We start from the raw sequence: 288,358 nt of genomic DNA on the forward strand, positions 1-288,358 counted from the left end.
GGCTCCTGAAGAGGCTAAAGGTGCATGTCATTGTATACCCAGCGACCATGGTGCTGGTAGCAATGTGCCAGAAGAAAAGTCACCCTAATTCCAAGTCATCAAAAACTGGTTTAAACTTTAGGCATGGCCCATGTTATTATTTCTAAAACAAATAATTATGTTACTAACAAACCAAATAAGTAAATTCAACTGGATGTTGTTCTCATCCTTATATAAATGCCCCATTCCTCTCTTTCTGTTGAAGATTTTATGCTGTCGGAAGAATGCGTTGTGGACTGCTGGCAAAAAATGCTAAATATTCAAAATTCCCTGATTGTATATTTACGGCCTGGAACACTGTCTGATTTATTTCACCTATTATCCACTGAAAGGGTTCATCATTTATTTGTCTCTTCACTTTCTAGTCTGAGAAAGACATGGGAACACTACCATGCAAAGAAGGATGCCTTTCCCTCCTCTTAGAGGATTCACTCTTCTGAGCTGTCTGCAGAGCTGGGCCAGAATCTTCCCTTGGGAAATGTAGGCCTGCAGCATTTTATCATGACTTGCATCATGGGTACCCAATGGAAATCAGATGAGAATTTGGCCACTGCATCCAAGTGCTTCCCATCTATCTTTTCTGATAAGGTTATTATTCTAATACGAGTGGTGTATTGCAGTTCAACACCTTATCTTCAGAAAGAGTGCCACAATGCTTCACAGCATAGTTATGCACTACTGCCCATAATTCAGCAGTGTCCTACTAAACACCTGCTAATGGGATTGCTTTGATTTAAATTTGGAAGAGGTCTTTTACTTCTGCTACTCATCAGTAGCATCTTTCCCATATGCCTATGGGAAAGAAACAAAATACATCTTATGTGAGAAAAACAAAGCATATGGTGCTAGGACAATTTTATAAGGACATCAAGCTCAGTGACTCTTCAACAATTTGTTCCTCTACCTCAAAATCTGTTTTCAGAATATTGCTTGTGTATCTCAGATGTACAAGAACTCTGATGAGTTCCTCCTAAAGTCTGCAGTTCCCGTCATGTGTGCCAGATGTGCTTGTTCTAGTTAGAATTCTCTCAGTTTTGTATCTCAATATGGAATGTCTAGTTCTCATTAACTGAGATTCTCTGCATTTTGATAGCTCTAAAAGCATCACCCTTTTCCCATGGGCCAAATCCTGGCAGTACTGAGCATCCTTTAGATTTACAACAGCCAAGTCTTATGGATCTTCCTTTAAAACAAACATTACAGCATCCTTTAGCTTCATTGTTGCTGTGTGTACAAGTCCTGCTGACAAGGTGGCTCCTGATTTCACTGTGCTCTTTCACTCATAGCCTTCTTTTTCCCACATGCCATGGCCAGAGGTCCTGAGTTGCAGAGCCAGCTGCTGCCAGCTTTGCTTTAAATGTACAGAACTTGTACAAATGGCATCAGCCAAAGCCCTGCTTGTCATCTTTGGCCTCACACAGAAATTGGGGATCTGGCAGCCTCAAAAGCCTTGTTTTTCTTTCATCTCTCTTTCCACCTTTTGTTCTGAAACATCCTGCAGGGATCAGCAGGGTCTCTGTTGTGTAGCCCCACATCTTCCACTTTTGAGAGATTTAACACTTTCTAACAGTCATAAGGTTTCTGCAGACTCATAATGGGCAACCCCCGACCAAAAGACCATTTAGGCTGAAGCTGCTCTGGGACTCAGATCAACCTGGGGAAGAGACCCCCTAAGAAGGGTGGCAATAGAAAGAGCTGGATGTGGGCAGACTGCACATTTTGGTCCAGGGGAGTAGTGTAGGATGTCAGGACATGTTGTGACATGCTTTATACCACCTGCACATTGTAGCTAACAAAGTACTGCCCAGGGCGTGGGACAGCCTGTGGAACGACATCCAGCTGACAGTTGTTCATGGCAAAAAAATCACTATGCTGGGATTGTTCACAATGTTTTTATGCAATGAATCTTCCTAAAAACTAAAGTAACTCAGGGCACTCATCGGCTTTGTGGACATCTATGGTATGGCTGGGGTTAGTGCAGAGTCCCTGAAAGCAGAACAGACTTGGTTCTTCTCACTGAACACTGCCGTTCCCATCACCAGGACAACTCCCACTTGTGAGAGTCTGAAGGACTTCTCGTTCCCAGTGTGGTGCTACAAGTCTGACTTGGGAAGCTTTGTACTGCTGCAGAGATCTGTTGGCTTTTGGTAATAAATCTTTATTCCAGTGCATCAATATAAATACTTCGTGCTATGTGGCACCTCCCACATGGAAATTCCAAGGCAACTTCGAAATATTAGTTAACTGAGACAAGAGAGTCACCACTCAGATGGGAAACCTGAGGCTTTTGTCATTCAGTCGTCTTCCCAAAGTGCCTGGGAAATGAATGGCAGCGTTGAAGCTGGCTCCAGGGCCAGCTGCTGGCCCTGCCTGGATTTAGAGCTCCAGCTGCTAACTGCCTGCTAACAGCAGTTAAAGCACCGGCTGGGCAGGTGATCTCTGCAGCATCGTTGTTACCTTCCCTTACCAGGTATCAAAGATACTGCGTTCTGGCAGGTGAGAAAGATTCAAAATGTGTCCAGTTGTGATTTTAACTGGCAGCTTCTGCAAACACGAGAGCAGAACAGCCCTTCACCACACAGATCAGTGTCTCTGGGGGTGCACTTACCACCAGGGCGCCAGCCGTCTCCTCTTTACAAGCAGAGTTTTCCTTGACCGGACATTGTTCACTTTGAGCTGACAGTGGTTGAGGGCCAATGTAACTTAAAGGGAAAATAAATGGAAATATGCGGCCCTTAGTTAAAACAACATTTTAAAAAGGAAGGTAGAGTTCCAGTGATTTGTAACAAGAATTGTGACAGGGAAGAAGAGAGGTCACCCTGAAAAATTTAAGGAGTCTTAAGCAGGATTTAATTTGTTCAAAAGGATCTGCAGTGCACCTTGAGGCAACAGAGCTATAAATCATGCTGTTTCAGGGCTCATTTATCACCACAGTTTTCCCCAGGATTTGGAAAAGGAGGTAGAAGCCTTCCAGCTGTTTCGTGCAGCAAAGTGTCATTGATAAACACAAGCCTGCAAAGTAAACAATAAAATATCAATTATAAGTAAGATAGCTGCAAGGAGGCTGCATAGAATTAGGTTTCCTGTGCCTTGCAGAGTTGTATAGATAGTGTCTTCTTCCTCATTGGTGACACTGATTCCTGAATACTTGGAGCAGTTCTTGCAGCTGAAAACAAAATTCAGACTTCAGACCCAGACTTCACACCCACTTTCTTACCAGTAGAAGGTGAGCGAGGAGTGAGCAAGGCTGGAGGGAGGAACCAGTCACGTCGTCCTTCTGTCCTTGCCACTCTACTGGCAGCGCAGCCAGAGCCAGCATTAACACTTGGAGTCATTTGCCATTGTAGAGGGATCTCTCTTCAGAAGCCAATGTTTTCTCAGGGAGGGAATGATAACGAAACTAGTTCAAAATACCTACACCTGAATAAAGGCACTGATAAGAAAAGTACCTTCTGGCCACTTGGGTAAGGCAGTGCTGGCTGTGGGTTTGGCAGAACGGGACCAGCTGCGTGGTGAGCTGCTGCTGGCTGGGACTTGCCCTGCTCGGGTGGGCTGGGGAGATCCCCAGGGCTGGACGAGTTTGGGGTGACAGTGCTGCCAGATGTGCCCCTGAACCTCCTGCTCCCCGCTGGCCGCACTGTGTGACAGGCACCCATTAATCATGTGCAGAGCTGCTGCTGACTGTGCTCATGGGGAGAGCAAAGGGGCATGTTGAATTCGCTTTGTGGCACACAGGTAGTTAACACACAGGAGAGGGACACCTTACTGTATCAATTTTGTACAGAAATGTAGCTACATAATGAATATCAAAGATTTTAGTAACCTTTCATGTGACCAAATCACAGCATAATGCCTTCAAGTTCCACATGTCCGTATACTTGTCCAGCACCCAGCACAGTAAGCTCCCACTTCTTAAAGCTCAACAACACTAATCATGTGAGAGTATAAAATCAGTCAGGATAATTTGTGACTTTTTTTAGCAAAGGCTCTTCATGTTTATCTAAGGTGTCAGTTGCCATTGCATGTTAAAACTGCTGTAAACTCCCTGCAACTCCTTTAAGCTGTAAAAATTAAGATGTGAGTTTGTAAACCTGCTGGCTAAGAGAACATGGATGGTGAGGTGGGTGTAAGGTTGCTGCCGAAGTTCAGGTGTTCCCAGTGTGCGGTGCCTGGAGGGCTGTGCTGAGCCAAGTCCTGCTTGGAGCAGGTACTCCCAGCACCGGGGCCCTGCGGGGGAAAGGGCTCGTCCTGGAGGGCCTCTGGCTGCACTGGGCGCAGAGCACCATGCCAGGCCAGCGCTCCCATGGCACTGCCAGCTCGGAGAACACCACATCAGGCTGCCTGGAGCCTGCCTGGTGCCCAGCTCCCAACTGTCTGGGGGTGCAGTGCACCTCAGCCTTTCCATACAAACCGGGATAAGGGCTCTTCCCTGACCGCTGGTGTGGCAGGGGGCTTGCTGCACACTCACGGACCACTGAGGTGGATTAAAGCTTCCTGTGACTTTTGCCAGGGGGTGGTGTGGGGTAGCCTATGCTCATTCTCTCCCTAGATCCATGCTTCCATGGAGAAACACTGTTCTAGGCCCATGCACTTGAAGGGGAAGGGGGACTGGGGCAGGGCCTCCTTCCCTTCATGGATCTTCTCCCAAAGCCAACCTGTTTGACACCACCCATGTCAAACACACAAGACACAACCTGTCCCTGATGGTTTGAAGACATCTATAGACAGAATTCAGCCCAGCAGATTGTCAGTGACCCATTCCCAGAGAGCCTCACACTGCCCATTTAAGAGGCAATAATGTCTCTAGCCAAGAGAGCAAATTTTCAAAGGCATCCCCTCTGAAGGAGCTGGCCTGCTGCTCTCTCCTGCTACAAGTGATGGAAATCCAGTGTAATACCACAGCACCAGTTCTCTGAGTTGATGCTGCTGCCACAGAGCAGACTGTGAAGCCAAGGAAATATCCAAAATCAAAGTCAGTTTAGTAGAAAAAAGAACAATTGATTTATCACCAATAGATAATAAGAATCCTATAGACTTGCCTATTTGTTCTGGGGGAATTCAAGCCACAAATTATGGATGATTCCTTAATTGTAAAGATTTATGGTTAAAAAATTACAATATTTTTTCTTTAATTGCTTGTAAAAATGCATGGATATCATTAAGGAGTATAGTTTTTCAGACTGCTTTTGGACTTTATTAGGTATTATTGTACTGCAGGACCATTTATGTTTTGCCAGCAATCCAGTTACTGCATTATTAGTTAAGCTCATTAGCCTAAGTGACTGAAGGCAGGCTCCTCTGGCTCTGCATGCTGCAGTCCAGCAGCCTTCTGCTGGCCAGAGGAATCCAGCCCAATTTCAAGACACCACTGGTTTTTGCTGGTTTTCGGTACCGAAAACCACAGGAAAATATCAGGAATTAGTGGTGGGTTTCTTTATTAAATTCTCACTGTGGGGTGGATAGCTGAGAAGTGTTTGAGTCTGTGCTTTCCTGTGCTGTCTTGGAGAAGGGTTGAATTCCCTGTACATACAGGAAAGGGGAAGCTGCAAGGGACTCACTTGGGCAGGAGGGGTAAGGCCTGTTCCCAGCTGCTCTGGCAAGGGCTGTTTATGGCTGGAAACAGCCACAGGTTCATTCACTGGGCTCTGAGTGCACCCTGCAGTGCTGGCCCGTGCAGCCTCTGGAAAACAGAGTGAGTGACACCCACACAGTCACTGCTCAGCTGCTCTCAGAGCAATGTTGAGGTTCACATTCAGGGCTCCACATCTGGGTCACTCTGCAGCACCTCACTGCTGAATCTTTGATAGAACTGAATTTCTGGCACTGAGTTTGTCTGACAAGGAGCCTTAGTCTTGACAGAGCAGCTTTTTGCCTGGTGTAGAGGGGCTGGAATGATTCCCCTTCCACTCAGTAGAACTCTGGCCCTCTGGTTGTATCACTTCATTAAAAGCAATTGCTGCATTTCAACTGATCAAGAAGGAAACATTTTTCAAGCCTTCTAAACCTGAATGGATTTGCTGGTGTTTCATTAATTTATCAACACCTTGTGAAAATTCCTTGTTTCCTGTAGCAGCCATCAGCCCTTGTAGAAAGCACAAGATGCATAACTGCACCATGTAGCTAATCTGAGTAAATAATAAGAATTCAATAATTTAAAACACTGTATTCTGGCAGGATTCTGTAACTTCAGGGAAATCAGCCTGGTTAAATGTGGCTCATGCAAAAGAGCCAAGTGCCCTGATGACTTCATCTGTTTCAAGAAGACAGAAATGTCTTCAGGCTCAGAGCTCCTGTGGGCAGGCACAGATGGACCAGGGGCAGGGGAAGGCTGGGGCTCCATTGGCTTCTCCCAAACACCAGCCGGGCCCACGGCTGCTCACATCTTCACCCTTCCCTGTTTAGATCAGGGTTGCTGATCACAGTCTTATATAGCAGATTCTGCATATATATTAACGTAGTAACTGGTGAAATTAGGGGTGTTTTCCTTTCTGGTTTGTCCCAAATTTATTTGTTCTTTTCTTTTAAAAGAAAATTGATTCCAGCATTTATTCTAGGGAATCCATTATCTAGTGTATCAACTAATTGGCTTTTTCATTATTGTTCCTTAGGCTCTCATTTAGTTTACAGTTGGACAGTCCGAGTCAGTAGGCCAGGTTCAGCCCTGCTGTGAACCTTAAGGCAAGATCATAAATACCAATTCTTCTGTGTCTATGCCCCCAAATCACTTCTGCTTGAGTTGTAGGGTCTCAGCAGCTCACAGAATCTGGTTGGGAGGTTTTATGGGCTATTAGTCGTTGTGGAATTGTAGACAAGATATTAAAAGTAATGGCTTTCAAACTCACTCTGAGTTATGGTTTAGGAGACAAAATGGAAAACAAACCACCCCGACTTTCCCCTGGCTTCTTCACTGACAGTCTCTTCAGTATTGCCCCCAGCCCCAAGCAGAGCCTGTGTCCTCCCAGCCTCAGTCCTGCAGACATGTGAACATCTAACAGGCAGGAGTTAGAGATGGTGTTATGGCAGCCTTCTTCCCTTGCTTATTAAACAGAACTGTAGTAATTTATCCAGCAAGGTGGAAACCCATGGGAAATTGGGCAGTTGTGGCTGATGACAAAGCTGTGTAAATTTTCCTTTTTTTTCCCAGCTGGCTCCCCCCATGCTGGGGCTTCCCAGTCTGTGGTTCTCATCTGGGATGTAATTTATCATTTATGAAGGGCTCACACTCTCTTCACTCCTGCACAGGATTAGATTTGAGTCAGGCTGAACCCTAATCACTACTTAGTGCTCCAGATATGAGATTTTTTCTGACCAGACTGAAAGCTGTGCTGAGCTGTGCACTGGTGATTGTCTCAGCAAACTCCCCCCAAATGTTTTCTGCCTCGCCAATGAGCCCTAATTTTCCAATGGCAAAAGGCCAGAACGTCCTTATCCCAGCAAGTTAGCAGAACCCCTGCAGTTCCTGATGCCCTGCTACAGTCTGTTATCTTCATTGTTTCCCTCTTCCCATCACTCTCAGAGTGTAAATTATTGATTATTCTGCCAGGGGTAGCTAAACCAGAAAATTTTGATCCCTCAAATGAAAGCATGTATCACAACTTATTTACTGAACTGCAGCCAGTTGATCCAGAACGTTTTTCTGTTACATGTGAGAGAGAATGACTGCCTTCAGGCCTGGCAAGTTGGGAAGAATAATCGTAGTGTGTTTCTTTATCTCATTTCAGATAGAGGCTAAGGCCAAATTAAACCTGACCTCTGTTATTAGTGAGGGCTTGGAGTGGCCTGTACCATAGTGCCTGCTGTGATTCCACACCTTTTCAGTTCTGGTTCCTTCTGAGGTGGCTGTGACACTGGTGGTGCCACTGGCACAGGGAAGCCCAGCTGTATTCCCTGTATCTCCCTCACCACCTTGTGAGGGTGGGAATGCAAATTTGCAATGCAAAAGGCACAAACAGTCCTTGCCCCAGAGTCCAAGACACACAGGGTCCTGAGGGGGTCTGGGGAATGGTGTGTGGAGCACCTTCTGAATACCACACTCCAGGCATGGCAAGTCCAATTTTGGTGCTTCTGATACAACCCAAAGCTGCATTTTAAAAGCCTTCCCCAAACAGGATCAAATGTTTTACTGCAGTTGGAAAAGCTGGAGAAGTGGATTTAGTGCTGGCTTTACCATCAACCCCTGGTTTTCTTGACTGGACAACAGGAGCTGACAGTGCTCACCTGGCCTTGTCTCATGGTTTGAGGCAGTGGCTGTGCTTTATGGACTTGTCTGAGAGTGTATTAGCTCCTACTTTCCAGTTTCTCAGCTGCATTCTCTACTATCAGCAACACATTAAGCGCCGTTTCAAAGCAAAAAAGAGCACCATGTTAAAAATAGCGGTGCTTGCTTTCGGGGCAAGGAAGCAGCTTCTGCATTTGCTTTAAAAACATAAAACTAATTTTTAAAATCTTGACTCATTTGAAGTGTTGACTTTCAGAATATATTCCACAAATCAGAGCAGAGATCTTGTGTGTTTGACAAATAATTCCAAGATTAATACAGATATATATCCCTGAGTGCAAGGACTTTAATCAATCCCTAATCTCCCAGAGAACCAGTTTGACTTTACCTGACAGCACCATGAAAGATGATCTGCTTCTATGTGACTGGTGTAGTAATAGCAAAAGCCATTTCCTCTTTTTATTACTACTCAGTTTTTAGTATAGATAGCCCACAGTTGCTCAAAGCCACGTTGATAGCCTTCCATTGAACATAGATGGCTTTGGATCAAGCCCTTGGATCCTTTCCTGCTAATAAATTAGGCCTAACGAGGTTGGCAACAACTCTCCTAGTATGAAGGTCTTTGAAACTCCTGAAGCCCCAGCAGTTAAGCCTTGGACTGAAAAACACCTGAAAATGTGAGGGCAGGCAGGGAGCTGGGAACTGGGAGCCATCTCAGATCTCCACTCCCAAGCACTCTGCTCCCTTCCCTCGCTGCAGAGGAGCAGCTGCCCCGTTCTGTTGTTCTCCCCAGGTCCTCCATAGCCCATTTAGCTCCTTGCTGGGCAGCACAGCAGAGGATGATGGATTGCCTTGGAGTCTTTTCCATAGCATTAGTTTGCCACTGGGCTAACCCAAGGCAAACTGCTTGCTTTATTAGCTGTGTAATTAAAATGAGGGACCCTAACACAGCATTCTGTACAAAAATAATAACAGAAATGTAACAGGCAGCTCTGAGAGCAGAGATTGTTAAAACTCCAGCATATTCTGCAAGATGAGCTTCAGTAATAACTCACCAGGAGACCAAATATATCCTCTGATGAGAGACACCACGATGACCAAAAATTTAACAAAGTATGGAAGTGTTATCTATTGGCATTATATATTCCTATGTAATATGTTATTTATTATTGATTTTATTAATATATTAATAGAAGCATTTTACAATAGCCTTACAGAGGATCAGAGAAAACAGCCGCTAATAAACATTTTCACTGTGGTTTGGTTCTCTTCCATTTGGATTGTGAAACTTCAGATATGCCCACAGCAAAACAGACTGAATTAATGTACCCATGTACTTAGGTTCTGATCATGCAACACCCAAAGTGTATAACTTGCCTCAAAACTGATGGGATGATTCAGTGTCCATGGATTAACCCAACAGTTATGTAACAGTTTTGTGAATGCTCACTCTTACCATTTAGGATCATGGCTAATGCTGGCTGAGACCATGGCGCTGCTGTGCATGGCAGCATTTTACTCAATTGGGAGATTTTCTGAAAGGAATTTAGCATTTAAATAGAGGAGACACAGGTAACCAGGCTTAAAAGCAGGAAAAAAACAAAGCAAAACTGGGAAAATGGGAAAGCAGTCGCTGTGTCACTTGTATTGAAGAGACAATTCCACTGCACCAGGGTGTGTGGTGCTAGATTGCATCCCCAGGTGCTGCTGCAAGAAATGCAGAAGCAGTAAGAGCTCCATGCCCTGAGCAGGAGCCTGGTGTTTTAACTGAGCAGACCTTGTGCATATCCTTTCTGGGGGGCTACCCATGGGAAACCTAAGTCTGAATTTCAAAATCACGTTTTGCTGAAGCGGACTTCTGAATTGAAAAGCTAATATGGGACAGTTAAAAGAACATGGGTAGATCTATTCTGGCATCCTAATTTTGGAAACGTGTAATATTACAGAACAGTTAGATTAGCAGATGTATTTTTCTTTAAATCTAAATGTCTGGATTCTTGTCTGAGAGCAAGCAAGGGGAGTTGCTCTCTTGAGAGACCTGTAGGTGACTGAACATGGGGTTTTCAAATGCAGATGCCAGATCTGCAGTGTAATTGCAGCTGTGCCGCTGTGCCAGGGGAGCGCTTTGCAGCAAACCTGAGGCTTTGCCTGCATATTTCCAGCAGACTGGGAATTTGCATAACCCATCCATAAACCACTGCAAATCTAATAAGGAATCAAGCCCAGTGTCGGCTGTGGCCACTATATCACTGCATCTGAAAATACAGCTCTGTTGTGCCTCGACCTTTTCTGTTTGGAATTTGGATTTTCCAGCCCTTCTTCCATCTGTTTACAGAACCAGCTCCTCAGGGAAACATAAATAAATAAATCTTTTCCCCAGTTCATGCTCATGACATCAAATGATGTAATAAAATGAAATCTCTTTCCTTCTTTCTCCCCTTTCAATATTTATTCTGAGGATTTATTGTTTTCCCTCCTTTTCATTCAAGGTTTCCCTCTGATAGATCACCTCACTGTGGAGCATTTCTCATACTCTCTATGCAGTACATCTCAAGCTATTATTTTAAAATGTAGTTGGAGCTGCTTTATGCTGAAGACAGTGCCGAGCTTTTAATTTTTCTTTCTAACTCTGCTGGACCTGCTCCATGAGAATTTCTACTCCATTTTTAGTTGAAATACTGTTAACATAGAATAGAGCAGTAGACACATGAAGACCAAAATGCTTCTGTCTGTTTACATGTGGGTTCTGTCCCCCCAGGACTCTGCTTAGCGTCATAAATATTTATGCTGTCCTGAACTGAATTCTCAGCTGGCATTAATGGGAATTCAGTTTGGGATAGAGGAGGGCTGACTCAGACTCCACGTGATGAAAAAGCTGAGTGCAGAAGCATTCAAGAAGAAGAGCAATAATCTGTGCTGTGGAGAGTTCCACACAGTCAGTCAAAGCTGTTCCACAGTTCAGGAGAGGCGTGTGTCAATACAGGGTCGTACTAAGGCCAAAAATCGATGAACACACTGAAAGTCCAAAGTACCCCAGCAGAAAAGGGCACAGATTATTTCACAAGTCTTTTCTACTTATAAACTTGTCCTAGAATTTGGTGAAATTAAAATGCAGTGTTTCCCCAGTTGGTGTGTTTCCCCAGCAATGGCTGGCAGAGGCTGAGTAGTGCAGCTGGAGGGATTGCTGCTCAGGAGCAGTGGGCCAGAGGCTTATACCAGAGCAAACTGCTGCAGAGAACATGCCCCCTAAACAGACACATCACTGACAGGTCATTGTACAATGACATTTATTCACCTTTGAACCAGTTCAGGTGAGGAGTAAGGTCTCAAATTGAGGAAGGAAGCACCAGTGCTGCAGGCTGGCTCCTCCTTTCCATCTCCTCTCTTTCCCACTCGGTAAACACAGTGCTGGCTCCTCATGGATGGGGCAGTGGTATTTTGGATGCCAGGGCAAGCCCCAGAGAATCAGATTTCTCGTCTGCATCATAAATACAGCAGCAGCTGTTATTCAGGCTTTACTCAGCACCCCCATCTCCCGGGACTGGGCAGTGCTGGGGAAGCTGCTCTGGTGCTGGAGTGGCAGGGGGCTGTGGGGGCAATTTGTGCAGGAGGAGGACAGTACACGGCCAGTCCCCAGAGCTCGTGTGCTCTGCAGGAATGCCACAGTGGCGTTATTGCTGGGCTGATACCAAAAGCTGAGAGTGCGTGGTCACTTTCAAGTCTACTTCAGTGTTGCTTAATCTCAAGAGAGAATAATCAGCAAGGATATAAAGTATCTTAGATCTAGATTAGATCCGCACAGGGATTTAATACACCCAATCCAGAGAACAGGAGCAAAGAAGTGGCTTAAAGCAGGATTTCTCTAGTGGTTGAGCATCAGCCTTGCTATCCAGAAAAGTCCCTGAGCAGCCTGACTCCGGAGGGCCTCTCCTTTCCCTTGCCCACCCCACGTGCCTCTCGGGCTGCCTGGCAGCGCAGAGGCAGCGACAGCTGCTGTTCTGGGGGTGCTGTTCTGGGGGGGCTGCGGGGCTGTTCTGGGGGGGCTGTTCTGGGGTGCTGCGGGGCTGTTCTGGGGGTGCTGCAGGGCTGTTCTGGGGGTGCTCTTCTGGGGGTGCTGTTCGGGAGGGGCTGTTCTGGGGATGCTGTGAGGCTGTTCTGGGGATGCTGCAGGGCTGTTCTGGGGGTGCTGTTCTGGGGATGCTGTTCTGGGGATGCTGTGAGGCTGTTCTGGGGGTGCTGTTCTGGGGGGCTGCAGGGACTGACCTGGGCAGCTCAGCCCTCTCACCGGGTCTGTGTCCGAGGGGCTCTGGCCCACCCCTGAGTCAGACCTGGAGCTTTCTCATATAGTGCCAGCTGTATTTATTGAAAAGATTTGAGGTTGTCTTTTTCCTCCTGTGGATGGGCTGAATGTCCCAGTGGAACTGCCTGCTCCTGCTGTTGCCTCTAAGCCTGCTGACAATGGGGTGGCTCCTCCTAGTGCACTCTGGTCTGTAAGGAGGGCATCTGGGAGAGAGGAGGGAAAACTGGCTTCCATGTCTGCCTGAGAGGTTTCCATAAAACAGTAACTATTGGGATTCTGTTCCTATATGCAGTCAGGAGAGCTTTAGGTACCCTGAGCCCTCTCACCCTAATCAACTTTTTTTTTCCTTCTTCATAAAAAAACCTAGAAAATACTTCTATCCCATGAGCTAATCATTCAGCCACATCAAAGCTTTAAGCTTTTAACACCAGGCCCATTGATGAGTTCAGATTTTCAGAATAATCCCTTCAAGGTAATGCAACAGCAGTTGCTTGACCAAAAAGTAATTCACTACTATGTAATTAGCAGCTCTTGCAAGAGACAATCATACTGAAATAAGCATATACCATGAGTAGTGATAAGAACTTAGAGCAGTGACCTATGCAAAAAGCTCATTCAGAAATTGAAGTATATTGCCTTTTGTTTGTAGAACAGTTTAGGAAAGTAATATGCATGTTACAGCTGCATTATCACCATTAATACATTGCAAATAATCTGTACAAATAAACAAGACTTTACAATAGTTTTGTTTATACCATTTTTGTATAAAATTTGTAATCACTCTAAGGGTGTTCTTGGGGTCTGCTAAAGAATATTGAATGTGAAATGTTGCAGTTCTGCATATTCAGGTAGAAACAGTCTGAGAATCTGTTTATCCAGCTAAGCCAGAAACAAGTACTGGGACCTCTCTGTCCTCTCCTCATGAGCTACTCCTATACTGGGATATGAGAAAGCAGCAGACCAAAAACCCATTTGTTCATTAAGTTCTGATGGCAGAATAATGACAGTCAGAGGCCCTTTGCAGTCGGGTTATTAGAAATTAAATGGGAGTCTTTTCCAAGTGCACAGAACTGTTAGCCTGCTGTCAGCCTGTTGTCAGCCTGCTCCCCATTCAAAGCTGATCTGTGTATGACTGAAGGAGAGATGTTTGTTGCAAGATGCCTGGATGAAGATTACATCTAAAATAAATATACTCCCCTATATTATCAGCTCTTCAACATCCAGGTGTTGAAATCACCAGCTAAGAACCTCTGAAACCTGTCCTTTGTGATAGGGGCTTGCAGATTGAGCTGGTCATCAATGTGGCCAAAACTTCTATTTCTGTCTTGCCAAGACAGCACAAACCCACATACTGCCTGCTCAGGTGGACAGACCTCTCTCTAGCCCTTATTTCAGCAAAAATCACTGGTGTATGGCCATCTAGACAGCTCCTGACATTGCAGAGGGTTTCTAATCTATAATACTTGCCTGCAGAGCCTGGCTAACAAATAGGACTGTAAGCTCTGAGCCCACTGTGGCACTAGTTGCCCAGTCTCTAATAGCACTGTCTCCTGAGAGCACACGGCTCTACCAGCTGATTCATACATGCACTTAGATAACACCGTGGCATGGGAGACAAAATACAGAGGCAGGAATTATTTGTTTCAACTGCATTTCTAGGTTTAGTGTTTTTCACTGATGTTAAGCAATCTTCTGTCATCAAAGGCTTTTCCTCTGACTTTCTCGGTGCTATCAGGAAAGTTCACTCAGGCACTTACAACTTAGATCATGGATATAATCAAGGACCAGGTCCATTCCTGTACAAATTCATGTGGCTCTGTCTGGAATCCATGGAGCTGTATGGACCCACTCCAGCTGCAGACTGCCCCACTGGTGCAAGGCTCAGGGTAAACCAAAGTGCTTTAAACTAAGCAGAGGCATTTTAAAAAATGCATCAATTTCTCTGTCTAATCCTTCAAAAGAAACTTTACCCACCAGGGCCAGAATTAGAAACATTTATTAGGAAAACATGGCAAGAGCAGGGAAATATGTGTTTGATAAGTAAGATTAGTTTTTGTGTCAGGGCATATATATTTTGTCTGAAAACCTGGAAAATATCCAGATTCAAGCTCAGTGTTCTCTGCCAGGGCATTCATACTCTTTTGGACTTTGGAAATTTTATTGTTTTATCACAAATTTCATCCCTGTTTTCTCTGACTGTGTTTCAGGAGGTTCAGTATATTTTAAACAGTTCTACCAAATGTGAAGTCAGTCAGTGACACACTGGACAACTGCATTTTATTAAAGAGCATCCAAATTAATAAAAGTTAACAGTTATTTGCAGTATCAGATTTTATCTCTGACCTTGATTTATGTGTTTTTGCCACTGGTATTGGATTCATAATTTCTGTGATAGGATACATAGCAATCCCAGTCTTGTTATGTGCCAGGAAAACTCATGGGTTGCACCAAGGCTCAAGTATAGTAGTTAAATACACAACTCTTTATCATTTAGCAAAATGGGAAAAGATGGGGGAAAGGTCCAGGAGAAGAGCAAGTTAACTGAAGCCACAGGTTGGCCCCAAAGCCGCTGAAGGTTGATAGAAGTTTTTCAAATGGTTTCACACACCTTTGTGGAGAAATGTCCAGACATTGCTCTGTAGGATGACACTGAGACACGAGACACCATCAGCATGTATGGGGCACAGTGCAATAAAACACAAGTGTGCCCACAGCTTATTTTTCAAACCATTTTGTACTCTGTGTGAAGATTGAGTTCAGTGTGAGTCTTGTATTCATATCCTGGAGATTATTCCTCACCTCACTGAAAAGGATCGAATTTAATGTAATGGAGGACACGTACACAGTCAGTGTTCAGTCTTGCAGGTTATTTCAGAGGGCATCAGACGAGCAGGATAAAAAATGAGAGCTGCAGTAAAATAAAATGTGAGTTTTAGAAATGCAGTGAGCATGACTTACCTCTGCTTGTGTTGGAAGTACAACGGGAACAGAGTCAGGCCATAGCTGAAAGTTCCGGAAAATCTCATTATGTATGTCCTTTTTATTATTTACATCTCCTACATATATCATATAGTGCCAGTCTAAGAGCAGTAGATAAGAATTACTTCTTTTTTTACATAGATCCTTTAATTTAGAGACACCCAGCAGTATTCTAGTGTTCAGGTTCTTTGCTCCACTATTTGTAAATCAAAGTCTTAAGCTGTAGTGCTTTATTGAATACAGTGACAAATGGGGATGAACTGCGTTCTCCCCTATAGTCATAAAATTGATTTAATATTTCAATTAATCTTTGCTACCTTCTCAAAAAATTTATGTGAATACATTCTGAGTAAGTCATCTTCAGGAGTTAAGTAAATACTAGCATAAATATCACTTAATTTATTTGCTCTCTTTAAAATTCTTTTATATCACTCTTGCAGTCAAATGCAAGTATTGCTTCCACCAACCAGAGTGCAGGAGGATCAGCTGAGATTGTCCTTACAAAAGGATTGTCACATTTTCATTAAATACTTCTGTATTCATAGTCTGGTTTCCATAGCCAGTGAAAAGGTTCTTCACAACTTTGCAGAGAATGGAAATTATATCATAATCTATCCTTTAATATCAAATTAAAAAAAAATATTTTTTTAAAATAAGTGCAATTTTTATTTCTAGAAAAGAGAACTGGACAGGCTCTCATTGTTAGGGCTTTTCTTACTTCCCCTCTGACACAAGATAGCTGAAGGGCTGACAAGGTTTCATGCAGCATTTTTGAGTATGTGCATTTTTTAATGTGGTTTTCCATAATGATCCCTTATGGCCATAATTCGATGAAGAGGAGACACACAACTCCTACTAGACTGTGCTCAGGTAGTCCAGAAGTGGTAAGATGGATAAATGTGTTGTTAACTTCAGATTTCTGAAGGCTGATGCTTTTTGTGTAAGTACTGTTCCTCTAATCCAGAATCTTAGATTCATTAAATGTAGCAAGCAATTAACTGTGCATTAGAAGCTATTTGTGGAAGCCCACGGTATGAATGCCCCCTCCCCAGCTCACCAAAGGCCTCACCCTGCAGGCTCTGCAGCCCTTGGCAAGACAATCTCCTACTCTCATGGCAAAGGCTTGGATTCGAAACCAGGTTTTGAGTGTTTTGTGAAACATAACATGCTATCCTGAAAAGTAGTATCTAGTGAAAATAAGTAATTAATAGTGTATGGGGAAAAGGGCATCTTTCTCTCTTCCTGGCTCTGCCCTTCTGGATATTTTGTCACTACTGGTGGTGACCTGGTGATGGCTTTGAACTCTAGTGCTACTGGAGACCCTAAGTCAGGTCTCCCTTGCATAGTGACACCCACAGGCAGCAAACCAGCTCAAGACGCCCACACCTAGTTCCTGGCACAGCACCAGAGTCTTTTCTTCACGTTTTTAAGAGGGAGTCAATTAGAAAGTTTTTTCTTCTTTTTTTACTTCTTTTTTTTTTTTTTTTCCTTTTTCTAAAAATATAACTGATCCTATTTGTAAGAATCCTAGAGAAATACTCCAGTGGTACAGAATTATATTAAATCAAAGAGCTCTCCTGTGGCAGGCCATGCACTGAGAAGCGGTCAAACTGCCCAAGTAAAGCTTCCCCCCGCTCACTCAGAGCAGCAGTCACTGGTTTCCCTCACTACATTGCCTGTAAATGGTACTTCAGTGGTGACTGCAGCAGATAGTTAAACGTATTTAAAACTCTGGAATGAAGAAAGAATCATTGAAATAGGGATTTTTTTCCCCTCCTATGTTTCCTCAGAGTGTCCCCATTTTGCTAGCTTTGCAGTTTAAGAAATTGAGTTAAGGGCTTTAAGCTACATCACAGTCCAGCTTGTTGAGCACAGCTGTAATTGAAAAATCTGGGCTGGTGGGGGAAAGAGAAGATTGGTTCATTTTGAAATGGACCTGGAGAGGAGGGCGATGGGTAAACTGGGAGAATCTGCTCAGAGAGCTGGTGGAGGTTACATGTGTCTGTTGTTAAGAGCAAGCACTTAGTGCTTAATATTCTACTTCAAAATGTAGAGATGTTGTTAGGCTCTAAAATATTTGTGGAAACTGCAGGTACAGCTAAGATAATTCTTTCATCTCTTGCTAATTAAAAATGTACAAAAATGTGGAGGGGCAGCACTGTATCTGTGCATTTGATGCTTTTAGAATAATGGATGGCTGCTAATGAGGAGTCCAACCTGGGACCACCATCTGTAACCTTCAGTTAAAGCACAGTGTATCCATCCATTTATTAAGTGGTGCTTTTCCACTCGGACTCACTGGTCTCTGCTCTCCCGCTGTTGGTTGCCAGATGGAGTTTAAGTCTGCTTCATTAAGCCCTAAATGTTTGGGCTACGTTTGACTATCCTGCCTTGTGGTACCATCATGCAACCATCAGAGGCACATGAGACCTTGGTGCTATGTTCCAGAAGTTACTGAGACCTTTGTGGTCAATCTACTGTGAGGAGTAAGAGATTCTGTCCCCCTCCTAAACCAAAACTTCAGTATCCTGACCATCCTGGCATAAGAAAACTCTCTTCCCTTATTACATGTCTAGAGAAGGGATAGGGTGGGTTTGGTCAAGGCTGCATGGAGCATAACCTGAGTGTGGGGGACAGCTGACCAAAGCTGATGGGATCCCTGCTCTGGGGAAGAGCTGTCAGGTGGGCAGGGAGAATCTGTAATATTTTCAGTTGTGTGTGGCATATCTAAAGTGGAAGGAAATGTGAAAGGAAAGGAAAAATTAAGCTCCCAAGAAAAGTAAATGCCTATATTCTGATACTCAGTAAATGTTTGGCTGTCTTGGAAACATGGGTCAGATATGATATTGGCATAACATTAGCCTCATGAAGCTGATGATAATTCTATCCAAGTGCTGTGCACAATTATACAGGTCCAATACAATTAGTGTCAGCTAAATTAGGTTAAATATAATCAATAGCAGACAGTCATTTTGTGTGTCAGTTTGGATCACACAGGGGCTTTTTATAAACTTCAGTGTGAAAAAAAAAATTTGGTTCTTTTCCATTTTAGTTCACACAGTGAGGGCACAGATGTCTGGCATTTTTTCAGTTGCTTTTTGCAAGTGGCACCACATTGCCAGAGGGTGCAGTGCCAAGCTCTGCTCCCCCAGCTCAAGGCTCCAGCAGCAGATGAAGTCCTCACTCGCTGCTCCTCTCACCTGCCAGCATGGGCTGGCAGTGGGCAAACACGGGACAGAGCTATTTATAAACAGAACATTGCTCATTTCATGCTGCCTTCTCTCATCTTCATGTGCAATGTGTGTTGGGACTATTTTCCTCTTTAAACACAACAGGCAGCCACTCTGAGATGTGTCCCAGAGTGCCCCAGAGCTTCAGGAGGCTGCAAGGCTGAGAAAGAATCTGGCAGAGATTCCTCTCCTGGGGCCTGTGGCTGGGAGTGGGGTTCCGCCTCCTAAAATTGTGAACGGTGCAGGATTTCTCCCAGACCAAAGCTGCCAGCAAGTAGGACTCTGGCTGCCCTTGGAATGCCAAATGCCACCTCTGAACTGACATCAAGAAACTGGGGGGCTGAGTTTTGTTTCCCATGGAAAAGAGCTGGCATTCGCCTCCAGGCGCCTGTGGCCGGGAGAGGGGTCTGGGTGCCTGGGGCTGGGAGAAGGAATCTCCTGCACTCATGTGCCCTGGACAGAATGTCTGACACCACAGTGGAGGCTCTGGCAGCCTTCCCCAGCCTCCCTGAGGTGTGCTTGCTGCAGCACATAGGACAGGATCCATCCTGGAGCTGGGCAGGCTGTGAAAGGTCCCAGCAAGCCCTGACAGAGGTAAAGTGATGTGGAGTATGTGCAGGCATGGGCCTGACACGTGCAGGATGTTCTGCATGCAAGAGATGGATCTGATCTCTGTTTCTCACCTGGGGCTAACTGGTCTTTAGTTCTGAGGAAAGGTGGGGGCTGTACCCACCCTGGCCAGCTGAGACCACCCAGCCTCTCCCTGTACCCTCTGCAGTCTGCTTTCAGCTTCCTCTGGCACTCAGGCACTCTGGGCCTGCTGCCTCCTCCCTGCTTGGCTCCCTGGGCAGCACCACAACAGGGCTTTTACATTTTGGAAACACCTGATGGAAATCCCAGAAGGAAGAAAGCCAAGGAGAGAAGCCAAGTACTTAGTGTGAGGGGAGGGTTACCCAAGGCTGGAGCTCTTGTCCGAGTCGCAAGCTTTGCCAGTTTGCCAGGTGTTTCTGTGTCCTCTCTCCACTCTCCGTTGGCACTGGACTGAGGCAGTCAAGTCCCTTGCTGCTGATGCCAGCAGCCCTTCTTGTCCTGCATTACTTTTTTTACCAGGATTTTTTCCCATGTTATGTGACATTAGCAAAGGTCTCCTCTTGGACACACGTTGCCACATAAATGGTGGATGGACAGAAACTTTTCAGCTGCCAGAGCAGGGCAGAGGACCCAATTTCCGATCACCTCTCCAGTTCTGCATTCCCTGCAGAAACGTTGCTGACCACATGCACTTCTGGTGAGCACCATGAGAGGCCTGACCCCTGGGGACCAGCCATGACCACCAGCTCCTCTCTGAACAGGTCCTGAGGGTGTGTCACAAGGTAAAACCATTGTTAACAATGAGCAGCATTGTGGGGGTTTTCTGTGTGTGCCCTCCATTCTAAGGCCCTCTGCCAGCAAACCCCCTCTGCATTTGCAGTAGTGTGATCAGACTGCAGAAGGGCAGAAGAGCACATTAATGGATTAGCTTCTCATTTACATGTTAAGTGTTAAATTGGCATGAAAAGCCAGTTTAAATGTCCTTTAAGCACCCCTTAAACTTGCAGCTTTACCCCCTTCTCCTTGAAGCATAGCCAGGGCTTTGCCCTGCTGTGAGGCCAGACGCCTGTGAGGAGCTGCCAGCCCCGCCGACAGCTCAGGGCGAGCAGGAGGGACAGAGCGTGTGGCTGCCAGGGCCTGGCACTGCCACACTGCCCTGGGCAGCCATGCTGGGCCACGGGCAAGCTGTCCTCATTTGCCTTTGCAATTCTCACCAGTTCAGCAGGAGCAGTGAGGATTTTGTAAAGGAAACTTTCCTATCTGTCCATTCAGATGCCAGACAGGAGTCAGGAGTATTCCTCAACAATCCCGCGTGTGCCGAGTGGGTCTCGGCAGGAGTGGGTGCTGTGTTATCTCGCAGGGTGGCTGCTGCCACGGGGCCCCTGGAGAGCAGCCCTGGAGACCTTGCAGGGATCACACACTGAAGCAAAGCAAACCAGCGCTGTACAGACAGTGAGATGGGTGAGCAGTGCAGGGATCAGTGTGCTCCTGGGGATAGCTAAAGCATGGCCTGGTATTTTCTTCTGAAATTTCTCTGTGTCTGGAAGGGCTCGCTGGCACTGGAAGTTCACATCCGGCCATGCTGGTCCTTTGCTTGGGGCTGATCCAGCCCTTCGAAATGAGGATCCACGGGAGGACAATAGCAGCTGTAGCTTAGGCTAAGCTTAAAAGGTGCCTAAACTCAATGTCAGTCTGCAAACTATTGGGGGCACATGCTGGATTGTGGTCTGGTTTTTAACCAGCTAAATATCTGTGATTCCCTTTGAATCAGGAATGCTCCAGATGAAGGCCAGCTCTGTCCAGCACATTCGTGTTAATCGGTCCATTGTTTTGGTCATGTGTTAACCTGTACAGCATCAAAGGGACAGATCCACCTTTTCAAAACAGCTTTGAATTTCCCATACTGAGGTATCCAGGCTTCCGTATTGATTCTGACAGCTTTCCCTAGCACCTGGAGCAGTGGAAGTAAATAGTTCCTTGTTTACTGACAAAGGAGGAAAATCAGTATTGCCATGCAGGTTGGATCTTTTTTCCTTTAGATTAAATGATATTGCATCCACAAAAGTCATTAGAGTTCCAAATACTTTGCAATTAATCATGAAGAGAGTAAATGAATCATTGATTTAACATTAAGAGAGTTTTTTATTTTTTTGGCAATGTATTCTCCAGGCAGCTTGCATTACCAATACCTATTCAATAAAGAATAAAATAATACATTTGGTCTGGTTTAGAATGTGCCTCAAACTTCATAAATATCAATACAGATACAGCTAAACAAATCTTCTTGTGATTGTGAGCTCTAGCTGAGAATACATCTAGCAGTAAAGGTTGTCAGTGGAAAGTGGCAATGGATACAGGGTTTTGATTGTCTGGTGGTACAGTTGCATGCATATTTGCATGGGTCAGGGATAACTCTTCAGTGAGAAAGGGCATGCATGGAGGTGGCAGGGAGATGCTGGGCTGCACTAAAACATGTGCCAGCTTTTTGTAAGGGGTGTGTGTGTGTGTGTGTGTGTGTAAATGTGCCTATGAGCCTATACCCACAATCCCACAGTTGGCTGAGTATATATTTGAGTCCATATGTAAACTACCTGCACTGGAAAGGAAATCCCATGAATTTTACAAACACTACATATGTACATGTGAAGGTTATGAACTTAAGCACTCAGATATTAAAAAATGTGCTCAGTGCTCTGTAACCAGCTGATAGGTTTGACTTTTGTGTGTTAGAAGTGTGACTTCTGGACAAAGGTCTCCCTGCTTTGGGGCATTTGGCATTTGTTATGTTGAATCAGATGTGAAGAAGGCTGCAGCAGGCAAGGGGGAAGAGTGGTCTGAGCCTCCCACTCGATGCTCTGCATCTGCCCTCTCCAGCAGTGGTGTGACCACACACACGTGGGTCAGCTTGCTGATCTGGGAGAAAATACCATTTTTATTTTGGTGAGTTACTTTTCTATGAGCTCAGTTAGAGGGATCATGCACCACACTGTTCACAACCTGAGGCGAAGGAGGTTGCCAAAGCATATGGCAGGAGCAGGAGAGAAGGGAGAACAGCCCCACTTTTCTCAATGAGAGCCCACAGCTGGACTGGCTGCAGTGAAATCCAGAGCTGTAGCCTTAACAGGGGATACAGCTGCTGTGTCAAATGGAGCACAAAGTCACGTGGCAGCCTTTTGTATGTGAACATGGGCTCTCTACCCCAGCCAATTCCCCAGCCTCACATTACAGAAACATCATTGCACAGAGATTTTTACTCATCTGTGAAATACCATCCTTGGCCACTGGTGCACAGTGGGTTATTCCCTGTGCAGGTGCATGAACTAACACAGATGGCTGTGCACTGGGAGCCAGGCTGCCAGTACAGGGTTGGTTTGTTTCCTTCCTTCCTTTTCCTTGCAAAGCAGGTACTACATATAATCACCGGATAAGATAAAAAAGCAGATCAGAGAACATATTAGAAATAACAGAAAAGGTGCCCTCAATTTAGGTCAAAAGACTGAGTATTTGGACATCTGATGTGTATTTATATCTGAGCAAACTGTTAAAAGGCGTGGGATTTATCCAGTGTAAGAAGAAGTGCATTAGTTTCTAATGTGCTTTAGTAAGACCTTGTAACTTTGTGCACATGAATATTCACCACTGAAGTAAATGATCCTGCCTTTAAAGTTAGGTACTTGATTTTAGACACCTTGCTCAATCAGAGTCCATTGTATCAACTTCTCCAGATGACTGTTGCTTGGATTTGGTCACAGAAAGTTTTTAGAGGGCTCCAAGGTTAATTTGCCAGTAGCTTTCTTTTCTCCCATCCCCAAAGTGACACAATAACTTCAAGCTTCCTTTGTAGTTTGTTTTATGGTTTTGTCAGCACTATTGGTCCTTGAGCTCAAGAATGTTCTCCATGCCCATAATACCTGAGGGGTGGAGGGAAGTTTTTGGTGCATTTCATGTCCCAGTGTCACTTACAGGTGAACTAAAATGTCATACGTATAAAAATATAAAAAATGGTAAAATATGTACATATCCATAAATCTATTTAAGCAGAATCAGTGATGGATGAGTGTGTTTAAATCTTAGAATCGTATTTCTTCTAACGTACTGGAAGAGAGCTCCCATAATTCACTGGAGAGTCTCATTCTCGTGAATTATTGTCTTCATCATTTAAGGAATATTTCATCTCCTGAAGATGATCTCCAGCCACTGTAACCTGTATTTGGCTTTCAGCAATATTTCTTTATCTTCCTTAATGCATATGATCTTGTGCACTTCAGTGCGGAAAATTGGATAGTCCCTGCTTTCTGGTTCCTGGAACTTGTTTATTCAAGAGTACTGTTTAAGTAAACACAGTGCAGCACCATGGCCAACTCCTATTTTCTCCCTCCTCCTTGTGCTCATCACTTGTTTACCTCAGCAGCATTACCTGAGGCCCCCGAGCAGCAGCATGTGCCTCTTCTGCAGGGCAGCGAGCTGGCAGTAACTCAGGAACACGGAACGCACTGAAGAGGAAGCCTTTAGTGTCCCCGGATGTCCACTCATTAAACTAGTGACAAAGGGTTTGGTCTGGTGGGGAAAACATGGGGCCTGGGGACAGAAGGACAGCTGAGTTCCCAACCTGGAGCATGTTTGTGGTCGTTGTGTGAGCTGGGGGCAAAGGAGAGGGCGATTCTCCCCCTTTGGCTGCTGGCATTGGCACCTGCAGGCGTGTGGTCACATCTGCTCCTGGCCATGGGCACACGGAGCTCAGCTGGGCTTCACAGGGCTGGGAAACGTCTGTGCCCGGGGGGCAGATGGAAGAGCATCCACAGACTTTGGGATGCTGGTATTTAGTATCTTATTTCTTATTTAAAAAGGCAGGAGTGCTGGTGAATGCTGCAGTTGGCAGGAAAGAGCTCTAAGCAGCAGTGCTGTGGAGGTGAGGAGGCAGCAGGCACAGGGCTGAGGCTCTAACCACAGCATTCAGCCTGGGGCACCAGGATGGAAGGAGTCCTCAAGCTGGCCTGGAGCACATGATTCCCGACATAAATCCTCCCAGGAAGAAGTCCTGTGCTCTAAAGTCATGTCTTCCTATCCTTGCTCTGGAAAATGAGGATGATAATACCTGACCTATCTTCTCTGAGTGTTGCTTAATATTTGAATGCAGCTTTGATCCCATGGAATGCTGAGGATTATTGCTTTATAATCCTTATAATTCTATTATTCCACAAGTGAAGTGACTCAAATAAAATTGGAAGCACCTTTTACGCTGACCCAGAGCCAAAGCAGAACCAAAATTTTTTATCTGTAGATAGTGGAAGAAATTAAGCGCAACCACAGAATACTTTGGGGGTTTTGAGTCATCCAGAGTCTGTGGGAATATTTCTTTATGCCAATGGGCTTTAAACAGGATGAGTAGAGACAGGAAAGCCAGACAAAATGGAGAAGGAATTGCTAGGATGTTAATTCTAATTCTCCAACATGGTGTTCCCTACGCCCAGATTTCTTTAAAGCTCCTCGCTATTTTTTGTATTTGACAATCTCCATGGAATAATGTAATTCCCACAAGAGTACTGATGCTATTCTCTGAGCTAGGCATTGCATCTCAGCTCTGAGTCAGCTCAAATTTCACCTCAGTCATGTGGCCCTGAGTATGGGCCATAGGTTGTGAAGGTCTGGCTAGGAAGTTTTCATTTTAGTTCTTTCCATGCAGTCCTTTTTCTTCCCAAGTGTGCCTCTCTGACACTTCTCGGCAGTGTTTGTTTCAGTAGAGCAGTGGAGCCATTGGAGATGGGTTAGTGGGAAGAGCAAGGATATTTAAAATGGATGATAGATGAACACAATTCCAAAGCTATTACCGCCACACAATGCATAGCTTAAATATCTTGAGGATATGCATGGGTTTGCTAGTGAAGAAACCACTGTGTGAGTAGAAGACATTAGTGTGGCAGTGATCATGCTAAGGGCAGTGTGCCAGGCTGTGTGAGGGGGAGCAAGAGAGACCTCAGCACGCTGCGTCTCGGCCTCGCTGTTTGGGGGTAGAGAGACAGTATTGTGTCTTCCTTCAGGCCTGATTTCTAATCACTAATCACATACTGCAGCTGAGATTTTATTATTGCTTACAAGAGTGCTGTGGGGTCATGTAAAAATCTGCTCATCAATTTACAGCCCTGTGTGGCAGGGCATATGTGTGGGGTGCACTGGTGGTTCTGGCAGTGACTGGTGCAGAGGCTGGCACGAGGCAGCAAACAAGGCGTACGGTCCTTCTTCACTCGTGCCTGTCTGATATCTGGGAGATACCTTTTAGAAAGGACAAGAACCTTGTTGGGATGGAGCCATGGGCAGCTTCAAGGGCCAAACAGCACTGTACCTGTAGGGCCACCTCAGAATGGCAGATAAGAGATTTCCACTTTAGCTGGCTCCTCTCTCTGCCACCTGACACACTGCCTGTCGTCCCACAGCCCCTGGTGCCTCTGAGCAATAACACAGTGTTTTGCTTCTTAGTAAATATCTTTTAAACTGATGAATTCAAAAAGCACTTTAGATGACATTTAAAATTTAGAACCAGATGACTGAGCTGTGAATAATGAATCTTGCCCAGTAGATGGATGGCACATTACTGTGCAATTCTCTCCCTCTCAGTCATTGTCAGCTGAAGCGTTTTTCTCTTCCAGCTGGTTTCCCTCCTGTCTTCCCTCTCTCACCCCCAGAATACACAAGATCTATTCAGAAATGCTTTTCTTTGAAGAGCATGTGCAGAGAGAAACTTTCAAACCAATCAGACCTAATCAGAGATGCATTTCTCTCCTTCTCTTCAATCCTGACCTGAGGATTGGTTATTTATAATGCCAGTCTTTAAACTGGGGCTTTCTCTGCCCATCCTCACCCACGCTTTAACCAGAAGTTGTCTCCCAGGTGCACAGCAGGGCAGCACAGCGGCCCCTGTCACCCCTTTGGCCACACTGCCTTGGTGCCACAGTGGAGGAGAGCAAACAGGCAGCCCCCCATTCTCCCACAGCCTGTAAGGCCAAATTAGAGGTGCCACTTTTGGTGCCCAGCAGTAGCCAATGTTTTGAGCAGCACAGGGTTGCTCGGGCCTAGGGGCAGCTCAGTTGTTCTTGTGATGGCTACAGCACACCCGTCACAGCTTTCCCTTTTGGAGATGGCACTCCTTGGCCATGGCAGCTCGTGCCACACTGTCCCTTAGCCTCAGATGTGCCTCCTGCTGCCCATCACTCTGCCAGACCCACAGCCTCTGGCTGACACTGCAAGGAGGTGTTTCTTTCCTGGATGGCTGGCTCCTGCTCAGCTGCCTGAGTCCTTTACCTGGTTTAAGCATATCCCTTGCTCAGGCCTTTAACCCCCTGCAGGCAGGGCAGCCACCAGCACAGTGTCCCATCCAGATCCCTGCTTTGCACCACTGCAGGCACCATCCAGCTGTGCCCCCAAGCAGCCTGGAGTCTCTTTGTCACCCACAGAGAGGGAGCAGAGCAAGGAGAGGGTCATTAGGGGAGGCTGCTCAGGATGTAGCTAGCAGGTGAGAACAGCATGAAGCTGAATCCTGGCATCTCGAATTGAGCTGGGTCACAGGTGCCTCAGCACTGGGGACACAGATCTGGATCCATGCCCTGTGTGCTGCGGGCTCCACACATTAGGCAAAGGTGGACAATGAACCTAGCAGGAGGCTCCATCAGAGGGGAGCAGGAGATTATTAGACACGGGTTTTCTGACTGCCTTCACCTGGGTGTCAGTGCTAGGAGGGCTACGTTTCTAGTCTGGAAAGGCTAAGGGCTGTCTGCTTGCTTTGGTTGCTGCATGTTTGATCCCACTGTCTGCATGGGGGGTTGGCAAATCCTTGCAGTATATAGGAAGTCATGCTGAAGATTGTATTTAGTATAGTATTGGTTACTTTTTGCCTTCTATATTGTCATAGATAGAATGTTTCTGTTCAGAGGCATTCTCAACGTTGAGTTACATATTATCTCCCAGTGCTGTCCTCTTGTTCCAGAAGGAAGCTGTGGAAAGTGCTGATTTTGGTAATTGCACTCAGATCTTTGAGGTAGAGATTATTCCTAGAGGAAGATGAGCTTCTGTGGACATCAGCCTGGAGTGGCCACGCAGATTGGAACAAACCAGCAGGGCTGAAAGCCCTCAGGCCTGGCTCCTGTACTGCTTTTAGGTGCCTGCCCTGGCCTCCCCCCTCACTTTTAATGCTGCACTGGTGGGGTTTGAATATGAGCACCAGGAAATTCCACCCAAGGACAGAGGAAGCAGCAGGGCCAAGCTGTCTCACACACAACTCAAAGTAGGAAAGGTTGTGTGTGTTCCTGTTCTGCTAAAACTAGTTACTCCAAGCTAAGACCCCCTTCATCTATGTCTCCTGAAGTCTGTTTTTGTTTGTGCTCTTTCTCTTATGTTTCTCGAGACTTTTTGTATGATTCAATTAGAAACATCAGCAAGGAAAACAGGATGTTTTAAGGATGACTTTCACACAGTATTCCTCGGTTGCCGGATGGGCTCTTACAATACTTTTTCTTTCTCTTTTTGGGTTTCCAAGAACTTTAAGACACAGATTAGAGCCTCTTTCATGTGAGAAATGCTTTTCTGCTGTGAAGACTTTCAGAATACTTGTCCTGAGTGGAGGTGAAGGAAGTGCCCTGTGTGGTCAGTGCTCTCTGGGAAGCTACTGCTCTGTAGCAGGATGAACTTTTGGCTCTGTGTGGCATGAAGTAGCAGTCAATGGCTGTGTTGCTTTGTATTTACTAGGAAGGTAAATGAATATTGCAAATTATTGTTTACAAATCTGGCTTTCACATCAAGGAGCCAAGGTAAAAAGGGGATTTTATTATTATTTTCTGTTAGTAGATGTTAACAAAATGTCAAAACTGCCTCTCCATAACTTCTTTTTATGCAAAATAACTGCAAAGCCAGATTGGGGGATGGAAAATGGTATTTTGAGACAGTTATTTGAAGCAGTAGTAAAGTAGCACTGACCACACCTGAACCTCAACCCATTCACACCCTGTAAACCTGAGCAAATAATTAGTTTCTGCAGAGTTACAGGAAGAGTAATAAGGCTTGGATAGGGAGAAAGTATTTAGTGAGCTAGACTCTGCTTTCAATGTCTAGGTAATCCAGTGTGGTTACACCCTTCAGCTGAACTTTGAAATGCTCAGAGAGAATTATATGCCCTCGAGTATGATATAGCTGATCTGACACAGGAAAGGGTGTCTGGAATAGGGCCTGTGACTGATTGGAAGTCTCTCAATAAAGATGAGGGAAAGGAGAGTTGCAAATAATGGGATTGTTCCACATAAAATAAGATTTTATTTTTTAAATTAAAGTTGGGAAAACTTAGCTGAGACTTTGAAGCTGGGAAATGGCTTAGTGGTAGGTATTGGATTGCTAATGAGCTGTGACCTTTACTGAACACAACGTATTGATTAAGGTAGTATTTTCCTAATCTTGTTCTTAACACTTATTTACCCTTCCTTAAACTTAAGAGAGATTATTGCTGTAGATATGTGTTTATTAGATCTCCAAGTAGCTACACCTTCCTACTGGCCAACTCACTTTGTACCCAAACTAAGTAAAAACACATTCCATGGTGCAGGTAGTTGTGTAAAGCAAGCTGGTGTTGGGAAGAGCCTCAGGTCTGGAACTATACCCTGGGGTTACATTCAAATAAATCAGTATTCTGTGCACATCTCTCAGAGCATTGCAGCATGGAACTGAAATGAAATTTATTGCCGTGGCCTGTGGAACGGGCAGAGCTTGTCTGTCCCAAAGCTTGCAGGCTGTGACAGCAGGTGCAGATGGGGTGACTGTACTTACCAGTCCCTCTAAAGGTGTTGCAGCACAATGTGGGAATTGCATTGTGTTCAAGCATTAGTTGCTAGGGTCTCAGAAGTAAAAATAAAGAAATGGTTTCCCCTGGCTAAATAGGCTGTTCTGCTGGCTTGGTCTTAACCAGCAATGTCAGCAGAGCACACAGCCCATGTGCTGTAGTCCTTAGCTCAGTGCTGCTCTGCGAAATCAGGCATCTTTTTTTGGGTTTTTTTATTCCATTTGTGCTGGAAATATCAGAATAACAGTCTCCTAGTGTTAACACAGTGATTTTACTTTTAATCTTTTCTAAAATACAGAAAAACCAAAGGAGAAAAGACAGATGTTAACTAAAGATCATTTCCAAGATACTGCTTTAGCTCTTAGGGCTACAGTTCTTTTAGACAAATTGACTCCTCTTTGCAGTTCTTTAGGGTTTTTGAGGTTTTCTTTTTTAAAATATTTCTCTCGGCTTTTTTTTCCTATTTCTTTCCACTAAGAGACTTCTTCCCTGTGATAGATAGATACTTTTTCCCTGGTTGTAAAGCCTTTCTTAAGTCCTTACCTCACAGCTCAAAGGAGGAAGCAGGGACAGGGGGAGGAATCAATGTCTGTATGTGCTCAGGCCTAACACTCACACCTGGATAAGGTGTTTTGCAGTATTACTTGTTTTATTTTACAGTTGCCTCTTTTTTTTTCCTTTCACTTAGAAAGTGTTCATAGCAAAAACCTTCATTGCAACATCGCATGTTCTGGAAACGTGATTAATAAAGAGCTTGCAGGAATTGAATTATCAAGGAAGAAATTGCTTGTATTGATTTACTCTCTCTCCCTATATATATATGTATATGAAAAAACCTTTCTTGTGACATGACTTCTCCTCTCCCCACAATTCCTGGTAGCAAGGAGAAAGGAAAAATTTCTACCAGATGGCATGGAAGCAGTGCAGACTCGGTGCTGTGGAGGTGATGGCATAGGTTTGGGGCTGTAAGAAGACCAAAGGGCTCACTGATAAAAGCCAGTGTATTGCTAATTATGGCCAGGAACCAGGAACTGACTCTTCCTTGGGCTGCTACTGACACTGGAATTACTAAAACCAGTTTTGGAGCATATTCGGTTGCTGACAGGTGTGCAACAGCAGCACAGCCTCTAAACCATGTGAATAATGGACATTGAGAGCTTTCCTGAAAACATTTAAAACTGTGATCATAAAGAAAGTTTTCTTTCATTAACTTGCCTTCCCTGGGAGTGACTGCAGGACCCTGTTATGCTGTGACTAGCACAGTACGAACTGTGGGAAAGCTGCTCAGCAGCACAGATCTGTAGCTTGCCAAACCCAGGTTGGACCCACCCAAACTACCCCTCCTCTCAGGAAACGTGAGGCTGACCTTGGCCTCACAGTGAGAGCTGAGAATGTTTGCTGTGCAGTTTTGCAGAACTGATCCTGTGAATGATCTTCTACTTCACTTATTCCATAGGGGGGCAGTGTCAGAACTTGGGCTAAATATACAGGACTGTTTTTTGGACATGCCTGAATTTTCACTGATTGTTTGTCTGCATGCAGTCCTGTGTGATGATTTAAACTTCATGTGTCAAATGCAGTGGAGGATGTAAATCTTCATCTTCCTTCTCAACCAAACCATAAAAATAAGATAATCTGGTTCATCCTGTAGCTCATGCTAAAATGAGTCATATGCATGTATGTGTGTACACACTTTACAGGGGTCATTACCGAAATTCCTGCTGTTAATAGGTTCAACAAAATCCCTTCCAAGGGAAATAAGCCAAATAGCTTTGCTCTATCATCACTCCTACAGAGGCAGCCACTGGGTCCCAGCAGGGATGTCAGCATCGACCAATCTGTGTTTTGAGTGAGGCACCAGGAAGCACAGTTTTCTGGGCCAGTATTTCAGGAGAACATATGGCAGTGTCTGCTGCTCGTGAAAGGCAATGGTGTAGTCAAGCACTCAATCAGGACTTTCCCACTGCACAGACTGAGGGGGATCCAGTCTTCCCCACACTGGATTCTGGTGCAAAGCTGTTCTGCATTTTCAGTAGCCTTAGTAGAAACTTGTTTGCAGCTAACCCATGCAGGATCTGCACTCCTGAGCATCAGCATGGAAGTCTTCAGGCTAACAATACCCAAGACCCCCAGGCAGCCTCAGGAATAGATAAGTGAGTTTCTTACACAAGGGAACAACTAACTAAATGTTACCTTCTATTGTAAGCTGTATTTTAATTTTGGTGTTGTAACACACATCATGTTGGAAGGAATTACTACAGGGTGAGCACTGTTGCTCCTGATATCCTGTTGGGATGAGGAATGGGCTAGCACTGGGTGGAAAGGGCACTTAACACTCCTCTGTCTTTACTGTTCAAATTGGCATTGAAGTTGGTTTTGGTCTGCCTGCCTGAACTTTGGACACTGCTGCCTCATTGCTGTTGCCCTGAGCACACTGAGCTTGTTTATAAGGGAGTGTTGAAATAGTAGTTGCAAATGGACCTCTAGACTTGTAGACTAAATGTAGAAGTATATTACTTACAGTAGCTATATTAGTTATCCTGTGATACAGTCATGTTCCTCTGCTTGATGGGATAAATAATTTAGTCTTCTGAGAATCTCTTGATTGTACTCTTTTGCTAGAACTGGCATTAACAGCATGGCTTCTAGTGACAGAGCATTCTGACTTCTTTGAGATCATCAGCAGTTTGGGTATCAGGTGACTGTAGGACAGCGGGAACTCCACCATTAAGCACCTACCACAGTGCTATCTGGTCTAGTAATTTTTCTCTCATTTGGGACCCAGTAGTAGAACAGATTTCCCTTCAGTGTAGAATGACTTTGTTATGCAAGGTAATTTTTTTCTTCCTTTCATTTCAAATGAGGTTTGTGTTTTTCCAGTCTATAACCAAAGTACCAGCACAGTGTCAGCTGTAGGTGGGATTATAAGCAAGAATTGCCAAAGCATATAAGGTATGGATATCCACACAGTCAGATGTTGCATGGGGGTTCTCATCATTAGAGTTCTGTATTAGTAGCTTCCATTATGTTGCTCTCCTGTGGTGAAGCATTCTGGATCAGAAGAGATCTGCTATTTCACGTGCACTCCAGCTGCTCCCTTCACCCACCACAGTCAAACCTCGTATTTTCTGATTTTTAATGAGCTATGCATGTGGAAAGACAAAAAAAAGAACCAAAAACTAAGCAGAGGGAAATTGTTAGGTTGTTTCCTGCATGAAGAAGCTGAGTGAGATTACAGAGGGCCCAAGAAAGTTTTTGCCAGCCATGTGAAGTGCAGAGCTGTGAGGCTGACTCATTTCCTTGACCACTGTGCTGGCCAATACCAGGGTGGTTGCCTTTGTCCCTGGTGCTTTTGTTTCTGAGAGCACTGATGATTTCTGCCCTGTTTTCTAGTCTCCTTTTGTTCTTGCTGTTCTGTGTTCTGGGCTCTTTATTATTCTGTTTTGATTTTGTTTTTACTGGCCATCAGGGATACTTCCCATCTCCTTGTGTCTCATCTTAAACTACATATGGTTCAGAGCTCTGACTGATGGCCCCAGGATGCCTGGTTGTGGCTTTGATACATGTCATAGTCCAGGAAACTGAAATCCCAACACAAATCACTGTACAACCTGACACAGCTCTTAGGTTTGTGATGCAGCGTGGAAAAGCTGTGCCCAGCAAAGTCAAAGCAACAACGAAAACAGTGTCCCTTCCTCAGGTGCACCCATGACAGCACATGAACTGCCTGTGTGTGCCCTGCCTGCTTCTGCAGCTCCAGAGGCCCCTCCAGTGCCAGTGGCACACCTGCACTGGAGCACTGCAGCTTTTGTACCTTGTCTCCTGCCAGCATCGTGCCTCCTGCCTCCAGCACAGCCTTCCCAGAACAGGTGCAGATCAGTCCTGCAGAATGCCCCGCGGGGGGGGGGGGGGTGATGTGTGGGTGTCACACTGGTGTTCAGAACTTACCTGGTGGTATTTGGATCCTCTCAGCCTGTGCTGTAGCCAAAGCAGGGGCTTGCAGAACAGGACTCCTGCTCTGTTTTGAAAGCCTGCTCCATCTACAAAGAACTGACATAACTGTGGCCACAGACCTGAACACCAAGCTGGTGCTGGTGCTTCACATGCCTTGGGATGTCGAGTAGTTGTACAGCAATGTCAGAAAGCTTGCTGACAATAACACAAACACTGGCTGGCCTCTGCAGAGGAATATCCCAACTCTGGGCATGCAACCAACACAGCATATAAGCTTTGGTTTCTCTTTCTTTGAACCATCTTTCTGCTTCAAATAATCTTCAGAACAAAAGGATTTCAAACTTCAATATCAAAGTCATATACCCAGTGGTCATAAAGAACTGCAGAACAAACAAGATTTGTCTCATAGCAGAGCTGAGGGGAGGGAGTGGATGCTGCTGGTTGTCATACTCCTGTGATGGAGCAGGGCCTGCGAAAGTGGCCCTGAGCTGGTACAGGTTAATCAGTGGCATTTTAAGGTCCCTACCCCCTAGCTATACCTAACGAGCTTTTCCAACATTAGTTGCTTCTGTACTGCTTCAACCCCTGCTGCAAGAGAGTAATCTAGCCCCTCCAGTATCTTTTGGAAAGAGGGATGGGTTGAAGCTCTGGTGGTTTGATAGTGGACCACCAGTACTTAAAATCTGAGAACTCTGTATAGTCTGGAGGCCTTTATAGCTGTGCTGAACTACCACTGGACTAAAATATTGCCAGAATGCATTACTTGTCTCTGGAAGCCATTTGTTTTCATTTACTGCACAAAGGAAAACAGGCCCAGGGTTACAAACAGTTCGGGCTGTGCTGGGGCTGTAATTCTGCTGCACTGCTAAAGGCCATCATCACTTACAAGTGCCACTGTCACTGACATAACACAGTAGCTCAGGTAGCTTCTCCAGGGTGGTGGCACAGCATAGGTGCTTGTGTTGCTGATTTTAGGAGCTCTTTAAACACAGACAAAGCTCTCTTACTGTGAGGATGATTAAATCCTGAAGTAGGATCACCTAGATAGGTTATAGAGTCTCCATCTCCAAATATTCAAAACCTGGCTGGCCACAGTCCTGAGAAACCTGCTCTAACTGACCCTGCTTTGAGCAGGGCATTGGACCAGATGATCTCCAGAGGTGTCTTTGAACCTCAGCCCTTCAGTGCTTCCTTGAAAAGGGGTTCAGTGCAGGCATGGTAGTTTGAGCACTGTCTTTAGCATAACAACTCCATGCTGCTCTTATTCCAAGAGGCCTATCAGCAATCTAACTTTAAAATCTGCATTTCCTGGCTTATGAGATCACCCGTGGAGGTAGATTCTCATTTCCTGAAATGATAAGAGCCCAACAGATAAGCAAAGGGCAAGAGCTCACTCAATCTGTTAGTTATATAAGCACATAAATATAACAGTCACTTTTCTTAGCATCAGGTACTTACTCTGTAATTGGTATCACTTAATGTAAAGCGTTGTTCTCGATTTTAAAGGCTGATGTAATTGCAGTTTTGCAGACCGTGGTAGCATACCAATGCAGTCACTTCTGTGCAAAGTAAAGAACTTGGTGTGCTGTTCATGATGTGTTAGTGTAAGACTTGGATGTCACAGAAATAGGACCAAATCATGGATGTAGACAGCTGCTTTAGTATCATGAAGGGGGTAAATACTAAGACCTAGAGAAAGAAATCCACAGTGCTTAAAAATACATTATTATTATTATTATTATTATTATTATTATTATTATTATTTTCTACATGAATTACAGGTTTTATTTCAGATACAGAAATTGCTGCAGTATTAACCCAACTACCTAAATTTTCATATAGGATAGGTAGAAAATTCCACTATAAAGAGATCCTCTGCAGAGAGTGGGATGCAGAAAAGTTTCAAACTAATTAATACATTTGGTAAATTCATGACTGTAAGGTGCATGTGTCAGGTGCTTGAGCTACAGTTGTAGAGCTTGTGGACAGTATCTGGTTTTACTGAACATGCTCACCTGTGTCATACCTGACATGAGACATGTGCTCCACCAAGCTTTGGGGCTGCTCCTGCCTCTGTTTTATTCAGGGTGGAATATGAGCTATTTTATACAAATAGCAATCTGATTAATACTGACCCTGCAAGAAGATTAAAATTGCTCCCTCTTCTGAGGTGCTGGCTGTAGTCCCTGGCAGCTTACAGTGTTCTTCTGTTTCACATAGGTGCATTCAAATCTCATCTTTGTCTACTTTGTACTGAAGAGTAGCACTTCCAGTTTTGGAGTGTGGGAAGAGGAAAGAAATTGCTATATTCTTTGTAAATGCTCAGCAGAAGAGTGACAGCTCCTGCTTGGAAATGCAGGCGAGGTCCTCATGAGATCTGTCCTTTGAGAACTATCCACAGAAAATCTAATCCACTCTGGTCTGAATATTAACATGGCCAGTTTTAGTAAACAAAGTAGGTTTTCATCTGCAGTGAGAGCTCAACTAAAATGCTCTTGCAAGTGCTTATTAGCAGAGATATTTGGAACCTCACCGTTGGTTCAGAGCATGGACAGGACACCTCCCTTCCCTGGAATAGCTTCACCATGTCTCCTTTACTCAGGTTTACTGGGATGTGATCAAAACCAAGATCTCTCCATCCTGCCCACAGTTGTCTCTAACAGACACAATCTACCACAGCTCTGAACTTCTTACTTTACCCCTGTGCCACTAAAATATGGAGCAACATCTGTGGGTGATTCTGTGCATGCAGGAGTATATTGATGCCTCTGCAAAACACTGGATTGGGTCACCTCTGAAGCATTTGGTAACACTTCTGATGAAGGGAGAAGCAGACCAGTTTATTAACAGCACAGGCATTTCCTTAACTTAAAATGGATCTTTGGGAGCCTTCATTAGCTGTAAAACCAGGGAGCAGGCTGGCATGTGGATTCAGTAGTGTTCTGCCTATTGATACTGGTGCAGATTTTGGCCTCTTTTGCACCATGTATTGACAAAACCATTATTTTGGAGGATTCCCCCCACTTTGCCCACAAATGACTAATGTATTTTTGGGACCTCTGTATTTTTAGGAAACTGTTGTCCTGCCCAACAACACAAGAATTTCAGGATGCACAGTACACGCCACTCAAGTCAATGCAGTTATTTCCATGCCTACAATTTAGCACACTGACAGACCTGAAATAATGGAAATATTTCTGGATTTTGTTTTTGTGGTGAGGACAAAGAAAGCACCAAAAAATGATTTTTCTGCTAAACTGAAATATACCCATCCCAGAAAGTAGCTGTGCTTTGCATGCATGGGTTGAATTCATGTGAGGTTTTCTATTGCAATTACATAAGGAAAACACATCCTAGCCTGACTGAGCATAGGTGCATAGCTTTATCAGCAATTAGTCCCACTGGTAGGTTATCTGAACAGCTGTCAGAGATATTGATCAGGACAAAAACTGGTTTGGAATAGTGACATCTGAAACAATTGGTTTTAAAACAGTCAGAAATATAGCTATTGATTGACTCAAGGGGATTCTTCTGGCCTGTACGTGTACAATTTCACTTTCTTAACTCAGCAGGATGCTATGGTGTGAACTTTGTGAATAATCTTTAAAGAAAGTTTTGAAAAAACATGATGATGCTGGGGTGATTGAACATATTTCAGAAAAATTATGGAGGAGTATAGGAACCCAGGGTTCTTCTCCTGATTATTTCTCAGCCATCCAGACCTGATATTGAAAACATTACCTAGATTTAATGAGGAAGATGTAAAAAGGGCCAGAACCAGTCTGGAAAGACCATATGCACATTGTGCTCCTGGGAACAGGAACTTTCTTGGGACTGGGAGATGGCTAAGTCACATTTGCAAACTGAGGCCCATAGAATTTGAAAGCGGTTTGTGATGCTGAGCAGCTGATTGAGAAATCAGGACTAGGATTTGTTCTAGAGCTAGGAAAATAGTCCTATGCTGGTGGGAGGGATTTTTTCCTGGTTGTATTTTCTTCAGGCCTCTGATTATCAGCCTGCATGTGCAGGTTCAGTTCAAGCCACATGCCATCCCACGGCATTATACTGAACTTGCACATCAGGTGAAATTTCTGGTAGTGAAATGGCGACCTTAGTATTTTTCAGGGTAGTTAAAGAACAACTGTCTCTCTCTTTTCCCCTTCTTTGTCAGCCAGTCATTGCAAAAGCACATAAAGTACTGTAAAGACTCCAGTCCCAGACAATCAATTAAAGTACTCAGAGTCATGCATGATCTGATGTGCACGACACAGTTGCATCTCCATCTGCTGCGCTCGGCAGTGGTTTGAAAGATGGCAACATAAGTGAAGTGCTGATGTTGCTTATGTTGCTGTGAATTGAAGGTAGGCAGCTCCTAAACTGATCCTTCCTGTCTATATAGCTAAAGTGAGCTTGAAACATGGATTGAAATTTAACATTTCCTTTTAAAAATATCGGTCCAAACACAGTTCTGTTTCTTTCCTTTTCCTTCCCTGCTTTGGAATAATGCTCAGTCTTGCTGGTCCTGTCTGCCTGCATTAGGTGGAGATTGTGTACTGTGGGCCATCCTGGGGCTTGGGATTCTGAGTTTGCTGCATGTATTGCAAGGTGGTGGAGCTGAGTCTGCTTTGGATAAGGAATGGTTAAAATCTCTTCCAGCCCTCATGTAATATATTCTGTGTGTTTGAATTGCCAGCCCTTTCTCTCTGTATTATAGGCTGTTTCTTATTTAAACACTGTTAATTGTTGGTCTTTATGATCATATTGAAGGCCTCCAAGAAGGTCAGGCCAGAATGATATCCCTGTGTCCTCAGTACATGCACAGAGTGGAACAGCTTACAGCTTTTCATGAACTTGTCTGTTCCTTTCGCATCGTTGTCTCTCTTTCGGGAAAGTGAGAAGTGAGATGTGACAATGTAAAGTGGCTCTTCCCAACATCATGCAAACCGCCTGTGACAGAGCTGGGAAAACTGACCCAGAGCATCCTAATCCCAGCCAGGGCTCCCAGCCCATCTTCCCGTGTTAAAGCACAGGCTGGGAAAAGCCAGATCCCCGATCAGCACCTTTGGCTCCCCTCCTGCGCTCTGCCAGCAACCCCTGCCAGGCTGCGCAAGGGCTGCCAGCATCTTCCCAGCGCCGCACGGCTGCTCCTGCTTGGGGGCTGCCCAGGGCTCGGACCTGGCTCCGGCAAAGCCACGTCATCTGAGAGCCAAAACACCCCTCCACCTCCAGCAAGAGAAAAATCCTGTGACTTTATCATATACAGCTCTTGAGCTGAAGCAGCTAGGGATTTGAGCATGGAAATTTGGCATGGAAACGCCTTCCATTGCACTCGTGTCTCTGAGCATTCCCATGAATGCTTTTGATCAACAGGCGGCTTGGAAAGGCTGCCCTCCCCGCACAGCCCCGCGGCTTGTGCTGCCCGTTGCCGCTGCCTGGCCGGGCAGGGCCGCTCCGCGCTCCCGGGCGCTCGCTAAGCAGGGCCGGGCCGGGCCGGGCCCAGCGCCGCCATCGCCGGAGCCGCGGCGCCATCTACGGGCGGCAGCGCGCGGAGCCGGCGTGAGGGGAGCGCGGCGCCGCCGAGACAGCGCTGCGGCCGCGCCCAGCCCGGCCTTACACACCCCGGGAACGGTCACTCCAGCACATCCCGGGGAAGCCCATTCCAGTGTGTAATCACCCTTTCCGGAAAGAAATTCCTCCTAATGGCCAATCTGAACCTCCAACCCTGCTTAATGCTAAGTCCTCTCATCCTGTCCCTTATTCCCTGGGAGCAGGGCCGACCCCCACCTGGCTACAACCTCGTAGGGAGTGATAAGGTCCCCCCTGAGCCTCCTTTGCTCCGGGCTAAACACCCCCGGCTCCCTCAGCTGCTCGTCTTACGGCTTGTGCTCCAGAGCCTTCCCCAGCTCCATTCCCTTCTCTGGACTGGTTCCAGCACCGCAGTGTCCTTCCCGAATTCAGGGGCCTCGCAGTTGGATACAGCACTCAAGGTGTGGCCTCACCACTGCTGAGCACAGGGGACGATCGTGCCCTGCTCCTGCTGGCCACACCTTTGCTGACACAGGCCAGGTGCCACTGGCCTTCTTGGCCACCTGGGCACACCTGGGCTCGTGTTCGGCTGCGGTCAAACAGCACCCCCAGGGCCTTTTCCTCTGGGCCACTTTCCAGCCACTCTACCCCCAGCCTGTGATGCTGAAGGGGGTAAGTGCGGGACCCAAGTGCGAGACTTGGCACTTCCCCTTGTTGAACCTCACACAGTTGGCCTCGATCCATGGATCCAGCCTGTTCAGATCCCTCTGCAGAGCCTTCCTGCCCTCCAGCAGATCAACAGTCCCAACCAGCTTTGTGTCGTCCATGAGTTCATGAAGGGTAGACTCAGTTAGTTACAGGATATTCTGCTGGCCTCAAAACCTGGGAGGTGGCTGTGGCCTGCCTGGCTGGGAGCACCCAGGGACACAGCTGATGGCTGGCAGGAGATGCAGCTGCTGCTTGGGGTAAGCTCACCTCAGCCCCCATGCACCTGGCCCCAGAAAGCTCAGGAGACTTTCCAGGGGTTACTCGTTTTGACTTTACCTGTCATATTTTGCAAAATGCATGGCTAATTTTGATATATAAAATACATGGAGGATTGGGTAGTATCAATGTTGCATCCACCATAGTCAGTCAGGTTAAGCCCAGCATCGTTGTTCTGAAACCTTCCCAACTTGCACCTTAAAAATCATCACATGGCTCTTGAAATTATTAATGCAGATACACTGGAGTTTTTACGTGCTCTGTGAGTCTGGAGCCTTTTAGAGATGCCTCGAAAACTCTGAAACCCAGTGAGATGCTCTGTCGCACTCAGGAGGCTCCAAACCAGCTGGGTCTGTGCCAGCCAGCTGGGACCAGCTCTGGTTTGTGGTTACTGACTGCTCACAGCATACGGGGTGGAGGGACACTCTCAGCTCCACTGAAATTGAGGGAACATTGAGTTCACTGCAATGCACTGTAGTAGAACTGCAACAGGAGAGAGGCACAAATAAAGATATTTTTAGGAATACAACCCAAATTAATTATGGCAGTTGCATTTTGCAGCCACAAAGAGGACAGGGAATGCAGTAGCAGGAGGAGGGAATGCAGTAACAGATGCAAAGCCCATTCTCTAAGCTGTTGGAAGCTCAGGAAGGTGTGCAGCTGCTAAGCCTTGCACAGGGAAATCTAGTTCCCTAACTTGTTCTGGTACAGAATTTCAGTAAAAGTGGGCTCAGGTGGGTAGGGTTAAGTATACATGATGTGCTGCAAGCACAGTCAACATAGCATGCTGTGTAGAAAAGCAATGCATACTCTGACATTAGCTGGTGGGTTGAAATAGCAGTTTTGTTTTCATTCCTTCCCCAGTTCAGAGGCTAAAAAACCCACCATCCCTCAGCAGTAAAAAAAAAAAAAAGTGCATAAAGCAGGGATACAGTTTTACAAAATGTACTGTGGTCCTTCTGACTAGAAGTTTAATTTCCTGCAAACATGCAAGATTGTCTGCCTTTAGGAGGCAGAGCTAGTTGTGGTCATTTAGTGTCTTTGTCAAAGCAAACTTATTGATTGCACCCAACTGCTCTGAAGCAATTCATAAACAGGAAACACCAATACAGCAGTCAGTAGCATTTTGCCCAGAGCAACATCTGTGCTCCATGCAGCTTAGGCTAACACTAAGCAGTGCAAATCTGTTGATAACACAATGTCAAATGGTAAATCTGGATAAGTGTTGCATATATCCAAGATTAAGCACGTCTGAGTCAAATCCTACAACTCCATTAGAAAGAAATAGGTCTTAATTTTAATCTTCGTATAGTGGTGTTAGTGTGGAGTTACTTTGCTGATTTTGCAGACCTTACATCACACTTATCAAATGGTAATTGAGATGCCCAAGGTATGTCAGCCTGAGCTGTCTACACTCCATCTAAATGAGAAGTGTTGAATAAAGGCTAGTGAACACGTCAAGACAAAATAATTACACTTAATATGAATTTTATTGCTATGATTATTTTGCTATAAATTAATGAGAATGAGGACATACAGTAAAAGCTGCAGTAAAGACAGTAGTGCACAAGAACATAAAGGTTCTGGAGGGGAAACTTGTTGCATGCTACCCTCCATGACTTACACAGTCTTATGCTGAGGAGGAAAAGCAGAAACACCTCTGAGGAACACGAGTGTGAATTTTCTCCTCTACTGCACTTGCGTAGCTGGTTCCATCACCTACTGAAGTTCACTGAAGAACAAACCAAAGTAAGCCAGTGTTGGATGACATGCAGGGTAGCTCCATCTAGACTTGTTTGGAATGTGCTTCGGCTCTGGGGAAGATGTGTCTTTGCTGCAAGTCAGTGCAGTTGTTCTGTACAGAAACACTTCCCACCCCCTCCTCCCTAGTCCATAAGCCCTTACCCACTCACTAGAAGAGACTGGCTCTCCCCCAAATTCATGCAAAAGAAGCCAACAGCTATGCTTTCACATGTAACTAAGAATGTGGGAGGGGGCCCTGGTTCACCTCCTTAATGTGGTCAGACTTATCAGAAGGCTGAGCATTCCCACCCCACTCTCAGGAAGCCTGGCTCTGTCCAGTTGTCCATAACTGAGAGCCCAAAAGTAACTAGTCCCAGATGAACGTGTAGACTTGTGACCTCCACAAGCACTGGCACTGAATTCTGAACAGACTGTCACTGCTGTACAATGGATTTATCCTTATCTGACAGTGTACACTGCACAAAAACAGTGGCACTGTGGTACCTGTGAACCTCCCACAGCTTTAGGGGGCTTAAGTATTGGGCCCAAAGCAGGAAAGTGTGTGCTTGGGTACTATGCAAATGTAACTGGAATTATAGTTATGAATAGCACCATTCAGAAACAAACTATCATTTCAATCTGCTTTGAAAATTATCTTGCCACACCTGCTGCCTCTTCCATCACTATGGTATCACTGGTCTGCAGAAGCTGGCATGGCAGTCCCTCCAAGCCCCAAATCCCATCTCTTCAGCTTATAGCAGCATGAAGTGCAGAGCTGGGCAGAGAAAGGCTATTGAGTCACGACTGTGTATCCAGCCAGACATTGTTGTAGATCTGACCAAAGCTCCACTCTGTTCCTGAGCAACAGGAGACAGGGGCATGTCTTCAGGAAGCAAGTCTGAGCTTCAGCAACCAGTGACTTTAGGTAGCAATCCCCATGCTGCTGCTTTGTGCACCAGGATGTTGCCACTTCTGTCTCTGCAGTAAGATCAGAAAGGCTACAAGCACCTGCAGTGAGATAACTTTGCTCTTGATTTCATGCTCTAGCACAGTTTTGTACATTTGTTTTCTGGCTTCTAAATGCCTATGCTTCGGAGACAGAAAAGTAGCTCATGATTTTTGTATAAAAGCAGCCTATTGTTTCCGAGCCAAAACTAGAGTCTTTGGCTTCAATTTGTAATGTGAAATTTGTCCATTGTGAAGGGTAAGGTTATTTTCTTAATGGAGAATTACTTCAATTTTAACTTTTAAAAAGACAATTTCTTTTGAAGTTCAACCCAGGAATGTTTTACAATCAACAGTCTTTATTTTATATGCTTTACTTTAACAAACTGGGGACTTAGACAGAGTTATCTCCTGAAAACACAAAAGATGTGTTCCCCTGCTGTGACTAACAGTTCTTCTGAAAAAAAAAGCCCAAACCAAAACAAAAAACCCAGCTGATTCACTTTGTTATCCTTTCCCAATCATTATAAAATTCAAAAAATCATATGATGCCCAATTGTTTTATTCTCCCCTACTCCTTACAAGTTAAGAATCACAGAGAAAGGAGATGGAGGCAGATTCTGCAGAACTCGCTATTGCAAAGCACAAACCAAACAGCCATATAGACCTGTAATCAAATTCATCTCTTAAAGGGCTTTTTAAAAGGGTAGACATGTTTGTTCACTTACATTCCCATCCCTTTCTGACTTCAAGGCTACCAGGTCTCTAAGAGAGCTTCAGTAGTGTACTGCAATTTCTTTTGGTTTGGACTAGCAATAGGAAACTTTCACTTTAGTCCTCTTTGGCACTTCCAGAATGTCCTTTCAGTACATCTGACTGGCAGAACATGCACAGCTTGTGTTAAACTGTGAAAGGACATGCACGCACATTAGTGTACAGCTCTGAACCAGTCTCTTGAAAGCAGTTTACCTCCCCTGGATCAGGCCCACTCTTAGTAAAGCAGCCACAATTAAATCTGTCTGTTTACTGCCCGTGATTCCACTTGGTTGAGTTAGTCCTAAGGGTGATGAAAGCCTCGTGCTTCCCCTGTCTGCTACCCAAACTCTTGTCCAGGACCTCTATTGCTTACATAAGTAGGATAGAGCCAGCAGAGTTTTAGGATGAAATGGAGAAGATTGGGACTTCAGCTAAATTTATATGGATGCAAGTTCTCATCTATTTTATCTTTCCTGACGTGAAACCCTGTGAACTATAAGGAAATTAACCTTTTTCTGAATGGAAGCATAAGTAAGACTTAACATTAAAACAGTATGTGAATACAGGAAGTTAAAAGTGGAAGTATAAAAATAAGTCCTCTTACTATAAGAACTCAACTCAACTTAGGCACCCTGCCTCATTTACCTGAATAAGAAAGCCCACACATTTCTTCAGAGCTTTCTTTCCCTGCCAAGCACAGCTCAGCACATAACAGGCCATGTAACATATAAAACAGCTGCACTCCAGGGGACAGTCCACAGCACACTGTGTATAGGAACCACACATACAAGCAAAGCCAGACAGGTTCCTTGGAGTGTTTTCCTCAACAAGTCATGGAGTGAAGAGGAGACCTGCTGAATTGTGAGGGGGAAATGTGCACACAACAAACCCACGGTCAGCTGCACTCAAAATTAGTTGCAAATAAGGAATCTGGTTCAGGAAACCTTGGTGGCTAAGAGGCAGGCATCCTACCCTAGCCCTGGCAAGGCAGCTGATATCATAGTGCCTGCGTGCAAGCTCTACTTGTGTTGCTTGTCTCTCCCCTCCTGACTGTTCCTGCCTGCAGAGGGGCTGGGAGGCCCAACAGAGCAAGGGCTGTTGAAGTTAGTTCTCCTCCTGCAGACTCTGCAGAGCGGTGGCAGTAGCGAGCAGGGACACTGGACAATGGCTGGTTCCTAACAGTGCAGCTGGTGCAGTGTCTGGGGCTGCTGTTCTGCAGACACCTGCAAAGCTAAAGATCTGTTCCTTCCATCTGACCAGAGAAGAGTCTTCCAGGATAAAGAGGGAGATACAACAACAAACACTGCTCTTCCTTGCCACTGGTCTTTCACATTTCTGGGAGAATAAAAGAATTGAGGAGTGTTGCCACTTCTTAGTGGTTTGCTCATACATTCTCAAAGACAACTTCACCTAGATGGTGTGAGAGGCAGGTATAGCACTCCACCTAAGAAAACACACTACCATCTGCAGGCAAGTCTGAAAACAACAAAAAAATGCTCAAGCATGGCAGACTGTCTAATGCCAAGGAATTTCTGCTGAGCTATATCTTTTTCCAGGGAATGTTTAAAAGCCAGTAGTATGTGTACACTAATGGAGGACTCCTGTTAACCTCTTATTTGAACTAGATCTTAGACCCCCCCCCCCAAAAAAAATTTTTTTTTTCCTATGGTGTTTACAATAACAGCCTGTTCATAAAGCAGGTGACTGCTACCACGTGACACTGGTGCTCATATTGATCCTTCTAATTCTGAACATCAGACCAGAATTAAAGAGCAGCACATGCCATCTCCAACCACTTAACTAAATGGTGCCTTTAAACTCTCATTAAGACAGTTAAGAATCAGTTATTAAGATGTCACTACTGAAAAATAACTATTGCATTTTTCAAAGTTTAACAGTAAACAACATTGCCAATATATTATTGCACACAATAAAGGGGTTTGGAACTACAGAGATAAGGAAAGGGTAATCTAGAAGACCCAAAATAATGATCCCAGAGCCATTCCAGTTGCTGCTCCAGCCAGCATGCCCAGTGCAAGATCTCCATCGCTGTCACGGTAACGCTCTCGAATGATGACGTGGTTTGCAGGGGGCTGGCCATAAGGTCCTAGGAAACAAGAGGTTGTTGGGAGGAGGGCAAAAAAAATGTGTACCTTAATACCATACATTGCAATTTCAAAACTGGCTCATTCTTTCACCTTCCTTCAACTGAATACTAAGATTTTGCTAGCTACACAGATAGAATACCTGCTTTGGATTCAACCTCCACATTAATTAAATCCAAGGGCCTAGCAACATTTCCAGCCTTGTAACAGCTTAATATCTGTGAGGAAAACTCATCACAAATGTAAAAGTGAACATTGTTCTTCAAAGAACCTATGAATTATCATTCTATGAAACACTTTGTGGATTTAATGTAAGAAATGGTCTAAAAATTGATTCAGCCTTGAAGTTAAGGCAAATAGTTTAGTTCCTCCCCCTTACACCCTCCCCCCAAAAAAATCTTTGGCAGGTCTCAAGCCAGTAATTTATCTGAAACTGTGTATCAGTTATTTACATTTTATGCCTACTGCAATTCAGCCTTCACATCCTGGACTGATCTGTGGAGTGGTGACAGCTGCTACATTTCTGTTCAGATGAAAATTGGCCAGTAGTAAGAAATTAACCTTGGACTCAAGAAGCCACCAATTGACCCTTGCTCTGTAACAGACTTGTACAAGCTTCACCTGTCATGTGACTCTCAAAAATGCATGACTCTCCGCCCTGAGAAGGATTATGTCACTGTAGAGAATGAGCAATGGAGCTGAAAGTACAGGAGTTAAGTGACTTGCTGGGGTGAACCTGAACCCTAAGGTTTAGTTGCAGTGATCCTGGTGAAGGAAAACATTGAGCCTTGGTTACTATGCCCAACCAGAACCTAGTATCTTAACACACTGGACTTGCAAACTGCTGAGGGGAGTTACTGTTTGATGCTGCATTGTTATCATATGGGTTTGGCTTGATTTCCAAGGCCTGCTGGAAGTTTTTAAAAACAGTTCTTGGGTTTTTAAAAAGCTGCTGTTTTTCAGAACCAACAGAACACACCTTCCTCATCTGTATCTTAGGACTTCAGTAACTTAGATGAAGAAAACTTTAAAAGCTTTAAAGGCTGATGCACCTCCCTTATAAAAAAAAAAATTGAAAAGGCACGTGAAATAACCTGGAAAATGTCAAATAGAAAACAAAATCTCCCTCGAAACTGAAATAAAAAATTCTCATAGAGATTCCTGTTTGTAGAGTCAGATCATAAACAATCAGTTTTCTCATTTTTATTACCCACACAACTCTAAAGCCCCAGTTCCTTAGGACTGGGGCTCTATGCAAAACTAACCCTAAATTAAGGTGACTATGATTAAAAGCACACCCTACAATTTTAATCTTTGCTTCCTGTTTTTGAGACTGAAAGCTATACAAAGCTGAACAGAGCAATAGAAGACTTCACATGGCTGAAATGCTGCCTTACAGCATTTCCAGCACACAGGGAAGGAACAAGCTACAACCTTGTTCTGGGAGTGGATTTACCTTTGAAATTTGCATTTAAATAATTAAACTAGGTATAAGAGCAGCAGATGAATTAAAAGCTCCATCAATGCCCAATATGGAGTAGTGAATCACAAAATCACATCTTCTTCTGACTCTTGTACCTTTCCTTAGAAAACATGCTGTAGTTAGAGTTCTGTATGCTTCAAAGAATTCATAAAGTAATGTAACTATGCTGAGATCACATTGGGAAAGTTAAATCCCTTGATACCAATTTCACTGCACTCCCTTTGTTGTGAAAGGGTGAGTGGACTTGGTTTCTTTCTTTGTGTGCAGGAGTGGTGGCTGGTAAAGGATGGTGATTAGTAGAGCTAAAGCCAGAAAGATTGACTCAAATAGCTTCTATGGGAAGGTGGAGGATGTGGCTGACACTGATTACCTTGGTATGGATACTGATAGGGAACAGCATAGGCTTGTCCATTGGAGGCATAGAAGATCTGAGGGCCCACGGGGGGATACGCACCATTGTACTGATCGTAGCCGTAGCCATAAACCTGGTGAAATTGAACATGTCTGTTATACAAGAACCCTTTGCTATGGATCCAATTAAGCACACTGGTCAATTTGCCTTCGTTTCTAATGTAGTTAAAGTTTCACTAAAATATCCAGTCTGTACTGCTACAGCCAATCTACTCCCCGAAATGGATTCAGAACAGCTGCTTGAAAAAATAAGCAGTCCTAAGCAGCATTTGCTCTCTCCCTTTCCTGGACAGGCAATAGCAGAGGCAGGGCCTGGATCATCAGCAGAGCCACAGCAGCCCTGCCAAGCTTCTTCTCTCTGTCCTCATGCCAACAGCAGCTCTCTAGGGAGCTTGGAAGTGCCAGTGATGTCTTGAGGTGGCTACCTGAAAACAGAGGCTAGACAAGAAGAAGAGAATAAAAGTCGATATTTATTTGAAGGGCCTTCAAAGGTACACCCTGGGCAGTCAAAAGGCTACACCCAAGATGGACCCTGGGTCATGGGTTCTATACACTTTTATAAGTTTGGCCCATTTGCGTATCAGGGTTAATTCTCCAATTATAACTTCAGTTAATGATGTAATTACCCCAAGTTTGCCCCTCCTCTTCAGAGGCTTTTAGTTTACACATTTTGGGGCCTGGGACAATCGAGGCAAACCTAGAGAGGGTTTGTTATGTCTAACCAGCATGAGAGAGCAGAAGTTAACAGGCCACATGAAACTTCAGAGTTACGCACCAGGCAGTAGAGGATTTGAAAAACATGTAAGTTAAAACCTAAGGCATCACCAGGAAGGCAGCAGCTGATCCCAAAAAAACTCCAACCAACCCTCCTAGAGGGTCCACTGCAAGCAGATGTCAGATTAGAGACAAACACTCTATAGCTGCATGTTTTAGAAGTAATTTTTTTCTCCAAAAGAGGAGGCTGCACAGAGGAAGCTTCCAGCACCACTAGTTCTTAACAAGAGTGAGAGGCTGGAGCAGAGCACATACAGTGCAACAAGCAATACTGGTGCAAACTATCCCCTCACATATTACGGCACATCACTAAGCACATCCAGAAATCCCCAAAACATCCTGGTTCGGTCCCAAAGCTGCTCCGTCACTGCAAAAAAACTGTGTATCCAGGAACTAGAGTTACTGTGTTGCTAAGACATCTTGGTACAACAAAATCCTTATGTGTTCAAAGTGATGGCTCCAGTCATTACACCCTATTTTTACAACTCCTGATCTCATACCCTTGCAGTGCTTGCACAACATGAAAATGCAGTCACACCTCCTTATGTCAGAAGCTGTACGGCCAATATATTTCAAGATCAGCCAAATACATTCTGCCCTCTCTGAAGCTTTATTTTTCCAAGTTCAATGAGCAGCCACCCCTTTATACACCTCCCAAACAAATGTGCCTCATCCCTTTCAAAGGAAATCCGTCTCAAATAAGAGCAGCAATAGATAGATAGTGCCTTACTCTTTCCTGCTATACAAGCTTTAAAGCTGGGTATAACAGTACATTGCAGCACTTTGTGAGTGCTTGAAGGAGGCTGTTCCTGCTGCCTCGCTCATGTGAATGCTTCCTGACTGCAACTCTTACCTCAGGTGATGGTGTGGCATAAGCTGTGTAGGGAGGAGGGGCTGAGGAAATGGCTGTCTCATCATACATCACATCAGATCCCACGTAGCCCTAAACACCATGGATAGATAGCAGTTATCACCTTTTCCTGCAGCCAGCCAGTTAGAGTAGTCTAAGGATTAAAACTTAATGACCCCAAAGAAGAAGTAACCTTTAGCCATGCTGCATGTTAAGAAAGCAGTGAGCACCTTGTAAAGGCTGCAAAAAGAAAGTACCTGGAGAGTACATGTGGGAGAATAGAAATACCTGGTCAACCACAAAAAGGAGCCATAAATTTTTTCCCTCTGTGTGTGCCACAGACATACGGATGTGTACATGCAAGCACACTGGCTCCTTCCAACACTCCATACTTCAGATTTAGAAATTAGCCTCCTGCTCATCTTCTGTCTTCAGATAAAGAAATCTTCACAACTAAGCTAGCACCCTAGAGTGGTATCACCACGTTCTGCAGAAGGAGATAAAGGAAACAAATGCAGTAGGCAAAAGTGGTACCTGAGGCAAAGGTGGTAACACTTGAGTCCATTTAGAATAAGTTCTCAAAGACAATTAAGATTTCTTACACTATCCTTGTATTCTTGCCCCTAATATCCAAAATCTACAGTGATGCTCTTGATCTCTTTTCCAAGGCAAAAGCCAACTCCCATTCTTTAATTCACATGGGAACATTTTAATAACTCAACAGCAAATGTTCTATTATCTCTTGGACTGATGAAATCATGGCATTTGAGGACATAATATGGTTATACCACAAGTCAAACTCATGATGAAGATTTTAAAGATTGCTTGAAACACTGTTAGAATACTGTATGAAGTGGCATTTCCATCACCTGAGAAATCTGCTCACATCTTAGCAGTAAAAGTGTCCTGCCCTGTCACAGGGATCTCTGTACAAGCGATGCACAAGCCTGCAAACACCTGTAAATGATACAGTCTTAAAGCTAAGGTGATCACCTTAGTTATTCCAGTCAAGTTAGGAGGCACTGCTGGATGCTTGGAATTTTTGAAAAGTCTGTCACACACCTACAGACTCAAACCCCCTTACCCAGTTAGTCCAAGTCCTTGTTTGACACCTTTAATAGCTTTGGAAAGTGTTAATTTATGTAACTGCTTGTGTAGAGGGCTACCTGCTCTACTTTGAGTAGCAGGGGTCTGCCTTGGCTGACCAAGGTCAGCACTGACGTGTTCTGAACCATCTAGCAAGGCTGGCACCTCTGTCAGAGGCATGAAAACAGCAGTTCCCATTTCCTGAAACCAGGAGTCACCATCGCACACACAGGCGAGATAAAGCCCCTAAAACTAGAGCAGACAGACCATGAGTGTTGTGTCCTCTGCATGAGGACAAATCCTTCACTTCTCATTTAAGGCCACAGGCAGTGTAGCATGGCTGCAGTCAGAGACAATCGTGTCTGGGGTAGTTTTGCCATGACAAGTGTTTGCTTTGGGTATCTACAAATCTAAGTTATATCATCTGACAGATGTCCCAGTACAGTGGCAATGTTAATGTGACCCATCACAAACTGAGATAAGCTTCTACAAAACACAGCATTTCCCCTGAAACAGAAACACCTCGGGTTGGTTCAGTCTAGTCATCCAAGGAAAGCTAGTGCTGCAGAGTACTCTGGAAGGCAGTCTAGAGGAAAAACAAATTAGCAATACCCACAAGTGGATAGGTGTGGCTGCCCAAAGATACAGTTCTCCAGAAGACTCACAAACAGGCTTCTATGATTCCTGATACTCTCCACAGCTAGCATGGCAATGGTAATACACTCCTCCTCAGCATGCCTGCACTCTCCTCCAAGCATCTCACTGTTCCCCATGTCTCTGCCAAGAAGCATCCCACAGTGTGATGGTTCTACATTAACAAACAGCTGCTGTGTAGTAAGCTTCCTTCAGCACTGCACCCACCTGGGAGGCAACAAACACTAGGAGTGAAAAGTTCATTTTTGCTGGTTGCAGAAGATTTGCTTGTTGCCTACAGCCTCAGTGCCCACAAACCAGCTTTTCAAACATTCACTTCCACCCAGAGAAATCACTTCTTAAAAAGATTATTTTCCACACAGCGTGTATTTGCCTGGACTTGGCTGCAAGGATGATACGCGCTTGTGATCCAGAGGATCATTCCTCTTCCCACCCACAAGCTTTACTATCACGCTCATGACCCTGTTTTTCTCTAGCAGAGAAGGATGGAACATGATTTCAGAAGTAAACTGCTGGGCCACACGTAACACTCATGTGCTGCTTCTCTATCAGTATAAAGTCTAGGTAGGACACTCACTGTGTTTGTTCTGGCGTCCTGGAGAGCAATTTTCCATGCCCTGCAAGAAACCCACATTGGTTAGTGAAACACTGATAAAAATTAATGCCACCTTTTTCCCTTAGGTCAATGAAACAAACAAGGTTAGCAACTAGAGGTACTGCAGGAGCAGAGTTTAAGATACTGCATGTGCCAAAGCCTAATGATACACTCAAATGAATGCACAAAAGTGTTACACTAAGACTGAGAAATAATTACTTTCTTTGCAGAGCTGAGAAAGAATGAGGAGGAACGTGAGGAGGAATGGATGCAGTTTTGGAGGTCCTTGCTGTAACCACAACAGGTAGGAAACACGCAGTCATGCTTAGGATAAGGAAATAGGAAAAGATGCACCCCAGCCAGAACAGTTTGTCTGTACTGATTAGAGCATGGGCCTTGCTGCTGTTGCAGTTCCCAGGAGGTAGGTACACCTCACCCAGCTCTCCTCTGCCATGGGGCTGGGAGCATGCTCCATGTACCACACTCCTTGGCAAACAGTGGCCACAGAAGTTATCTAACTCTACACAGCCCAGCTCAGCAGAGAGTTCACAAAAATGGAGTATTCTCCCTTTTGCTACTGGGATGTTGTTGGCTTCATGCTGCATCACATACTCTTGAAGAATAGCAAAAGTTTTAAAAAAACTGTTTAACAAGTCTTGCATTAATCATATTAGTCAGATTCTTCTACTCCTCCTCACCCTTCAGTGTTTTCAGTGACTTAACTTGCAGTTAGATTGCATGAGCTAGACAACTTCTAGGAGAGCTATTGGGTTTTTTGTCACTGAAAACCTGCTTTTATTTGCTTGAAAACTTTCTTAAAACATATCTCTTAAAGTTAGAAGGGAGGAAAATAACTAGGGAGAGAGATAAAGAGGGATGAAAGAGGGAGAAGCAGCAAAACCATTAATCTCTGGGTGTCTTACAGGCAGTCATCTGCACTCTCTGCGCAGAGGTTGACTGTCTTCCCATCACGGCAAACAATCTGCAGTAAACAGTCTCTCTGCTTCCCCTCTGGAGGCTGGAAATCTGAGTGAGAAAAACAGAGATGAGTTATGAAGTACCTATAAACAGAATTACATGATCACATGTACAAGAAGAGAGTCAGCTTATGCAAGTCTGGACAAAATAAACTAGGGCCAGTTGTAGCTGCCTTCCATGGCATCTGAACAAGTCACTGAAGGAATTAACCTTCAGTGTCCTGAAAGTAAGCAGCTCTGAACATCTTTCCTACAAAATGTGTCTTACAGCAGAACCAGTCAACCCTTAGCAATAAGTACTCTCCAGCACTTGTATCCTACCCTTGTGTCAGCACCAAGTGGAGCACTAACAAAAGCTAGAAGTGAACTTAGGAATAACATCTGCTGAGGTTTCCCATTTCTAGCCCTGCCTCTCAGTCGGTCAGCACTGTGGTTACACCAGGAACACTCTATATCAGACACACAGTCCTGGTGTGAACATCCCATTCTCCTGCATGCATGGTACACTGCCCTCACTGTGTTTTAAAAGGAAGTATCAAACCCTAACCTAACCTATCACACAGTGATACCACACCCTAGGTATCTCTAAAGGAATTTAGGAGTTGGTGGGCTTGAATATTTTTGGAAGGTGAGGGGATTCAAGAACAGTGAAGTTGCACATATTTCAGACATATTTACATCTGCAGTAGTACTGTATATGGTATGCTGGGCAGGCACTGAAGTTGTAAAGAATCTCTGAATACACAAATCCTGAAGATTTCATTATTACCTCGACATTCATTCCCCACTCTGAGGTTGATGCAATGGATTCGCATGTGGATTTTATCTTCTATATCATGGCGATTTTGATCATCATAGAATATTAAGCGGCCGTCAGACCACAGATCAAACCAGTTCTTCTTCCAGCGCCGTAAAATAGTACCTTAAAAATCACACAGTCAATTTTGAGGGCACATATCGGGAAACATTTCTGTCCTAGAGTTAATAAAAAATAAACCAAGATATCCTTCACAGTTGCCCCAGACAACATTCCAAAGTGCCAACCAAAATCGTGTATTACAACAGCTCCACTTGAGAGTATTAGAGAATTGGGTGCCATATTTTATCTAGGATTCAAAGCAAAACTGGTTTTAAGTGTGTGACCTGATGCTTGAGTTCTAACTTGCTGCAGGAACAAGCAGAGGGCGTGACTAATTGAAAGACACTCAGTTGAGGTGTCAGGTAAAGTTTCCAATTCTCCACTTATACAGCACTAATTACAGAGTAGCATCTGAAGCTGAATGCCAGTCAGACATCTCAGATATGGTATATCCTGTTTCCCACTGGAGTACCCAAAGGTCACATGGGAATGCTGTCATGACAGGTCATTTTGTGATGTGTCCTAAAAGTAAAAAGAAAAAAACCCAACGAAAACAACCCACAGAACTAGGGGCTTTTTTTAAGAAAACCTGGGAATTACTAAGTTGCTCGGATGTTTTCTGAAGAAGTCACAGTGAACAGGAAGAGAAGGAGGATAAAGACCCATGACTTACTTTGCCGGAGCAGCCATCCGCTCTTCACAAATGCCATTGTTGCTTAATCTAGTGGGCAGAAGAGGAAGGGAGAGGGGGGAGGAAAGCAGTTTTCAGTATTTCACAATAATACATTAGAAAGAGGCATCTCAGTATCATCTATTATAGCTGCATGTACCCAGCTCTCATTGCAAAGAGACACAGTAGATCTCAGCCAAAGATACTCAGTGAGCACAACCACCTTTATGTTTAACTGGCAAACAACAAGCTTACAGCTACTGCTCTTAGAAAATGGGGAAGAGACAGACTGGAATGACTGCTTCCTGACTCACCACCAGATCCTTTCAGAGTTGTTCTCTCTGCACACGTGTACTTCCTGTATTCTGCAGTCTCAGGTTACCAAGCACCCCCACTTCTACCAATCTCTTCTCTTTTTCTGTACTTCCTTTTCTGTGTTTTTCATTCACTGGCTCAAAGTCCAGTCAAAACAAAAGCTGAAACAGTTTAATCTTAAACAGGAAGGAGAAAGCTGTTTTTATGACTTGTATTTCTTTCAAATAATCACTAGCTCGCTCCAAGAAGAATTAAAATAAATAAAAGATAAGCCCATAAAGTAAGATTCTCAGTTCTCCTCAGCTTTTAAATGAAGCTTGAAATAGAATGGCAAGGACTGTGTGTTAAATTCAAGTTATCACACACGACATTAAGTACTCAGCCACTGCATTCTGGTTTATGAGCATGCTGAAAAAAGAGATCAAGCATGGGATATATTGGAAAATGAGTTTTTATTTTATAGTCTAATGGTGCTCTGATTATTGTTTTAAAAGAGATTATAAAAACTCAACTATCTGGGTGCAACTGAACTAGAAAAGCAAGAACAGAAGCATTTTAAGCCTCCCCTGAGAAGGTTGCTTTTTAGAAATTATCTGTGGGGCCTGTAAGCCAATATGAGAGACAGATACTGAAACCTAACATTCTACTTGTAGCAGCACAAAGGGGGGGCCCCGAGGGGGTGAAAGGTGGCATAGACTCCCAGATCAACCACAGCAGAATGTATTTAAAGCTGGGAAGAAGGAAGAAAAAGAAGAGTTTTGTGATTTTCTGGTAAAATATAAAGTTAGGAAGCACCATCTATTTCCTGATCTAATGGATATTACTTGTAGCTGTGTCCTCTTCAGAGTACTGGGCAAGTACTGTAGCACACAAGATTATAACCATCAGGATTTCATATTTAAGGAATGCCACATCCTGCACAGGCATATGATGGTGAGAACCACTTGCAGGTAAAGTTTGAATTCTTACTCTTGACTTTTTTACCCGCTCACTGGGAAAAAAAACATTCAGCTGATAGCCCACTGAAAGGGAGTGTCAGACTCCTGTCCAGCTTTAATCATGGTCACCCGGTCCTGCTCCGGTGTCTGAGCATGCTCTTGTCACCCATCTACACAGAGCGAGCTCCAGAAATAGAGGCCAATTTATCCTTCCAAAGTAACAAAGCGGTACAAAGGACCTGAGCCTCACTCTGCCACCACCCCAGTATATGCTTCCCTCCCCTTGATCCTCCTTTAAAAGGAAATAGTCTACTTGGTCTTCATTTTCACAGGAAGGGGTGTCTCTAATGGTGTTTCCATGTCTTCCAGTTTGCCCAATAAGGTGAAGTCACTATTTCTGGAGGCTGTTTCATAGTTTACAAGCTGAGAAAGAACTTGCATGAACTTCAGTTCTACTGCAAGTGTTAGACTAGACCATGAAATGCTGTTGCTACCTTTAAACCTACTCTGTTACACAATAGCATAATTAGATTAAATTTAGAAAAAGGGAAAGAACCAAAGAAGAAATCTTCTCTCTTGACGAATTGAGTTTTGCCTGTGGTTACAGAACGGCTCACAAAGTCTCACATTCAGAATGTCTCAGAGCTATGTAAAGCTACAAGAGCAAACAGGGCTTCAGCAGCTGTACAGCACCTTGCATGTAACCTCAGAGGCAACAACTACCCTTTCCCAATTCAGAGTTTAAGTGCTCAAAACTTCACCTCTGGAGAGAGAGCAAAAAATCACACAGAACAATCTGTCAGCACTTAAAGTAGGAGGTGCAAAAACAATTAGATATTCTTCCCTGGTCCTTTTTAAGCACAAGGGCTCATTTGAAGTCCTATACAGTATTCACAGTCCACCCACATGATGTTTAAAAGCATATTTCCAGAGCTAGATGATAGCCTAGCAAGATCAGCTGCATCTGAATAGTATTTGCTTGTTAAACTAGCCCAGTGCCACCAACATGAAAAACGGGACTTAAACAAAGATAAATTAATTTATAACGAATCTGAGTAAGTGTTTTGGTGACTGAAATCTAAAAGTAGTAGTAGTCCAAACTGAACTCAGGTTAAGAGGAGATGCAGCAAAGGGGTGGGAGTATTCCTTTCTGCTCCCTGGAACAGCAGTTTTCTGCACGGAATATAATGTGGAATATCCAACAGTCTGTTCCAGTCCCTTTCTTATTCTCAAATCCAGTTGGTTGGTTGGAAAAATACACTTTAAAACAAATCAAGTGTTTCTCCACAAGAGCAATTTTGATTAATGCAGTTGAGCTAGCAGTGGACCCGATCCTGCAATCCGTGTAGATGAAGAGGGCTTAGACACCAGATCCAGCTATGGAGCTGAGCCCGCGGTGACCAGCAGTGCCCACAGACACCCCCCGGTTACTTTACTCTCAGTACTTCGGACAGAGTACACGAAGCTCAGTGTTCAAATGTAACCCTACCCGCCCCCTCCCGCTCTGAACAGCGCAAGTTTTCTATTCCTGGAGCTCGCTGGCTCTGGCCCAGCTGCGCGCAGGCCCTTTCCCCGGGAGCTGTCTGTGCTCTCCGAGCCAGTGCCAGGCGCTAGCGGGGCTGCGGCTCCGTTCCAACCCTGCCCGTGCGGCAGCGGGGCGGTGCTCGCTCCCACCTCTCCTCTCCCACCGGGACAGCCCCACGGCAGCCCCCCGGCCCCACCGGGCTGGTGGCCACTGGCCCGCGGCTCTGCCCGGCCAGGGCACGGCGGCGGCCCCGCTCCGTCTCCGCCAGCTGCCGCCGGGCAGCGGCCTGAGCTGGGCTGGGCCGGGCCGGCCCGAGAGCCGCATCTAGCCCTCCCCGCCGCCGACAGCCGGGCCCCGGCATCGCTCCCCGGGCGCCGCTCCCGGCCCCGGCGGGGTCCGCGCCCCGCTGACCTTCGCGAGGCTGCCGGGCCGCCCCCCCGGAGCCGGGCCCCCGTCCCCCGCCGGCCCTACCTGCCGCCGCCCCGCGCCCGCCGCCAGCCCCGCTCCGCCCGCGGGCAGCGCCAGCCCCGTCCTGACGTCAGCCCGCGCCGCCCGGCCGGGTGCCCGCACGGAGCCGCTGCCGCCGCCAGTGTCCGCGGGGGGAACGTGCCCGCCCCGCCCGCTCCAGCGGCACAGCCCGGGAAGGGCTCGGATCCGCTGGGGAAGGCGTGGGGCGGGACAGTGACCCCGTTCCCGTTAATGCCTTCCCCCGGCACGACACGCGGTTTCCCGGCGCTTTAAATACATCGCCGCCTTCCCGGGCCAGCGGCTGGCACAGGGTCGGCCTCACGGCACTAAGGCGATCAGGCTTTTTCTTTTCTTCGACAGTTTCTGATCTCACGCCATGGAACCGCAACAGAAAGTAACAGGCGCTTTATTCAAGCAGTCACGCAAGCATTCGAGGCCAGGAAAGGCCGGCTGGTCTGTGACCTCTTACATAAGGCAGCCAGGCGCCGTGCCTGGGCGATGCTTGCATGACAGCTCTACGCTCTATTGGGGTCAGTGCTGCCCGCACGCCGCTCAGCCGGCACTGATGGGGAATGCACTGTGTCACCAGTTAATTAGCTCCATAATTCAAATTGTGTTTCCGTTTCTAACCCAAAATATATGAGATAGTTACTGTGGAAAACGAGAATAACTTCTTATGGAGATGTAATATTTCCCCTGATTGATGGAATTTCCTATTAGAACTTTTCCCAAGCTCATCCTGGTAGCATAGGAGGGAATACCTCTATATAATAACTGTAAGTAAAAAAAAAAAAAAAAAAAAAAAACAAAAAACCAAACACATTAATTTGTTTGCTTCAATCAATCTTTTTGCTTTAAGACTAGATAATACAGACATAATATTCATCATAGTTACAATGTGACTTAATCTGTCAACAAGCTCCTCAACTTCCTCCTACCCATCTATTATCTCTTATTGAGCACAACAGCAGTTCCAACTAGAAATTACATAGAAAGCCTGTGACCCTGTACTTCAAAGCTGTAGTGTAGCCTTTGCTGTCATGTATCTCTGAAGGACCAGAAATGTGGTATACGCAGAACAGGAGGGATAAAAAGATACCATCTACCTGTGAACAGAACAGGTTTCGGAAACCACCAGTAAATGAGATTTGTGTAGGTCAAATTCTATTTATGTGGGAGTCCTTTTTCTGAGGCTAAAACTGTCACCTTTCATTGCTGAAAGAGTATTTTCAGAAACGGAGGTATTAGGTTGGTGGTGGAAGGCAAGACAACCTTCGCACTGGCGGAGGGAGCAGTTTACTTCTGGAATGAAAAATACTCCCCTTGAGAATTTGGGAATTCAGCAGACCCCACCCTGGGTGAACAGTCACTAGGGAACAGCTGCCTTTTTGGCATGTGTTCAAAGCATTGGCTGTCTGGGCTCATATAAAACTTTAGTTTTCAGATTAGGTTTAAAACCACTATAAACTTCATCAGGCAACTGTTAGGCGTTTCCTGAATGAATTATCTCCGTGGGTGCAGAGCATCAAGGCTTTGTTTTGTAGCTGTCTGGGACCATGCCCTGTACTGTAGCCACTTGGGAATGTTGATCAGGGCTGTGAACCCAGCCTCAGGCCGTTGGCATGGCAGTTCCACAGGAAGTGCCACACAGGTCCCATCTGAGGGTGCAGGACAGAGGCACAGATCCAGGAAAGATCAGATCTTCAGGCTGCCAGAAACTGAAGCATATGCTGGAAACCCATGCAAACATCTCTTAGGCTTATCATTCTGAGATCTTTTGAATTAAACATGTTGAGCTCCTCATTTGCTGAGGAATCTTTGATCAGCGAGTTTTTAATTAGCTGTGCTGCAGAGCTGAAGGCCTGAGTCTTAGTACCCTGAGCAAAAGAACTAGAATATTTAGGGGAATACTATTACAACTGGGGATTTCTTTTCAAGTTATTTGCCAGTGAAGTGTGAAAGTGAAGGCTTTAGTTCAAATGTTCAGCCTATTCATAATTGCACTGTCAGTTTGGTAACTTCCAAAGCATGATGTAAGATTCATCCCTCACTAATAACTTTGAAAAAATGTTTGGAATGTAAAAACTTACCAAACTACATTTTTTTTACTGCCATTCTTGTTCTGAATCAAAGCGACCAAAGCTGAAGTTCAACATCCCCATTGTAGTTATAACATACCAGTTAAAATTGAATTGGTAAATTAAATTTGTAAACACCTAAGAAATTGCTATTTGCAAAAATGTGTTTGGAAAAAATGAGCCATATGATGACTTCTAATTCTTTGTCATAATGCAGCTGACATAATACATCTCTTCAATACATGATAAATTTTGATTGTCACCAATGTAAGCATTTGAATTCTCATTCATTTGAGGGCCTTCGTTGCTGAAATTTAAATTTCAAATTTCATACTTTGATTCATAGAATATAATTAGACTCTAAACCAAGCAGAATATACATTTGCATTAAGAAAAATAATTTCAAACAAAATACATGCCAGCATTATTAAGTATTATAATTAATGCTATTAATAGTACTACAACTAATACATGCTCAATCAGGCTAAAAAAATCATTTTAAGAATCAGCATTGCTTACAAGTTGATGAAATGAAAAACAGTAAAATCAAGAAAACTATTATTTTTATTGCAAGAGCCCTGCTTGCAACAGAAAGATCAGAAGAGCTGCTGCCGGAGAGCACCTCAATAAGGAATTCAAAGAACTAGGACTCCAAATGGATTATATGGTTATTATTTATTAGTGTTTCAAAGGTTAAATATGAAGGTTATGGACAACTTGAAAGTAGTGAGGTATTAGGTGAGAATAGCAGAGCAAAAGATAGGTCCAGAAATAAAGCAAGCTTGATTAACTGTTTAGGAAAATAACCCAGGTTTCAATAATTCATACATAGCCTATAAAGTTTCCCTGATGAAAGGGAGATGGAAAAGAATATATTTCTGTTTTTCCAGGGGGTTGTATTGTCTTAGCCATGCATGTAATAGTCCTGAGCAGAAAGGTAAATCATAGACTTGGAAAAAATCTTTCTGCAGACTGCCTTAACACACTCCCATGTCTCCAGTGGAAAAGACTCTTGGCTTTCAGCTCCTGCCATTTCTATGGGTAATTCAACTGCACCCATAATTAAAATTGCTTGGCACATTTTACCTGCAAAAGTGACCCTGTGTGATCAGTTTGTGTCACACTATCACGTGAGAGGAGCATCCCCAGCTGAAAGGAGTTCCTGTGGTGTCATGTGGAGGTCCTGGACAGGATGCAGAGCACAGCATTCCCTCCAAAGAACTACAGACAGGTCTCCTAGCAGGAGTATTGTCTTAGATGTGAGGAGCTGAAGTGAGTGGCACAGATTTTTAAATGGCTTTGGGTTTTGTTCTGCTCAGATCTGTAAAACATAATGTATCCATGTAGCAAACATACCACAGAATTGCCAAGCACAGCACATGTGTATAATGTATCTGGAATGGGCAGTGTGCTTGCAGGCTGCACAAGTGCTCTGCTCCAACTGAACCTGGCCAGTGCTCAGACCCCAGCCCCACAGACTGTGCACATGCTAATAAGCTGGGGACTGGAGCATCTCTCTTACGTGGAAAGGTTGAGGAAGTTGGGCCTCTTCAGCCTCGAGAAGAGACCCCTGAGAGGGGACCCCATTATTGTGCATAAACATCTAAAGGGGGGTGCCAAGAAGATGGAACCAGGCTCTTCTCAGTAGTGCCAAACATTAGGACAGGAGGCGAAAATGATGCACAGGAAGTTCCACCTGAACATGAGGAAGAACTTTCTTCCTGTGCAGTGATGGCTCACTGGAACAGATTGCCCAGAGCTGGTGCAGAGTCTCCCTCACTGGGGATAATCCAGACCCCTCTGGACACAATCCTGTGCCATATACTCTGGGATGACCCTGCTTGAGCAGGGATCATGGAGGCACACAGTGACTGCAGACACACAGGAAGGGCTGTGCCTCTTGTCTTCCTAGCTGTCATTAACCTTAAGAACTGGATTTTGCTAAAGGGGATGTGAGCAACAGGTGTGTTGACAGAATTGAGAAACAGTTTCAGAGCAATTCAAGAACTCAAATGCCTTAGGAAAAGTGTATTTTCTTAGAAAAAATCTGTGAGCTAAGGCTTCAAAAGGATTAGCTCTGGCATACTGACAGCAAGAGTGAGAGACTTGCCCGGGTGCATGAGAAGGCTGTGGCAAAGCAAGAGGATGCTCCTCCTTGACCTTAACTGAAACCATCCTTGCTCTCCTTTGCCTCCTCCTGGCCTGCAGTTTGTGGAGCACTCCAGACACCTCATCTTCAGCAATGAAGTGATCTCTTCAGGCTCTTAATACAGAGGAAACAGCATGGAGAGATGCGTTCAAATAAGAGGAATCCGCAGCTTCCTGGTAGCCAGTGTAGCTCTCTGGCAGCAGATTGCAGAGTACACTGAGAACAACAGACAAACAAAAAGACCAGCCAAAAGCTGAGGAACTTTCTGGGTGAGACTCTGGGATTTCATTATCAGCTTCCATTGTTCAGATCTGATTAAAAACGAGCTGGCAGGAGAAAGACCACGTGCTTATCAGACATCCCTGCAAGTCACGCCACTAGACAGCCATTTCAGTGTCAGTTTGGCAGGAACAGAGTTTTGGATCTCGCTTTTATTTGTAGGCAGTTTTGAAAAGCGTGGGATTATCAGGGACGGGTTAGATCCTTTGCAACTTGCAGAAAAGTTCCTGTCTCATTGCAGCCATTCTGAAGAGGAAGAGAAGAAAAACCTAGTACAAAACATTTCTGTTTCCAGTAAAAACTGTGTTTGGGCCTTATAGCCAGCCAACATCAGTGGGAGCATTTCCTCTGAATTACCTGAGCTTTGACTCTCACCTTTACATTGGCTGTACTATTCCACTAGCATTTGAAGACAGTGTTACATGCACAAAGGAGAAGATTTACAGTAATAGCAAAAAGAAGGGCTTGTCATGGAAAGAAGAGATGAAAAGACTAATTACACTTCATTTTCATTGATGGGACTAAAGCACAGGGACAGTAAGAATTAGATGCACTCACCTAGAAAATCTGTGCCACTGTGGTGAAACAGATTTACACCTCCCCTTGCCAAACCATCAAATATTTGTGTTCCTTTGTCAGACTGCCACAGTCCAGTGGCTACTATTGGGAGCAGAGAAGCTCCTGATCCATATTCTGGTCTAGGACTATTTTTGAACTGTATCTTCAGTTCCATGCTGCTTGTGATTTGGACTTTGGAAGAACTGTTGGTGAGGGGGTATCTGTTTTGCCTAATTTCATTCTTGAAGCTTGCTGGAACTGGTAAGTTAAAAGTCAATTCCTTCATCTTACTCTGAAGACCCGGTTCTATTTGTCTTCAAATGCATATTGAAACTGCCCTCTTAAGCTCAACCTGCCAAATATTGGAATCAATGGAAATCATCATGTCTTCAGAGGCTTTTGCATTAGGCCCCATCTTTTTTCCCTTCTCATGCAGTACTCAGACATTAAAACACTGACGGGAAGTGGAAGCTGAATATCCATTACTTCTTGGGAATTAGTGTGCTGTGTGCTACACTGGTGTGTGTAGGACATGCTTGTGTTTGATTTCTGCTTTTCCTAGGGACAGACTCCAATACCTGCCTCTCCCAGAAGCTCTGCATGCCTTTTGATTAAGCAGCAGGAGCTCTGGCTAGGAGTAGAGCTGCTTGACTGACAGTATTATATTTTACAGCTGAGATCTACTGAGGTATTTTGGTTTTTTCCAAGTGAAAATAGGAAATCTGACAGTTATTTTTCAGAACCCGGGCCCTGTAAAAGGGCCAGGGCATTCCACATGCCCAAACCCAGGTACTCTGAATTCTTTGCTAAGAATAATTTCTGCCAAGCTGTGCCCCCTGAGGTCCTCTGGCCACATTGCAGTGCAAGGGCCACTACACTGCACAGTGCCAATTGTTGTTACTAAGACAAGCCAGGAGCAAATTATCTCCTGCCAGCATGGAAGTGTGTCTCAGAAGTGTCCTTCTTCATCTACCCCTTTGTATTTAGGTCTTCTGAATGATCATTCTCACTTGTTCTTTTCAAACCTCCACTCTGTCACTTCTGGGACTGGATATTTTGCACATACACAAATATTGAAGCAAAGACCTTTTAGGCCTGTGGGCTGCAAGAGTTAGAGCAGAGAATTCAGCACTTAGCATCAGCATTCAACTTGCAGAGTTAGGAGAAGGAGGTGGGCACCTGAGGAAGTAATCAGGAGAATGTACTCGTCTGAGCACAACTACAGATTGCATATCAAGCTGCAATGTCCCATACGTGAATCTGACTGCAGAGTAGCTCCCTTCCAGCCTGCACCTAGGTTTCCCTCTTCTAGAAAGGTGCAAAGGATGGAAGTATAGGTCTAGGCTGAACTAAGAAACATCCCTTCTCTGCCTCCCCACTAGCATGACAGCACAGTGTCTGGCAGTCTAAACTTTGCTAAGATTGGATTTGAATCAGAGCAGAAATGTTCTCTCTTCCTTCCTTACGGTGTCAGGTCTGGAAGTGTTTGCAGGTAATTGTAAAATGCAAGCAAAATGAAAATTGTGAAGATTTCCATTTGAAGCATGTGAAGGTATTTCCCCTATGTTAGTGTGTCAAACCAACACGGAAGAGACAGCCCTTAATTAGAATGTAGTGAAAAATACTACAGAATGCCTATTTCTGCAGTAGTTTGTAAATCTAGGAGGATAATAGCCTCCATATCATACGTTCTTTGCATATACAAAAGCTTTGGAGACAATTACTTGACAATTCCTATGTACCTTTCAGAAAGCATTCACCAGAAAACAGTGAGGGGAACAATTAAGCTCCAGGCATAGAGCCAATATGCAACTGATTTTAACAGTGTGTGGATCAATTGCTGAAAACCTCATCTGTATAGAAAAGGCTTCCAAGCACACACTAAAAGCTCTTTACATGACTTGACCCATGATCTAACAACGACCAGAAATGGAAAGTTCTGCTGTTGTTTGTATCACAGTAACAACAGAGGCTTGGGCATGTCTGTGTACGTACACAGAGGCAGCCCCTCCTCCAGTAACTTATTTAACAGAGCTGTACAAAAAGGGTTAATGCAACCCATCTCTGAGACCAGCTCACCAGATAAGATGCTGTTTATTTACTCTGAGCAGGTTAATAAGTTGGCTCCAAAACAGCAAGCTGTTTTCCAAAACCATTCAAGCAAGAAAAGCAGATAAAGTGATTTCAGGGATTGTGGTTTCACTGTGGTTTTATTGTCAGCTGTGTCTGTGTTTCAAGGTGCACTGTTTGATTCCAACCACCAGAACATTCAACCACCCATGTCTTCAAAGAAATTATTTCAGCCAAAGATGTAAGAATTAGGGGCACATTTCAAACATTCTTTGTTCAAGTGTCACTCAACTCTAAAAAAGTTAGAAACCTTCAGAAAAATGTAAGATCTGTGGGACATGATTTTTCCCTGCTGTGTTTTGTATGGTCCCCTACACAGTGAGGCTTGGTCTCAGCCAGGCCCTACTGTAATAGAAGTAAGAGAAAAATTTACTAGGGAACAAGCACTTATAAAGTTCAAGGCATATTAAGGGAGTTCATGTTCCTTCAGAATTAGCACCATTTGAGATCCAGTAGTCCTAATTCAGCATGTAGGAGGTGTTTACTGTTTACTTTAGGCACTTTGTTGGGACTGTTCGAATTAGTAAGTGTCAGTGCTGAATCAAAGCATTAGGCCAGGGCAGGAAAAAAACCATATCCCCAGCCCTCATGTTCAGCAAAGATTGGCTCCTGTCAACTGGCATGTGACAACTCCTCAGAGACCTGGAGCCAACAAGGAAGTCCAAGTATCCATTTATTTTACAACAGCATTTACAACAAACACATCAGTATATGCTCTACACATCTGCCCTAACTTTTCTGGAGCTCTGAGGTATTTGTATCTGAACAGATGGGGTTTTGAAACGATAATATTCTACCTCCATAGAATTTCTGCATAGCACAACCTGAAAGCCCGTACATTAGTGTTGAGATTCTTGCATTGCAGAGAAAGTATTTTAACTGGTGGTTTTGATGCAGTAGCATAGTGAGTAACTCCTGAAATAAATGCTTCTGCTCACTGGTCATTCTTTAAAGTTTTAAATTCAAAGTGGGACAGCTTTCTGGAAGGTATGTACTAAAGGTGAAGGAAAACAGGCTGCATGCATGTATCAATATGTAGTGGACTCAAGAGTGTGGAAGTTCAGATGCACTGAGTGTGCTTTTGGTTTTGAATTCAATGAATCCATGAAAATCACGAAGCTGGAAACATTTCATTTCTAAGTCCCTTCATGGTGCCTTTTTCTTTGCCAGCCACTGAGACCCTGTAATGTGGTAATTCCACGGCTGACAAAGCCTAAATGAAGCCAGCCAAGTTATAATGTGTAGTAGGATTTCCTGGAAGCTTCCTCAGGCTGTCCCTATTTGCGTAGCTGGAAGTGTAGACTCACCTGTTTATTAGGTGCCTAAAGAAGCACTTAGGAATGAATGTTATAAATAATCTAAGGAGGTGCATCATCCTGCTTCTTAACTTTCTGAAGCACTTTTCAAACACTTATATGGTACCAATTCATCCCATCAAACTTCAGACACTTCATTTAGGCACTGGGACAGAGTACTTGTTTTAGATTCCCACTAGATGACAGAAAGGCCTTTCCACAGAGTGCTTCCACCCATGTCAGCTTCAGTTCTTTAGGAGTGTTCTTCTTTTCAACTTCACTTTTTAGGGGTTCCATTGAATAAACAGAAGCCCCTAAAGTGATCCTTCTCCTAATGTAGGTACATAAGGAGCTTACCACTAAGTAGAAATATCCTGGATGTTTCTGCTTACTACAGGGTTTGCCACTGTATCTGGGAATGGTTTTAAAATGTGGTTCAAGATGATTGCTGAGCATGGGGGTTCATGCAGTCACTCTGACTCAAAGACAGCTTTGGCTTCAACCTTAAGAGTGCTTCTAACCCTTGCTACTATATCATTTCTCCAAAGCTGGGGTAAAGATCTGCTTGCTCTTTCCTTGGGGGAGAGGGAAGGGTTTGGAACTATGTATAACACTCATTAATACTGTATTGCTTTGCTCTAGCACACAGCTCTGCCCAATAACCTAAATAATGCTTGTCCCACTGAAAAGCATAGGTACCTTAAAAAATGCTGGAAGGCCTTAATACTTGTATTCCCCTTAAAATGTACATAATCAAATAATGACAGCAAGTTCTCTCTCTTTGAGTCTCATGTGCTTTCCTTTTGCTGAGTAGAATTACCTAGCACTTGTGTGGTGTAATAATCATTCCTGGAGACTTCCATCCGAGGGCTGGCTGCTGCCATTGCCGAGCTGAGTGCCAAGTGCTTTCCATATTCCTTCTGTTTGTATCAGTTGAACCTCTGTATGGCATTAATGCTCTCACCTTTGTGTCATTAATGCTCTCACCCCAGCCTTGTGCTCTGAATTTAAGAGCTGATGATTACAGAAGGAGCTACTTAGAGGAGCTAGAGCAAAGCCCTTTCCTTATGAGAAAATATAAAGCATTCCCAACAATTTACTTAGGAACTTGTCAGTTTTCTTTTGTATTTCATTCATGAAGCATGTGTGGGAATAAAACACATCATCTCCACAACTAATGCAACTGTAACAGAAATACAGCACAGACATCCCCATTAATTGCAAGTGGATTTTTTCTATGTTTACTTCCATGCACTTGCTCTCATCAGAAACCTTCATTGACCTCCTGGGAGCTCTTTGGTTTCACACAAAATGGAGGCAAAAATGATGCCAAGTTGTAATAGGACTCCCATTTGTGCTTGGATCAAAAGGCTGCCAGATAGGGAAGAAGCGAGTGTCTGGTTCCTGGTGTCACTCTTTATACCATGAAGCTGAAGGAAAAAGCATCATTGCTGGAATCATCTCCGCCAGCCTCAGCTGACAGGACTGGCACGGAGTGAGGTACACACTGCAAGGATGGAGACAGTATCCTAATTATTCTCATGTCTGTGATACACTGAGTGCACTCAGTTTACCAGGGGATAAACAGAGCTTTCAAGGGGATGGGGACAGCTGAGGAGAATACTCTTGATTTACATCCTCCAGCACTCGTCACATGCAGTGCTATGAAAACAGCATGGATATGGAAGATGCTTACTGCAGCTGAGAAGACATTACTGGTTCCTTTAAAAACTCAGCTTTCCAGGAAGAACAGATCCAGTGTAACAAAGCCCTCCAGGACTCACTTGTGCAGAGAAAGGTTCTCACAATAGGAGCTGTTACTCTGGTGAGACGTGGCTGTTACGAGCCAGCAAGACTTCAAAAGTGCCTATATAAATAGAAAACTTGTGGAAATACAACCCCTAGAAGACATGCAGTGTACCAATATGTGCTTATCAGTATCTTGTCCATATTTGCTTTGGACTTCTTTCGAAGTTATTGTTTAGGGGGATAATTGACTATTTAGTCTTGTATTTTGGTTCACTTTAAACCTGTACCTGCTTCAGGCTCTGGTTCATTAAAGTCCTGCAAGGTGCCTGTAGCATCAGGGTAGTTTGCATTCTCTCTTCACCCTGCTTCCCTCGATGGCTGCATCAGTTTGTGCCTTGCCCCGGCCTGGAGCTGGCTCTCAGGGCCTGCAGATGAAGGCACAGGAATGCAGCTGGTGGCTCCAGAACAGGGACTGGATTGAAGCATGAACCAAGAGCAGTGGGGCTGCAGCCACCGTGTCTGTCATGAGGATCTCACTTTCAAAGGGTTTGTTTTGTTCTTAATCTTTGCTGTGGAATGCTTCTGCACTGGCAGAGAAAAAAAACTGTGATGCTGAGGTCAGCCAGCTGAATTGGGAGGAAAGTGCAGGGGAAATTCCATGGAACTGATCAGACTTGTACCACAAGGTCACAAACCCAGAGCTTGTTTAGAAAGGGTGTATCTGGTATTTTCTGGATACTTGCAGAAATGCAGGGAGTTCATGATACTCAGTTATTAATTCGTTCTGTTTATTTTTTTTTTCCTTTTCAAACAAAATAGAAGTTTCTCAGAGATGTTTCTGAGCTTTGTCCTATGTCCCCCCTCAGGTATGGGTTACATGAGGGAAGAAGGATGTTAGAAAGAATACCAGACATAATCCAGTTTAGAAGAGCTTCATATAGTCATTAAGAAACACCAAGTAACACAGATTCCACAACAAGTGTTGTCCCTATGCCCAAATGCAAGACTCTGAAGGGCAAAGCAATACAGAGCTGTGAATAGCTTATTGTATGCATTACTTATTTTCATTGGATTGACTGCCTTCAGTTTCTCAGTAAACTGTTTACAGAAGTTTAAGGATATTTGTAAGCCACGTTCCATCAATATATGGTGCTACAGAATTGTCTTTATTTGATTATGTTTTTGTCTCTCAAAAGAAATTTAAGTCTTACTGTTGTACGATGACATCAATATTTGTAATATTTTTTTTGTGACTAGATACCTTCTTAGACTGATAGCAGGAAAAGCAAGTGAAATAGCTTTGTCTAAAGTTCAGCATCCAACCTTATAATTTTAGAAAGCTGAGTTTGTAGAAAATCCTGTAAACTGCCTATGCTGAAAAGTAAAATTTCAGTAGAGACAGGCAGGGTTGAACACGTACCGTTAGCCCACCAGCAAAGCATTTCTGATACAGCAACCAAAGAGTCACCTAGTCCAGAATTCAATTTATGGAAGTTAGGTACTACTTTCATGCCAAGACCAGTTTACAAAGTCTGGATATCCCAAAAAAACTACAAGCATCAGAAAGTCACAAAGAATTTAAGGTCAAAACCCCCACAGAAAGCAGCACTTGCTAACAGACACCCCCAGTGTTAAGATTGATGAGAGCACCCAGCATCTGCACACAAGTGTGAAGGATTACACCTTCCTGCAGAAGTTTGCTGAAACCAGCAGCACGTACCTAGACTGGAAAAGAACAGAAAGCAAAGACTGATATCAGCATTACGTACTCCAGAGGTTTGAAAAAGCATAAAAAATGTTGGTTGATATACCAGCTTTCTTGTTGCAATTGCAGACTTTACACATTAGTTATTCACATGAAGCCTCTGGAAAAGCAGGAATGTTCTGTTTTTATCTTGAAATGTGACATATTTTACTTGGTAGAATGAATTGTACTCTAGGCACTACTTAGCTCCATAGCTGTAGGAAGAGTTTCTGCTTGAGATGTTTAACATATCTGTTAGCAAATTCAGAAATTGAAATGTTATATCCAAGGCACCATGAAGACTGGAAATAGTCTTAATTCGGGGTGGTAGTTTAACATCGAGTATCAGAGAATGCAGTTGAAAACATTGCTTATATCAAGACAAGCAACACAGTATTTTTATGTAAATAATGCCGTATGGATCAGTCTCAGTGAAGTGTCTCTCTTTGCTTATTCACTAAACAGCCACAATGCAAAATACCACATGGCAAACAAAGACATAGACTGAGAACTGTATTTTCCTGTGGTAGAGGGCTATGAAACATGAGCTATTTCATTAAGGGTAGCCTAACTTCATCATAAAAATGTTTTCTGGACCTGAACAAATAATGAGAAATATCCCTACTGAATGGAGTTTCAATATCTGGTACTTCCCTGGATATTACTCAACAGTAAGAAAAAAGCAATGCAGAATGTGGTGTGGGGGGAATATGCTTACCTGATAAAGGGTGTGTTTAGATTAGGTAACATGAGATTGGTGATTAAAAATGAGAGGGAGGCCACTAATTTGATGGCTCAGGCTTTGCACTGAAAAGGGGAATTTATTCAATGTTGTCCAAGCCAGACATAGCTAAGTTCAGTTTCCCTGTGCTCGCTTACATCCCAGCCATGGGGCTAATGTCCAACAATTAGCTCATTCCTGCTGTTGGGAATGGTGTTACAAGAACAGAGGCTTGTCCATGAGTGCCACCAGGCCTGGCAGCATCGGGGACCAAAGAAAGTTTTAGGCACAAGGTTGACAGAGATGGAACACAAGGAAGAGCTGTTTAGTCATTTTTGTGACTATCATGTTCTCCTAATTCTAATACAGTTCTGGCAGTAGTTTTGGGAGAAAAAGATTCTCTGTAGGGCCTTATTATTGTCATGTAAGTGTCAGCATTTAGGTGGATTGCCTGAACTTTCCAAGTGGAATATATTGATCCGCAAATGGAAATCACTGCACAGAGGAAGTGCAAAGAACACTGAGTGTTCACTTTCTCTTCAAAATATCATGGAAATGTCTGGCAGATAATTGTCATTTGCTTTTCTTCAGTAACTACTCAAGACTTTTGGCTCTCCCATTATAAGCACTTGGACTAGAAACTCGCAATCTGAGTTTATTAATCTTAGTGGATGTTTCTGCATTAAAGTGCTTCAAATGTGTTTTTGATTGAGCCAGGTATCCATCAGAGCAGACGTGTACAATCATTACCATCTGAAAGGGTCTTACTGCAATGTCTCACTGTTGTTAATTTTAATAATTTGGAAGAACTTTAAAAACACTTTGAAAAGTGAAAAAGCCAAAGGCATTCAGTTGTCAAGTACTACAGCTTTTGGAAAGGAGTTTGTCCCCCAAAAGAAGAAAAATACAAGTTCAGCAGCTCTGCAAACATTGTTTCCACGCAGCAAGAACACTTACAATTAAATAGGCAACAATTGCAACTGATGTAAATTAGACTCTATGTGACTTGTAAGCTGCTGTAGATAACAGAAGGAACAAATTTAGTGTATAAAGAAGAAAAGGTAGTATCAAAGAAATTGAAAGACTCATCCTAAAGTTTCAGTGTCCATCCATATGCCCTTCTTTGAATCATGTCTTTAATGGCACTTCCAAACTCTGGTAGCAAGACCTTGCACTCACTGATTTCCACGTGTGGTACACTGAATATCCCAGCTCCACTTGTGTGCAGATACCTGGCTGGCACTGGGATCCAGCACAGCACTGCTAGGTGGAGCAGGTGTGTGTGTCTGTTAGCAAACACTTCCATGGCTCTGAGCATCTGTCTCACAAGGGCTTTTTCAGCACCAGAATGATTCCCAAGAGACAGACAGATGGTACCATCTGTGCAGTCTTCTGACTTCCAGCTTTAGTGCTCACTGCCATCTCACTGGGCACAAATTTTATTTAGGAATAACCTGTTCAGTTATTATTGTATATATTATTTTATTAACCAGCAATCGATTCACATTTAGAATTGTCCTAAAACTGCAGGGCCAGTTGTCGTCTCCCTGCCTCTTTCATGGTTCTCAGGAAGCTCTTTTTGATAGAAATGAGTCACATCCTTAGAGCATGCTTCTCTCATTATCTTGTCAAAGCAGAAACACAAATAATGAAAAATATACTTGGGGAGAATTACCAGGCTATGGACTTACATGGGACCCAAAATCACTGGAAGTAGTCCTAGAAGAGAAAATGTTGAACCATGAGTGTTTCAGTAAATAGCGTAGGAAAAAGAATAAATCATACTGTGCTGTGATTCTTAACAACAGATGTGTCCCTTATCTGAGCCTTATCTTCAGTTGGTTGCAGGTTTAAAGCTTTGCATAGTAGCTAAAAATACAGAAAAACATACTGTACATTCTAAGAGGGACGATTAGTCTCCTGCTGGAGGAATGTCAGCTATTGTTCTCCTCCCAATCAGGGCAGTTTCAAGATGAAGCTAAACTCGCTTTTTATTTTCCATCTCAAGTTTCCATGGTAACTGTATGTAATCATCATATTTGTAAATAGCAACTACCCATTTAACTTCACAGCCACTCTGAACATTTTTTGCTACAATTTTAACATCCTTGAAATGTCCAACTCTTGTCTTCTTACGATTTTACTGTCAGGATAAATAATTATTAGGGGATATTTCTGTTTAAGAAATCTTCAGTGGTGCAGAAGCACTGTAGTACATCTGTGTATAATACAGCTGTGTGGGGGTCTGTACAGGCATACGTGCACAGACACATCATGAACATTGTCTGGCAATGGCACATCCCATTATAAGTCTTTATTTTTCAACTTCTTATAATGTTGCCAAGTTGAGGCCACTCAGGTTGAATGTCATTTGGCCCAATTCACATTCCAGAGATTTCTTTAGTAGTTTCAACTAACTTTTTTCAATTGTGGCCAAAAATGTGGCTATGGCAGAAAAGAACAGTTTGCCTTCGTGGACAGGATCCTTACAGCTTTTTCAGCAAGTCTGGGAACAGGGCATGGATGATACCTTGCTGTCACAGACATAGCTTTTTGTTGTCCTACTAAAAATTATCCCAAATTTGGCCAACTTTTAATCTTCTGAGAACTTTTATCTCTCATATGCGCAATCTAGATGTCCTAAAATTCATAGCTGGAAACTGGAATTTGCTGAAGTTTCTGTGTGCATTAAGCACAGTTTGGTCCATGAGAACTCCTATATGCTGCTGGCCATGATGATGATGATGATGATGATGGCTGCTGAGCCATCACCAGCTGACTGAGCAGCACCAGCCTGCTGCTCCAGCATGGAATGACACCTGATGCCTTACTGCCTCTGCTTGGGTCCAGTGCAGACTGGGGACAAGCGGTGGGGACAGAAACAGAGAGAAGGAGAATGGCAGAAAGATTCCCCTGTGAGACCTGCACATGTGGTTAACATTAAACAGGTATTTAAAAGCTTTGCAGAGTAAGGATGCAGAGCTTTTTCAACAAAGCCATTTCCCCAAATCTCTCAAATCCCACCCCTTGCAACCTTAGCCTCTTTCCCGTTTCTACCCCATCCACCTTACCTCCCCAGAACACCACTTCCTATGGAATTAAACATCAATAATATAGCTTTTGGGTTTGATCAGAGTAAGTGGTCTGTATTGGAATCTTGTCAGTTGTTTTTCATTAGGAGAAACTGCGAATGAAGTGGGGAATGAAGTGGCCCTTTTCTTTTCCAAAGAACACACAAAGGTCCATTTCCTTGGGCACAGGAGGAATTAAACAAAGACAGTTCCTTTACTCAGCATCTAGTCCCTCCCAGTTTGCACTTGGCCAGAGAAGTTCATTCTGGCCATGATCCTAAAGCTTGTCCTTACTGCCACTTTAGCTTTCTCTGGCTCCTGTCAGATGCTGTGGTGCTGGCTGTGCCCAGCCTGCCCAGGGCTGCACTGGCATGCAGCTGCCAGGGTTCACCCTTGCAGCAGGAGTTGCTGAGCGCTCTTGTATGCAGTCTGTATTTGGGGTGCCAGGACTTAGTGTTTCCATGGTCTGTTCCACAGAGAAACTTGTCTTTCCAACACTTACCCTGCCTAAAAGGTCACTGGTTATAGCCATGAATTCTGGAACATAGCCCACTCACAACAGGACGTAAATTTAAAGAAACAAAAGCAACAGAAAAGTTCTTGCAGGTTTGTTTAACCAAAGTTAAACTGTTCCATTCCTGTGCAAAAATGAATGTACTATTAACGAGAAATACCAGTTATTTGAGACATGCTTAAAACTTAGAAATACTAAAAAATATTCATATTTTCTTTTTTCCCTTCCACATTCTTGGAAATAATCCTAATTTTTGCAGATAGACACCTGAAGTGAAGCAAATAATTTTGGGTGATTCCTGCAGGAGTCCTGTTACCTGGTTCCCAGGTGCCTGGAAAACAGGCTATAAAGGCTGGGATCTGTCTGCAGCAGATTCTGTAATGCTCCTAACTTTTTGCTGCTTTAAGCAATTTTTTGTTGAGGTGTCTGGAGAAATAAAGAGAAAAGAGGCATCGTGACTTTAATAATAAATAAGATCAAATATACTCATTCACTTTAGCAGTGAAAAAATGAAAAAGGAAGCAAAAATTAATAGGGGTTTTTTGTTTAATATAGCAAAATTATAACATTATCTTTCTTTCTTCACAGCACTGAATTAACCTTACTTCTCTTGTCTTTTGCAAAGCATTGGCATCAAATAAACAGCAATAGGTCAGTGACAGGGAATACAAATTAGCTTCCTTTTCTAAGTGCTATTGTTCTTACTCCTGATTCTGGCAAATACAGGGGGAAATTGGATGTAGTATTCCATAACACTCTCTGGGAATTGTCAAATATTCTACTGATACAAGATTGAATGATGTTAAACATTTATCTGTAGTAGTTTACTTATCTTGAATTTGGGAGTGGAGCTAACTAGTTCTATGTTGGATTTTTATTACTAAATTCTAACAAAAGAATTTGCCAGTTTTGTTTGTAGAGGCTCATGGTGGCTTAGAGCACTATAAAAACAGAGCAGGTGTTCACTCTGCCAGAACAACTGCTAATGGCCTGTAGCTCTGAGAAGTGTCTCTCCTCTGCTTTTGAAACTAAAGGAGATTATTACAGTGCTGTCAAAAATATTCAGCAGAGATGTAGCTGATGATTTGCATCATTAGAATAAGTCACAACATTTGTAAAGCCTCATTAAATGCCACAAGGCACTGGTCCTTATTGTAAGCTCTCACAACAGAAACATATGAAATATGTGTTTCCTTATTATTTACTCAACTTTTGAGCAACTATACTGTTTGTCTACAAAAGTTGTCCACACGTTTATCAATAGCACACAATGCTGTGTGTCCAATCAGGGCAAAACAAATCTAACCAGTAAATCAAGGATTTTACCTCATAGATTTATTAATCTGTGTAGTAACAGAGTAAGGTCAAGCTATTTATGAGACAGCGATATTTATATACATTCCAAAATCTGTTTAATTTTCTGTCTTTAATTTTCTAATTCCTGGCTTTTGGATGTTAGGGATCATTATGAAGTTCTCACCATGTTTTCTGTCACACATTTTCAATCCTCACTCTGATGGAACTAGTGTTTTGTCTGGTTAATTAACTACATATATTACTTACTTTTATCATGTTGTGCTTTGGAATTAAGAGCCAAGCTGAGTGCCTGTTAACAACCCCTGTGTATCATGGAGAAGGGAGTGCTGCAGCACAGCACACCTTATGTTAGCTGGGCATGAAGGAGGTATGCTGAGTGAAAATACCTCTGATGCCCATAAAACAGAATCAAAAGCAATGGTTCTGCTGAGTAATAAATCATGTCTGATGTAAGCTAGAATTGTGCCACAGCTGGTGTGCACATGGACTGTTATTTGCAGAGGCTTTTGTGTACCTGATGAAGATAGCTGTGAGGGACTTTACATTAGAGGGAAGCATGTGTTCCATACAGAAATTAAACTCGTATAAGAAGGGAATGTGTCCACTCCTGAGAAAGGGCAAGAGTGAGGGATAATAACAACACTCTGAGGTGTTTTCGTATGGTTGATGTGTCAGTGAGGTTCTCAGAAAATCAGAATGCATGTGCACATTTCTTCTTCTGTATGCCACCCTTTGAATTGTGTTTGCCACCCAAAGTGTTTGATCAAAACATACATTTTTGAAGACTTTTAATGAAGGAGAATGAGAAGGCCTAAAGAGATGGCATTTTAAGCTTTTGGAAAAAAGTAAGAAGGAAAAGCATGAGAAGAACTCCTGGCTGGTGGAGAAAGGGGTAGGAATGGAAGAAGACAAAAATGAGAAATTCTTGTGAGTACTTTCATAGCATTCACCAGTCTTATTGAGGACAATCAAAACTGCCTAAAATCTACTTTTCCATTACCTTTTTGCCAGTTCTTAGGGATATTTTTTTAAATACAGGGCCATTTGAGAGTGCTGAACAATATAAACAAGCAATGAAAATATATCCTGGATTAACATGACCCCCCCACACATCTCCATTGCATGTTCTTAATTGCAGGCCAGCAAGTTTTGCTTTCCTTTAGAATTTGTACCATGGGTTTAAAATAGACAGTACAATTCAAAACCACCAAAAAACACCACACAAAGTATTAAGAAGACAGTAAGTAATTCTCTATTTGTTTCATACAAGACTGTTACCTGGATAAAAATGTCAGAGTAGTGCAGTAGGTTCTATTGGCACCGGGTGAACGGATCCAAGGCAGTGATCTGCCTCTTCAGGCACCCCCGAGGGGACTGGAGATGCACAGGGTTCCAGAGCAGTCCAAGCAATTCCAAGTGAGACAGACAATAGCAGAGGAAATTCTTAGCAATGCAGAATAGTGAGGGGTGGGGTGTTGGGTGCTTCAAATATTATGGAATATCCCACCAAACACAGGAAATCATTTTGCAGCAAGTATCATCTCATTGTAGATGGTATCATTCCCTGCAGTGCCTTTGTTTTCACATCCTTATTACGACAAACTGAGTCCCCTCCAACAGATAGACTGCAGTGTCCAAGCAGTTTTTTGGTGCCATTACAGCAGCGATGACCTCTCATCCCCCAGACAGGTCTCTCTCCTCTTACCCAAACAAACCACACCCAGAGATGAGTTGCATGGTAGTGCTGGACACAGTATTTCTGAGTCACCATCATGCTCATTCCTGCTGAGACACTAACAGTACCATTCTTCTTGTACTGTAGCTGCCATTAATTGCAGTATTCCTCTGCGAGTGACCAGCATGAGGGACGAATGTCAGCTCACATTTCTGGAAAGTGTATTACTATGGGAGGGAGACATTTGAGGATAATTAGAAAAGAGCAAGCTGCCCTACCTGTCATACATGTCAGCAAGCTGAGAATCAATTTGCATTTCTCCTACAGAGAACATTATCACCTCTACATTTTACTACTGAAACTATGACACTGCACAAGGGAGGTATCAGATGATCTCCAGTTTTATTAGTTTTTAAAAATAATATCCATTTTACTGTAATTTTTTTTCTGCCACATTTATATGTGTGTATTTGACTGGTTGACAGCGGTTGTGCACCGTACAGTTGATCTATAGTTAATAAATGAGACTAATAATTGCACAAACCAGGCAGAGATTGCCTTCTGTATGTGCTGCCAGGATGTAAGAGTTCAGATTGTTGCTTTGTCATCTCTTTGGTATCAGATTTTTGTTTGGGCTGGAATATTTTCTGTTATGATGTACAGAATTACACCAGGAGACAAGTTTGAACTTACAGTTGAACTTACAATAGTTTGCAGAATTCTGTCTGGCATAAAGACTAGCACCCCTGTGGTTTTAATAGTAATGCACAGTGGGATAACTCGTGAGGGTGTCAATGGTATTGCACACCCCTAAGTGAGGGAAACATCAGTGAAACCTGAGCTCACCTCATTTCTAAGACTTCCTGTAACCTCAGGGGTGTAACATCCCTCTGGATGCCAGGCTCATCTGTGTGGGCCGTGTGCTGGCCAGGGCTCCACTGGTTGTACTGGGGACTTTGCTCACCTTCTGTAAGCAAAGGCTGATCTGGTATCTTTCATTGTTGTCCCTTTGGAATTGGAGGAGATGTTGGTTTATCCACATTTGTCTGCCCGGGCTGGCCATTTGCTACATCAGCAGGTCTCACCAGGGACAGGACACTGGGCCACTCACCTCTTGCCTCTCACCACTCGTCTGTGTTTGATGCCAGTATGACTCTCTCTGGTTTATGCATTCTTGTGCAACCCAGGACCAATCACTGATGTATTTGCTGTCCTGCCAGCAGCCCACGCTCTGGTAGTGTTGGTCGTGGTGCCCATCAGGAACAGCCCGGAGACAGTGGTGCTGTTTGTACTGACTTTTCAGGACAAATGCTCTCTGTCCAGATGTTACAAAGTTATGTTTCCTTTGCAGTTGTTGGGCAGTGTGAGTGTTGGCTTGGCTTGGGCCTTTGCCACAAGTGTGTAGCTCCACATGTGTGGTTTTGAGCACCAGCAGCATGAATCCTGCACGGCTGTCACTCGGGTCTCTTTTGCTGCATGTTCAGTAATGCCCATGGGCTCTGGGCTAAATTCCCCTGCCATACAGTGCTGCCTTGCCCTGTCCTCAGCAGGTACTCAGTGCTTTCTCAGGAGGCCAGTTCCAGATCTCTTGAGATGGGAGTTCTGAGTGTTTTGTCTGAGGATCAAATCATGACCTTCACAGAACTAGGCAGTTCTAAGAGTTGTAGGGTTGGAGGGTTGGCTTGCCTCCATCATTTGGAGGATGGAGAATTAGAAAGCTCTCTTATAAATCATATCTGTTTTAATTTGCCGTGCTCTTCTGTTTCAGTTTTGTACATAGTTTAGTACAGTTCAAATGTCTCGAAAAGTTTCCTGGGTTTGCCTGCTGAGCAAACAAAAACTATTGGGAAAGCAGAGATTTTCCGGAGGTGTTCCCACAGTCGCAGGACTGCCTTCCTGGAGTACTGGCACTCTTGGAGGCGCTGTTTAATCCATCCATCTCTTGCCGAAGTTTCGGTTCACACTCCCGGCTCTGCTGCTCTTTCCTCAGCTCGTGTGCCAGGCTGGCAGAGGGCCCCTAATCCTTCCAGGAGGGGGACTGCACCACCCCTGAAAGAAGTGGGTTAAAACGTTCTTTAGTTTCCGAAACATGTTTTTCATAGGACCTGGGAGAGGTTTCCATGGAAGTGGGATTTTTCTTTCAAAAAACAGATGTGAAAACTAGATGGAACTTCCAGAATTGTGTTAGACAGCCTCAGTTTCTGCACCGTAAGCTGGTGTTCCACATGGCAGTTGGTTTGCATTATGCATCTGAAACTAACGCTGCGAAAAGTGACAGCGAGCTGTGCTGGCAAGTGGTTTAATGGAATTATGCAGCAGGCCAAAGCCCATCAAAGAGGGAGCAGCCTCCCTGGGATACTGAGACGTGTAGTTAAAACACTCCACTGATCTATTTCAGCGGAATATTCTTCTTTATCAGGGTGGGCGCATTAACTGCGGAGATCGCCGCTGCCGCCGCCGGCCCCGCCCGCCATGGCCGCTGGCCAGCGCGGTCACGTGCCCCGCGCCCTTCCGCGCACGTGACCTCCCCCCTCCCCGGCAGGGCGGAAGTGACGTCACGGCGGTCGGTGCGCAGTTGTGCGGTGCGGCCGGCGCGGAGCGGCTGCCCCCTCCCGTCGCGTCCCGTGCCCGCGGGGCCGCGCACGCACCCACGCACAGGCGCGCACCTCCGCACGCAGGCGCGGGCACACGCACGCACGGCCGCAGCCAGCGCCCGCCGCGCCGCCCGCACGCAGCGCCGCCGCTCACGGTGAGTGCGGGCCGGGCCCGTCGGCGCGCCCGGGGCCGCGGGGGGAGGCAGGGAGGGACGCCGGGCCCGCCGCCATCCGGGCCGGCCCCGCTCCGCCATCCCGGCACAGGTGCGGGCCGCGGGCCCCGGCCCCGCGGCGCTGCGGCCCGGCCGGCGATGGGGAACTTGCGGCGCCGCCTGGGGCCGCGCGGCTCCGGCCGTAACAGGTACCTGCGGCGGCCCCGCTGCCGGCGCCCTGCGCAGGGCCCGCGGCCTCCCGCGCTCGGCCCCCGCGGCGCTCGCTGTGTGCCCGGAGCGCGGGTCCCCGCGCCGAGCGGGGCGTGCTCAGGGCACGGCGCTGCCGCTCGCTGATGGCAGCGCAGCATCGTCCGGGTGGGAACTTGGTAAAAATCGAGCCTGTCGTCATGAGGGCTCCGGCCGGCTGGATTCCCCAATCAGCAGCATCAGTGGCTGCAGCTGCGTGCGAAAGCGGCTTGGGGGCCCGTGTGTGCGGTCTGCTCCGTACCTTTGTGAGCTGCAGGCGGCAATCGAATCTCAGCCCTCGGTGGTCTCTTGTGAGGCAGAAAGGCAAAAGGTACAAACGGGCTTGCGGTGCTTTTCTACATTGTTTGGAGCCGTATAAACACCAGCCAGATGGTGAAATTAGTGCTCTGAGAAACGTAAAAAGTCAGGGATTCAGAGAGGGCAGACACCCAGCTCTCAGGGGCAGAAGAGCTGGACTTGATTTGTTCGTGAATGTTGAATCGCAGTGTGCATGTTACCTCCTGTGACCAGACTTTCTGTCTGCTCTGATGTGATTTTGCTGCAAGGTGTGTAATTGTCAGTGTCATAAAACTTCCACGCTCATAGAACGCACCCTTTCCCTGCGCGTTTGGGGTGGTAATTACACACTTTAACTCTGAGGTTAGAAAGGAGGAGGGCTTAGGAGGCTTTTGGAAATCCTGTGTTCGTTGTGGTTTGTGACCGTTTCATGTTATTTCAGAAAGTAATAGGGAATAAACTCAAAATTAATTTAATGAAAAAATGCTTTATAGGATTTTAGGAAGAAGCAGAGCTCTGGGGTTTAACTAAAAAGTTCTAGATACAATTCCTTCACATAGTGAAGTTACATTCTTCCAATTTGCTTTTTTTCCTCTGTTTCTCATAGTTGGGTAACTTCCCCTAAATTTGGCAGTAGACTGGCTTCTGTGATCCTTACAGTAAGGACTTGATGTTTTGGGGACTTGTTTGAGATGAGAATATATACGAATTCAAAGTTACACAGGAGATGCGGGGATTGGAGCTGGCAACTTCTATCCCCTTGTGCCATAGCAACAACAGAAATTGTAGACGTTGAGAAACGCTGGGCAGTTTGTTTAATGTTTTCATAAGTTAGAAGGGGTTTTTTTGAAGAAAAAAAGGTTTCGGTAATGTTCTGGGATATGAAGACTAGAGCAATGCCACAATGTACAAATGAAACTGGATCACAAGCAGGAGCTTAGTATTAAATTTTTTGTGTAGGTTTTCTTTTTGTGAATGACATACGGAACTGCTGAGTCTTTCCTATGTAGTCATGTTGTCTCTGTCCTTACAGATACTGAGTACAAATGGTGTTGGTGTTACTGTATGTGTATTTTACATAGCAAAAAAATCCTAACACACCCTTGGTAGAACAGGCTTACAGGGGAGAGTTGTATTCAGTCTTACATTAAATTATTAATTAAATAGATTGGAGAGTCTAAACTGCTCCATTCCTTTTTTAGTCTTAGGAAAAAAGAATGCATGCACACAAAACGTAGAAGAGTGCTTGGAGGTGTCTTATTCTTTCTCTATGACAGCATCTTGTAACTCAAGCAGGGAGGAAGACTTGCTTGGGGATGATAGTTCCAGCTTTGTAGTTTATTTTATGTGTGAACTTCGAGCAAAGCTGTTAGCTGTCCTTTTCTAGGCTGTGGTTCTGCAGCCTCAGTCTGTCCTGTCACTGTCCAGTCCTGCTCCCTTCCATGCCCTAGAACTAGTCTTGGCCGTTTGGGGATGTGTCTCAGTTCTCTCAAGCTGATAGGTGGAAAACTAGCAATCCTTTATCCAAAAATCCTCCAACAGATCCCAGAATCCTGGCAACCAGCTTAGCTGATCTAGCCTAGCGAGGGGTCCCAGTGCAGGGATTGCTTGCCAGCTGCACAACAGTTCTGTGTGAGCATTGATTCCAGCTGCCTGCAGTCATGGGCTACCATAAACCCCTGCCCTAGCCTGAACAGGGCGAGTACCTCCTTCCTGGGAAAACTCAGTGACCTTTTTTGAGGTCTTGGATGGATGGAAGAAATTAAGTACTACCTGCTAATACCAGTACAGCATGGGATGCCTTGTCTTGGGCTTTATAATATGAGCCCCCTTTTTTAAACTAATGGTGAGAAAAGTGCCTGTTATTTGGCCTTGGATTTGCATCAAATGGCGTGTTTGGTGGCTGAAGTTTTAACGGAACATAATGTAACTGAGACTTTAATTGTCAGTTATTTGAAGAGCTGAAGTATCATGAACTGTTTTCTTTGTTACTTAGCAGTGGAAATTACTTCTTTTACATTACGAGCTACCAGGCACTTATGTATTTTACTTGTATTATGCTTTGACTAGAAGTCAAATGGGTAAAATGTAGAACGTTATTGAGATGGTAACTTAGTAGTGGAAACTGGGTCATTTGTACAATTTCATAGCAAATGAAATTCTGAAAGTGTTCCAGAATGGATAGATGTTAAACCCTGAAATGACTTAGTGTGAGTTGCCTAAGATCCAAGAAGGAAAGTGTTGGTGGACCACAGTAGAGTGCTTTAGCCAAGGTAATTGGAGATTTTTCCCCAACTCTTGTGATGGAATTGTCATAAAATGAGCGCAAAGCGGCATTCGGTAGATCTTACTCTGGTGGTGTTTCTGCACAACTTTGAAAATGAGGAGTAAGAAAATACATGTGTTGCAAAGGAACGTGCAGTTTGTCTTTCAGTGTTTGCATTGATCTGTGGGTTTTTACATTAATCTCTGTGAAATTATTTTTAAAAGCAGAGTTTCCTAGAAACATGCTTGTTCCGAGTGTAGCAGGAAAGGCTGTGTGCAAAGCAGATCCAAGTGGGAGTGCTAGAGCATCAGCATTAGTGGTTGGCCTTTGTGCTCAGCTTCCCAAAATGTGGATTTAAGAGGAGGATGGTTGTCCTGGTTAGATGAGATCTAACAGGCCTGATGAAAACTGAGTTTGATTGCCTGGCTTTGGCAAGAGTGAAAGGTGAAGGTTTGCACTTCCCAGCATCCTTGTGCAGTCTTTAATCAGAGCATCTTTAATAAGTAAGATTGCCTTCATTTCAGCTGAAAGAGTAATTCATATACAGTTAGCTCTGTGCAATTTATATACAGATGATGCACTGTAGACACTTATTTGCATATCCATTAACATGAGAATGCTTTGGAGGGAATGCCAACAAAGCAGTTGAAAGACACTGATTCTTTGGGTTTGCTTTATCCCAGTCCTCCCTAGTGTTTGATGTGGACTTGAAGCATTCCAGGGAAGTGGACTGCAAGGTTCCACATCTCAGTATAACAGATGCCCTTCCAAGTAAAATTATGGTAAGAGTGGGATGATTGCAACCACTGGGTAATACTATGTAATTATACTTACACATGTTGGGTCCTTCAGAGAAGACCTGAAAATAATTATTTATAATTAGAAGTGGTCTGGCATTTCGTCTGTGTTACAGACTGTAAGCACTTTGTGTAGGCTGGTGGCTCTGACTTGTCTGTCAGCAGTGAAAGCAGGAGTGGTGAAAGTGCATACCCGTCCCACCAAAGTTGAATTAATTTGTGTGTATGTACGCATGTGAAGTTGGAAGCATGGATTCATTTGAAGTGGAAGTGAACAGCTTGAGGCTACCAGTGCCATAGGGATTTTTTTTTCCCCCCTTACTTAAGTGGAGTTCCTCTCTCTCAGTGTGTACTTGATAGAGTCTTGAGTTGTCTGACATTTTCTATCCATTTTCTCTACCTCTTCATTTTTGTGTGGCTTCTCTTTAAGGCATCTCCTGTAGTGTATGTCCATGTGTGGTTCTGCAGTCATTGTCTACTAATATTTCTAATAGTTGGGGTTTTTGTGTATTTTGCCTAAATGTTCACAGAAGGCCCTTACCCTTGCTGATTTGCCACCTGACAGTCCTCTTTTTGTTCACTGCCATTCAGAATGGTGAGAAGATTCCAGAGTTTTTTCTCCTTATTGCTGTAGAGAGTGCAAGGAGGAGCAGCACATTTGTAGGATATGAGAGTGTGAGAGAGCGCTGTGTTATTTGAGTGGAAAGGTTTATCCATCTCCTTAAGACTTTTACCCCATAACTGAGAAATGCTGAAACCAAAGTGAAGCTTGAGCCCCTAAGGGTTTTGTAAATTTAGAGACAAAATGTAACAAAATCGACATTGAAGGAGGAGCAGAAATGCACATGAGAAGAAAATGCAGGGAGATACAAAGCAAACAGACTGAAAGCTTTCAAGTAAGTGAGAGTCATAGTTCAGAGAGAAGGATACACTGAGAAAAGTATGGGAGAAAAGAGCAGCCTTGCTAAAAGAAAATGCTGGTCCAGCAAAATACACCTGTTGATTATGGCACAGAAGAATTAATGCTGCTAAAACTCCACAGGTCTCCAGTGGAATATAGCACTTTAGACTTGAAGTATAGCTTGCTGTAGAACATTTTCAAAGAGATTTGTTTCAAATAGTGCTTGATGTGGGTCAGGTGATTTAAACATGCTGCTCTGGGGAACTTTATTCATACTAAGTGATGTAAATGGCAGGTTGTTTGGTTTTTAACTCAGTGGATTCTATTTTCTTGATGTGTAATCAAGTATGAATCTGAACGAAACAGTAATTCTATGTAAGTTAATGTTATTGGAAAGGGAGGGGAGGAAGCCCGAGAAACTGGTGAATCTTGTAATTCTCTCATATTGACTTTGAGTGTGTTGTGAAACCTGATAATAAACTTTCTGACAGCACTTAGTGATTCCTAATTTTGCACAAATGGCTGTTTTATATCTGTTGTGTACTAGGTGCTGCTAATTCTCTTGGCACAGAGCTGCTTTTAGTGTTCCTTTAAAAAGCAAATTATTTATGCTTTACAGAGTCACTTAATGCAGGTTTATCAGTGCAGCTATACTGATAAACTCCACTTGGATTCATGCCATAACATATTCTGTAACTAAGGTACTGCATGTGTAATTATACTTCCTTGTTTCATAAACTTTATTTACAAAATTTCATTAAACTGTTAAACTGCTTAACACCCTGTTGGTTGAAGTAAGATAGCATCTCGAGAAGTAGCTCAAGTGTCAGCTATTAGCAGTTAATAAGAAAGTCTGGTTTCATAGGCTGCCCTTCTGTCTTGGGTGCTTGCAGGAAGAATCATAGAGTGTCCTGAGTTGGAAAGGACCCACAGGGATAATCAGTCCAGCTCCTGACCCTGCACAGGACAACCCAAGAATTCCACCATGTCCTGAGAGCATTGTCCAAACACTCCTTGAGCTGTCAGTCTTGGTGCTGTGAGCACTGCCCTGGGGAGCCTGTTCAGTGCCCAGCCACCCTCTGGGGGAAGAACTTTTTTCAAATATCCAACATAAACCTCCCCTGTGAAGTGGTAAATCTCTGTGTGTGTAGGTATATATATATATATATATGCGCAGAAAGTCAGATGATTGGCGATACTGAGCTTTAAATATGTGGAATTTTTTTCTAAAATTCTGAAATAGTAGTTGCAAACAGTATTCCTGTATGAGGCACTTGAGAAGCATCTCCAATGCAATTTTATTTTCCTTGGTGTTTACATACAAGGTTCTTTTTAAAACGGGATTTGGTTTTCTTCGTGTGGGTGATGCTGGCTGTAGGAGCCTGGTTTTTGTGTGAATGCATCATTCAGAAATGACTGGACATGACTGTCGGCTTGTCATAGGCTCTGAAGAACTTGGCAGTAAATAAACAAAGGAAGAAATGTGGGGTAGCTGTCTCAGTGCACAAGAGTCTTTTGCCACTTGCTTCTGTAGTAATAATGATAATTTAGTGCTGGTAAAGGACTGGAATGCCAGGTTCGAAATGCCAGTAGGAATAGACCGTAAGTATTTGCATCCCTTGGCTAGAGGCTTCAAGGAAGAAATGGAAAGAAAGCAAGATTGATAGATGGTAGAGAGCTGCTGAGTGATTGATAGGCGGCATGAGGGGAGAAGTCCAACACATGAGAACTCCTGCAGTGGGTTATGGATCTGCGTGCCATGGGGGGAGCTCTGGGCAATGGAAATATTTTGAAAGTGTGCTCTGCAACAGGGAATGTTTCATTCCTGAGACATTCTCTAGCTGATTGAGGCTTGGGATGCTTTGAAACTTATTCCTGCAGTGATTATTTCCTGCCTGTAGCTACAGCTTTAATATTGAGAAGTAGCGCAATTGCTGCTTTTTCCTTTGTTACTTTTTCTTCCAATATGTTTCCTCAGTTTCCAGTTCCATGTTACCTGTTGAGGTTTCAAGCTTTCCTTATACCTAAGTAAATACTGGTTTTCTTTTTCTTTATTTCCTGATTCAGTTACTGAAATCATGAATCCTGTGTATAGCCCTGGATCTTCTGGGGTTCCCTATGCAAATGCCAAAGGAATTGGTTATCCAGGTAAGCAACTCTGTTTTCTAACAAATTTTGGTTACAATGCTCTTTGCTTGTGATCAAGAAGAAATAGTGACTTAGGAATGCCTTCATGTAAATCTGTTTTGGGATTGGGATGAGGATGCTTTTAAATTAAAAAAATGACATTTCAAGAGTGATGTTATTTCTTCTGTTATATTTCTAACTTCAGTATCTCTTCCAATGCAGCTTATTTTAGGAGCTCTAATAATTACGCCCTGCAAGAAGAGGAGGCAATCTATTTCTGCTGCCAGTTGACTGGCACTGTTAACCTTTCTATCTTCTAATTCTTGTTCATGCTATCTGTTCTCTGATTGCCCTAAGCATGGCATCAAAAGTGGGACCAAGAAAATGGCCAAAAATGTTTTTGAAATGGAAATACATTTAATTTCTTGTTTTATCTGTTTCTCGTTGACTTAAAGCTTCTCATGAGGTTTTGGGGTTTTTTCCCCTCATCTCCTAGTGTGTGTGCAAGGTGGCTTCATTTCTGACGTCTCCATAGTCTAAAAGTTGGATGAGGCAAAATTAGATTTGCACAGAACTTTCCAGGAGGGCTGAAGAGAAGCCTGTGTGCCTCTGGGAGACATTTCAAGCAGCATGTCTTGATGCTGCCTTTTTTTTCTGTTATCTCTGAGATTAGGGAGTTTCCATCCTGGGAGAGGCTGGAGGGTCTTTTCTGCTCAGTTTTGTATTTCGTAAGAAGTTAAACTTCTTTAGCTTTCTTTAGCTTTTGCAGGGATGCTGTTTTGTGATTTAGTTGGTGTCTGTGTTGGGAGGCAGAAATTACTCTGTGCTGTTACTGTTTATATTCTTGGTAGCTGTACTATATTCTCCTACTGGTATTTACCATTCTTAAATCTGTTTTTCACCTTGGATAATGCACTAGAGTTCCTGTTTTCCTGTTCTATTTTTCTCTGTTATTCCTTCTAAATAGTGGTGCATAAATGAATTCTCTTTATTGGCTTGATTGTCTCAAAAGCATTTTAATTTAATTTTTTGCTTTTCATGTTTCTCAAACTAACGCACCTTTCCTGATTTCTACAGTATTTGTAAGGGAAAACACAAAAAGTGTTGAAATGTTTTTAAGTCTGTTGAGTGACTGGAATGGTGCAGTAATAAATTGTAAAGCTGACACTGTGTAACCATAAGTCCTGCAGGATGGTTTTACTCTCTGTAACTGTCTGAGTTATAAAGGCTGTAGTAATCTTACAATAAGGCAAGCAGCAGAGGCTTACTAATTAATAAAATGCATGGGACAGTTATTTTTGTATTTGTAATAGATTGCTTTTCTTTTGCTTTAGATAAAGATTATTATGGATTATTTGAATATAACTTCATATCTTTAGCTCTATTTTCTAAACCCAGATTTATATTAACCAGGTTTTCATTTGTGCTTATAAGAATCTACATATTGCATCAAGGCTCTTGTCTATACTAAACAAAGTTGTACCTTTATTTAGGAAAAAATACTATTGTAGATTCAGAAATAGCAGTTTAAACAACCTCGCAGTCTCTTATCTTTTACTATACTATTATAAATCCTAGACTTTATATTAAATTATGGAAGTGCTTTATATTTGCCAGTCTGCATAACTAAAATATATGGAATTGCAATAGAATTGTTACAGAAGTGCCTTAAGTGTTGTGCTACAATGTGGTTACTTAGAATTCTCCCTCACAGCAGTTAGTTGGTCAGTTCACACCACTGTGACCCTTAAATTCAGCTTAGTCAATAATGTGTTACACCATTAGATAGTTTGCTGAGCTGCCTGGTCCAGGCTTTAAGATTATGGGATGAATACAAAGCATATTATTTAAAAGGAAAAGTAGACTTGCGTTTTAGGATTTTTTTGAAAAATGTTGCATGACTAAGTCCCCCTTCTTTGCTTCTCCTAATTGAAAAGCTGCAGATTCTCCACTCAGAATCATTGCATTTACATGGGTTGCATGGTAATAGAAAGTGAGGAACACAGCAGTAGGTGGAATGCGTTATTGAAAGGCAATGTGTTTCTAAAGCTGTTGCATATTTAATAACTGTTTATATTATACTACACCTATTTCAGGCTGTTGGATAGTTTTACAGCAGCAAGAAATCAATATTCATATGTTCTCATATGGATGGAAGTTCCTTGTAGAAGCTAAAGCTGCTGCTTGTTGTAGTTAGATTTTTCACAAATGACCTGTTTCTTGAGTAGCTCAGTGCTCCACAGTGCAGCTAAAGCTGTGAAGGAGGAAAGAAAGGACTGAAAATGTTTCCCACATACACTGTTGCAGATGTGTAGTGTGTTTGAGTAAGGAAAAGCTGTACTAAAGCTTTCCACCAGCAGCTTGTGAGTTTGAAAACTGAAGAGCTATTTACACTCTGAAAAGTTGTTACGACTTGGATATGTTATTTTTAACTTTGATTTTTAAGCCTAATGCTTTTCTTAGTCTTATCCATGCTGACCACCTAATAGTAGTGCCAAGTGTATGTCATTTGATATGTTTACAGAGTGCTTTACAAAACTAGGTTAGCATATATAGTCCTGAGCTAAGTAATTCTTATTGTTGGGAGTAATTGCTGAGGACTCTGAGATTCATAGTGAAATAAAAGCTCTTCAGATTTGAACAGCAGTTTAAAACTAAGCTCGGAGTCTGACAGTGGATATGCAAATATTAATTGCCTTTTATCTGAAGAAGCTGAAATCTTTCTATGTAGAGAGCAGAATGTAGTAACTCTTTCTGAATACAGACATGACTTGGTTTTACAGGTTTGAATAATGTAAATAGGTTCTTGGGAAAACTAATAGCTATTGTTAATTCAGAAATTTCACTTATTAATCTAAACAAGCTTCATGTCTTTCCAATAAGTAGCTTTTGCAAATGCTGTGTTGTGCCTTACACTGGAGTATATTACAGTGTTCTCTGATGTGGAAGTGTTTCACTGTAATTTTGCCAATAACCTCTGTGAATCACTTGTTACTGTTGTCACTGTGTGTGTCTGAAACTGGGGAGCTTGTTTGATACCAAGTGTAGTAGCAAATATGTGTCAAATTCAGCAAGCAGTTTGGACTACTACTGCTTTGTACTTTCTACTTGAGATATCTCTGATCTGGAGAGTCAGAGTCACTCTAACTTTTAGGGATTTATTTCTGTGAAAAAGTCCATTCAGATAAGTGCTAAATGTGCATCTCCCCAGGGGCAGGCATGCAGGACAGTTACACAAAACTTTGTTTTCCAAGTAACTTAACAATTAGTTGTCCAATGGAGATCGCTGAAAGAGGGGTGTAAGAGAGAATGGACTTGTGAAACCATAGCTGTTCCCTTCACTTAGCATTCATCTTCAGGGGGCTTGGGAGAAGGGGATTGCACTGTTTTGTTTGAGGAGGTGTGATTGTGTCTGTTTGCTTGCCTCAGGTAAAGCATGTGCATTGAGAACTTTGAGTAAAGTCAGTCTAGAAAATAACTTTGGTGTGTTCTTTCTTCTAGCTGGCTTCCCCATGGGCTATGCAGCGGCTGCTCCTGCCTATTCCCCTAATATGTATCCTGGAGCAAATCCTACCTTCCAAACAGGTATGTGGAATTGGGATGTCGGAGCAAGAACCTGACATTTGCAAGTGGTTAGAAGCAAGAATGAGGAAAAGCTGTAGGGGCTTACAATAACACTTGTACTGTGGGATAAGTTTTATGTTACCTTGAGTATGACCTGTAAGGAATCATCTGATAAATTAAAGTTATAATAATCTTAAGTCATACTGCATGCACCTTCCAAGAAGGGAACAGCTGATGTTTTAGCTGTTGTTTCTGTATTTCCAGATGATCTTTGAGGTTTGCATTACATTTCCCTTCACTGCTTCCTTCATGGTTCTGCTTGCTTTGCATCCTGCTGGTCATTTCCAGATTCCTGTTTTTTCTTCTGTCTGTTATCCTCAAAATTATTCTTTTTCATCCCTCTCTGGAAAGCCTCGTTGCTGGGTAGAACTGATTGGGCATTGTGGATACAGGGGAAGGACTTACGTAACTGCACTTACATGGGTGTTATTTAAGAAAGGGACTAGGATGAGCCTTGGAAAAGGGAGGTGGAAAAACAGACATGGAAAACAAGGCCTTCATCAAAGTTATTTTTGTGTAGTTCTGTTTTCCCAAGTAGAACATGATTTTAATGTGCTGATAGTTGAAACAAAACAGAGACTGGTAGCATTTAATTTCCACTTAAAGCAGGAACATGCACCTGATACAACAGTATTCTCCCTATGGTTATTTTGTATAGGGAGGAATTCCTTACATTGCTTTGGTAATGTAGAGCTGGGCATCCTCAGAACCAAGTTTGTCTGTGAATGCACTTGTTTAATTTATGGTAATAGGAAAGGATACTGCTTGAAATTGGGAAGCTTATGTTGTGGAAGCTTGCTTGGTATTGAAGTTCAGTGTTTGTAATGGATGGACTTTAACTACCTGGAGACTCTTGAGGGTGTGTCAGCAATTACTGAGGCAAGACTCATCTAAAATGTGTGCCTGCAGAACCTGTTAGAAGTGTGTAGCTTTCCTTGGAACTCTGTGGGTTGGTACAACCTGTGTCACTGTTCAGTTTGCTGCTTGGAGGCAGAGTGAGTACAGACTCAGACTTCATCTTGTCTTTGGCCTTGAATTTAAGGTAAGGAAACAGATTAATGTTGTAAGTTCCAGGAACTAAAAAAAAAAAATCTATCCCATGGCTAGGTATTGCCACTGTGCCAGTATCGTATCTGGGGCTGCCAGCTTGCATCTGCACTGGATTGCTTGAGAACTTACTCCGAGAGCCACATTCGAGGAAGAGTAGTTCCCATCAGGGTAGAACTCTTAGCTCAGGGGGCAGACCCCCGTGTGGGCTTTTATTATTGTCTTCACTGCTGTCAGGTGGTTCAGTTTCACTGCCTTCTGTGCTGCCCTGCATATATCCTGCAGCTGTGCTGAGGAGTAGCTGTAGGCTTTGATTCTAGGGTCAGGTAACCAAAAGGTAGCTCCAGTCTTAGTACAGGTTGCAGTTTGCAAATCCTGCTGCAGGAAGATGAGGCCAAGCTGCATGGAATCAATTTAACTAATCATGGGGAATCTGGGGAAGATTCTTGACCTGTTAGACTTAATCATGTTGTAATATTAGTTTGCATTGATTAATCTTGGAATATATCTCATGCTATATAGCAAAGTCAAAGAAAGAACTTTTTCACTTCTAAGAAAAAGCAATAAAGATGAATAGAAGTTGTATACTGTCATTGAATGTCATTAATTTTTTAAAAAACTAGTATTGTTAGTCTTTCTTGCTGTTGAATAGGAAGTAAGCTTTTATTTCAGAACTAAGAATAGCTTTAATTTTTTGCTGCTCTTTAAGCTGTTAACAAAAGTTCAAAATGTACAGACCTCTAATTCAGGCAGATAACAACTTGGAGTACTTTGTACTAACAGCTGGGATTTTTTAATATCTTTTTTAACCTTTCTGATGTAACCTCTTGTTTGTAGAATCAAAGCTTTTGTAAATTTATATTACACAGCAGCATTTGAATGTGCTGTGCCACTGCTGTTGTGAAAGGGTACTTTTTTTAAAAGGTAACTGTCTTAAATTACTGTGGTTTTGACTTACCCTGTAATTTACTGTTAAGGTCTTTGCTCCATATAAGGGAGAAAAAAAAATAATTGGGAAGACAGAATACCTCTTGTGCAGATTTACCACTTTGCAAGAATGAAAGAGAAATAGCCTGTGCAGCTGTATCAGTGGGTTTTTAGAATGAGAGTGGGCTTCACTGAGGACATGGTTGTAGTGATTCTTCATGTTCAGCATTTTGTAGCTGGGGTTTTCACCACAAATAGCTACCCATACTAATAGATGTTACTTCTTCACCATGCTGTATCTGTGAAATACTTAGGATCTCTAAAAGCAAGAGGTCAGAGTAAGTGCTGCGGTGCAGCTTTTTAAAAGGTAATAAATTCTATTAAAAAGAAACAGTGAAACTATTTCTTTGTAAGCTAAACAACTTTTAGTTTGAAGGGTGTAATGAAATTGAACAGAAGCCCAGACTTCTTCAAGAAGAATGAAGGTCATGTGTCATCATGCTGTTTGCACAGGCTGATTTTTGACAGCACAAATGCCAGCATTCTCTCTGCTATGCAACTTCAGATCTGTTCTCTGTATTGAAGTCAGCCCATTCCAGACAGTTTTTAAAATCAACCTAATCTCTACTCTGATAGTCTCATTTTTTTCCTGTAATTACCAAGTGTCTGTTCTGCCTTGCCCTGCCCTGGTACTAGTTTGTTCAACTCCAACTAACTACAAATTGTAGCTGTGGATGTTGTGTCTCCTAGTGTGGTGGGACCTGCATGAGATCCAAGATGTTTTCAAAACAGCACAGGGCCTTGGTGCTTTCTCCAGACTAGGTCATGCCTGTTGTTTGCTACTCTAAATGTTACTCCTGTTGGATACTGCTGCTGAGGTGTTTGTATTCCCATTCTGGCAACAGAATAATCTTGGGAGTGTAGCACACAGAAACATTATATATATAATCTATCTCACAATTTCCTCTACGCCTCTTCAAGCCCTTGTTCTGACCCTGAGACCTTGTCTGATGAGGGCTGGAGAAATTATGGAAAAGCTGTCTTTGGGTAGGGTCTGAGCCAGCAGTTGCTACTTATCCCTGTAAAAATTCAACAGTTCCAAACATTTACAAGGCAAACTGATTTTGGGGGCCTTGTAACAGGAATGCCAACCACTTTCTGATGGCATCTGAAGTCTTACTGTAAAGCATAAAAACAATTCTTAAGTGATGTTTAAGGATATGTCTACATATATAATACTCAAAAAGAAGAATTAAGGATCTTAAGTGCCTTCCAAGTCTAATTTGCAGTTGCACTGAACTTTGCAGTGTTTGTGTTTTAAAGGTAGAGCATTTCATGTTTATTTTAGCAGTTCAGAAAATGCCAGAAAACAAATAGAAATAAAAGTAAGCTGAAGTAGGGGGTTGCAGATTTTGTCTCTGTTCTCTGAAAAATCCATCATGAGGTCTTTAGATGATTCTGGCTTTTGTAATTCTTACTCTTGTGCTGTGTCATCTCCTACAGCAGGTTAGTTGACTGCTACTGTTTTGCCAGTACAATTTGGGGTTGTGTGGAGAATTGACTGACACTTACATGTGCCAAGTCCCCCTATGTAGGGATGCTGCCTAATATGTTATTATGAAAATGCACTTTTTGCCCCATATCCATAGACTTGAAAAGTAAATTGTGCAAGTGCACAGTTAACTTAGTTGACACAGTCAAATACTATTTCCAGACTGTTACCAGTATGAGGTAAATGATAGAACTTAGGCTTGGATATTGGGACTAACTTAGGAAGTACTCACATGAAGCTTATGGAGTTGGGAAATATGAGAATTGTTGTGCCTGACTTTGGAAAGCATCGTGCTGCTGAGTGTTTTCCACATTGTTTTAATGCAGCTTTCCCTTTGTTTCAGGTTATACGCCAGGCACCCCATACAAAGTGTCCTGTTCACCCACCAGTGGAGCAGTGCCGCCGTACTCGTCGTCACCGAACCCCTACCAGACTGCTGTGTACCCAGTCCGAAGTGCCTACCCACAGCAGAACCCATATGCACAGGTCCGTGGGCAGAGCCACAGAATGCCTCTGTGGGCAGTGCTGTGTGTGGTCCCTGTGATAGCTGTGTGAGCTCTTCCAACTTTCATCACGTTCATTTCTTTGTGGATGGAGAGAATTTGTAGCTGCCTACAATAAGAATTCTTAATACAGTGATTTAGTGTGTGTGTGCAGTTTTACATTCTCTCTTGCATGACAGTTACTCAGCACTTACTGAAGAGACACTAAATTCAGTAGTTACCAAAACAGGCTGGATCCTATAGCTACCTATATCCTGATTTTTGTTTTGTCAAAAATGGTCACAATTTTTTTAATGGAGTTTCTGTTGTGATTTCAGGGATTTACCAAGTCTCATGCTTGGGAAGCTGTTGAAAACTATTGGAAAGGGTAGAATTAAGATACGTTAATAAACGTGATATTTTGGGGAAAGTTTGCCTTTTCATAGTGGAAACTCACCTGGCATGTAAGCAGTAGCTGAAGAGTATTAATAAGCACTTAACAAGTTTTATTCAGTCTGCTTAGTGTACTTGGATTTGCCAAAAACATTGGGGTATTTTACTAAAAGCAACTGAATAAAAAGTTGTGAAGGAATGAGGAATTCTGTCATGGATTAATATACTAAAAGAATCAAAATGAAGAGAATGAATGATGTATGAGCCCTTATTGTTGACGGTACAGCCAGCATCTACAAAGGTCCCTACTTTGTTATTCTAAATGCCTTAAAAAGGGATAAAATGTTACACTGTGAGTGAAACACAATTGTAATAGTTAAAATTAATGTTTTGGCTTCTGCTCTGTAAATTCATTGCATCTTTAGAGTAATACTTTTATTTTATGATACATTTGTGAAAGAAGATACCATGTATCTTCCCCAGCAGATACACTGTAATTCCTTAATGTACTGTTATTTTCTCCAACAGCAAGGCACTTACTACACACAGCCTTTATATGCAGCACCACCCCACGTAATCCACCACACCACAGTCGTGCAGCCCAATGGAATGCCAGCAACCATGTATCCTGCTCCGATCCCGCCGCCCAGGGGGAACGGGGTCACCATGGGGATGGTGGCTGGGACGACTATGGCAATGTCAGCAGGTGTGTGCACTTCCAACTGTTGCTTTTTCTCAGTGGAGCTCTCCTTTGAGCCCGGGGTGGAGCAAAGCTATGTTACAAAATGTGATGCCTCAGGTGTACTTGACAGAATCATACAAATGTCAGTTTAGCAGGTTGTGTGGTGCAGTGTCTTCTGAGTGAGCCCAGCTGGGTCAGGGTTTGTTCTTGTTCAGCAGTACCTTGATCACCTCTAAGGATGGAGGTACCACATCCTCTTTTCAGAGTTGGTTTTATGAGACTTAGTAGTTTTTCTTCATATCTGTATAGAATATCACTTACTCTTAACACCCTTTGCATCTTGTCATACCAGTGTCAAAAGTGTGACTTCCTCTTCCCAATGCATTTCTCTGAGCCAGTTGAAAGCAGCAGCCTCTTAGAGCTGAGGAAAATGCAGTGTTTTGGTCCCACCCCTCGTATCACAGACCTTCCTTGTCTTGAGATACAACACTTCATGTATTTGCAGTACCTGCAGGTTCTCTGTGTCATGGGAAATGGTTGGGGATGTCTACTTCCTATTGCCAAACTCTTTTAGTGGTAGTGTTTTGGAGAGAATGGTGTTTAACCAATAATTCAGTTTCATCTTGGAGTGTTTGCTGAGGTGCCATGCTTTGTTACTCACTGGGTGTTAACTCACAAAGAAAAGTCCACCTTCACTCAAGGGACACTAATTTAGAAATTGAAAAAACAAGAGCCATAAGTTTGTTTCTAGATTCTGGTTTCTATCCTGTCAAAATTACAATTTAATTTGAGAAACCTCAAAACTAGAGGAGTTAGGTGTTACAAACTGAACTAACATTAGAGCTTCATTCATGGGGAAAAAGCCTATCTGTAATAGTGCAAACAAGAACTAACTTATTCTGATTATCAGTCAAGTTATCTCTACCATCAAATATTCTTAATGGCATGTAAAGCCTGCTGTGGGAAGAGTTGCTTATGTTGCAGGGTTTCTGCTAGAGTTATTTTTGAGTAATGAATATCTTTGTATGCATTGGCCTAAACATCCACTGGGCTAAAATGGCCCCCTTGCTTAAAGGCTTGAAGAAGATTGGGACTGGAGTGCAAAATGATAGTGGTAACTTTGAAGATGAACAAGTTGTAACTGTCTTTAAAATTAAGTTGTTTTTCTCCCCCTCCCCCCACCCTTTTTTTTTTTTCCCTCCTCTACTAGAATTTTTGCTTACTGAAAAACTGTTCTCTTCATTCTAGGTACTTTGTTGACAACTCATTCCCCAACTCCAGTAGCCCCTCATCCAGTTACTATGCCCACATATCGGGCTCCAGGAACACCAACCTATAGTTATGTGCCCCCACAGTGGTGATCATCCTGGCAGTCAGTGTAAGTTACATTGAAAGCAGTTAATCTTTTTTACAAACAGCATTGCAAGTTCTTTTGGGGACATTTTGCAGATGATAAGCAATGGAGGGTGCTTCTACAGTACTCCAGTTGAGCAGGAATACTCAAAAATCCTACTGGGATTTCTTCAGTGGTCTGTGTCTTCACAAGTCATGAATCATTTCATGAGGCGTGATTGTCAAATATGAAAGAAGGAGCCTTAAGTTTGCCTAATTAAAATACATCTGGAATTAAATATATTCAGTATTTTGGAATCATTGTTGAATTCAGCAGTACTGTGATTCCTGAATGAATGTATTTGACTTTGTAGTCTTACCTGTGATCGGCAAAATATGTAAGCAAGGTGTTTTGCCTTGCTCAGAGGGTGAGTATTCCTCACAAGCTGCTGAAACAGATAACCTTGAAATAATTTTGTATATTCACTCTGTTTCAGGTAAGTATCAGTTCATACTGCATGCAGTCAGCATAGAAAAAGCATTTTTAGTGTGAGCCAAAATTTAGATCATGGATTTCAAGAAAACGAGTTTAATTTTGAAATCTGCTATAAAGTGGGGTGGATTTTGGGGGTGTAATCTGTATCAAACTGACACGAGGACTAATGTTTTTGTGATACCCACTTCATTTCTTGTTTGCTTGGTTATTTTTAGCTTAAGTTGAAAACAGCTTCATTTGAAATAATGGCTTGTCAGACCAACTGAACTTGAAATTTTCACTTTTAGTCAATTTAGTTTATGACAAAAGTTAACTTTAACTTTCTCTGGATTTCTGTTTCAGCAGTTAGAAGTACAGAGTTCTGAGATTGCAGGTGACTATTCCCTTTGAGATAGTAATGTAGCAGCCATTTCTCATTTTGCTGTGATGCTACATAGCTGTCTGCAGATCTGAAGTGTTTCACATGAAGCATTTCAGCCAAGAGTCTTGCATTACATGAATATAAGAAGTGAAAATTATGCTGGGAATAAACTCGTTACTGCTGGTAATTAAATTTAGCACAGAATACCTTCTTAATATTGCGTCTTCTACATTAAACACAATGGTAGTGATGACAGAAAGCTGGACTGGACATGACAAGAGCAAGTCCATGTAGTGTGCTGTTAGCCCAGAGGGCTGTATGTGTCAGCTGACAGGATAAGTGCTAGGGTAACATTATTTAACACTTAACATTTGTTGATATATGTGTGTATCAGTGTGGTGCATGCAATGCTAGTGTGTTCTGCCACACTCAAATAACATTTCACCTAATTGAGAGTATTTCCCACTCTTTTCCCCCCTCTTAATGTAGGTTTAAAGATGGGAGATATGCAATCAAGAAATTGAGGTTTAAAAGTTGGTGCTGAAGCCCTCATGCCTCCAACCAGGACTTTCCTTCTGAATGCTTTCAACACTCGGCTAAACACTACTAATTCCTGATCACTGAAGATTTTCCAGTGCTGCATATCTTACATCTTGGAACTCCAGCAGTTAGTCTTAAAGCAAATCCTGTTTTGTGGACTGTCTTGCAATTTTTTAGCTAATTATAATGATAAAAAGGGAGTATAAATTTATTCTGATCCATATCTAGTTGAATGCATGTTAAAACACAAAAACAAAGCTTGCTCAATCTACCTGCAGTGACTGATGCAAAAACCATCATATGCAAATCCAAAGGAACCGAAAAGTATTTTACAACTTGTATCACTAATGCACTGTTGTAATGTATGCAGGGTCTGACAAGGTAGAATCATGAAAGTGAGTTTCTTTCTAGAATACCATAACACACATTAGATGAGTGCTTCAGCCTGTTTCAGGTTGATGGAGTTGCCAGTTTAATAGGGGCATATTTTTATTTAAGTGATGAGTTCTTTTCAAATTCAGCTAATAAATTGGAGTGACTGGAAAATGAGTCAGACAAGCTGTAGAAATCCCGCACACGATTAGTTTACTTCATACCTTTTCATTTTCATTGTATGAAATCAGTGTTATACAGATGTTCTTAAGGATCAGAATGAAATGACAAAGGTAATGCTGTGTGTGCCAGTAAATAAGGCAGACCTCCTTGAGGCAAAACTGGCTCTTAGGAATAGTAGGAGGTGATATCACCTGGATAATGAATAGCACGTCCTGGGGAGATTTCTAACCAGTACTATCTTTCAGATAATGCAAGATGTGTCAAAGTGAGACTGCCACACAGACTGATAGAAAAACACTTCCTTTTAGTTCTCAGTTGAGCAAATTCGTGCTGTTTTTCCTGAAGAATGTTGTAGTCAGTTGAAAACGTATGTGCAGTTGATCCAGCTTGCTTTCCAGAAACTTAAGAAGTGCAAGGGCTTTCTGCAACAGAGTTCAGCTGCATGTTATTCTGAGGAAAGCTTGTGTGCCTGATGAGTATGTTAAAGGGGAACAAATCATTTTAACACAATTTCCTTATTATCTACTTGCAGTATGGACTATGGATACTCTGTAGTAGGGCTGCCAGAATATAGAGGATTTAAATATCCGTTTCATTTTGGGTTTTTTTCATGAAAATATTTGTAATTGAAGTAGGAGCCACTTGTTGGTTACAGCCTTTTGGTGTGTTTTCTTAGTATTTTCTTTTTTTTTACTTCCTAAATTGCACTTGGAAGCACGTAAAATAAGACTCGACTGCAGATTAGCATTTCATTGCAATGAGTCATTTGTGATATTCTTTCTTGCAACTTCAATTTTTAAAGTACCTCAAAGCAAATGCTGTGGGGATAAAGGGCTAGCCTTGGAACCCATTTGTATACCAAAATTATTATGGGGGAGATTTTAAATTTTTAAATTTGAATATTGCACATTAAAACCGAGGTTCTTCTTAAACCTGCTTGATTTACATTTCCAGAAAGATGCAATTTTTTTTTATACATTCTGCCTGCAATAAATTATGCAGTAAATGGATATAAAATGTTGTTCCCTTTTAAGCATTTACACAAAGGTATATCAGGCTGTCTTGTTCTCGTAGGTTAACTTCCATTCAGAATTAAATTTTTTAAGTTGTGTATCTTAGTTATGCTTTGTTTTGGGGTGTTCTGCTCCTGTACGGGTTTGGCAGCTGATTTGAGGTAGCATCAGTGCTGATTTAGTGCTGCCATCCCAGTACTCTGCCCTGGTGAAAGGCTTGTGTACCTTCATACCCCATTGGTGGTTAGAGCCTTCAGTAACTTTATTTTTTACAGTAAGCACTCTCTGTATTTTGTACCCTTTTTTTTTTTTTTTTTTTTTTTTAATAAAGTTTAGGTTTATTTTGCATGAATCACTGTCAGTGGATGGCCCCCTTATTTCTAATGCCTTGAACATAACTATGTTGTTGGAATAAGTACTTTCAACCTTACTCATGAGCACTTACTGCAGCTTAGGGATCTCCGTATGTTTTTATATGGAGCAGAAAATTATTCAAGACAAACTTAATTGAATCTGCTTTGTTCAAGTGTGTGTAGCAATTCCATTTGTGTTAGATTTGCAGCTGTGATTAGTCAGGTGTGGCAGAGCACAGTGAGCACCAATGCAGGGCGCTTGTCCTGAGCGTGGTTTTAACCAGGAGCTGAGGGTTGGAGCAGTGCTGTGTTGGGGAGGAGCTCTGAGGGCCAAGCTGGAAGTTTTGCTGTCTCCTGTCTCATCACCATAAACTGAAGTTTTGAAGGTCGTAGGAGAGAACTTCCATGAATGCTGCAATAGAGAAATAGTTTAGGAATTAATATAACTTCCTATATATTTGCTCTAACTTCAGATTCCTAAATGTCACCTTGGAATTGGTCTCTGTATAGTATTCCATAACACTTAGGCAGTCTCACTTACTTGAGCACTTTTTTTTCTAAGTTGCATTATGGGATTCATCCAGGAGGGAGAAACTGTACCTTGTTCAAAGGTACTGCACCTTCCAGTCCTGAGCGATTCTGATCCTACTGGGAGGCTGGAGCTTGTCTCCAGGAGTTGTTATGAAAAGTAACCAAAAGCACAGTGCAGGGGGACGGGGGGGAATATGTGTATATATAACTATCTTAATGGTATTTTGTTGCAAATAGTAGAAAGCATGGATATAAAACTGCAGTGGGGGAAACTGTACATCATTAAATAGGCGTTTACACAGTGAGGGTCTTACGAAACATTCTCTCCTGCTTTTTATATAACATTCCCTATTTAGAATTCCTTTATAAATGAAAACGCAGTATGTGTTTGCACTAGAGCTCCTCAGCAAATGAAAAGAGCTAGTGCAGTAGAGACATTTCAGATCAAGCTTCTCTTTAAAAAAAGAAAAAAAACTTTTATGGCAGCTTTATATGATTAAAAAAAAAAGTACTACTATAAACCTGGAACTGAAAATAACTGTTGCAGCAATAACAAAGAGAAGTCCAAGAATTTTTTTTTAATTCAAATTTCAGGTGTTGCGTCTAGATAAAGTATTTTTTAAAAACCGAGGTATTCCCTATGTCAGTAATAGCTGATGAAAATGTCTTTTAAATGTAGCAGCAGCAAAAGAAAAATGGCTAATTGGCACCAAAAACATGTAGCCCTAGTCAGTGTGGTGGTGGTTAACTAAATACTAGGAAGGAAAAGAGACACCTTACTACTAGATGTTGCTTATGCTTGTTGTAACCCTCTCCTGTTTGGAGTTTCTAGGAGACATGCAGGAATGCTGTTCAAGAAAGCTTCGTTTTGAGTGTACTATGCAAGGTAAATGCTTAGATGCAGTGGTAGATGACAAAAGTCCTTTATTTTAGTTGAAGTTCTTCCTTGTATTGCTTCATCCACTGAAAAAGCAAACCAAACAACAGAAGCAAACCACCACCCATAAGTACCACTGTGTGTTAGTGTTGTCAGGGTAGCTGATGGTACAGAGCTGCACCAGGGTACTCAGCATTGGCTGCTCTCCATGGAGCGTTCTGCCTTCACTGCTCCTTGGGTAGTAAGGCAAGAGCACTGACTTGGAATCACTCCCCAGTGCTTCAGCACAATATTCCACACCGTTCATTTGGGTTTTGCTCAAATTGGTAAGCGCAGCAATCTGATACCACCACCTAACTCTGGGGTCAAACTCATGCCAGGAGTGGTGACCACCATGTGTGTGAAAACTCCCATCTTAGGAGCGTGAGCAATAGTGATGCTTCAGCTGGAGCTTGAGGGACGGGACAGATGCTGTGGCTGTGCCTGGTCCGTGGCTGCCCAGGCTGTTTGTGCAGTGTTCCTTAGGAAATAGCCCTGATCTGCCCCAGCCTGCTCCAGCATGTGTCGGTCCAGGCAGGCTCCTCAGCCCTGTGGGCCAGGCTTTGTGTGGGCTGTAAAAGACATGGCAATTTCCGCTTGTTCACCTTGTTCTCATTAAGAAGTGTCAGTTTCTAATCCTGTGTTGTATCAGCTCTAGGCTTCCTGCAGAGCCCCTCACGCTGAGGAGGTAAAATGCCAGGGGCCAGGAACACCTGCAGCAGGGTTGGGCAGCTTGTGCACCAGGGCTGGCCCAGAGTCGAGCTGGTTCCCACATCTGCTGGGAAGGAGCAGGGACTCTGGGCAGGCTGGGAGCACCTCTGCCCGGGGTGCTGAGGGCAGGTGAGGAGTGTCCTGTAGGCACAAGAGAGGGAAGAGGAACAGTGCTTATCTGGGGACAAGAAACCTTTTCTTGTGCAGGTTGCATATAACACTGAAACATCTGAACTTCAAACGTAGTAAGGGTCCATTTGTGATTTTTAAAAGTACTCTAGACAATTTATGGGCCCTGAAGTTTCAACATCAAGAAAATGACCATGACTTTTCTAAACTGGTTGTGACTTTTGGGCACTTAGCAGGCAAACTGGGAAAGCTTTTTTAGCTGGCTGCTGTACAGACTTGTTTTAAGTAGAAGGGATTTGTTAGTGGGTTTTTTTAATTGTAATGCTATTATTGGCTGCCCTCCTGTCTTAAGATCTAAAAAAGTGAGTGCATGCAATGGAAGTACAAGAGGCCCCAGTAATAGTTTTCCATGTTTGTTATGAAATAGACACAGGTTTCCTTTTTATGACTTTTTTTAAAACTGTCTTAGGAACAGTTGTATTGGTACTTTTTTTTTTTTTTTAAGTTTAGGTCAATGTTGTCTTCCAGAATAAGTTTTAAGGCATCACTCACTCCTGCATTGAACTATTGCATCAACACAAAGAGTGGAGATTCCATTCTGAGCCAGTTCAATTGTGAAAATTCATACTTTTTTATTTTTTATGCAATTCAATGAGTAGATGAGCTCAAGTTTAAATTCTTAAAAGCACGTTTATTGTAACAAGAATTGTTATGTATTAATACTTCAGTTTTCAATAAAGATTGACTTGTGTTGCTTATTGTGGTTTCTTTCCTATTGTCTTTGGTGACATCCTTCCGGAAAACATTCTGTGCTGGGGAACAGTATGGTGCATTTAAACTCTTCAATCTCATGGAATCTGGTGATTGATGGAAGCAAAGCAAATGCTGAAATGGGTTCAGTGACTTTTCTCGGTGAGGTTTCTTGATGCCTAACAGAACACAGTGGCAAAGGCTCCTCACTGGGGAGTAAGCTGCCCTAAATTGTCCTGTCTGAGAGTATGGTAAAGATGTGCAACTCTGCCTTGTTCCCTTTTGAGACATTTCCTGGGGTTTGGGAGGTTTTATTTTATAGTTTAAAACAAAGGAAATGGAACAGATGTAAAATGTGACAATACTTCAGCATTTGCTTCATACCAAATCCACGCTGTTTGATTGGAGAGGTGACAGCCCCTGAGCAGAAAGCTGTTCTAAATCAGTGTCTTGAGTGTTCCCCAGAAGGAAAAGAGCAGAGTAGGTGTGAAGTGTGGGTAATTATCCTATTTCTTCAGTGTGTGGGTGGTTGTAAAGCTCTAATGTTAAAATGGAATTATGTGTATTTCGGGGGAACAGAACTAAGCTGCTTGAACTAACTGGCTATTTTCATTTATTGTAGGTCTTCAAAAATAACAATAACTTACCTGGTAACCTTCTGGAAAAAAGCAACACATGGAAGAGGAAGGTGCAACGTGACTGCATCAATCTGCAGGAATAGTGTTTCGTTGTCAGGATTATTGCTGCAGGTAGTTTTAAGTAGTTGAGCTTCTAAAATTGTAGCCGAGCACCAGGGCTACCATGGACAGATTTTTTTCCATGTCTTTTACCTCAAGCTAATTGTTGGTCAGTTATCCTGAGATTGCTTTCATGTTACAGGTTGATAGGTTTGGGAGTGGTTTTTTTGCAGAGCACTGCAGCTAATGAAAATTCATAATCCTCAACCAGTGGGTTGCTGAAATCTGGTATGCTATAAAGGGAAAAGCTGTTCTTCAGAATGGTCCTGATCACTCTTGGGCTAGAGGGATTCTGATGTACCTGTTCTCCTGGGAGTCTCGTGCTGTGAAACATGACTTTGTACTGTATTCAACACTTGTAAGGACATGGTACTGAACTCTTAAGTATCTATGTAGAGTTTCTTTCATGGTGGTTCTGAATGTATCCATGGAACTGCCAAAATGATGGGTCAGTAATAGTTTGACTTTCCGCTCTTGCCAGATTGATTTTGCAGTGGCAGTGTAATGTGTGTTACCCTCCACCTCACTGACGAGTGACTACTGATTACTTGCTGTGGAGGTCAGATGTATTGATAAGCACACCCTTATTTAGGGGCAGCTTTGAACATCTGAGGACAGCCAGAGCCCCTTCCCAGAAAGTATCTGCTCAGTGGTTGGTAGAAATCAGGCAAGAAGATTTGAGTTTCAAGTTTTCCTGTAACTAATTATGGACAAAACTAAAATTTGCTGTTTCTAACATCTTGCTTTAGTTTCTAAACTCCATGGCTTGCTGTAAACAAAGTCAGGTAACAGAAATAGTTTCATTGGTGAGCTCCCTCGGAATCAGGAATGATGTATTCATTATTACTTAGATGGGGATATTTTTGTGTAGGAGTGGAAGGTGTTGCTGAATTGCATGGATAAAATGGATGACTCGTGTGTCGGAGGCTAAGTGCTCTCCAGGATTTTATTTCAGTATCCATCAGGCTATTACCTATCCTGCCTCAATCATCCAGAATAGAATGGAAGCCATGTGACCACTTTAGGTTTTTAATGTTTATTTTAAACAGCAGCCAGAAGTCGTTGGTAGCTGTGGGAAGCTGGGTTGTGTCACAGGGAGAATGGCAGATGTAGAGGAGAGGCTGTTGAGCATTGTGGGTACAAGGAACCCACAACTGTGGTCCTTAGTGGGCTAAGAGATACTTCCAATGCAAACATGACAGAACTTGAAACTGAGCAGCTCAGCTGTCAGCTTAAATTACCACAGCTGGACCTTCATTTTTGGGCTATAGTAATCTACTTTGTAGTGTTTAACAATAGCTTTTTCTTTTCTGGGCAAGAAAGGTAAAATATGTGGACAAACTGATGCTTCAGAAAGGAGGAGGGGAACACGCCTTCCCCAAGTTTTGCTTTTGCCAGCCTTGTAAGAATTGTAATTATGTGAAGTTCCCAGTTGAGCTCAAATGCAGTTCCCTCTGCTTCAGTGAACATGTGGCTGTGTTTGGGGATAAGGTTTTTTTCTTGATGGTGTGATTTAGATAGCAGGTATATTATTTCAGGTTGCTAGAGGTTAAAGAAAAAGAGCCACAAATTATTATCAAGCCTGGGTAATGAGTGGGTGCTGCTTAGGAGAAAAGGGAAAGAAGTAGGTGTGGAAGGTTAGAAGGAACTTCCAAGCAGAATGCTGTTACGTAGCTCCGTGGGGTTATGGCAGATACAAAGGCTGATGCTGTATAGTCAGTAGTTAACTGCTTTATGGGAGGATTACAGAATGATACAAGACTTAAAGTTGATAGCTTGTTTATTTCCCATCTCACAACTGTAAATGTAAGCAGTCACACACAAAGGTACACAGCTCTGGGGTAAGTACCACAGGTATTTCATTTGCACAGGCTGTGAAACAGGGAGCTGCTTTGGTAGCAAACTTGTGCAAAAGAGAAGCTCAGGATGTGCGGAAAGGAGGGGTGTAGTTGCAGGAGGAAAGATGACAGGAGTGCTAAGCAAAAAGAACAAGCAGCCTGCATTTTTCCTAGAGCTGCCAGCACTGCCAAAGCCATGGGATTTTAGTAATGTAGCTTGTTAAGGGAATGTGTGAGAGACACGGGAGAAATTAAGCGTGAGTTGTTAATGGCAAGGCAGGGCAAGCTGGGATTGCTGTGTGGCTGGGAAGGAGCACCCTTTGGCTTCTCCAGAGCCTGCAGCTGTGTGGCTGTGAGTGGAAAGGCAGGTGACTCCAGGCTGCTGCCCCGAGCTGCAATCCCCTGCCTGTGTAGCACTGGCAGGGTGTGCAGGAGGCATTTCTGCCGGGTCACACTGCTGGCTCCCACTTAGCACTGCCTTCGCTCTGACATGAGCTGCACTGATTGGTCTCTGCAGCCTGGAAGATTGTTTCCCTCCCCACACTGTCCAACTAAAAGAGCACCACGGTGCTTTCAGGGGGTTAAAATCAGCTGAAAACACTTCCATTTTTTTCAGATGATTTTTATCCACTGTCAGAGTTCTTATTCTTTAACCCATTACTTACCTGAAGACCTGACCATACAGCTTTGTTTAGGCTGGGAGCTCTGGAACAGGGAGTTTCTGCTGGTAGGCTGGTACAGGACATTATAGTTGATATTTGGGTCGTACCAGTGTGGTACTGCTGATGGCAGCAGCAGTGGCAAGTCCTGCCCACTTTGGTAGAGAATGTGAGTAGCAGCAGGCACAGGCTTAGCCTCCAGCAGTTGGATGAGGTGTGAGTAGTTCCCTCCTTAAAGCTTTAGGAGTTACTGTTCTACTATATTCACTGTCCAAATGGGCTTTGCAATCGCCATAACCCTCATGAGCAGGTACATAGTGAAACTTGACAGGAGAATTAAAACAATTGAAGTAATAACAATAAAGAAGAAATTAGCACTTGCTGGATGCTGTCCCACCTCCCAGGTGCTGACAGCTCCAGAGTCTGGGTGGTGAGTGGTGCAGTACTTTGTTCAAAAGACTGATACTTGCATACCAGTCTTGCCACAGACTTCTTGAATGATGCTGTTTAAATGAAGATGTGCTTCCACTACAGTTAATCTGGAGGAGCTCAGCCTGATATTTTGACATATCAGGTGAAAGGCCTTTTTATTTTAAAAAGCTAATTTCTGTCATTCTGGCATCCCAAGAAATGAAGTATTTTCAGTCTGAAGCTGAGATTCTTTTGTTACTCGCTGGTGCCTTGATTCTGAGTTAGCCCTGTTGGTGATGGTGAGGCCTGGTTTTCAGGTGTTTTCAGGAAACTGTTGGGACACCCAGGTGCAGGTGGTTGGCACATGGTTGGCTTGTGGATGACAGAGTGCTGTGCTGGCTTTCAGAGCAGTGTCCTGGACAGTGGGAATCTCCTGCAGTGGACTCAGTGAGGCCATGACTCTGCTGGACACAGATGGGGCTCCTCCCCAGCTGACACCCCACTGTCCTTCAGGAATGGACAAAACAGGAAAGATATTAAAGGCTGCTTTGGGGGAAGTTTCCTCTCCATGGGAATAGACCTAGTTCTGACTTTGAGTTAGGACAAAGACAGTTTGTGCTGGGGTTGATGCTATTAGAACTTGAACAGTGTATGTACCCACAGTGTCTGAATCAGGTATTCTAAACCAATACTTCAAAATAGAGATTCTTTTTTTTTTTCCTTTTTTTGGGTCAGAACAGAAACTTCGTTATTTAGCAGCCACTGGTTCTCTTCAGTTAAGTGGTAGCTTCAGGAAATCATTCTTTGATTCACATGCTTTACATAATTCTGTGTTTTATTTGACCAAATGAAATCTGGGCAGATTTGGGTCATTAAGAACCTAAGAACATGGATGGTTTTATAAGAAGCTTCCTAAATGGGATAGCTAGAGAAGGAGAGGAACAGATAGAGCCAACACCCCTAAAGAAAAAACCCCAAACCACTCCTGACTCAACCTCTTTGTCCTCTTTGTGTAACTCAATGCAGAACTGTTTTTCTGAGTAGTTCTGGTGGTTCTACCCTAAAATCCAGAAGGATTGGTGGTACTCAGACTCATGTCAGGAGCTTCAGTTTGTTTTGTATGCAAATCTGCATTTCTGGCCCCTGTTGAAGGTTCAGCTCCAGAGAAAAGGATGCTGATGTCTCACAGCTCTGATTCTTCTTGTGGAACTGGCATGATGGTGTTGTCCATTTAGCTTGGAGAGCTTGTCAGAGGCTGTACTTGACCTGTTGTTCATACACCAGAAACCCCATTACCACAAGTTTAGCTGATGCCCTTGGGATCTGCTCTCTGTGCACACCCCCACTCCGGCCTGCACATGTGTTCACCCTGGTACTGTTCATTGGCAGAACAATGGGAGTAACCCCAGTCCAAATGCCAGGGGAAGCAGGAGGGAACTCTGGGGTTGGTTAATCTGTTACCACCATCTCACACACGGGTGCACTTTGCCATTTAATGAGTAACTTGGGGGATGAGATAACTTTTGAGTGTCTAATCACTTAAAATCTAAGGAGGTTGCACATGATCTGTGACAGTTTGTTCAGGAAACACTGAGGGTTGTGGGGAGAATTGGGAAGTGGTGATGGCTATTAAAGGATGGTATTTTATGATGAAATCCTCTTCAAAGCAGTCTGTGGGGTGGGCGTGTTGTGCACCAAGGGTGTGAGCTTTACCTGTTTCTCTGTGTTGATGCTGTAACTCCACCACTTTGTGTGATCAGCTTTTTTACCTGATCTCAGTCTTGCATAGGGGATTGGATCCTAGCTCCAAATGTGGTGTGCAAGACTAGAATCCCAACTGAGGACACTTTTTAGAAAGAGTACTGATAATCAAGTGGAGACTAGAATTCTTCCAAAAGTAATTAGCTGTCCATTGACTGGGATGCTGTCTGGCCAGAGAAGTCTGGGTTGGCACTTCAAAAACTTCTGTAAAAAAAAGAATCTCTGTAAATCCTTTGTGCACACTGGTCAGAGATTAAGCCAGTTCTGGAAGAGCTGATAACTGATGTGATTATTTTAACCACTTGATGCATATTTACTGTTCAGAGTATTGCTACATAATGAATAGTAGCCAATTCTTGTGTGTGTTCCAGCGGGGGCATGGTTGTTGCACTTCACAGCTGCTGCACTCCACAGTCCTGTGCCACTGTCACCCCATTTCCCTTGGGAGAAGAGGTGAGGATTTCTACCAGAGTGACTTCATTGTAGATGTAAAGTTGAGTATATTAAACAACATTCTGCCTAAAACCAGATCAGACATTGCAGCAAGGGGGAGCTTTGAATAGATGTCAGCACTTCTTCACACTGGGGCCAGAGTGGTTTTGAGTAGGGGTATAAAGAGCTTTTAGGAGAATCATCCTTGAGTGTACCCAGGTAGCAACTGGACAAGATAATGAGCAATGTGATGCATTGTCACAGCTGGCCATGCTCAGTGTGGGAGGTGTGGGGTGTGATCCTGTATTGGGGAGGAGATTGTCCTCTGCCCCTCTACCCCTCTCCACTTACTACAAAGCTGATGATAAACTCAGAAAATTGGTAATTTTAGTGCCAACAGGTTTTCTTCCTGGCCAATCAAAACAAACATGCCATGGATAAGGAAAGGAGGGTGCAGACACTTAGGGTAAACACAGAAATGACAATTGCCTTCTGTTACTGAGTGGTGCTGGCTGCAGCTGTCTGACATACCCGTGTGTCAGGATCTCTTGGTCACCATCACCTTGTGTGGGTGTCTGTACATGCCTGGCAGTGCCTTGGTGTGTCTTCTGGGCCATGTGTGCCTCTGGGTGTCTTTCAGTGTCCCCATGTCTGTGTCTCTTGGGGTGTGTGTCTGTGTGCGTCCATGGTGCTAACACTGCTGTAGCTGCCTGATCTCAGTGGCTTCTTAGTGTTTTTTAAATTTTTTTTTCCTTTTGCCTCTTCTTCCCCCCCCATCCCCCCAGCATTGACCCAGTGTCCTGTCCAGAGCAGAGAGGGACCCTCTGGTCAGATCCCTGTGTCCCCGCTGTCCCTCTGCAGGATCGCTGCTCTGCGGTCACCTCCTGGCACAGCCCCTGTGGAGCCACTTGTGGAGCTGCAAGAACACAATCCCCACAGTGCCTTTGAAAAGAAACAAGTTCACACAGATAGACATGCTGGAGACAAACACAGGCTGAGAGTCACTTTTACAAGTTTCTTTATGAAATTAAATGTTGCCCCTGGTCTTGGGGGGAAGATATAGTGCAAGAAGGACTTTGTACATGCTACTGAATTCAGATATCCCTGGATGACCAGACTTTGGTCAGCTACAGCATCCACAAACACTGGATTTCTGAGCTCTGCAGACAGTGCTCACTCACACTTGAGTTGGAATGAGCAGGTGTCTTCCTTCCACTGTTGCAGGATATCTCCTAATCTAGGGAATTCAGTCAGTATGGCTTCTAACTCTCACTATGGTAAGGCAAATCTTTCCTTTTGCTAACCAAGGTTTAAATTCGTTCTTTTTGGCCATTGTTTGAAACTCGGGTACTTAAAGTGAGGCTCTTTATGCCAAATTTAGGCCTTTATAAAGTGGTTTTTCATTTTTAAAAGTGTCAGTAACACTCTTTGAATTTTGCATAACAGTGATGTTTCAGAGTTGAACAGCAGACTCTGACTTCTGGGAGCTAGGTTTGCAAATATTGACCTTTCTTTAAAAAAGGAAAAGAAAAACAGACAAAACAGGCATCAAGTTAACAACATCTGACAAGAACAATTACAGACTTACAAAATACACAGTTCTGATTTTTACCATAAATAAACACATTACAAACAATGAGCATTTTCATTGGCCAGGAAATATGGCAGAATGATGGAGAGATGAGAATCTAAGGAATTGAGTATGGTATTAATTAGGCACATTTTTCTCTAACTTATGTGACTCAAACCCACTAGAAAGATTCTTCGACTTGACTCATGCTGCAGGTTGGCACAGTTTAATGTAGGGCATCGCTCACCGGTGGTGTTGGACTAAAGGAAAGGAGGAGGTCACAGTGCAGTGCTCACTGTGCTCTGAGTGCCTGCAGAGGCTGCTGCGTTAGTTGGACACATGGAGGAGGATCATATCTCTGAGAAATGCAGGGTATGGGGTGGGCAGAGCAGAAGGGTTTTTCCCTCCTCTTCATGGACTCTGAACTGTTCTGAGCACAGCAGTGGCCACGGGGCCAGTGGGTCCATCAGCTGCCATTCTCTGTGACAGCTGCCAGCCAGCAGTGGTGGGCACAGCAGGAAGGAATGAGTCCAAATACAGCTGACGCAAAATCTCTTGGGCTGCAGCCTGTCCAGCTCCCTGCTGCGCGCTCCTGGAGCTTTGCCTGCCGGGCACCGTGCAGGGCTGGCTCCGTGGCACTGGCACTGATGCACACGGGTGTGCCAGCGGCCACACGGCCTCACCTCGGAGCCAGCACGGTCAGTTGGGCTGCAAAATAAATAGGGAAGGCAGGAGCACATGTGCCATCCTCTGTAAACAAAGGATTGGATGAACCTGGGCTCCACTTCCCAGGACTGACGGATAAAGTGCTTTCTCAGAAGGGGTTCAGGCACAAACACGGGGCTGCCCCTATTTCCGGAAGGGTGTCAGCCTGCTGATGTTCTGCCAGAAGTTCGAGGGCTTGCGCTTGGGCTCTGCCAGCATGAAGACCTGCTGCTGAGGGAGCGTGGTGGGCAGGGTGGGATGCTTCTGCCGCATCAGGAAGTCGTAGTAGGGCCTGGTGATGGCTGGGAAGAGGAGGAGATGGGAAGCATGTTAGTTGAACACAGCTCCTTTCCCCCCACTCCACTATCTTCCCCAGTCCCCATTAAAGCTGCAGGGCTGTGAATTGGGTTTGGCTTAGTGTTACCTTTCCTTTAGTTTATCCTTACTTTCAGCAGTGGCTTTTAGGATTAGGGCTCCTGTGGAAGGCCCAGAAATGTGCTGCACAACTGTCAGGTGTTCTGCCATCATGACAGCAGAGCTAAAGAGCTACAGCTCGTGACTGGTGACAGACTTAACTGGTGCTTTTGGCTGTGCTGGGAGAAGCAGCTGCTGTGCAAGTGCTACTGCTGCTGCCTGTTACAACCTGGGCTGGATTTCTGAGTAGGAATGGTCAGTGCCTGTGTGGTGGACAAGGCTGGTCTGTGCAGTCTCCTCTAATGCTGTTCCCCAAGGGCTTTTCTCTGTTAGCATGGTCTGGCCTCCTTCCAAACTTCCCTGTTTGCAGACAAATCTTATTTCTGATGTATTTTGACATTTAGCCAAGCTTTCAGGAAATGTGGCTGGGCTTTAAGTGCTGGCTGGTACCACCAAGAGGAAGTGGTTGCCTCTGTGGGTTCAGAGGAAACCAAGTGGCACCTCTTGCTCTGAACAGAGAGAAGGGCAATGTGGTATCAACAGGGCGCTCTTCAGCCAACAGTGCTGTGGGCACAGGAACCTTCCTTTTTTTTGCTTGACTTCCCTCTCCCCTGGCTGTTGCTAATTGTCATTGTCTCTGACAGGACAAGGACAAAGAGCTCTGCTCAAGCATGGTTCCTATGCCTGGCACTCTGCCCAAATTGCAAGGTTCAGAGCATCTTCCACAGGCACAAGTGCCCAGGCAGGAACAGTCCCTGCTGCAGTGGCCTCTGTGCATCATGGGGATTACTACACAACTTGCCTTTTGCCAAAGGGAATGCCATACTGCTGGGAGAGCCTGGCTCCCAGGGAGAGGCTGTTGCACTGGCCTTGGAGCAGAAGCTGCTGGGCTTTGGCAGAGTGATGATTATTTGCAAAGTGGCTCTCCTGGAGTTAGGAAGAGTCTCCTGATTCCAGCCATCGCAGTCTACCAGGAACTGTAGTGCAGATTGTCACCATCTGGCCTTCTCAAGAGTTTGTTAATGCCACTTCACTGAAACCACTCCCATGTAGACCCCCTATTCTCACAGTGTTCCTGTGTTCAGGTGTAACTCACCCTTGGGCTTCCCAGCATGGTGCTGCTTACTGGCATTCAGCATTGCCTGCTTTTTCTGCACCTCTGTGATTGAAAAACCTGGAAGATAAAGCAGATTTTTGTCAGCAGCAGGTCATCATTTTGTACCTCAGGGCAAGACAGGGGTAGGTAAATGCCTGAGGTGAGAGGCCACAATTACTGCCAAGGCTGAGAGGGCAGAGCCTGCTCCCCCTGGCCTGTGCTGTGCTGCACAAACACCTCCCATGCAAGGTTTGCTGCCTACCCCTGGCAGCCCGTGCTTCACTGGGAGGAGAAGCCAGGCCAGGCCTGTGGTGGCTGAAATCTTAGAGAGCACACAAGGCTGAATTAAAAAGGATTTCGACAAAACAACACAAACCCTCTTTTACAGTGAGAACCCTTGACTGAACCTGTTCTGTATGGACACTTCCACGTTGGGCACTCATATTGTTCTGGACCCTGAATGTAATGTATTGACTATTTTGTCAGCCCTGCTTGAACTCCTTAAAACACATCAGCCTCCCTGAGATCAAACAGCAGTGTTGGCTCGTGGTGGTTTGCAGTTTTTCAATTGTACAGATTCATTCAGAATATGCAATGCAGCATGGACTGGCTTCCCACCCTTTCACTCCTCAGGCATTAGCCGGTAGGTGAAAAAAGATGAAAACCCAAAAATAATACTAATAATTTAAAAAACTCCAATATCTGAGCATTGCTGCTTCCATACCTGTCTCCTGGTCGAGCTGCACCTGCCTCCTTTCATTCTCAAATGCCTTCAGCCAGCGCTGTTTCTGCTCGGGCTTTTTTGCACAGAATAAATGGACTTCCTCAGTGTCTCGGCAGTGCAGCTTAAATGCATTTTTCACACTGATATTAAAGTCCTTGTCCTTCCCATCTTCTACATCCAGTATTTCCATGTCATCCATGTTGATCCGACTCTTATAATACAAGATGTCCCTGCGCAGAAGGTCCTGTAAGAGAGATCACAACAGATGTTGCTGTTTCTTGGATATAATGGAGCATTTCATCTTCCTGGTACCTTTACAGTCCTGTAAAAGAAATGAATACTGGATTTGAATATGTGGAACTGCAGAGTGCTGAGCTGCTGTGGGCACTGTTGGGAACCACATGGCTTGTGGGGTCAGGACAGGCTGGTGTCTGTCGTGAAGAAAGCTTGGGTATTACACGTGATCCCAAATCCTCATTAAGCCTCTGTCAGAAAACACTATTTGAATCCTTCAGTTCCAGTTAAAAAGAAAACCAAAAATACTAACTAGCTCTTTTTTTTTTGTTGACAATGAAAAGTAACTTTGAGAACAGTGATTTCCATGCCTAAGTTAACTGGAGCTACCTGCATGCCACGGAATATGCAAAAAATAATTGGCACATTCAGTTCGGAAATTCCAGAGGAAGATACCGCTCATTGGCTCTGAGAAGGAAGATTTTATTACTCAGCTTAGGAAAAACAGCATGAGCTGTACTTACAGACTTACATGTGCTGTTAACATGGCCTTACTGACTGCCAAGGCCCACAGCTGTTCATTGAATCTGCAGCTTTTTCTGAATACAACACTAAGGTGGAAGTTCAGGTGAAAAACAAGGTAGTTAAAAGAAATTGTGTGACAACACTCATAACTGAGTAGTATAAAATAACCCCACACTAACCCCAGAAGCAGTGCAATGCTTTCATCTTTTGCTGTGACAATTAGGCCTGTAGCTGATTGCTTTGCTCAGGTGCACAGAACACCCCAGGACCTCAGAAAAAAGACTGCGCGGAATGCACAGAGAAGGCTCAGTGCCAGGAGCCATGAGGCCAGGAAGCATTAAGGAAACAAAGGGATAGAGAGAGGGAGCTCACTTAAATCCATCAGCACAGCAGTAGCCAGCATTCATGGGTTACCTTCTTGCAGCAGACAAGCTGGTGATCGAAGAGGAAGAACATCCTCTGTTGGCTCTTGGCTTGAGGGTGGGAGATTTTGGCTAATTCCCCAGAATAGATGAGTTCTGAGCTTCTGACTAGGACATCTTCTCCCTGAGAACAGCACAAAGAAGAAGTTGGGCTCAGCCATCTGAAAGCAGGAACCTGTAGCCTTACAGGAGAACCTCAGCTTGGCTGAGAGGCCTGAATTCCTGCCAACAGAATTCACCTGGAAATGAGGGAGAGCCTCTGTGCTGGAGGACAGTCCTTGTCACATCAGGAAGACACTGTGCCCTTGGCACCCAGGGAATGGAAACTGAATTTGATAAGAGCAATAGCCTTCTAAGTTTTTTTCAAATCTCCTTTTCCAGGGAAAGCTGCTCCTTCCCAGACAAAGGAGGCATAAGCAGGGAGCTAAGAATTTAGCCTGACATCCTCAGGCAGGGAGACAGTGTGGGTTTATTGAATCTAGTATTTAGAAGATTAGTATTTTGTTTGTTTTATTTAGCAGTTTTTTTAATGGGTCTACAGGGAACTTTGGTTTCCTCTGTCACTATGCTCAAACTTTCCTTTCTGCAACAATAACCTGGCTTATTAAGAATTAAGGGGAAAGTCTGCCCATCTTGAGAGTTTGAAGTCACTCAAGATAAAATGGGGGGCAAGAGAAAAATAATAGAATTTCACTAACCTACATGCTGATTTCATTCTGCAAGGAAAATCAGGGAAGCAAAAATCCCAGGGAACATGCAAAGGCAGCTGGTCTAGCCACATTACATGCTAGACCTGCTTAATTGTACTAAAAGATAATATCTGTTTAAATAAAAAATAAAAGACTCCCCACAAAGATGGGCAGAGAGCTGAGGTGGGGCTAGACAGTGAGATGTCACTGTAGGGAGAAGCTGTGGGAAGGGCAGAAGAGGAGCAAGGTAGAACAGCTCATTCCTTGGGCAGGGAAGTCTCCTACCTCCCAGTCCTCTATGGAGCTCTGCCACTGAGCGATTTTGTCGATGTTCTCCAGCCGCCGCTTCCTCTCGTTGATGAGCCGAGCTACGTTCTTCATGGCGTTTAAGGCAGCCTCGACATCTTTAAAATCCCTGGGGAGGGGCAGAGGTGTTAGGCTGGGCAAAACAGGACGTGGGTGTTGTACCTGCACTCCACAGGAGAGCGGCCTAGCATGGAGCTGGACTGAAACCAGGAGTTCCACTTGCAGTCTGTCCCAGCTGTTCTGTGCTGGAATCAGAAGCACCTGTTCCTGTGGCAGCTTCTCAGACACTCGCTGGTTTTGAGGCACAACTTATGGTCTGGTAACAAATCTAGGCCACCTTTGGGGAAGGGAAGGGCATAAGGAATCAAATTTAGCTACAGATATGTAAATACGAACTGCTGGAAGAACCTCCAGGGCTTTTTCTTTCTGCAACATAATACAACTTATTCACAGTGCTGCTGTTTCCATGCAGGGACTGATCTCTGGTGCAGAGGTGAAGCAGTTCAACAGTAACTGGCTTGTTTCAAACAGGAGCTGATGGCTTATCTGGCACGGTAGGACAGAGGCTGATCTGCCCTCCCCCACACACCATCTGTGGCCACCAGCTACTTCTGCTGAGTTCAGAGCAGCTGGGAAGGAGCTGAGCTGCACAACTTGGCTCTAAGGCAACTCTCAAAACATCTGTGCACTTCATTAACGAGCTTTCTGTTCCGAGGTCAGCTTCAGACAACATGCTTAGAGATTTAACAAGACGTGCTTAAAACCATTCTGGGAAGTACCAGGGCTGCAATTAGGAAGGTGAAATTAAGTCAAACCACAATGGACCAATAGCCATACTTTTATACAGATTTTTCATGTTTTCAGGTACTTAATTAAGTGACAGTTGTTTGAGCCAAAGATACTGCCTTCCCCCTGAAGCTGAGCAATGGATTTGGAGGCTTTAGAGCCAGCCCTGATGGGGCACCAAGTGTGCATGGCTTGACTGCTGCAGGGCACAACTTCCCACTGGTGAAGTGTAGCTATATGGACATTTTGGGATATATTCAACCAATACTTTTGGAGGCAAAGTTCTCCACACCACCACCAGAAACATGCAGCTCCAAAGTATGCATGTGCTGGTATCACAGCTACATGAGCAAATAAAATAGAAAAGGGCCATTTTAAAGTGGACCTTGTAACTCTTGATCTATGACAGGAAACCTCAGTGCTACTCGAGTGGAAAATTACATATTTGACATCATAATACTTTTTTTCCTGGTTTCTACAAGGTAACCCATAAGAATTGTGGTGTTGGCTGCAGTTAGTCACTGCCCTCCTTGCAAGATTCAGCACCAGCCACTTCCATGAGAGCAGCCTGGCCCCTTCCCCCCCCTGGCTGGCCTACCTGTGCTGGGGGTTGGTGTACTTGAGCAGCTCTGCCAGCTGCAGGGGGTATTTGCAGATTTTCTGCACGGGGGTCAGCAGGAACCCATCCAGCGAGATGTCGATCATCTTCTGCAGCAGCCGGCAGGCCTCGAAGAAGTAAACGTACTTGTTCACCTTGGTGAGGCGCGACAGCTCCATGCAGGCGTTGGGGTGGTTGTTGCAGTACTCGGAGTAGATCTGAAACTCCGTTTGCTGCAAGGGACAGGGAGGGATTTACTGCCCGTGTTCCCCAGGCCATGCCCTAGCACAGACTCCTGTGTGTGTTCCCTGCACAGGGAGCTGTTTGGTGATTTGTGTCCTCCCCTCCCCAGGCTCTCAAGCCCGGAGACCTAAAGCTGGGGGCAGGCAGGGTGTGTAACAGGTTCAGCACCTGCAGCTCATCTGAGAGACCCAGACACTTCCACATATCCTGGTCTGAGCTCAGCTGAATGCTTTTAGAGCCCAGAGCAGCCACAGCTGATCCTGCACTGACCTGAAAATACTATCACTGCAAACCCAGGTCCCACTCAAGATTTTGGAATCTTCCTACATTTTGTCTGAAGTACCAAGGTCTGGCAGGAATTACAGTGTTCAGAAGATGAGGTGCTTTGAAAATGCTTTCCACAGCCACAAGAGCTACTGGATATTTCTTTGGGAAGTGGGGAGTGGTTGAACAGGGCCAGGGTGGGGGGTGGTAACATTTAGTTTGGTTGGATGGGTCTTTTTAAAGAAAGCTTCAGTTCTGTCAGATCAATTTCTAAACCCTCTGGCTTAATCCATGCTCAGCTACTACCCCTTACCCATGAAGTCAATTTTACTTACGTATTCCAAGAAGCATGATCCAACCTCACTCAAATGTGGGTGGTCTTTGTTAAATTTCTTCTCTAATGCTTTAACAAATTTCTTCTGGCACCTGTAGATGTCCTCAATATTCCCAAAGATTGTCTTCAGCTGTTCTTCCGTAAACATGTCTGCTCTCTTGCGGCACTGCTTAATGTAGCCCTAGGAGAAAACCAAATTGGAAAGCTTCCTGGGCACCTGCTCTGTGGCAACAGAAAGCCTCAAGGACTGCAGTCAGATGTACACCAGGTTCCTGTATTTGCTTCCTGCAGAGATGTACCCATGTTTAATTATTATTTCCTCTAGTGTTACCCTAAACATGATAGAAGCAGAAGCCAAGGCACAGGCTCCTGGCAGCCCTGGGCAATGCTGTAGCCCACACCTGAAGGAGTCACAGAGCTGCTTTCTCTCTTGCTGAAAAGCCCTTTATGTGTGTGCAGGCAATGGGGTGCTCTGACCCCAGCACTCATAGATTCAGACCATTGAAGTCCAGTTGTGGGTCTGGTTTGGGTGCCTGTGTGAGGAGCTGCCTGACTGACTCCAGGCAGAGGAGAGCACCAAGGGATGGGGGGACACTGCAGCAGGAGAGGGTTGTTTGTAAGTGTGTGCTCCTTGCCCCAGCTGCCTCTGCTGGGAGCCACTCCACTTTGGTACCATTGCGGTGGAGAATTCTGTTCCCACAAAAAGTCCAACTACCTCCACTCCTCCAATGTGTACAGTGGACGTCTGTTAGAAGAGGTGTCACAATATTCAGCATATTTGACTGTAAAGGACCCAATTGGCTGAGCATCCCCCAGTTGTTTTGATCAGAGCAAGACTTGCCTGAAGGCTGGAGTTGCTGATTATATTACCTCAGAACATATATTAGAGAGGACAGCAGTGCTAGACATTTACTTTTCTCTGGCTTGGGAAATTCAATTAATTCCATTTAATCAGAGCACAAGTGAGTGCTCCAAATGCAGAGGCATTTGGGATTTTGCTGTAATGAATTGTCTTCTGTTTTCTGAGCATATAATACCATTCAGCAGAACTGGTGAAAATACAGTCTCTTTTTCAGAAAAGTTACCTGCTTAGGGTCCCTTTCTGGGCAAGAATGGGACATACTCCATTATCCTTCAGCCAAGTTCTCACAGTCCCTTCCCCTTTTATTCCTTACCTCACAAATGTCCTTCAGGTGCTTGATGTAGTCTCTCTCTGTGCTTATGATCTCATTGATGACGTTGGTCCTCATTTGGTCTTTGGTGGTCTGGCCCATCCCAAAGCGTCGGGAGTCGTCCTCTTTGCCCCCCTCTACCTTCAGGGGGTAATCTTCCATGGGCTCATCCTGGTTTACTCGAAGCTGTGCAGGCACACAAGATGTTCACTGTTTGTATTGCTAAACACAGCTCTGCCAAGGAAGTTTGGGATAGTCGACTGAATGGCAGACAAAGAGTGAGCTCGGATAAGGTGTGAAGAGGGTGTGTATATTGCCTGGGAACATTTTCCCCTCGGGGAAGCTGAGGCCAGACAGTCACTTTGGGGAGGGTACTTTGAAGCCACATGGCAGCTGCTCCCACTGTGACATGGGTGGTTTTAAGCAGGCATTTCTTGTGGACAGAAGTCACAGAAATAATATGGAGTCCTTCAGGAAGAATACATAATCAGGACAAAAATGGTTTATCGAGTGAAATTTTCTTAAATATATGAAGGAGCACTTTGGGAGGGAGGGGAGAACCAGTAGATGGTTGGGTTTTTATCTAACTTTATTGTTCTCATACTGTCAATAACAGATGGCCCCTCGGTATCTGCTTCCTCAGGATTATTTAAAGAGAGTTCATTGCTAAAGTAAAAGCAGATAGAGCTGCCTGTGGGCACTGCCATGGGAAGGAAGGGCACTACATGGCAGGGCTGTGTGGGACTCTCGGTCCCCCCATCAGATGGCAGCACAGCACGAGCAGAGGGAAGCACCAGGTTGGAGCCATGCTGCGCTGCAGAGTCTGCTCTGTCACCGCCGCAAAGGGCCCGAGTTAAAGCTGGCACGTACTGGGGCATTTCACTTGTGAGCTTTCTTTTTTGTAGAACTGTTGTAGCTCTCGCAGTGCCCGCGGGAATACTTTGTACATGACTCAAAGGATCAGTCCCAGCACAGAGAAGGAGTGAAAGATAGGAAGTTAAAATACACATAATTATAGGAATTTTTAGTACAATGACACAGAACTGCTGTAAACTTTTAATGTAGTTTCTTCTAGGCTCTATGACTTACCACTTGATACAAATATACCTACATATAAAAAACAGTGCATACCCCTCCCCTGTCAACACAGGCACAGATTACATTTACTCACTGCTGAAGCCCTCAAGATGTGCAATCCTGGTTCTCCTTCACAGTGAGCAGGACATCGGCAACACTTAAACTCAGACCTTGGCCTGAAACTCATGTGGAGTGACAGAGTCCTGCAGACTGACCCAAGCTTTGAGACATCCCAGCCCTCCCTGCAGTGAGCTTTAGAGTCGGTGGTAATTAGCAGGAAATCTTCGCCTGGATGCTTGAGTAAGTGTTGTAATTCCTCTGTTAAAAGAATTTCTTACTCTGCATCCCTAATGGCTGGTCTGCTTTACTCTAAGATATTATGACAGATTTTTTTCCAGCCAGGACAACAATTCAACTTATCAGTAACATGAAAGAAAAAAAATCTTTGTTTTCATTGCAAAAAAAAAAAGCAGTTTTGTCCCCACCAGTGCTGAGGTCTTGGTACTCTTACTTGCAAAACATTCCACTGTTGGTAATAATTATCCAGCTGAGATCATCTCCTGCAACCTGTAACAAAGCATTTCAAAACTTCTCCAAGGACCAGATGACCTCGTGTCACCTCCTTTCAGCTTCACCTGGTTTTGGGTCACTTGTGATCTGAAGTGACCTGGATAAAGAGCTAAAGGGCTGAGAATCTCTGCCCTTAGATACCTAATTGCCGTTGCAGCACTGAGGAGCCTGCCCCGAGGTGGTGAAAGGTATCAGGCACCCACACCGACAGTCACAGTCAGGAGAAAGGAAAAAAGCCTTTCACCTCACAGCAGGACAGCAGAGCACAGCAGTTACCACCCTCCCACACTGCTGGTTTCCCTCCCACTTGCCCTGAGAGCTCAGATGTGTTTCAGAAAGCTCAGCTGGAAATTAAGCTTCTGCAGCGTGCAGTTGGGACTGTCTGGGCTGGTCTGCACAGCTGTTCTGTGTGGGCTTTGTAGCTGGCACCAAGGGACAGCCTTGGCCCACAAGCATTGAGTGTCTCAGATTGCCCCAGATGACTGCCGAGACATTTTTTATGTCTTTCTCCTCCATTTTTAAGTGCCTGGAATACCGTGCTGTGTGACAGCCCAGCAGCCTGGTCTAAGACAAGGTGTGTGCGTGAGTCAGGTGGGTGCATACTTTGGACGTGGCATTGCACTGGCCCCAGCACCAGCTGGAGAGAGGTGTCTTTGGTGCCATGCTCATCTATATTGCCTAAGTGGACAGTGGAGTTAAGACCTCTGCCAGCTGCATCAGGGATTCCTCCAGGAGAGTGTTGCTTGCTCCTGGAAGCGGATGCCATGTGCTTGGGCACAAATCAGCCTATCTACAGATGGGTTAGCAGGAGCCAGGCTGCAAACCATCAAACAGGGCAGCTCCCCAGCTGGCATGGCACAGCTCAGCTCCGCTCCAGTCTGGAGCTGAACCCTTGGCCCTGATTTACTCATGTAGAGGGAGTTCTCCACACTGGTTGCTGCTCAGCCAGGAGGGCACCCTGTACTGTAGCCACTTGTAGAGGAATAGTACCAAGACATGCTGAACCAACTATCTCTAGCAGTGAAAGTCTGGAGGAGTCACCACAGAACATTAAACCTGGAGAAGAAGAACAAACACCTGGTGCTAATGGAGATGGCGCAAAGAAAGATCAAGATCTTACCCGAACAAAGCTGGCTGGAAACCAGCCTTCACTGTCCAGAATCCTCCCCCACCACCACTCCTTGTTGGTGGCATCCATTACTTCGATGACTTCGCCGGCCTTGAATCCCAGCTCTTGGTCGTCCATGGTGACATGGTCCCAGAGGGCTTCTGCGTACACCACGCTGCCATCGCTGATGAGCTGTGGGCAGAGCAGGTCAGACTGTCAGTCCCCCCACGACAGCAGCACCGTGTGCCAGCGTGCCTGCAGCTCCGGCACCGTCACTGCTGACAGCACGTGCTGGTAACTCTGTGCTCCCATGGGCAATGAGGAGTTAGTGCAAGGCTGGCAGTTGCTTTGCCTGACCCTGCTCTCAACAGCATTTGCTCAGAATCACTTGGACACACTACATTTACTACCATAAAGACATAAATTCTGGTATTTCATACTGCTGACTTTGCCTCAGCCAGTAAACAAGGCTCAATGGTACCTTGTTTGTGGAGGATGCTCTGACGCTGCCAGTGCAGCTCCGCTTTGGAAAGCCTTGAAATAAATAAAACCTTGAGCATCAATATTTAGAGATGTACTTCGGAGCAGAAAGCATTTGGAGGCCTCAGAGCTACTCTGGGATGGATAGAGACTGAAGCCTTTAAGGTGTTTAAATGTAACACTTAAGGTGCTTAAAATAAGACTCCTGGAGAGTTTTAGGTAATTATACTGAGGAACAACAGTTATTTACTACATGCCCCATAGAGGCCCTACTCTAGGAAAAACAGGACCCCCTACAATTAAAAAAAACAGAACCAAAGCCCACATGGCTGGAAGGTGCAAGGAGGCTCTTGAGCAGTGATGCTGTGCCTGATGCCATTCTTGACCAATCACACCTCAGCTGTGGGGTAGCCAGGTACCACTTGGGTGCTGTTGCAGTGGTGTGTCTGTGGGCTGGTCCTGCTGGCCACTACAGCAGGAGTGCCCTATGCCACTGGTTTGTCAGGTCAGTCTCCCTTGGATTTCAGCAACTGCAGAGTACATGCACAGAGTTCTCAGGACATGAGTGTACCTGGGACTGTCTGAACACCAAGGATTTTCCCAAGAAGGCAGAGTGCATACTGGAGTTCTGCTAAAAAGGACTTGGCCATTGTGGAGTGGCAGTGAAGGCCTATTTTTCTCCAGGAAAATGATGCAATGATGAATTATGGGAAGACAATGGGAAGACAGTCTGTGAGGCACAAGGGAGAAAGAGAAAAGCTGTAGGAAACCCACAATCCCTGGTAGGTGTCACAGCACTGCAGCAGCATCACCACAGTGCACGGGCCAGCCTTGCACCTTGGGCTGCTCGGTCACCCGGAGCTATCCACTGCTCTGGGTTACTGCTTCTGCCCCGCCACAAAGGAGAGAGATGCATGTTGGAAAAGAATGTCAGGATAATCGTGAACTGAGTAAATCAGAAGAGGGTTAACGAGGCATTTGAAAGAAAATTGAAATGCATTCTGCCTTTGGATAGCAAATGCCCCTTCACTGAACCAGAAACAGCTTAATGTAGTGTCTCCATTCTGACAAAAATAACGGGATGATGGGGAAGGAGAGGGTGAGAGGTTCCCAGTTATCTACACAGTTGGTGTGTAGCCAGAGATAGGTGGGATGCAGTGGAGTGATGCTATGTATATCTCTGTGAAAGCAGGGGATGGAGATCCATGTGGCAGCAAAAACAAAAGGGTTATTGATGTATTAAAAGCAGCAGAAGTGCCTCAGAATGGTCATGTAGAAATTAGAGCCTCTCTCCCCCAAAAAGGTGCTGGGATCAGCCCAACTGAAGTGCATCCACACTAAGGCACACAGGCTGAGAAACAAACAGGAGGAGCCGAAGGCTATGGTGTAGAAGGAAAACTAGGATACAGGTGCCACCACAGAAATGTTGTGGGATGACTCTCACAACTGGAGTGCTGCAGTGGGTGGCCATAAATCCTTCAGAAAGGACAGACGTGGAAGGAGAGGCAGTGGGGGAGCACTGTATGTGAGGGAGTGTTTTGCCTGTCAAGAGCTTGATGATGGTGATGACAGGGTTGAGTATTCCCCCTCCTGAGGGGCAGCAGAGGAGCAGGCACTGATCTCTGCTCTCTGGTGACCAGTGACAGGACCCACAGGGATGGCCTGAAGCTGTGTCAGGGCAGGTTTAGGTTTGATATCAGGAAAAGGTTCTTTCCCCAGAGGGTGGTTGGGCACTGAACAGGCTCCCCAGGATCATGGCCCCAAGGCTGCCAGAGCTCAAGGAACATTTGGACAACACTCTCAAGACACAGGGTGGGATTCTTGGGGTGTCTGTGCAGGGCCAGAAGTTGGACTTTGGTGATCTTTGTGTGTCACTTCCAACTCAGGATATTCTATGATTCTCTGAATATATTTATCCATGATCTGGATGAGGGGATTGAGAGCACCCTCAGTAATTTAGAGGTTTTGGCTTTTTAACATAAAGCAGTAACAACAAGAGTAGGGAGGAGAGTGGATGTAAAAGTGTATTTTTCCAAACTTGGCTATCAGACTTCAGCTCCAGAAGAGCAGCTGGGCCGTGGGTGACAGCGGGTGTAGCTCACAAAAGAGCTCTGCTGCTGCTTTGGGCAATCTTCCTGCGCACAGCCCATCCATTTGCTTTAGGACTTCAGGGACTGGTGCCTGTGCAGACCACAAACTGAGCCCAGCTCCTCCTGCTGCAGGGAGGGAGAGGTAACAGGGTGAGGGGGTGGCTGGAGCCAAGCACCTGCCCCCCCCCCCCCCCCCGTAGAGGGGAGCTGATTAAATACGCCAATCTCAGTCGCAGTGCTGGGCACTCACCTGCACTTAGGTGAGCCCCACACCAGGTGACAGCAGCTGCTGCCATGTCCTGCTGCGTTACACATCCCTGCGGGAAGGGATGGCTGTTCCTGATGGCTCAGGAAGTGGGCATAGGCTGGTGAACTTTTGGAAGAGTGGCATCCAGCAGACTTTTCAACATCCAAACTGTGACCAGCACATACAGAACATGGCTCTTTCTCAGACAAAATACCTTTGCTCTGTGCTTAAATATGCCAGCCTGGATCAGTGCTCCAAGTACAATGTGGAGGCTGGCACACACACCGTGGCCATTACCAGAGAGAGACTTCCTCCAGCATTGAGATGATCACACAAACAGAACACTGGTGATGTGAAGGCATTAAAACCACACAGTACCAAGCTGTCACCTCTTGGTAACTAGATGAGAAGACAAGAGACCAAGCCTGACCTAGCGTTAACAGCACATAGGGCTGATACACTCAGCTCATGAAGCCACATGGTTCTACTCAGTCACTGAAAGCCGTGGGGCTGAGTAGAGAATCCTCAGCTGGTATTTTAGTCCATGCATTAATATGAATACCTTAAATTTTCCCTATTCAACAACAGCCATGCTGTGGATATGATTTGCAAAATACAGGAAGTCACAACTCTGGGATAACCAGCCTGGCCAAATAGGCAGGCAAGACACTGCCAGTTCTCATGCAAAGGAATAAATAAAAAAAATACACCTGAACAACAGGCCAGGATTTGTTTAACTGACAACAAACATCATGTTTCTAGGGAGGAATGATCTATATGGACTAAAGCATGAAATAAAGAGCAAAAAAATATTTCATCTATTCTTGGGATTATCTCAATTAATTTGATACAGCAGCACTCAACACACCTTCATGTGTTCAGGCTGACAGGCTCTGCCTGGTCCCCTCCCTGCCCTGCTTCCTCCTGTGCTGGTACCCTGGGGTGGGCAGGGGCAGACCTGGATGCTGAGCAGTGCTCAGGGATCACCGTGGGCCGGGCTCTGCTTCTCTTTGCCCCCAGTTCAGGCTGTGCCTTATGCTGCTATTTTCCATTGTATCCAGTCCAACTCCTAGGCTGATACAAAAATACCAAATACATCCAGTGAAACAGCCCCTTCCCCAGAGCAGGTACTGTTGGGTAACTCTGAGCCAGGACTGGCATTTCCATGGCACAGGAGCACCTACGGTGACACACATCACTGCAGCAAGGAGAGCTGCCCAGCTGGGGTCAGAGTGCTGCCCCGTCCTGCCCTGGGGGCAAGCTGCTACGGGAAGGAGGGTCAGGACTCTCCCTGCCCAGGGAGGACAAAACACACCAGAAGATAAAAGGGTTTTGGCAAAATGTGTTCGAGGTGGCACAATCAAGCTCTGCTGAGGGAGCTGCTTGGCTTCCAGAGGAGCAGGGATGGAAGGTAATGCTCACCACTGCCAAACATGGCACCTCCTCGGCTCAAAAGGCTCAGCTCACCACATGTTTGATCTTTGCAATTAAAGCAAGGTTTGAAAAACAACTACTAATTTTCATGAAACAACATTTATGTGCTGGCTTTGTAATGTCAAGGACAACTCAGTACGTGTTCTTGAAGAGGCCCAAACAAGTGTATAGCAGAGAAAAGTTAGAAGACAGAATGGAAAACAGCCACCCCACAGCTGCTCTAGCTCCTGCAGCTGGCAGTGGGGAAAACAATCAGAAATCAACATTTTTCTTTGCTTATAAAATTATTTAACTTTGTAGACAGCAGCATTTGCAACCCAAAGGCAGCACTAACACAGATGCTTTGAATCTGAAAATCGAGGGCAGCTCTGCTACTGCCCTGGCCTTTCTGTGTCCCCACTGCAGCCCCAGGCTCCTGTTCCAGCCCTCCCCGCTGCGAGGGGAAGGTGCTGGGGCAGCTCCTCCCGTGGCACAGATGGAGGGGGAGGATCAGTGCATGGCTCCTCCGAGCAGTGTCTAAACAGAGGCTGCCAAGGAGGAGATGCAGCCAGGGCTGTTGCACAGAGCTGCCCCAAATCAAGTCCATTACATGTGGGCAAACAGATCCAGCATGTCAGGGCCCATTCTATGGGCTTGTTTGCGTTGCAGCTACTTGGTCCCTGTCTGTCTCAGGCTGGACACCTTGACACAATTACCTTGTGTGTCCTGGTCTTGTTCTGACAGGACCTCCAGGCAATACTAACAGAGATGAAAGACCTCAGCAATTTACAGGAGTGATGAGGATGCCTTTAGGAAATATTTATCTTTGAGCTACTTGTTTCTATTTGAATAAAATTTGAATAGCTTTCTCTTGACAATGCCAAGTACAGCAGATCATGCAGAGCTAAAAAATAAACCCAGGAGCATCAAAAGAACTGGGAAAGGGGAAGTTCAGGGAGAAGGTGCCAATGGAATGGAATTTATTTTTCAGCTCTGTGACCCTAAAACAGACATGTTCCACAAAGACCACCTCAGACCAGCCCTTCCTGGTGAGCTAAAATGGTTGCCATGAAGCCTGTGCTCATTGCTTGACCTCCCGAACTTGTGTGTTACAGACTGAAGCTGAACTGGTCCAGCACACCAAACATTTAAGCCCTGCAGCAGTCCTGATCCCAGAGGCAAAGCCCTCCCACAGCTCCAGTTCCTTCACCAGTCACCTTGCTTCCAGAGCTTCTCTTCTGCCTCTCTCATGCAAGGTGCAGCAGAGGAGTGAAAGAAAAATTACTTATGCACTTGCCCCAAAGTAGTGCTTCATTCACACAAATACTTATTTTCTCTGAACATGGGCAGAAGCCAACTGGCCTCTGCCTTGAACAGAACCCATGGGACAGTTCTGAAATTGTCCTGACACCTTGCTCTTGCTTCCTCTCAAAACTTTTAGCTTCACTGTCTGATGATGGACAACAGAGATTAAATTTATCTCACAGAGCTTCTGTCATCTGAGCAGCAGGCACTGAGTCTGAACGAGTTATCTGGATTGTCTTTTGGGAGCATCTCCCCTTGTGGGGAGAGACAGGCACCCCAGGGAAGGGCTCATCTTCAGCATCTCTCTGAGCATGATGAGCTAAGCAAGCCCCTGGGGTTCCTGTCTCCCCTCACTGCCAGGCAAGAATTTGGGCTTGCTCTGCTAGACTGGACTTGCTGCCTGGCTGCAGGGTGCCAGAACCACTGACAGCTCTGCAGCCACAGCAAACACTTCATTGCTTCTTGCTGCTCCTCTGCCCTCGTGTTCCAGGGTAACACAAGCCCTCCCTGCCAGTGTGACAGTGGGCACGTGTCCCCTCGTGGGCAGTGCTCGTGTTCATTGCTTCATTCACAGGCCCACACACCCTGCCTCCAGTCAAGCCGTGCCCTTGGCATTTGTTGCCCTTTTGCCTGCACTGTGAGCTGCATATTTTTCAGCACAGATTTTTGAGACTGATTAAGGATAGTGGAGGACTCCGAGGCATTTACCAAGCACTGCAGATCTCCATTCAAAATGTTGTAGTTTGACAGTGATTCTCCTTAACAAATCTAAAAAGTCAGTCAACAAAGATCTTAATCCAGCTAAGTGTGCTACACTGATATTCCACAGTGCTGCTTTTTTAATCAGTGCCTGTAGTTAAGCTCCTCATGTGACATGTAGTACAGCTGCCTCCATTTACCAAACATTCAAAATTTGTCATCACATTTATTTGGTAAGAACTATTTTCCACAAAACCATTCTGACTGGCATTAATTACATTATTCCCTTTTATTTATATCATCTGAGTCCTGATTGCCCCTCAGAAGTGATTTAAACAGATGGGAAGAGGAGGAGGGTCCCCCCCGCAGCAGGCAAGGAGAAGCTTTGAAAGCTCCCTTTTTCCAGTGCTGCAGGAGGAGGGAAGCAGCCCTTGTGGGAAGTGGAGGAGGCAGAGCTGTGCTTCATGCTGAGTGAACCTGTGTGTAAAGAGTCTGGCATGAGAAAGCCTGCCAGGTGCAAGTCCCCTAGGTGCCATTAAATGTGATCCTTCAAACTCCAGAGTGGTGCAAGAACCTCCCAGTTCCTCACCTAAGATGTGGGAGCTGATTATTACAATGCAAAAGAAAACAACTTGAAAATTGCTTTCAACCTTTTACTTTTGGCTGAAATAATTCAGGAAAGTTCTTCTGAAAGAGTGAGGATAGTCACCTGTAGCTAAGGACGACACCTAAATCACCTCAACCCTGTCAGTGCCCTCAGTACTCCAACCATCACTCTCCCATGACCTGTCAAGGGAGTCTGCTAATTTGGGGAACTAAGATCCTTAAGTTTTGGCATAAGGAAAAGCCAGGAGCAAAGCCCTTCTCATGCCTCTCAGTAACTCTGCGACAGGTTGTCTTTGTATCACACTTTACAGTTGCACATTGCAGCTGCTGGCAACATGTACAGTAAGCAAAGCTGTAAAATAGCTTCCATTTTAACCTGCCAAACAATTTTCCAGAGGACATTTGTTGAAAGTTCTATATATAACACATTTATTTCCTGGTATAAGTGGAATGTATTTTCATTCTTTCTAAACAAGTAGATACAACGCTGAGCGACAGGGTGACAAAATGGCAAAGAAATTCTACACTGACAAATGTAACACAAACAATATCAAACACAAGTGACCGACTAAATGAGCTGCTCCTCAGGAATGTCTCTGCAGACCCATTTAAGAAAATATTGGCCCTCTCCATCAGGGTCAGAAAGCCCAAACATCAGGAATGACTCAGAAAGAGAGAGGAGAACTAGGCAAGGCACAAAGAGCAGCATGAATCAAACGTGGGAAGAGTTTCTAGGCCAGCACAAGCTAAACAGACCTTGAAGTTGCAACAGAGACAAGTGGATGGAGGGTGGCCATGAGCTGAAGGCTTAAAAAAAGGTTATTTCTAATCCAGGCTGCTGGGTGCCCAGTGAAACCACCAGGCAAGAAGCTTGGTACAAAAGCAGTACCTTTTCCCTGTGGTGCATAATTATGCTGTGCCACAGGAAACCCCACAGCCGAACACAGAGATGATTTTAAAAAAGATTAAGCAAATGTATGTCCTTGAAGGACATTTAAACACATCCTGTCTGGATACAGCCCATCAAGGACCTTAAACACAGCTGGGAAGGGACACAAGGCAAAGGGCCAAGAGCCTGGCCATACTTGCCCTTATTCCTGAGCAGTGACCCAAGTCACAGGTAAAAGTGTCACTGGCTGGCCCTACAGGCCTGGGCATTAGGGCAGTAAAATTTATCTCACAGAGCAGTAGGACATTAGGGTAGTAAAAAGCATAGAAGGAAAGAAATGTTGACTATTCATATTACCCACAGATACTTCTTAAAAACAGTGAGCCCTGAAAATGTTGACCTGGCAGGCACAGATACATCCCATGAGGTACAGCAACACTGTCATTCAGGTGGAAAATTAGCAGTTGCCAACACAGTAATTACAGGGACATTAGGATGTCCCCTGGGGTAGGGCTGTTTCTCTCCTGGCTGGGACTCCTCAGCGCTTCCACGCAGCTTCGATATAACAGATCCCACACACTCCATCCTACATGAGCAACCCTTGCCAGGCACACACATCTGGAGCAGCCATTCATCCCTACACATGGATGTCTAACTCCTGGCATCCTTTTTTTTCTCCAGAAAGGAGGATGAAAGTGTACCCAGGGAAAGCTGGGCGTCCAGATATTGCCTGGGAGAAAGAGTCCCTGCCCAGGTCACAGGAGCAGGTATGTGCCACATCCTCACTCAAAATGTCCAGAAAGGCCTTTGCAATTAAGAGTTCAAAGGACCTCAAAACCTCCTTAAAGACAGAGAACTTAAGTCATTCCAAGGCTCTAAATCAGCTTAAACTCATCTAAGGCCCTACAGTGTTTTAAGCATTTTAAACCCATCTAAAGCCTTAAAGTGGCTTAAGGAGCTTGAAATACTCTAAGGCTTAAAAGTAGTTTAAGAAACTAACTTTTGGCTAACTCACTCCTCATACCTCTCCCAGCTGTGGCACCCATCACTCTTCACCAAGCCACACAGTCCCATTTACCCCAGACAGCCCAGATGCCACTGGAACAGCACCTGGAAAGTGTCCATATACTCTTCTCCTACTTTCTTTGGTTTCAAAGACTGGAAAGGTGCGAGGCCTGGAGTTGAACTCTCAGGTTTGAACAAGACTTTGACCTAGGGCTCACACATCTACAAAGTTTGTAGTTTCTGGTTCTAGCTTGGCTGTAGATGAAAATTGTGTCAGATTACCTGACTCCCCACTTCACCTCACCAGGAGTTTTGAAGTCTACACTCACTGCAGAGGATGAAGCAAACCTGGTTAACACAATTTTTGTATTTTCTGATGCCCTGAATTTAACTGTACAACCTGAGAACAGAAACAGCCCAGGATGTTTCTGTTTGGTTGTTCACACATTTAAAAGTGATTGCTATTGCATCTTTTTTACGCTATCATTTCTCAGACACCCAAGTAGAAACTATTTTCATCAGAAAATTTTATTTAATGCTACATTAACACATTTCTGTGTCACTTATGCTTTGCCCGTTCTCCTCTTGCTGCTGCTGCAGGACTACCCTTCCCTTGTGCACTCCCACTGGCACATTCCCTTGGGATATTTCCTCTCCTTTTCCCTCTCTGCAGGACAGCTCCTGATTCCACTGCATCTCCCACGACTTAATTTTGGAATTTTGCCTATCTACCTCCTCTTTTGCTTTCTCTTTCATCATTATTTCTTTGGACAAATGAGGAATTTACTCTACAGATCCCTCAGGATAATGTATCCAAACCAGTTCAGCTGTAGCTACTCTGACACACAGATTAATTGAGGATAAATGCTGCATCCTGGCTCCTTGAAGAAGGAAAGGAAAAGGAACCATAAAGGTCCCAGGCTTTCTGCCTGCTGATGACTCTTGCTATGCCCTTCCCCTAAGAGATACAGCAAGTTACAGAATCAGTTACAGCTTGAAGGCAAATTAATCTAAATTTGTTTTACAAATAAGGTTAAAGAAAACATTTAAAAGCAGATACAAATCGCATTGACTAACAAACCCTTCTGAATCATCCAAAGGTCAGCATCCAGCCCACAACACAGTGCATGGCTTTCCTTTCCCTGTGTGTGCATGAGTTAATTGTAATGGAACACACTGCAAAAAACATGTTGGAATCAGTTGTACTGCTCCTATCTCCTGTGAAAACATCTCCCTTGAATTAAACTGTGCCAAAGTCTGTACAACACTGGCAGGTGCTGGCAGACATGCTGGGCCAACACAGATTGTTTATCAGTTTCCATGACGTAGCTCAAAGATGGTCTCCCTGCCTCAAAAGAACCATGCACAGTTTAGTATCCATTTTCTTTCTTCACTTTTTCCTGAGAGAAACCTACAGGGTTTTGGTGACACAAAACTTACAATTTCTACCACTACCACCACCCCCCATCCACTTTCTGGTGATCTCTTTCCCATTGTACACACACTGAGCTAGATCCTTTCTTCACAGAACTAAGAATTGCTGTTTGTCCTATTGTTTGAAAATGGGGCAGAGGAAAATCTGAATAACAGATAGAGGAGAACAACAAAAAAAGACCTTGATAATGTCTCACTGTCAGGCAAAGGAGGCTGACTAAGCCTTTGTTTTTGGTTAATATCTGTAAATATAAAAATGAGTCATTTCTTTTGTAGTCCCTACAGAAGGTTCTTCAAGTTATGTACACCCCAGGAAAAAAACACCTTTTCCTATTGCAAGTGTCCTCTGCTAGGTAAAGAAGAAGTTCAGGAAGCAGCAGCTTCCTGGGATCTTCTGAGGCCCTGTACTATTATGCTTTTGAATATATCCATTTTATTCATTTGTCTCACATCCACATCATCTGGATGATGAGATTTAATGGCCTAAATAAAGCCAAGACCTCAAACCAGAACCACATTCCTGTTTCCAAGACCACATGACAAACAAGCCCTCTAACTACAGGCGACCAAAGCAGCAGGACACAGCTTCTTTGGTCCAAATAGGAAATCATGCACCTCCTGCTGTGCACCAGTTCTTACTTCAGTCACCCTGACTCCCTGCACAACCCTCCCATAGTGGCCACAGCTTTCCAGCAGGACAAAGCAGCTTTGCAGAGGCAACTCAGCTTCAGCCGAGCACGTTCTGGTAGGTAAAGCAGTGATGGACTCCTGCCATTCCCAGCACTCCTCTCTTGGCATCCAGTGCAAATCTTCTCACTACGTAATTAGATAATGCTTACTATAACAAGTCCTGACTCCTGGGCACTACAGGTGTGAACTGGGATGCTAAAAATACCAAGTCATGACTCCTTAGCAGCCTGTCTTTTCCTAATCTCCTGCTGGAACTATTTCATTTGCTGAGGTAAGGAAAGCTGTGTTAGGCTGCTGCTGAGAGATCCTGGTGTAGCTGCTTGGATTCACACGTGATGCCTCTATAAAGTGGTTTTATTTCCATATAATGTTTGCCACAACACTGCAGATACCCAACATGCCAGGAACGGACCAGCTCATGGTTCAGAACAAGCACAAGCAGTCAGGCCCTGCTGTCCCTGTGCTGCCTGGAGCTGCAGTACCACAAAGGCTGTAAGCACTGGGCCTGGAAATACCACTCATGTACTGCCCCTGCACAGTGGCCACTACAAACCAGCACAGCTGGCAGGAGACCACACACTGATCCCATACTGACTGATTCTTGAGCTGATATCCCAAATAGACACAGCACTGAACAAGCACAAGATTTTCAGGTGTGCTGTTTGCTCCATGCCCTGTGTCCCCTTGGCTTTGCCCAGGAGCCTGCTCTGGACAGGAGCAGCTGCAGGAAGGACAGAGAGGGCTGAAGGCAGCCCTTGTTCCCCCAGCTGGTGGAGGCTCTACTTGCTCTACCACCAAGGGACAGCAGAGATTCAGGTGCCCAGTGTCAAACTGGTGCTTTTTGGAAGGAAAAGCATGCTGGAAGGGGCTGTGCTAGGGTCTCTCTCCAGGGAGGGAGAAGGGGAAGACAGGACCTCTGTGCTGCAGTGGGACGGGTGGGACCAGAGCCCTTGTTCCAGAAGGGCCAGATCTCCTGGGTAGTTGCAAAGGAGAGCAAACTCCCAAATTTCCCTCTTAGTGGTCCTTCACACCTGACTGACTGAAAGGCTGACCAACGCCCTCTTGGTACTTGGGGAGACATTTTTCTTTTAGCACCTCAAACAGAGGTGAGCTATCGCATTTATCAGTACAAATGCAGAAAGCTTGCATGCACACAACAGGACAGAGAAAGCCAGTGTGGTGTGGGACAGGTCCATGCCACCTCTCTGAGTCCCATTTCGGTCACTGCCAAGTGCAGACACAGAGTGGGTACATTGTATGTGGCAACCAGAGTCATGCCTGGAGCAATCCTGGCCAAAGAACACATACAAAGATTCATATAAGACATCATTTTATTCCAGTTTGCAGCACATTCTGTAGTTAACAAGGCCAGTGACACAGCATCAATTAACAAGTACTCTCCCTCTTGAAATCTTTCTTTAACCTGCAAAAAGTGGCTTTTTTTGTTGTGTGTTAATTTTTTAATTTATTTTAAATCAAAACACTGGAAGCTGTAATTAAAAGTAATTGTTGATGGTATCATCCTAAGTGCTTACTGTGTTTCTTATCTGGCCAGCTCATGCCTTGGATTCCAAGAATAAATCACAAAGACAGAATCACCACAGAAATGAGTTTAGCCTGGGAGAACAAATTAAGCAAAGATATAATCTAAAGCCCAGATCTCCCTTTGGAAATGATGGCTTGGTCTCAAACCCCTGTTCACAGATGCTCTTTGCTCTCACAAGGCTCAAAGCAGAGCAGTAGCAGAGCTCTTGTCTGTTACACGTTCTGGTGAACTTGCCCCACACAGCACCGCACATCCCTGTCCCTGCAGGGCTCAGGGCACAGCACAGCACATCCCTGTCCCTGCAGGGCTCAGGGCACAGCACATCCCTGTCCCTGCAGGGCTCCCTGCCAGGCACAGGGCACCGCACGGCACATCCCTGTCCCTGCCAGGCTCAGGGCACCGCACAGCACATCCCTGTCCCTGCCAGGCTCAGGGCACCGCACAGCACATCCCTGTCCCTGCAGGGCTCAGGGCACAGCACATCCCTGTCCCTGCAGGGCTCAGGGCACAGCACATCCCTGTCCCTGTCTCGCCGCGCAGCCAGAGCACCGCAGGGCACGGGAGGAGTGCGGGCACAGCCTCACTCTGCACCCAGGGATGAGCAGGAGGAGGAGGAAGGGTTGTCCAGTGGCCACACAAGGGCCTGGCTGCCATGTCCTGCTCCGCAGTAGGAGCAGGGGGCAGTGGGCACAGGGCACCCCAGCTGCCTTGCTCCCCCTGCCCTGGCAGTGCTACTCCCTCCCGGGGCTGTGGTCCCAGTGCCATGGCAGGGTCTGGTGTTCAGGGGACAGCAGGGAAGGCAATCACAGCCCTTCTACAGAACACCCAGCTAGGTGAACTGAGAGCAAACTAAAAAACCCAACAAAAAATGTCAGAGCCTCTTCCTTCCCCCCAGAGCTCTCCTTCGGCACTGTGTTTCTATCACCATCTACAGCTTCTGCACATGATTCAGGGATCCTTCACCAGCTCTCTTTTTCCTGGGCTTTATTGGCCATTGCAGCTTCTTCAGCCAAGATGTGAGGCAGAATTGAATGAGTCACAACTGATACCAGACTGATTAACACTTGTCAACTGCAGCTTCCAGCTGAATGCATACAGCCATAGGGAAAGCTGAGGAAGGAGAAAACCATTGACCTCCCCATAACAAAACTTGACACAAATACTTCAGGATTACTCAGGTATCAAGAATCTAGACAAGCATTGGAAAGAGGAAATTAAAATTCACCAACCATTAAACAGTAAGCAGAAAAGTGTTCCCAGGCTCATAGCAACCCAAGCTAACACCTGTGGCAGGCAGTGTTGGAACATGTATTTCCAAAGGGTTCTCTATAACCTTGATATTTTTCTGATCAGAAATTTTAAATACAGGAACAATTCTACAGTTTTTTGCTCCCAACTATTCTGGTACAAAATCGTCCTAAGCAGGAGTAATGCAAATTGTCCCAAGCAGGGAAGGGGAAGACAGTTTCACCAGAGGACACATTACCTTTCCTATAACATGCTTTTCTTCCTCACTGTCCTGGACTCCCCACAGCCCTTGAAGGCAACAGTTCTTTCCTTCAGTTCTCTAGCAGCAAGCAGGTCGTCTCCTGCTGGGGAAAGTTTGGGCCCTTTTCCATCAACAACTGCAATGCTTCCCAGAGGAGAGGTGCCCTGCAGGAAGCAACATGGCAGCACTGTGCCTCAGAGGCACGAGCTGCCCAAACTCACAGCATTCCTAGGCCTTCCCAGGTTTGATATTCCCAGCCTAGCAGAGCCCTTCAGCAAGCAGCAGGAATAAGGCATCCCCAAACTGAGCATGCAGCAGTAGCAGAGGGTAAATTACTTCACCACCATAAGACCAGCTCCATGCTAATCAATTTTACGAGACACTTAATAAAAAGAAGCTCCTGGAAAACTTCTGCGAAGTACCTTCCTAGGCAGAGTGTAACAGGAAGCTACAGTCTCCAATTCAGTGACAAAAGCCACCCAAGGAACATTTCAGGGACGTGGCACCGAGCTAAGCAAGAGCATGAGTCACTTAGTGAATCTAGGCTCAGCCTTGGCTGGCAGATGCTCGTGCTCAGCTTCCCAGCTGCCCCACATGGCTTCTACATGCTGAGCCAAACCCTGGGATTATGAATGGAGCTGATCTACCAGCTACTCTTCAGAGCTACACGTGCACACAGGACCTGTGGATAACTGCTCTTCTCATCTAACATCAGATTTTTTTTTGCACTATTTCAAGATACAGAGCAGGCACGGCTGCAATAACTGACAGTCCAAACACAGTGCAGGGGCTGCCACGATGCTGAGGCCTCTCACTGCTCCCACTAGATGAGGGGTGCAAGCTTCTGAACCTCAAGCACTTTCAGAACCTGCTCAAACCTTGTACAGGATTTGCCCTCATAGGCAGCTACCAAAAGCTTTCTGTCACTGACACCTATGACCCGAAGCCACACTTTGATCCCTCGTGTCATTTGAAGACTGAGATGTACATTCCCATCATTCACTTGTCCTTTCCAATAAACAATCCTTTTTCCACCTTGTGCCATTCGGTTCTGATTCCAGCTGCAACTAAGACCACAGGTAAAATTTAGAGGTGAGAAAACAGATTTGTTTGAAAGCCAAGTTGTGAGCTGTGGTTAGCGGTTTTTTTTTAATAGTAACTTCAGAAAACAACATCACCTGGATGGTTTTGGTGGCTGTTTATCACAATGGCTAGATACTAGAATTAATATCCTAGTTTGAGATTTTTAATAATTCAAAACTGTTCATCTACATAAGAGATTCCCAGAGAATTGCAGGGAGCTGGGGCCTGCTGCTGCCCCACCCCCAGAACTGCAAGAGAGACTCCTCTCTCAGGGAAAAGATGTTCTGCACACCTCAGGTGTAACAGAAAGAAGCTCCACGGGTACAAATTCCATTTCTTTGCATGCTAAAGTGACGTGATTTTGTACGACACTAATGTATTACACGATCACATAAATAACTGATACAGAGTACATCACTCATGATGACAGAGACAACAGCACCATCCAGCCTTTCTCAACACCAGATCAGACTCCAGGAGCCATAAATATTCAGGTCTGAAGGAGCTGCAGTAGCCTCAACCATTAGCGCCAGCAAACACACTGCCCTTGTGAAAGCTGTACTTAAACTGCAGATTACCTAACACACAAAATGAAGGATCCTGCTGAATTTTAAGGGCTTGGATCTTTTGCAGTCTTCTGCACAAAAGCAAGCAGTGTCTTTAAGAACAGTGCACCGTGGCTTCCTTTCCAGTCTGTCTTCTGCCAGGAATTGGTCTCCTTCAATGCCATCAAGTAGAGGGTTGCTCCACTGAGGTGCCAATGCCAAGTGTGAAAGTGCTGTGATGTGCAGGGCTGCCGATAACATCATGGAGCTGAGCAGGCCCGGAGTGGGCAGGCTGCCTCGCTGCCCTTCCCTCCCAGCCTTTTACAGGAGTGCTCCTGGAGTTGCTCCCCCGCTGGGCACGGCTGCCCCAGCCCGTAAGGAATGAGTAGCCTGCAGGCAGTGTCCTGTGCTGCGCCTCTGCCAGCCATTTTGATACACATAGCTGATAAGCACTGAGGTATAATAAAGGAAATGGGATTAAAGCCAACAAAACACTCCTTCCACACTGCTGCAGCGTTTATTCAGCCTGAATTCCTGATGGACTCTATTAATCCATCTCTTTGGCTAATTGGGCATTACTCATGCCACTGCACAGCAGTGTTCACAGTGACAGAGCAACGGAGGCATTACAGGCTTCAGCTTTTACAGCAGGTGTTTACATGTAGCTGGTCCTTGTGTAAGGGCTCCTTACAGGATGACTGTCCCTCTGCAAACAAAGCAGCGACACTCTGGGCTTCTCCAGGGCTGAGAAGAGCTACGTACAGGCACGGTATCGTCATCGCTAGGAATCAAGGCTGATTAGTGCCACGGAGAGCGGTTACGATTAAGCAGGTTGGCTCCGTTACCTCTTTCCCTTTCTCTTGTTTACCTGGGATCCAAACCGCAAGGCACAAGTGATGACAGGACGAGAGTGAGGGGAGCAGGGTGGGGAAAGAGCTGATGATTAAAAAACACGGGAGGAATACTCTGAGACACACAGTTACCGTAACAGCAGACAAGCAGACCAGAGGCAGACAACGACAAGCTGACCTGCTGATTTGTTGCCCAGTCCTGGAAACCCCCATGCACCACACCACTACCGGCAGTCCTCCTTCAGTGAAATGCCAAAAGAAACATCAGCACCACGTTGACGATGATGAGGAAGAGCAGGATGACAAAGACCACTACCCGCTGGGTCTCCGGGTTCATGTTGCAGCGGAGGAAAGTGTGAAGCGCACTCCATTTGTGCCTGCTTCGGTCGGGGACCTTTGCCATGGCTTCGGCCCCCAGGAAAAAAAAAAATAAATAAGAAAGCTTAAGTGCCTGCCAGGGCAGGATGGGACAGAGGGCTGTGAACAAAAGCTGTTGGCAGCTCTCAAAAGCAGAAGTCTAAATGGTTCGGCACAGCCACTGCTGCTCCCGCACAGCACGTGTGCCAAACGCCCCCTCAGCTCAGGGGGAGCTTGTCAGCGCATCCCCGGGGTTCCACGTCTTCTGTGCCGAAGGAGCCGTCGCCATCGCTCCAGCGGGAGGAGGACATTGGGTTGCCGGTGGCGAGCGCGGAGCGTGGCGGAGCTCTGCAATCCGGCGGCGATGTCGGCTTCCCAGAGAGCGGCGCCGCGATTTGCTGCGCGCCGTCTCCAGGATACACCAGGCCTTGGCAACGCGGAGCGCAGCCCTGCGCTGTGCAGGGAGGCTCTTAAGGAGGGTCAGGAGAGGATTAGGCGGCTGCTTTTTTAAATCCTTCCACCCGCACTAAGAGTGTGCCAGCACTAGAGACGAGTCCTGCCAGAGGCAAATCCCCTGCGCCGGGTGGGGCCGGCCGTGGACAGGCGAGGGCACAGGCGGATTCCCGCTCGCCTGAGCGTGCAACAGGTGCGGGTGCTCGCCGGAGGACCGGACACGCAGCCCTGCCTCTGCCTGGGAGCCCAGGAGAAGCAGCTTCTCTTGGACCCTGCCGTTCTCTTCCCGGCAGGATCCTGGAGCCAGAAAGTCTAAAGGACTTGGCTCTCTCTGCCAACGCCTCCGTGGGCCTGAGTCACTGCAAATCCCCAAATCTCTGCAATCAGAAAACCGCTATTCAGCTCTGCAGAGCCCTAAACATGCTTTTATGAACTTAACTTTTGCTGCTGGACTGCAAAGTTCACCAAGCTGCCTCAGGTACGCTCACAGATGCCCCAGCTAAGCATAGCTCCCACCTGTGTTGGGTCAGGAACACAGGGAAAAGGCACTCCACCTTGGAAGGATTAGGGATAGATCTTGGAGAGCACCCATCATAGGCCCTTCTACTGCAGCCCTTTTGTTTCCTCTAGCCAGCAAAGCAGAGCCCACCTCTTACTCAACAGCCAGCAACAATCACTCCCCAGGAGAGGAAGAGGAGGACTCAGTATTCAAGTCCTTCATTGACAGGAGGCAGTTTCACATCTTACAGTTCTCACTTATGCCACATATTCCCCCTCATGAAACTGAGGGATACAAATCCAGCAATCCTGATACTGAAATCTGCTCAGTCCAGACCCTGGATTTAGGGCTAGATGATACTGGAGCTAGTGTGTGGAGCTGCAGATGCTCCATGGGGGATGGAGTTATCCAAGAGGATGACTCTGCACTTTACACAACAGTTTCCAACGTGGCCACACACATTCCTAGGAGTGGGAACCAGGAGACAAGGTTCCCCCCCTTAAACACCCCAACTGCTGAACACCTCTGGTGGTAGCCTCCACCTCTGGGAAGGGCCGTGTGGGAGCAGCCACACGATGTGGGTACGAATGGAACACTCAGCTGCTCTCACAACTGAGAAAAAAATGAATAAAAAAGCTGGGTTTTCTTCAGGTGTTAGCACGTCAATGCCCATAATGTTTCTTGGGGATCTGTGCAGCTCTTGTATGTATCTTGGAAAACAGCAGGTAAGATATTTAAAAGGGAAAAAGTTTAAGAGTTATGGGTACTGGTACTTTCCTTTAATTCTGGAGGTTTTTTCCCAAATTGCGCTAACCTCAGCAGGGGCTATACAGAAAGGGCAGTCAAAATTTCCATTGTCTCCTTATGCTTCTGCAGTGTTTAAGAAAGCTGTCTTTCTTAGTCATAATAAAATCAAATCAAGAATTATTTCAGATTCTTATTTCTGAACACAAAGATCCTGCAAATCTCCTTGTCTCTATCTTAAATATAGAACAAGGAGAGTGATGCGTAGGATGAGGTCTTGTGCTCTCAATGCAGTTTCAAGATCTGTAGGAAAAACCTCAGAAAGAGAGAAAACTACTGGGATCTACAGGCCGCCCAAGCTCATGGGTGTTTGAGTTTTTGGCCTGCAATGACCTAATGGCTTAAAAAAACTATTTCCCCTGCCATGTGCACCATAGCAGAACACTTCAAAGCTTGCAGACTTCAATTTGCTGAAAGTTCTTCAAGCCCACAGTTGACTGGCATCGTTGCATTGTTCAACTCCTAGGCATTCTGCAAATCTCGTCTGTCTTTGAAGGCTTTTCATGCCTGATTGAGTTTGGACATAAGCCACCAAGCAGGATTTGGGTGGGATGTAGATCTTCAGGAGAAGCTAATCATGGTGAATGGAAAGCATGATCACACCCACTTCTTTGAAACCTGCACAGCAACTATATCTTGTCTAAGCACTTAGTTACAGTGAAAAGAAATAGATAAACTCCAGTGATTCAACAAGGCTGGCAGAGCTATACTGTTGGTGTTGCAGGATACGTGGTAGTTTCTAAAATCCACGATATAATTCTCCAACAGTCTCCTGAAATCTTTGCCACTTATGAACAGGCTAAAACATTTGAAGGTGAAAACACAGGAAGTTTGTCTGAAAACATCTGAAAGGGGAAAGCAGATCACTTCTTGGACACTGCATTGAGCTCCCCTGGAATAAGAAGTCTGGGGGAAACTGATGCCAGAAAGAAATTGCAGGGGGAAAAAAAGGTACAAAACTGTAGTGGAGGGTACATTTTTATCTAACTCTGTTGTCTCTAAGAAGCACCCCAAGTCCCAGCTATGTTCCTCTGCTCTGCTGATGTGCAGATCCAAGTGCCCCCCTGCACTACATTGCCTGGGCACAAGTGACACGTTTGCCTTGAGTACATCTTGGAGCGTTGCACAGTTAATGTTAAGTGGCATTCACCCTTCTGACCCCACAGTGAAGAGAAACTGATCTCAGCAAGGACAGAAGCTGCAGAGTGACTCTAGCTGTGACCTGCCTTTTGTTTCCACCCCCACACAGTGAATCCCCTCACAAGGTCTGTGGCAGAGACTCTGCACAGGGGAGTTAGTCCGTGGTAACTCCAAGTGTTTGCAGTGGGGGGGCTCTCCAGCTCCTGCTGCACTCTGCTAAACATCATGTGGCATTTTTCCATCATGGAAATAAACCCTCATTCTTATTCCTCACTCATCAGACATGCTTCTGTGGTAGGTGGCATCGGTAAGAGATGAAATAGCTGAAAGTTTTACCTCATGGCTTGTGATACAGTGGGGCTTACTTTGTATAACTATCACTGAGGGAGCATATTTCAAATAATTGTTGCACAATCTCCATTGGAATATAATTTGCAATTGTAATAGTTTCCTTTCAATCCTTCCTCTAAGAGCCGTCCTCAGCCAGGACTGCACCATGGGAATAATGCTGCCACTCAAACAGAGCAAGTAGTGAGCACAGCACAGCCTCAGAGGCCTGGACAGACACAGCCCTGCTGCAGTCCCAGAAGCTGCTCAGCGACCAAGGCTTCAGGGAATGAGTTATTCAAGAACCCCCATCTAATATTAGATAAAATAAAAAAAGAAAGACATGCCTTCATTTTTCATCAAAATGACACTAAATATTGCCCAGTCCTTACTCATCACCAAGCAGCACATGAGGTTTAACCTCTGAAGACTGCTTTAGGTGTCATTTTTAGGAGGCCAGGAGTATACAGACAAACCCACTGTCTACCAGTAAAAAGGTTGTTTCAATAGTGTAACAGCTGAACTGGGAACTGAAAGGCGCACACACACATAAATGTGGGGAAATAATAACTGTAATAAGCAGCATAGGTGTGCCAGTAGAACAGACAAATAAATAACTGAGGAGACAAGCAGTGAAGCTGGATCCATCATGCTGGGAAAGCAAAGAGCACGTGTCCCACAGCCAGGCCACCAAGGGCAGTCGTGTGGGGGACCAGCCCCACCTTCAGCACCTTTCTCCTCTCTCCTAGTGAGAAGACTTGGAAAGCAAAGCTCCAGGTAGAACACCACACACCATGCTGGAGCACATTTCCAGGACTTCCTGTCCTTGACTTGTCACAAATAGGAATGTGCTTGCTACAAGTACAAGAAACAGCACAATTCAACTCCTCTTAAAGCCAAGGCTACAGTAGTATTGTCGGCGCAAATAAACAGCACTCTAAATATCCCCAGACAAAAAAAGAGCACTCTTACTGGGTCATTATTTATCAACATTCTCCCTCCAAAAAGGTGGAAAGTGTATCTAAATATTAACAAAGACAGAAGTGCTAGAGCTGAGCCTGGTTTGGGCCCAGCTGACACACTGACACACAGATGCCTTCTGCCCCAGCCGGGCTGCCTGCTCAGGGCAGAGCACATGGGCACACCAGGCAGGCAGCTCCAGGGTTTGCCAGCTCTGTGCGTGCAAACACAGCCTGGAGCACTCAAATGTGAACTCCTGGACGAGTTTTCCTAAGGTATTCCGAAATAGGATACCTTCTGAGGCAGCATTCCTCTCTGTTGTTGCACCAACGAAGCCGCAGACACAAACATGAACTTCCCTCCCCTCTGGTTGGCATCACTGGCTGTTGGAATGATGGGCATAAAGAACTACAGAGGAAGAGAACACGTTCAGCACATCCAGAAACCTTTAATGTTGCAACAGCCGGATTCACCTGGGTCCATGTGACTGGATTTTTTTCCCCCTTCAGCTTCTCTTTGGCATAAAAATCACATAATTGTTACTACCCTTTCCGTTACACAGAGCTGTTGAAGAACTTCTTAGGGAAGAAGTTTTTGTTTCTACTGATTTTTTTTTTAATTTAGTGATAAAAATACTTCTATCTATAGCACTGTTGTGATGAACAATTTCAAATGCATCTTTTAAAGAAGAATCCAGGCCGAGTGACTGTTCAATGGACAGATTTTTACCTGGTTTTCAGCTCTGCAACTGAAAGGGCCGACAATGAAATTGTGAGAGGGGAAAGCATTTGTACCTGCAAATCATTCCATGGAAACCAAGTTTCCTTAACTCCCAATTATGCCACTATTACACTTCCCAGCATCCAAACTAAGCAACTATCAACCCTGTTATGCATTGAGTTAACTCTTAGTAACAACTGCAGCTAACACCTCCCAAAAGGGCATCATTCCTGTTGAGCCATGGCCAGAAAACATCAGAACAAGTATAGCTTTTTCAGCTGCATATGATCATGTACTTCTAAAATGGAAAACAGTCTGTCAGAGGCCCACAATTTGCTTTGCATTTTTACAGTGTGTAACACTGTGTTACTAGAGCACAGTTACTCCCACTGCATCTTTCTCTAGCTCATACTGCATGGTTTAAGCCCACACAGCTTTTACAGCCAGTACTTCCCTGGGCAGATTACTCATGCAATGCTGCCAAAACTTTACAAGCTGTTCTTGTGCTCGAGTACCAAGATTCACGAGATAACTATCAATGGAAAGAAAATGGGCCTGACCATTTCCTTATGCAGTGCATACATTAAGGCATGGCCACACTGCAAGAGAGTGCAAGAAAAGCAGCCATTTGGACTGGCCACCCCTGGCTACAACTAAAAAAAAGAAGAGAAAAGGAGACAATCTGCTTAGCAACCAGTCTTTTGCTTTCAGACTCTACTAAAGCTGGAAAGTCTTCCAAATTCTAAAGCAAGTTTTATTTTCAAGAGTAGCAACAGCAACTGTTAACATGTTTGAAGCATCTGGGAATTACCATCACAGGCCGGAGCTCCAGCACCAAAGGAAGGTGCTGGTGCCGTGAGCCACGTGCCGACGCACCACATCCCACACACCCTGGGAGCTGAGGCAAGGCAGCTTCCAGCATCACACACAGGGGATGACACACTCCCAGGCTGTGCTGGGCTGGAGCTGGGCAGGCTTTTGGGATTTTGGGATGCCAGGGGAGGGATACAGAGAGGAATGGCCTGGGAAACAAAACAGCATGTTAGGATAGATGGGGCAGAGCAAGGAACAAGCAGAGAGAAGCAAATACAGGCTGGCACAGCCCATGCAGTGGCCTAGGAAGGTGGATATTTTCGGTACACATTGGACACGGGAAGAACAAAGGATATTGTAATAATGATGCTCTGAAATAAACACAGGCTGAATGGGGTTTGTAGTAAGAGAGATGGAAGGAAAGGAAATGCTGCATCTTGGAGACCCAGCAAGATTAACAGCCTGAATGCAATATCTAGTACATGGTCAGAGTAGAAAATGGCCACTCTTGATACAGGGCTGAGGAACAGACATGCTGGCAATGACATCCTTAGTGATTGAGAGAAGAGGTGTTTGGGCTCCTAAAATTATTTGGATACTTTTTGGTTTTGTGGTATCCTGTGTTTGAGCTGAAAATTTGACAGTCATGGATGACATAGAATAACAAGGAATAGTCATTTGGGCACTATGTGGGCTGGAACAGACAAATAAGGGAGAAACAGAGTCAGAGAAATACTCCTTGAAAAGTCAAGGAAAGAAGAGAGTGAACAGGCATAGGTAGAGCTGTGGGACCTGAAACAGGTGAGGTCAGAAGAAGCTGCAATAAAGCCAGTGAAAGCAGATAAAGTGGATGAGAAGGGCATGAATAACAGCACAAGGTGAGTGACAAGGTGAATATGGTAACACGGAGTAGAGGAAGATGCCTAATGTACAGAGCTGAAAAGACACTAACAGATAATCCCTGTAAGAGTTTCTACAAGAGGTGGCTGGAGATGGGAGGGGGAACAGGGTCAAGCTTTATTTTTTTGGTTGTTTCTAGAGCACAAGTCCCTTTTCTTTCTGACTATGCAGGTGTTTACAAGAAAGCAATGTAGTCTTGGGCTATCTCAGATATTCTGTTGAGCCCACACATTATAAAATGACAAGTACAGCATTCCCTTACCTGTCATCTTTAAAATAATGCATTTAGTTGCAGAGCAGTGTTCTGACCCTTCTCTTACTGCTCAGCATCCTCACCTCTTAGAGAATATACCAGTCTTGTGGGGGCAGAAAACTGCTTACAAGTGACAGGTCTCTAAAGTTCTTCCAAGCTGCCCTTGTATGTTAATTTGGTAATGTTAATTTGGGAGTCCTCCTTCACTGCCTTCTGATGTAACTAAAGGAGCCACAGAAGGGCTGGAGGGAAGAATAAGCTCCATGGATGAGAAGACGTTCCATGAGAATGAGAAAAGCCATAAGAGGATAAACGACACACATAAGCTGTGTATAAGAACCAGGCTAGGCTTTCCTATGTCCTACATGATAAAAAAGTGGGACAGAAATTTTAATTGGTCAGGCAACCTTCTGAGGTGACATTTTCCCTGACACTCCTGTTTTAGCCAGTAGGCCGAAAAAATGCAGCAGAACAATACACCCTGAAGATCAAACTGTGATGGGCTGTTCTCCAAAAGCTGCCCCAAGAAATTAGTAAGAATCTAAGATACAGCTCAGAAGCAAACTTGGTAAGTGGTTGTCAAGACTATCAGGAAGGTGAGGATGGGCTCTCAAGCCCCAGCAGTTAAATGAACCAGGTGCCCCTCTGCTTTACTAGAAAAGCATCTGTTAGGGCAGAGGAATGTGAATAAAACAGGACATTCAGTCTGTATTGGATAGCTCACACACCCTGCTTTCATTTCATAAAACCTGTTGACATGAAGAGTTGCCAGCAGCGAGTCAGTGGAACAGCCAGAAACAGGATCTTCTCTAAAGATCATAGATAACATCAGCTGGAAGTAGGACTGAAAAAAATAACCCCCACACCACCTTTCTAGGTCACCGTTCCCCGTAATCCAAAACCTCAAGGAAGAAGCTGAACTCGATGTTCGGCCGCTGCACAGCAGCACAGCTCTGCTGCAGTCCCCTGAGGCGCCGGTGGCAGCCTGACAAGCCCTGGCACAGGCGGTGTGAGGGGCTGCCCCACGGCTGGGGATAAAGGCTGGGGATAAAGGCTGGGGATAAAGGCTGCTCTGCTCACTGCCCGCGGAGAGCGCGTGTTCCCGGTGCGAGGAACGGGGCCAACGCGAGGAACATTTCCTCACTTCACTGCAAGGAGAGGCTGCGAGGGACCCGACTGAACAGGGGCTCTCGCAGGGCATGCCCAGAGCACCCAGCAAGGGCTGGTCCCCAGTGCCCCAGAGGGAGGGGGAGCCCTCCCACGAGCCTCAGGAGGAGCGGGGCTGGCACTTGAGCAGCTTGGTTACTCTTGTTGATCTTTCTGCTTGCATCAGCTCGGCAAGGTAAAACTGCAAGAAATGTGCCAGTGCCTTCACTCCATTAAACCATGGCCAAACTTTTTGCTAACTCAGCCCCCAGCTTACCAAGTATATAGGAAAAGGGGCCTCGGTCACAGGACGGGAAGGGGAAGATCTCCTGAGGGATTCACAGTGCCCTTTGAACAATCAAGAGTCAGGAGGGATTTTATTCTTCCACCATTGGGATCACTTGTCTTTGAAGAATTAGGAAAATTCTTTGCAGAGAAAAGCTGCTCCAAATCAGGGTTTGGAGAGGAGAACAAATCCAAGAAATGTTCTGATATCAAAAGCATGCTGAGAGGAACCTGAGACACAAGTATGGTATAAAATGAGAGATACTCACTTCCCTGTCCCTGTGCAAACACTTGAGCCTGGAATAACCTCTGCAATAACCTCTACACTACCCAGCATTCCTGCTCTCTCACATTCCTTCTTTATCCCCTTCTCTCAGTAAATCTTTGTCCTCCAATATCCATTTGGTTATTGTGCTGTTATCCATCCCAGGTGTTTCTTGAACTGGTAACTGGGGCATGGATATCCCCAAACCTATTTTTAAAATAAAGACATTGGCAGAGCAAATTGTAACTGCAAGATTCTGCAAAACAGACTTGTCTTTGCACACCATCAGGCTCCCATTTCAAGCAGTGGTGACAGCAGTTTAATACACTTCTGAATTAAAATCTTTGTAGGGGTGCAAATAATCGCAGTGCTTCTAATGTTCCTCCTCCCATAAAGCAGCAGTGGAGAGTTAGGTACCAAACCAAGGATCCCTGAAAGCCAAACAAGGAGCTCCTGAGGACACGATAAGTTCCTTCTTTGTATCAGAGACAGGGCAGGTTTGAAAGGTGTCCTTTACTTTACACATGGATGGTGAAATCACTCCCCTTCACCTGCACATTTCCTTGGCTTCATTGCACAGACCCTGATTAGGGGCATGTCAGAGCCTTCAGCAGGTAGGACCACGACAACCTTGAAGGGTTAGTGTCTGCCTTGCCCCGTGCAAGGACTTGAAGATCTCAGTGGTGCTGTGGTAAATGGCCCTCATGCTAAAAGTGGCAAGCAGGAAACCAAGACCTTCTGCAACATAGCCCTTATAGGGCACAATGCCACTGCTACAGGTTAAAGGAGCTCTTTTAATGGGATGCCAAAGTGTTTATCTTCACGACAAAGAGACCTCTTGTAAACACATCATGTTTTCTTTAACTGGTGGGGAGCATCAGACAGTTCTGGGAACCCATGGACTCACTGGATAAAATAGAGACAGTCTTTGAGGTGATTTGGCACAAGTAATTTCAGGAGTTAAAACATTCTTAGATCATTTTTTCTCCAAAGGGAGTACTATTTGTGGAGCCAAGCCCCTCTGCACACCCCAGTAACTGGGAACACATTTAATGCCGACAAACAACAGACATTTTATTGAGTCCCCTAATACTCACTAGATATCATTAACAAGTGTTAACAGAAGCTGTTAGTCTTTACAATATAACAGCTGGCAGGGCTGATGTAAGGACTCCAAAGCCATCATGCTGTCTCCAGTTATCTCCTTTGAGTGACGTATTTCGGTCTGTTTTACAGCCAGGGATGAAAGTTTGGGCAGTACCTGCCCCTCTTCAAACATGTCTGTGTGCATGTGGGGCCACACCCGTGCCCACAAAGAGCTGAAAGCCAGAGGCTACCTCTCCTGTTCTGCTGCTCCAGCTTGGCTGCTGGAAGGAGGAGTTAGATTCCCTGGGAGACTGAGCCCATAACCCACTCATCCCCTTACACACCTACAGCACTGTCACACCTTGGCCTGTTGGGTTGGGAGTTAGAATTGTGACAGCCCCCATGTATTATTCTTATCCCAAAAACTAAGCTAAGCCTGGAGGTTTTTTATTTGTTCCTAATGAGTATCAGATTAATTGGGGTGTTTAGAGAACGCATGGTCCAGCAAAAGAAAATATATTTTATAGAAATGCTTCTATGTGGATTGAACTCCTGGTGGAGTGTATGCTACAGACCATAGCATCCATGGTAAGGGAGCTACCTGCCCTCACCTCCCACAGTTAGGAACGAGCATTTGGATGTAAAAGGACTCACTGCATGACTGCAAGTGTGAAAGCATATCCCATTTCTCCCAGCTTTCCAAAAAATCCCAACATCCACTCACAAGATCGCCTTTCTTCAGTGCTGAGTGAGCTACACTGGCTTCCATCACGCTCTCTGCATCTTCAGCCTGCTGAGGGAGGATCCCTTGCTCAGGGGATGCCCAAGTCCCAGTGCTAAGGAGGATGTGAGAAAGTGGCTCAGAGCAGCCCCAGCTGGCCATGGTAGAAAGCAGAAATATGGCTCTGGAAACCCCTGGGACCACTTAGCTACTGATCCCGATGTTTGATGAGACATAATTGCCGTAGAGTATTTCAATATACTGATTTGCTTTAAATCCATTGCAAAAAGGCCTCTGAAACAACCTTAAAAGTCTGCAGACCACAAAACTCTAAAAATGAAACCCATCAGGCAGTAAACGAAGTTACAATTCTGACTCCATACTCTGAACACTCACATTTAAGCCCTACAAAAAGTTACGCAAGCACTTGGGACCGAAAACTAGGATCCAGTAAAGATTTATGTCCACAGGGGAACATTATTTCTTGTCCTTGACAGCACTGAGCTTTGTACCGTATTCTGCAAATAAATCATATCTGCTGCTTCTGGACCACAGCTGTCAGCCTTGGCTGCAGGAATACATGGGACACAAAAGCAGGAATTAAGCCCTCCGGAAGGAAAAGAAAACCCCAATGGATGCTGGCAGGTGTCTGTTAACTGGTTTCTGTTTGCTTTAGCTTCAGATGGGAGAGCAATACACTCATGTTAAGATACAAAAGTGATAATAAATCTCCCAGTTTACATAAGAATGTTATATATCACTTCCATATGATCAATAATTCTAATTCTGTTTTCAGTCTGGAAATCCATTGTGACCACAGCTTTTGCAATCTATTCTGTACTCTTTTAAAGAAAAGGAATGACAATATCTTGTGGCACTATTTTAAAATGTTTCTGTCTTTTGAAATTTGCCCTCATATAGTACACAAGAGATTTCTGTTAATTAGAATGAAGATAAATGAAGTGAAAAAGGCTATGAAGGATATTATTCATGTTTAACAAAATTAAAATCAGTTGTTCTGATTTCATCTGTATTAACATTTTATGAGTTTTGAGGTTTGATTTGGTTTTGCTGTTGTGTTTGGTTTTTTTGTTTAGTGGTTTTTTTTAAAACCCCCAACAGTTCATAAGTCTGTCTTGTTTAAAATTGACTGCTCTGGGAGGAGCACTGGGTGAGCCCAGCATAGGATCAAAGAGCTTAGCACAACAGTAATGTTTCAGAGACTCAGTAATATGGAGAGAGTACTGCTACAGTGTCTGTTGCCCTGGGTACGTGGCAGATGTATTGTTTGTGCCACTTCGAACATTTTTCTGGATAATTACTTTGTTAAATCAGAAACATATATGTTGGAACCAATTAGCTTAATTGCATCTTGTCAGCAACCACGGGTTAGCTCAAACATCTGTAAGACACTGCGATATTGCCACTTTAAAACACAAGGCAACAGTGGTTACATGTCTTAGATAAAACCCTGGCCTGCTGAAGCCAGTGAATTGTGCATTTCCTCAGGAACGAGACTTCACATACCAAATTCCAAACTTATCAGCCATAGAGCCACAAGAGATAAGGAAAAAAGTGGGAGTCTTGCTGTTATTTTCCGAACACTTAGTGCTTTGCTTTCACAAGATGGGCGCAGTGCTGCTCACGGAGGGCTGCCAGGGACATGCTGAATTGCAATAGCATTTCTTGCAAAGCACGGAGCCGTACGGGCCCTTCTCAGAGCAGGACACAACAAACCCTCAGGACACAGCAGGTATTACCAAGCAAAGCTTGGTCTAAGCTTCTTCACCTGGGCCAATTACTTATAGGGGAAAACTAGACATCTGGTCATCACCATCACTACAGGGCCAGGCACACAGGCTTTTTATATGCCTAACCCCTCACGTTCTCAAATTCAGATTACATATAACACATTTAATGAAGCTTGAAGCTGTATGTATGTATAGTGTCCTATACATAACATTTATGGAGAACTGGAAGGACAGAATCACAATGTATTCGCAGTACAGATTTTTCTCTTACTGCATTTTCACCCAGTGATAACCCTGGAAGCAATAAAATACAAGGATAGGGTCTCTATCTGGAGCAAACACAAACTCTACTGAGTACAATCTAAACACAAATTATCTTTTCCTGAGCATCAAGAAAGCATTTGAAAGAATGTCAAACAGATGCCCCAAGAAAATTACTTCCCCAACCTCTTTTCTCATCCCAAACCCTTATTATTACTTTTTGATTGATTTTTCTTGGCTCTTACACACTCTCATGCTGGTCTTCTTAGGTGGGCTCTATACAACCTTCCCAGCTTTCTTTTATCCCTCCAGTGTTCTTGCCAATAAATTATTCTAGTTTTATGAAAGGTTTCTTTTTTTATTTCATAATCATTTTCTCTTGATCCAAAATGAACTAAAACTCAGTGGCTGAGTGTTTTGTTCTTTAATGCAACACTTGGTCTGCCAACTGCCTTAAAAATGTATTTCAGCCTTCTCTATTTATTTGAAAGCTGTTTCTTCCAAGAAGGCTAAGAATAATGTGGTTACCATAGTTTCCTTATCCACAACCAATAAAATGCAACTTGGAATACAATAAAACAAAGCTGAGACTACTCACAAAATGTGACTGAATGAGTCAACACTGAAATCTTCACCCTACATCACTCCTAGCACTATGGAAAATACTCAAGACTAATCAATAGCCAGCTTTTGGTCCAGCAGGGAAGATGAGGATAAGCCTGTCCAACTACCAGCTATTTGGGATATTTCAATTCCAACACTTAAGATAGCTGTTGTTGTAGAATTCCCATCTCACAGATTCAGTATTTCACTGCAGAGATTTTATACTTTCTGTAATCTCCTGTTCTGGGAAGCGATTGTGTAGGCAGTGCTTTGCTAAGGCTCACTGGAACCAAGTGATGGATTAATTACCCGTAGGAACCAGTCGACAAAGTAAATAATGTACTGTTTGTTCTTACAGTTTTGTTGGCTCCTGAACAGGCAAGATTCTAGGGAACAAGCCAAAAATAATCTTTTTTCTTTCAATTCAACTGGCCAACAAAACTCCACATACACTTCATGGATTTTACAAATTACACCTGCTTTGGACACATCCATTTACTTTCTTGATTACAAGTGATGGAATTTTACTCTAATAAAATGAACTTTTAAGAAATGAAAGAAAAGCAATTGTTCTCAATAATAATGAATAAAGAAAGAGAAAACCACCACATGCATGATGGTGAGACCTGCTTATAAGTTTATTTTTTTCCTGATTTTAAAGACTTGTAAAGATTTCCTTTAAAAAAGTAAAATATTTAACCTTTTCTTAAGAAAAAGAAAAGAAGAAAAAGAAAAAGAAAAAGAAAAAGAAAAAGAAAAGAAGAAAAAGAAAAAGAAAAAGAAAAAGAAAAAGAAAAAGAAAAAGAAAAAGAAAAAGAAAAAGAAAAAGAAAAAGAAAAAGAAAAAGAAAAAGAAAAAGAAAAAGAAAAAGAAAAAGAAAAAGAAAAAGAAAAAGAAAAAGAAAAAGAAAAAGAAAAAGAAAAAGAAAAAGAAAAAGAAAAAGAAAAAGAAAAAGAAAAAGAAAAAGAAAAAGAAAAAGAAAAAGATACAGAGGATATTCTATTTGATGAGTCCGAGTAAGAAGACTTACCAAGGCAAGCACCTGAGTCAGAGGGAAGCAGAATCCTCCTCTGACAGACTCAGTGCAAGCTTTGGGACTCTCATAAACACACCAGGTAAATGTGGAAGAACACGAGATTTTCTGGTGTTCTGCTCATGTTTTCTTGCCAGTGACAACAGCCCAAGACAGATGAGTTTAAATTAAAAAGCTCTGACCATGGTTTGATAACCCCTGAATGTAAGCGATAGGGGAAGAAAATAAAGCCACTCCCTTCCTTACCCCAGGCACCCAGGGCTGTAAGTAGGGATTCTGAGCAGTGGGAGCAGGAGGACTGCTGGAAGAGCATTTGCTTTTGTTGCTTTTGAAGAAAAGCTGTTATCATCACTGTGCAGTTTTTTGGAGCTTTTTCAGACCCCAGAAGCACCATGACTGGGTGTATCAAACACACACTGAGAGCCATGTAGCTTCAATTATAGCTTTGCCACAGGAATATATAATACTTCCTTTATCCCTGCCTTCTCATCTTGTGAAGGTCATGTACAGGTAAGACAGTATAGGAAAGAGAGAAAGAAGGTGTAGGAGTTCAGGAGATCACTCATGTGGTGAACATGTTCCACTCTTTCAATGCAAGTTCACCTCACAGAAAAAGCATTTTGTGTGTAGCAGGATGCCAGTTCTAATGCACAGGAAAAAAATAGTACTTTTACAGGAAAACCATCTTAGATCTGTTAGCATGTTGCTCATTGCATCACTTAAACCAAGTAGTACCTTTTTAAACTGCTGATGTCAACTTAATCAGGGTCAGTACTATAAAAGAAAATAGCTAAAAACAGTGACTGAAAATGCAGGTCTTTCACATCCCTAGAGTGAGTTTACTGGGGAACAGGAAGAAACAGTGAAGACCAAGCCTGTATTAAACTTTGCACCCTTCTTACCTATGAATAAAGAAATAGGTAGACTGGAGATTTTTTCAACATTTCTGTTATGCCTTCGGTACAGCACACTCCAAGTCTGAACAGCCTGGCCAGGCTGCTCATTAACGTTTTTAAACTTCTCAACCAAAAACACCCAAGAGGAGAGTCACCTGCTCAGGACCTGTGGCTCTGCATTGCCTTAGGGACAGCACCCTGATGGAAGGCCCAGCCCCTGCTGTCACCCAGCTGTAAATGGTGTCCACAGTAAATGATGTTTGAAGCCCCATCCACTGTGCCATGATCAGTTTGGCTGTGGTTACAGGAACTACCAGCATCCATCCCTGTGCTGTGAGAGACACAGAGCAGCACATACCTCGTTGATGGCCAGCTGCTCCCCGCCTCCCCCGGGGTGGCCGTAGCGATGGTTGGAGCTCCGGAAGTCCTCGTACAGATCCTCCTCGCTTCCCACATCGTCTGTCAGGGCTGCCTTGTCCAGTGCTCCATCAGCAATCACTGCAACAACAAAATGAACACATTGGTACAGCCCACAGGAGCCCCTGCAGCACTGCACCAGGACAGGAGCTCACTGGGGCAAGGGGCTCCATAACACAGCATAAAGGAGAAAAAGACAAGGAAACCACATAGGCAATTTTGGGTCAGAATTCCAGCCTCATGCTTGCCTGTTTTCAGGGAATTTTTCTCTGAAAATAACCCCTAAATGTTTGTGTCCTTTTCTAGACTGGAAAACATGATTTAAAACAATTCAACAACTGCTGCACGTTACAAAGAAAAGATCAAGCAAGAATAAGAAAACAAGGTCTGAAAAAAGACATAGGGCAATGACGGCACAAATGTGATTTTATTAGGACCTTGCTGTGTTGACAGGAAGCTGGACTAGGTAACAAGCAGCTCATGTCCGCCACTTCATACCTGGAGGATTATGATTTACAAATCCTATCAGGCCAAAGGAAGTCTCAGCCTTTGGGAAAAACATTCACCTTCCTCTTTGTGCACACACTTATTGCAAACCCTATTTGTTGCCTAAAAGGGTGTTTGCTCCAGAATTATCCATCATTACCACAGGAAGGCCATTCTGCTCAGCACAGCCCCAAACAAGCTACAGATAATGGAGGGTTCACAGTCTGCAGCTAGAACAAACACTGAAGTCTCAAGATATAAGCCTGAGAAGAAATATCAATGTGGCATTTATACTCCTTGCACAGAAGAAAGTGTCACTTCATCTGTTTCATGGGCAGGACTGTTTTCCTAAAGTCTCTTTGAGGTATTAGCAAAGACCCTTCAGTGGCATGTATTGTCGCTCATCCCATCCCTGGACTGGTTACTGAACATTAACTTTCTGTTCTCAAATCTGTGAAAAATGGCAGTGATTAAAGAAAACACTTGCTGACATATGCATGTGGATTAGCAACTGCTAGGGCAACAGTTTCCATGACAAAGCAGTGGGCTTTATGAAGATTTCAATGCATGAAGCAAGTACCTACACAAAGCTGATGCAGAGAACAGCTGATGTAACTGGTAATTTTAGTTCAATGGACTTGACATGGAAACAGGAGTAGAACTGAATGAAGAGAAAACACAGACATTACTATCAGCACTCCTGGCAACAAGCTTGGCTGTGCAAGTTACATGATGCTACACTCCAAATTTTTGCAGAACAGGTGAAAAAAACCTTTTGAGCTTGACCTTGTAGAGCTTTAATAGGAAGCAACTCACGAACCTGGTCTTGAGTCCTCATTTCCCTTCATAATGCAAGTGCATCTTATGCACCTAACTGTGCCAAGGGGTCAAGAAAAGTCCCTAACATTTCATTAGCTTACTATTACCTGAAACCAAAGCTGCACCACATTAGCACTGAATAAAGTTCTGGCAGAGGTTACAGCCAGACCTGCAAACATGTCCATCAACACTTTCAGTACACAGGATGGTTTGTTAAGGCTGCACCACCTGATCACTTCTATTAACAGTGAGGGTAAATTCAGTGTAGCAGCTATCAGTTCAATGCGGTAACCTGACATCAAAATGACAAGTATGAGCTATTTTTAAACTAAATACTTGCTTGTTTATGCTTTGAATTCGATAAATAGGCACAACACAGCAAAGATTGTCTGAAGCTGAACTCCACTTGGTATTGATGGCAATTCAGGACACAGGTGCATATGAGCTTATGATTAAAGCAGAATTTTCTGTGCAAGTACGGAACTACCCAACCATTCAACTTTAAGTGACATTTCACAAAAAAATCAAGCATTCCCCTAGCTTTGCCCTGACACATCACATCGTTCATTATACAGAAGTTCTGTACTGAACATGTGCCAGTAGTATAGATTGCATATAAAGCAATTCTGGGGCTAAGACCTAGTCCATTAATATAAAACTCAAAACCACCTCGAATAACACTGATATTATAATTTCCTGCAGAGTTACCATGGTTGGAACTTCTAAAACTAAATTTAAGGGTATTAAAGGTATCACTTTTTGCTCATACACTGTCTGAAAAACCATGGTCTGATAGTAACGAACAACTTCCAGTGTGTTAGTGCAGCACAGAAACAAATTAGAAATGTTTTTCAAGAACAAATAAAAATAAATCATTTATAAGAAGCAAGTCAGCAGTCACTTATTTCAAAACTCTTTGCTGCCCTCTGATCTCATTCTTTTCCCTTATTTTACACATGGCTTCATTGCTTTTCCCTTATGCATCTTCTGCTATTTTCACTGCTAAAAGTAACCTTCAGCTTGAAAAATGTTCATTGACATCTTTAAAGCTTTTGTTTTTTGTCCCCACACTTTCCTATTTGTTCTTTGATCTGTGTTTAGATGAAAATCAAAAGCTCCAGGGAGGTATTTATCTGTGTTACTTAAAATGCTCTATACCTCTGCTAAGTGCCTTGAAAGCCGTGCTTGCTTTTACTAGAGATCTGTTTTTCCTCTCTGATCTTACCAAGCTCATCAATTCTCTGCTGTCTCAAGACCTCCTACTGCATTTGGGATTAGTTTTTCTCGTAAAAAAAGTCCTGATCGACATATTGCACCAAAACTACACTTCATAAGCACAAGAAAGTTCTCAATCCTTGAGGAAGAATGGCCCAAGATAGCCATTACACATTTTCCCAAACTAATGCTGCAGGGAAGAATTAAATTAACGAAAAATAAGAATTTGCTCTGAAGCAGGTTAGCTGAAAGACATGACCACAAATAAATAAAATAGTAGTCTGGAATGGTGACCCAATGCACTAGAAAACCATCAAGGACAGAGGAAAATGAAGGCTTTTAGTGTAGGAACTGACTTAACATGCAAAGCATAAACTAGGTCAAGTAGAAAAGAAGCAAGCACTATACAAAAATCTTAAAAGACAAGTTAGCAGAGATTGCTGAAACAGTCTATCAGCCTCCTCAACAGCACAGCACTGGGTGGACAGGCCACTATTAAACTGCACAGTAGCTAATTCAGATGCTTCATTCCTGCCACCTCCAAGTGCTCATTTCTGTCTAACACTGAAATCCAGCAGCACAGCCACGCCTGGCCTCTCCACACCGCTCTGAAACACTGACCTGACCTGTCCTTCCCTGGCAGTCAGGCCACACCAAGGAACAATGTTCTGTCAAGAAGTAAAGCCCAAGCACCAATTAACTCAAGCAGATTTCTTTGTATTTTATACCACTGTCCTGATAAATTTCACTAAATAGGACAACAAACCCCATACACAGGAACCGAGGGAGGGGATGTCACCAACATTTACTACTACAGCCAGTATGTGCAAGAACTAAAACTCTGCTTCATAGTGCTGTCAGCCCTAGCCCAAGCTTGGGATTTGTCATTCCAGTACAAAAGCAGATAGATAATTCTAGCAATAGCAGCTCACAAAAGAATGCCACACAAACTCTTTTTTATGCATCCATACAGATAAAGTGTCAAGAACCTGACTCCATGAAGAATTATCTTGAGGACATGAAGCTTCAAAACTCATACAAAACGTGGCACTGAAGCCAGCGACTGGCACAGGTGGTCTATGTCCAAGTGCCTGAGCAGGCAGCACTTAGGCTGCATTCAAGGACAAAAGGGAAGGGTTCTGTGCAAATCGAGTGAGGCTTGATCAAAATGTTCCAGGTTCACCCTCCTTACACCTTCCTACAGAGTTTGGAATGCAGGTATAAGCAGGCAGTAGTGGGAAGGGTCCTGGCTGGGCTCTGCTTGTGCCCCTACCTTACTGAAAGGTGATGCCAGGCAATTCTAAGGAGTACCTGTACACAGTTCCAGAGCTCTCCAGCTCACCAGAAAGCCCCTGCAGCTGTTACCAGCTCTGTGGCTTCACAGAGAAGAGCACTCACTCTGTGCCCACAGGGAGAGATTAAGCCATGCTGTACAACTCACTAGGACCCTGCCAGTGCCCTGCAACTGCATCCTGCTTAGAGGTAAGTTGGGATAATTGGAAGGCAGCTGCCTGTATGGTAGGATTTTCACAATCAAGCCTAGGTGACACTGGAGAACAAACCAGCTGGGCTGCACTGGGACAGCCTCGATCTTCACCACCAACAGAGATGGGAAAATAGAGAGAAAAGGTTTTGTGTTGTTCATCAAACTGGTGGGAAGACAAAAGAAGTTGGAATTAGATGATCTACTGGAGGTCTCAGAAAACAAATGTTAACTGTAGTCCAGAGTTCAGTTCAGACTAGTGTCACCTAGTACAGGTCACGCAGTTCCATACGTCTGTGCTTTGCTCCTCTCTCAAAGGATGGACCTGCCTCATACATTTCAAGTGCCAGGAATTAGTGAACAAAAGTTGCTGCTAAACAATCAAACAAATAAAAAACTCAAACAAAAACCCAAACCAAAATAACCCCCCAAAAATCCGATACACCTACCACCATAAAAAAAAATTAAAATTAAAGGAATATAATCCCACCCTCTCATTGGAAAATTATTCTCACAGAATAAATTTCTAGAATAGTTTCCTCAGAGGAGCTGGACACTGCAGCCCCAAATTTAGCACAGCCTCTTAACGAGCTCTCTCAAAGTCACAGAGGTTTATGTCTCAGCTGGAATAAACCCCAGCAGCTCCCCAGCGGCGAGGAGCTCCAGACATGTGTCTGGGTCACAAGCCTGAACAATGACCCAGGACTGAAGGAAAAGGGGCTAGAGGCATTTTCCAAAAATGTTGGTTATCTGTTTTCATTTGACTTGCAGTCTACAGCTTTTAGGGGTAAGGCTGGGATAGGAATCCATGATGATTACAGACAGCTTGGAAAGCTAAGAACATCCGTAGTTTATTAAAAGCACATTATATTGACAAAGGGAAAAAATTTTCTGTATTTGAATTCTTTCTTTCAAGTGTTCTTTTTCCACATCCACCCATTTCATTTGTTTCTGTAGCATTTACATTTAAAATAATTCACCAAAACAACAGTAGGAGCCTGATTTACACTCACAGAGCGAATTAATTCAGAGCTAACAACATCATCCTCTCTGCCTCACTGAGCAGAGATTGCTGTGGTTGTGTGCAGCCCACAGGAAAGCGCAGTGCAGCTGCTGAAGGAAGCACTTCAAGAGATTTAAGATGATAAACAAGTGAATGGCATGCACGGGGTAGGGAACCACACCCAGACTACATTGCCCAGGTGAGAAGATCCCGTCCTCTTCACCCACTTGGGACTGCTAAACCCTTCTCTCCTTCGAAATAGCTGCCACAGTAGTGCTGCAGCCTCCATCAGTCCTGTTCTCAATTATGTGCTTCATTTATCAGACGCTTGGTACACGGAGGTCCCTATGCAGCTGCCACAGTAAAATCCATCAGAGTGATGTCATCCCACTTCTGCCCCAGCAGTGCAATTCTACAGCTCTTACTGTGCTGATGGACCCTCTCTCACCATTCTGCTTATGGTTGTGGGCCAGTTTAACAGGAAGAGGGAAGTCAGGCAGGGAATTAGCAACAAGGGAACAATGACCAGTTAGGATGAGCTTCATGAGGAGAAGAAAACCAAAACAAACCACCAAAACAAACAAGAGAATCACCAGGAAGTGGTTCTTCTTGAGATCTAAGGTCCTTACGATGACATTTCTGAGTAGGTAATGAAATCATGTTAAGCCAATCTTTGAAGGAGAAATCAGACTGGGAAGGAAAGACAGAAAATATTTAAGTGGAGAAAGCAAGCTTTGTCAGCTCCATTTTAAAGAAATATTAGAAGGGAAGGGATTCAACATAACAAAATTTAATTAACATTTTGGTATAGTGCCACAAACAGAATTTCTTTTGTGAATGAAGCCAGTTCCTAATTAGCTGAGGTAAAGAGCAAATCTGTGCTTGAAAACAAAAAGGACAGCTCTTCACTGGAAAACCAAGCACAGGCCCGCTGTGAGTCTGCTGGGCACATCACCCAGGGTACCATTCATCAGCAATAATGCACTGAGCCACCCACTCAGGTTTCAAGAGTTTTTAAATCCCAATTAGAATCTAAATGACTTTCAGGGAGGCTTAAGGGAGTTCTCAACTCTCGCGGGTAGCAGAGATAATTATGGGGAAGAGAGACGTGGATTATGAATGGCTCTGCAGCTCTGACTCCCGTGTCCCCACTTGCAGCTTGGCCCACTTTGTCCTGGCACACACAGGGCAGAGAGCTGCCCCCAGCCCCTTCCTGGTTTGCTGAGTGATGGTACAACTGGGAGAGGGGGAGCAATTTAAATAGTTTTGAAGAAGAGTGGGCATAATGGGAAAAACAGATAGAAAAATCACATAAATATACTTTCTTCATCCAAAGCCTCATCCTTTGTTGAAAAGTCCCTCTGTTGTACTGCACACAAACTATTAATTCACTGGCCATGTTCCCATCACAGCTACTGACTTGGAAAAAAGCAGGCACATCCTGATCCTCCATGTGTTTGTTGTTTATTTGCTCAGGTCTGATTACTCATCCATAGTGACTGTTTGCTCTCATTTTGCAGAGGAACGTCTCTGGAAATGCTATTTATTTTATGTCTGGACAAGACTGAACACAACAGGGGCCAATTCTAGTTCAGTCCTTTAAGCCCTATTACAATCTAAGCATTAAGTCAATGGCAGCAATCAAAGCTAGCAGACAAATCTTTTCTAGTACCCAGGCACATTCTTTACCATAACCTTGGTAGGATGTACAAGTTGGAATACCTGGCATGTCATTTACTGTATTTAATCCAACAAGGAATTTTATTTGTTGAAGTGGCTGCTATTTAAAGGAGTTTGGATGTGTGTGTGTGTCTAGGTGAAACAATCTACAACAATTTTTTGAAAGCTTCCTCTGTGAAAGACTAAAATGATTGCTTTTCTTGTTTCTAGCAGGTAGCATGCACTGACATTTCAAATTTGTGCTGAACTCTTACCTGTCCATTTCACTCTGCTGCTTAGTCCTGTGCCTGCTATGTCTTGAAGTAAAAATCAAATCCAGAGCAAACTGCTTTTCCTTGATGTGAAAACCACCACCAGCACCAAAGCTGCCCCTTCATCAGACCACTGCATCCCAAAATACTGCCAGGCTGCTAGTTGGGAAAAAACACGTCTGACACTGTCTGGTGGAGCGTGACCAGAGTCAGTTCAGATCAGCAGTGTCCTCGGATGAGCTATCAGCTCACCTGCAAAATTGAAAATGCTACGTCCCTGTATCCATATCCACCCATTCTTACCCAGAAGTGTAACAAAAACTGAGGAAATTCGAGCAAATGGGCCAGGAAACCAGAACAATAGTTATTTACAGTGGGCAACACCTACTTCAGCAAACATAGGAGGTAAAAGCAACATCAAAGAGTGTTAGTACAGCTGACAAGCCTGGCAAAAATGGACTGGAAAAGATTTTGTCAATAAGATTCCAGGAATTTATTTGTTTTTATCTGTTTATTTTTAGAAGAGCATCGGCTCCAGATTTTCAAAACCTTAAAGGCACATCCCACAAGTTGGAAGATCAGCAATCTGTCAAAAAGAGCCACACTGTTTATTTAGAAGATTATTCCCACAGAGTCCCCTATATGATCGCAACACTTGCCACTACTTCAGTGCATGGATACATGTGGCATCATTCCTAGAAGTCACCTTTGGGCTTCTCTCAGCTTTTGTTTGCACAAATAGATGAAATTTGCCTGTGGGAACGTGCAAACAAAGGAGCCACACTATCTGCTGCTGAGTCTTATTGCTCTGCCTTCACTTAATCTGAGTTCATCTGAACCAAAGCCCTGGTGCATACTCAAGCATTCCCAAAAATCTGTGTTTTAATCCCTTTTTATCTCCTCCAGAATGCAAACTAAAGACCCTCAAACAATTCAGACAGAACCAGTATTTCTAGTCATCACCAGCCCTTCAACAGAAAATGTTCCCCCATTCTCTCAGGAATTGCTGTTCCTCCTAACTCTGCAGCTACTTTTCAAAGACTTCATTGGTGATTTCTTCATGCAAGTGCTCTTATGTCCCAAATCTCACACTGCCCTTGGCTGTTTTAATTCTATTGATTTAGCGATGATTTGCTTCCCCTCTAAAACAACCTCCTCAGAGCACTCACAGGAAAGTGGTAGGAACCCAAGCTGTCGTGGGCTCTGACAGAGCCTCCTTTCTTGTACCTGTTACTTTATTAGACAAAGGAAAGAATGCAAATATACTGTAGAAAATTCTTGTTGACTTACATTCCCAAAGATTCTGCATTTTTATTCTGTCTCTACATTCAAGCACACCCTCAAAAGGCCAAGAGCTTGGAAGCTAAGTCTTTGCTAAAGATTTTGTTGCCAGAAAGCAAAAAATTTTCTTCAGTCTTAAGTCACAGTCTAGAAAAAAGAAAATTCCACTACACACTAAGGTTTAGCTACGGGCCTGAAAAAACATACTGTAAAGAATGGTTAAGGTCATTTTTATGAAGAACTGACACTAGGATGTAAAACAATTCATATCACAATAGTCTCTAAAATGTTCCACTTGGTCATGCCAACTTTGCATGGATAAAAACCAGACAGAGGTCTTTCTTATAATGGCATAGCCCCCATTATAACTTGAATGATTGAAAATGAAGAACTGTTTTTATAATAATTTAAAACCTTGACAACGTGGCTGCTTTGGTTAAGGCAAAACTAACACCAGAGCCTAGAGGAGGCCTGCAAGGCCCAAATAGGCTGATGAGTGACACATGCACTGGGCACAGGCTGTTTCCAGCACAGTCAGCACAAAGAGCCACTGCTGGCACTTGTGAAAAGCAGGCTGTTTATCCAAGTGTCTGAGGACGGATTTAAGAGGCTAACTTCGAACACTTCAATTTGAAAAATGTGACCTTTGTTTTTTCCCAGAATTCTGCATAAATGCCATAAATCTAGTCTTTATCTTAGTGAAGCTATCCAGGCTGACAAGTAGCTTATATCTATGACCTTGGACCACAGAAGTAATTAAAAATGAATGCCATGAGAAGACTTTCAATTGCTCTTGTGCATTATCAAGTATAAGTCTCAAGGGGCAGCAAGACTGTTTTGTTGACATTATTTTGAATGACCGGTCTTCATGTAACACACAACACATCTTCTGGTTTCATGCTGGGGATACAACACCTTCCTTAAAAATACTGTTAAAACTGCTTTACCTGTAGGAAAACCCTCTGTCCCAGTTTATATGTTAATCTGAGTTCTAAGAAAATCCCTGAGATCAAGCTACCAAATATTTCTGAGAGGAAAACAGAAAATCAGGGATTAATATTATTTAACTACAACTGCCACAACAGTGAAGGGATCAGGCTTTTTGGAGCATACCACTTGCATCACACGATCCTACACAATGGAGTCAAAGTCAGACACTGAATTAGTCAGAGAAATTTTTTGGTGTTATTCAGAACAGATTTGGGAGATCAGCTCTGAGAAAGCTACGGGAGAGATGCTGGACATGGCCAATATAATCAAGTTTTTAAATTTGAGTAGAAAAAGACACAAGAGCATTGCCATTGGAAGATGGGTGCAGAATGGCAGGGCACCTCATCGGCTCAGGGACCTCATGGGCAGAGACAAGGTGGAAATATGAACCCACTCAGACATCACATATTTACACTTCTGTTAGTAAACTTTGCTGCCAGACTCCAGGACTGACTGGTTTTAACAATCAGTACCTGTGCTGAAGACCAGGTCTGCAAACCAAGGAAAGAAGGTTGGAGCCCAGAGATGACCTGGATGAGTCTCCTGCCCTCAATGCTTGTCTGGGGGTACACTTCACACCAGTGAGCCCTCACTACCTCTCCTCCCCAGGGACTCCAGACTTCCCTGCTAGTGATATATGCGAAAGAGAAAGACCCTGCCCCAAAATAATTTCAAACTGTACATGGACAGCAATATTCTTACGAAATACATTGAAGAACTCAAGGACAGGCCGTACGGCCTTATTCATTTGATTCTGTTCTTGCTGTGGGGCAGGAACAGAGCTGCCAGCTGTGAAGTATTTGTTCCCTGGGAGTCTGGGGATGCAGATATGATATATTACAGCAAATCAGATTTAAAGAATTAGGCTCCAGATACTGAACCTACTGATTGATGCATCTCAATAAACTTTCAGATATCATAGGAACAAAAGGAGGCTTTACTTTCAATAAAATTAAGTTTCCTAGGAAACTGGTGTGAGAAGGTACCTCATTTCAGAATTTTTCCACAACATTCAGCTCCAGGTCTGAATTGTGGCTGGATGTGTCAGATGCAATCTCACCAGCAAGAAAACACTTCCAAGGAAAATATTATTCCTCTTGAAATACATTAAGTATTCAATTCAAAGCCATTATTAATCGCCCCTTTAAAAGGAAAAAAACATTCTGTCAAGGTCACGTTGGCCAGGGTGCCTTTCATAGTTAAATTCATCACTTAGGATGTTTACTGTGGGCTTCAAGAAGGAAATCAGAACAGCAGAATTGGTCAGATCAGCATTTCAGCAAATCATGAGCCTGAGATGCTAAGCGTGCATTTTGAACTGTGAATTCCAAATGACACATTACCACTTACAGATCATTGGGTGCAACACAGAATATTTTGGAAGCTTTGGAAGCTAATTTAAAAGTTGAACCCACCCCCAGCTGGAGATGGTAAAAATTAAGTACAGTCAAATGCAGCTGTATTGAAGGCACCAGCCAGAAAAGGGACATTCTCCTAGAGATACAGCTGCAGCAGGCAAATCATCCTTGCAAATCTGACACCAGTGCTGGAACTTGCTTGCAAAATACACCCAGGCTAAAACAAGGACAGTCCCTTCCAGAGCAAGTCTCTGTGTGTTCTAATGCACTGCCCTGGTCAACTAACCTGCAGTTCTTTATCAGTTGTTTGGATTTATGAAACAAGCACAATAATCCTTTCACTCAAGGGCAGGTATGTCAAATGTCATCTTTCCTGTGTTTAGCCAAATTTTAAGACACTGAATTCCACAATGCCACTGCTCTTGTATGCCATCTGTGCATTTTAAACTGGCTGATGACATGGTCCTCATGAGGTGTGAACACAATATCTGTCAGTTTAGATTATATTTCTGTGAGACCAAGCTCCTGGCTAATTTTCATATTCATCATGAATAGTTCTGGGCAGAAACAACTTCCTTTAAGTTAAGGTATAGCTGTCTCTGTCTTGTAAATTCAAATAATTATTTTATTTTCAACTTTGGTGGTATTCCCCTGCACCAAAAGCCCGACTTCATCATTTCTGAGTGACAGCCTATGTAATGCAGGATTATTACATCAAAGGACAACATTGAAGTATCAATAAAGGAAAGAGGCCCTCAGGAGACTACTGTCAAAAGATATAAATTTCTTCCTCTGATATGAAAAATCCCTACCCTAACCTCTAAAACAAATTCCCAGATGATGTCCATCCATCCTGGAAAACCATCCATCTTTGCTTTGACAACGACCAGTGCTTTCAGCACCAAAAACATTTGTTTTACTTGACAAGTAAGGGGCGTGTAAAGAGTGACCTGGACAGCCCGACAGGAGGGCAACACCAGCAGGGCAAGGCTCACCCTGCACGGTGCTGCTGTGCATGCCAGGCCAGGGCTGCACTGCCTCACCTCAACAGCCACAGATTTTTCCCAAAAGCAGCTATGGGAGATACTGATCTACTGCTCCTCAGTTTTTGTAAAACCCAGTATTCAGAAACAGATAAGAACAGTGAGTGTTGTTGATTTATTCCAAAGAAGCTTTAAAAGAGAATTATTCTAGTGATTAAAATCAGTGAGTGAGGCAGACGGCATGTACTGGAGACCATGGAAGCTTAGCATGCTGTAAAATTCATGAAAAAATTTAGGATGCATTCTTAGTCCACAAGGCCATTTGGGTGCAGCAATGCCAGATATTCCACGCACATCCCTTTGGTGTTTGGCATCCTGCATTCAGAGCGTATGGCTGAACTGCAGCACTCTGTCAGCCTGACTTAGGGGGTGATGCCGCAATGCAGCCCTTTGTGATCGCCTGGGAGCACAAAATGATTAACAGACCTCATCCCTTACTGTGGCTGGAGAGAGCCAGCACTGCTACCAACTGCAGTCCTGCACAGGACCACAGCAGACAAGTGCAGAGGACACTCTTCAGCCATTCAGGTATGACCCTTCTATTCACAAACTAACCCAAAGCAAACTCACGAATCTTTACAAATTAGCTTTTTGCTTGTACCAACAAAATGCATTGACCATCTCTTCTCCTCTTTGTCTTCTGAACAAAACCAAAAGATGGGTAATAGGGACCTGTATCACCCTGTAACAACCTCCCCAACCCCAGCTGTCTCAGCACTGTAGAGCTCTAAATCCCACCCCATTAGAGAGCAGCCCCTCCAAGGAGCCCACCATGCAGCTGACAGAGCCATTGTACATATCGATGAGAGATATAAATCTCCTCACAATCCTGTTTCCTCAAACCTTGATTAATTACACTTCTGTCTGCCTTCTTTCCTTTCAAACACAAATGCAAAGGACAGGCACCAAAAGTGGGACATTCTCCCCCTCAAGTCCATTTCTGAACTCAGCAGGTGCAGTTCCACTGAGGGCAGGAAACTGCCATTTCTAGACTATGTTCCTGGCGTCTGCTTATCTTTCCTGCTGGAAACGTAGCAAATGTCATCAAAGTGTATCAGAAGTTAAACAATCCCCTTGACTCCAGTATCCCTTTGCTGTAAATACCGTCTGAGCTTGTTTGAACTGGAAATTGTCATTCTTGGCAATAATTGCTCTGTACACAGCAGTGCCTCCAATCAATACCAAGGCACATTTCCTGAGCTGTATGAGTTTTCGTTACTAGCCTCAGAGTAACCTTAAAAGTTTGAACTCATTCTTTTCACCACACTGCACAGATCCTTCTTTGCATAATCTCAAAAATGTCAACAGCAAAACAATCAGAACAGGCACAACAGGCGCTTGCCTGGTTTCGATGCAGCATAGATTTCCAGTCTAATAAAAGCTAGAGGGCTCTCTCAGAGGTGAGAGAAAAATGCTCTCCATATGCACATATCCCTTTTTATGGGGAACAGATTGATCCTAGATGGGAGGGACAAAAAGAACACATGAATTCACAATTAAACAAGGTAGTAGCAGAGAGATGATGAAAAATATAATTAATACCTCCATTCTAATTAGCACTCCCAGTCTAAAGCAACAAAATAGCACCCTTTGATATTGGCCCTCCTCAATACTGTAGGCACAACACATGAAGTTTTCACTTGTAACCATCATTTCTCCATATGTTCTGCAGTAGTTGGGATCACCAAAGTTTGAGTTGTCACTTTGGAGGGAGCTTGGGCACTGACAGCTGGAATGGTTGGCACTCAGATACTATGGTCATGGATCATCACAGTGACTCCACCACTAAATCTACAGCTTCACATTTCAGCCAACTCCAGTGTAATCCAGCCTTTTGAGAGGCAGAGAAGCACATTATGAAGATGTTACTCCTCTGAGCAGTGGGGTCTGGGACTTGTAAAAGAGACTGGGGCTGATGAAGAAATCAGTGAGGAGAAGGCCTCTGTGCTCCTGGTGACAGCTCTGCAGCATCGCTGCCTACAGAACACATTTGATTCCTGTGGCCTTGGCTATTGCCAGAACCACTGAAATCTGTCAAACCCAAGGGAGAGCTGAGTTTGGTTAGTGTGAGGACAGCTTCTGGACTTGACAAGTACTTTCCTCTCCCTTTTGGGGAATGGAAATAGTGTGAACTCAATCTCACCACAATTGATGCTACTTCCTCAACTAAGCATCCACTTTGTTCCTTAGAATCATCCCAGTTAGATCTCCCTCTGGAAAGCAACTGCAGGAAAAGGAGAAAATTGCACCTAATTCAGTGTCCTGTCAGGATTTGGCTGGGCACAAAAATCCGTATCTTCATCATGCTCACAGAAATGGTTACCTGGAAATAGGAGTTTTAGGCAAAAAAATTCTCACATTAAAATTCCAGATACTTCCACAGTCAAAAAGACAACAAATCCCAAAATTATACAGTTTGCAAAGAGAGTCCAGGGCAGACACTATTGCTAAGGTACCATAAAGGTCAGCTCACACCAGGAGTCAGCAGCAAGAGAAGGAAGCCTGCTCAATGGGCTCACCACCTCATCTTCCAGAAGAACATAAGCAACAACAACAGCTTTATCTAACAGTAGCAAAGGGGATAGAAGGTGCAGGCTGCTTCATATCATGAACAGATTGCCCAAAAAAGACCCATGATGCAAAACATCCCCCCCAGTCATTGATTTATACTTCCAACATCAGTGAGTGAGGCTGTTATTACTGATACACTCAAATAATCTCGCTTTTCTGTGTGATGTGGAAAAAGCTGAGCAAGACCAAGCTGGATAGGAGGACAAGTGAAGCAAACAGAGAGCCCTGCACAAAGTGATGCCAGCAAGACACTCTCCTTGTTTTCCTACCCTCATTCCAGGAAGGGAACATGTCCCCAGCCCCATAGCCACAATTAGTATTGTGTAGAAGGGGCAGATTCCCTCTTGTTGCCACTCAACCTCATAGATATTAATCTCCACTGTAGCAATATGAGAGGATTTGGACTTTAAAAACAACATATGAAACCACATGAATATGTTTCAGAAACAGATTGAAACAATTCAACTAGTGGAAAAAGCCTCCTCAGTCTCTAACTAGTGGATTGCATTTGTCCAGCAAGGGGTGACAGGCAAATTTTGGCTTGAGAGAACAACTTGTAAATTGTATTCCCGTGGCCCACAAACAAATTATGCTGGGTTCTAATGAGAAAGATATTGAGAGACTGCTTTGATTTTCTCTTGGTCAGCATTTGATTTATGTCTCCTTCAATCCCTCCCCAGTTATCTCTGCTCTGAGAAGACCAAGGGTGAAGCCAAATGCAGCCACTTAGAGCTAACAACGACATAGAGATGGCCCCGGAGGCATCACAGCAGAATCTGGAATTCTCATTCCCAGTGGGTATACAATACCATTTTTAGTAGTTGCTGACCTGTGTTAGCAAAAGAATGGGGTCAGAAAGGCAAGAAAACACAGATGTAGCACAGTATTGCAGAAGACAGAGTGTGAGACAGCCCACCAAAAACTGCACATACCATTAAGTACTGAGCAGCACGTCGCTGCTGAAAACACTCCCTGATAACAGCTGGCATCCGGATTCTGCGCCTCACAAAGCAGCAACTGATGATGTCAGTAAAACAGTTAAATGCCATCATATCTAAATTATTCTTTGGTGGTATTTTTTGTTCATTTTTGGAACAGAATTGAGAGTCACCACAGATAAGTTCTCCAAGATGGGGGTACTAAGATGCCTAGAACACCAAACCTGATCTAATACTTCCTCCCTACATGACTCACATAGTTGGAATTACCTATGGGACCTTCGGGGTACCCTACTGAGCCTACAACAGCCACAACTCAAACATCTACACAACATGCCACTGAAAGTGAAGAGGAGGCCTGTGAACTCATCTTCATTCTATACAAATACATAGAAGACTTTTAAATACATAAATTAGTAGGCAATAAATATCTTGGAAACATAAGTGTGCTCCTAACTGTGCAGAAAGGATTTAATCCGACTTTTGCCAGAGTAAAGGAATATTGGAACGGAAACAAAGTTATTTACTGTGCAGTAATGAAATAAAAAGATCAGTGAAGCCAATTACTTGAATTGCAGCTCAAAGCATAGGTGACAGCCCAGTGTTCATTCTGATCTTGTCTACACAAGGCAAGACTGGAAAGGACCCTCACAAAATCTTCTTGCCAGTTCATCTGCTCCGAAGCTGAATCTACAGCAAGTCATAGTTTCTGAGAAAGGTTTCCCAAATCTCCTCCTCGAGACCTTTACTGACTGAGACTTCGCAGTCTCTCCAGATAATCTTTTTCCAGGGGATCTCCTAGCATCCAATCAGAGACATCTTTGCCACAGATTTCCCAACCTCTTCTCCCCTCTCACGATCCCCAACACATAAATAAGAATCAAATAGTTACCTTCATGACAGCCTTCCCAGGAATTTCAAGATTCATGTCTTCCTCCATTCTCCTCTACTGCACACCCCTAAAATCATCCAAACTTCTTCTGTAGATCACATGCCCCAGATTACTCTCATTACTTTCTTCTGGATCCTCTCCAACTCGTCCCACAGAACTCTTATTGCAGTGCCCAAAAATATGCTCTGTATCTCCTTTAAACTACTACACATACACTTAACAAGTCAGCCTACACACAGTTTCGTACTTCAAGCTAAGCATATTCAAATGGCAGTGCTAGGAGTTCAGAACAGCTTTATTTTAAATTATAGAGAAGATTGATGTAGTGCATTTTAGACTAGACTGGGCAACAAGAAAGCATCTGCCATGGAGTCACTCAAATTCAGTTAAATTGAGGGCACTGGGTTTCTGGGCCCCAGTAGCTGTTGCTGTCTTCACTTAAGTTCAGTGCTATTCCATGAGAAAGATGCCAGACCTACTCTGCAAACCCAGCACAATGTGTCCTGACACAATCATGCTCTGATTTGGAAGTCCTCTTGCTCACTGTGCCTCTTGATGCGCATTGAGCGCAGAAAGCAGTCTCTGGTACCCATTTTGGTCTGAACTTTGAACACCCCTCCCGAGAGCTCTGCTGAACCAGGATGTCTCTCATTTTCTTTTATTTACTGCAGCTCAGCCAGATCCTGGAAAGAGACCTGTCAGTTCTTGTTGTGTGCAGCTCAGTGACCTTCAGGAGACAGTCTTGCCGCTGAGCATTTTGTTCAGCAGAGGACTGAGGAAAAAAGCACAGAGCCAGGTCCCTGTCTTGCAAGAGTCACACCACTCGATGGTCTGCTCTCCCTAATGCAAAAGGGCAGAGTCTTCCCTTCTCTTTTTTCTATCCCATTAGCCTGACTATAAATGTGATTGCACTGATAAACATCCACAGCAAGAGATCATTTGCCCAAACTAATTAACTGCTGCCACCAAATCACCATGTAATATTGTCACTAGAAAAGTGCAGCCTACACTGCTGTGTGACATTTAGCTTTTAATTGCCTTCAGTCACCAGCAACAAAATTTCAGATGCTATTATTTATGTTGGTGAAAGTTCCCCCTCTAGATAAAACATGAGGCCTATCAAATACCATCGCAGGAGCACTAAAGCTCTGGGTTGAGCTGCAGCAGAGGCCATCAGGGAGCTGCCCAGCCCCCAAAGGGAAGAGGACATGGGAAGAAGGGGATTAGGACAATCTGATGCAGTGCAGCATCATTGGGGCACAGCAGGGAGGGAGGAATGCTTAGGGCAGGAATTCATGCTGAGCAGAATACTCCCACTCAGCCTGACTCCAGCCAAGAGGAACAGGGAGCAGCTCAGCTGGAGGGAGGAGAACACCACACTCCCAAGCCTACCGCTCTCACTGGATTTGGAAAGACTTTGGCCAGCAAGGTTTGCTCTGAGTGGTATTCATCTGTGCAAACAAGGGCAGAACAGCTGCACTGGGAAATGCTGTCTTGCTCCAATTAGCTCGTGGCTGCTCACCAGCCAACTATCCCGAGAGCAGCCCTTTGTAGTCAGAGCATGACTTCCAGCCTCGCTTCAAGCACCATTAAGAAATTGCTCTTAACAATTTGCAATTTTTATTTTAATCTCTCAATAAACCTGCCTGTTGATTTTGCTCTGATAGCACTGTGTCTGTAGAGACCAGAAAATTCAAGGGCCTGAAGTCACTTCTATACAAGCCACTCAGCTGATGCTGATAATTAGGACCAGTTAAGAGTTCAGTTGGGCATGCACATATTTTAATGTTTTCCTCAATCCCAGGATGGGCAGGGCACCCAGGCAGCAAACAAAATGGCTTTTGGGGTTGTATCACATAAAATTTCTTATGGCCAGCAGAACAGAAAGGCTGTGCCAGAGCCCAGAACAAAGCTATTAATTCAGGGGAGTGGCTCACCTTACAGCTAACAGAATATGCATCAGGAAGCACAAGGTGATTTTAAAATTTTAATTCAAGACTGCAAGGATCAATACCCAAATTAGCTCACAATGACCTAGCTCCAGAAGGAGCAAGGATACATCAATTCACTTCTTCAGCCAGGTTGATTAGCCTGGCTGTGACAGGTCCCTGTTACAACCTGGCTGTGAAGATCTAACCCACACAGACATATCTGCTCATGTGTAACTACCTTGGAAGTCTTTCACAGTGCCCGGTTTTGACAGGTAGAAGCTAACTTTCAAGCTTTCTGTCCACAGATTTTTCCAGGAAAGAAATGCCAAATTCAGTTTAAAGTTCTTGTAAATCAGGGCCCAGAACAAACCAAAACTGAATGTCAATGGCTAAACTGTGAATCCTTTGCTCACCTTAGAATATAAAACTTCTCTGCAGTTGTGTGTTGTAAACCAGTGACATGCCACAAGTGCGTATGAGCTCAGCAGCCCCAGGATCCCAGCTCTTACTGTGCCACGGCACAGTCCAGGACAAAATCCAGCCTGTGTGACAGCCCCAGCTCCTGGAAGCACAACCTCAGCTGCCCTCTTTTGCTGTGTGTCTTGAACTTTACTCCCATTTTCACTATAGCCATGTAACCAAGCACAGCAAGTGGGGACTGTGAGCTTGGAAGATGTGGTAGTTTACAGTTTTGTGCTCTTGTTTAAGCAAGCTGTGTTTTGAGAGAATGGGAGTTACGTGCTAGAAAAGGCTGCAGACTAATTTGAAAAATAATTGAGGAAGATATTCTCCTACTTGTTCATATGATTTACGCCATTACTGCAGCTTTGTTCTCTTCCACGTAGTCTTTAATGTGGAGTAAGACAAGTGATCAGCAGGACAAGAATTCAGATGCTTCCTGGAATTGTTTGGGTTTAATGTAAATGCATAAAATCCAGGCATCACAGAGCTTTTTGCAATATAATCCCAAAGCTGCTTACAGGCCAACTCAAGATAAAAAATTTTGTGCCTGTCTGGCTACACTGAACATGCAATAACCTCTCAGAGGCCGGTGCCAGAGGCTATGAATTTACCTCAAGGTATGTGTTTTATATGCAGCAATATGTTGTCATTAAAACAAAGCTCCACAGAAGTCACATCTTAGTCATTGTCTGCAGTCTCCTCTTGGAAACAATTTTACTGTCTGCTTACTCCAAGAATACAATTACTTTTTACTGCACAAGGTGCTCAGTATGAGCATGTTCCAGAACTGTATCAAGAAAAATTTTTTTTCCCCAAAAAAAGCTTTGAATAGCTCCTTGTGTTACTAGCATGCAAAGAGACTTATCACACCATCACTCTGCCAGGCAATTTAAGGACACAGACCCTCTGCTAAGTGGGAGTACACAAGGGAACAAGCTGCTGTACAAGGCTGACAGTAGAAAGCAGAGACAGGCAAAGCCCTTTGCTGCTGATCTCCCTGAAACTGAAGGAAGATCTTCTCATTCTTACTTTTGTAGGTTTTGCTGCACCAATAACTCTCCTGTGTCATTGTCTGCAATCTCACCCAAACAGGGTAAATATTCATTTCTCCCAATTCCCCTGCTGCACTCCCCAGTAAAAGAACTCCTGGAGCTCTTACCATTGGGAGGAAGACACAATATCATAGCTTTTGTAAACAGGCCTGAAAGCTCCCTTGGTTTTGTAATCACCTTATACAACTGCTATCAGCCATGACAGCATCCTTTCAGATTATAATGTTCTGAGACATGCAGATAGGAAAAAGACTTGCCTAAGGCTACTCTTCTTCTGCTTGTGAAACTATTAATAAAAGTACATAGCAAAGACTTGACTTTATTTCTGTAGATTAAATGAAAAGGCAACTGTGCAAGAAGTCTGGCCAGAAGGATTACATTATTATTGATCTGGTTATTGTCTGATCAGGTCAGCAGCAGGTCAGCAGCAGGACTCACATTCATGCTCTACAGCCCAACAGTTTAGAGAAGATTTGTCCTCTTAAGGCAGACTTGCCTCCCCTGTCTGCCTGTACTGCATAGGCTGGAATGAAGCCATGGATTGGCAGGACTCCACTGCTATTGCAATACAACAATTGCAATGGACTAAAATTTGTTATTTTGGCTGCATTTTTTCAAGCTGCAGAAGGAAGCCCATATGAGGGACTATCCAAGTGTGTGGTTTGCCCAAATGAAAGAGCACAGCAAAGCTCCGAACTTAAGCTTTGCAAAGAGGAAGCAAAAGCTGCACTTGCAGCGTTTGGTGGTCCTTCCATTGCTGGGCATACCTCAGCTTTGCTTTCTTGTTAATCACCATCAGCCACCCAGAATGCCTGCCTGCACCACTATCTGCACGGGAAGTGGGCATGGCACCAAAGCCAGCAAGCTGGGTCACATTCCCAGCAGTAATTACAATGGAGAAAGAAAATAGCAGGGGAAAAAGACAATACCCAAAATCAAGTGGTGGGATGACAGAAGAGCACACATTTGTGCTTCAAAATATCCATGGAATCAACTCTCTGTAATTCAGTCTGCACATTATTCCTTCAACTGATATTCATCCCAGGACACTCCTCTGGTGTTGGTTGGGAGTACGAGTGCCTTGCCAACAGCCACGTTCAGGACATGCATCACAAGCTTCCTAATGCACACAAGGCATGCTGTTTCACTAGCAGCAGGCCAGGATGTTATTGTTCTCACGGACTCATGCTGGCAAGAAGTCCTCTCTCCACCCAAACCCACAGAAAGCTCTCAAAGTTAGAATCTCATACTTTCCAGTTCTCAAATCCTTCCATCCTGAAGGCCTCACAGATGCTGAGCAAGCATCAGACCATAACACTCTGTGGCCCTGTGATCCCATGCTCATCTATGGATTGATTGTGGGGGAACACCAAATGCTTTCAGCATCTCTGAGTTTATGCTGTCCACATTTCCAACTATTTAGGCAAGCTTGTATGGATCAGAAAACAAAACATAAAAGAGAAAAAAACAATTCTGGAGAACCCTTTTCTAGACTTAGTAAATGCATCAAGAGACTGTAGAAACATTCAAGTGTAGAGTAATAGAAAAGTGTGGAAGATTTACTTTAGAGGACTTTATTATCCTCATCTGGAACAAATAGTTTAAATTAAAATTTAAGTCTCACCTATGGGTTTTTGGGAAGGGGAGGCAACAAAAGAAATTCAAAATTTATCTTAGAAAGTCTGGCCTTAAAGCTGCCTCACTCTAGATGCGCAAAGATTTGGGCTCACAACAGAAGTCTCCAAGACAGTTTAACAGATTTTCCTGTGGCAATCTTTGGTGTATGTGAAACAGAAACCTTATACCTGTTGTGGATATATATCTTTATTGCACACGAAGAGACACCACCTGTGTTTGCTGCTGAAAGGAGCAGTGCCTCTCCTGCAAACCAAGGGTTTAAAATCAGAAGCCAGCGCCTGAGAGCAGTAGTGGCAGATAGCTCCAGGCTGAGGCCATTACTGAGGTTAAGATGATTCTTAGCCTGTGCTTTCTGTTTTTCTGACATTGCTTCAGATCTTCAGTATCCTGGCTATAAAAACATTCCTCTTAAGAGGAACACGGGAGTGAGAACAAAGAGAGAGATTTCCTTCAATAGCATACACACACTAAGGAAATTCAAAACAAAGGAGCCCAAACCCTGTTATTTTATAGAGCCTGTAACATCTATGTCACAGTTAATGTCATGTTACCTTGGAAGACACAAAAAACTTGCTTTGCATTTCAGCTGAACCTCAAGTTTTTTAACAAAATGCTAGTCACAGTCTGTCTCAAGAGAGGAATCTGTCCACAGAACCTAGGACCCTGTAAATCTAGCTGTTATCTGATAGGAATGCAAACATATCAGCCAACAATTAGTTCAACATCCCATTCTTGCTAAGGGGGATTTCTTGCTTCAATCATGATACACATATGAATTATATTGTTTTTCAAAAATCAAAGCAAAAATTATATCCAAGTGTTCAAATAAATCACCTAAACATGATGGCTGAAACAATAATAAGCAAAATCTTGATCACTGAGTGAGCATGGCTCTTTCTAAATTGACTTCCTTGGCAAGGTTAGTCCCATGCTGATCTCAGCACAAGTAACCAAAGACCTGCTTAGGAAGGATGGAATTCACTTTTCTCCTTGTACAGCTGAAGCTACAATATACTCTCTTTAATCATCAACTCTGTTTAGCCTTCATAGACATAAACAAATTTCAAAGAATGTAAAGAATTAGTCAGGACCATTAATACAGGGCCCAGAAGCTTCAAAGCTTCAATTTGACATCAATTGTCAGAAAAGCAGGCAAGATAGAGGATGCCAGATGTTTTAACCCAAATATCTCATTTGTGCACAGTGTATCTAGGAGAAATCTGTGCTTATGATAGAAATGCAATGCTAAGAGTCTTCTCCGGGCAAAAGGATCACTAAACGGTGGCAATTCTAATTATTGCTTGACTGTGACATCCCCAACCCTCTGGCACTCAAGCATTTTTTTGCTTAGAAACATCTGGCTGGTGTGTTACCTGAGGATTCTCTTAGCTACACAAAGACTAACAGGAGTCTGAGAATTCCCACATGGAGGATTTTTACTTAAGAAGGACATATGCTGCGAGGAGAATTTCCATGGGTCAGAGAGAGCTGAGGTTCTTTTCAACTGTAGGCATAAAATTCACAAAGCACAGGTATCCTTGTTTGAGGAAATAACCTTTAAGGACAAAGCCCAGCTCTCCTGGCACAGAGAAGGCCCCCTGTGATAAGCAGAGTAATGGGAGTGTCTTGAAGAAAAACATGTACTCAAATGGGGCATGGGGAGGGAGAAGCTTTTCAACTGGAAGCACAACTCTGGCACAAGGACAAACATGTACAAACTTGCTATAAGGGAATTTAACACTGGGGAGACGTTTTTGTTGCAGAAGACTTGTGACCCTCAGAGCAGTAAGCTCCTGGAACAGCCTCCTAAACAGGAGTGATGAAAACAGGACCATCTAGTTAATTTAGAGACACTGCTGGAAAATAAGTTATAGAAGTGCCCCAGAACAGAACCAGCTACAGGAGAAAAAGGACTATTCTTATTGGAGACTCTAAGACAGTGACTCAGCAATCCCCTGATGATCCTGTATTTTATTTTAAAATTAACTAAAGATGACAAACTAAGGATCAGTCAGCACTGGAAAAAACTAAACAAGAAAAACCCTTCATAAACACAGAACTCAAGTGGGACACCTGTGCTGAACACTGCTGCCTGCGAGGAGATGGGTTCTGCTCTGCTGCATGTTCCAAACCACTCCATACACCTGCCAGGATGTTAACTCCACATGCACAGGAAGAAGTGTTGAGGAGCCAAGTGTACAGGTGGGGGTTCCAAGAGTACTCTGCCAAGCACTCTGTGCTCAGCTGTACCTGGGCTGCCTTTCTGATCACATATGAGACATTCAAATGCCTGTCCTGGCACCCCCAAATAACAGGCACAGAAACTCCCTTATCAGTCAAGAGTTACTGGACAGTGTACAGCAAAGATTCATTAAACTGTAAGGGAATCTGGATACTTCCAAATGCCAGGGTATGGCTACAGAATCTCTAAAAGTAGTATTTTTAACTACTTTGCATACAATGCAATAAAATGTTACAGTCACATAAGTCTTGTAAGGAAATATACTCTAGAATTTAATAAAGATGAAAGAAGTAAGAGCTTCTTGCCATTTTATTTCTCTAGTCTGAATTGAATTGATCAAATTTCCTTTTCACAAACCCCTTCACCCATCCAAGGAGAAGTTACAGGAAGGGCTATAACTCCTGCCTGCACAACTCTACCTTTTAACATGCCCCAGGGTACAATATTTCTGCCTGACTAAGGGACGTAAGACTGGAATCTTTCTCAGCTTTTCATCCAAGTCTGTGAGGCATTGCCTGCACTACAACATTTTGTTCAAAATGGGTTTGCTGCAACCATTTTGTGGTTTGATTCAAACCCAGAAGTTCTGTCCTGCTTCCTTCAAAAGAAACTGGATGAGTTCCACCTTGTAAAGGATAGGAGGGGGAAAAGTCCCAATCATTTGTTGTCACAGAATCATAGAATAACCTGAGTTGGAAGGGACCCACAAGAAGTCCACCTCCCAGCCCCGCACAGGACACCCCAAGAGTCACCCCATGTGGCCCTGAGTGATGTCCAAATGCTCCTTGAGCTTTGTCAGGCTTGGTGCTGTGAGCACTGCCCTGGGAAGCCTGTTCCAGTGCCCAGCCACCTGCTGGGGGGAAGAACCTTTTTCTAATATCCTATCTAAATCTTCCCTGACAGCTCCATGCTGTTCACTCAGGTCCTATTGCTGGTTACCAGAGAGAAGTCAGTGTCTGCCCCTCCTTTTCCCCTCACGAGGAAGTTGTAGGTTGCAATGAGGTCTCCCCGCACTCTTCTCCAGGCTGAACAAGCCAAGTGACCTCAGCTGCCCCTTGTATGTCTTCCCCTCAAGGCCCTTCACCATCTTCATAGCCTGCTTTGGACATTCTCTAGTAGCTCCAGATCCTCCTTCTATTGTGGCACCCACAACTGCACACAGCACTCAAGGTGAGGCTGCAACAGCACAGAGTGGGATAATTAATCTTTCTGTCCTACTCCCATTGCCTGTCCCTCGTGCAAGGCTTTCCCAAATCTACCTGAAGGCTACTTTGGGGTAGGTGTCCTTCTGCTGTAAGGCTCCTGACTGAGGATCACAGCTCACCCCAGTAAGCAGAGCAGAAAGCGAGGAGGCTTTCCCTAAACTACACAAGAGGCACGAGTTGCTTGCTTGCAGTCTCTCCAAACCCTGTGTGGGAGGCACTGGCAAACAGAAGCGTGCTTGGGCTGTTGTGGGCCTCCCACTTGTGGGCTGCAGCACCGCTATGGGAGTTCAGAAACAATGGAGTCTTAATTACTGCAGCTGGGCAGTGAAACAAGGGCTGGAGTTCGAGAGCAGCCGATAAGCATCTGGATAACAGAATGATGAACAGAGTCTGCAGCCTGTCACAGAGCTAACCAAGGGCTGTACCAAACACCCCCACCTACTACAGGCACCCAGGAAAGCGTCCAAATACGGTATTCAAAAACGTACAGCAGAAACGTAGAGCTAAAGCCTGGAGCTTCATGTACACATCCAGTAACAAACCCAGATGAGCACAGCAGGTGATTGATTACAGTAAGAAATAGGAAGAAACACCAGAAAAGGAACTGAAAATATAAATATAAAGGAAAGCCAAAGCTTAGCTTCGGGCCACTGAACTGAAGAGTTTTGCTATACATCATTTGGTCAAGAGCACCACATCATCTTTGCATCCACCATGCTACTACCTTGAATAGCAAACCCATGCAATGCTGAGCTCTGGAGGTGCACAAAGTAATCCCCAGAACTCTGGAGCAGCCAACTACAGCCAGCAGGCAACAGACACCACTCTGCAATTTCAACAGTGAGCAGGAGGACAGGAGGAAGAAGGAGTGCCAGACACACAAAGAAGTGGCCACTGAAGATTTAATGTCTGTAGTCTAACGTTAGTTTTCTCCCCCTACTAGTGTGAAAGCAGTAGGCAGCGAGATGACAGAACTTGGGGTGGGGGGTGGGGGGGGGGGGGGGGGGGAGGGATGGGGGCAGAAATCTATTCAGAATTTCCCCTGCTGCAATTGAACCCACAATCTTACACAGGTATTGTTAAGGAAACAGCTGAAGAGATCTTTCTGCCCCATTAATGCAAATGATAAACAGCCCAGATCTGGTACCAGAAGAAAAATCCCTCTGTTCATTTAAAGAGCAGCCCTGTGAAACAGCTTGCTGCCTCTCTTCCTGTCTCAGGAGAACCATCAGCTATTTGCCACGATCACCCTGTTGTGCTCATGAAGGGACTCACAATGTGGAGCAATGCTGGTGAGAAGATGTTTTGCGGAAACTTCTCGGGGATATGAAATGTGAAGAGCTCTTTGCAACCCAAGTCCTTTCTGTGAAACAAAGCAGCCGTGATACCTTCATGATAAAGACTGGACTGGAAATGCTAACCTATTTTTCAAGGAGCTGAGATTTCCCTTTTTTAGTAGGGTGAGCATCTACTGAATTAATGGAGTTAATGGAAGACTAACAACATTTTGCCTGAAAAGATTTGAAACTTGGAAAAAAATATTGCTACACGTTACATCTTTAGGTATATGATATAGCAGAAAAAATATTACTACACATTACTTCCTTAAGTATGTTATATACCCTTGATTAATCAATGTCCTTGTTCACAGGGAAATTTTTGTCCCAAATTTGCAGAGAAATTCACAGTTTTTTAGGCTGGCAATTTTGAATTTATTGCAAACCCTACATTGAATTTTCTTTGGTCAGCTTGTTTTTTATTCATATATGCCCAGCACTGGCTAACCTTGTGGTCTCAGTATAATAAACTCACTGAAAGGCTACATTTCTCTAAAGACAACTATGCAGTCTCCTCATGCTAAGGATTTTAAGACTTTCATTTTAAAACAGAAGATTTTAATTCCCAGCATTTTTAATCCACACTATGTTTAGTTTCAATATCCCATTGTAGGCATTTTCATATCTTGGTAAGTCTTGTAACAGGAGAGCACAAATCAGTGTTGTGACATGCTGCTTCCTATACAATGAAGAATTCCAGTGTCTGATTAGCTGTTTATAACAATCTCAGATGTATATTTCGGTCTAGCAAGGAAAGATACCAATACTTCTCAAAGACTGAAAGTCAAACAAGAAAATCTGACAGAAAATCCCAATGTTATCCCAAGTTAAAAGATACAAGAAAACTCAAATAATGAATTTGGGAGAGAAAAGATGATACTAAATTTAATTTTGATTTTTAATGAAAGCCAATATTAATCCATAGGCTTCTCATATACTGGTGGTAAATATGATGCAAATGTCAGGGTGATAACAGGGCAGGCCACAAATCTATGAGAATCCTTTTGTACTAACCAAATTCCAAATCCCCCTGATATGTTTTAAATAGTAATTTGGACCAGCAGGTCACATGCACACTGTGCCCTTGATAGTCTTCAGCTGGAAAATCCTACCTGCAGAACTTGCTAGATGAGCTTTAAATTTCCAGGAAGAATATATCTAGATCAGAACAAGAGAACATGAGAAGTTAAATGGTTTTGTGGGGATTTTTCTTGGTAGAAAAGATTACTATCTCAGAGATAGCCCATCAGCTCTTTAGGTAAGATGGTGAATGCAAGAACAGATTTTGATCAATATCAGAACAGCTTAGCTAGCAAAAATGTAAGGGTGTTGCAGTTTCTGTTCAACAGGGCTTTGGAATTCAACACTCGGAAGGTGGGAAATGAAAGTTAACTCATTGCCCACTACAGCACTGCATTTGTCTTCTCACTTCTCCAAAACAGCCTTCCCCTGGTGCTCAGCAGGATGTAGAGCAGCCATAGATCACTTAAACCTTACCCTCTCTGAAGCAGAGAAACATCAGTTTTTCTTAAATGTTCTCTTTCATGCGGAGAATAGGCTGAGAAGGCAGTGGCATAGAAATATTGTGCTATAGCTTCCTAGCAATAGGCCAGGAAGGAATATGGAAGGGACTTCCCAACTTAAAGGTCACCAGCTACAAAGAGACCTACGACAGGGTGCAAATCATCTCCCACTGCACTTCAGCCAACAGTAGCTTACTTTACCAAGATGACACAAAACTGCTCTTCTGGAACCTTCTTTTCCTTCAGCATTTTTTATCATCAGAAAGGACACAGTGAAGTGACAGAACAAAACTTCTCCATCAGCGTGTTACTTTAGGTAAAGCAAAGAACAGACTGGGTAATACAGTGAAGTAAACCATTACCTCTCCACAATGAGGTCAGAGAAATGAGGCTGTGTCTGGAGAGAGTAAAATACTTAGTAAGGCACCTTTAGCTTAAATAAGTTTCACAGGAGAAAAACATCAGTTTTCAGCAGAGTTGTAGAACTGAGACAGTGTTTATGATTACAGAGATGCTACTGCTAGTAACCTCTTGCCCTTGCCTTCAGTTTCCACACTATGGCCAACACTGCCTTCAGGACAGAACTGAATTACATATTTGACTGATTAAGAGCCCACAAACCAAGTCAAAAGGCACTGTTGGGCTGAACTCCTGCCTTGAAAAAGGATGAGATAAACAATTCTAAAATTGAAAGCAAAGGAGGGACAGATTCACTGTAACAGACAGGTAGTCAAATGAAACGTGACACATCATCCCTAGGGGAAGGGAAACTGGCAGCTTGGCTGGATTTTCCTCATGACAACCCCAGGATATATGACTATCTTGGCAGAGAATAGAAAGAGGTCCTATACTTGTCTGTATCACTGCAGCTCAATTTAATTAGCAGCCCGCTAAAGAGCTAAATTTCCTAATTAATAGTGATTCAAGGAGGCCAACAGCACAACAGAAGAGAATTTGCAGGGTTATTCCAGAAATAGCTGAGTAATCCACTTTGGGGATCATTTTAATGTACATTTCCAATGAACATTTCTGGCTTCTAAAGTTTCCAAAAATATGGGAGGCAGCAAGGAAAATATTTGGTATTCATTTCTGCCTGCTGACCAACCTGCTCTTCAAGTTTGTTTGCCAACCTGCTATCAGATTAGGCATCTTATTTGCACAAAATGTTCATGTCAGTTACAGATAAACTACTAAATTGTTCCCTGTGGACATCTTGGATACCACCATCTAGGGGAAGAGGAAATAAGTTTGATTCACAAATGTTTCAATGTGGTAAGCAGTATCTCCCCACTAGCTATTGCCCTGATATGCTCTGTGGGGTACTACCCTGCTCTTGCTGAAACCAGCAGGTTTTGGATGGATCCATAATTCAAGAATCAAAGGTATGCCAGTATCAAAACCGTAAACCAAGGCCTAACTTGATCATGTAGCATAAAGAGCCTTGATTAGTTGAGGAAGAAATGCAATCTGGCCCAGGGTATGACCATATCTAGGTACCCTTTTCAGATGATGAATTCCAGGGTGAGGTAGCTGTGACATATTAAAAGAACAAAGCCTGAATTTAGCTGTCTGACACAGGGCTTGTCTTCACATTATGAGTTGGCTCTTAACTACTAACTACTAATATCTTAAGGTAAGCTCTCCCTCAATTTATTTTTTTAAAAAACAAACTGTCCAAATCTTCATAGTTGTTTTCATTAGGCAAGACTTTACATTTTCTTATAGAGTTTGATACTGTTTCTTGTTTTAATGCCTTCTTTCTTTTTTTTTTCTTCTTTCTATTTTAAGATAACAGGTGCTCAAGTTGAGCTGAAAGGCTGTTAACAAGTTTTCAGATTTATGTCAGGAGATTTATTAGCTCCCTAAAACAAACCAATCAGCACAGAGGTATTCTGAAACAGAAGAGGGGTACTTCTGCCCTCCACCCCATGAACTGTGTACAGTCTTGCAAAGAGACTCTGGATTCCAGACAGTGTCTGCTGGAGTGACACCGAGATATGCCATGAAGCCAGCATAAGCACTGACGCAGAACTTCTAATTACCAGTTACTTGTACACACACATCACCTGGCAAAAGAAAACAACCTGCAATAGCATTTCAGTCTCATAAAGCAAAGAATTTCTCCGATTACTGAAGCAGTCTGTTGCTGTGATGCAGGCGAAAGTGTGGGAAAGCAGCAACACAAATACTCACTCGAGAATGTTTAAATTAATTTTTAACCTCTAAGAGAGCCCAAAATCAATTTTTTCTTTAAGGTCAGCACAGAAAATGACAGATTCATGGCCAATGTGTGGAAATCAACCAGTGAAGTTGAGCTATTGTCTAGTTCAAAGAAAGGAAGGGAAGACTCTGAAGTCAAACTGACTCTATCTTTTAGCCTGTACAGACAGAACATTTTCCATTCCCACCATCAGTCTTATTAACATGCTGCAGTGGGTCAGACTCCACTTTCAAAAAAGTGGATTTGTTTGAAGTAGAGCAGAGACATCACTGCCAACAGTGTCACAGCAGCCATTTGCACAAGCATGACTTCTCCCTACTAACAGTACTATAAAATGGAAAAGCTGTTCTTTTCCAGAAAATTAAATCACAAAGCCAGCCTAGTTCAAAAGTCTCCTTCTGATCAGCTCCCCTCAGACTTCCCTTTTCTGCAGTACTAATTAGCATGTTCAGCCTGAAGGTCTGTCCCAAAGGAAGCTCATATTCTACAGATTCCCTGTAGCATCTGACAGGCAAACAAGGGATGTGCAGTCAGCTTTTGGAACTGTGCTGTTAGTGATGTGCACAGGAAAAACACTCGATGTTCCGGTTTAGGCTGATTGTGCTGGGGATGGAGAGAAGGATACCCAAACACACACAGCCATTCTGGACCGAAAGCAGCACTAAATCTGCTTGCTCAGCATCCAGTCTCCAACAGGAATTGCTCATTCAGTTCGTGGCAACTGTGAGCAGAACTGCTTCCACCACTAGAAGGACCATGTTGAAAGACAAATACCAGACCCAAGCTTGGTTTTGCAGAATAAGCCCTCTGGAAAACTGTATGTGCTGCTTCCACAGTCACTAAGAAATCCAGAATGAAAAGCTCACAAATACCTGGACAGACTTGAAAGTTATTCCCCAGTAACTTCTCTTCCAAGAAAAACCAGTGATTTTAGCCTCAGTGTTTCCAAGAACTCTGTTTCAGCTGAAAGTCAGCACTGGTGTGACTGGCCTATAACAGCTACCCAAAATCTCACTGTTTTGTGAGACTTCTTTCCCTATTTTATTTACCACTGGCAACCATGCTATACATCAAACTCTCCTTTATCCTACTAAGAGAGAAGTGGCAAGGAAGGTCATCTTCCTTGCTTTACCAGAGCCTATGATATTAATGGATTTTTGATCAAGACTTGGTGATGAAGCAGTCTGTCTGGGAAACTGGTTCAAATTATTCCAACTCAGAATCACTCCAGTGATTAACAGCCTAATCAATTTAACTCAATCTGTGGTGAGAAGCCCACTTTACTTACAAGCAAAAAAGAGTGCTCATAACTAAGGGATGGCAGCTATGAAGCTCATTCATCATGTTAATTGATTTTTGATAAGTTACAGTCAAGAATTCCATTTAGCAGAAAGCTTCAGTCACGAAGGCAGAATCAAACTGCCAGAAAACTATACAAACACTCCACATTTGCTTTTTTTATTTTTTGAGGCAAGATACAAGTTTATATTTAAGACAATAAAACCTTTCAGCCACCTTTAGCACTGGATTTCCTAATCTGTGTTGTCTTTTTGCCCAAAAGGAGGACACCAGCATCATGTAAAAGATGTCTCTGCATCTTTCTAGACCGTGTTCTGTGGAACAGAGCTGTCATCTCTGCATTTTATAACACTTGGCAGCAAACCCACATTCCTTGTGCATCACAGACTTCCCCTAAGGCCATCAAGTGTGTTGGGTATGGACAGCCCAGGGTTAGGGCTTCCAATTATAAACCCCAATCTCCTCACACTTTGTGTGCATGAGAGCTGCAGATCCCACAACAGGCATGTACAGGATGTATCAGTTCTGCATACCTACAGCACCAGGGGACCCTCCCTGTTGCAGCAGGACTTTTGACCCATTTTTTTCTCTGTGAAATCATGACCTACATTCCATGTGTAATTTCCAGAGTAACAAAATTACTTCAAATCCTCACTATAAATCTGATTCTGTGCCTTACAGAGACCCCTCATCTGGTGAATCCAAAGGAAAACATGCCAAAAGCAGCACTATGAGTTTGTACTGTACTTGCTGACCAGCTCAGAGACAGGAGGCACAGACGGTGCCTGGGTTTGGACATGCAGTGGTGAACTCGGGTTCTAAAGCACTTCTCTCAAGAAACTCTACAAGGACCACCAGTCACAGCACAGGATGAAAACATTCTGCTTATAAAACAACACTGCAGGTTGAAATTGTCCAAGGTAAGAGCCAAAGCATACATTCCAAGAAAAAAAAAAGTGGTGACTCAAGAGGTAAATTATCATCTCATGGAAAATACTGTGTAGTAAAGGGTTGCTCACCAGATTAAAGATTGGTACTAGGCAAAGACTAATGAGACAATGTATTTTTCTTTGGCACATCTGAAATGTGCCAAGGAACCGGTCTTGGCAAATGGACTAATCAACTAATAAGCTTTCTGCAGGGGAAAAAAGAACAAAGCAAGAAAACTAAACATTTATCAAATGTTCAGAAAATAAGATATGGTCTCAAACACCATGCTCTCCTTCTCTCTGTTTCTGTGCCTCACCAAAAGATCAAGGCCAGGGGAAACACAGACGGGATGGGGGACATGACACCAATGGTAGAGGAGTGATCACAGCATAGTTCTATAATCTCTCCCTCATTGTTTAAAGAGATCAGGTATGATTCTTGAAAGCTTGAGGAATTAGTGCAGGAATCAGAATCCAGTTTAAAATGGCTGATTGCTTTCTTCCTGAAACACACGTTCTAGTATCTACAGATGTTAAAATACAAATTCTGATTTGACCCCAGAATTCCAGTAGAATTGCCATAAATCTGATTATATTTTGGTTCTGCTATATTTGCCAACACTGTTTCTGCTCTCTGCATGTTACCCGGGATATAAGAACAGATTTTGGTCATTTTAGACAATGCACATGTATACAGCATGATCCAGAGGTTAGTTTGAAATGCACCCTCTTACTCTCAAGTTCCCCAGATAACTTCTTCGCAGCACTAATCCATAAATAGCAGGTGATTTCTAGGTGGCTGGAGAATGAAAGGGGCAAAGAACTGTGGGAATTTCTGATAGGACTTGTCTCTGGCTAGTAGACAGTGAAAGAAGCTGAGAAACCAAAAATATGTCAGTTAAAAAAAGAGGTATTCCTCACTCCATTATGCAAACTGAATTTATTCATGTAGAAAAATTCTCAGAAAAAACCCACATTCCTATCAAGGCTGCTGTTGTTCTGAACTGTGACCACCGGGAATTTCATTCTGCTTCACAATAAAACCATGAATACTTGGTGCCACTGAATCATATGTTCTTCAGCAAATGCTCACTCATGCTACACAATACTTCACTTTTTCTTTCTCTCCTCTCTTAAAAGGATGGTCATGCCTACCTCTTTCATCAGAGAGGCCTTTCTTCCTCTTTCAGAAATCAAAACTGAAATACTTAAAAATGGAAGAGGGTGAATCCGGATGAAAAGATAAAAGACAAGACAAGAAACAGAACCAACAAGCTGCTGCCTGGCTATAGACACAGGGGATTCACATAGAACACAAAGAAGTAAAATGAGTTAGTTCGTGTTCCTGCTGTGATCACTTCAATTCAGGGTTAGCAAGAGTATGTCCCCACACAGCACCTTCAGCTCCAATGGGAAGTAAGCACTTGAGAAACATTCATAGGCTGCCAAATCCTTTAAAGTGTTCATCCTCTATTTAGAGAGCAGGTGGAGCAAAAGCAGAAGCCACTGAGCTGTCTACAGGAGCTTGAAGCTCTTTAGTCCTATTTAGGAAGGAACCTCTTGGGAAAAATTGACAACCGTCCTCTGGAGTCTGACAACAAGAGCCCCTCATCTGTGTTTATCTTGACATGGACACTTGTTCCTGAGGGTAGGGCTGACAGTGAGCAGGCTCCACATAAAATGGCTAAATAAAGCTTTCTTATCCACCTGAGAGACTGACTTCTGTAAATAGTACCAGACCTAACTATGACCCTGCAGTGGTCACAGGGAGCAAAGACACCTGCTCTTGCTCTGCCTCTAAGAGCTGCATCCTTGTAGCTCTTTCAATAAGAAAGGTCAGATCTTTTTTAATTAGAAGATAACATTCTCCTGGGTAATTTTCCAGACCTAACGCTGTCATGGGATGGTGTTATGTTGCAGATTAATATGTATTACACATGAAGAAATCCACTAATGTTTTCAGCAGATGATCACATTCCAAACCTTCATTGCCACCTGAAACACTGGAAGTATCTTCGTTTAATCACGTTTTGAAAACCTGCTATAAAACCACAGCTACAAGCACCGAATTCTCCCAATCTTTATTCAGGTCAGGTTACTGCTAATTTTGGTCAGTGGTAATGTTACAATGCCTGGGTATATCACTTACACTCTGTGGCTGTAAAACACAATCAGCTAATACAGCATTTTAACCTAAAATCAAGTGCAGTGCTTTCTTCTTCCAGTTAGACATCCTTGACAGGAATGAAAACGAGGTGATCATTGACCCAAGACAGACAGACATTGTCCTTTATCCTGAAACATGACACTGAGAAGGGCTTGAGGGTAAAACACAAACAAGAGAATCCTGTCTTTTTATTTAAAGACATTTGAGTTAAGAACCAACCTTAAGCTTATGTGGTGATGTGCTCTGCACAAGCAGAATCTAACTGCACATTTCTCTGCTCCCAGTGAAGTTGACCAGAGCCAAGAACAGATGGGAGCAGGACAGAACTTGGAACAATTTTTGTGCAATCCAAGCAAACCTACCAAATAACCAAAACCAAAAATGTAGAAGTAGTTTACACAGCTTGTCCAATTTCTAAATTTAAAGCAACTCCCTCTGTGATGTACAAACTGGGTCCAGAACTTCTCATGTTCTTGTGCCCTTAACTCTTCTTAGGTCACAGTACAAAAACATGTAATGAAAAATGAAGTGCTTTCATAGTGAACAGTTTCTTTAAAAAAAGTGGGGAAAACAGGAGTGGTATTTGTCACCTTGGGTTACATTGATTTTGTATGCAGTAATGAAATTTCCCCAAAGTAAGAGCCTTTTATTTATGTTACGCTTCCTGAAATGTTTGAACAATGCATTTGGTCTGTGGTATTTGCTCAAAAATATTCATTTAATTCAGGTTTGAGTTAGCTGATTAATTTTTACTTCATTATAGTTATTTCTTCCTAATTATAATTTGCATAAAGATTCCCATGCTCTCTATTTTTCAGTCAAGTAGTAAATTAGCCTGCCAGGTGCCAAAGTGATTAACTCTGTTTTCTGCAACTGTTGCAGCCAGAGTTCTGGAGGTCTGTCTACCATGACATCTGGACAAAAGAGCTGAGTAGCTCACTTCTACTGCTGAAAACTGGCATGATAAGATATCTCACAGGGTTTCCTCCTTCCATAAATTATGCCTCTCTCCAGATCAACCCTCTAGATTTTTCTTTCATTGTTAATACAACCAAATTCCATAGCAGTAGGGAAAATAGTCTGGCTGAACTCAGAACATAAATTAGCCTCAGAAAATGAGCAAACTGAGCAAGTACATCTTTGTTTCTAAAGTAAACATTAATAAAATAGAGAAAGCTGTCACACAGGCTTAGGAGACTAATGCTTCCAGCTTCTTTCATCTCTTCTCTGGGCTCAGGAATTACAGCCCTTTTCTGCATTCCATATTAGGCATCAAGCTAAGATTTTAGAGATGCTCTAAATTCAGTTCCTCAGGTAAGAGTCATTATCATTAAACATTCCTATTCCCCTGAAAGCAGAATGCACAGAATTATTCAAGAGCTCAGCTGGCATCTATAAAAAGAGGCACCAAAGATTGTTGTTCCTGCTTAGACAAAAATCCCATTTGCAACAAAAGTTCTGATGTCCATTCCTGATTGGCCAAGTGCCCTTTACAGTGCTCCAGTCTGTGCCTCTCTCATCCCAGGGCTGAGCCTAGGCAGCCCATCCTATCAAACGAAGCAAGAGCATGAACACAACCAAGTGTTGGTGTCTGATGTGCTGAGTACACACAGAAGGCAAGGCACTCCATATGTTCCCAGTCACAGATGGAATAGATTTCACTCCAAATGTGGGCTCCCCTCAGCAGCTACAGTCCCACTCCTGTTCCTGGCAAGTGTCACAGGAAAGGTCGCATCTCCTCAGGTGGGTTTATATCCCCCACCAACCAAGGTCATACAGCACAACCAGTAAGAATGACAGAACCTCCTCCCAGCACAAACAGAACCTAACACAGAGATCCATCACCCTATCAAGAACACCAAAAGTCTTTTAGTCTCCAGATTGCTGGAACCTGTGGAAGACCATGCATGGAAAATAAGAGTCTTCAATCTCTTTTAGTATTAATGAGCAAAACCTCAGCCTTAGCATGCCTAGTAACTAATGCTGCCAAACCACAGATGAAAGCATTGAGGTAAACAAGGATTAGGGCACAGATTCATCCAACTTCATTCTACATAAAGCTTCTAAGCTATCTAGCTCAAGGCCTTCACTGGTGGCCAGCTGCCAGGAAATACCAGAAGGTTTTCCATGGCAAGTGGTAGTCTTTGTGATCTAGCTAGAGTGCACCTAAGACATCCATCCACTGGCTCATGACCCCAGGGGCTGAACTATGTCCTTCCTCTGGCAACATGAAAAGCTAATGAGTAGCTAATTCCTTAATTTGTAAGGGCTAATTGACAATTTTGAAGAAATTACATTAAACATGACATTAAAAGTCTTACCTTTTCAGACACAAAAACATCCCAAAACCAAACCCCATATTTTTCACTATCTCACAGTCTCTGTTGCTGAGAGAATGCACAAAATGTGGAAGTCCAGCAAAGCAATATGAGACAAATGGGCAGAATTGAATTCCCAGTGCATCGATCTATCTCCTGTTATCACTAATAAACCTCCAATTATTCAACCCATAAGTGGATGCTTCATTTTAGACAGGAGATACGGGTTTTTGTCTGACATCAGAAAATAGCATCAATATAAATGAAGCACAGTCCCCCTCAGGAAGTTACAGCTTTGTGTGCTGCCTCCTGTATTTGTTGCCTCATCAAGTGTGAAATGGATACCCACCACTCCCTGAATTCCATTCTGCATGAGCACTGCCAGAAGTTAAATGCCCCTGCCTGCAAGACTGTAGGAGGGACAGAGGCAGCTATGCCAGCCTGACAGCGAACATGTTCACTCAACCTGGGGCACCAGGTGGAGAGACATCTCCAGTGATGGAGAGACATTCCCATCCTAGTCACAAAACCCTTGCTGGGTTACACAAACCTCATGCTTGTCTTGGTTTGTCCTCACTTTACCCAGTCTCACAAGCAACAGCTGTCACAAGGCAGAGGGGTAAGATTATTTGAAGTCATAAATTGGCATTAACTGCAAAAATACTGACAGACATCAAATCTATGTATTAGAAAATTCTTCACTGGAAGCTGGCCAAAGCTGTGCCACAGGTATAGTCTAGCTAACACTGCAGAGTACTTTCCTCCCTAGTGGAAAAGTGCTCTATCGGAAAGTTTTCTTCTGCATGTTTGCCTCTTTTTATACATTCCAATTAGGAGCTCCCTCTACCCCTGACCAATTAGCTCATGCCTATTTGCATTAAAATAACAGTGAGAAGCTGCCCACTGTAAACCACTGGTATTTCCTGTTGATGTCACATAAATTCTTCTTTCTGTGCACTGAAATGCAGCTAATTTATTTTCCTGATAGCTCACAGTAATTACTTGTTCACAGAGCAAGTCACCAATTTCAAATGCTTTTCCTTGAAAGCCAGGAGATCCATAGGTGATCCATACATCAAACAAATAAATTGCATCTACTTCCTGTGGTTATTAAGTCTAAATAAAGGCAAAGACATTAAAATTAGATTCAAAGTGGAATATCAAAGATAGCATGAATAGTTTTATGCAAAGTAACAGTGCATATAGAAGAAAGTGAGTGCAGATAAGAGATACTCCCAGCTTATGTAGTGTGTATCACAACTGCTGTTTATCAACAACTGTATTCACAAGCTGAAGAAGGAAAACTGATTTAATCAGTCATAAGAAGAGCTAATTACACAATCCCCTTCCAGAGAATGAGGCTCTCAGAATGCAACTGAGATACCTGATGTGAAAATCACTATTTTAGATAGTTTTAAGAGTTGAGCAGAGCAAGCTCTAGTGAGTCAGAGCTAACTTTGCAGGCAAATTAGCTTTTAATTTTCAATGTCACTTTATATTATGCAAGTATTTTGGAAACTTTCTTTTTCCTTAAGATAACATCTTCTCACCTGCATACTGTTCCTTCTTGCAGGAGGTGATTTCAGTTCATGGCAATACAAGCAGAATAAGACCCACTGGAATATTTACATTTTAATTCCAGGCACACTTCTAAGGTTTCCCTTTGGAAAAGTAGAAGCTAATTGAAGTCAGCTAGGAGCAGGGTACCCTGAAAGCTGTAAAACACAAGGATTGGATCCACTTTGAGCACACAACACCTCTGTGCTGACAAAGGTCTGATGACCTCCATCCAACAAACCTCAGTTCTACCCTCTTGGCAGTTTAGCTAAACCCGAATCTGCAGGAGCTACACAGACATGGCAGCAGAGGGTACAGCCTTGTGCTGTTTATGGAGCAGAGGCCAGTGGCAGTGTTGAAAGGTGATCCAAGTCAAAGTCCTGCAGCCAAGTCACAAGTTTATTACAGGATGACCTATACTGAGTTGAAGGTGCCTCCAACAGAGGTGGAGGTTTCTGGAGAACAGAGAGAATACATCTTTATGTCAAAAGCTTTCATGAGCCCAGTAAAATTCAAGGATTTCTTCCCACATACCTTAACAAATCAATCCAAAATGGCAGGTTGTATTAGGGGCACATGAAATGGTGTTTAGAAATAGGAAAGCAATAATGGAGAAGGTTTGGGAGGGGAACAGAGCTGACTGAAGCTGGTGATGTATGGGCGGCAGGATGAGGAAATCACTGTGTTCAGGAAGCTGGGTTCACACCTGCAAATCCACAGCAGGCTGACTGGAGAGTGACTGTGCAAGCAGAAAAGGCGGGAGCACAAATGAAGGAGTAGACTTTGGATAGCGTAGGGGAGAACATAACACCAACAAAGATCCAGGACCTGTTACTCTTACACACCCAGAGCAGCCAAGAGGTCATCCACCTGAAAAAAACACATCCAGCATTTGCTACTGTCATCTGCAGATTTAACTTCTCAATCAGAAATACCAACCAGACACCAAATCCCATTCTCTCACTCATGTCACAAGTCACGGGCACTGCAGAATATGTCAATTTATCCCTCAGAAGCCAGGGGACAGGGAGGTCACACCAAAACAAGACAGTAAAACATTTTCCTGTTTTAACCATAACTAATTGCTTATGTGGATCTGATGACAAAGCTTATATTGCTCCTCATGAACAGGCTGCCCAACCCTGAAATTCTGGCTGATGGAAATGTTTCTGAACAACTCAGGATGCCTACCATACCTGCAGCCATCAAACACTTGCCAACTGGACACACCAGCTAACAGGGTGAACACACTGTGTGGAACTGGGGAGCTGCAATGTGGAACTGAGCAGATTTTGCCTGGCCAAAGTAGCTTGTGTGTTGAACACCTCATGCTGCTAAATGATAGAGTTGGACTTCCTGTATTAGCCAAGTTGGCATCCTACAATAGGGATGATGACATTTTTGCATTTGGCATTTTCTGCTTCTGCACCACATCAAATTTTCCACTGTGGTGTCAGGAGAGATTTCTATCTACTTCCACTGGAAGAAGACAGATAAGGACAGCAGTTTTATACCTTTGTTATCTTTATAAAAAGGTTAGCTTGCCAACTGCCTTCATTTTTTACCAAAGGCAATGTACAGCTCAACAGAATATATATCAAAGTTTCCAGTGATTCCTTCACCTTTTCTGCTGTGTTGTCGCTTGACATTTGCCTCAGAGGTGGTCCCAATCGAAAAAGAAAACTTGTTTTCTCTATATTGCCCTGTGAGACACAAAAAGAAAAAGCTCACCAGAGAGATGAACTGAAAGCAACCAACACTTCTCCCCTGGTTAAAGTTCCTTGATCTGGAAAGATTACTTCAGGTTGGGGTTATCTGCAAAAATCCTTTTGCTCCAAGAAAAGGTATATAAAAATGGCTTTTAAAGGCAAATAGTTCTTCTTAAGGTCTTCCCCAACTTCTAACATGAAAAACTGCCTGGAAACTTGTTCTAATTATACTCCATATTTTGTTTATTCAACCATAACCACATCCTGTAGACAAAAGCCATCCAAGGCTTTCACCCACTGTGCCCAGATCAGCAACATAGATATGCTATCACTATTCAAGAGACCTCCCTTCCTAGGAAGGGGAAGAAATTAGGATGCATTTTATCTAATAAATGGTATCTAATAATAAATAATGTCATCTAATAATAATTAGATAATGGCATCTAATAATAAATCTTGACCATCTTTCTTTTCACTTGTCACAATTAAAGGCCAAGTTTACAAAATATTTTTCATTTGGTTTTATTGAAGATAAACAGTAAGTTACCCATTGCTGCTGTTGATGCTTTTGCTTTGAGCACCAGCAATAGTACAGGTTCTGTAATTCTAATCTGCCAGTATTTACAGGGTGACCAGTTTGTGCTAGGGTCACAGAACCCTGAAGGGAGCAGCAGCTTTCTCAGGCAGAACAGCTGGCACAGATATAAGCAGATAAAATATTAAGATGATGATCTTAACATTGCAAATTTCTACACAAAATGAAAATCCTTCCAATCTGGTTCCCTTCCTACATATACAAAATAAAAGCATCAGGAAACAGACTATTGCATCAAACCTTAAAAAAGAAAATCAACCTTTTTTATTTTGCTTAACTATATTTTTTAATATTCAATGGACAATTAGCAAGCTTGGTGTTTGGGAAGCACTAATTACGACCCTTATATGTATTGCTCATATACAACAGTATCTGGAAAGTTGATAAACAAATAAACATTCCTGAAATCTCAAAAGATTAAATCCATCAAAACACCTCAAAGTAGTGGATTCTGTGCAAGTCCTGCCCTACCTTCCTACAGGGGGACCTGGAGTGCATGGTTCAGTTGTGGTGCAGGGACAGGGGCTGCCTTTACTTGCATTCTCTAATCTGTACGGGCCACTGTGAGAAGTGGAGCTTTTTGTCAATGCAACCAGAAAAGACCTTCCTTATCTGCAGTCAGACTGGGGTGATTTTTGGATCATGCTGGATACACAGACTGCATTAGAAAGAGCATGGCTTTTACTAAGCACATACCAGCCTCTCTGTGCACTTTTAACAGAGAAATAAAACCCACCAAATATCTGATTAAAAGCATTGAAAAAATCTCCCACCATGTTCAAGATGCACAGGAGGGGGGAGGAACTCCTCCCACAGATCCAGGCACTAGAGGAAAGAACCCTGCAGAGCTCAGTTCCGAGATGCAAGATGCAGCTTCCCTCACTGCTCTGAAGTCCCTTATCTTCTGACTCTTCCTGGCATGAAGCTGAGAAGCTCCCTGTAGCAACAGGCTGTGAAAACACTCTGATCTGAGGCAAACAGATCCAACATTCTTTCTTCTATTCCTTCCCACAGCAGAGGAGCTATCTTGGGGAAAACGAAGGGTGGCCTGGCAGCAGCAGAAAGGACACTAGGAATGAAATCTGCCAGTATTACTCACTTCTTCTCTCTAAGTTCATCTTAATTAACTCTTCAAATACTCCTCTTTTCCCTGTGGTCAGTGGGAAATATCTGGCTATAGTCCCTGACATTTCCAGCTACAATGTTCAAATGGATAAGTCTTCTTTCCTACCATTTTCAAAATAGTAGGTACTCACAAGCTCTCTCATGAACTAGAAATACAGGGTAAAAAAGACTGAGCAGAGATGTTACTGCTCTGCATTGGTGCTAATCAGTGGCACACCAGCTGTGTTGGAGGCAGCTACTGTAGCTGGGGATCCCATCTTTTGTGATGTTCAGTAAAGCTCTGTGTCCAAACATTGGGTATTGTCCTACACAGTTCTTTCAATATTAGCTCAAAACAACTAATTCAACAGCTCTGTGCCTTCCAAATGGAGTGAAGAAGCTGAAGAACAAATGTGTATGCCTGAATGCTGAGAACAGTCCTCTTCCTTTCTCACCCCTCGTCCTTCTGATCCTTCTGTACAGAACAAAGCTGCTCTGCTGTGGATGTGTCAATACAACCATTTCCATGACAACAGCCTAGGATGTGCCAAATATAGACATTTGACTTCAACAAACAGAAAAAGAAGAGACACATGACTAGAGGGTGTTCTGCTGCACTGCATTTAAACCCAATTCCTTCCTGATGGCTGTGGGCAAACACTCAGAGAAGAATTAATGGGGGCTCTTTGGGATACCAGTGCTCTCAACCTCATTTCTGCCCCCCATGCTTTCTCCTGCTGCAGAAGGCAGGGAGCCAGCTAGCTAGCTTCACCCTAAGTTCTCCAACACAGAGCCAAACAGCTGAGCATTAACTGCTGATGAAGAAAGGTTTAAATTCTGTTTCACGCTCTCATTTTTAAAGAGCTGAGGTTCGTACACTCCTTTTATTTCACCAGAAATAAAGACTGCCATAAACAAAGAAAGACAACTTCTTAAGTCACTTCAGAAGGATTCATCAGCATTTTTCTTCTCCTAGCGAAGTGAGGTTCACACAGCAGGAAGGACTCCTGTGGAGCACTGCAAACAGCCTCACTCACTGAAGAAACCCCATTACAGTGCAGAGCATGACCTGAGGTCCTTCCGTCAGCTGCTGCCTTACCATAGAATCATCACAGAATGGGTTGGAATGGACCTTAAAGCTCCCCTAACTCCAACCTCTTGCCACAGGCAGGGATGCCACCAGTTAGACCAGGTTGCCCAGGACCCCACCCAACCTGGCCTGGAATACACTACATGTTATAAGACAAAACACAAGCACCTTGCTCTTCTTGCTGCACTGTAGCATCATCCCAGCACAATGATGATCTAGAAACACACAGTGTGTGAACGGCACAGGTTTTTAACAGCAATCCATTTAAAACAGTGAATTAGTGAAAGACAGTTCCAGCACAGGGCTCTGAGATCCTGAATCAGAGCTATGCAGGGAGCCAGGAAATTTCAACCTGCAGCAGAGCTCAAACTCTTTCTGTGGCCCTTTTAAGGTACTTGAAGCAATGTTTTTGGTCTATGGCCCAGCTCTGTTTTCCTTTTGATTGTCTTACAGACAGCACTTAGCAACCCACACAACCCCCTTGTATTTAGGTTTTATAGGAGAGGAAAACAGAGCAGGAATGCAGGTAATGTGCCTGCCTGCCACAGAGAGCACGCAGAGTTAGTGATTGCCAAAATCCCTTTCCTCACAGCATTCCTGTCTACTTCCAGACTCTGTGTCAAGGAACTCCCAAAGTCTTGCTGCCTCAGGTGCTTTGTCAAGAAGAAAGTAGTTCAGACCAGTGCTTCCAGGAGAAAACCCTATTTTAATGGCAACGCTTTAAAGTGTCTAAGAAAATTGTTAGATCAAAACCCTTTGAGCACAACAGGCTGAACAACAAGAAAAGATATTCACAACCAAGGGACGTTGTGTTTAAGCAGGGTTATCCAGGGAATTTTCTCACAAGGGCTCATTCTAACCAGCACACTGGCCTCTCACATAGATTTCTGGGATTAATAATTAGAGTATTGCAGCACAAAACTGTAGGCTGTTGTCACCAACATGGCAGGTCCCTTCTGTGCTATGACTTGTTACTTACAGAGTGCTATAAATAGCGGGACTGAATGAGTCTGTACATAGCACAGAAACCACATACAAGGCTTGCTAAAAGAGCACACAGCCTCAGTGCTTTCCAAGGATACTTCAGACAAGGCTTCACCTTTGCATAAACTATTTGTACAACCAGAACCCTCCCACATGTGCACCAAAGTCTGGCCTGAGGCCATGGTCCAGCTGATATCTGACATTACTCTCAGAAAAACAAAAGCAGCACTGATCGGGTGCTCATACCCCACGTCCCACTGGTAAGCCTTGCAAGTGTGGAAACATGCAGCAAGAGGCCACCACAAAACCCTCCACCAACAAAATATCCCACACCATGTAATTCATACCCTAAAAGAATCCAACACTGCTTCAGAGATTTAGGCACCAAACCCTGTCTGTACAGGCACACCAATGAACCATCAGCTACAATATCTGCTGCAATTAAGCAGCTCTGACCTGTCTTGGCTTCTCAAAGCTTCCTCTCCAGCTATGTGCTCAGCTGATCAATAGGAAGCAACTTGTGAATCCTGCAGTGATCCAACTGTCAGCAAACCCTGGCCCTCAGGACTAAGGCAGGAAAAATTTGCTTCTGCTTTGTGTTTTCAGAAAACTTAATCTCCCTACCTGCCTTGCCAAAAAAAAAGCACCTGACAGATAAAGCTGCAGATGTGATACCAGTTGCTCCGCTACCCACAGGCAGAAAGATGATCATTACGGTGGTTAGGAGTCCAGAAAACACACTGCATTAAACTCAGCCAGGACTCCAAGGCAAATGAGACTGCAAGGAACATATGGATGTACTGGAGTGGATCCAGCTAAAGGTCAGACATGTTTAAGGCATTGAAGCACCGGACATACACAGAGAGGCTGAGAGAGCTTGGTTGCTTCAGCATGGAGAAGAGAAGGCTCAGGGAGATCTTAACAGTGTGTATATGTACCTCATGAGGGAGATATAGAAGACATAGACTCTGATCTGGTGACCAATAAAAGGACAAGAAGAAATAGATATAAACCATAGTACAGTAAATTCTATTCCAATATAAACTTTTTTTACACTAAGAGTAGCCATAGCCTGAAAGAGGTTGCAGAGTCTCCAGTCCTGGAGATATTCAAACTTGACTGCTCATACAGGTGACCCTGGTTAGAGCATGGGAGTAGGACTAGACAGTCTCCAGTGGCACCTAAAGCATTCTGAGATTCAGGCTGGGAAGAAGACCTGCTTAGAAGCCCTCAAGCAAAACTAGAAACTTCTACAGTAGGTAAAGTTTTCAGGAGTAGCCCACGGCAGAGGATGCTTCAGCTCTCCAGGACTCTGGAAACTAAATCATGATTAAGGAAAATCAGTGTCAATCATACAATTCAGTTTCCTTGCAAAGTACACCCATGCAGGGGGAAACTTCCATCCTCCCTGCTGCCTGATGAGAGAAAGGAAAAGGATCGATGTTCCAGCCAGCACAGCAAACCACACAAATCAAGGTGCCATCAAAAACATTTGTCATGAGGTTGGGAAGTAACTGAAAGAAGTTACTCCTGCTCTAACCTGCTTCCAGTTTGCACCTAGCCAAGACTCATCTTCCTCTGAGCACTTAAGAATTGCTGAACTGCCCCTTCTTTGCTTCGTATGATAAAGGAATTGGGTCACAGTCAGCTGTGAAGCTAAAGCACTGGTGCCACTGCAAGTCAGTGAACACCTCAAGACAAGTGAAAAGCAGAAGAATGGGTGCTTGGTCCTCTGACAAGCGGGCAGAATGGTTCTCCTCTTCCCTATATTCGCACAAGATTCCCAAAAAACCATAAATCATCCTCTGTTTTTCCTTATTGCAACTGGAAAAATCTTTGCAATCAAGACGCATTTTTCAAAAATGAAAACTGAAAGAAAGAAAGGTAGCACCTGAGAAGAAGACAGAATACCAGGATGCAGGTCCCACCTTTATTCAGAAAAAACACGTATTTGGCCTAGCAGCCTTTCAGGATTTTGATGCAGCAGTGCTCACACTCATCTACATTTGTTATTTCAGAGACATCAAGAAGGATTTAGGTAAGTCAAGACTAATGACCTGGCCATAATTAATTCAGTGCATTTTTAAATAATTCTGTTCAAGTGTCAAGTCACAGGCTTGAAACACTGTGACATTTCTTTTTCTTACCCTTGGAAGTATTTTTTTTTCCTTCTGAAAGCTAAGTTCTCCAGATCAGAGGAGTTATCTGGATTAGACACTCACAAGTGGCTGCCTAAAAGATGCATAAGCTGTCCTACATACAATTACTTTGGAGACTTCCTCTAGTGGCTCAAAGATGATGATCAAGTGGCATTTGGGGCCAAGTAGAAGTCCCCAGCTATGCAGTGTGTGCTCTCAAGTGAGCCACAAAAAGCAGCATAAACACAGGTGAGCATTATACCACCAACTGCGACTACAGATGCACAGAAGAAAACCTGACCAATCCCCCAGAACTCAGCCTATGCAGAGTACTGACAGTAAGACAGCATGAAATAGGACTACCAGGCCCTAGATTTATGACAGTATAGAAATTGTGGTGAAGCTCAGAATTGGGACCAAAAATAGTCCAAATTAAATTATTTTGTGTTCTCCAAAGAGAAATGACAGATCCAATCAACAAGTTTCAGTGCAGATGGGTTCTGCATATTTTTTAATTTATTCAGGCTTTTAAGGCTGATAAGAATGCCACGTTTCAAATTGATCCAAATCCACTGTTTTCAGGGTATTAGTAACGCTGTGTTTTCATAATAAACTCTCTTAAAAGGTTTATTGTCAAAGCTTCTTTCAGGCATGCATAGTAGGTTTTTGCCTTGAGCAGGATGTACCATCAGTGACCTCAAGCTGACACACAGCTCTGCTCAGGGAGAGGGCCCTCCTGCCGGAGCACCAGGCAAGTCAGCAGGAGCTGAGCCAACCCAGTGCTTCAAACAACAGCTCCAGCATCCAGGCTGTTATTCTCTTATCCAGGTCACTCTGTATTGTCAGAAACGGAGACAATTTCAATACAGCCACACAACAGAATCTATGAGCACTTTGCCTGGTGTAGGACTGGAAACAGCCCAGTGCCTTACTCTTGGATCATACACCTGCCTGCAGCACCCAGCTGTCACCTCCCAACTGCAGACACTTCACAGCTGGAACCCAGCTCACATCTGAACCCTGCAGGCATGTATTTTTCGGATGAACTCTGAACTGGCCACTTGAGCACACAGGGCTGCTGGCTTGTGTGATTCTCTAGAGCTGCACTGTGTCCCAGACCAGGCAGTGTAACAGAGTATGGTCCTTCCCTGAGAGCTAGCGAGGGAAGTCACAGCACAGAAGCAGCTCCAGCAGCAGCCCTTGGGGTGCTCCTGTTCAGCAGATGAGACTGATTCTCACTGCTTACTGCACCTTCCTGCTACAGCTGAGCCTTTAGTTTCCAAACAGTTGGTGTTGGGTTTGTTTAAATTCAATAATTACGTAGACAGCTTTTCCTCCTTTGAACTTGTATGTGCCTTGACATCTGTAAAGACCCCTGCAAAGAATAACATTAATGACAGCTCCAAGAGCAGGGAGCCATGGCCAGTAGGTGCATAGGCCCTGTTTGTAGTCTTCCTTTGCCTCTTAGACCACTCCATGAACTGCTGTTTCCAAATGCCAAGGATGTCTTTTCCCATGTATGTTCAAGTAGAGATCTTGGCTCACGAAGAGCTGAGAGCTTTTCACACCTGGCCTTGAAAGATTCCACTGTCCAAGGGAGAGCACAGTAGCTTAATCCTACACATTAAAACAGATCATTTTGTGTGAACATTAACCTCCTAGCACACTGCCTTTTTTCCTGCATTTTTAGGGACACTTCAATTTAAAAAAAAAAAAAAAAAGAGAGCCTAATTCAAAACTACTTCATGGAAACTATTTCCATTAGCCAAAAGGAAAACTCTTGCAGTTTCACTCCCACATAGAAATAAAACTCTGCCAGTTGTTTTGAAAACATCATTAGTCTTATCTTTCTTTATTCTCAACATGAAACATTCGGATGCCTTTATAATGATTTTTTAAATTTATTTTAAAGAAAATAAAAATAAAATCAAAGTTCTGCATTTACCTCATGTTCCTGACACAAAAACTTATTTTTCAAGTTATTTTATAAATACTTAAATGTAATTTACCTTCCAAAGCAAGAGGATGGCTCCATGTACCTTAACAGTACATTTGAAATTGATTTCAATTTATTTAGGCATTTATCAGATCCTTTAAGAAGGGTTCTGAAAGAAGCCTTAGCCATTGGTAGACAAAAAAAATTTTAGAGCCCACACCTAGAAATGCTTGTTTTCAAGAAATTCACTGAGGACTCTTCTAAGCTTAACTAATGAATAACCGTGTGTGTGTGCATACATACCTATATATATGTGTATATATATATATATACGTGCATGGGTGTGTATATATACACACATGCACTCAAATATGAGGCAAAAAGATAATTGAACAGAGTAAGAACAAGAAGGATATTCAAAACTATTGTGTACTCAACTGCCTTTAGCGCTTAATTTCCCTCCTATTCTACAACCGCTTGCCAGCCTCCATCCTGCTGGAGGCCACAGAATGCAGGAATCAGCTGCACGTGGGGTGATGCATTAGAGCATCCATAAGCACTCCCTGGGATACAGCACAACTTGGAAATGGCTCAATTACTCCAGCAAAGCAATTACTCTGCACTCCATGGCAAAAAAAAAAAAAAATTATTTGTGCTCTTATGGGCCAACATCATAGTCCAGGGAATCTTTTGCTCCCTGATTAGCAGGGATTGAGAATAACAGCAGCAAAGCTCTGTACCTGTTTAGGCAAATGCACCCCGAGGTATATTTGCAGTGAGAGCTGCCAACACTTGAATGTTCACACAATATAATTCAAGATAGTTAACCAGGTGCAAAATATCTTCCTATCAGCTTACACCCAGGCTACTGTCTCACTTTCATGTGCAGACACACCACTTTTAGGAGTAGCTTTTTTAGAATGGTGCAGCCACTGAAAGCATTCAGCATCCAAGAAGACAGCTCATCTTCAGACTTTGGGCTTGCTCAGACGAATATCCTGTGCAGTCCAGCACACTCAGCTTGTTCCTGGCACTTTTAAACAAATCACTGAACTAGTTAGCTGGTTTAACAAACATCAGACCACAAAAGGATTTTGAGATGAGACAGGATTCTAATTAAATTAGAAGCCTCCACAGATAATTACTGACACTCAGAAGAGGGCTATATTTCTCTAATCCTTCCAAGACACTTCTCATGATTGAGATGAATTGGGGAACAAGACCTTAGTAGGAAATAAGCTTAGTTACAGACAAGCTTAGTAATTTAAAGGCTACATCCTGATGGTGAAGGACAGGCATGATTGTTCCCTACATTGTTTAACTTAATTAACTGCTAAGCAGCCATATCGAAGCTGCATCATGTGCAGGCAGCAAGTGACCACTGGGCATAGACACTGTTTGCCAGCACATGTTCTAATCTATTTCTGCTGCTTTTTTACCTACACAAACTAGACCCAGACAATGCAAATGAAAAGGCACATTCAAGTTACTGCCAGCCTTTGCATGCCTACCTAAAGGTAGAGAAGAAAGGAAGGGGCAGATAAGCTTCATGGTACCACCTGATTCCCCCTTTCCTTCACTCTCTTGGACCGTGATAGTTTCCTACTGCAAGAGTTGTGATGCTGGCAGTATTCATATCAGGTGACTTAAAGCTGTTTCACTTCCATGCAGAAAAATAGGAGCAACTGAAGCTTGGATATATCCCAAAGAAGTGTTGGTCTGAAAGGCTACTCTAAAGGTAACTGAGTATTTGAGAAAATACAGCCTTAGAAGTTGGTATATTCCTCAGCAAAGGGAATAGTGATCATAATCTAAATGTTCTTCATGGGAGTTGTTTTGAAGGCAGAGAAGGAAAAGGATGAAGATGGTGTGCCTGTGACACCTGGGGAAGTATCACAGGCAGTGCTCCACAGATTTATCTTTTCCTGCTACAACCACAGCATCAGCAAAGATTGGAATGTTTATCTCTGGTAGGCACAGGTGCTAATCTGTGCCTAACAGGGACATGAGAATAAGCATTTACTCCTTTTGGAACAAAAAGAATCTCAAGGGAAAGTCAACTAGAACCAACCCCCCCAAAAAACATTAACATGTAATTAGAACTCCAAAGTAGCTGAACTTACAAAATCCTGTTCTGCTGCAAACAGAGGTATAGAAACACAATTAGACTTCCTACCTATATTAACACTTTTTTATTCCCTTTAATGGAAATGCATTATGCCAGAGGATACTTTGCACTAAAAAAACATTTCTCCAAGTGTACTAAATGTGTTAGGTGGCCAAGTTTACACACATTTAGCATTGACTGAGATTCTCTTTACTGGAATGAACACAACCACTTATTAAAATAGATGCCCTCATTATTTGAATGTGATGCCAAGTCAGTTCAGCAACACTCTACACACTATATGGAAGATGTATTTTCAACTAAGAAATATTTACTTAAGTTTTAGGGCAGCTCACTAATTCAACCAAGAGATGTTCATTCTGTAATCCTTCCACAAAAGTTCAGGATCGCCCTTAGGTTTAACCTAACCATAACTGTCACCATTACAAGTGAATCCACACTGAGAGAAAAATCAAAGTTAATTTAGCATGGATTGTTGTTTGTTTGTTCCTAAATCCATCAATTATATGTTCAGAAGATAAGTGGTAGTTATTCTGGCAGGTGACACAGAATATATGAGGGAACATATAGGACATGTTACAGTGCAAGCAGTGAATCCAGATGGAACATCCTAGCTCGCAATTTGCCAAGGTAAAGGTGAAACACAACGTTGACATGCTGCACTGGATGCTTTGAGGCACTCACTTTTTTTCCTCCCTGCTCTCCTTTGGATGCGTTCTGAAGCAATTTGAACCTTAAATCAATCTCCCCTTGTGTGACCTCTAACTCTTGCTGACTGAGTGACCCTAGAGAAAGAAGGGTCAGTGGAATTATGCGCTGCAGTCCATGAACGCAGCTGAAGACATCAGTACCAAAAAGACAGGGCTAGGGGAAGAAAAAGGAAAAAGAAAGAGCTCAAAAGAAAATCTCTTGCCCAACAAGAAAGACCTAAAGCATTCGCCACAGCTCTATTACTGGCTCTCTCATCAGCCACAACAATGAAATGAATGACTTGGAAAAAACCTTCCTTAAAAACCCACAATTTTCTTTTTAAGCTCTGAATGAAGAAAAAAAACTCCACACCCATGCTTCATGTTTTCTTGTTTGTTTAAAGGCCATATTCCCAAGGGCAGTAGATGAGCATATCTGCATATTAGGAGCCACAAATCTGTGCAGAGGCGCACTGAAGTGTAGCCTGTACAATTAAATTGCTACATATGCACAAATACACAGAGGATCACAGGGAAACTATGGCAACCACTGGTCCTCCAGGTTGTGATTCCCCCTTTGTCCCTACCTTTCTTTGCTTTTCCAGTCCTCCCCAACTTGGACAAGAAAAAGAATAAACACAAGTATTAATGAGGTCGGGATTGGACCCGCAACAAAGGAACTGGAAAAGCAAAGAGCTGCTCACAGGCTTGAATCTGGAAACATTCTAAAGGAAAACTTTTCAGTGGAGTTGTACAACAGTGATGAATGGGATACAGGCGGCATGAGCCTGGGGTACAAAGTCTTGCCTAGGAAACCAGGGTTAGAGCACCCATAGTGCCACTGAATCACTTACTGGAGCACAGTCACAACTGGCTTTTAATTTGGATGCCTTGTAGGTTTTTGTCCAGCTGAGATACTTACGGCCCAATTTTCAGAATTGCTGAGCCACCCTAGCTCCCAGTCCTTTTTTCACAGGAGGACTGCACTGGCCAAACACTTGGACACTGCTCATAAGTACTTAAAAATAGCAAGGATACTGTCCAAGTATCAAACTATACCTTTTCATCTATCCTAAATCATGCTTTGAAAGTCTTTTGGGCCCCCTGTGGGGGTTACTGATGCTTGCAAAGTCCTCTGGCATCCTCAAATGGAGAGTGTGGTAGAACAGTAAAGCATTCTCTATTTTCATGTTTATATTTAGCTTCAGGGAGAAGGGCCTTCTCATGTAAGGTAGTGTTTATTGACATTGAGATCAGAAATACCTGCACTGATACTAAAAAGCAGTAGATTTTTTTCACTTCCTACAAGCCTGAACCATATTTTTGTATAGTTGTATTTCAAATGGCATTTGCACAGAAGTTTATGCTGTAACACCAGGTCTTTTCTCTTCCAACTGTCACATTAACTTCCCCTCTTGATCAATATATTACAACAAGGTCAACCTCAAACCAAAAGGAATTGTACTTCATTACTGACTGCAGAGGAAGATAACTAACCAAAGACAGCTTTTGCTCCTGTGAACCTCAGAAAGCTCTACCTATCTTTTCTGCACAGGGGATGCCAATTTGTATTTCTGAAATCACACATTGTCAATCATATACATACATAAACACACAAACACCTCTGTCTTTTCACTTCCTTGGAATTGAAATAATGTAAAAGAAAAACTCTAATGGATGCATTCCAATTGTACCTCCCACATTCTTTTCACCTCCACTTTTCAGTCATTTAAATCTGGTTTATTTCTAATCTTCCGTGAAGTCTTAGACAGCAACAGGCTCAGTATGAAGATCCCTACAGAAAAACTTATGTACACACAGCAGTCAGAAAAAAGCAGAACCCTCTCCACCATGTCCAGCCTTAAGGTCGCTACTGGAAATGCAGAATCCCTTTCCAACAGAGAAAGGGACTGACTCAACTCAGACCTTTTTTAATGCAACGTTGGGCACTTCATAGTGTTTCCACACAGTCTGTACTCTTTTTTCCCCTTAACTTCTTGATATATCCCACAGAAAGATGCTGGAGGCTCCCTGCTCCTCTGAGGAGAGGACATTGCCACACATTTTAGTCGCCACTTCTCTCATGAATTGCCAGCTGCTACTGCTCCTGCTGGTTTTTTTTCCCTTGGGTTTTCTGTTTGGGTTTTAAGCAGTGTTTTAAATTTTACCATTCAAAAATGTTATTTAACACAAGCTTTAAAAAAATCCTGCCTCACTCCTCAGACAGGCAATTGACATTGATGGAGAGGAGCAGTTCTACCACAGCTTCCTAAGTTTAAGCCAAAGAAGAATTCTGACAGAAGAATCAAAACAAAATAAATTCCTCCTAGTGAGCCATTGCTCTAAAGGTTTAATCCTAATTCTGGCCTGAATTTTGTTAGTAGGTAGAGACAAACTGCTCAGAAATCTTTTGCACACGAGAAGACACCTACCACAGTATGTTGAGGCAGCAACAGTCTGGAAGGCAGTGATCTGCTTTCATTATCATATTTATATATCAATGCTGTAATTATGAAACTTAATTTGGTTTTTCCCTGTCCTCAGTCTGTCTCCATACCATTTTCTATTCCATTTCCTCTCATTTCTGTATTTCCTGCTAAATGCATGTAGCATCCACAAAATGACAGCATGCCTCGCAGCCTTGGGAGCAAGACTACTGTAGAAATGAAAGAGCATTTAGAAAAACAGAATTTCAAAACCTGCTTTTGCTATCAACCTTACTTCTTTTGTATCACTGTACACCATTTGTTTCTACTGACCTGATTAAGCTCAAGAATGCATCCAGGGAGGACAGCTGACAGCAAACCCTGTAACCCTGGGACAGAGCTACCGCTGCAGCCCCATGAGCAACTCTGAGCGGGAGTTGGCAAAAAGATCCTGTGCCAGACTTACTTTATGCCAATGTCAGAGCATGCTGGGGTTAATCTGCATTCCCAGTTAAAGAGAAAATAGCCAGCAGATACTACTGAGATGCAAAAGAACATAATCATCATCTTGTAGTTGCAGCCCAGATCTTTCCCCAAAACAGAGCACCAATGGCTTGATCTCACCCTCAGCTTTTTTCCTATCCCTGGACTTTCAGGACACACTGTAGATGTTTAGTGCTTCTTGGCCACCTAGAAGGTGTGGTGTGCAGGCTGGAAAGTCAGGGACACTGGCCACCCTGCTGTAGCTCTTTCCTGTATGATTGTGCAGCTACTCACGCTTCAGCAGACTACAGAGCAGCAATGGAGATTTTATTAAACAGCTCCAAACCTACAGTAGCAGATGGAATGATAAAACCTTTCAATAATTAAAAGTACACACGGCTAAAGCAGATTACACAGTACTGCACCCTGAATTCTTCTCAAGCCTTGATTCTAGCTGGTAGCACTAGGTATTTTTACTAAGGAAATGGCAATCACTGGTGGCCTTGAAGGCACTTGTCTGAATTTATCTAAGAGAGGAACTAATTTACTGCAGCTCTATCAAAAATCTCTCTAAACAGCAACAGCTGAACAGCTCAGCAGTCATTGGCCGTTAACATCATTGCCAGGCTCCTTTGCTACTATCAGTTGGGAATAAGAAAGCTTCTTTACCATGCTTGCAGTCCAAACATTCAAACCCTAAATGGGCACATCAGTAACTAAAAACCAGAATGCCACATCCAGACAGGCTGAGTTAGAACAGGTCCAGGCTACATGAACCTGCCTCCAAAATCTCTGGTTCAGAAAGACATTAAATAATGGATGAGAAAGCAAAAACTAAACTTGAGCAGCTGGCTCAGGGAACTGCCTTTCCCTCCTTCAATGGGCAGCAGTGCAACCATACCTAGCCCTCATCTGCTGCACAGCACTTGCCTGGGCATTTTCTAGAGGCAGTGATACTCTCTACACTGGAATTTACACAGAGAAATGTCAACTCTAACATTCAGCTCTATACGATTAAGCTGAAACAAGAAATGTTCCAAATGGCAAGGACAGCTTTAATCAGGTAGAAGCCTAAGCACTCTTTCCAAAGCCATTAAAAACCTATTTCTTCCCTCCTGACTTTAAAAGTCTATTAATGGTCTATGTTGTTTTGGTTTAGGTTTAAGTCTGCAGAGGGTATAGCTAGCAAACACTGAATGCTTTGGTTATTTCTCAAGACTAAGAGACTGCATTTCCAAATTATATACTTTTTCCAGGAGGTTTGGTTTGGTTTCTCAAGGTCAGTGCAATATCATAGAGCAGTTAAAAGAAAAAAAAATAAGGGAAAAAAAAGAAAAAAAAAAAAGAGCCCCTTACCTGTGGCAGAGTGAAGACTCTCCAAGCTCCAGTACCTGGACAGGACGCCTCTCATGCCACCACCACCACACACCACCCCGCTGCTATCTGAATCCGAGCCCGGCGAGAGCCCGGAGCTGCCACTGCTGCTGCAGTTCTCCCCACTGTGTACCCCGCTGGACTCACTGGGGCACTGCTGGGTCCTCATGCAGGCAGGTGAGAGGGAGAGCCAGGGGCTCTGCTGTGCTGCGGGAGGAATCGGGCAGCGCGCTCCGGAGCTGCTCCCAGGACAGCGGTACCTGGCAGCGCTGGCTGAGCACTGAGCTGGATTCCTACCCTCCTCTCCGCTTGCCTCGATGCATCCTGACATCATAGGGGTCCACTAAGGAGGCTCCCTCTGTGGCAGCTCAACTGCTTTCAGCTGCAGCTTCCAGCAGCTGATTTTTATTAAAGCCGATTTCAAGGCATTAAGAAAGCAAGGGTGAGACAGAGATCTCTCCTCCTAATTTAGCAGAACTGTCAGATTAAAAATAAATAAGTGGAAATAGTAGAATTTCATGCATTTTAAAAATGCCCAAGTGAGAGAGACCTTGTGTTATCTGCTTCCCCTGAGAACTCAGAAAGGATTTAACATATAAACTAATCATGTTTAGAACTGGCTGTGGCTGCTGCTATTAAAAAACTATTTTTGTAAGTACTCAGAAAAAGAATTCTAAATGAAATTAAAGCCAGAAAAACACAGATTGAGATTTGAGGGTGTCGCAGCTGGGAGTTTTGAAAAATCATTTAGCATCCACTCCCAGACTGCAGACCTGGTATGATCCCTATTTCCACATGTAATCTTTGTAAGAGACCTCAGCCCCAATTGAAACAGCAGCATTAACTACTGTTTACTAGGAAGTTTTATATTCTCATTATCTAACAGGTGATTCCCTGTGTCCCTATAAGAAGGATCCTGAAAGAATACTAGTTTCTTGAGAATGCAGAAATACCTGTGCAGTTTAACAACAGCTTTGAGGCACCGCAGAGATTTTATAATAAAGGGCATTTCTGGGCTGCCGCTCTGCTCAAAGACCTTGCAGATGGCAGATTTGTCAAACTATCAAAATAATTTAAGAGTAGCCACGTGGTTTGTACCCAGTGCAGCAGAAAACAGTGTAAGACCAGAACCAGCTTGATTCAGTGTGAGTTACCCAGGCCAGGTGAAACTCTGCAGGTAGGAGTTGGACCAAAGCAAAGGAGGAGCTCAGCTGCACCAGCACATCTGGGAGAGGGACAGACACCCACACGTGGGCCACAACAGAGAGCCCCAAACTGCTCCTGTCACATAGAGAGTGAACACAGCTCTAGGCACCCAAATCCAAACCCAGGAGCCCGATTTCACACAAGAACTGAAAATGCTTATTTTACAATTTCTATGTAAGGTAGCTCTTTGCAAAGTAAATAAGACCATGCTATACAGCCACCACAGCTTGTTCCCATAGAGACCCCTTTGAGTTTGCCTCATTATCCACGCAGTAGCAGGGTTATTTCAGTTCAGTAAGACTTCTGGTTTACTGAGTATTTCCTAAAAGGAAAAAATGTCGTGCTCCACCACTGGAGAATATCACAAAGCACCCAACAATGCTGAATCAAGTTTTGAATTCTTAAATATTTCAGCTATTCTTTAAAAGAAAGGTCTCTGCAGCAGTAACAAAAATAACAACACAAAAATTTCTAGTGATCTGTAACAAAATAATTCCTTCAATTATCTTCTGAATGTAGCTACTTAGACCAAAATATCTAATACCTCCTAATAGAGAAATGGAAATGCGTTCTCTATTTGACTGCAGTAGAACCACTCTTCTGCAATGATCTGGTTCGTTCAGGGCCTCCCAGAACTGCCTGCATTCGAGTACAACTGGAGAGAAACTCTCCTTGATCACAATAATGAGGGGAAGGTAAATTAAGCATTGACAACAAAGATGAATGCAGCTGTTCTGTGGGTGTGGAGAACAGGGCACTGAGAAGAAAAAAGGTCGTGCAGCTCTTCAGACAGGAAAGGTGCTAAGGAGAGGCTTCAATTTAGTCCTAATTATCCTTTTGTATGTATGTATGTTGTATGTATGCACTGGAGAGGAATTTTCTGAAAGAATGGAAAGAAGAAAAATACTACAAAGCCAAGTTGTGGAAAACAAAAATTGTGCCAGAGTTCAAGACTGCAACCCATCATAGAGGGGTTCCCCCTGACTACAGATCTTTATTTTTTCTTTTTGTAAAATCTACACAGAGATTTTCTTCCTTGACATTAGAGAGAGAAGTTATTGAAAGTTGATGTAGCACTAACTGCCTCCAGCTAAAGATGAAGGATCTCACTGCACAGCCTGGTAAAGGTAGGCAAGCTAGCCTTGGACAACCTGATCCTAAATATCTGCTGGGTTTTGTAGCCTCCGTTGGGTTCCACTGTAATCCTATAGCTTTGAACAGTGATTACCAGAATCATTCAGGATTTGCCAGGATCTTCTTCTCTCCTTTCCCCACAGAAAGTTTTTATTGGTATGCTAAATCTTTCATCTCAGTAGCTAATATGTACAATCCCACTCAACTTGCTAAGACAAGTTTTCAGAAACTCAGCCACCAGCAGGCCCTCCCTGCTTTTAAGACTGGATGAAAACCTTAGAGTGAGCACATGTTATCAGAGACCTCACAGAGGGCAAATGTTTGTGGCTGTGGTTAAACAGAACCAAGATTGACATAGCAGGTCTAATCTTTCTGTGATTAAGAGACAAAGTGAAAAGTATACAGTAGGCAATGTGATTATTTTTTAGCCACTTAAATTCAATTATACTTCTCTAGTTAATAGGGATGGAATGGACATTTCATGCTACAGATACCATGATACACTTCTGGGAACTTGCATACCACTTTCTTCTGTGTCCAATAACTAAAATGACAAAAATGGAATAAATAACTCAGCTTGCTATTTTGCTGAACTACAGGACTGCTAAATATTTATAAGACATAATGAAGTCCTTTTATTGAGCTAATATTTTCCCTCTTGGACAGATTTCTCCAGTGGCTGTCAAACATCTTCACATTAACTGCTGCCAAGTGTGAGTTTAACAGCACATCTATAGCTGGGAAAAGAAGATGAAAGTTGTCCACATGATGTTGAGTAAACAAACATTCCCTTTGCCTATGAGAAATACTTTCCACTACACCAGGGAGGCCAGAGGACAACTCAGCATCACTAAGTGGTCACTGTTTTCCAGACTATCCATAAAAGATTCAGCCCTTGAGAACTTGGCTCGCCTACTCTTGTTGCAAGATTTCCAAGGCCACCAGTACGTTCACCATCAGCACACATCAGTCACAGCGAATTCATGCCCCTTTGCTTGACACAACCAACAACAGCTCTGTGGTGTAACTCCAGGGCATCTCTTGTAGACATCTGATAGCAGAAAACTGAAAGATCTGAGGCTGTTTAAATCTGACAAGACACGTGAAAAGTTGCCAAAAAATATTTTGTCTGCATTTAGATAATGATTTAAAATAATACAGGTGTGAGATTTGTTCTAGCACAGCTACAAACCTATCTTGTAATACACTAGTTACAAGTTTCTCCCTTTATGAGGATATGACAAACCCTGGAGGTTTATGGTCGTGTGTGTCCCTGTCCCTGTCCAAGAGTTTCAGATTCTCTGAGAGGTAGCATAAGGAAACATCTGGGAAAGGGTAACAAGCTGGCCCAAGAACAAAAAAGTCTCTTCCTGGGAGGCACAGATAGCAGTGAGAGCAGGGATGACAAGAAACTCCAGTTCTCAGACAGCTACCTGTCTGTCTGTCTGTCACTGTGTCACCTTGTGATTACCTCCCACTGGAAAATCCCTATGGAAAAGCTCAGAAATGGCAACATCTTCCCTGAATGTTTCTCCTGCTCTAGGCCTGTGGGCTGGTAGCTCTTACACCCAGAACTGCCCATCTCCTGGCTTCAGCCTTGTTGTAGCTACATTCTCACAGCTGCAGCCACCATCCAAACAGCTTCCCAGCAACATCCCCAATTTTAGGCAGTCTTCAAGTTTATAAATAAACAGATACCAGACTCAGGAGAGAAGAGGAAGAAGATAGGTCTCATAGCCTAAAAGAAAAACATGCTGGTCCACTCCTTTAACCCAAAGTCTTGTTATCCTGCTACTGCTCACTACAATATATATTAGGCCCTTCCCTTCCACCCCTTTCCTGGTGTGTGTCAAAAGGTCTTCAGAGGCTGCTAAAAAGCAGAAAAGCATTCCCATATCTGCTTTAGGAAGTAGCTTGCTTCCTACACTGGCAGTAAGGAACATACTGAACGGTACAAATGAAGACATGGGGATACCCAGACAGCTAGAAAAGGAGGAGACTGAGGGGAGACCTCATTGCAGTCTGACTTTCTTGCGAGGGGAAGCAGAGGGACAGACAATGATCTCCTCTCTAGCAATCAGTGACAGGACCCGAGGGAATGGCCTGAAGCTGTGTCAGGGGAGGTTTAGGCTGGATATTAGGAAAAGTTTTTTCACTCAGAGGGTGGTTGGGCACTGGAACAGGCTCCCCAGGGCAGTGGGCACAGCACCAAGACAGCCAGGGTTCAAGAAGCATTTGGACAAGGCTCTCAGACCCATGGTGTGGCTACTGGGGAGAGGCAGGAGTTAGACTCGATGATCCTTGTGGATCGCTTCCAAATCAGAATATCCTATGAACTAAGGGGAAAGACGCTTGATATTCATCAACACTACCTGCTGAAGTGTGCGGCGCAGCCTAGAAAGCTCTTCCTAACTATTTAAGTGTTCCTGATGTTTGAACAGGACGGTAACCCCGGGGTGCCTGTGTGTGCACGCGTAGGAGCGGGGTCCAGCCCAGCCCTCCCCGGCGGAGGCTCCGCGCTGTGCCCATCCCAGCGCATCCAGGCACGGCCCGGCCGCATTTCGCAGGGGTCAGAGCCACCTGCTGGCGCCGCACGGCCCGGCCAGAGCTGCTGGAGCGGAGGGACGGGCGGGCAGCGCCTGCTCCCGCTGCTGGGACGGCCGGGTGACAGCGCTGAGCCTGCCCCGCTCCTGCCAGCATGGCTTAAAGGCAGGGAACGCCATGGCTCCGACTGCGGAGAGGAACGGAACGAGCACAGCAGAAACAGCATCAAAATGAAACTCTTCTCCCTGCACGCGTGCTATGTTCTAGCGGGGAACATGCAGCCTGCCCTAGGATAGTAAGTCTGTCCCCAGCTCTTGTCCCCAGACCGTGGGTAGGTGCATGACAGAGTCTGAGAGCACCGTTTGAGCTGGGACCATGAGAGCCATCATTTCACACTTGAACTAGGGAGGCCTCCATAGTCCATTCCAATCTCTGCAGCATTCCCTGCACAAGGTGACCACGTGCAGACTTTGGGAGCAGGACATTTATCCCTATTTTCACCCTGGAAGTATCTAGTAGCAATGGATATTGCATAGTACTTTCATGTCCAGTGTCTTTTATGAATAAAGCATAGACTGGGATACAAGCACTTGCAGCTTTGGAGTTAGAAATCTTAAAATTAGATTAAATGAATTAACCATTTATTTTATATTTATTTTATATGCTCTGTCAAAAACAAGTATCACAACAAAGCTGTGCAAGAATCAGAGGGCATTCTGCTGCACTACTGTTGCCTCAAGGACACAGCCAATCCTAAAACTTATCTCTCAGCATCAGAGAGTAACTTCAGTAACTTGCACTTTTCTTCTCATCCACATCCTACCACAGGCAGGAGACGTGCACACATTCATCTCCCCCAAAATGCTTGAAATGAAGCCCACAAGCAGCAGCTAAGAGACATGGCTGCGGCAGAAGAACCTCTGCTTCCTCTCTTCATCAGTTTCCTTTCCCAGGTGCATGGTTTTGGTGGCAGTAAAAGGATTCTGCTCCATTTCAGTTGTTTTGCTACATTTACTCAGAAATTCTTGAGGCCCAGGCTTAGGTCATGGTATGAAATTCACTCATACCTGTCTCAGGAATATTGTGTGAATCACAGATGATTCAGGTTGCATGCCCCATTTCTAGACAACATATAAACACCTACAGCACTGCCAGCTGGTCAGTCTGCATACATTTACTTCCCCTATTCACCCTCAGAAATTCATACATATTTTTTAACTCCCTCATGTCCCAGTTGGAAACTACCATGAAATTTGTCTCAGCTGTGACTCAGAATTTACTTCTATGACAATGGTGCTCAGGGATTTCAGCTAATGTCAGAGATGCACAGACAACTTGACAATGATGGGTTTCCATCTGGGATTTCCAAGGAGTAAAGCTGCAGCTTTTTTCATTCAGCCAGGGAGCTGGTCCTAAGCACTGGGGCAACACCAGATGCTTGTGACAGCAAGTGATCAAAGCCCTCAGTGCTGAGAGAGAAAAGGCAGGGCTCTCAACACCACAATAATAAATAGTTTGTTTTCTTATTTCCAGATCAAGCCTCATGACTCTGTGCATGAGCTGCACAAAGCATCAGAAAGCAAACCAGTTTTGCTTGACAAAATAGCATGACCATTCAACTCTGATGTAATTAGTACAATGTTATTGTCCCTTAATTAGGTAACTCCAGCAGGGTTTAATCGATGGTACAGAGACCTTCTGAGGCAGAAATGGCAGCTTGGCACCCAACTGTGGCTGGCTTTTTCTGGCTAGATTCCTAACCACCAAACAACTCCTCTGTGTTTTGTTTTTCTCGTTCCACCCCAAAGTGCTGTGATAGAGATATCTGCAGTGTTTGGGCAGGCACCGTCAGATGGAGAATTTAAAAACCTGGCAAAGGTATGTCTCACAGTGTAATAATCTGTGCAACTTAGATTTTAATTCTGAGAAAGTGTCAGTCATCGGAAATGAAGCAGACATGATACTTCATGTGCATTCCTCATGAAAACACAGCATACTTGTTCTTTAAGGGGATTTAAAGTACAGGAAACTTCTGTCTCCAGAGGCTCATTTAGTTGCTTTAGTGCCTAATTAGCAACTTGAGATGAACCTCACCATTCCCACTGTAGTGGTCTCCAGCAAACACAAGGCAGAGTCTATTTTGTCTGGGGAAATCTAATTCAAGAGTGTGATAGAGCTGACACCATCATAGGTGAGACAGAGTTCTCACGAGACAATACAATGTCTCTACATCAAGCACACTATCATTGCCACAAGTGATCTCTTCTTCACTAGAAAGTTGACCATGCCTTTAAACAACACCCTGTTTATTCACTCTGGGAGAAAACAAACCCCAAATATGAAAAGCACATGAAAGATTCAATTCTAAAGCAGATTTCTGCTCAGACATGGATGCGGCAATCATCATAAACAGGTTAGAATGCTTATCACATGGTTTCCGTGCTCAATAACCATCATTCACACCCAGCCAGGACAGAGTACACACCGGGAACAGAGATGCGCCGTTTCCAGCCCACGCAGTCCAGGCCTGTCGGAGTGCTCTGGGAAAATGGATGCAGTTTCAGTGGCAGGATGTCAAAGGCAGCAGGAGATGTGATAGATGGACTTATTCCAGCCTGCAACAGAAGAGGGAAAATAAAGGCAACGAACATTAAATTTAGATGCCCCATAGGACAAAATATAGCATTCATCCCAGAGCACCTCTTCCCACCTCTGATACCTGCCCAGGTAAGTAAGCAGTACGTTAGTAGACACACATGGATGATTACGGGTAGAAATGTTAGAAAACAGTAAGAAGGCAAGGAAAACTGCAAGGCAGTAAGAACAGAAGTGGATAAGCAGATACTGGATTCCTTCTTCACATACAGCCGCACACACCTCCATTCACAGAAAGTTTCACTTCTTCCTATGAAGTGTTTCTAGTGGGGGGGAAGAATATCACTACAAGAGGTCATCCCCTAAGCTACAGAACTATTCCTACAGCTTTGTGACTAATAGTTCCTCTTCTAGTATTTAACATGAAAATAAAGCTTTTCCCTTCAGAGATTTATTGGTACCAGTCCCCAGCCATATAGAATGTAGATAACAACATTCTTCTCTTTAGCTGAAGGTGCAAGTAAGAATTCTCACACTCTCCTATACCTGGCTGATTGATTTTATAAAACTTATAGAATTTAATGAAGCTTTGAAAACTCTATACCACTGCCATATCTCATTGAATTAATAACTTTTACTGGTTTAAAGGGAAAAACATATAGATATATACACATAGCTCATGGCCTCTAATACAGAGTTAGTAATTAATGCATACTGCAGGTATGCTTTTATCCCTTTTTCCTTTTCTCTCCTGTGGATGCCACATGCAGAAAACATCAGTGACTGCAAGTGACTGGGAGATCAGCTGGCTGGTAAGCACTGGTCCTCCGGGCATAGCCAGTCTTTCATGTCTATTGCTACTGCCCCTTCCTTTTGCCACTGTGACATTCAGTTACAACATATCCATCCTTCACTGAGCCAGGAACTTTGTATACTGAGGTCCACTATTCTCTCTGGGATCTTTCCCTCTCCCTACCAGCCCACAGCATGTCTCATCAGCATAAAGTCTGCTGACTAGCCTTGATGCTGAAACTTCTCCTGTAGATGGCCATTAGCCAAACCCTCCTTCCAAAACTAAGCAGCACACAGTGCTCACACAGCTGAGAGTGCTGCTGTTCTGGGCCTGGTTTGGTTGTCTATTCCTGGACTTAACCTTTCTAAAGCAAAGAGAACACAGCCAATACTTTGGCACAAATCACCATCTCTTGAGGGATAGCATGATCCCTGTTCAAATTAGCCTGTGCAGTGCCTGTTTTTCTAGAAAAGTCACAGCAAAGAGTGTGTGGGAACACACATTCTTCTGGTGACAGTGAAAATCAAGCAAGACAACTTACTGGGCCACAGCTCTGAAAACATCAAGGGTAAATTCCAGGTTATTCACATGAAAGGTGATAGAATGCATTATTGTTCTGTTTAAGACTAGAAAGAAGAACCCTGGCCTAAGGCTGTTACAATAAAAACTGCAGGCTTCATTCTTATTAATTCCTGGGACATCAGAGCAAATTTTGGGTACAGGCATCATTTGATTCCTATAGCATGGAAACCAGGCCTGTAGAACCCTAACTCAGGAGAAGAAGCATTTTCAGTGGTGTTAGTAATGTGTGGGCAGGGTTTGCACAACCTTACAAGGGAGAGGATGGGAAATGAGGGACCAGACCATAGTAAAGATCCTCTCTCCTATATTTTCTGCTGGAGGTTCCAGGGGGCTATTTCTATGCTCCTATGCACAGCAGTTCAGTCCCTGGCAGAGGCTGGATCTCTCTTGTATATCTGTGCCTTGTCAGGTGCACAACAGGGGGAGACTTTTCTCATTAAACCCCTCCTCAAAGTGTGTTCATTACCTTCTAAAATTCTGAGGCGTCCACAGTGCTCATAACCATGGTACCACACTACAAAACTTCATTTTCTCTTATTTTGGATGGGGTAAAATCAGATTTCCAGAAGTCATATTCAGGGCAATGAGCTAAAGATCTATTTTTCCCTGCTTCTCATTTCTCTTTCAAAATAAAAGAGCTTTTTCTGCATGATACCCCCTCTGGGTATAGCCCCCTGACGGGCCTTTTAGGAATCTCTCTAATTTGGCAGTGCACAAACTGTGCTCAAACAAATGCACGTAGAAGCCATGTCTGTGCTCCTATTGCTGTGCACTCAAGAGGCATCAAGCTTAAGAGCCAGGGTTTAAGTTTTTGTAAAAACAGGAAAGCACAGGAGGCAATAGACAGGCAGTTCAGAGAAAAAATAAATCCCAAAACAGAGCCCATTGCCGTTACAGCATTCCATATGTCAGTGGTTTGGGGTATTGTCTCTGCTCCAGTTAGGGAACTTATATTGCATTGAAAACAAGCATGAGGACCCCAGGCTACAGCCTGAAACCCATCACCATGCAAAGGGCAAAGCCTACGGACAAGTAAAAAGAATACAGATTCATCCGCAGCTATGTTTCTCTTCTTCCCCTTGGGGTGGGCAGCATGGGGGGTGTTACATTAAGACTTTAAGGCCCAAGATCAGAAGCTGCTCAGCTTGTTACTGGCAGCATCTCATTATAAGGGACAGCTGGGTCAAGCTTTGAGTATGACTGGGAATTTACACAGGCTGTTCCCATTTAAGGAAGCAGAGCAGCTTACGGGATCTAAGCAAAAAACCCCCCACATATATTGAATTGCTTAGAACTGGCATTTTAAATGTTAGGAGGTTTTTTTAGTTTATAGGTCATTTCTTGATTGTTTGTATGTTTTTCCCTGTCCCAACTGCCAGCCCTCAGAGTAGCCTTATATTTCCATTGTACTCCTCTGTGTACACTGATCTGAATGATAGAGTAGTATCAGAAATCAGCACTTGAACAATCAAGACTTCCTCCCTGCTCTGCCCTGTTGTTTCCCCAATATTACAGCATTACATCACCTTATGGGCTGAGCTGATCTTGACTTAACACAATGTGACTTGTCACAACAGAAGCCGCACATTCCAAGGCAGCCATGTCAGAAAACATCAGATTTGTAATTTCAGATGTCCAAAGCCCCATACAGTCGCCTTGTTGCAGTCACAAAACCACACAGACAATGAACATCTTACAGAGCTTCTTTTGTGATAATTTGTTTCTTCTTATTAAAAGAGATTCAGCATCCTTCTAAAACTGCCCTCAAACACTGTGGCTTGTGACAGCCCTCCCAAGACACTTGGGAGTATGATTAACCAGCACTGTTACAGGACTAAGGCATTGCAAAGACAGAATAAAACAATTTGAAAAAGAAACTGTGTTATTATTATTATAAATAAAAAGCACAGTCTAAGAAATTCAGTTATATGGGCAGAAGAAAGAGCCTTTGAATTCCCACAGTCCTCTCAATAAACCAGCATTTGGCTTTCTTGGCCTGCCCACAAAGATTAAAGTGTCAGTAACCTACACAAAACAAATGGACAGAAAAAGTAAACCCCAAACCTACCTACATACTTCTACCCAGAGAAGAATGAACCAGAAAACCGTCTGAGGCCCAGAAGCCCCCCAGGCAGGTGATGCTCAGAGAGGCCTCCCTGGGCACAGGGGCAGCTGCAAATCATCATGCAGCTGATTGCAATTTAGAGGTAAGTTTGCACCAGAAAATAAGGGTGGAGATGCTTAAAGGAGAAGCTGTTTTCTGGCAGCCTCCAAATGTGCAGTCAATCAGCAAAGCAGACAGCATTCAAGCTGTGTAATCTGATGGCTCCAGGGGAAGCTATAGAGGGAACTGGTCACTCCTCTTAGGAGCGCTAATGGTCTCAGTGCTGGCCCACATGCCCTGCAGCATGGGCTAGATTTCCATCTCTATCCATGCTTGTCAAGGAATTGTAAAAAATATTTTTAGTACATTTCACTGATTTCTGTTAGTCCCTGACCAGGCATTCACTTTCACTAGCCTGCTTCATCCCTGTACAGCACTAAGCACTCAGAACTTCAAACAAGGCAGAAAAGTAACCCAAGTCAGTAATTTTTAAATTTTTTTGTATCCTAACATACACATGCCTCAGGATCATTACTCATTGTCTCCATCACACAGGTGGTAGGGAGCTGAGCCAGGGAACTCACTGAACTGAGAGTAGGAAACACATCACAGAATCACATCCAGCACCCATACAAGCAGCAACTGGCAATACTTTGTTTCGAAGAGCCTGACACATACAAAATAGCACAGATTTTTAGTCTCTTTCCTTAGAAGAGGAAACCGTGGGCAGTTTTTCAGAAATGCTGTTTCTGGGGTTGGCCTGGTTTGCTGTCCTAGGTGTCTGTCGGTTTGATGGGAGCTCTCCCAGCTGGACAGGCATGAGGCAGCAGGTTTTCTCTGGGCAAGCCATAGTGGGCAGGCTAATGTTTCCCCTTCAGCATTCACAGTACTATCTGTGCACATAAGCTCCAGCACATTCTGAAGTGGTGGTGGGACTACTGAGGCCTCAGATCCCCTCCAAAACTGTCATTTTAATGTAAGAACAATGAGAAACAGGCAACCAGGACAACAGAGAGAATGGGAAACAAATACAGATAACAGACCAAAACAGAAACCCCTGAGGAAAGTTTTTACTTGAGTATCTGCTATGTGATTTCAAGCTTGATCAGAAACTTTCTCAGTATCATGAGAGGCTGCATAGAGCATCCCTTGATCTCATGTCATATTTCCCCAGAAGTTCTTTTGTATGTATTAAGGCTAATTTTGGCTCTTGGATACAGATTTGTGACTCTCCCTGAAGGGAACAGACCTTAGCTCTGGATCCAAAAGTAACAGATGCCATCAGTGTGAGTCACAACAGCCACAAAGTTTTTCACAAGCAATCATAATGCTGAACTAAAAGTCTCCCTCAGTGGAGAGGAAAATATTAATAGCTAAAAATTCAATGGCAATGTTCTCTTGAGCATTTCACAGCAGGAATTTTCTTCAGTAGGAATTGTGGAGTTGGCCTCAGATACAAGGGAAGTCTAATTATAAGTCTGTTATTGAAGATATACAGCAACACCCCAAGGCACAGAATGAGATTTCATCCGTTTAATTTATACTGATTTAAGGAAACTTTGATTTGCTCCTTTCCCTCCCCATCATTCAGCTCACAAAGCAACCTGATGCTCTTGCATTCCATTTCCAGCATCACATACGGCATGAACCGTTCACTTACAGAGGCTAAGAAACCCACCACCTTCAGACATCATCACTTAAGGACCAGTTTAGTGTTTCATCAGTCTCCACAGAGTACCAGACCCACAGAAGTGCTGACAGAAGTGGCACCAGACAAAATGTAAGGACAGGAATATGATGATAGCAGAGAGAAGCAGCCGAAGCAGAGAGGAGGACAGTGCCAGGAAACGAGGAGGTTGGTGTATGGCTTCTTACTTTTAAGGGGTCCTCTGGGAGATGTTGCAATTGAACCCCTCCCTCTGGCTGTGTCTCCTTCTCTAGCTTCCTTTTTTGATTCCTCTCCATCCAAACATCATCGAAGCTGAAGCACTTATAGAGGGCTTTAGGTCTCTTCCTCCTCGTCTCTGGAATCTCCTTGGCTTTTTCATCTGGAGCAAGGAAGGAGAGCCTCCGAGCTTTGCTCTCCGGAGTGGAGACAGGGCATGGGGATGGTGGAACCCGGGGGGGCCTCCTTTTGTGATGGGGAACCCATTTCTTATTTGGCCTCTTTTCAGGTGTCATTTGACATTGCTTTTTAGACTCCTGTTTTACAAACAGCAGATGAAAACACAGGGTTTGTTGGATGGAAATTTTGTTTGCTTCAAGTCAGTTTGAACAGAAGATGGCAAAGCTCAGTTATTCAGCCACAGAACTACTAGAAGAAAATGCTTAGGAGTACTCCATCCTGAAGCAGCAGCTCTGCTATCCTTTGAGAGTGTGATATACACTCCCTCCACACAGGACAGTGCCCTGTTCACCCTCACTCTAGATCCATATTACACTAACATTACCACCAGGATTTAGGTCACTCTGTCTGTATAATATTATTTACAAAGACAGACGATGTCGCTGAAAACAGAAAAATGACCTCTTGTGTGTTTCTGGTTTTCCAGCTGTACTTCACTTACACAGTGTGAAAAGGCTTTGTGGATGCCTGCAGGTCTGACATATTAAGCCCTGTGCTTCCCGATGTGCTCTTTACACTATCCATTTTATTTGCTTGATACTGGGCCAAGAGTAAGGAATTGCACTGCTTTGCCCTTCGCTGTCATTTGAGTGGTTGCACAAAATTACAGCTTTTAAACTAGAACAACTTGTAATCAAGGGTGCCCTGAGGCAAGCAGCTACTACTCCAGGTAGCACCAGTGCTAAAATCAATAATATTTAAGGTAGGAGATAACAACACTGGGGAATGGGTGAACTCAGGAGTCTCATGACAAAAAAAATGCTGTATCCTGACAATAGTATCTGTCCAGTTTCTCACAGATCATTTGAAGAACCCAAATAAAACAACCCTCAAAGCATCACAGGCACTTCCTATCAATTTTCAACTAACCAACAATTCCAGATCAATTCTTCTTTGGCCCTGGTAAGAGATGCCACAGTCTAGAAAGATCCTGTGAGAAAGGTGTTTTGTGCCTAACCCCACCTTACTGGAGAGGAACAAGGAGAAGAACATGTGAATTCAAAACCCTGGACATTTTAGGACGGTTCGCTCTTTCCTGCTGAGTAACACAATTATGCAAGTAAAATCGTGCCATGAACAGATTAATTAAACATGTAGTGAAGGGCCTGACAGATGGGCAAACTGGTAATGGTTCTGTCTTGCTGTTTTCAGCATAAAATCTTTGTCCTGCATAAAATCTTTGTCCTGGATGAAACCTGGAGAACGTTAACCATTAGCAGGTAATGAGAGAGGCTGGTCTGTGCTCTACCAGGCTCAGCTGAGTTACTTACCTGAGTGGTAGCCAGAGGTGTCCAAAGCAAGCTGATCCAGTGCAGTTTGGCACAGCACTAACACAGATAATGCTGGCACATCTGGAAAAATACCTGGCTGGGTCTGGGGAATACATACAAATCCTCATACTGGAGGGCACAATGGGAATTGAGCTCAAGAGCTTCACAATTATGGATTTGTTTTGCACTAATGTCTTTACTGATGTGGAACAGAAAAGGACTTTCCTTCAAATTCACCAATAAACTGAATTTTTTGATCTTGTTATGAAGCAACACACATAAGGAAGACTATCCTTAGAGTACAGATGATAATTATTTTGGAAAGACTTAACACTGCAAATATATTTTGCCCAATGTCTTTTGTATTTTCAGAGATTCCTGAAAATACAGCTTCACTTAAAAAATTGAGGGTGCAGTTCTACTTCAGTTCACAATGTCATGAAAATGGAAATAAATAAAACCCTATCTATTTTAATAGATTAGATGTTGTGTTTTGAGAGCTGGGACATTTACATTAATTTCGAGGCTCCAGCTACATTTGTCTAATTTCAGATATCATATTCTGCAGCCTCCAGAAGAATCATGAAAATCATGCTGGTTTTATATGTCTTAGATACCATTTAAATTTTTTATGGTTTTCTTTGAATAATTTAATCTAGCAATCAATTTAAGTAATTATTTATTTGCTCCTAATGGTTACATTATAGCATGTGAGCTTGCCTTTTCAAGGCTTTACACATGCCTCATCTCTACACTCTTTTCTAGATGTTCTTTTGAGCTGTAATTTTCAGGTCAATGATTTTATTCATCCTCTGAGAGGCTTCATCTGTTGACAGTGTGTATACTCCAAGTCTCTTGCTTTTTCCTAGCCTGCAGTCTCTTGTTTGGAATGTGGTGTCCAGTACTAAGTTTGTAGGTTAAGCTGGTGCCCGTGAAAACAAAAGATTTTCGGGTAAAGCTAAGCAGAGAAGGGAATAAAGCTAATTCTCTTCCTCTTTTCCCCCTAGGAATTCTGATACTACAGCCCTCACTTCTCAAACTGCCACCCAAACACTTCTTTGGATTCGAGACAGCACTAGATAAAACCCCCACGCCAATCAACCAAAACACTTTCATTTGGAAATATGTGGGGAGAGGTTGAGAGAGCTGGGTTTATTCGAGCTGATAAGAGGGCACCAAAGGCAACATAAGAGCAGTCACCAGCAATTGTGTATTTACATGGATGATGGATCCGAGGTCTTCTCAGTAGTGTCAGACAAAGCCAGAAGCCAGCGGCCAGAAATGGCAGCTTGGAAAGTTCTTGTTGGGCATTAGGAAAAAATTTTCTGAAGGAGCATGTTTCCCAGAGAGGCAGTGAAACCTTCATCAATGGAGGTTTTCAAGACTTGGCTAGATAAAGCCATGGTTCTGCCTATCTTTGTTTGTTTCTACACAAAAAATAGGGAGTTTCTAAAAAAAAATATGGAGAAAGGGTAGGATAAGACCATCTTGGAGGCTATCTTAAAAGCTTAATATAAGCTGAGATGTGAGAGACAAAAGGCAACAGCAGCAAAAGCTGTGCAAGGCTCATTGAGTTGAACACGAGCAGCCCTCAGCTGTCGTGAATTGATCAAGGAGTTCTGGATTAATGAACTATCTGAAAATTGTCTGCTCAGTGTATGCAGAAGTTCAAACACTCTCTCAAGTGCCACTTTCAACAATCTGCTCAAAAAAATTATTCTCCCATTTCTTAATGTCAAAACTCATCAGCAATAATACTGAAAAAGTAGCATGATCAAGGCGTGTTCTGGGATCTCAGTTACAGCTCAGTCTCAGTCACCCTGAGGGGTTGTGCTTAGCCACTGAAAGAGATTCCTAAGCTCCCAGCCACTTACAACTTGGGAAGTCCTCTCTGGGATTAAAAGCCTACCGACGGAGGAAGTCTCTGCTTCTAGAGGTCTCAGCCAAACAAGAAATCCCTACTGAAGATACAGTCTGTTCCATGAGATCCAGCCTATGCCAAGGTTTTAGTATGTTACCTGGATTAGAACACAACACAACCTGAAAAGGAGATCCTGAGTCTGTAGTTTGGGGGTTTTTTTCTGTCTGTTGTAGAAAAGGCAGAAAAGGACTTGTAGTAGCAACCAAAAGGTAACTTACGGTGACTGCAAAAGACACATGGTACTTCAAAAGACAGCTACTCGTTGTCTAAAGAAATTTTAGATTTTACTTTTTAAAAACTGACTTCTAACCATAGGAATTTATTTCTTTGTTGCCTTCCACAACGAGGAACTTATTTACTATACACTAGTTACAAGGCTCGATTCTGCTTTAAGAGGGGGTAAAATCCAGCTTAAAACTGGAGATGATCACAGGGTGATGACTGTGTGATCTTTAATGGTGTTGTGATTGCTCCATTCCTTCGGGTTTTTGTAGCAAATCCTCCCTTTAAGAGTGCATCAATCCACATAGTCTTGAACAGAAACAGAAAGAATGAGTGGTGTTACCTATCTTAGACCAAGAGGAATATTTACACTCATCTAACCAATGAGCCATTGAGCCATTAAAGAGTTTCACTGGAATTCCTAAACCATAGTAAAACAAAAGGCTGCAAACCAAACCACCCCCTGATCATTCCCTGACAACAACTCACCTCATCTCGGAGCATGTCACTAATGGAAGAAGCTGTATTTAAGCTGATCTGGGATTGACTACTTATGCCACTGTCATCCCTCTGGTAGTCATCCAACGAGTGTGAGAGACTGCCTCTGGGTTTCAATGTCTTTGGTCTCTCAGGAGCCTCCAGATTGCTTTCCACTCCAGAGCTGTTCCCAAGAGAGATCATCGAAGTGGCACATACTCGCCCAGGATAACGGAAGTTCTTGTGTTGAGAAGTGGATCGTGGACTCTGAGGTTTAGGACTCATAGGCCTACAAGGCATGTCTTTACCATCAGAATTTGAGAGCTGGGGACATGATGGACTTGACTGACTAAATGCCAGCTGCAAGTCAGTGGGGCTAAATGGAGATTTCATCCAGTATTCCTCTAGGCAAGTATTTAAACTGTTGCTCAGAACCTCTTGCTGTTCGTCACCGTCTGAGCTCTGTGAGCATCTGATACCCAAGTCATGGGACTGTATTCGTCTTCTCCACATATGTGCAGGTGAAGAGACATCAACAGGCTCCATAGAGCTGTCAAAATAGTTGGAGTCTGTTGAGGAGCCATTATCTGTTTCTGTTTTTAAACAAGTGTGTCCGTTGGAACTATGCTGTCGCTCTACTGGAGTTAACACATGGCCACTGGTTGCATTAGGACTCTCCTGTGCAGATGATGAACTTGCTGAGACAGGCCTTTTTGGTCCATCTGCCTCCTTGCTTTTTAGAAAAGCTTTCCAGGCGCTCTGGCGAAGTTTGGCTTTCTCCTTTTCATTTTTCACTGATACTCTTGAGCTTTGCTCTGTGTTTTCCTTTTCTGGACATTTGGACTCAAATAAGCTTGAGAGGGACTTGTGTGCCAAGGCCAACCTTGTCCTGAACTTCTTACCTTCAGGGGTTTTGTTTCTTTTGTGTTCATTTTCGGGGAATGATTTTCTAATCCCTGAATGCTCCACAGGTTCACTCTCATTGTTTTCAGATGAACCTGAAACTTGTCGATCTGCATCTTCCATCAGTATCCGACCAGAGGCAGAGGCCTTCCTCAGGCTCAATCTGTTGAATAATCCTGCAGGTTTCTCATAAAATAAATCATCATCATCGGAGTACTCAGAGGTGTAACTTTCCTTCCTGTGGAAGACTAAACCAGATGAACAACTTTTGAAAGACAGTAAACTTGCAGTGTCTTCATCATCTTTCCCAGCATCCAGTTCTTCTATCTTTGCCTTGCTGCCAAACAAACTGCTACCTCCCTGATTTTCTAATGAGGTTGGTTTAGTTTTCCTGAAAGATGTCATTTTTGAGAATACTAAAAACCTGGAAGCTTTGCCACTATTCTCATTCTTTGTTGGTTTTTGTACAGCTTTATGAAGACTGCTGTTACTTCCCAGGATGTGGGATGAGTTCTCATCCAGTTCCTCGCTGTTAGTGCTGCAGGTACTTAGATTATCCAGGCCCAGCATGAAAGTGTTATGGGTCTCCCTGTTCAGAGACTCATCAAAGACATCACACACATCTAGACTGAGTGCACCGTCTTTGCTGGGACTAGAGGTGTCTGCTGCAGGAGAGCCCTCCTTTCCTTCCCTAGGAGAGGGTTCTTCACAAATTTCTGCCTTCGAGCCATTACAGCTTTCGTTTCCTTGCCTGCCTCCTGCTTGTTCAGAGACAGTGCTGGGCCCTTGAAGGCCAACATCAGCACCATCTCTCTGACACAAGCTGCTTACACTGCTGCTGGCTTCCAGTGTCACTGCACTAGTAACCAGTCTCCTTGTTCTGCAGGGCTCTTCCTCAGAGACCTCAGAGACCTTCACACTGCTTCCACTGGGTGATTTTATGAGTGATTTTTCACATGGATCTGCCTGACTTTCTGCAATAAGTTTATCACTGCCCAGTGGTACAGCAACATTCCTGAATTCTACTTTTGCACTTGTTGCTGTGGAATTACTACATGTGAACCCTAAGGATGAAACTGCTTCTGTTTTCTCTCTCTTCTCTACTGAAATTTCTGGTTTTACTTCAGGTTTATCCCTTCCAGAGAGTACCTCTGCACTGCCAGGGATGAGGTGGGTGGCCAGAATTTGTTCTTCACACTTACAACTTTCACTCAAAACTCTCTCTGGCTCATCATGAGCTTTGCTGACAGTATGAGGAGACATCAAATTCTTGCTCACTACATTTGTCAATGTTTCGGCTACCACTTCAGTAGGAAGGTTATCATTCAGTGTTTTGGACTGTAATCCTTTCTCCTCTACAGAGACTATAATTAGGGCAGGCTTTAATTCCGAAACAGTCATTAAATCCCTTCCCTGCCTTATATAATCTGATCTGGGAGTCCTTTCAGCAGCAAAGACACTCTCTTCTTCCTTTCCTTTATGAGTAGGATGTTCGCTTGTTCCTGGCTCTGAGTGGCTCCTTAAGGCACCAGTTATGCAACTTGTATTTTGCTGCATTGACTCTTCGTGCTCTGCCCCACTGTCACTGCCATTTGGTTGCATTGCAGTTTCCAGGGCTTTCCAACCAAAGCCAAGATTAGAAGAATCATCTGCCCATCTTTCTCCTGCCACAATCTCTGTATCTGACAGTTCAGATTCAATGCCATTCTCCTTCAAACATTTGTGTTGTATTCCACCATTGGAAACACAGTTTACAGAACAATCACAATCTCTGCTTTCCACAACAGCAGGAACACTGACATGAGAAGCTGCAGGGTTCTCAGTGTCGCCAGTGTCCGATTCAACATCAATATCACATGGGAATCTGCTTGCTTCCAGATCTCTTTCAGCTTTATAGTCACTGTTTTTCATAAGTTCCTCAGCGCTTATGACCACTGGATCACAGTCCAGAGCAGAGGATGTCTCCTTTTGGTTTGGATTGCACTCACAAGCATCACTCTGTGTTAAGCTGCCACCACAGGTACCAGCTGGCTCTGGGCTAAGGCCACATGTCTCTGATTTGGAGTGCAAATAATAATCAATGCACTGGAGAGAGGCTGCTGGTTGAGAAAGTTGACACTCCTTTGAGTCTGTGTCAGTATCAAGAAGAGATCTTTTAATGCCACATGTGCTCTCTATTTCTATAGCCTTTTCAGGGCTTACAGGTACCCTTCCTAAGTTTTTCCAAGTGTATTCAAAGTCCAGCCCTTGAAGATGTATTCTGGAACATGACCATCTAAATTTGTCTGTCAGGTGAATACAGCTCCTCACACATTCTGTCTCCCTTTGAGCACTGATATTTTCAGGTACACTGTGCCATGTTTTACTTTCTGTAATCACTGACCTTGTGTGTGGTAGCTGAGATTTTGGGTTGAAGCAACGCTGGTAGAAGAGTGAATCTGACGTCAACATGGTCTCTGTACTTGCATGTTTTATCCTTTTACCTGTAGTTCCCTCACTGTCACCTGAATACCTCCTGCTGCATTTTATACTGGACATAGACTCTAATTCACACTTACAGTCAGATGTCTCAGTGTAACTTTTACAGTTAGGTCCATTTGTTTCAAAATGAAGATTAGGCAAACTGCAGCTTGGTGCTGCATCTGACCGGAAGGAAAATCTCTGTACCTCAGGAAAAATCAAAGAGCTTTCTGAGTTTGCTTTGAAACAAGCAATGCTAAATACTGCAGAATGTTCCTTCAGTCTTGCAACATCATCTTCTGTAAGTACTGAGTTGGTACAGGACTGCACTTCCCTGCTTTCTAACTCTGCCTTACTTTGCAGTGCTGCTACAGACTTTCTATTTGTCTGTGATAAAATGCCCTCTTCACAGACTTGGCTCTCTGTGATGGAAATACCACTAGATAACGTTAGCTCTTCATCACCCAATTCTTCACCCTCTAACTCTGCAAACTGTATGCAAAATTCAGTTTTGCTTGGTGCTTTTATTTTGGAGGACAATTCTAGCTGCACGTGCTGGGTAAACTCTGGTTGCCTGGAGCACTTCAGTTCACGGAAGGTTGTTTCTGCCTTTTCTTTGGGAAGATTACAGCACAGGGTTTTTCTTTCAGTAAACAGGCAGTTTGAATCCAAGAAAGCATTCCCAGTTACATCACTGGAAAGGGATTCTGTGTCTGATGCACTCTCATAAGGCTCCGTTTTTACATCTGACAAAGATCCACTCTGATGTGACACAGTTTCAAAATAATCTTCATCTGTTTCTTGGCTGGATCCACGCACCTCCAGTTCTGTTGTGCTTGGGGTAGAAGAACTCAGATCATCTTCAAACTCTCCTTCACTGATGTAGTTTTCAACTGGCTGTGGGGTCTGTGAATAAACAAAAATTATTAGTGAGTTAGCAATGATATCCCACAGCAGCAGGGTAACATGAATTATTATTAGAAAAGGGACTTCAGAACACAATTAATTTAATACATACTGATGTCTTTGCAAGTGTTACTTGATGTCTTACTTCTTGATGGTCCTGAGGTCTTCCTATTTATTACTTTTTTTTTCTTTAATGTTTCTCAATTAACCTTTTTTTCATTTTCATATGTAATTATGCAGAGGCCAAAATTTTACTTTTCTCTGTATCTTTCATAGCCCATTATGAAAACACTTTTCACATTCAAGTACATCAAATAGAAATCATCCCTTGCCAGTAGATCTAGAAACTCCAATTAACACATCTTCAAATCTGAGGAGGACGTGTATGTGAAAAAACCTGGGAAGTAATTATTAGTGTCTGCATTACAGAAATGTGGAATAAATATATGCAGAATAATTGCACTTGAGTAATCAGATATTACCCATACCAAAACTTGAACCAAAGGTGAAAAAAGCCTTAAATCTCATTTTCCAGAAGGCTTGTACTAGGAGCACTACATGGATCAGTTATCAGAACACATCCAAATCATTGCCTCTGAGCAGAAGGATTAAAAACACACCGTCAATATTAGGAAAAGTTTGTCACAGACAGCTAACCCTGGGAGAGCCTCAGTCTTCTTTTCTTCAACAGAAGTCTGGATATTTCTCAAGTTTGAAGCAGAAAATGAAATCGCAGCAAACTTTCCTGAGGTAAAAATAGTACTTGCTGTCTGTCAGCTTCAGGTTCAGCTACTGTCAGTAGTTCTACAAATATACCCAACAAAGATACTTGGCTGATTTCAGCTTCAGTCCATTCATATCTAGAATGAGATGCCACATAAATAAAAATGACAGCCTTTAACCCTAATGCTGGATGCCTCTTTACCCCAGTTTTGGTAACAGTTCTCACAAGAATGATCAGCATATTTTAACATCTGAAAACTGAGATAATAAACAATGAAAGACTTTTCTAAAAAAAAAAAAAAAAAGACAAACCAAACCAAAACAAACAACAAAAAAGTACCAGAAGTGAATGGCATCCATCAGACTAGAACACATGCTTGAGTTGCAAGCTTTAGCTTGAGTTGCATGTCACATTCACCAGGGTCACAGAGGAAGTGTGATTCCTCATATGGGAAGAAAAATCATAGATCATGTCAAAGGACATATCACAGAGTTTCTGATTTTAGACTCCAAAACATAGTGTGTAAATTGGAAAAAGGAAGGCACGAGTTATTTCCAAATGAGAATTTCTCAATAAGAACACTTCTTGGCAGAAGAAGGAAAATACAAATTGAATGGAGGAGACAAAGGGGAGAATTCAGTATTTTAAAACAAGTCCAAAAATCACTTTTGAACCTGTCCAAATTGCACTGCAGTGGCAACATGAGTCACATAACCAGCAGAGCAATGAGTCCTCTACTGTGTGCAATCAGTGATACATGTAATTGAGGTCCTCCTGTAATGGCAAATCCCATGGTCCCCAGGACAGAAGTGACCAGCAGTGAGCAGCACAGAGCAGCATTGCCCAAAGTGTGAGCAGTTGGTTCACACAACAGTGAGTGCAGCAGCAGCTGCTCAGCAGTAACAGCACTGCCTCTTCGACACTGTTCTGAGCACAAACTTACAGATGGCAATAAACTAAGATAAAAACTATTCAAGCAAGTAAAAGCAAAGTAATGAAGATGCCCAACTGTTCTCAAGGATAATTATGAATTAAATGTTTTTAAAAATTAGGGAAGAGATCCCTTACACTCCATCTATTATTCCAAACATAGCTATGTCAGGATATTCGTACTGTGACCCCTCCCAAATTCATTATTTTAATCGGTTTATACAAAATTATGCATTTCAAGCAGAAACAGAGGCTCCACAATTGCTTCCACAACTTGCGGGAAATAAGGAAACATCTTCTAGGTATGAAGGGCACCAATTAATGTCAACCACCACTCTTGGACTGGGCCCAGGACTGAACATAAGCCCCAGTGCTGCTAAGGAGGAGAACCAGAGCCAGCATGAGCCTGGCAGGACCAAGTCTACCAGATGTAGCATGGGATGGAGCGAGAGGATGTGGAAGCTTTGATTTCCACCAAGTCTAGCCAAGTCCTCTGCCTAAGAGGAAGGCCTAGAGCTCACCTATGGAAAACCTGACATTCATGGGCTCACTGAACTTCCCTGATGACCAGGGAAGAAATCCTAACAGGGCCAACAATCTGCCAGTGGTGCCATTTGTATCTTCTGCAGGTCTCTCAGTGTCTCTGGGAGGCCCAGAGTTAGCTCTGACAATGTGCTCTGTCATATGTGGTTTAGTTTTCCCCCAACCTGTAGTGTGTGTATTTTGTTAGGGTTTCTGGGACTACTTCTCTTGGTGTTTTACTGGTTTTTTTTCTGTAGAAATTGAGCCTGAAGAGCTCAGACAGAGCAGAAGGGGAGGTTTACAATGGACTCTGACATAGCCCTGTGCTCCCAACACAGACAATCACAGGCTCGAGAACTGAGCAGATGTGCAGCAGTGATTCTCAGTGAGGCTGCCCATTAGACAGCAATATTCATGCCTTTAAGTTCCATGAGATTACATTGAGAATTTCAAAAGACAAATTATGGCTCTTTCCTGGTAAGGGTTCTTGAGAAAACCCTCATCACCTATAGACAGGGTTGCTTGTTTATACATCTCCTCAATCTCAGAGTAGATAAACATTCGGAAGACAAGGGCCTAGAATAAATGCAAAAAATAAGTTCCAAAATAAGGCTTTTGTACTTCAGAAACAATACACAAAACACAGCAAAGCTCCCCTGACTGCTTTTCTATTGCATCTCTTTTACCATCTCTGAAATGTGCCAAGAAAATAGGATGAAATTGAAGTTACTGTCTTGCTGTTATTGCATGTAGCCACATATAATCTTGTCCACGTAGTCACCAGAAAAATAAAACTTGTGACTTTGATGTGTGAAGTGATGACCTTTATCTCCATAAAATAAAATACCTTCCATCCAGATTGCCCTCATATGTGACATTTGTTCCCGTGGGCTAAGTCACTCTTGTCTTCTGAATATTTTTCATTTGGAAGGACAGTTAGGTATCATTTTTTCTCTAGGTCGGATTCAGTATTTGAATAATTTTCTCACACAATATTATATTGCAGCAATAGTGAGTTTCTCAGATATTGTGTCTCCCTAATTTTCTCTGCCTAACACTTGGCAGGAGAGGTTAAACAGACAATTGTATTACTTACAACTAGTCTTTCAAGGAAGGATTTAATCATTAATTTGCACAACCACAAAAAGAATCTGACCATTTATATGGCTTTTTCTTTTACTTTGAATGCAAGTTCCCTAAGCAAGTCTGACTTGCTTTCCCACTCACTCAGACCTGACCCTAGTTATCACCTCATTTCCAGCTCAGGGAACATCAGAACAGTTTTTCCCTGAAGTCAAGACTACATGAAAGCATTTTCAGTTCATCTTTCAAAGGATCCAGGCAATTGTTGTCTCCACAGGTGATGGTAGCCACTCTTGAGTTGCTATCAATATACATTTCATAAATCTCCATTCACACCCTGTTTGACTGGAAGGCACAGCCCAGTGTCTTTGATTTGCAATGGGATGAGACTAAAATGCAGTTCCCATTAACAGGTGAGAGCAAGCCAGCTGTCCTCTCTGCTCAATGGGCCTCAGCCCTGCTCAGCAGGGAAAGGAAATGTGCAATTCCCAGGGCAGGCACAAGGGAATCATTTACAGAAGGTCTCATCCTGCACAGTGCTCTGAACACCTACTGGTGCCAGTACAGCCAGGCTCAGGGCACTCAGGATTTGGCTGTACCTACTTCAGTACTCCAGGCTGGGCTTGTCCACATGCTGTCTCTCCATTACTGTCTCTGAGAAGGGCAACATTAATAAAGCCTCTTAAAAAGCCGGGAAAGAAAGAAAGATAGACAAAACTAGTGAATGAAACTGTCCCCTTCACTGCAATATAGGATTGCCAACACAGCTGCTTCAGGCTTCAGCTGTAATGTTGTCTAGGGTAACCTGTATTGGTTTAACTCGTGTCCTACATGTTTGAAAAATAAGCCAAATGGAACTACTGAAAGGACTGAGTCTCTGGAACTCCTCCTTAGCTTCTCAGGGATCCTGACTCAGTTTCAAATTCATAACTTTTCATGACAGCTAAACAGTAAATATTTGAGACAGTCTAACATGGTGGCATGAAACTCATCCAGCCTCTGTGTAATGAGAGCTGTGAAAAGCTGAGATTTTTCTACAACCAAGTAGGGACTTAGGTGGCCGTGAGGTTTGAAAAATGCTGGTCACGGAACTGTTATTGCCATTATGGATATCCTGAGCTGAGGTCACAGAGGAAAAAACAAAGATATATCCAGTACCAGGACAGAAAGAGCATTTGAAATACCCAGTTTCTCCTTTTTGTGACTTTGATACACCTCTGCTCTGAAAGGGACAGTCTTGGGGAGAGAGGGAGGACTCTGGCCTCAGGACCTTGGTCTCTCCAACTGGGCTGCCAAAGGTTGCCCAAGATAATGTTACTTCTAGGACTTTACTTGGATATTTGCGAGGTTGTAAATGCCTCAAAAGATCTAAGATCACCAAGCCTTTCCAGAAGAACAGTCACAGAAATGGCTTTTCATGAACTAAATTATATTCTTGGATTTAAAGCAAACATGGCACAAAAAATGTTCCCTTCACAAGAAGTTTTGTCACAGAGGTCAGAAGGGGTTCCTGGCAATGATGAAGCACAGCTGGCATCCCAGGGAACCAGTCCCACTACCTCAGTCACCACAGAGCTGTAACAAAAAACTTCACACGTGTTTGGGGAAAAGATACAGACCCAGAATAAATGCTCTCAACTTACCTACACTTTTCCACACTTAAGTAAATGCAAAGCCTGTCCAGAAATCCTTAAAGCAAACTGGATGCCAGTCAGGGGTTGGATTATACATGGTATAAAGAGACACAGGCCTACCTTGGGGGAACTTTGTGTGGCAAGTGAATTTGCGTGTAAAGGTTTATTCTCTGAAGAGAAAACAAAATTCTTTGGGAGAGCCCTCCCACACCCCCAGAGCTGTGTTTTTCAAGGTTCACATAAAACAGAAGAACAGAACTTGTGAAAGGCTTTTAAATTAATGGTGACACAACCACCCCTCAAAAAGCTGCCCCTGGGAAAGGACTTCAGACAGGAGGTGACAGTGCAGGGTACAGTGCAGTAGCTGCAACCCAGCCCAAATCCCTCTGCACTGATCAGCTGTGGCTGGAAAAATGACCCAACAGAGATTCATATTAGAAACTATACAGAAAACATCAAGTAAAATAGCCACATAAGATCCCCAAGGGTTCAAATTATCTTCCTGATCAAATCCAGATACCCAAGCTCTTTTGTTAAATTGCCTTTATTTACTACTGCCTTGCAAAAACAAACCTTGTTACACTTAATGAGAAAGAAGTAGATTTAAAGACATTAACTTCAGACAGAACTTTTGTTTCTTAGTCAGCAGAAAACCACTTTTTCTGAATTGCCTGTCATTTCAGTGGATATTACAGGTGCTACAGATGTTGATAAAGAGCAAACCAGCATGAAGAAGAGCAGATGCAGCACTGTGCCTTGATGAGGACTGCTGAGCAGGGATGCTGTTGTCAGCAGAGGTTCTGAACCTTCAGACTGATTCTGCTCTGTGCATAAATGGCAATTCGACAGGCACTCTGAAAGGCACTACAAATGAAACCCTCTGCAGGTACTGGGGAATGTGCTCTATAACCACTGAATGATGACATTTGCCTTGAAAACATATTCAGTTTTTGATGCAGGACACAAACATTTGCATCTAAACTGCACAAGAGGAAACAAAATTCACAGATGGATGAGAAAAGCAACTCCCCAGGAGGTTCTTGCTGCAATGCAGATATGTATAGGCATCCAATAGTAATTTTGGCACTAAGCAGTTTGGTGACACAGATGTTTTGTTAATCATCTGTACAGAGCAATAGCACTGTTTACAGGGCTCTCAATCCTAAAGTGGTAACATTTTTATATACAGAGCCATTTATGTATAAAGTCACTAAAACAACATATTTTCCACATCTTTTCCACAAAAGATGGATTTTTCCATTGTTCCCAAATGGCGCAGTTACTTTTCACTAAAAGATGTCTCAAAGCCAGTTGTGTTGATTTGTGAGAACTTGCACTACACTAATGGCTACTGGCATGAGGAAACAACATGTGGACATTCACTGCACATCTTGCTCTAATTGTCTTTAGTGCCTTCACTGGAAAGCCTCCAAATGGTTAAGCAAGTCCAAAATCATCAGGACTAGGTGAGCAGTTGCATAAGGCTGTGGCAGGTACCATTACTCGAGGCAGTAGTGCCAGGTGAAGGCAGGAGGGAAGAGTTGGAACCAGTGGCCAAACAACGCACAGAATCAGTGAAATATCTGAACATCACAGCAGCACCATAACTCCCAAAACTTCACTGTGTTCCCCCACCCACCACCAGCTTGAGTGCTCTGTTTCTGCTCAGAGAGTGTTTCACCATTACAGCCCTGATTAACCTGGCCCCAGAGGTCATCCGGGTCTCCACCACGGTGTTGTCTCATGACACTTAATCAGTACAGGAGTGCAAGAACAGAAAAATACCACAGTGGGCCCACTGCACTCCACGCAGCTTCTCCAGTTCCTTTCAACAAGCCAATTCCAACATAAAAACACTTTTATAGCCCAAAGCCAAAACCAGCATCTCCCCTTTGACACTGACACCCCTACTAGCACACCGAGCTTAGCAGAAGCATCGGCCAAGGTGCCGGGGATCCCAGAGTGTGTGATCTGGGAGCCATCTAGAGGTGGCAGCGGCGCCTGGCCAGAGCACTGTGCACACACAAATACACGCTGCCCCTAATAAACACAGGCTGCATTCCAGTGTCTCACTGTGCTGCAGGGCAGGTGTCTCACCATCAAATTCCTCAGCCTTAGTTCCAGACAGATAGGACTGCCCAGCAGATGAAGAGGTGAGGCAGTGAGGAGGCATAAAGATTTTCTGCGTTAAGCAGAAGATAAGTATGCAAGATAGGTTATTTGTACAATATGATTGCACAACACTGAAAAATTCATGGCTCTCTGTGTCTTGTATTTGTGGTTTATTTCTTCCATTAAGTTTTACAAGCTGCAGTTTGCACCAGAAATACATTTTTCATCAGGGCAGCAATATGAGACATAACTACTATGAAAACATTTGTAGATTTATTCTCACAAACTGACAGCTGATTTGTACCAAAGGCAATCCTACACCTTTTAGCCAAGGCACTAACTGTGTGGGTTCACTCTTGAAATGTAAAGTTTAGACTGTATCCATAATTACTATTGTTACTGTTCTGAAATATAAAAAGATCATTTTTTGGTCAATATGGCAATATAATATGTCAAATAAAATTTGGAACATGAACGGCTAAAACTCAGACTCCAGCAATTTCCCTGCTGTTGAACACAGTCTGTGACCATTGCACTGACACACTCCCTCTGCTGGCAAATCTAAAGGGACGATATCGCTTATTGCTTCATTGTGCTTCTGCCTTCAACACAAGGAAAGCTTATATTGTTAGATGGCTGATTATCTTTTCATGAAAGCTGGGATTTATTTTGCTTGCCTCATAAAACCAGGTGAACATTCCTCCTCCTTCACACCCCTTCTCTGTTTTATTTTAATAGAGAAAAGGTCGGTACTGTCCCAGCAAAAGATAACCAGAAGTTCATGTAGAAGATAGAGCATAAAGATATGAGCAGATAACATGGCTGCTCCCATGAAATGGGGGACTAAGCCTCAGTGCTTTGTACTAAAAATGAAATCTAACACACTTAGCCACGGGGAAGTTCTTGCCTCAGAGTCATAGAGCAAATGTACCTTCATCTCTGTGTAAATTTTACCATTAACCTTTCTCCAAGGCAGGTGCACTTACAGGAGGTAGAAGCTGTCTGGCAGAAGCACCACTCAGCTGTGCACGGACCAAAAGTCCTACCTAGAAACTGTGTGAATCCTCCTCCAAAGACAGGGACTATGCTGAACTCTTGTGCTATGCAGCTCAGGAGCTTCGAGTACTGACATCCTTCAAAGAGTGGAAGTTTTTATACTTTTTAAAAGGTCATTCTGGCCTGCTGCTCTGCACTAACGTGCTCTAAATGAACACAACACCCACAGTTATCTTTCCTTCAGAGTGTTTAAAGGTTTGACCACTTAGCTGAATGGGAACCCTAAGGACTCCTGGTGAAAGAAATGGAGACTTCTGCTCCAGGAGACCAGGCAGCAAATGCTGTGATGGTGTGTCCTTCCACTGTAACTTTGCTGCAACTACATTTTTGTGGCTACACTTTAGAACAGACATATTTACCTTTTTCAAACTCAATTCTTTTTTTTTTTCAGAGTGCTGTTGAGAAATTATAGAAGGAATACTGAGTTGAAGGAGTACAAAGACAGCAAATATTTTAAAGACAGGGCAAACTTCTCTAAAGTAGAAAGCTATTGGAAAAAAAGAGACTCCACTAAAGACAAAGAGTATCTTAAGAAATCCCAAGTGTATATGTGCACATACATGTAGCCACAAGACATCCACTGATATTCCCTCCGTTATCATCAATTTGGCATTCAAGAGCAGGGCTGCACTGAAATTGGAAGTTGAAGGTCATGAGATACATGGCTTGTTTATCTTACAACCACTCTAACCACTCAGCCCACTTTTAGAACCATAGTCTTTCTTTGCTTAGTCAAGAATTTCAAATCTGTAGAGTTATAATTCAGAGTGTTAATTAAAAGAGGACTCCGAAGGAAAGGGCCTACATGAAGCCCAGGAAATGCAAGGCACTGATTGATACAAAATCCTGCCTTTCTTGACTTCCTCCTGCCATCACTGGAAAGATCACTACGAGTTGCCCAATACACTCAGCTACTGCAGCTCCCTCTTCATTGTGTTGTTTGCTTTTGAACTAATGTTTTCTGGGGTCGTGCTGGTCCTTTTTATCAGCCCTGCTGCTACATGATTACACCAAGCACCCTTCCTCTGGCACATCCTACTGCTGAGTTCCTAGATGCTGCAAGGCCCATGACCTAATAGTGCTGGATAAACATGGTGAGAATGTCTGCCCCATAGTGTTTAATTATGTAAGATAGAGGGAAGGAAACAGGGAGAGGGAGGAAGTACTATGTTTATTAACTGTTTCAGAGTAAATGACTCGCTCTAGTCATACCAGAGCACCTGCAGTAGAGCCAGACTTTCAACCATTTCAGTCCCTGCTCATTAATTTTATCTTTTAATTTCCCTGTTGGGTCTAATAACTCTCTGAAGGTTGAGATGTCCCCACACAGAATACCGTGTAAACAAAGGAGAAAACCTCAAGGACAGTAAGGAAAGAGACACGAGTAAAAGCTGTGTATATGCATCATCTGGAGCCTCTCTGGATTGCCAGCACGGAAATGCCCCTAACACAATTGTAGACTCTTCCTTATAGCATTTTAAGGAGGCATGATGTCAAAGTGAAGGCAGAAGAGAGATGGGCATTGACGGGAAAAAATAAGTAGGAGTCAAGAAGGAAAAAGGAGGAAAAGTGTAATACTGTATTTTGCATCGTTGAGATGATTTTAGCTGGGCTCCGAGTGACACTCAGTTAAACGTGCACCCCTATCATAAGCTATTAATAACAGAAGCATTATTTTTTCACATGTCTCAGTCTAATACAAATGCCATTACTGCATGTTCATGCTTTGCTAACAAAATCAGCCTGGGTTTTGATAGTCAGATAAGACTTTTTCCTCCTTTTGTTGTCATGTGCTTCGTCTTCAGGTTGTCTCCTTGTCTGTATCACTCCATGTGCATAAAACACCCAAGGCTTCCCCTCCTTAACTGCCCCTACTGACCTTCAGTAGTTTCTTCTTGCACATTTGCCCTGCATTTGGGCTCTGGACTCTTGCAAGTGTTACACGGACAGAAACTCAGAGGACAGGCTTTGCAGCCAAAGGCAGCTCCTAAAAACTGACAGCAGGAGCCAGTAGAAAAATGAGGAATATGGGAAGAAGGATGATTTTCAGACATGGGACAAGGACAGGCTAGGTTTTGCTCATGAGTTCAGGAAGTGAATTGAATCCAGCACAACTTTGCATCCTCACATCTTATTTGAGTTTAGCCTAGCTGGGTGACATGAGATACTCCAGTGCCAACAGTCTGCTCACTCCCTCCCTCCTCTCTCCAGAGTGGTTGAGAAATCTTCTGGATGAGCTTTTCAAAGCAGAAGAGATCAAATAACATGCCAGCTTATATAAAACAACAACTTTCAAGGAAAACTTAGCTAGCAATACTGTTGCAGAGCAAGGATTCATCTGCCTGAAGTTGTGCCATTTGCAAAGACATTTTTTGCCCACTGTTTCCACTTCTCTCCCCACATAACAGGAGGTAAAAGGGCTATTTACAGGGATTTTTAAATAGGCACAAGAACTGCATCAGCACTAGGCCTGATCTGCAGCCAGTGTTTGTGGAATCCCACGCAGGCTCAAGTTCTTTCTCTGTCCACATGGCACAGGCAAGGCAGAGCAAGCCTCTCATGCTGAATGCCTGCCGGGGTGGCAGACACACCCTGAAGCTGAAGTGTGCTGCACACTGCTGCATGTGGGACCAAGCCATTCGGCTGCTGGGGCTTAGGAAGTGGCTCACCTGCCTTTTTTCTGATGCAGCTGCTCAGTATCCAGCTTAATGCCTTACTTCTCCTTTGATCTTAGACACCTGATTTCACCTCTGTTCCTTCTCTGTGTAACAATGGCAACACCTCCAGACCTCTGAGCTGCACTGTAATATCAGATTAAGTGACTGGGCAGAGGAGAATGAAATCTCCTGACTCATGAGATGAACTGAGGTAGCATCAGCCCAGCCTTGTTTTTCAAAATCCACAAGAGTTGTATGAATCTGTGACCAGAATGCCCCCTTCTCTCTGCAAGATCCTGCCCTTTCTCAGGAACCTTTTATCCCAGTGATGATGACTTCATGTGATGTCCTTTGATTTGATTTAATTTGGATATAGTCACTCACTACACAGGTGAGTTAGTGTAGCTACCAGCTGTGCTTTTGCCACAAGACTCCTGTCTCATTCATGTAAACACTTCCAGGGGTCTTCTGACACTTCCAACAGTGCATGTGGCTAAAACAATAGCTACAGTGGCATGGGACACCTGATCTTGGCACAGACGAGGTCTCAGCTGGAACCTTCAAGACAGCTTGATGTGTATCCTGCACCAGGATACATGGAGCAAGTGGTAATAGTCAAAAGAAGAACTAGAATTATTTAGGATGAATCATTGGGGAAAGGTTGAAAATATAGTATGTATCCCAGAGAGAGCGTACAATGTGAAAACAGTCTTTAACTGCTGATACAAGGCAGCAATCTTCTCTCCAAGTGTATGACAGCTAAAACAAGATTTAAGGGATTTAAATTGAAGCAGATAAGACTAAAGTTAAACAAAATCAACAAACCACCAACAGTATGGATAATGAAAAACTAGGACAGATTGCCTAGAGGATAGCATGGAACCACCACTTTCTGTCTTTAAGTACAGATTAGACACACCTGACAGGAATGACACAGGTAGAGGGGATCTTCAGTGGCAGGACAGATGAGAAGATCTTTTTTGGCTCCTTGTAACCTTCTAATCCAGTAATTAGTGTCTTGTACATGCTTACTAATCTGTTTTACCACAATACACAGGCCAGGGAGGGATACACTCTTGTAACAGACGTGACATGGAAGAGCAGTCATGAGCAAGGAGCTCCTGCAGCAATCCAGATTTACAAGCAGCCCATATGCATGTATAAGGTGCAGAGCTCAGAAAGGACCCAGGAATGTCCACTGATGAGAGGAAAGGTCTAGGAAATGTGACATGAGGAAAGACTGAACAACACCTCTTGCTTAGCCTGGAGAAAACCTCACAGTTCAAAATGGCACATACCACCCACTCCTTAAGATTTAAGCTGTTTATTTCAAGCCTCAAAGCTGCAGTATGATAAAAAAGGCATTCAAAGGGACAGAAATTGTCCATATCCTAAGTCCTTTGGCACAATCCACCTAGGCACATCTGCCCTACCCTCCGAGTTGTGCCTCTGTGTCATGGAAAATGTATATTATGGTGGAGATTCTTCCACTGACAGCAAGCATTTTATATCCCTAACCAGAAACACAAATTATGCCCATTTAGCTCTTCAGCAGGGAGGAACTGCTCCTTGTCCTGTCATACCTGTGTACCACCAAGGGAGACTCTAGGATTGCAACAAGTGTCCATTTTGGCTTCCCTACACTTAATCAATGAAGCAGTAATTAATTTATTTGAAACAGAAGGAGCAGAAACTGCTGTCCCTGAAAAGTGTTAGCTGCAAGAACATGTCATTCATTGGTTCAGTGGGAAAGACCTGGCTTCCCACATTGTAAGGTTAGAGAGAGGGCTGGAAGACATGAAACAAGCTCTAATAAATTGTGGCACACAGTTTCTCCAACTTGGCAACATGCAGAAAGGAGAAAAAGTCTTGCAGAAGAAAATCCAGGGCAGCAAGATCATGAGCAGAAGGCAGGAGTGGGTATGGTCACACCAAGTAATTCATTCCTTGGCTGCTCCCAGGTTCCCAAACTGCCCTGTGTATCTCCCCAGGTATTAGCAAATTACTTAATGTGGCGAGGAATACATAGTGAGATGTGAGCAAGATCCAGTCACTCAATCCACACCACAATTCTTCACTTAGCCAGTGCCAACTTGAATGCACAGAAAGATCTGAAAGCTTATCAGAGTAGAGAAATATGCCTTTTAAGCCAGAATCCAGCTTTCAGGATTGTAGAATTAGGAATACAGTAACTACAGCCTCCTACTAATGATTTTGCTTGGCACAGCACTGACTTAAAACCATCACAAGATCAGAAAAACATCTTGCAAAAGTTGTGTCTCATTTCATATGCTCTTAAGGTCAGTTCAAGTAAAATGGCAAACAGACCTGCATGAACATCCAAAAAGCTGTAAACTTTGGTTAACAAAACAGAGCTCAATTTTGCTCTTAACCACAAAGATCAAGTGACATTTAAAAGGAAACAAAAAGATGCAAATCATATATTTTCAAGTCTTTGAAGATCCTGCTGGCACTGCCTCAGGTCAGAGTACTTCTCACTACAGCCCATTTCCCTTCAGTCAGCCTTTTCACTCGCTTCAATGCTGAATACACAAAGAGTACCAGACATTTTTAGCCTCAATAATGTTTTCATTACCTGTCAGGAATAGCACTAATAACAGGCATTAGAGATACAAGATTCAATTCTTCAGGACAGTCTAAACATTTAATTACATTATGGTAGCTAATCACAAATAATTGCCTTAGGGAAGGCAGGGCAGCTGTGAAGGGATGCAGTTTGTTCAGCTCATGACAGAATTCAGCAAGGACAAAGCAAGAAGCACTGGGAGAAATGTCTTCAAACCATTCAAAAGCTGTATTTCGTCTTAGTCTTTTAGAGAGGAACTACTTCAGCTTGCTTCTGCGCAGCCCTGAGATGATCACCTTGTTTGAAAAGAGCCTAATTCCACATCAACTGTGCTTTTTGTTCTCTTATTTTACTATCATTTCTGTTAACATTTGTCTTTTTATTGGATCTGGCTCTATCAAGTTTCCTTATTGTTGTTTCCTTTCTTCCTAACCCTGTTACATTATCTCACACAAATAGTTAGTTCCACTGCTCTACCAGAGAGAAATCAAATAGAGGATGATTATCAGAACCAAAGATGCTGAAATCATTTCTTTAATGAAAAAGAAAAGAAAGAAAACCAACCAACCAAGCCAAACACACACACATTTAAAAAAAAACAAAAAAAGGAAACAAGATAAATAGGAACTGATCCTGCTTCCTCTGTCGCTATATAGAAGTAGGAAGTTTACACTAAAATAGAGCAGAATACTGGAGAGAGAGAGAGAGATGTTACAGCAGAGCTTCTTTGACTCAATCTTATTTGACAGGTACCTCAGATACAGACACAACTCTATGATGCCGATTGGCCTGTCTCCTTCTTAAATGGCATTATGATCTTTACTTACAGATATCTGTATAAATCTGATGCTCCATTACAGAACCATTTCAAAGCACGATGACTATGGAGCAATGGAGGTTTCTACAAACCTAAGCTCTTACAGAAGTTCTATTCCTATGTGTTATAAAGGATTGAGAAGATTTTCCTCCGGAAGTAGACAGACTCATTTAGTACCAATCTGAAAACTCCTTTTATAACATTACTTCTCTGCCAGGTGCTTTAGCAGAAGCCTCCACATCAGTACTCCAAACCCAGTGCAGACACTGCTCTTAGAATTGTTAACAACTCACCCAAAGCCTTCATGCAAGATTTAAGTCTTGCAAAAGAGAAAAAGCAAAAGTCAAGCATGTAACACCTTCATTCCAGAGAGGAAAGTTTTCCATTTTAGTGTTCAAGTACTGCAGTATAACCTGGAGGACTTCAAGTTAGCTGAGAGTTAGGATTCTGCATTAACAACAGACCCAGTTTGAATGGTCAGGTCCCAGGTGCCATGTCTAGTTTTCTGTCACTCTTTCCCAGGCCCTTTGTGATCAGCAGCCTACCTGGATGTTCCTGACTCTCCTAGGGGTTGTATTTGAAGTGGCAGGACATCTCACTTGCCAGCCCAAGTGCTGTCTCTTCATAACTGGTGCAGATGACATTGAGCTGTGGCAAAATGGGATGAACCGATTTTCCTTCTCTTGATCATATTTTGTTGGGAGGGCAGGAGGTCTTTTCTGTCTCCAGCAGTACCACTGATTACAGCAATGATAATTTCTCATCTTCCAAATTTTACTAGTGCTGCTGCAGTTTTCCCACTGCTTTGTCAGAACTGAAATAAACGCAGGGCAACTTTTCTGCAACCCTCTCTCCATCTGTGATCCCAGCTCCACTGCCTGGGCCAGAGTCAAGGTATCAAGTTCCATTGAGAGCTTCTTCCGAATTCGCCCGTCTGCTGCTTTGTCAATTAGCTCTTCCAGGATCAACTCTTCCTGCCAACAGCCAAAAGCACAGACTGATGCCAATTCTTGTAGTGCCAAAGCAAAGGTTTCACCTGGCATTTGTTCCCGCTGCCTGAACTGGAACCTCGGTAACACCACACTCTGTCTGGGATTAATGTGCCCTGAAATCTTCTTCATTGTTTCTTCAAAGGAGGAAGCTGAAATCAAGGTTGTAAAAAATCCTCAGACCTTTCACATCCAAAGTGAAAGAAGTCCTCAGAGAACTTTCAGGTTTCAGTCATCTATATCAGCCAAATCTCACAATCAGCCACTGACACGAGGAACCTGAGAGATCTCACAGTTCCAGCAATATGTAGGATTTAAAACTGCCAGCAAGATGCAACGGGAACACCCCAGTCTTCAATGCCACGGCTGCATAGGTTCACTGGTATTCCCACTGCCTCTAAACTTGCCACCCAAAAGACTCCTGCCTTCCAGCCCAGGTTGTCTGGCAGGGCAGGAAATCCAGTGCTCCTCCCATGCAGGCAGCAAGGGTTGGGGCAGGTGAGTAAAAGAGAAAATTAAATGGGAAGGAAATAAGAAGATGATATGGAAAGACTATCTCCCCTGCTAGGAAGATTTTGTTGAATGCCCTAAAACTAAAACTTGTCAGATATTTACTGGAAATTAAATAGAAACCCCAGGTTTAATGCTTTTACACACATTGCTTGCAATAATAAACAGCACAGTCTTCACAGCAAAACAATCCCCCCACGTCACCAAGACCTATGTGGAGAGTGTGCAGGACCGGAGCAGCAATGAGGCAGTGAATGAGCAGTGAAGGCTGACCTGTGTCTGCCTTCACAGGCACAGGCTGGCAGCTCTCTGTTCTTCCATGTCTAGCACTCATGCTGAGGAATGGCATCCTCCTGTCCCAGACCCTGGTGACCTGTTCCAAACAGGCACTATTTCAGTAGCTGCTTACAGACAACAGTCCCACAGCATGGAAGAGCAGCACAACTGTAGAAGGACCTTTGTATGAACAATTCTTTCTTGGGATGGAGTCTGCAGCTGCCTCAATTTTGCAGCTTTTTTCAAGAATAACGTAGGAGGTACAACGGGAAACACTGCAACTTATAAGTGGGTGTTGCAGAAAAGATGATGAGAAAGAAGAAGATGTCTTCATTGCCCGGCATGTTTGTGAATATGTATGGTACTCAGAAATAATTTTTAGCTTTTTTTCATGTTTTTGTGTGTGTCTGCTGTATCCCAGCCAAAGAGACCTGAGGAGTCTGTGCACCCCATCTTGTAATCAGGGAGAAGCAAATGGTTCTCTGCAGCAAATCCCTACATAGGCCAAGCTGATCACAGTTCTAAGATACCCTTTCCCAATGAACCAGCCAATTCCATTAGATGAGTCAGGAACATTGATCAATTTTGTAATAACAGTAATATAAAAAGATTTATTTGGCTAAAAATTTATTCCTGAGCAACACTGGAGAATCTCAGAAGTTTATTTATAGCTGCCCACTGCCTCACCACGGCCTTTAGGAACATACTAGCTTTTCCAGTAAAGTCTTGGTCACACAACAAGCTTAGGTGGAGGTGGAATGCTGAAATACTTAACAGCTTTTGCATTTTTCAAAGACTTGAACTTTAAGAGGTTTAAAAAGTATAGTCCCAGCAATTTGTTAAAGGAGGATTTAGGTTAAAATAAATCTGGAGAGTCTCAGACTCATTTTTAGCAATAAGATTTACTGTACAGAGATTAATGTGACTGGGGAATGGTGCTATGTGGGACCAGGAGCTGGACCCGATGATCCTTGAGGGTCCCTTCCACTCAGCTTGTTCTGTGATACTGTAATTGCACAGATTTGGGTTATTTTCATAAGAGAACCCTAAACTTGACCCCATGGACATAACTTTCTGCTACTTAAAATATTCAGTGTCCTCTGTTTTTATGGGGTCAGCTGACTTGAAGTTAGTAAGCTAAATGGAAAAAGAAGATGAAGGTAAACATCCCAAAAAAGCTACACAAAATTTAAAATACCAGAGTGCCTTCATGGCTTTGCTCAGAACACTCCAGTGTACAGTTGTGTTGCAGTCACAAGATTTTCGTCTGAAATCCTGTGAAGTAGAACTCTTAATAGCTCTTTATTAGAGCTGGACAAAACTATCAGTGAAATACACTAATATTATTAGATAATATTAATATATTGTGAAGTTTCAGCAACAGCATACATTTTTAAGGATTTTCCTTTAGTGGAAACTGCTGTTCATGACCATTGAAGGAATATGAAGACAAGTTTCCTTTCCTGAAAGATTAGATTACCTAGAAGAATAATAGTGTAGAGGGGAGGCAGAGGGGATGGACTCTCAATCCTACACATTTATTTCTGAACTGAACAAGACATTCTTTAACATATCAAGCATCTTCACACCATGCTTCATTCCACCCTAGGTCAGTAGTCCCCTTTTCACACAGAGAAAAGGAGCTCAGAGACATGATATGATCTGCTTTTGACAATAAACGAGACAAAGCCAGGATAGGAAGTTAGGGATTCAGTATCCCTTTCTTCAGCAGCTCACCAAGCCAATAGCCTTCCCCCAGCTCTGCTTCTGAAAACAAACATTCTAGTCCAAAGGCAATCAAAAGCTATTGGCAGCCCAGCTCTTGACAGCCAGCCCTACACTTAACAACAACCCTATTTAAAAGGCCTCTCTGGCTGAAGAGGAGCCTGAGCTTTAAATTGTTGATAGCAGACAGAATGTTCGGGAGAAGCTTCACAATATGTTTGCCATATTTTTATACCTTTTCCTGGACAGGATATTGAGATAACTGGAACACACTGCAGATCCATCTGGCCACTGCAGCTGTTTTTCTCTAACTTCACAAAGGAGGAAAACAAATTCAAATAGGATGATGCCAAAAAGCAACCTCCCTTATGAAATTTAAGGATAGATTTTAAACATGGAGACCTGAATCTTGGTGCCTCCTTTGGAAGACTTGCCTATAGAAATGAATATTCAAATCTTTTTGGTGTGAGCTATGGAAGGTCAAGTAAAGCAATCAGGTTGGGTTAAAAGGATATACACTGCAGGGTGACCTTGTGTGAGCTACATCAGCTCTTCAAATCAAGAGCTCTTACCCTCCGCACTGTAGTGGGTCAAACACGCGCCATCTGACCTGGGTCTGACCCCAAATACCCAGACAGCCTGGCGATGTGCAGAAAGGCTGTGCTGTACACACTGCCTGAGCAGGCAGGATGCCACTCAGACAGGAACCTGTTAATCCTACTGATACAAGTGATAAAAGTGCCCACAATTCACACAGGCTCTCACTGCCAAGAGCTCCCCAGTGTCAGGAGCAACACTGGGAGTCAAGAGGAATAGCATCAGCATTCGGGACACTTGGGCTCCTTAACATTGCAACACTGACAAGGTGTAAAGGGCTGGCTACACCCTAAGCCTCAGTTACTCTGACTTCACTGTTAAAACATGACTAAACCACCTCACGCCTCATCATGATAGGAACATTGATGGAACAGAAATGTGAAAAAGCCTTTGGGTAAGATCAGAAATGCTGTATAGCTGCCGTTCTTAAACTTCTCATCTACAAACCAGGATGCCACAAGACAAACCCAAGCAAGCAGATGAGATGTTCCTGCTTTCCATCGTACCCTGAACTCTGTTGACTTGGGAATATAAACAAACATATTATATTATATTACAAAGAAGAAAAAAACTCAGCTTGAATGCCAAACATGATATTTTAGTCGTGTCTTTCTGTAACTATTATGTTGCGCTGCATTGGTGTGACTGAACATGAAATTTTCAACACTAATTACAGCTCCCCTGCATAAGAGGCATTTTCTCTGTCATTGCTGACCCAGTTCTGTTGCTGTTCCAAGAGTGACTGCACACTTGCTCATGTACCAGGAGACATCACACTTGAACTAGAAAAACCAGAAACACACAGAAGTGCATTACTTCTGCTGACACTGATTACAGCCAAGAACACTGCTGTTTCTTTGCTCTCCCTGTAAATAAGGTGCTAGGATTTTATAAGTTTGTGAAAGAAAATTGAAGAACAAAACCTTTTCTTCTTTAAGATTTCCAACTCTGTGGTGTCTGACTATACTAAAGGCTCATGACTATAACATGATCAGGCAAGGGCAAGTCATACAGACTGGATGTCACAGTGGCTGAAAATCCTGCACTAGCTTGTACATCTACAGGACTTCCTAGACATGAAAATTTTCACATAGATATGTTTATCAGAGCATATTTCACTAAAAAATCTGCACTTATTTTTCAATTGATTTGATTTTGTCTTCTTTCATCATCCTCTTTATTTCACCTGCTTTCCCCATTTCGGCAAATTAATTTTGGGAGATGGATATAAATGCCATTTGGAGTTGTCACAGGATGTATCTGCATTTTCGGTTGTAAATTGCACATTTCCACTGGCTGTAGTGTGAGCAGCATTTCTCCAGTTTTGGCCCAGCAAATCCAGGTATTTCACGTAGCCTCACCAGTGCAGAATTCTGTCCTTCAAGCAGTTTGGCTGTGGAGCATACTCTTCGCTTTGCCAACAACTGAAGGACTTTTGGATCTCAATGACTTAGAAATGCACCACTGAAACAATCCTGACCAAATTCCCCTGGCTTTCTGTCTTCTGCAGGACAGCCTCTGAGCCATTTCCCATCTTAGCTTGCTGCATTAACTACTCAGTAATTATAGAAGCCAGTACATAGGTTTCACATGAGCTAGGCCTATTATTTTAAGAAATGTCTCTGTGCCTCTGCTCTCAGTGTTGGGTAGCCTCAGGGAAGACAGATTCAGTACCAAATGCCATCACATCCAGCCAGCACTCATGCACATCTCAGAGCAATGGAGAAAGAGATCATGCTCTCCTGGGTTTTTGTTCCAAGACACAGTACATGAGTAGTATTTGCAAGATCATTGCCCTTAGGATCCATTCCCAACCAACCCTGTTAATATTATGTATTTCTGCTCAGGAATTAAAAAGATCATTGCTGTAAATAGTGTTAGGATTCCATGTGACTTGTAATAGCAACAGAGCTTTCTCGGTCAAGAAGTCTCAGACTAAAATTAAGAGTCTGATTTGCCATGAGGCCAAATCCCCTCTTTATTGGACATTAGCTGAAAGAATTACCATCCTGCAGTTTATTGTGGCTCCCAGTAACATTCCAGATGGCAGAGAGCTGGGCAGCCTGTTGTATCAGTTTATACCAGGACCTACAATTAGATAAACTTTTTCTATCAGTGCAACTTCGAGACCAAGTACTTTGTGAGCACCAAAAAAAGCTCTGCCCAGCACAACGTTTGTTTCTGTACTGGCCACTTTCACAGCTTGACAAGTATCTCCCTTGTATTTGTGGGATGTGGAAAAATGCATGAGGCTCTCTTGGATGCCATACCAAAATTGTTACAAATATTCATCTGTGCCAGATTTAAGCCTTCAGAAATAGAGCTGTTGGTTTTCAGAGATACTCATTTCAAGGTTCTCAGCAAGCAGATCTCTCCTTCCAAAGTAGTTAATTCTCTGAGAAGTGCTGCAGTCTCTGTGGTGAAAGGATGACACAGTATCTACCGACTAATATCAAGGTTTTCCTCATTTTAAATAGTATTAAAAAATATCTCTGAGGTATGTGACTCCTCTGCTCATGGCATAGACTAATTTTTCACTGTCTGCTTTTCCCATATATTGCCTGTCTGAATTCAATAGTCAAGGAGTGAAGTACTTGCCAGACTTTGAGAATGCAACATTTATCCAGTCCTTTCAGGTACGGAGGTATTGGGTTTCCTGAGCTGGCCATGACACACATATACCTGCAGGTTTTTTAGGAAAGACAGACACTCAATCAGGTGTAAAATGTGAAACCTCAGTGGTATTGGAATATAAACCAGAAAACCAATGACTTAAAGCCAAGAAATCTCAGATCAGCCAGAAAAACAGACAAAGGGATTGTAGATGAAGTTTCCCATGCCCATTATTCTTGAAGAACAAGTCCTGCTTTGCTGAGATGCACAATTTATATTTTTAAATCAGAAATACATAACTCACTATAGATATACATATATCACTCTAGATCTTGTCAGTGCCTCCCTCTTTAAATCCCACTGCTTTCAGCAGGAGCCGAGCTTTGTCCCTAGTTAGCTGTTGTCACCAATACAAGGGATTGGTAAAATGCAAACTATAGAGTTGTTCTCTATGAGCTTGATGGGTGTTTGTTTATTATAGCTCCCAGTGTTTACTGAGATCCAGGTACAATGCCAGCCTTCTCCAAATGTGCTCTTGTTCATTCTATGCAAAATTAATTTTTTATCACAAAATGATTTTCATCACAAAATGATTGTGATATTCACTAGAGGAGCAGTAACACTAAGAACATGATACCACAGTAGGATGTGTTACTGCAGTCCCATAAAGCTTTTCTTGTAAGATATCAAAGCATTTAGTAATAATGATCTAAATCTCCTGGAAAGAACAATTCCCACATTCACAGCTGGCATGGTTTCACCCTAGCTGGCAACCAAGCACAGCACAAGAGGAGGTCAGTTCTGTTGGTCACAGTTCAGAGATGCCGACATTGCTATAAATCCAGGAGCTGCTACAGCACCATATCAGTTCAACAGACTGAACTGAAAACCTGCCTTGACTATTTTGTAATTGCAAGAATTCCTTCAGTTTTAACACTGTAAATACATGGAGCTGGCTCCTGGGAATGTTATATTGCCATGAAGATCTGTATCTGATAAATGACTTATCTGCCTAACGCAGAAATTCAGTTTGGTATCACTGCATCAAACAAAGGTGACAGGAGCCACCCTTTACATGCAATCCACCTTCCTCTTGCCCCTTACTAACAGTAAGCAAATAATGGATCAGGCCCAGGCAGCATAAGAGCTGATACCACTAATTACTGCTGAGGCAGAACTGTATTAATTCTATTTCTACCTACCTCCTTAGATAAAGAAGATTATTGTCCCAGTTCTTCAGTGGCTGCTGGGCCCAGTGTGCCGAGTGATCATTAGACACCTCAGAGAGACAGACAGCAGAGCAAACTTGATGCAAATGAGTGCCCTAGCAAAACACTACTCAGTCATCAGCTGTGTTTCACTGAGCTATCACCATATGCATGCTACTCACTAGAAAGGCTCTTTGATGAGGCAGGCAGATTGAGGCTCCAACAGTCCTACCTAGAAGCTTTGAGAAAATCCTGCTCATTACTCATCAGGCACTTCTCGGTTTCTGAAGTGAGTACACCTTACAAGAAGTGCGAGTCCACAGTGCTGGGGAGTGCTGAAAGACCCCCCGGGTTGGGAGAAGACCCTTCTTTTACTTCTACAAAACCAAAAAAGAATTGTGAGGTAATTGCTTGAGGCCTGTTTTTACCAAAGATCCTTGCACAGTTTTATGGAGGTCTTCAGTTCAAATGTATATGGTGTTAGGAATAAGATCACAAATTCAGCTAAGGCAGATTTGCACCAAGCTTGCAGCACTAAACTAGGTACAAGTGTAGCCTTGCACTCTGAAGTGAGCCACACATTTTCCCATGTCCTAATTACTACTTTTACCCCTGCCCTCTTTGGTTTTCATTAGTCACTGGAATACATGGCTTTGTTCCAAAGCAGAATGCTCTGCCTGCTTCACTGCTCAACTCTCTGTATCAAGCTGAGATAAACAATGTTCTGATTTAACCTCTCCTCTGGGACCCAAGGCAATTGGAAGAACTCAAATTCAGCTGGACTTGGCCAGATTTCCAGCATTACCTTGGCTTGCTGCATGTTATGCCATAATGCTTCTATCTGTAACACAAACACAGGGTGAGTGCAAATCCACTGGTATTCACTGTCCTTTGAAATAAGAGGATAATAGAAAGAAAATAATTTTTTTAAAGACATGACCAGTACTGGATGTGCTGCCAGGGTCTCCTGGATATCCTTGTCTCTTTCTTCCATTGTACACATATACATATTTCTCCCATACAACTTCAAGTGTCGAGAAGCTGAAAAAAACCCCTGACCATGAAGGAATGGTAGCTGCCCTCATAGCAGCTGCAGTAAGGCTGTAGTATTGAAATATTAAGGCATAACATTTATCATTCAAGTGCCGAAAGCTGCTCACAGGGGGGAAACATTTAAGATGTGCTTGCACTGATATTTTGATGAATGGTAATGGTTTGGGAGTAAACCTGAAGATCTTCCTGTTTGGTTTTTTTCATGAGGTAAAATAAAGACAAAAGAGCTTCACTGTTCAGCATTATTGGGTGTCCATTATAGAAAATAGAAAAACCAGTATTGCTTTCACAGACCAACAATTTATTTAATGTTTTCCCAGGAAAAAGCCAGCAGTATCAAAAGAGAAATAAAGAAAAAGAGAATGAGGAAGATGAAAAAAATATAAGAGGGAGAAGGAAAGGTAGATAGCTAGGAGACGTTCTCTAGGTTATAGTGTGAGAGACAGAAGTTAAACTCAAAAATAAGATGGTATTAATATCGAGATCAATATAAAGATTAAGAAGGTCAATGGCAAGATCAGTGGCCACTTGAACCCAGTTGGTCACTAGTGCAGGGCCGATTCTGAGATCAGTGTGGTCAAGTGTACATTGGACTCCCACCTTATCTAAGATAAAACTGCAGAATTTGTGCTGTCAGCTTTACCGAATGTGGTGTAAAACAAGCATGAGGAATTAAGATAAAACTGAAACTTGAAAGTGTTCATTTCCACAAACGCTGGATTTTTGAACAAGTTCTTGGCTGTAATGTTCTTGCTAGAACTCCCAGAAGATGGCAAGACATGTGCCATGTATCCTGCAACATTTCATTTCAAAGCTCTTTCATTTCAAAGTTTCACATATCTGAAATGTATGGGGTAATTCTTTTCATTTGAGAAAAAAAATCTTAGCTGCACACCAAGCCAACAGCTGGAGAGAAGAAATACATTTCCTGTAGAGCACCAGATCCAAGTACCTTCCTTCTATTCCCAAAGCAGGAGAAGCCAGAGGCCAGAGGCAGTTTTCAGGCTTGGAGAAGGCTGATGACTGATGTGTACATGGGGGTTTGTGTCTCCAAAGTGATCAGACACTGATAGCTTTCTTTTCCGTCTTCGTAACCAACAATATCACTGTGAAAGAGTGAGAAGCCCAGGGATGAAGGCTCACTCCTTCAATCACCACACATGAGGACCTGGTTAACTTCTTTAGCTGGGGCAAGGCTTCAAGAAAGGCTTCAAGAACATCTCTACTTCCAGAGTATTGAGAAGATTAAAGTCAAGGTTGTGTTTTGCAGGAAACTTAGTGGATCTATTGGTAAGTGCCAGAATGTTTCCTGCTGCTGGGGAGGGCATGGCTCAGGAAGAGGAGAGAACTGGACCCTCACAGACTGGGAGCTGAATGAAATTACCTTTCTCAAGCAGCCTTAAAAGCTCCACCAAATTAAGTATTGCAAGACAGGACTGTGCTTTAAGTTGTGACTACTCAGGAAAAAAGCCCTTGAGAAACAAGTGTGAAAGCCTTCCCACCCCAGTGAATAATCATGTAACTAATATTTCTTTTCTTTCCTATAAAAGCAAGAGAAGCCTGGCACAACATTATAAGGGCGGACTGAATAGCATGTGCTGACTTGGCATCTAGTTGTGTCATACAAATTTTAAGCCACAACAATGCAAACACAAGGAAAATTTGGATACTACTCAGCAATAACAGGGAATATTGCCAAATCAATTACTGCCCTACTAATAATGAATCAGGACAGTTCACTGAGGGAAGCACATCTTATTTATAACCCTTGTATAGTAATCCAACATGAATTACCACACTGAATTCACAACACTAACCAAATAAAACATGAACTTTATAAATCATGCTGCACTATAATTTTAGACATATTCACTTATATAAATTTACTTAAATCAATGAATATATTTACTCAAGGATCCATTTACAGAAATATTAATTTTTTGGCACTACAGTTACTCCTCTCTTCAAAAGCATTTTATCCCAAGGTGGATGCTAACATTTAAATCCCTGTCAAAAAAAGAAATGGAAATACCTTTCCCTTTTCAAAAGATGCTTGATGAGTCTTTGTTAGCTCTCCTTCAATTTTTTTTTGTGTTAAGTCCATGTATTTTAGACTTTTCTGGTTGAAGTCAGTGATTCAGAATGCAGCTTCCTATTTTGATAGCATCATTGAAAAATGAGTTTGAGTGCATTTATTACATCTTGGTTTCTCTTCTACTAGAATAATGACTTACCCTTACTGCACAAGACAAAATTTTTTAAAGGACCTTCAGACACAGTATTTTGTTGTCAGACAGAAATAGTTTCAAGAACTCTCAGCTACATAATTCGATCCTTAACACAAATGTGGAAGACTTGGAGTGCATCTTTCTGGCAAACAACATTACACTTAAAAGTGCCTCTACATTCTTGCTGCCACTGCTTCAAATAAAGGCACACTAAGCCATATTTTTTGCTACTAAAAATTTCCGCAGCTTCTCTGAAAACTGAACATCTAAAGCTGTGCCCTGGCCATTGTCTTTAATCAGCTTTATCCACATTCCATATGCAAGCCCACCCATTTCTTACAAACACCACACAATTGCATGGAGCCTACAAATGCTTTCCCCAAAGTCTCTGCCTCTCAATCACTCATAGCCCTGAATCACGGGAAGTGCCCTTCAGGAGTCTCATCATGCAATTTTCAGTCATAAACAACAGAGCTTCTGAACTCTTGATCCCATGATCCTTCATGGGAGGACCTGTGATTAAAGGAAGATTTAATGCTAAAAGAGAAAATCCTACATTTGTACCTCATGTTTGTATGCAGAGACGTTGCCCCCTGGTAATTTTAAACTAGGCATGTTGTTGTGTTTCTCAGTGAGTAGCACTATGTAATCAGCACTAGGAAATTAAGGGAGTTCCTAGCAAGTGAACCCTTCAGAGAAGGCAAGGAGGAAAGTGATGAGGGTGGGGAGAGGAGAGAAACCAGTAACTGGTGACAACTGCTAGAAGATGAATAGCAGTAGATAAAAAGCAACCAGAGAGAAAGGCAAACTACTTTTTATCTTCAAATTGAGCTTCTATATGAAGGACTATCTTTAGCCTACAACAAAAAGCAGCGATGAATCAGAGGAAACTGCTTAGACACAGACTCATCACTTGGCATGGTACAAGAGGTGACATGCTCTGAACTCAGCCCTACTTTGCACCGTGGGGCCTGTCAGTGAGCTGACACCCCTGGATAAGGCTCACGGCATCTTCCTGCTCCCCATCGCTCTGGAATGAGGCCTACCAGGAGCTATTTTTGGCCCCGGGGAACCGTATCCACAGACCAGTCTACATTACTCCAACTGAACAAGTAAGGCCAACACCCTTGCAGTTTGATTTACACCTGCTTAATATAGACACACATCCTCAAGAAACAGAAGAGTAATCTGCTCTATTCACAGCAGCAGTTTCCATGGAAAGGTGGTCTCCAAATGGGGCTTTTTCAAGTTCTCAAGGCTAGTGAGACTGACATTGTCCTCTTCACACTTATGGACTGCTCTGTTTGTTAGTCTTTGCTCTTGGCCACCTCTGTGTTGATAACTAGAAACTGAACAAAAGCAAAGTGCAGCTGCCTAGTATCTGGAAGTCATCCTTCAGCTCTCATCCTCCAACTCCTGAGAGATGTTCAGCTCTCTCTGAGGCACTGCAGCTGTGGTTTTGTTTTTGAGCTGAGGTAAAGGTATGTACCCAAACACGTTTGCCCCGTTCCTTGGAAACCTCAGAAGATTGAGATTATATGAAAATGCAACAACAGCTCATAATTCCTGTGGTTAATAAATCCCAATGTGGGTTTTTGCAAAGCTGCTCTTTGTATAACTTCTTTATGCAAAGCCATGTTTCTAAAAGTTAGGTTTCCTTAGGTGACAGAATTACACTGGCAAGGGCTCAAAATTAATAGAAATACAGCTTTGTAGTCAAAAGGACAAAAAGCAATCCTAGCCCCAGCTGTGGCTTATTTAAAAATTATAATAATGAATTGTCTATATTCATTTATTCAGGGAACAAAACCAAATTTTAAAACCACTTGAATTGAAATATTTTTTTAGACAGGAGAGTATAAAATTAATGTTGTAGGTTCAGTTGAGAAATGGAAATGTAAGATGAGTGCAGCCTGAAAGAAAACCAAATTCCGTCTGTGGAATAGACGTATAGTTGTTTGATCAGCTGCACCACCATTCCCAACAGGGTGCTACAGTGTTCAGGATGACCCAGAGCCCCCTTTCCTCTTGGAAACAGGGGCAAGGGATAAGATTATCTGTCTGAACTCAGGACAGTTTCAGGAGATAATCAGAAGGTCTAAAGAGGGCATGCTGAACCATCAGAAGGCAAAAGAGAGAAAGGAAAATTCTCAACACCAAATAAAGACTAAAGCTTAGGGGTGGGAGTGATCCACTTCACACCAGAAACATTCATTCATCCCAGACTCTCCTCGGCTCCAAGAAAAGCTTTCCCTGGTCACTACAGAGACAGGAAAGCACCGTGACAGCACAGGGCACAGAGGAAAAGTCCTTTAACTAGGAACAAGTGGCTCATGCTTCAGAAAGCAGAAAAATACAAAAGGGACTGGGAGCAGACAGTAGCAAGAAAACAAGAATGTTTATGGTTTGTCATTCTACCTGTCACATCCTAATTCTCAGCATTGCAATGTGTTATTTTGTTGGTACAAAAGACCAGGGGCAAAGGGTACTCACTTTTCTTAATGAACTTTAGTTGACTCCTTTGATAGACATATTCAGCCTTTCCCTCTTCATATATACTTTGTTTTGGGACTGGGAGGGAAGACGGGGTGTTCCTCTTCAAAAACAACATTTGAAGATATTGTGTACTTGAGTTTAACACATCAGCTTTTCCTTTGTTAAAAGCTGGGTTCAAAGCCCATGTCCATCTCAAAGAAAACTAAATGTGAGCGTTTCATCCTGTTCACTAGTAGCCCTCAAAAAAAGGAACCCAGAACTGCACTGAAGCAGAAATTTCTGCCCCAAAAAAAGTCCCAGAACTGGAAGAACAAATGTGAGTGCTTTGAAAATATTTCAGTCCTGAGCTATATGTGGGCAGTCCAGCCAGCACTTGACTGTGCTGTATACAGCACAGTCTGCAACCATTAAGTACTCTGCTTATTATTAAAAGCACAATGTAGCATAGTAAAAAAACTAAATGAGGGAGGGAGAGAATTAAATTGCATATGCTGCCACTTTGTGGTCTGAAATAGCATTTATTGCTCAATGCATCAAGCTAGTTTACACGGCTTCCAGACTCTCATCATCCAGAGTCCTGATACTCCATGCAGAGACAGCACAAAAAGAAAGAGTTGATAAGAAATCAAAATGGAAAGCCCATCTTGTGTGAGTAGGCACAAAGCCTGAACCGTAATGCAAGCATCATTGAGTTCCCTAAGAAGGTATTCAACATTGCAGTAATAGTTAACATTTAAGGACAGTTTTCGTTTTTGGCAAAATCATGCTAGCACAAGATTTATTAATTTTACCTTGTTTTCCTCCTTTGTGTGCCTCTTGCTCAGCACCAAGTGTATTATGAGCACTTCTGAAGAATACTTGCAGTGAACTACAGCAGTATTAAGACCAAACGTTATTTAACAGCACTAATTAAAACCACTGACTGATGCTGCAAAATATACTGAAGTCAGCTTTGTTATCTTTCCCTACCCAGAAGCAGAAACCCAAAAATTTAATTCTGATGGCTAACTACTAACCACCAAAGCTCAGGCACTTATCAGGAGCAGACACTTGACTTACTAACACATACAGGTGACTACCGATCTGCAGAAACCACTACACATTTACATCACCCACACAAGAGAGAACCCTAAAGCAAGCTCAGCGGCAGGAAGGACACAGTTTTCCTTTCTGCCATGGTCTTTACTTTGTGCTCAAGAGAGCGGACACGACACGGGTGCGATGAGAGACGGCTGCTGGTGCTGAACAGGCGGCACCGTGCAGGGAGCCCCGACCAGCAGCAGGTGGAGCCCGGCCACAGCTCCCTCTCAGGAAATGATGCTCTCCCCTCTGCGCCCCCTCATGGCTCTTACAGCTGATTCTGACAAGCAGAAGTGGAGAATAGGATTATTCTGACACAGTAAAATTGTATTTGCCTGTCCTAGAACTGTGTGGTACCGAGAATGAAAAATCCTGTAGCCAGATGCAGACACACCAGAAATCTCACTCCCATGTTCAACAACTTTGCAAGGACTCCAGCCCAACAATTTAGACGTAAGAGGTTCAGACTACCGAGATAAGAATTTCCCAGCACCTGCAATACACAGTTGAAATTTATAGGACCAGAACCTCTGGAGAGCATTTCAGACCTACTATCATGCACACTGCATTTCCCCCCGAAAGACTTCCTCTTCCCTACCTGAGCTCTACAACTAAAGAGGAAAAGGAAGCCAACACTGCCTGTGAAAAGTCCTTGTACCTCTCACACAGAGCTCAGCCCAAGGCTGATGTTGACACCTGACGGGCTGCTGCTGTTTGTGAGAGCCTCAGTGCATTGTTCACCAGCACTGTCTGTCCAGGTCTGCCAAAGCAATGGAGGCAGAATAAGCCTTGTCTGGATCACAAAGAGCAAGAGTGAGAAGTCCAGTAATGTTTTTGTTGTTAAGTTACTGGGGATCACCAGGGGTTTCATGTTGCTGGCTCCTTGCTTTCCTCCAACACTGTGCAGCTGAATACACTGTGCTGGTCTGTCAGAGAGAAGATGACTCCTGAAGCCTTATCCATCACAATGGAGATTAAAATTGTAATCCAAAGTGAAACAAAACTGGGTAGCTGAACAAGAGGTCAGCTAGGTCAGGCAGGTCTCTTGAGTGCAGCCAGTGGGTGTCCCCATGTGCCCAGGAATAGAGATGTGCCCACGCTGGGGTCTCTACAGCACTGGATGTCTCTCCCACCTGACAAGCATGGTGATGCATGGAAAAGTTCAAGAGTCAATCCTATCTTAGCTTATCTTGGCTTGCTCCAGGTGTAACCTCCAGAGTGGAAAGCCTGCTTGTTTAGGCTGTTAAGTGTAGTTCAACCTGCTGTTTTTTTCCCTTCCCAGGGGAAAGCACAAGCTTTCTACAACAATCTGCCTACCCACAGAGACAGAGCTGTCCTTCAGGGTATGAGAAGACATACAGAAGGAAAAAGGCACCTTTTGTCATATCAGGCACTCAACCCTTTCTTTATCCTCCTCTCCCCACAGGTAGGGAGGAGCTGCTCTAGGCTCTCTGAACCTCGCCTCACTTTTTCTTCTCTATATGTCTCTATTTTCTTTATCCCTAGTCTGTCTCATACTAGGCCACCTCAGGCTCCTTTGTTGCCCTTCTGCAGAGAAGCAGGTGACTCTTCAGTCCCTGTTCAGCTGCCAGTCTAGTATTCTCCCAGCCTTCTTCACAGTGAGGAGAAGTGTCAGCTTTTCATCACACCTGGAAGTTCTGGGAGGCTCTTACAGAGACATTAGGGCTCTTGGCCCGCCAGAAGTTAGGTACTTGAACTTACTCTGTTCTATATTTTGCTTCATCTGGTTAGACTGAGGTTTTATCACTATTAGAATAGCACCAATCAGTAGTACAACACACATCCATACACAGACATGAACAAATGAATGAAAGCCCTGGCCATAGCAAGTTGTTTTTGAGAACCCCACAGTAGATTCCAGAGGGCAAAGACAGCAGCATAGTTCCCCCACTATGCAGGCAGGTAGAATTTTCCTGTACACAGGAAGGCTCACACTGTACATGCGGAATGAGATCAGCCCACTGGGGAAAGGCAGCGGTTGTCCCAAATTCCCAAATTTTCTCCCTTCAGAAGGCCAAGGAAACTAGATTGAGGAATCACAGAATCATTGAATGGTTTGGGTAGGATCTTACAGATCATCTAGTTCCAACTTCCCTGCCATGGGCAGGAATGTCACCCACTAGTCCAGGTTGCTCACGGCCCCATCCAACCTGGCCTTGAACACTTATAGGAAGGGGACATCCACAGCTGGGCAACCTGTGCCAGAGCCTTACCACTTCACAGTCAAGAAGGAAGTCAGTCACCTCATAAAATTTCACAGACCCGCTGACAAATTTACAAACCTTATAAAACAGGACTGTAATACCCCTGGTCCTGGAAAGGAAGAGTCAAAAAAAGTCCCTAGATGGGTTTTCACAGGGAATGTCTGATCCATATGGTGTGACATCAGATTAGAAGGCTGAGAGGTACTGTACCCACACACCCCAATGCTAACTCAGTCCCCAAGAAGTGCATTAGCTCCAAGCTACACCACATTGGAGCTGCTTCCTAGCAGAGGTAAGTGAGGAGCATGTACAGCTTCCAAAGCCAGCTTGGCACAGCTTTGCTTTCATGGCAGAGGCATATCCTCAGAATCCCACTGCTCTCAAATCCTGATGCATATTATTGCAGCTTGGGGAATAGACATGAGTCAAAGGAAGGTGGACAGCCAGACTTCCCCAGCCAGAGCTGACAAAGGGGCTGGGTACCTGTTTTTCTCCCCAAATACACCACTGCTTTTTACTGAAAGATGATAACTTCCCTCCAAAAGAGTAAAAAGGATGACATTTTCTGACACACTGAAGGATAGAGCTTGGCAGAAGGGAAACAGCTTTAGACTGGATCTGTGCAAATCACAAGTGATTTGTCAGAATTTCACTTGCTCAAACATTCAACTCCAGGTGAAGTGTATTGGGCATGAAGTTGAAATTCAACACAGGGTAATAATCATCTAAAGCACAGTGTATGTCAAAATACAGCATGTAAAAACATGCAAGATTATGCAACAGTACTCCAGAAAACACTTCCTCAATTTCTCTGATAGATTCACTTCTTTTGTGGGTCTTCCAAGTAAGAGAAGTCCACATAGTCTTTGGTTTCCAGTCATTTATCAGCGGAAGTGATATCTTTTTCTATTACTAGAGAAAAATCCAAACCGAAAACATGTACATGGGCAAACACAGCCTTGTTCTTTTCTTGCACTATGCCCATTGTACCAGCTCTGTGGCCGTGAGTGGCAGGAGTAAGTCATAAAGTAGCAGAAACATTTCCTCAGGCATCCTGAGGGAGTTAGGAGCTCCAAGGCAAACCTCACACTCAGTGGCTGGGATTGCAGGGCTCCATCACAACCCAAGGAACAGCTCTGCAGCCAAAGCCAACTCAACACTGTTTTTACCACTCCAACACTTTTGTCAGTCATCATTCTTCTTGCACAGGTAATCAAAAGTTCGCACACAATCCTCCAGCCCTTTTCTCAGAAACGGGCTGACACACACATCTAAACCACTGCTCTCTCTGTCACAAGGGAGGCACTGTAACAGTACCTCTTCCTCTGGCGTCAACCCAGAGCAGCTAAAGCCAATACTTCCCGTCTCTTGCTGTTCCCCTGGATCCCCTCCAAACTATTCTCTTTTTTGCCTAGTTTCTCTAAGCCCAAAACCAAACTCAAAGTTTTAGCCTATTGCTCAAAATATAAAGCCTATTGCTTTATGTCAAATCAGCTGCTTGATCACCGTCATGGTGATAATTAGCTATTTGATTAACTGTGTCTGGATGGCTGCCATGTGGGACACTGTTCCATCAGGATTTCAAACCAGATTCCTACCTATTGCATTGACTGGCAGAAATGGACATGTCCATGAAGCTTTTGTGCAGGTGGGGTGGCTTTGCTCTGGGGAAATGAGTTCCAGAAGTGCAGCTATGCCAGCATGTTACCTGTTTTTACCGTATTTACCAAACCAGAAATCTGATCTGCCTGTCTTCTCTATCGTGTTTTTAAAAGAACAGGCTAAACGAAAACACCCCATAGGGTTATATTTGGCCTTTAGTTTGTCCTTCCTCAAAAAGTCCGACACTTCCACAACCCTATGAACAGTTCTGTTTTCCTGCATCCATCAGTGATACTGTTTCAGCGGCAGCCTTCTCCTTTTCCAAGCAGGGACCATTATGTCTGAATTGTTGCATTTTGTAGATTACTCCAAGTAGCCTCAGGTAGTTTAATATACCAACTTGCCCCTGCAACTTCTATCAATCAAAGGGTCGCCACAGCAGCTCCTCAGAGCAACATCAAGAATCACTCCCCAGCCAATATTTACTACTGTGTCAGTACTGAAATAACTAAATTTTGTTGTAACCAATCAATTCCCCAACAGTTGAAACCTCATTATACTCGGGCATGGGTTCACTTACCCGTCCTCATCCCCTCTCACCTTCCCACTCCACAAACTACCCAGAAGAGACATAGGAGCTGTCCATAACTGGAGGGGCCACAGTGAGAGCACCTTGCTGTGCTAAATGACCTCCACAATATCCCTGATAGCAGGAATAGAGCAAGAAAGATGACTGCAAAAGGATAAAACTAAGAATTCTACCCAAAGGACACAACTAACTGATACATAGGATACCCCCTTCCACTGAAGGTTTCCCTCTGGAGCTGGACTGCTACTGTCTTGGTTTTGACTATAAAATCCAAACAGTTCAAGGAGTAATCAAAAAATGAAAATCCAAACATCACATTATTCCGCTGTTTTCTTCAGTTTCAAAGTGGAGGGAAGAGAGATTTCAGATACAAGTCCTGTCAGTGCTTCCTGTTACTTAGCTTACATTTCTGTACCCAACTTCATAGGAAAGCTCATTAATATCCATGTGTTGTGCATGCCAATAGCTGTGCATCACTTGTCTGTGTTACAGGTCAGAACACACTAGTTCAGATTCAGCTTTATGGCAGCATGTCTGTGGAGATTCTTTGATGGAAATGGGTCACACGCTTCCAGCTCATGCATCTGGAAAACTGAGGCCAAGGCTGTCTGTGCAACTCTGAAAAGCATGATCAAGGCATACAGATTGGTACATCAAACTCCAGCACATGTGCACTGTGTCCTCTAAGGACCTGTCTTTAAGCTATCTGGATTAGGAGCCAGCAGTTTAATACACTGTTCTTGGAAGAAGTAATTGAGGCTCTTAAAGTTGGAGGAAGAACACAACACTTTATTTTCAAGAGAATAAAAGGCACTGAGAACATAGTGGAGCTTCTCACTTTGAGCAATCATTTTGGCCCAAAAATATACAACTATTGCTCTTCAATTAGAACCCTTTTACCAGCCCTGTTATGTTTTAAGCCACAGGGACTTTATACAGATTAAAACCTTTACAGGCATCTCCCGCAGGGATATGCTTGATAACAAGCAGCATGCAAAAGTTGTCTTTGTATATAAAGCTGTTTGTCTACACAGCAAGAGGAGAAGGATGATCTAAGAACCAGGTACCTGAAGAGCATGAACTGCTATTGAAACACCCAGATCATAAAACATCCGTAGTCAGAACCTCCTTCATATATTCAAAAACAGCAAGTAGATTCAGTGTCCTCTGCTGCCCAAAACATGAGAGCTTATTTCACATTTACACTATTTATAATCATCTCAGTGATCATCAGGAGACAAAACTGGCACAGTAGTTTCTATAGATGCAGGAAAAGGCTGGCTGAAGTATCAAGGCCTGTGCCATGATTAAGTAAGAACAGAGAGGGCACAGTCTCTCCAAGTCTTTGCTGGCAGGAGAATGTGCAGAAGTAGAGCAGCTCTCTGTTTGTAAAGGCATTCCCAACACCTTTTCTCCCTTTGGTGCTGCCAAGGAGACAAAGCTGTTCAAGGAGGGTGAACTCATTCAGTTCATGTTTGCAAGCATAAACTGGAAATCCCAAAGGGACAAAGTGCCAACATCACACTTTACCAGATCATCTTCTGCCTTAGGGGTAGTCACCAATAAACTGGTAACAAAGCAGTACAACATACACACAAGCCAGCACAGGGAAACACACAGTTCTGGTAATTTTAAGCAGTTAAATACGGTTTTCAAATGCTTCTCTTTCTTCCCATAGATTTTTACAGTTTTGAAGTTTTCCTTTCCAGAGTCTGGGGACTTGTTCTCCAAGAGCATGGTAAAAATAACTCTCCTGAAATTTAAATTTCAGCTTAAAATCACAATTTCAGCTTAAATTTACAATGAACACATTGTATAATGTGCACATTGTACAACAAGCCCTAAATATTTACAAATAATTTTAAAATAATGTTATACCTCTGTATCAAAGACTGAAAGTGACTTAGAGCAAGATCTGAAAAGGTTCAGTTGTTTCCAAGGCTGAATTCTTGCTTCAGTGGGGTTTAACAGTATCTCATTTGCAAGAATACAGCCTTGTGTTCTATTCCCCTTACTTTTGGGGCAAAAAAAAAGGTTCCTATTGATTCAGAAGAAAAAGGTCTTATTTCTTCTTTCTTGAAAGCTTCATTTATGAGAATGACTGGAATAAGATGAATACTGTTCTCAGAGAGCAAAGGTTATTCTACTTCCATGATTAAAAGTTTCTTTCAGAAAATACAGTGGGATAGAGAAATTTTGCTGTCATTGTCAAACTTTTCCATAAATATTACCTGTGAAAACTTGCAGACCTGCCGTTTTAAAGAGGAGAAATACATTTTTAAACGTCGATAGTAACATCGCTTATATTTAGCAGTGCTATACAAGAATGGATAAGAAAAAGATGTTTTACTTCAAAGACCTTTTGCCCAATGGCCCCTGCTCCAGATCCCCATATTCTGTGCTCCCAAGCCTCAGGTGCTCCCTGTACCCAGGAACAGCACCTGCTGCCAAGGGCATCAGCCACCTCCTCCCTGTCCTCGGGGGAAGAGGGTGTCACCTGAGGATTCAGGTTACCCGAGGACTTGTTTCCAAGAGCAAGTTATTCTGAAGGGTGAGATAATACATGAGGTGCCAGCCCTACAGAAGACAATCATTCATGCTGATACCGAGCGTTCAGCTATTTCTATATTTGCTATTGTGTCACGATTAATGCCATAGCTTTTTATGTTTAAATAATTTAGGCTGTTCGTAAATTCACGCTCAGAATGAACCAAGCAGAGAAATGAAGCCTGTTAACCCCCCATTGCTGAAAATAGTCTTTTTTGAAAATCATATGTAAATTGTCTAAATATGTCAGCAGGAGACATTGTTCTTTCTTAACAAACTTCGGGGAAAATTTCATACCAGCAAGTGACTTGTGCCTACAGATGCTTTCTTTACTTCAACCTAGCATTAGTTCCTCATGCCCAAAACTGTGTATTTACTTTTGTTCAAGACACTCATCATATTGAAAAAAAGATCCCTGTAAAAAGAAGCAGGACACATTCCAACAGTCTAAAATGTTTAAATCTGGAGGAGTTATATATCTCCCATCATAAGAAAAAGCAGGATAAGTATACCCATCTACAAAATGAGGGAAAGTCTCTCTTCTAACTAATCTGACACAGAACTTCTAACTCTGTAAAATTTCCAGTACAAAATATTGGGAAGGAGATCTCCAGAACAGTAGTGGACATAATCTTGTCAACAAAAAATATTTCCTGCGTATTTCTTACTCAGAAAGTATTCTCTGGACTTGCACAGAGATCTCAGCTCATGTGGTTGTTTGCATGAAGCACTGGTGTCAATTCCCTTGAAACACCAAATTCCTGGAGTCAAAAACGTGTGGAAAATTCAGCCTTAAAATAACAGAGATGTATCGAAATAGAAATTATGAGGGGGGGGAACAGGAGGATGATAGTCACTGGCGCTGTGAAGCAAAAGTAGAATTCATGTATTTTCAAGTGACGCCTCACAAAGTATCAGCCCAGACCCAGTGTCACAAACCCAGAGTAAACACCACTGACTGACAGACCATATGCCACTATTTGCATTGGAGTTCCACAAGAAATGTTTAAGATAAATGAGGGGTCAAATTCCCTCTAGGGTAATTGTGTTCTACACTGACATCTAATTCTCCTAGCAAAACACACAAACATTTAGCACGTTAGTTAGGAATTTTAGAGGTATTGCTTAGGCGGGGAGAGCCCAGCAAGGAATGAGACAGGCTGGACCACAGTCCATCCAAGTTGCAGCTGGAAGTAAAAGCACCTTTGTCATTACCCTGCCCTGGGCTGAGTACGGGTTTGGGCGCTGACTAGCCCTGCTCTCTCTCCAGTATTGCAGCTGCTCTTCATGGCATCCTCCCTGCTGCCTCAGAGGCACCAAAACCACGTCCCACTGGCATCAGTCCCCTCCCCGTGGCTGGCATAGGGAATAAAACCCAGGGCTAGAACTGTTTCTGGAGTCGAGTTTCACCTGGCCCTGCAGGACACAATCCAGCTGTGCACATCTGCAGAAAGGTAACTCTGGCTACTCCTCAGTTGCTCACTGGTAGTGTCTAAATATTGATACAAAGAAGAATTGACTGAATTTGATGTATCAAAAAACAGATGCTGAGAATTTGGCAAGAGTCAGACCTTTGTGCTACAGTTAATGACGTGACTCTCCATGGATTTCTCATAGTCCCATTCCTTATTGCCTTCAGGCCAACTTCCACATTATCACCATTCTGCCCAATGCACTGTCCCATGATGACATATGCTGCATCAGCTAATTTTCAGCTTGCAAATGCAGGTTTCCTCCTGAATGTGGGTGGTCTTGGCTTATGTCTCAGCTTTGAAGAGCCTGGTCCTCATTTTCAGGGCACTGAAGTACTTGGCACTGTTCATACAAATAGGATGCAGCACTGAATGTCTGCAGAGAGACCATGTGGAAAAGTGTTATATCAGTCAGGTCTTGCTTATTGCTTGCAAGCCTAGTGAGAGAACCTGCTGTTTTAAAGGAAGGATAAAATAAACCTATCCAGGAGATACTTTTCCAGATCTTATTAAGACTAGCTTTTTGCCAAAGGGTTTATGATAGACAAAATGCAGCTCAGTCTATTGAGAGCCCATCACCAGGTACCTGATGGCTTGCTGAAAGATGCAACCAAACCAACAAGTCTATAACTCAACATCAGCAGTAAAAAGGATTTCACTTGTGAAAGTGCTTTGCACTATAAGGAGGTACACAAGTCAAACTGGAGCAAAGCCTTTTGCTGAAGGTAGTTCTTGAGTAGTCACTGGAGTGCTGCTCCACTCTTACATAGCCCTACCCCATTATCACTTGGAGAATTTTCTCATAGCTTAACATGGGATTGACATAACCTCGAGAACTGCCAAGAAGTACTTCACTGATTCAGAAAGGTAAGGCCCAGACAGAAAGGGAGATCAAACCCAAAGCTTAAGACAGACTACCACTCTTATTTGTTTGATCGAGCAGAAAGACAAGAAATGTGTGGATGTAAAGCTTATATTCTCAGGTGATAGAAACACACCATCTTTGATTTCATCTAAAGCCCTCCTCTTCTAAAACTCGTTGTTTTAGCAAACAAAATGAGTTTCAGTTTGGTCAGATGTCTAAGTAAAGTCAAATGTGAAGCATCAGATTGTCCCTGGCTCACCCTTACAAAAAAACAAGTAGGCTCCCATTCAGGCAAATGTCACTCAAGAGCATTTGAAACACACACCAGATGTTGCCCAAGTACTGTTGATCATAGAAATCCTTAAGAATAAGGAAGCTTTGATGCCTGTCTTCCCTTTTCCCATGAATCAAAAATAACAGCGTTGTTAGCAACTTCACAGTTGAGAAAAGTTTAAGAATGAAATTAAGCATTTGTTTATTAGTACTGGAAGCAGTTAAAAATCCAGGCTGATTTTGAAGTTCCAATAATACCTTTTAATAATATAGCAGGTATGTTATAGATTAAGAATTATGTTGAGGAAATATAAGGATTATGTTACACTGTGTTATGACACCTTTTAGCAATACAGCTTCATATATTTCAACTAAATACCTTTGTTTTAACACCATTTATCTGTAGATCTAGGTTGTTCTTCAGCTAATTTAAAGTTAGCAGAAGTTTAAAAGTGTGGTGTCCTCCTATGTCCTTCAAACCAAAAGGGCTTCGGAACTCTCACCTAACAAGAACAGGTAAACAAACGAGCAAGTGGACGAATGTAAGAACTGGGAAAACAAAAACTATCTGAAAGATTTCACCCCTAATGGTCTTCCAAGTCTGGCTGTAAATCAGAACAGATTGCCTCTGGCATCTCTGTGACAAGACCCAGTCTCCAAAACAAGATCGAGAGATTATCTACATCACAAAACAAGATGTACTTGAATCTTACGCTCCATAAAAAAAGCTAATCTTTATTAATTAGTTGTCATGGAAACTCAGCTTTAGGAAAGCTATGAATGATACACCAAGATCAGATACAGATTGCTTTTACAAAAGCCTTCATAGTGATTTGGATAAACAAACAGTAAGCAAGGTAAAATCTGGCCTCTTTCAGAAGTACTGCTGGGAAACAAATGCCACAGGGGTTCAAAAACAAACAAACAAAAAAGAAATTCACTAGAAAAAGTTTAAGATACTGCAAATAATAACTGTTACAGTTCTTTCAGGCTTTCTGGCAAAGATCTGTTATATTAGCTTATGGTGCCTGAATGATGGACTGCTGAAAGCATCAAACCAGCAACAGCAGGAAGGAAACAGCACTCCAAGCACAGGGGATGAAGGCCCATGCTCTTACCGCCTGCAGGGTGATGCATTACCAGAGAGAGGCCAGGTGTAGGGTAGAAGGCCAAGGATTTTAGCAAGAGTCTTAAATTATTTCTTCACATAAAGTAAGACTTCCAGGAGTACATAATTCAAGCTGACTTTGGCATCTTTTCCCCTTTTCAGAACTGTGTAGAGCGTACTGTTCCAGGAGTTCACACCTCACAGCCAAGAGAAGAAAGATGCACAAGGCTGATGTCCCCCAGCACGGAGACACCCCATGGCATCAGCAGAATGAAGCTGAACAAAGCAGAGTGACAGCCCAGAGCCCGCCGGATCCAGCTGAACCTGCTGAGCTGGCAGAATGCAATGGGCAGCACTGAGCTCTCACCAGCGAGATAAAAAAGAGCTGAGGAAGCAAATATCTGATTTCTATGTGGGGCTCATTTCTCCATTTTCTGTTGCATTGGGAGGGCAAGCAAAGGAAGAAGAGGGAGCGGCACAAAAATTTTCAGGCATCTGGTTGATTCCTCTAACATGGTGTTATCAGCTTTGTTATACTGGCAGTAACCCAGAAACAAAATCCCAACCTGTGGAGTACGGCACGGCCATGACTGCACATCTCCACAGCAACAGCCGCCGGTCTGGGAGTGCAAGGCCCCATCTCTGGCTTTCCCATGGACAGATAGGATTTGTTCTTTGCACTTTATTTGGATGCAGTGGTGGATTACAGCAATACAGGATTGTGTATGTTATGTATATTACATATTTACATACATTATTATATGTATATTTTTATAGCAGCCCAGAATGACTAGCTGTGCTATAAACTTATAAAGGGAATTTTACAAGTAATTTCCATGTTCATTCAGGAACCACGTAGCATTACCTGTAGGATTATTAAATGTTTTATTCTGGATCAGAAAACTATTTAATTTTATAAATGAATGAAAAGTAATCAAATAGTTTGATTCTTCTGAAGGTAATCAAAATTGAAATCAGGTAGCATTTACATGTCTTCTCAAATAAATCAGCCAGCTGTTCCAAAATAAAATAAAATAAAATAAAATAAAATAAAATAAAATAAAATAAAACCCCTACAGCTAGTTCAGGAGTGTTAATTACAAAATTCAGACCAATTTTTCTTGCACCAGTTGCAGAAACAAGCCAAAAGCAGGATGGCAGCAGGGTGGGAGCACAGGCATAGCAGCAGTCGCTCCATGCAGTCTCAGTTTTCTTCTTTACCCAGTCACAGGAGCAGCGTTTGCTGTGCCATCAGTCCCTGAGCTGTCCCATTCTCCCTCACTGTGGGCTAGAGAGGTGGCTGGGGTGATACTGCAGGGTCTGCACCTCCTGAACATAACTGTCTTCATTGTAATTGGTGATAAATATGTAAAGCAACCTGTCTCAAAAGAGTCTCCTGAAGCTAGAATGTATCTTTTTATCATGGGATGTCTGTTAAGATTCTATTGCCAGGGCATTATGGCACTTGATTAACTGAAATCTAGAATAAAGAAAAATGTGTTTGTGTTGATACGGAGGGTTTACATGGTTGCATATGGAGCTGAATGAACTTACACCTACAGGAACTGCCATCACCTACCAGCATGTACCACAGACAAAGTTTGTGTGCTCAGAAAGTGTTATAATTAATAGTGAAATGGTATACAGGCTGAAAGCCTGTAGTAACCTGGAGTACTCCAGGATAACTTTGTGCCTGATAAAAGAACAGGATGAAAGGTACCTGTCTTAGCCATTTGGTGATGATTATTTCAGCCTGATGGTGATTTCAAGTGCAATCCAGTTCCTTTCACTGCTTGAAAGATACCCATATGCCATCTGTCACTGAGTGTAGTAGTTAGTTGTAACTAACTCACTACCCATGTGAGCTAGCAGACAAATCTGAGATAAATCTATGGAAGGGAGAGTGTTAATTGAAGACAGAGGGATCCTGTTTATTACACAGCACAAAAGATTGACTTTGAAAAGATATTATTACCTTTACACTTGATTCAAACCATCTCAAGGTCTTTCCATCATTTTATACAATTCCTGTTATGGAGGTCTCTAAGACTTTCAACTCATGGAACTTAATTCTCATGAAAATACATTAAAAATATCCCAAATGCCATTTAACGACATATATTTGCCATTTAAATGTCAAAATAAAAATTGGAATATAGATATATTTAAGCTAGAATTTGAGAAGCAGACAAGAATCCAATCCTTCTGTATACTACAGCAGCTTACCTTCACTATAGGACACACTGTGAAGTGAAAGATTTTCTTCCTTTCCCAGAACTGCAGAAATACCCATTTCTAACCTAATCTTAGTTTGTTAATTTCAGGATATTCGTCTGAAAATACATCAAATTCTTTTTGTTGTTGTTGCTGCTTTTCAAAATATGTTTATTAAAACTTAGGTTTCTTCATACTATTGTTTATTTGCTTCTTAAATTATTATACTTGACCTCTTTAATAAGCCACAGGGAATACAGAGGGCTTGATGCTCACCTGCTACAAAGAGACTTGTTGAAGTTACACTGAAAACTGCCAAGGCCATATTCCAAGTTTGAGCAGAAAGTTGTCTATTGAAAATGTTAAATCTCAGCTAGTAGAGAGAGCCATGCTCTGCAAGCAAGGCTTGTCTGAGGCCCTCCAGGACCACAAAACTGTTTTCAAAGGAGAATCTGTTATTACCAGGAAGCAAAGATGGTTATGAGATCGCTCTGAAGAGGAACAGCACTTGCTCTGTTTTGCAGAAAGGTCCCATATATGACCAGGTAGCATTTCACTCAGAGTTAAACACTGTCCTGAACTTGCCAAGTACATCTGTGACAAGCCTACAATGGGGGATTTCCAAGAGTAACAGATTGCTCATTAGCCCCCACCTATTTAGCATCGGTGTAGAAAATTGGCTCAGCAGAGGGGTTTGACACAGAGAAGTGTTAGAAGAAGGAGGAGGAGTCATCCTTCATTGCTGGAGAAAGGCTTGCCTGAATTTCCACCTTCCATTTTGGAACGAGAGGACTCTGAAGAGTGTATCATTATTTCACCTTATTTTTATGTGTGCAATCTGAAAGATGCTGCTTTAGCAGTGAAGCAGCTCAGCTAATTATCTAAAATGCCTCCAAAGGCTCCAGCCCCAGCTGGCTGAGGTGCCAGGAAGAGGGCTGACCTAGCCAAGGAGTGCTTGCATGTTGCAAGGCACTGTTCATTATTTTAATCTTTTTGCATTTTGCATAAAACCACAAAAACGTTGTCATTGACAATTAATCTGATGCAAATTCCTGCCTTGTCTCCTGGGATTTTTATTCAGGCAATAACTTATGTGGGGTCAAAAGTTGAACCCAAGGCTATGTATAGGTTCTGGTAATGTTTAACTTTGCGGTGTGGTTTAATCATACAGATATTCATTCTCCATGTATAGGCCGTGTACAGGGCGAAATCCTTTTCTTAAGGAACACTATTTAAGTGTTACTAGATTGCAATCATGTTAATTGAAACTCTGTTTATCTAGGTAATTACATACTCATCTGTATGACCTCAATAATGTTACTGGAAGTTTCTCAGCAGCAAGACCTATTCTAGCTGTGCAGGATTCCATCTCTGAAGGCACAAGAAAATTGTGATTCCCAAGCAGCTGGAATTCTTTGGAACAGCCAATAATGTCATCATTCTGGTGATTTGGGAAACTGTACCAATGGCCAAAAGGTACCAAAGGCCACTTTGCAGGAAATCTTGATCTCAGCATCACAAGCTTTGATTACACAAAAGCTGACCAAGACTTTAACGACTTTCCCCAATCTTTTACCTGTAAGCAAACCATTCTTCACTCTTGGATATCACTTTTCACGTGTACTCTCTTAGTGGGCCAAGTTTGTTGGTTGGTTAGTTGGTTTTTGGGTTTGGGGGTATTTTTCTGACTTGGACTTGATGATCCCTCTGGAGGCTACAAACATCATGTGCTGTCACATACAGAGGTGCAAAATGCAACTGATCCTGGTGGCCGAGAAGTCAAAGTGATTCTCAGTTAGAGGTCTGAGCAAATGGATGTATTTGTTATTTCCTGTCAATGGATGCATTATAATTGTAACCATTGCTACAATTTTAACCATTGTGACATTTTAGTGCCTGTTCTCTGCAATGTAAGTCATGGATCTGTCCTGCCTTAAAAAATGACAGTCATTAATATATACCGAAATAAGTATTAATTGCAAATGTTAATAATTTGTATACAGGATTTGCTTCCAGTCTCATACACTGATAATAGCACTTTTGTATTGAGGACGAAGACAATCCAGCTCCTGCAGCAGTATTTCAGATGAGGAAGAGTGTATGTGCATCATCCCTTTTAATGTACATACATACAGGCAGGTTAATCAGGAATTACCTGGCTGCCATAAATTCCAGTTTCTATTACTGTCACAGAGGCATTAGTGCTTCAGAGACTCTGTCTTTTCATTATTCAGATACTTTGCATACAAAGCAATACTACCTTTCCCTTTATATGCCTTTAAGCCTCTTCCAGGCAAAATGCATTCCTTCCTTAAAAACAGTCAGAGCTCCTCTGACATCTTGTTTCCTTACTAGCGCATCTTCACTGACCTAATAACTACAGTTCATCCAAACCTCATTCCTTTTTTCAGTCAGTAGTATTTTCAGGCTAATTTTAATCTTCTGACATGTGAACTCTTAGGTAAACCTCACCAATTTATGTGCTTTTGATACAGAAGTGGACATCTCCTCATCTGGTATCATGTTCTTTCTCATATTACAGCATTTTTTTCTGCATGAAGACTGCCCATTGCCATGCACTGTACAGCATTTTTGGTTTAAGAAAGTACAAGATAACTGTCTGGGATAAAGAATTCCCTGTCCTGATGGTTTGCCATACACTCTGCAGCTTAATTCAGTATTGGGAGACAATGTTTTTTAGATGGAAGTCATTGCAGGAATAAAATGTATGAATTTCCATTCTTCCTTGTATCAAAGCTATTACCTGAAAATTTAACTCTGGCCATCATATTGCTTGTCTCAGTGGAAAATGTGCTTCAGTCAAGGCATGCTACTTTCTTTGGACAAACTTTAAAGTTTGTGGTTACCTCAGCTGAAAAATATTTGTCTACAGCTGCTTCAGACCCCCTGAAAGCAAGACCTTCGCAGAGGCAGTTGATACATGAGTCTATGCTCCTAAAACAGCTGTCTTTTTTAAAGCACTTAAAAACTCCAGTAAAATTGATTTTGTGTTTTTGCAAGAACAATTCACAACATTGACTGCAATACTCATTCTACATGCCAATATAACCCAGGGGTTCTTACAACCATATATGCAATCATTCAAATTTGTTGTTTTGCATATTAAATGAGACATTAGCAACCCTCTTTAAGTTTTTAATGAAGAGGTGTGTATTCTGGTATTACTTGCTGGGTTGTTACTCAGGTAGTATGAGTTGCTGAAGACATTACTGTAAGATCTAAGCTGACATTTTGGGATTGTCGCTTTAGCTCCAGCTCAATGCTGTCTTGATTTAATTTATGCTACAAGAAGTTCACTAACTAAACACTGACAGTCTTCTTCAGCCAGTTTTGCAAGAAGGAAGTTCCCAGCCACCTGAAATGTTCTGTTTTTTCCTGATACTTTTTGTTGCTATTTAGAAAGCGCAGCATCAGTGCGCAGAAATCCCAGAGTACAGGACAACCTCCCTAGCCAGGAGATTTGAACCTCCACACGCTCACAGGGTGCCAAAGATCAGGTTAAGATACCTGTGCGGCATCTGCCTGCCTGACAGCTGAGCATGCTTAAAGATCACATTCATACACCACTTCATACAGGTGAGATGACAAACAACTGATAAACACGTGTTTAGAACAGCTCCATTTACAGTCACTCCTAAGTTTAAGGCAAAACCTAAATTATCCACATAAAACCTAAAATACCCATAGTCATTATTCAGCCAAATATGTTACAGTCAAGACATGGCCCCACTCAGCAGCGATGTTACAACTGCACACAACAGAACCAAAGCTTCTGCAGATAACAAGATACATTTTCAAGGAGAAACATTCTGAGTTTCCAAGGGCATATCCACTCAGCAGGGTCCCTGCCTCTGTTAAATGTCTGGCACAGGTCCAACTGAAATCAGAATGTTTTTTACAAATCTCTGCCTTTTCACTTGAAGCAGAATAACCAGACGGTATTTTAGTGCTCATTTCCCAGGTACCTTAGAGGTGCCAAAACTGAGAATAACAAAGATTAGCCCAGCAAAAAGACTGATGGTCACACAAAAGGAACTAAAACACAGATTTTAACTGGGAACCTAAACTTTCAGGATAGGTGAACATCTAGTGAAACACATGCAAGACCTAAAACTGCTACAAGTGTGGTCCTTGATTTCTGAAGTCAGGACAAAAGTTCCTTTAGAGAAACACATATATTGTGATCAAACTCTTCAGTTCAATTTGTGTAAATGCAAGTTTGGCACACTGCTTAAAGAGAAAACCAGCAAAGTTTGGTTCAGGTCCAAAGTCAAAGCTGGATGGGCTGCAAATCTAACCAGGGAGATGACAGATCTCTGAGCAGAATTGAATGAAAGTTATGGCCAAGGAGAGAGAAATATACAACACTTTGAATGCAGAATCTGATACAAATTTAGGATATTCCACAGCTGTGCAATACCGCTTCCTATGACACCAGCAGCAGGGGTCCCAAAATTTCTGTCTGCAACTGGTGACACAGCTATCCCTGCTCAGGCATACACTGGCCTTTTAAAGTGGCCAGGAACTGTTTAGCTGGTATTAGTGGCCTGGAGCTTTGGTTCAGAGAGAACAATAGGTGTACTATTTTAGAGGCATTAAAGGTATTAGTGGCAAATCTGCATCGCGCCTTGTTTACTGCTGTACCAGTGGCATTAGAGGGGAATTGGACATGACTGCAACAGGCTGCCTGTTTTGAAATGCTCCATGCCATAAGCGAAAACGTGATTCTTATTGTGTTATCATTATAAAGAACAGCAGTATCAATCAACATCTTCTGGTTTTAAAATTAAAGGAAGCAAGAAGATGCTTCAATAAAGTTTGCTGTCACACTTCTCAAAAAAACAACTAATTTTGGTCCATGTGAGCCATTTGTATGTCTTTTCATTCAATAAGGAGTTACACTTTGATTTCTGCATATTTTTAGTCAAAACTAACTATTTTCATACCAAGTGACCAGTCACATGGAATATTTTAATTAGAGAATTACTTAAATTAGTGAGAAAAACCAACAGCTCAGACACATGCAATCATGCATTGGCAACAACTCCAATACCGGTTTCCATTTCTCTTGGGAGAATCAAAGACAACAACATTAGGCCTTTAAATTGATTATTTTGGGAGACGAAAAACTTAACTGGCCAAGATATAACAATCTATCTTTGCTGTCACAACCTCCTAAGATCAGATGTGCATGCAATTTTGTGTCTGCTTGAAAGGCACCATGATGGAGTTGTATGCTGCAAACTCAGTCCTGTGCTAGGAAAGCCTTGAACCAGACACAAATGGGGGCAGGCAGAGGGTCCTGAGCTCCTTCCTACCAACTCTGCCCCTTGGTCTTGTTCTCAGCTCTAGGGTGTTTATGCTTTTTTAAAAATTTATTTATTTTTTATTTTTATTTACAGGTTTGGGCTATTTCCACTTCCTCCTGCTCCTCCCATCAGCAAAGGTGCTGATACAACTTCCAGAGGAGGACAAGAGGCACCACAGTAACTCTCCCATAGTAGCATTTATCCTGAAATCCAAGGGCAGGTTTATTGCTGTTTGGCCCAGCCTACTTTTTCTTTTCAGTTAGATGAGGGTGATACATTTAAAAGTTCCAAGGCATGGATACAGGGATTTTAGTAGCTAAAATCCTATTGAGAAACATGGCTGAGGCCTCAGACTGCATTTCAAGCTATTTGGATCATTCTAATATCACACAAGAACCTCAAAGTGCTGCATGGTGTGCACAGCACCTCTAGAATACAGGTCTAGATATATTGTATTTTGGACAGCTTTCAATTAAGAGATTTCTATTTCAAGGAAACTTAAAACAATGAAGAAACTGGCATTAGAATAGTATGGATTTTTCCTCCATTTCAGACATAGTTTGGCTGACTTAGCTGACTGTTAGATTTCAGTCAATGAATCCAGAATGAAATTCATAGATATGAACTGGCCTTTCTCAAACTGGAACCAACAGAGATGGTGCAAGCTGTTACATTCAAATGACTCAGGATGAATCCAGTAATCATCATAACACCGTTGACAGCTAACAGTTTTACTCACTCCTATTTTTCTCAAACTGATGACTGTAGATGACTGGTCCTTGTAAGTACTCTTGTAAGTACTGAGAAGTATATACTCTCCCACATTGAAGTAGGATATTTACATACACTTTAGCATCATGATTTATGTTAAAATTTTTGAAAGTCAAGGCTTGTGATGTGATAAAACAGCAAGTATGCAACTATGATGAGTCAATAATCATATCCCAGTACCAGAGAAAAACCTTCTCCTTGTATTTTTCCTGTCCCTCACTTTTACCTCCCATACAATGCAGTGTTTAGAGTAAAAATGTAATTCAGAACGAACTAAGCAGGTATTTTCAACCCAAATGTAAGCAATTTTGTAAGATCAGCTCTTTACAATGTCCCCAAGGAAGGCTGCTGAAAATGGGGCTCACCTCCTTAGGAGTGCTACATGTTTCCCATGAACAGTCAGGTGGTTGCAGGTGCTAATTGTAGCTATATATCTTAGAACCAAAATTAAGCTTTTTCTCATATTTATTTCAAACAGCAGTTGGTCTCCACAGAGCAACTCCGTGTTGAGATTCACTGCTGGCTTTACACTGCAGCTGCAATCCTGCAGCATGTTTTATCAAGAAGCAGTTTGGCATGCAAATGTGCAAGTGACAACATAATGGGAACCTGGAATGCATCTTATTACAGTTATTCTATTCCTTAAGCATTTTTCTTCTAAGTTAGCATGATTCTCTATTGAGCTTCAAATTCTAACATTTTAGATCTCGGAATAATCTAATATTCTCTAATCTGATTAAACTTTCATTCCTTTGACCCACACTTCTCCAAACCATCTCTGCATTTCACAGTGCACACTTCTACCAAAACTTGCAGCCCACGCTGCAGCTGCACCACGACTGTGCTGTAACTCTGAGCAGGGTGACAGCCACAGCTGGGACTCAGACCTCAAACAGCTATTGCAGCCCGACAGCAGGCAGCAGCACAGCCTCTGTCATAAAACCTAGACTCACAGAAAAAGAAACTGCCCCCAGAGAGTTACATACCCATCACTGAATATGAGATATTTGGTCTGGTTGTTTCCTATGAAATTATACTTACTGGGAACAGTTTATAATGTATTTTGTATCTAAAATATTTTAAACTATGTTAGTGTTCAATTGCTCAATTTGGCACATTTAAAATACAACAAACACTTCAGGAAATCATAATAAAATCAGAAATTAAGATTTGGGATTGTCTCATAAAATGCATCTTTCACTGCTAACAACTCCCTGTTGATGCATGTAGCTTACACCATAAATTTTATGGTTTTCATCATATAAGGATCTCTTAAACCCACAAGTGCTTCTTTTTATGGTAGCTGAAAACAAACAACATCTACAAATCAGATGTTAACATAGCAAAGCAAATTGCAAACCTGGTGAGTGCATTTGCTTACTGGGCATCAGTTCTCAAGAAAACTACTTTCTACATTCCTGTACAAAGTCTACAAATCCAAGTTTCTCTCTTGTCAAAACAAAACTAAACCAAACAAACAGGAAAAGTTTGAAATCGCTTACCTTGAAGAAGCTCCGAAGAAAATACATTATGCTTAGCATTTTGGAAGGTCTAAAATGAAGAATTATTCAATCTTTAGGACATCCAAGGCCTGGGTGAATTCCTACACTCCTGCTGTGTCTTTAGTTACATGCTTTCTTGTTGCTATTTTGGACAGTCTTAGTACAAGGGAAGCATATGAGCCATGCCAGGAGCTTATGCTAAGGAGTTGCATAACAATTAGGGCTTATCTGTGCTGCGCTGTACAGTGCAGCAATGCAAACAGGTTTGTTCACAGTTTACTAGTCCCAGAACACTTCCACTAGGCATGCCCAGAATGATGCCATTGTATTTGCTAAAGAAACTAAAGCTATTTGTGAGTGCCTCTAAAAGAACTGGAACTACAAAGGACAGCACATGTTCCCGTACATCCCCCCCAGCTTTTGCTGTTGCCAACTCCAAGTTCACCCAGTGAGTATTACGCTTGCTGCAGCACTTAAAAGCAAAGGCTCCCACACTGGGAGCTTTCTAGTTGCTATCTTTAAAGAAGGAAAAATTGCAGAACAAGTCTTTTGAAGTGCAGAAAAGTAAATGTAATTTCACATTCGTCTTTTCTCTCACTTAACATTAAAGTCCCTTAAAATTTACTTGTACTTCAGTAACATTCATCAACACAGAGATGCAACTTACGTCACGTAGCAAAGAATCTATCAACATTTAGTGGCCAGGACTGAGAGTTATGCATAGTCTTCTCTTACAGTGCATTTAGAATTAAGGACAACTACAGAGTGCAAGCAAGTTCTCAGAGGGGGATCATTCTGCAGTACAGCAACTGTCAGGCACAGCCTGATACTGCAAGCTCTCACTTATTTTTTAATCTAGCTATGGCTTATATCAAAATCCTTCCACCAGGAAGACGTGTTTTAAGTTGTTCTAGAGTAGTTTACGATGCTCCACACTGCCAGCACAGGGAAGAGAAACAGAGATGTGCAGTGACCCCAGCACAGCAAGGAGGGAGGAGGGCACCGTAGCTGATGCCCCAGCACTCACCCACTACTAACACCAGCTCTGACATTGAATTTGCTCTTTGACTTGCCCTGTGCAATACAGGATCTCTGGGCCATCACCCCCGGTGAGCACAGCCCCACTTGCTTTGGGTTTGCTGGGCTGCAAACCCCTCTGTAGCTCCCAGCAGCCATTCTTATGGTCAGTCCATTGCACACAGGAATACTGATGTTTGGGTACTACAGGGAAATCAGATGTTCATGCAAGAATCAAATCCCTTATAGCAGGAAGCCAGAATTGACCACGTACACAATTTTTCTGCCCTTGTGGGAACAGCATGAGTTAAGCATACACAGTCACACAGAAGGGCACACCTAACTAGTTAGAAACCAGGCTAATAATTTCTAAATTGCAACACAAGGCACAAGTGCAATATCATCTGTGGTTTGATCTGCCAAATGACAATACTGCTTCAGTGAAATTTGGTCCTGTCAACTCTTATGATTTCATGGAAAAAAGAGTGTTTTACCCTAAACCTTAGCTCTAAAATATAAGCATATGTCAATATTATAGACATACAGGAATCTTTTTAAGTAAACTTTTGGCCCAAATTATGGAAGAAAAGTTCCAGATAAAAATTCTAAAAAGATTCCAAACAACTAAAAACCCAATGTTAGTTTCCAAAAATTCTCTTTGGAGGAAAATGTGTCTGGCTCATGATTTTTTAGTGCTTTGATTTGTTAATATTTAAGTTTAAATTATTTTGAAAGGCTACTTTTTATGATTTATTCTGAAATTACTGTCACTCTTTTAAAACCTGCTCATTCAAGAAATGGCAGGCACACTTTTATTTCCTGCATGCTTCTCCTGGTATTGACTCAACAGGTTGTGCTCACAAGGTTCAGGTGAAACATTCTTTGCCCAAGCCCTGACATCTGACTCTGAGCAGAAGGAAATGCCCAGTGAGAAAAGTCCAGCTGTGCAGTGCCTTGGCATTTATTTTTCAAAAATGAAAAGGAAAATTATACTTTATTCACATATGAATTAAGTGCTTTTTAATAAGAATCTATGTACATTGAAAGGCAGGTTTTGGCTGCCTCATTTTTATCTACAAGTATTTCTAATTTCCACAGAAATCTTTCTTACAAACAACATGCCAAAGCAGGCCATTGCCCAAAGGACTTGACTCCCCTTTCCATTGCTTATAATTTCTGAAATTAAGGTTAAAGCTCAACTGCCCATCTTCACCCTATTCTTTCATGCTTTACTTGTTCATGGGCTGGAAATAAGGATGTTCCTTCTGTAAATCAGGTGGGACCTTTCCCTCAGACTGGTACATTTCTTGGGCTGGTTCAATTCACCACACTGTATGTGCAAATTACACAGTATTCCCTTAATCTGCAATTGCTTGGAGACAATTGGAACTCTGCTGGTCAAAACTCCAGAAAAATTGCAATAAGCTTTCTAGCAATCAGGCCTATGTGATTCTGCATCTTACCAAATCCTTATGGAGCTCCCTAAGTCCTTTTACAGCCCTGAAAAATACTGGTCAGATGAGGTGCTCTGGTATCAGGTGGTGGTGGGGTCTCTGCGAGGGGAAGGGGCTGCCCTGTGTTGGACACAAACCCCAGTCCCAATTCCCTTACACCAGTCAGGGGAGAGGTGGAGAAGCCAGGAGTGAAGGAGTGAACATGAACCTTGGAGGGAACAAGGGAGAGGTGAGGGGAAGGAGCTTCCACTTTTTCTTTGTTTTTTACCATATCTCATCATTTTTCCCAAAGTTGAGTCTGTTTTGCTCATAATGGTAATTGTTAAGTGTCTTTATCTCAACCCACGAGCTTTTCCATCTTATTTTCTCCCCTGCCCTGTTGAGGAGGGGGAGAGAGAGGGTGGCTGGGTGGGCGGCTGGCAGCTGGCCCATGACAAACCCACCATGCACTATGACTACACACAAACCTCGAAGCATTGGAGAGAACCTGCAACCTCATTTAATCTGGGTTCCAATATGTGCAAACACCTAAAAGATCTTCTTTCCCCCTTAATCCTACATCCCATCTAATGAAGTCCTTGACAGTAATGGTAAATCTATAAAAAGCTTTCCAAGGCCCAACACTTTACATTTTCCAGAATGTCAGCCTACTGCTGATAAACTGGCTTTTTCCATAGCTAACCTCTCACAGTTTTATCCCCTCCTTTTAAAAGCAAACAATCTGGAGTTCACTACTATCAAGTCCATTTTCAGAGTGCAGAGTTTATCACTCACCATGAACTTCACTTGCAAAACAGCAGTAATCATTTTTTCAGTGTATGATTCTGAGGTTTTATTTGGTCAATGAGGATTTATTCTCCTTAGGACAGACCCAGATCTGTTAATCCTCAAGTGCCCAAGGCCAGCTACTGTTGACGTTTTCTTTACTGATACGCTATCTAAATCCACATGCCTTTTCTGCTTTATAAAGAACAGCTGCTGAAAACTATCACTGACTCTGAACAAAATATCCTTTTTGCTTTTTGCCTTTTGCCACCACAGCCAAAACTTACTATTTAAAGTCACACTACCTTCAGCAGAGCAGCACCATGGAGTGCCTGAACCAAAAATACCTGTCTAAACCTTGCAGAACACTGAGACTAGGATTCTCTGAAGGCAGCCCAGTGACACTGGAACTCCACTACTGCACTAGTGGAAGGCTTTTCTTCCCCTGGTTTCAACTATGTGATTGCTTCACGTACCATTCACTTAGTTTGACGTAGCTGGGTATTGTGTAGATTGTGTCAGGCTGGCTTCCAAACCAACTAAATGTTGGAAAATTTGTTGTAGTCATTCCAGCTTTATGGTTGCAAAGGTCAAATGTGACAAGTCTTGTGCGCACAGTGCAGAGCCTAAAGTGAGAACAGAGACTGGGCTGGCCTTCTTGCTTCTTCTCAGAGCACCATATCCCCTGTAAGATTCCTTCAAGGAACAAAAATTTTGCTCTATGTTGCCCTTCCCTTGGAAGACAAAGCCTAGAGATTTCATTGTTTTCATGTCAGTAAAGACATAACCATACTCTACTAAATAAGGCATTGTATGGCTCAGTGGAACGTTAGTTTATATCCACGGACTCTCAGGTTTTGAAATACTGAAATTTGAAATCAAAAGCTCCAAGAGTGAAAACTTAAGGCTGTCACCCTGACCTGGCCACAAGGGACATGCTGCAGGCAGCCATCACTAAACGTCTTCACATGATGATTTAAGTCACCAAACAGGTATTCTGATTTCTGAAGGATCACGGCAGACACTTTCATCTCCACTGTAATTTCTAATTTGCCCTCAGGCAGTTCATTTGACTACCATTATCATAAAAATATACCTCTTGATGCAGCCTAACATGTTGATTCAAGAACTCTTCAAATCCTTCTGAATTTCCCTCCTGTGATCCAAGCATTTAAGTTTTCTGTCTTGATAGAAAGTAAGAGATTCTGGGCTTATAATGGCGAACTGAGCTTTTGGGAGCTGAGACAGCTATTTCTGTGTTTTACCACAGCCTCAGCTCTCAGCTGGATGAACATTTGTGCTGCTAAGCCAGAAATCCCTGGACAGCAACACTGGCCACCATTGCCCAACAAAATCCCATTTCTTATAGACATCAGCCACTAACTTAGAACTTCTCGGCAATGCTCTACATGATAGGACAGTTTAAGAGTTGTTTGAATGACAAGCTTCTGTAGAAAAACAATAAAGAAAATCTTAGCAGCAAAACTCATGGATCAAACCCTGATCGGAATTTGTTCAGTAATGGCACCAGCATTCATTTCTGTCAAAGCACATATGTGGAGTTGCTGGTCCTGACACAAGGAGGACTTTCACTGCTGTCTCTGCATCCTCAGGTCCCTACCCACAGGCAGATGGAGATATTTTTATTCCAGTTTGATAGTGTCACTCAAGACTGAGCCCAGGCTGTGAGACCCAGAAGCGTTGCTGTGAATCTTGCAAGGTTAATTCAGAGCTGGTTAGATCTCTGAAGTTCTTTTCTGAACTAGAGGCGTAGGTAACACAGAGTTAGATGCCTCTTAGTCTACTCCAATGGGCAGCTCTTGCTATGGGTTTAGAAAATATCTTATTCATGTCCATTTAAAAATCCCTTGCAGAAAAGATGTAAAAAGAGCCACTGGTCAAGAGTTGCCTTTTACCCTAATAAAGCCAGTGAAATGAATTCCAAACAGATTTTCTGGAAGAATTGACTGAGTTCAGAGGAAGTCCAGAGTAGAATTACTGAGGTCCCAAATTATAATTCTGCCCTAAATACACTCTGAACAAGTCAAGCAAATGGAGACCTAAATGCAGGGTAGAAGTAGGCTTCCGTGATTTTTTCCTATGCCTGGAGAGAAGTCCTGCTAGTAGTCAGCTAGTAAGAAGCAGTATGACTGGCTTCTCCATCTACTATTCTCCAGAATCTCCTGTCCAGGTGAATGGCAGAGAGGTGTTTATCACATGAAGGTGATGAAAATGACAGGGCATAATGAAGCAGAGTTCCAGTATTTTTATCCTCAGAGTTATTCAGGAATTCATTACAACTCTCTCAGAGTTATAACTCTTATATCAGATTCAAGGGTGCCATTAAAACCTTCTCTGCCTGGATGGAAGTATTAGTGTCATACAAATGAGAATCCCAGCCATTACTCCAAATCTGCCCTACACTGGATATAAAATCCATTTTGGTGTCTTTGCATCCCCCCAGGTACAGAGGAAGTGCTGGCACCTGCGGGAAGGTGAGATGCAGTGACACAGCAGAAGTGCTAGCACTACAATGTCAAGCCCTTAGGAACATGGACACAAAGAGACATAAACCAGCAGTAGGTATTATCAGCCTGATGGGAGACTGAAAATCAAGACAGTCAGTATCAAGGCTACTAAAAGATTGCTTTCAGATCAGAGTCCTTGTCCTGTTTTGAGGGCCAGACCATTCTGAAACTGATCAAAGAAAGCCTTTAGGGAGAATCAATAAGACAGGGAATAAGACAATATTCTTTTATTAGGCAATATATTCTGGTTAGGACAGTATTACTATTTCAAAGGCTCATAACATTTAGATTTCTAATCCAGAAAGTTTAACAGGTGAGGCACAGGCAGAGTACTTATGAAGAGGTTTGTCTGCAGGAAAAGAACTTCGGCAACCATTCCAGGAATAGACAGTGAACATGCAACAGAGAAATACCCACAAACTGCTGTCTCTCTGATGAGATCCCGCAGCTGATCAGCATGGGGTGAGAGAGCCTAGAGTTTCTTCCTGAGGGAGTGACATCACAAGGTTAGTTATTCAAGATGGGGCCAGTTCTTCAGGCAAGAAATACTTCTAAACTGAGGAAAAAACTGAAGTACTTCTGGTACAATTATTCCTTTGATTAACACATAAATGCTGTTCTTGTTAACCAGCATATTTTCAACCAGGGTGTTAACGCTTACATACATTAGTATGCTTTCACTTCTAGCAGAAGTAATTAGATCGTGTATACATAGACGATAGCTACACAACGCACAATAGATTGTATAGCCAGAGACAAATATGACATTATTGTCATATATTGCTACACTTTACAGTGAAAATATAAATGCAGATCAAGTCTTTGCGCCTGTAAGCACCAAGTGTTGTAAATACAGGCATAAGAAATAATAGTCCTCTGTATTCCTTTAATAGAGGTTTATGACCAGCGTGCTTTCCTGCTTTCTACTTTGTCGATATGGTACCAATCCTTCTTCAAGCAAAGCACAGCTTACGTTTCCTAGATTAACTTCAATATTCATTCACTGTGTCTGTCCTTTTGGATATGTTTTTCCTGCAGTATTATATCATCCAGATAATTTCCTAACTTTTCTGATTTTTACTTCTTCATGATATATTTAGCTCTTTTGAGTAGGTAGGTTTTTCACAAATATCTTTAAAACTCTGCCTTGCAATCAGTTTGTTTTATAAAGAGAACTCAGCAGTTTGTTCTATTGACAGAGAAACCAAGCATTACATGTTTCCACCCTTCTACAGAACTAGCTGGATATCTGAGAACTGGGCACACCCCACCTCTTGGCTGCATATTCCATGGCTGGCATTGGCATTTACCCACCACTGCCAAACCCAGCTGTTGCTCAGCCTCTACCAAGAGCTCTTTTCCTGTAAATTCCCCAGACACAAACAGTCCAATATAGGCGAGAAAGTGTCAGATGAAAACAAGAACTATGCATCTCTTTACTGGCATGGCATGGCATTTGGCAAGAATTAAAGACAAACAGTTCTAGCATTAATTCCTTCCAGCAACTTACTCCTAGTTGTTATGCAAGCCATGACCTGGTATTTGAGTCATACTATAAATGGCAAATTGCAACACCTCCATGGGGAGCTGTCAAAAGCTCCCAAAACCACACTAACTTGAGCATCTTAGAATTCTGAACTGGTCTGGCATCAGAACAGTCCCAAGCAACCCTCACTAGGTCGTGCCACAGAACTGTAATTCACCCCATTCAGTGCAAATGTCGGAGGCAGCAGGCAGGAAGGTTACAGCTGGAACAACAGGGGCTGCGGCAGGCGGGATCTGCAGAGTGCGGCGAGAAGGGAGGGGGAGGCTCACAGACTGCCAGCCTCGCTTCCTCCTGTAGCCATCAGTTCCTCAGTTCTGCGCTCACAGTCAAGTTAATGAATTTGTGAAACAAAAATAAAGCTCTGTGAATGGATTACGCTGAACAGTTGCAGTTACAGCTGCAGAACTGATACTGCACCACACCATGTGTTGGGATCTCTGACTCAGGCTCCAAAACCTCATGCTTTTTATTTTTGAGCTGTTCCAAGTCACCATCAAATATTTGTATTCCAAAGATTAACCACGTGCGTATTGATGCTGCAGCTGACATCTATTACATTAATACCCAAGAATTCACCCTTAGCCACTGATCAGTACCACACACTTGCAATTAGTGGGAAAAATAACTGCTATTGGAGGTGCATCTCTGCTGCTGATTTTCTGCCTGCTGTGCCCTAAAGTATTTGTGCATCCACTGGAGTGATATGGTTGGAGATTACAAAAGTCCATGTGCACTTGGAGTATTAACAAGCCACACATGTGTAGAATGGAAAGAGATTAATCGTAACCATGTAATGCTGCTAATCTTCAATCCCACCAGGAGTTCCACTTGCCTCCATTTCCTCTCTGGGACATATTCATGCTAGATGAATGCTAGAAAACTGGGAAGATCTGTTAAAAAGATACTTTAGGCCTCTCCTCAGTCTTTATAATCCTGGCCTGCTCTACAAGCCAGGAGAGCTGCACTATTTCCAAGGCTACACTGATGCTGCAAAAAGAGCAAATATGCGACCACATGCACTTCAGCTCAACCTGTTCTGGTCCACTGGGAAAATCAAGATGATGTCAGGCAGTTGCACTTTCATGGCTGTGATTTATTCCAGGTGGGATAAAGCTACCATACGTAGCCAATCTCTATGCAGCCTTCTCATTGCAGTGACGTCGGAGCGAGGTTGGAGCAATGTTGTCACTTCCATTTTACTTGGATCATAAGGCCTCATCATTGTATTCTCAATTCTGCCTGCTGAAGCCCAAAGGGTATTTGCTCTTGTTGAATGCTAAGCACAAAGCAACAGACAAAATGACCCTTCTGACTTGCAGCCTGCATTCACTGCCTTTGCAGTTGTTTGCATTGAAGAGTTTCATTATTTTCAGTTCAGTAAAGTATGGTCAAGCTTGGGTGAAGAGAAACAGTTTGGGTGATCATTGGAGCTCACAATCTATGTCAATTGACACTAATATCTTTTCAGACTCATGTATCTGAGGTAGTTTGGATAGTAATTTTTTACATATGCCGTGGGCCAAGTGACATACCAAGTGGCCAAATACCCAGGCTTGTTACACTGACTTTAAGAGCAGGATAAAATCTCTCCCAAGGCATCTGCAGTTGCCAGAGATCCATGTTCACTAATGGATATATACAGTTTCAAACCTGGCTATTAAAATTTTAACCTCTCCCCCAACTCCTGAAAGCTTCTAAAGCTCTCCTCACGACCTTGAATGGAGACAATTGCTACACCCAGAGGGCCAGAAACATTCATTATTTCTTCCAGGTGCTATGGACCTCCAAGTATTTGCTCACTCTTTAATGGCAAGACCGAGTAAGATAAAATTTATGTCAACAGCTATATCGTGCTCTCAACACCCTGAACAACCTGTCCAGAAGAGTCCAAACGACAGGATATCCCAACAAACAGTGAGGAAGAATTGAGAAGGGATGTCATAACCATTTCCGTTCTTTGAGACAAGCAGTCCTACAGTAATGGTGGATTTCAGCAGAGCAGAGGAGAAAAAACAGCCCAGTAACTTGCTACGTTTACCAGCTGATTGTTCTCGTTGAGACTCATGCACTGCAGAATTTCATTTACTGTGTCTTAACCTTTCCAAGAACAGAGTCCTTGCACTTGAAGAGCTCAGGAGCAACCCAGGGAAAGGTTTTAAACAATAAAAACTAAAAAACTAATTTCATTTTTCAGCCTACAAAATCCTTCATTTTTTGGCTTCCCAAAGCAGCTACAATAAATGCACTGTCATTCTGAAACCTTTTCATAGCAACCTTCCATAGCAAGAAATGGAAAATCTGTGAGAAGTTGACAGTGAGTTAAAAGTAAAATAATTACCACACCTCCAGAGAGGAAAACTGGATCTGGATGATCTCAGCAATTGAGAAAGTCAGAGATGCAGAGCATTATACACTTGAATGAACTCATGTTTGCCAGGCTTTTTTGTCTTCACAGCCCAAAGAACCCAGACACCAATGCCAGTAAAAAGAATGGAGGATGAGGCTCTTTGGCTAAAAACCCTTTCTTTTTCTTACAAAAAAAGCTGGAAATCTGGGAAAATCTATGTCCTAAAATGAGCCATGTGTAGAGGATTCATCATGTTTTACTTTTGGAAACACTGCTATTGAGTATTTTACGTCCCTTTGACAGTTCAAGGCATAAGTAAAAAAAAAAATCAGTCATGTTATCTCATGAAGAATAGTTTAAAGTATTTTTACAGTATAGGCCAAATTTTTCCCAGTGTGTGTATCAGACAATGAGAATACTTTGGCTTGCCTTTGCCTATGCACCAAGGCAGTTCTAAGTACTTGCAAGCTCAAGCTTGTACACACCCATCTGTCAGCACTAAGCCTGCTTTGATCATTACTTCTCCTGTCCACTGCACCAGGTCTGTCTTGCAGAAGTAACCTGCAAAAATCTCTTTCCAATCAGCAGTAAAAGCATGGCAGATGAAGATAAGGGAGAATGCTGTCAGTTCAGGCAAGAAATGTAAATGTTTTGAACTGGGAAGATGTCACTGCATCCCAAGCTGTATGTTGTTTGTGTGTGCCTGGCATTAATAGTGGGACTGAGAGCCAGCTTGATTGTCTATGATTTAGCTGTAAGTCAAGGCAGGACACAAAGCGTTCTTCTGAGTCATTAAGGGTTAGCTACCAGTTTCATAGCCTGCCAGATACTCCCTTTGGCTCACCACAAAACCAGTTCTTTCCTACAAAGTATAATACAGACTGAAAATGGTTCCAAGGAAACAGCCATGTGCTTGTGGAATATACCAAATTA

At 43.3% G+C, this 288,358-nt stretch overlaps 3 protein-coding genes across 7 annotated transcripts; 1 reads left to right on the forward strand and 2 right to left on the reverse strand.

Annotated features, from left to right (window-relative positions):
* Positions 1 to 42,665: 42,665 nt before the first annotated feature.
* Positions 42,666 to 56,941, reverse strand: PLEKHB2 (pleckstrin homology domain containing B2). 3 transcript variants are annotated; one of them, XM_082287863.1, is made up of 8 exons: positions 56,796 to 56,912; positions 53,550 to 53,597; positions 52,787 to 52,939; positions 51,964 to 52,066; positions 51,023 to 51,062; positions 48,709 to 48,798; positions 47,041 to 47,155; positions 42,666 to 45,189 (listed from the first exon to the last, which is right to left on the reverse strand). In XM_082287863.1, the coding sequence occupies exons 2-8, from the start codon at positions 53,584 to 53,586 to the stop codon at positions 45,053 to 45,055; spliced, it is 675 nt and encodes a 224-aa protein (XP_082143989.1). In that variant the 5' UTR covers positions 53,587 to 53,597; positions 56,796 to 56,912; the 3' UTR covers positions 42,666 to 45,052. The 3 variants fall into 3 exon arrangements, with proteins under 3 accessions (XP_082143989.1, XP_082143990.1, XP_082143991.1); XM_082287864.1 differs by lacking the exon at positions 56,796 to 56,912 and adding an exon at positions 53,861 to 53,978; XM_082287865.1 differs by lacking the exon at positions 48,709 to 48,798 and having other exon boundaries at positions 56,796 to 56,941.
* Positions 56,942 to 78,660: 21,719 nt separating this feature from the next.
* FAM168B (family with sequence similarity 168 member B) lies at positions 78,661 to 101,851 on the forward strand. Of its 3 annotated transcripts, none has more exons than XM_082288355.1 (7): positions 78,661 to 78,821; positions 85,393 to 85,473; positions 88,954 to 89,037; positions 92,946 to 93,088; positions 94,006 to 94,183; positions 95,408 to 95,537; positions 96,838 to 101,851. In XM_082288355.1, exons 2-6 carry the CDS (start codon positions 85,404 to 85,406, stop codon positions 95,518 to 95,520), a joined length of 588 nt encoding a protein of 195 aa, XP_082144481.1. In that variant the 5' UTR covers positions 78,661 to 78,821; positions 85,393 to 85,403; the 3' UTR covers positions 95,521 to 95,537; positions 96,838 to 101,851. The 3 variants fall into 3 exon arrangements, with proteins under 3 accessions (XP_082144481.1, XP_082144482.1, XP_082144483.1); XM_082288356.1 differs by lacking the exon at positions 78,661 to 78,821 and adding an exon at positions 79,256 to 79,395; XM_082288357.1 differs by lacking the exons at positions 78,661 to 78,821; positions 85,393 to 85,473 and adding an exon at positions 88,190 to 88,235.
* A 7,034-nt stretch (positions 101,852 to 108,885) lies between these two features.
* Positions 108,886 to 207,198, reverse strand: ARHGEF4 (Rho guanine nucleotide exchange factor 4). Its single transcript, XM_082288363.1, has 11 exons — positions 207,113 to 207,198; positions 152,525 to 152,664; positions 120,534 to 120,713; positions 117,770 to 117,952; positions 116,596 to 116,775; positions 115,754 to 115,986; positions 114,349 to 114,478; positions 113,367 to 113,498; positions 112,194 to 112,437; positions 111,470 to 111,547; positions 108,886 to 110,261 (listed from the first exon to the last, which is right to left on the reverse strand). The coding sequence occupies exons 1-11, from the start codon at positions 207,165 to 207,167 to the stop codon at positions 110,104 to 110,106; spliced, it is 1,713 nt and encodes a 570-aa protein (XP_082144489.1). The 5' UTR covers positions 207,168 to 207,198; the 3' UTR covers positions 108,886 to 110,103.
* Positions 207,199 to 288,358: the final 81,160 nt, after the last annotated feature.

Source organism: Coloeus monedula (genome assembly GCF_965178545.1).
Source record: "Coloeus monedula genome assembly, chromosome: 10".
Lineage (NCBI taxonomy): Eukaryota > Metazoa > Chordata > Aves > Passeriformes > Corvidae > Coloeus > Coloeus monedula.

Coding starts and splice junctions, on each gene's coding strand:
- ARHGEF4 (XM_082288363.1), bottom strand. CDS start 207,167: ATGAGAGGCGTCCTGTCCAGGTACTGGAGCTTGGAGAGTCTTCACTCT. Junction 117,953..120,533: donor TTCCAGCCAGCTTTGTTCGG/GTAAGATCTTGA, acceptor GTGCCTGCACAG/CTTCGAGTAAACCAGGATGA. Junction 116,776..117,769: donor ACCTGAAGGACATTTGTGAG/GTAAGGAATAAA, acceptor GTTTTCTCCTAG/GGCTACATTAAGCAGTGCCG.
- PLEKHB2 (XM_082287863.1), bottom strand. CDS start 53,586: ATGGCATTTGTGAAGAGCGGATGGCTGCTCCGGCAAA. Junction 52,940..53,549: donor CGGATGGCTGCTCCGGCAAA/GTAAGTCATGGG, acceptor GTGATTTTTAAG/GTACTATTTTACGGCGCTGG. Junction 51,063..51,963: donor GAGAGTGCAGATGACTGCCT/GTAAGACACCCA, acceptor GGTTTCTTGCAG/GGCATGGAAAATTGCTCTCC.
- FAM168B (XM_082288355.1), top strand. CDS start 85,404: ATGAATCCTGTGTATAGCCCTGGATCTTCTGGGGTTCCCTATGCAAAT. Junction 85,474..88,953: donor CAAAGGAATTGGTTATCCAG/GTAAGCAACTCT, acceptor TCTTTCTTCTAG/CTGGCTTCCCCATGGGCTAT. Junction 89,038..92,945: donor AAATCCTACCTTCCAAACAG/GTATGTGGAATT, acceptor CCTTTGTTTCAG/GTTATACGCCAGGCACCCCA.